Below are 288,358 nucleotides of genomic sequence, written 5' to 3' on the forward strand. Positions count from 1 at the left end.
AAGGTGGGCTGAGCAAGCCAGGAGTAGCAAGCCAGTAAGCAGCACCTCTCTATGGCCTCTACATCAGCTCCTGCCTCCAGGGTCCTTCCCTGCTTGAGTTCCTGTCCTGACTTCCTTCAGTGATGAACAGCAATGTGGAAGTATAAGCCAAATAAACCCTTTCCTCACCTACTTGCTTTTTGGTCATGGTGTTTTGTTGCAGCAATAGAAACCCTAACTAAGACAGGAGACCTCTGGAGAGAATGGGAAAAAGAGGGAAAAAAGGGAATGTAGGGTGATTATGATCAAGATATAATAAACAAGTATAATGTTTATGTGCCATTACATACATGTATGAAATTGTCAAAGAATAATTTGAAAATTACTTTAAAATTTAATGTGCTTATATTATGCTCATTTTTTTCAAGAAAGAAGATGGATAGCTTTCACAATATTGTCAGAGTGGTTTGTGAGTCTAAAATATAAGAATTTTTTTATGGATAATTAGGAACAGATTAAAAAGCATAGTGTTTAGGATTTTTTTTCAAGAGGTTGTTTTGCTTTATTCTAGCACATGCTGCAGTGAGCACAGGGATTCTCCTGGACACAGGTGCCGGAGGCCAGCCTCGGCCACAGCCAAGGATACAGCAGTCCAAATTTAACTTTCTGTCTATGGCAGCAGTGCGCTCCTGGGTGTCCCCAGGTTGGGCTTCGCATGTAGCTGTCGGCTCTGATCATGCAGCTAAATAGTGACAAAATGCAAAAGTGATTCAATCACATTTAAATAGATCAGTTTGCCAGATGGTGCTGCAAGTCAACAGTACTGGCAGACATCTCTGCAGATTTTCTTAATGCTCATGTCTGTAACAGTGCCTGCCTGTGGATGATCAATAAATGTGCATTGGGTGACGGAATCAATGCAGCTTTCCAGCCCCTGTGAAGACAGTTAAGCCAATTAAGTTAGGCCTGATTTTTTATTTGTTCTTTCATTAGTAAGATATATATGTATTATATATAGTATATGTTGTATTTTAAAAATGGCGGGAAGAAGTCACACCATACAACAGGGCCCACGCAGGAGGTTTATTGGAGGGAGGGGAGAGAAGGAGGGAGAGACTGGTCCCTGGGGATGAGAGCAAAGAAAGAGAAAGAGATGGGAGGTGGGCAAGGTCTGCTTTTTATAATGTGAACAGGGGTGCTCTTAGTGGCTGCAGCTGAGGATATATCCTGTCAGGACCCTAAGGGCAGGCCAGTACAGATGCCTAAATGCTAACAGTATATATACTATATATGATATTTAAAAGCTGCATACTGACATTGAAAACAAAATTATACGCTTTATTCATAATAGTTTTAATGCTGAAAGTCTAAAAGATATTCACTGAAACATTTTGACTGTCTCAATGTACAGTTCCCTAGAATTTGTATTACAAATTCACATGTGGAAGAAAAGGAGGAAGACAGGTCAGTATCTGGTTTTCATTCATAACCTAACAATATAGGACCCAGTGGGAGCAAAATGTCTACGTTTTGAGTTGTCAATGTTGGGATGAAAAGTCTGTTGCTAGTGGTTGAGAACATCCCATGTCCCTGCCTTGAAGCACACTGTTCACAGGTGTCTGATCACTCCAATGCTGAAGTCGGAAAGCTGTTCAGATTCAGCCTTTAGGGTAGTTGGTGTAAGCTGATGTGGGTTGCTTCTACAGGTGCATCTTCCGGTAGCCCCGTCCAAGAAGCAGCGTCCCAATCTTTAGCCTTTTCCTTTTTAAATCCAAGCCATTACTTACATCACGGAGTGGCAGTAACCCTTCAAACCCCAAAGAAGACTTCCTATTTCAAGGCTGAAGCTACAGCCATTCTTTAACTGGTTCAGGAGAGAAATCTCCTCAGATATCTGAAGGGAAGTTCTGGTTGGTGTTTTATTCATACCACTTATCTTGCAGTGAGACATCTTCCTAAGAGTCACTCTCTGGAAAACATCAGATAAGAGGAACCATTACCTTTTGGTATGCACTGTGGAGAGTGGCTTTACAAAGGCCACAGATCATGGAGCAGGGCATGGCTTTGGCAGGCAACAGCACTGTGACAGTATTCAGCAAAGCACTGAGGGTGGTGCCGGGTACTCTAGAGAATAGCTTATCAAGAGTCCATCCAGTTCCTGAAGATGGACGCATGAAGGTCTGAAGATAAGTCACTCTTAGTCAGAGAGAACATGGCAGGTGCCGTTAGTGTGAGCATTAGTTACCAGGTCATGAGCAAAACCATTGACTTCTCAGGCTTTACTACAAACTACAAATTGTGTCTCTACCTTGAGGTGACTCCAGCATTTGGGACATTCTAATTCAGATGGTATCCGCTGCAAGACCACTGGACTTCAGCCATGCAGGCCAGTGGGATGGAAAAGAGCAGAAGCCCATGTGCACCAAGGGGAGGTTGTCCCCTTTGCCCTCAACGTGGCTACTGCAGTGGGACTCTGTCAGGGAAGACAACCAGTCTAGATCCAAAGGGTACAGAGTCAGGGATTATTTCACAAGACATCAACAGCGTGGAAGGTTCAGCCTAAGAGACAAGTTTAACTGAGTTGCAGGCAATAAATACCATGTTCTGCTAGTCAGCATTGTCTGTCAACTTGACACAGCCCAGCATTGTCTGAAGGAGTCACAGTTAAGAATTACTCAGATCAGACTGCCCTATGGTCATATCTGTGGGACATTTTTTAAAAATTGCTAATTGGTATAGGAGTATCCAGCCCACTGAGGGCAATACCACCCCTATGCAGGAATTTCTGGGTTGTATAAGAAAGCTAGAGAGCAAGCTAGTGAGCAGAATTCCTCTGCAGTTTCTGCTTTAAGCACATACCGTGAGTTCTGACCTTGGCTTCCCTCCATGAAGGACTGGAACCTATAAGCTAAATCCTTCCCTCCTCCAAGTTCTTTTGGGAGAGTGGTATGTGATGTTTGTCACATTAACAGAAAGCCACACATTCAAAGGCAGGTTTGCAGGAAGGTGTATTTTTAGAGGTCAGGCCCCTCCAGTAAGACTTCAGCAACACAAGGTTGCTGAAGGGTAGTCATCCTAGCTTCACAGGAAAGGAGAAGAGTTTGATGGTGGCAGAGACCTATTACCAAGAGGATTGGACCTGTTTGCAGGAGTTGACGCAGTCATACCCTGGTGCTGAGTCAGCAGGCAGGAAGTCCTTGCAAAGAGATTGATCATTTCAGTCCACTCTAGCATGAACAGGTGACAGGCTTTCCTGCTCTGGGGTAAAGGAGATGAGGGCCTAGGGCTGCCTTTTCTACCTCTGACTAATTGATGAGGCTGACCAAAACCTTGACCTTTGCCTAGTGGCAAAATCCCAGAATAATGCCTACATATATAGACGTAAAAGAAAGGAAACAATTTGGTAATTGTTTTAGCAAGACATCTCACAAGAGTGATTTTCCAAATTGTGAAATTAAAGCAGCCATGTAGATAGGAAAAGCTTATTTCGTTCTCATTACAATTTGGTATGTGATTTCTATTCAACCAATAATTTTATCTTTTACATCCTCTTGCAAAATATTTATTCAAATGAAATGTGAATGACTAATATAATGGTCTTTTGGAAGGAGTGGGAAGTGAGAGCACTTGAAGGAACATGAAAGGACACAGCAGAGAGATGCTAGCTTCAGAAACAGGAACAGGGCTTCTATCCTGTCCTTTGGCCCCAGACAATCATCTCAAACTCTCTCCCATCTGCTTCTGTAGTAGTCTGTTCATGTTTCAAGCTACCAACTTGATTCTGGAGTCATGACCTCCCTGAGCTCTGGAGAAAATGGAGTCAAGGCAAATTCTTTCTTTGTCAGCTTGGGGTGGGGCATCAGCCCCTTTGTTCATTCGTGGGTGACTGTCAGTTTCCAATCCAGCTACAACACATTCAACAGCTGTGGTGGTTTGAATGAAAATGGCCCCCATAGGCTCATAGGGAGTGGCGCTATTAGGGAGCGTAGCCTTGTTAGAGGAAGTATATCATTGGGGGTGGGCTTTGAGATTTCAGTTGCTCAAGCTAAACCCAGAATCTCTCTCTCTTCCTGCTGCCTACAGATCCAGATGTAGAACTCTCAGCTACCTCTCCAGCACCATGTCTGCCTGCATAGTGCCATGCTTCCCACCATGATGATAATGGACTGAACCTCTAAACTATAAGCCAGCCCCAATTAACTGTTTTCCTTTATAAGAGTTGCCATGGTCATGGTGTCTCATCACAGCAATGGAAACCCCAACTAAGACAACAGCCCTGGTCAGGTGACTGTGTGAGCTTCCTCTTTCCCTTCCTGGTCCCATTGCAATAACAATAAGCAGTTAGCAGTACTATCAGGAGACCTGGTTGACAATGTTTGTCTTTAGAGATCTTATACATATAGTTCTTTCCTGAGTCTGAACTCATCTCTTTAGGACACACAAGGTCATCTCTGATCACCAGACATGGTCTGTGTTTTAGAACTTGGTTTAATTTAAATGAATAATGTTAATGCTTCCCTTCCTTAGCACAGCTTTAAAGAAACAGGCCCGACAGAGTAAAACCCTTAATAATCTGGATGTGACACAGACTGGGAAACCATACCCAATCCCAAGGTCACACACCATTCTCATTGTCTGTTGTTACACACAAAAGTTTCCCCACACAAGGTCATAAAACAAACCCTAGTTTTACATTGGGTTGTGTTATCTGAGCTCAACTCTGTGATTTTTGGATCCTGTTAGAAATAACTAGGGACCTGAATGGTATGACCTGGAAACTGGGCCAGTCTAGAGAGCCAGAAATGGATTCCCTCTGGTCTGGGAGGCCAGAGGTGAGATTCAGTCACACACCTCGTTCCCCCACAGGCATAGCTGAGAGGTCAGGCCAGCAGGGTCCTCTCCTCTGAATGGTCTCTGAAACAGACAGACTTCACACACAAAAGTCTGGACACCAAGGCAGAATCTTCTACTTCTCTTAAAGATGAGGCCTCACACAAACCCAGGGATGTGTCCACAGGCCTGTCCAGAACCTGGGAAAGGGCAAATCCTTAACAGAAATATACACCATGACTGATTTCGTCCTTTACCAAAGCTCGACAGGTTCCTCTGAGATCTCACCTCACACCTCCATCTTGACCTAAAGGCTTAAGCCAATGGTAGCATCGATTCTGACAGATCAAGGCTTCGTCCCCAGGGTGACCTTAACTAACTACTCCTGACTCCCTTAAGTAAGTGTCTGTCCTGGAAGAATCAAGGCAGCCTGGAGAATTGATTTTGTTTCAGCCATACCCGAAGCCGTGTCTCCTGCCTCCCGGTGTCTGCAGGAGCTGGGAGACTTTGGAAAGTGCCAGCTATTGTAGCAGATGGCTCCACTTGGTCTGGACTCCTGTCCCTTTGGTAATTTTTCACTTCCCTGGCTCTGTCAGCCCTCATCTTCATCCTGAGTTCCTTTATTCTCTTTTTAAAATGCATGAGTACAAGGCTAGAAATGTAGTCAGTGGCAGAGCACCTGCCAAGCAAGCAAAAAATAATAATAAAAATTAAATGTCTCAAGACAAATACAAATCATATATATATATATATGATTTGTATTTTATATATATATATATATATATATATATATATATATATATATATATATATATATCATAGTTGGAGTCAGTTCATACCAAACCCTTTTCACTACTGAAACAGTATTCTATTGATGAAATGTTAATCCTACCAGTTGAGAATAATACCACTACTACAATTTAAAGGCAAATTTGAAGCAAGCTTTAATTAAATACTGGGCAAGTGGATGGGCTCTGGTCAGATCCATCTCTGGGTTTCCAGAAAATGGCCCGGAATCAGGGTTTAAAGTGGCTTAGTACTTCCCATGAGGTCCAATCAGGGGCAAGCATACATCCTGATGTACCTCTAGCCTACATCCAATTAGGAGCAAGCATACATTTCCTGCCTGTGAACCTCCTGCCCACATGTGATCAAGCACATCAGTGCAGATGGGTCAAACAACCTTGTTTAGGGGAGTGAAAACATGTGGCTTGATACCTCCCATAAACAGTAGCCTCCAGCATTTCAGGAACTCTCTGTCCTTGAGCAAGAGGCTTGCAGGTCAAAGACATTTTTGTTTCACGGAAAATTTCTTAGGCATAGTCATTGGAACTTAAAGTGTAACTTGGCTTTCACACAACACCTGTCCTTTGAATGCAGCAAGCATGTTGGAAAACTACAGCAGGTGACAGTCACTTTTTAAAGTTCTCTTCTGGGGGTGGGTGGAAGACAGGTCCCCTCAGGCCGACTTGCACCCCTTTCAGCTGGGTGCAGGTCCACAGCCTCTTCTGGCCAGCTCAGTAACCCAGGTCTACGTTAGCTGTTCTCTTTACCACATGTGACTCTCACGTCATGGCAAGAAGCAACTGAATGCAGCGAGTGTAATAAAGACAAGTCCGTGCTGAAGGGGACCCGCTGCTGGAGGGGCACACACCGAGACTACCCTTTCCTCCTTCTCCTGACTAGCGATCACTCTGTGTGCTACCTTCCTGCTCCACAAGCAGCTCATTTAGAGGTTCTGAGCTCAGCCAAGTGTCACCGGGCTGTCCTTCACCCACCCTGGGCTCAGCAGGCACAAGTCTTTGAGGAAATAAACGTTGCCATCAAAGTGTGACAGACCTGGAGGAAATTATGTAACTCTGGACTTTACACCCTAGAGGCGCTGCCCTCTGGCTTCCTCTTTTCTCTCTGCACAGTCCTGGGACTGCCTCTGGAGGCCCTCTTCATACTTTAGCCCTTACTGCCTCCAATGCCGACTTTTTTCCTCAACATTGACACTAAGCTTTAGTACTGAGGCCCAAGTTTACTGCCTCAAATGCTTTTCTGTTATGTAACACTACTAATAACACCTAAAAAAAATCTTTCCCTTCTTTGCACACTGTAATACCTAATATATACTTTTTTATTTTGCTCTGTTTCACTCACTTTTCCCACTAATATTTCCTGGGTATCTGCCTGGAGTACATACAGTACATGCTCTGCCGTCATGGCGCCAAATACCTGTGCAGGAACCCACAGCCACTGGGAGACACAGATGTACAGTGATGCCAACGTGTCTGGGGAGCGCCCACACTGGAGCACAGTATGCTCGACAGAGGACAGGGAGCCCTTCTAAGAAGGGTGACCTTGAAGAGAAAGGGGCAGGCTGCAAGACGAGGAGCAGTCTATTACAGGTGAGCGGTGGCACATGCAAAGGAAGCAGAGCATGGCTATTTGGTCATATCTTGGGGCATCAAACACAATTCAGTATGATCAGAATGCAATGCACAAGAGAACTGTGATTAGAAACATAAGGGGAGACAGAAACGGGCTCCAGATGACACAGATCTGTGAGACCGTCTTACTCTGTTACTCTTGATGTGATGGGCACCAGGGAGCTTTGAGGTCTTAAATAACAGAGTGGTGTGACATGTCCTTTAGGCTGAGATACTCATTTTTTCTTTTACTCTTTTTCATTTGTGTTGTGTTCCTGTGGCTTTCTTTCTCTCTAAGCCTGTATTTATCTCAGCAGGAGGTCATATGCGAAGACCTTTGTACTAGATATTGACTTCCCCAAATCTGTGAATGTATCATCCCTACCCTTGCTTCCTCCAGCTTTTCCTCCCAGTGCAAACACTGGGAAGATGCTCAGAGGAGGGCTTGATTTCTGCATTTTGACCATCTGCTCTCTGCTACCCACCATGCAAAGCAGTTTTGTGACTCTCTTACTGTGTCTCTTCTCTAACTCCAATCACAAGGACTTGTAATGCCTTTTGAGGATCACAGACTGTGACCCTCTGGTCCATGCTCATGTGAGTATTGGGCAGATGGAGTGAAATAGACACTGTCCACTGGAGTACAGACATGTCTCCGTTATCTAGATGCTAGATGGCACAGCCCTTTTGACCATCACTGCTTTGACCAAGTAACTTAAGGATCCCATACAATTGCAGGGTTCTGTGTCATCTATCTGAAACACAAAGCATTTTCCAGCACTCTGGTTGTCCTTAGCTTCCAGCTTCCTGTGTGATCATATCGTAAGGAAGTATGTAGCTAATCTGTAGGTTTATTTTGTTGAAATGTAGTTGCAAACCCCCAGTAAGACAGGAGCCTACTTACACACATGCCCCACCCTGGTGAGCCTCAACAGCGGAGCCTCAACTGAGGTTTTCGCCTGGGCTTTTGACAGCTTCATTTCTGTGAATAACCTAGGATGTGGGTTAAAATGCTTCGAGAGAGCATCTCTATCTGCCCATCAAAAAAAAAAATAAGTAAAACTATGTTTCTATCCACCTTCCTAAAACTTGTAATAAAAGATAATAAAAATTATAATTCAGAAAAAATTCCACATACACTTACATATGGTTTATATAATGCAGTTAAGTGCCAATACCACATTTTTCAAAGCCTGATGTTTTGCTGTCCACATTGCCCACAGCCTAAAGACTACTCATGCCCACTTCCCTGGCAGTTGTGAGTGAACATGTGATTCCATTTCCCAGCACCGTTTGCACCTAGGTGTAGCCAATGAAATGCAAGCAGAAATGTTGGAGGAGATTTTTCTCCTAAGAGGACATGTGTGTTTGCTCTTTACGCTGCTTCCTTTTTCTGGTGGCCTGCAGCAGACACATGGTGGCTTGGGTGCTAGCAGTCATTTAAAGCTGTGAGCTACTCCTGAGGAGGAAAGCCAGTCCTAGGGTAGTAGGACGGCCTCTGGATTTCTTTATCTAAGGTGAATTGAGTGAACTCCATTCTTAGTGAAGCTGTGTTTGTTTTATTTAGTTATGAGCATTCAAACTTCCCTTTATAGCTCTGAGAGCCAGGTAAAGATGGTTTAAACCCACCTAGCCTTGGTCTGTCACATAGGAGAGTCTGACGTTGTCCTACGGTAACCTGTGACTCCCTGAGTCCTGCGTTTGCATGGCTTGCCCACCTCTGTACTTGCTTCTGCCAGACTCTCTTAGCTCTCTCTCGCTCTTTTCCAAACAGGAAACTCAGCCACTCGTTGATATCCACACACTTCACACAAAGCCTGGGCACCTCCTTGTCTCTCTAACACATGCGCAGGATGCAGTTTTCAGGATCACAAATCCCCAGCCTCCTGCTGCAGAGAGAAAGGCTGAGGTTTGCATCTGAGCTCTCAGAGCAGGGAAACAAAGGGCTGCAGGGAAGGAATCTCATTCTCAAGAACAGATTTTGAGAAAATCAAAACTGGAGCGTCTGACAGCAGGGGTTCTCTGGGGACGTCACACCACAGGTGGCTTCTTACCAGGCTGATCAGAAATACAGGGCATTTGATTTCAATACTTGATGAACAAGGGAGCCCTGATGGGAAAGGGTACTCTCAGCCTGAGAGCCCCCACTTCTGCGGTGGGGACCACTGAGGTTTGGCTAGCGGTGGTGTGTGCATGTACATGTTGTTTCCAGTGTCAGCTGGCTGCATCGCTCACCCATTTCCGAGTTCCTTTGGCATTGCCCACCAAGAAATCAGCTGCCCAATGTGAAGAGCACTGCTGTTTATTGAATGCCCTGCTTTATTATAGTAGGTTCTACCCTTCCAGACCCCTATGAAGGAAACCATCTTAACTCCTTTTCTAGCAGGGGCATGTCACCACTGAGAGGGTAGAACTAAGTCAGGGTCACTCAGTGGGCCAACCCAAAGCCTGAGTGCACCAGATGTTTTCAAAGCTCCTAACTCCTGGGATGGTTGTGGGTGGAGCTGACTGGGTCACACGTAGGTGATGAAGCACATACAGCTTGCACAGCCCCTGACCCCGAGGTTTTCGTGCATGCTTGCAGCTGTACATCGAGACCACCTTGAGGATCCCAAATGCTTTTCTGAAACATTTCTTCAGTCTCTGGGCCAGACAGACTTGATCATGGACTCTTGAGGTTTCACTGGCCCAGGAAAAAAAAAAAAAAAAAAAAAAAAAACATGTTCAGTGAAGTCTGCTCTTTTATGCTTGTGATAACTTTCCAAGCATTACATATTGCCCTGCAAATATCATGCAGCCTTAGAATTCTCTCTAAGCTGGGCCTGGGCCACAGACTTGGTTGCACCTTCACCAGGGTAATAGCCAGCGCTTTAATTTACTATGCATTTACTTCTGGCCTGGCATGGTATTTGGGTTCCACATCACCTGAATACTACCGTTACCCACAGTAACCGAGGAAACTGGAGGAAGAAAGTCAACTCACTTGCCTAATACATTCCTCACATAAAGGTAGATACGACAGTCAAACATGAGCCCTTGTTCTTCAGTCACTCCATCAATGTCTAAAGCTTCCCTTGACCACGAGGTCAGGGACCAAAAGCAGCAGCACCTTGGCCAAACAAAAGATCTGCACAAGGTCAAGTTAGCATTCAGCAGGCAGCACTAATTGTCCTCTGGAGAGGACACGAAAGTGACAAGGGGACATGTGAGGGTGTGTCCAGGGAGAGTGTGTGTGGAGTGGGGGATTGAGGGAGGGTATGATCAAGATACATTGAGTACGTATATGAAATTTTTAAAAATGCTACTAGATTAAAAATGCTAACCAATTTAACTAACTTTCATAGTTCTAAATCTGTAATAAGTTCTTCTTGGAGCCAAAGCAGGAAGGGACAGTCACATGACCTTTTATTCTTATCTGGACTTGGGTAATTTAGCCTCAGAGCTTGTCTGAATGTTACAAACAACTTTGGTGTAATCTATTTAAGAAACAATTACCAAGGCATTCAGATTATGCATCTTTTATTTCCAAGTCCCCGTTTCCAGATTGCTTTCCCCAGAAAAAATGGTGCCAAATTCTCACCACCAAAGCAGAAAAATCAGTCTCTCAAAAGTGAACAAATCCCCTACAGGTGGGAAACAAACACATCTTGAAATGCTGAGGGAAAATGATGCTGCCTGCCCAGGCAAGTAAATGATAGGTAGCTAACTCACATCTTTTTTCTTATTAGATTTAAGATCTAGGCCTGCTGACAGCCCATTGTTTTCTGCATACCAAATGGGAGGCTTTAAGAAAGCTGGGCCCTGCAAGGAATAGTCTCTCTTTGCCGGAGAAAAGTCACTACTCAACCAGAAAGTTCTCTGACAGAACAAGGAGTCTGTCCTCGCATATACAGCCATTTAAAAGAAAGTGAAATAAGTTTAGATATAATTCTGCATTACATACTATAACCACAATTATTCTACATTACAACTATAACTTCTTCCCTGTGTGGGTGCTGCCTCTCAGACTGCTGAAGGACTGTGTACAGGTGGTGTGATGTTTTCCTCTTTGGTTTTAGTTTTCGTTTAATTTTGTTTTGCAAGAACAAAAGAGGAAGGACCTCTCTCCTCCAGCCTTCGGGCAAACCTCAAGGTTCATGCGGTTTATGGTCACTGACTTCAGCCAGAGGCCGGAAGTGCTGTTGCTGTCACTGTGTAACTTGGGCATTTCTTTTCCCTGAAGTCTTTGCTCAGAGGGACTGCCCACCAAGGACTTCTCCAGCTCTTCCCAGACCTGGATATCTCTAGGCCTCTCTCAGAGGTTTCAAAATAGCCAGTTCTGTGTGTGTGTGTGTGTGTGTGTGTGTGTGTGTGTGTGTGTGTGTGTGTACATGTACACTCGATTGCATCACACTTGCTGCAAAGTGTGTTTATGGCAGTCTGCTTTTGGGGTGTGGTAACTATAGAGAGGCCAAGGAGGGTTGAGAAGTAGAGTGATCTTTTGGACCAAGACGGTGGCTCCTGGTACACACCTCAGGATGAAGTCCCCTTGGAAAGTCCTCAAGGCTACCCCTTTGTTTCTTCTTCTGCTCTCTCACTCATTGGCCTCTGCACCCTATGAGGACCAGCCAGGTGCCAGCTACTCCAATGGCCACAACTGTGCAGGTAAGTACATATTAATTTTTTTTCTGTGTGTTCATAACAATAAAATCTGATACTTTGGTTGCACAATAATCCCTCAGCCTCAATGTTAGATGGGATGGCACAATCTTATCTGTATTCCAGGTACTCAAGAGAAAGAGGTAGGAGGATCATCAGATGGAGACTAGCCTGGGCTATATACTGAGTCCCTGTCTCAAAAAATGAGCAAACAAAAGTCCTCTTCTGTTATTGGACAGGTTTGGGAGGGTATCAACTTCTCTAATAGTATGAAATTCTCAGTTCTCTCCATGGCTCTGACCTCAGACATCTGGATTAGGTTGCCATCCTCTTCCTCCTCCTCTTGCTGATCTGCTGCTGGCTCTTACCTAGCCCTTTCCCTACCCCCGTGTCCTTCTTAGCAGACAAGGCTAATGATACATACTTCATAGAACTGCGAGAACTAAGATCATGCATGCAGGTCTGTGACATCCTTATACAGTGAGGACTCAGCCCCCTAAGCTTCTTTCATTCTTTAGGGAATCTCACTGTGGTGGTCCAGCAGAAACTCTGAACACTGACTGAGATATGGCCTAGTGACTTCTTCATAGGAACATTTTATTTCCAGTTTCTCTTTGTATTTGCTTTGTGTCTTCTGGGGATAATAAGGAATAAGGTGAAAGCTTCTGTACTGGCTAGATTTATGTCAACTTGATGCAAACTGAAGTCACCTGAGAGAAGGGAACCTCAATTAAGAAAATGCCTCCATAAGATTGGAAAGTCTGTAGAGCATTTTCTTAATTAGGGATTGGTGGGGGAGAGCCCAACCCGTTGTGGGTGGTTCCTTCCCTGGGCTGGTGACCCTGAGTTCTATGAGAAAGCAGGTTGAGCAAGCCAGTAAATAGCACTCTTCCATGGCCTCTGCATCAGTTCCTGACTCCCAGGTTCCTGTTGGGTTCTTACCAAGACTCCCCTCAGAGATGGGCTATTACCTGGAAGTATAAACCGAAATAAACCCTTTCCTCTCCAAGTTGTTTTTGGTCATGGTGTTTCATCACAGAAATAGAAACCCTAACTATAACACCTTCCATATTCATATTATATATGGAGCATGTAGCAGTAGAGGGAACTGAGATAGCATGGGCAATGGAGCCACATAAAGTCAGAACTAAGAAACGATTATTCAGTAAGCAGACTTCAACATGGAATCCTAAACAAAAAGAACCCTAGGGATAAGTGTGATGGCCAAGTGCTACACACAGACAACTCAGGCACAAATTCTGACACTTAGGAATTATGTGCAGAGGCAGTATCAAAAAGTCTGAATTGGTCATGTTTGGCCATATTATGCACATATTATGCACATCAGGGAACTCATCTCTACATCCAAATATTCCTTTAAAAATAAAACCCAAAGAACCAGATTCAGGAGGTGCCAGGTCATCTTCACTCAGTCTTTAGTTTCTGAATCACAACTTACTGCCATTTCATGTTCTGACAACAAATCTGCAAATGGAGTACACGGAGGAAAGGCTCCTGAGAGTCAGCTCCATTTCCACGGTGGCTACAAATAGACTTTCTGGGTTTGGGCCAGCAATCTACCCTGAGATCCCCAGATCTTCACATCAGTAGAATGGACACAAGGCTCCCATTTCCTTCCCTACTGGGTCCCCAGCAAGGGAGTTGGACGCTGTGTTAAGAGAATTCCAGGAATTTGCTCTACGTACCTATTGTTGCAGAGCAAATGAAAATAATAATCATTTGTTGCCACAAGATTTTGTGGGTAAGGAATTTAGGCAGAGCCTGGATGGTGATTTTCTGTGCATGTGGGGGTGATGGAGTTGATGGGTAGATGAAAATGGTGGATTGATGGGTCGGAAACTAAGATAGCTTTACTCACATGTTTAGTGCTTCGGGGGTGAAGGATGGTTAGAAGTGTGCTTCATCTAGGAACGTCCCTTGGAGCTCCTACCCTCAGAGGTCCCAGGAGGGGGTGACTTGTTACATGACAGCACATGAGTCCGGAGAGAGAATTCCAAACACTGAGAACTCGAAGCTGTCCATCTTTCAGGGTTCTGTTCTAGAAACTCCTGCCGTTCAATTTCCCCATGTAACTCAGAACTTCCAGCAAGTCTCTCTGGGTGACTTTGTCATCTGCTGTCATGATAACAAGGAAGGTAGGTGTCAGGTATCGGTTTAAATGGTTAACCTTTACCAAGCCCTATATACTCACTCAGTCAGGAGTTGGAAATGGTCCATGTTGGCTGCTGTCTTGCTGTTTGAAGCTGCTTCCTTGAAGGAAATAGACTCAGACAATTTTGTGCAGAAGTTTATTGTGGAGTATTCTTTGGAAAATTCCAGTGAGGGAGCACAAGTTTCCACACAAACAGCCCCTAGATACAAACTGCTCCCTGGGGGGAGGGGTGATTATTCCCATTGAGGTGTCTTCCTGTGATGTAGGCAAGAGACTTGGGACCACTATGATGCCTCAGATCAACACTCAAGGAAGCAAGGAAGAGCCTGCGCATTCCCAAAAGTTGGTCCTGGGCTCCTTGCGCTTCTGGGACGTCATCTGAGAAATGTCTTTAGAAGTAGTGAGGTAAACTTACTCTCAGCCCCTAGCTGGAGGGAGAGCTTCATGGCTTCATGGAGGAAATGGTGTAGTTGGGAATACTCTGCTGGGTCTGCACTTGTGCTAACACCCTTGTAGCATGAATCTTAAAAGTTTTTATTAATAAAATCAAACCTGAGCCAGGTATTGGGGTGAACACTGGAAGATCAGAGAGACAGAACAGGCCACAGCTAACCTCACCTGGCCAGCTTCTCAGCTGATCTTGTTTCCTCAGACTGGAAGCCTCTGTGTTCTCATATCCGAATGGCTCTCAGCTGAACTGTACTGCTCAAAAGCTAAACGCTTAACCAGCCAAATGCTGCTAGTTTCTGGTCCTCACGCCTTATATACCTTTCTGCTTTCTACCACCACTCCCTGGGATTAAAGGCTCGTTTTCTGGGATTAAAGGCATGAGTCACCATGGTTGGCTGTATCCTTAAACTCATGGATTTCTGCCTCTGGAATGCTAGGATTAAAAGTATGTGCTACCACTGCCTAACCTCTGTTTAATATTGTGGCTGTTCTGTCTCTGACCCCAGATAAGTTTATTAGAGTGCACAATATTTTGGGGAACATAATACCACCACACACCCTAACAACTTTCTGATAATAATAGATGCATCTCTTTAAACTCGTGTGCAGAAAGTGTCCCTTCAAATAGTTCAACACACTAATTCCTCACATGGTCACTGAATGGCTAACAAATCGTGGGTTCTGGGTTCTGAACCAAGAATGCAAAGATAAATACCAAGAATGTTTAAAGTGTCTGTCTTCAGTGAAGTTGCTACCCATTTTAGAGAAAAGTCTAGAGATTGGTAAAGATTAGAATCCCTCTCACTGAAGAATAAACTAGGCACTGAGTGTGACGAAAACACACCCTGCCTGTACACTGCAGTGTTGGAGGTGGACCCACAGGGTCACACAGCATGAGTCAAGGCTAACCAAATCAGCAGCAGGCAACTACAGGCTGTCTACCCTCAAAGTCCCCAGAAGGTGGCAGGCATGATGATATTTTGGTGCTGGAGAGATGACTCAGCCATTAAGGGCATTGACTGCTCTTCCAGAGGACCCAGGTTCTATTCCCAGCACCTACATGGTGGCTTACAAAGGACCCAGGTTCTATTCCCAGCACCTACATGGTGGCTCACAACTGTGAGCAATTTCAGTTCTAGGGGAACTGACACCCTCACACAGACACGCATGCAGGCAAAACACCAATGCTCATAAAATAAAAATAAATAAATTACAAAAAAAATTTTCAGAATTTTAGAAATTTTTGTATTGGAAGATGACTAGTGAAAAGTGGGAAATTCCATTATCTCAAACACTCTGCAGCAGCCCCCCCCCTTAAAAACTCAGAGCAATGAAACCTGTGGAACAAGAGACGAGAAGCTGGATGTCCACAGTCCAGCGCAGCAAGAATTCATCTTTCTCAATCATTACCTACAGTCACAACACAAACCCCTTCCTTGATCAGGGAAGTATGTTCTTGCCTTAACTAAAATCAAATAAGTAAAAAAAAACTTCCCAGGAACTCAAGCGTCTTAGACACCTCCCCTGCAGTGGAGGGATTTCCTGCTTCCTAGCCATAAGAGCTTTCCATGGCCTGAGTCCCTCCATTTCCATGAACACAAGCATTTAAATATCACAATTGTTCTTAGAGCTTCGGAAGTGCCTGCTCTGCGGTCATTTTTCTGCAGCTCCCCAACGCTTACAAAAATACACGTCGTATACACATACATTTGGAACATATGTCATTTTAGGTAAATATAAAAGAACGACCCTAAGTCTTTTTCAAGGATCCTTAGTGTTTTCATCTGTTCTTCCTCCCATCTCCTTCTGATATTATCCTCTCTCTCCTCTCCTCAGTTGGAGCCCCCCATTTTTCTCATTTCTCCCTTCATGGAACCTCTGTCCTGCTGTTCCCCGTTCTGCAGCTCCTCCCTCCTCGGTGCCTCTTTACTTCCCTGGTCCCAGTGGTATTCTAGGGTTCATATTCACATTTATGGGTTTGGAGCTAAAAATCACAAATAAGAGCATGCAATGTTTTTCTTTCTGGGTCTGAGTTACTCCAGTCAGTATAATATGTTCTATCCATTCACCTCCAAATTTCATGATTTTCAATAGAGTTTTCTTTTCAGATTCTAATGTGTGTGTGTGTGTGTGTGTGTGTGTGTGTGTGTGTGTGTGTGTGTGTGCGTGTGTGTGTGTGTTTATATACAGGTCCCAAGTCAAATCTATGACTCGCTAATATTTTTTCCTATTCTGTGAGTTTTTCTTCAGTTTTATAACTGTGTCCTCTCTAGAATAAATTCTTTTTGATTTGGTAAGTCCCTATTTTGTTTTTTTATCTCTTGTGCTGCTGGAGTAATAGAAGTAATAGCCATATTTCTAAGTGGCTCTTGTCAGTGTGCCACTCTATTTTCTGTATCTCCTTTCTCAGATACTGAATCCCTATGGCATATGGCAACCAGGCATGGAATGCCTACTTAGATTGCGAGTTCGAGGAATTGAATTGGGCCTGAAGGGCAGCATGCATGGCTGGCAAGTGTGGAGTCCTAGTTTCAATTCCCACTGCCCCCAAATGAATAAAGGAATCCAAATGAGTTAAGACGAGCATGTAAAGGAGGAAACTTTCTTAGGATCATCCAAGGAATGAAGTTTAGAACTGAAAGTCAGAGAAATGGTGGATCCTAAAAATCAAGCCAGGTGTCACGAAATGGGGACCGTCAGCTATCTGGGGCATCCTCTTGATGCTGGCTCTGATTGTGTCCTGCAGATGAGCTGGTTCCGTTGCTCTCTGTCCTGTGGTCAGGTCTGCGTGGTGGTCCAGCTCACAGATTCCTGGGCCCTCCCTCTTGTTGCCAATCCCAGCTTCATGCTCTCATGAGAACCTCGGCTGCCATCACACCACTGAATAGGAGGCAAGTGGGAGTAAGTCCTAGGTACAGGCACAGCTCCCAGAACGTGGCATTGTTGCAACTGAACAGACTCTCCAAAAGGAGCCACCACAGAAGGTACAAGGCTATAGAACAACATCTCCCAAACAACAAATAGCCTAGCTTCCAACCAGGAGCCTAAGACTGGGGAACTGAATACTAGACTTGAGAACATGGGTCTTGAGCTCACACTGAGTGAGTACTAGCTGTGGGGATTCCCTGTTATCAACACTTCACTAGCCATCCTGTCTGGCCTCTGAACAAGGGCTCACTGGACTGTGCCTCGACTTTCCAGAGGCTATGGAATCAGCAATAAGCCAGGTTCTGTTCCCTAAAACATCAGTTTCAGTACAGGATGATTTACAGGCCAACATAATCTGTATGCTTTTCATTGACACTTAAACTAATTCATTGAATTTTGAGGGTTTTAAGGTACTATTTAATACCAAAGAAGTCATTTAAGTGTTTTAAAGACCCATTCATTCTCTCATTCATGTTTTATTAAGCATGCCTTCAGAGTCAGGCATCTCCCCTTCCGCACAGCCCAGAGTGCTCAGAAACTCTGGTTGGAACAAGAGACAAAGGTGTGAATAGGAAAGAGTGTCATTAACAGGAAAGGTTTGGACAGAGCTGGCAGGGAAGCTTGCAAATTCACAGTCATAATTAAGATATCACAGATTTCAGACTCTCTTTCTCTGTAACTGGGCAATAATTCCTAGACACCATTTCTGTGGGTAGCAGAGAGCTTTGCCTCTTGCCATCCATGCTACCTTTGGGTATCACGAGTTCTCTTCTTCCTTCCCCTCTCAGAGTAGCTTCAGTTGCCAAATCATCCCGACATCCAGAGATCTCCGACTTGGGAGTGGGCTCAGTCCTTAGCCCTCAAGAGCTTGAGCTACAGCCAAGGCCCAGGGAGGCTGTAGAGTTCATGGGGGGGGGCAGGGGGCGGTGGCGGGGGGGGGGGGGTGCATCTCACAGCAGTCCTGTGGCCCCACCCTGCTGTTCTGCCTCTCACCTGCAGTCCAAGGACTTACAGACCCCCAGAGTTTAGCTAGATCACACCCTGGTTCCTGGGGTGCCACTCTGCCCTCATCCCTTACTTTGGTAATCTTGCTCCTCTCCTTCTGTCTTTACTTTTAAATTATCATTGAATTTAGTCCAGTCTTTATATAAATGGCAGCTTCCTGATCATTTGAGTTGTCCATATCCTGTCTACTTTCTTTTTTCTGTGGTACCTTGAAAAGAAAAACCAGAGAGACATAACAGAGAAAGAAAAGGGTCTGTGACTTTGGGGCAAGGTCACAGAGTGAGCAGAGCTTTAAAAAAAATGGTGGCAGCATGCTATTCTTTAGGGGAAAAGTTAATAATACTTTTTCTCCTTTTTATGAGTGTTCTGTGGGAAAGAGGGAGGAATGAAAAAGTTGCACATTATCAAATGAAATCCCCAAGAAGTTATAATGTGCCGATCACTCTCTATAGATCTTCAGACAGACTGAATATAGGAATGTCAGTTTACAATGTTGTACAGTTCTCTCTGAATCATGAGGTCACTCGTGGTCTGTATTTTCTGTCTAGTACTTTGCTGAATTTTCTACCTGTTCACATGGATACAATAGGAAGAACAAAGGTTAGAAAGTCCAGGCTCGTAGATGGATCAACCCTGACTCTGCCGCTCTATGCATTAGGCATCGGGGACATTGCTTAATGTCCTTAATGTCCCTCTGCACCTTCCTTCCCAGCAAGATGAGAATGACACAGGGTAAGGTAACGGGTTAAACATGTAGATACCATGGTGGACTTAGAACTGTCTTGGCACATCACAAGTTCTCAAAAGGGTTGTTATCCAAACTTGTGAATTAAGAAAGAAATGTACTGAAGCTGTGTTCTAAAAGTCCTGAGATTAAGCCTGTTGCAATGCAGAGTCCAAGGAAACAGAACAATAACCTGTGAAAGAACAGCTTACGTCATTCTGAGAGGATTTGAAGGGAAGATCTCTACAAAGAAAGATTTCACAACAGTTTCCTGAAAATGTGAATGATGTGCAGATACAGTATCCTGAGTGAGTCTCTAGAGAATAAACTGGACAGTCGGAGTAACAGCTGCCTGCAGAGGTGGGTTATGGTTAAAAATGTAGTTTTGTAGCTCAGCAAGAGAGGAAACTTCACAAGTCTAGAGTCTACCATGGAGCGATTGTCACAGCCTAGGGAGCTTCCCCATCCCAGCGAGAGGAAGTAATGAGAGCCACACTTAAGACAGAGCCTCAGAAGGTCCTTACTGGACCCTCAGTGGCAGCGTTTCAGAGAAAGAAAAGAAGGTGAAGAAGAGATGGAAACCGTGCTTGGCAGCTACAAAGAGAACACAATCTCCCCGTGGCACTCTGCAGAAATGGTGGGAAGAAGGTGTTTTAAAAAGACTCCCTGACCTGGGGGAGGCAGCCTGCATGATCCTCAGGACCCACATGCTGCCAAGAGAGAACTGATTCACCCAAGGTTCCCCCTGACCTCTGCACACAGGCTGGGGTATGAAAATGTACTGATACAGTGCAATACTGTGTCCAGTGGATATACACCAAGAAAATGTAAAAATAAGTAAGATGATTGCATGGAGCATGACTTTCTATAGATGTATAATAAATTGTTCTCCACTAATAAGCTCAGTTACACATGCTTGTTGTTTCATAGTTTCTGTACATCAGAAGTCCAGACATGATGTAATTGGGTTCTTTGCTAAGGACTGAAAAGGTTGAAACTGAGATATCAGATGGGTCTCGTCTTAGATACTGTTCTATGGCTGTGAAGAGACATCATGGCCACAGCAACTTATAAAAGAGAGCATTTAATTGGAGACTTGCTTATAGTTTCATAGGGTGAATCGTGACCATCATGGCAGGGACCATGACAGCAGGCAGGGAGGCAGGGGGCTGGAGCAGTTGCTGACAGCTTGTGTCCTGATCTGCAAGCTGGAGGCAGAGAGAAAGGGAGTTGCTGGGTCTGGTAAGGGCTTTTGAAACATCAAAGCCCACCGGAGACACACCTCCCCTAACAAAGCCGCACTCCCTAATCCTTGCTACCAAACATTCAAATATATGAGCCTCCAGGAGGAAACGGAGCATTCTTGTTCAAACCACCACAGGGCTGAGCTCTCATTTAGGACCTCACTTTGACTGTTGACAGTATTCAGCCCCTCCCATTAGCAGAATCAGGGTCCCTTTGCTTACTAACTGCCATCTGTCAATGACTAGAGGCTGCTGCTTAGTGGAAGAAGTCAGCAACATGCTGATTTATTATCTGTCCAGCTGCACCTAGAGAAAACTTGACATTTAAAAGGATTTGTTGATTATTTAAGGCCCACTCCAGAAAATACAGTAACCCAAAGTAAATTGGTTAGTATCCCAATTACATACACAAATCCTTTTGTTATTGTGTTAAAAAAGAGCGAAGTGACATCAGACATACCAACCCTCCCTCAGAGGACTACACCAGGAACAAAAGCCTTATAATTCTGCCTCACAAACACTGAAATACTCAAAGGGGGAAAGACCACCAAACTGAATAGTGTGATAATATCATAGGAGGATCTCTGGCTTATGTCCAAAGTCATTCTCCAGATAGACATGAATAGCCATGCACATGTAACAGAGATCAGAAAATAGAGAATGGTTTCTGTTTGTATGAGAGTTTTACTGATGAGATTTTTGTATGTTTTATGGGATTTTTTTCAGTCTTGGAAACTTTTAGATTTAAGCTTTTACTCAAAAACTTCACACTGCAAATTTGGAAAGAAAAACAAATTGCTCCAATGCCATAGCCTTTTGCTGATAAGCTAATTGGCTTACAGTTATCAAAGTATGAACAAAATCTCCTGGAAGGAGGCTGTGTCTGAGGAGACTGATTGATCAGAAGTTCATTACTGTGGAGAGCTAGGAAGGTTACAGGTCTGGAGGCTAATTACCTTGTCTTCGACTAGTGTTAGCAGCGACTTCATACAATCACATTGAAAGTATTTTGCCAATGTTCAGCAAATAGACTTTGAACAGACACATAAGATGATAATAAGGGGCCAAATGAGAAGTCTAGACTTGAAAAACAATAATAATTCACTAGATAGGCTGGGCAGATTTCAGTTCACAGAAGAAAGGATCCATGTGCCTGAACATAGAGCAATGGAAATTATCCAAAACAAAGCTAGAGGAAAGCCAGACATAAAGGAAATGATCCAAGCCTCAGGAACACGTGCTACAGCGCCCAGTATCTCAGCATCTGTGGGATGGGTGTTCTGAGAGGAGAGGAAGAGAGAGGAAGTTTGTAAAACTACCTGAAAAAAAGATAAAAGCCAACACTGCTTCAAAACTGAGGGAAGATATTAATCTACTGATCCAAGCCTCCTAAACTTCAAACAGAATAAATACAGAGCAAATCTCGACACCTCATAGCCAGTCTCCTGAAAACAAATGCAAGTTGAAGCCCTTGAACACAACAGAAATATTACATGTCCCCTGCAGGAAAACAGTCTAGCTAATTTATACTGTTTCATTTATAGAGCTGTGGGGGCAGAAGGCAGTGGAATGACATAAGGTGCTGAGAGGGGACAAAAAGCTATTAACCCAGAAGTCTATGCCATATTAAACTATGACTTAAAAGTGAGCATAAAATATAAACACATTTCCTGATGAATACAACTGAGAAGCATTGCTAGTAGTTTTGCCATAAAAGAAGTACTAACAGGGAGCTGGGAAGACGACTTAGTGGTTAAGAGCACTTATTGCTCTTGCACAGGGCCCAAGTTCAATTTCCAGCACCCACTTGGTGGCTCACAACCATGTGGACATCAGGCACACAGACAGTGCACATACATACATGCAAACAAAACATTCCTACACATAAAATAAAAATAAATAACTCTTTAAAATAAGTGCTATAAGGGCTGGAAAGCTGGCACGGTGAGTAAAGCTCTTGCTGCATAAATGTCAGGACCATAATTCAGTCTCTACTATCCATGCAACTAGAGGGCAAGTGTGGTGATCTGCCTCTAATCTCGACTTAGAAGGCAGAGACAAGGGAGCCCCAGAACAAATCAGTTACCTATACTAGCCAAATCCCTGAACTCTAGGTTCATGTGAGAGACCCTACCTCCATATATAAGGTGGATCATCATCAAAGTAGACACCAGAAGTCAACCTCTGCATGTGTGAATGCCCACATGCATACATACATGTGCATGTTCACCTTTATATACACTTGTTTTCATATGTGAAAACACTCATACACACATACATTGCCATATATGCATGTACATGTGCATGCATACACACATTAAAATTAAAAAGGACTAAAAAAGTAGTCCTTTAAACAGAAAACATAATACAAGGTAATTTAGAGTCATAAGCAGAGGTAGAAAGCTCAGGTTATGGTATATATGAAAGGAGATATATTTATACACACAAATATTTTTCTGAATATGTCAAGTGAAAATGCTTAAAAACGGTAATTAAAACACTGCATTGTTTGGTCTACAGCATAAGAGAATTAGCCCAAAGGATATGGGAAGAAATGGAACAGTACAGAAGCAAAGCTGTAAACTTTTGTGCTAATTAAATTGCTATTAGCATGATATAAATTTTGACAGATTGAAGCTACACATTATAATTCAGGAACCACTGGGAATAGAAACATTCGCATAAAACACGATGAAAAAAATCACCAGGGAGAAAATAGGACTCAAAGATCCTTGTTCTCACACACACACACACACACACACACACACACACACACACACACACACACACACACACACCAGCAGCATAGGTAGAAGACCAATGAAGAGCACACGTGAGTAACACAGGCAGCTAGAAACCTCAGAGAGACATTCTCTATGTGGACCACACATGCCATTCAAAAGTCAAGATAATCAGAACTAGGCTGTTCTTTCTAAAGTAACATCCAACTAGATTCTGAATACTAGAGACATGCCTAGATTTAAGAGCATACATAGGTTGAAAATAAAAGGACAAAATATGACGGGACACAAGAAGAGAAACCACAAGGCTTCTTACTTTATGATACAGAATATGCTTTAAGCTATAGAAAAGTATAAAACCAGAGGCATCTTTTGTAATGATAAGGGCACTATTATACCAACAAAAGATAAGTTGTTATATGTTACTACTGCATATTGTATTGTTCCTACATATATGAAATTAATAAGATCCCTAAAATATAAGAAACAGTGACAGAACTGTAAAGAAAACTTATGATATTAAGAAATATAACTTAAGATTTGAACATTTCTTAAATCTTAATATATGGAAATAGACAAAAATGAGGATATAAGGATCTGGACAACACAAAAGACCTAGCAAAAATCCCAGAGTACTCTACCTAATGACAACAGAATAGATGTTTTAGGACACTTTTGCATAGCTTTATTTATTTTTCTTTATTAAGAAATGTTATATTCATTTTACATACGAACAACAGATCCCCCTCTCCCCTCTCCTCCTGCTCTCCCTCAGCCTTCTCCCCCTCAGCCCATCCCCCATTTCCTCCTCTGAAAAGGAAAGGCCTCCCATGGAGAGTCAGCAGAGCCTAGTACATTCAGTTGAGGCAGGTCCAAGCCCCTTCCTCTGCATCAAGGCTGTGAAAGATGTCCCATCATAGGTAACGGCCCCCAAAAAGGCAGCTCATGCACCAGGGACAGATCCTGATCCTACTGCCGGGGGCCCCTTAAGCAGACCAAGCTGCACAACTGTCTCTCTTATGCAGAGGGCCTACTCCAGTCCCATGGAAGCTTCGCAGCTGTTGGTCTAAAGTTCATGAGTTCCCACTAGCTTGGTTTGGTTGTCTGCAGATTTTCCCATCATGATCTTGATGGCCCTTGCTCTTAGAATCCCTCTTCTCTCTCTTTGAGATGTAAAGCAAAGGATAACCAGCTATTATTTATTTTTAATGTGGATTCTAGGAATCAAACTCAGGTTACCATGCTTATACAGCAAACGCTTTTCCACCAACTAAGTCATTTCCCCAGTCCCATTTTGAATTTTTAAAATTTTTTATTAATTCTTTGAAAATTTCATAAAATATATTTTGGCTATATTCACCCTTCCCGCCTTAACTCTTCTTAGACCCATGCCTTTCCCAGGCCACCTTTGTGTCCTTTTCTTCTCTTTTTTTCAACCCATCAAAACCAAGAATATTTGCGTTGCCTAAATATTCTTGGATGTGTGGTCTTCCACTGGTCAATGTACCAGGGGCTCCACTATGGAGAAAACTTAATTTCCTTTCTCTCTGCAGCTAACAATTGTCAATTGCTCCACAACTAGAAGTGGTATGTCATGTCCAACTCCCCTCTCCACGCTGGGGTTGGACATACAGAGGACTTGGGAATGCTGTTCACACCTGCTGTGAGTTCATGTGTGCATTTGCCCTCCTGTGTCCAGAACACACCATTTACTTACAGCCATCAGCCACATCTGTCTGTTATTCCCTTTCTGTCCCCTCGTCTTCAACGATCCCTATGCTTTGAACAGAGGGGTCCAGCATCTATGTTACATTCAGGGTCAAGCATTCTGCATCTCTTTTACATTCTTTATCCTGGCCAGTTATGGTCCTCTGTGCCATCTACTGCAAATAAAAAGATTCTCTGATGAGGACTGAGAGGTACATTGATCTACTGGTATGATGATAAGTCATTAGAAGTTAATTTAATACTCTATTATTTAGTAGTATAATAGTAGTAGGTTCTTCCCTGTGACCTATGACCTGTCTAGCCATAGGGTCTTGGCCTGATAATGGTACAAGGTATAGGTTTTATTTTGTGGAACAAGGATTAAGTTCAATCAGAAAGTTCTTGTGTACTGCCATGGCATTAATGCCACAGTTGTACCAGTGGGCATGTCAGGCCTGCCAATGCTGTAGGTCACAGGTTTCATAGCTGGGTAAAATTGGTGATTACTTTCCTCTTCTTGCTTGCTCAGCACCTTCTATCACAAGAAAGCTAGCCAGTAGGGATGAAGCATCCAGGTCTGTAACAGCTTGATTTCTCCATGTTCTATGACTCAAGCATGCAGTGTCTTCAATAACAGGGTCTTACCATTAAGCTCTGGAGGATAACCAAGAATATTGGCAATAGCCTGTAAGTTATTTTTGGAATCTATGGAACCTCACTAACAAATAACTCTATCAAAAGAAAACAGCCCATTCTCAGAACTGGGCTTTCTAGTTGTTAGTCTCAGGTGTCTTGTAGCAGCATTGTTGCCTGGTACCTTAATATAAACAAACAAACAAACAAATAAATAAATATATTATAATATGTGCGTATATGCACATATATGGAAGCTTCTACAGTAGCATATTTTCATGACTTTTTGAAAGGTCTTTCATGTTATTTATCCCTCCCTATATTCCCCCTTCTACTTGCTCTCTTCCCCACCCAAATTTAAACCTTCTTATCCCACTATTCCCCTTTACCAATGTGTTCTACATCCTCTTCCTTGAAAGCCCTTCTCTGTAACCTGTTAGTGATTTTCTTACTGATCTAGGTATTTCAAATGAACCACACATATCTGAAGAGTCGAGGCTAACATCCACAATGATAGAATACATGTAATGTCAGTCTTTCTGAACCTAGGTTACCTCACACAAAATGGTATTCCCAGCTCCATCCATTTACCTGAGAATTCTACAATTTCATTTTTATTAAAAGATGAATGATATTGCATTGTATAAATATTCCACATTTTCATTGTTCATTCATCAGCTGATGAACAACTAGGCTGTTTCAATTTCCTGGCTATTGTGAATGAAGCAGCAATGTACATGGATGAGCAGGTATCTCTAGAGTAGAATATGGAGTCTTTTGAGTAAGGTTCAAGAGTGGTATAGATGGATCTTGGGGTGGATATATTTCTAGCTTATTGAGAAACCAACCTCCTCCTGATTGCCATAGAGGATGCACGAGTTTGCACTCCCACCCATAGTGTATAAGTGGTCCCCTTCACCACATCCACAGCATTTGTCATTTGGTGTTTGATCTTAGCATTCTGACTGGAGAAAGATGAAATCTCAAAGTAGTTTTAAATTCCATTCCCCTGATAGGTAGGGATGTAGAACATTTTCAAAAGTGTTTTTCAGCAATTTGTATTTCATTTTTTGAGAACTCTGTTTAGTTCTATGGCCATGTTTTTAATTGTCTTATTTGTTGTCTTTCTTTTTCTTTTTTTTTTTTTTGGTTTGTTTAGTTTTGTTTTTTGAGACAGGGTTTCTCTGTGTAGTTTTGGTGTCTGTCCCGGAACTCACTCTGTAGACCAGGCTAGCCTTGAACTCACAGAGATCCACCTGGCTCTGCCTCCCGAGTGCTGGGATTAAAGGCATGTGCTACAACTGCCTGGCTTGTTTGTTTTCTTGATGTTTAGTTTTTTGGTTTGTTTGCTTGTTTTTTGTTTTTGTGTAGTCTAGATACAAATCCTCTATGTATATATACTGAAAATTATCATTCTATAGGCTGCCTAGCTACTGAAGCGATAGTTTCATATGCTGCACAGAAGCTTTGTAGTTCCATTTTTTAGTTGTTGATCTTAAAGCTTGTGCTATCAGATGCTATTCAGAAACTTTATTCTGTGCCAGTGAGTAGAAAATTATTACCCACTTTCTTCCCCTCAGATTCAGAGCATCAGGTCATATGTTCAGGTCCTTGATCCATTTGGTGCTGAGGTTTATGAGGGATGAGAGATGAGGATCTAGTTTCATTCTCTACATGTAGCCATCCAGTTTGACCAGCACAATATATTGAGGATGTTCTCTTTTCTCCAGTGTGTATTGTTGGCCTTTGTCAAACTGAGGTGACTATAGTACTGTGGGCTTATACACACATCCTCAGACGATTCAGGTGATAAATGTGTCTCTTTTTATTCTAGGACCATGCAGGTTTCGTCACTATAATTCTAGTATAGCTTGAAATCTGGATTGGTGACACTTCCTGTAATTTTTTTTTTTTTGGTGTGTAGCTGTTCAGTATTGTTTTGATTATCCTAGGTCTTTTCTATTTCTACATTAAGTTTAAGATAATGTTTTCAATTTCTGTGAAGACCTATACTGGAATTTTGAAGAGGATTCCATTGAATCTGTAGATTGGTTTTGGTAGGATGGCTGTTTTCATATCTGTCCTGCCAATCCATGAGTATGGGAGGTTTTTCCATCTTTTCAATTTCTTCTTTCAGTAGCTTAAAAGTTTTTGTTGTACTTCCTTGATTAGATTTATTCTGAAATTTGGCTTTGAAGCTATTTAAAATGGTATTATTTGGGACCTTCCCATGATTAAAGCACAGATCATTCAGTAAAACAAGCATCAATTTATTTTAAAAGATTGAAATCATACAGTTATCTATCAAATTAAAATTCAAGAATGAGAAAATGTGAAAGCAAAGTAACACATTTTCTTTCCAAAACATGATGGAAGAAGTCTAGTTTATATATATATACATATATATAGCTTTTATTTGCATATATTATTATATTATGATGCCAGCTAAATCATATTTAAAGAAAAATGTATAACTTTCTTTAGAAGAATGATCTAAAGTCAATAACCTGCATTCTACCTCAAGAATCCAGAGAACAACATTTCAAACCCAAACTAAGTAGAAGAAAGAAAATAAACATCAGAATAGAATAAAAATTAATAAAATAGAAACAAGTGTAGTAATGAAAACCAGATACTGTTGTGAGAGAAAATAAACAAAACCAATGAACTCATATGAGAACTTACCATTTAAAATGGGTAAACATAATTTTAAACACCACTATATACCCAAAATAAATTAAATGATTATAATAGAATATTATGGACAATTTTGTGTCATGAAAGTCAAGAATTAAGATATGGTGGAAAATTTTTAAAGACCAGAACACTGAAAAATGACTTAAGAAGAAATAAAAGGCCTGGATGAAACTATATCAAGTCAAGAAATTAAATTAATAATTAGAAGTATATTAGTGTTCTTGGGCTGCAAATGAAACAAAACAAAACTGCCACAGTTAGGTGTGCTACAACTACAGGAATGGGTTCTCTCCCAGTTCTGGAGGTTGCAGGGTCTGAGGTCATCTATTCTTGTCTCCTGGCTTCTGGGTTTGCAATGTGTCATCCTGTTCTCTTTGTCTTACAGCTGTGTAACCTCCGCTTTCTCCTCTGGATGTGTGGCTCCCTCTTCTTGTAAGAATGTTTACTATATTGATTATAGGCTTGTTCTATTCTAGCATGACCTCATCTCCACTAATTACAACAGTAATACCTCTTTTTCACATAAGGCATATATAAGATCAAATTCCAAGAAGGACATGCATTTAGGGCATGTCAGCCAAGTTTATGAAATCTCAAGGCAAGCTGTTTTTACTAGTGACTTCCATAAAATATTAAAAACAAAATAATTTCAATGAAATGTAATTCCTATCATAAAATAAGAGGAAGAACTATAACCCAGTTTGTGTTATATTTTGCTCTAGTGTTAAATCCAGACAGATACCACAAGAAAGAAGTTAGCAGAACATTACTACATAAACATAGATTTAAAATCTCTTAAAATACCCACATTATAAATTCAGCAACATATAAAATTAAATAAATGGTATCTTATGATCAAATGGCATCTTTGCTTGAAATGCATGACTGACTTATGATCTGAATGTTGATGGAATGCACTAAATTAGCAAAATAAAGGGTATAGTTACATTATCAACCCAGCAGAAATGTGAACTTTTGACAAGATCTGTTAAGATATCTCAACAAATTATAAAAGAAAGGAAATGGACTTCCCCAACCTGATAAAGGACACCTATGAGAACCCTACTGTTCACTGCAGATTAAGCTATAGTTTCCTTCCGAGATCAAGAGTAAGGCACGATTTCCATTCTCTCCATCCCCCATGCCACACACACACAAAGGCAGTTGTTAAAGGCATATAGATAAAAATGAATGGAAAATAGAAACATTCACTTTCCTACTTTTTTAGTTTTAACAGGTATAAGTAAAATGATGTCAAATATAATTAAAAGGTAAACATTAGTTAATTTGAAGGTATATTCATCAAAAACCAAAAAAGTGAAAGACTCCATTGTTTAGCAACACAGTTTTTAAAGTCAGTTGATGTTTAGTTCTTTCAGAAAAACTAGAAGAGACAACAAAGTTGTCAGGTTGTAGATCATTTCAAATAATTTTTGATGGTAGCTTATTCTAGAATTTTGGTATTTAACTCGGAGGAAGTTCAAAGAACCGAATGATGTTTCTGTATGGAAAATATCACTATTTCCAACTATTTATGAAAATGCCTTTCTCAGCACTTGCATGTGTAAAAATGAAAGCACAGAAACAAAAGTTATGCTCAGTTTTGTCTCTGCATAGATATATGATATTCATGAATAGATATTGGTATTAATTTAGGAGATCTAACCATTTCATTAAGATATACAATTCTAAAAAATTTTTGCCTTATTATTCAATGTTTTCTCTTATATTGGGAATATATTTTGTTTATATGTTAGCTTTATTAATGTAGAAACCCTATCTAAAATTTTAATAGACCATCCTTAATAAAAATTTAATTTTTATTTAAATTTTTACAAAATTTTAATGTAAAAATTACAATCATGTGATCAATAAAGTTTTTACCATTAAAGTATATTACATTGGTATAAATAGTGGAAGAAGAATTGAAATAGAGCTGTCATTGAAAAGAATTCAAGGTAGAGAATTATCAACACAGAGTTAAAAGCTTGCTTGTGTGTTTTTTAAGTGAATGTGCATAAGAACAAATCACTGGTGTTCATGTTTATTTATATCCACATGAGAGATTAGTTTCACAGTTCTACTGTCGTATTTACAATCTGTCCTAAATCACATACTTTGCAACTAATTAAATTGACATCTACACTAGCAATGTTTAATACCCAATAAAAAGTACTCTACCCTAGGACTGAAACTCCCATCTGCCTGCCTAGCTCTCTCGCTTCGCTTCTCCCTTCTCCCAGCCCCTGAATTCTCACCTGGGGCCACTTGCCTCTTTCTCAGGCCCAGGCTTTAAAACATCCTACGGGCCTCTTGGCAGAGCATGCACTGAGGGGACAGTAGTCAAACACGAACAGGAAATCTCAAAGGCCGGATGGAGTTCCACTAGTGAGTTCCATAAAATATTAAGATGGAAATAATTCCAATAAAGGTAATTTCATAGAAGAGGAAAGAATACATCAGTTGTGCTATATTTTTCCCCAATGTCAAATCCATCAGGTATCACAAAGAAAGAAGTTAATAGAATGTTATTTTATAAACATAGATGCATAAACTTCTCCCCTTTGCCTATTCTCAAGCCTCTCAGCACATCCTGCAGGGTGCTAATAAGTATGTGTTACATAAGTAAGGGGATTGATGGTGCAGAGTATCTTAACTTCATTTCTTTACAACTCACCTTCTTTTTAAAAAAATCTTTGATTTATTTATTTTTATTTCATGTGCACTGGTGTTTAGCCTGCATATATGTCTATGTGAGGGAGGCAGATCTCTTGGAACTGGAATTACAGACAGCTGTGAGCTACCATGTGGGTGCTGGGAATTGAACCTGGGTCCTTTGGAAGAGAAGCCAGTGCTCTTAACCACTGAGCTATCCCTCCGCCCCCATGGCTCACTTTTAATGTATTGGTGACTTAGGTACAGCATGACCCTAAGTCTCTTACACAGCCTAATTCCTTCTCTGGCCTCGCCTGACCTTTGCTTGCCCCCAGCTCTTGATTTTGCCACCAACTACCGAATATGGCACTCTCTTCTTTCCAGTGTTCTTGGCATAGTTGGCACTTTGGAACTTTCTGAGTATTTTTTTCATCAAACGCAATATTCCAAGTAGCAGGTAGGTTAGGACACAGAGCCTTAGAATCTACCCAAATGTAGAAAAATAGTAGATACCTGCAATAAAAGTAAATTCAGCTCCAGAAAAGTCAAAATGTGGGTAATGACATGCATTTTTCATAGGCAAACTTCTGAGCTTTGGTCTCAAAAAGTGTTCATGAAAAGTCTGTCTATCTGTCTGTCCCCTGTGGCTGCCTCAGCAGAGGGGAAATAATGTTTGTTAAATGTGTTCCTGCTGCAGGCACCATGTTCGTGCTATTAGCTCCATCACTGTAGCCCTGCAATTCACAAACACCCCCACTCACACAGGGATCCTGTGCTTGCTCAGGATTCTGTGGGCCAGGTCCTATTGAATACCTGCACCCGAAAGACCCTGGGCCGGCCTGAGCAGCTATACACACCTGGTAGATGGGGAAATGGCAGGAATGAATGATCCAGAATGACTTCATCCATAAAACTGGTAGTTGGCAGGTCTATGGCTGGGGTGCCTTAATTTTCCTCAAGCAGGTTAGCTCACATTCTTGCTGCAACCTACAAGAGGTCAAATGTCACTGGCAGCCACAAAGCCTCTTGAGGCACGGGTTCTATCCCAAGCCACTGTCATTTCCTGAACATTCTATTTGCCAAAGCAAGTTATGAGGACAGACTTAAAGGGCTGTGAAATAAGTTCCACCCATCATGAGACACAGAAATGTTGAGCTGGTCAGCATTTTTAATGTACCACACAGGCAGGATTCCAGGCCACAGTGCGCAGTCTCCCTAAGGTGCTTGGCCAGAAACGGATCCCTGTGGCAGGAAGTTATACTCAGGCCCATTTGCTTCTCTCCTTGCTATATCAGGGGTGTCTGCTTCATTACACTCACTATTTTCAGACTCCAGATAGAAAGAGATTTGCTATATATGAGGTCTTAGTGACCACTGAGTGAAACGCATAGCTCTCCCGGTCCTCATTTCTGAAGTCAATGCCAGGTTGGACAAACACACTTGAACAAAGCCAGGCCTTTTATTAGAGGCCATCAAGTAATCTGTAATGGGAGGAATTACTCCGCACACATGTCTCTCCTGGGAAAACAATTGTTAGCTTGTCAAGGCAGGGAAAGCTCTTATTAGACTTAGAGGAGCCCTCCATTCTTGCTGCTGAAGAATGCAACACACATTTCGCTGCAGACCACAAATTAACAATTCAGCTGGAAGGGAGTGCAGCCTAGTGGAGGGAGGTGAAGACGGAGCCCTGCATCAAAGCCATTCCCAGCCAGGGTGTTCAGTGTTTCAAACCCCATTACCTGCATATCTGTGGGGTCCTTTTGATCCTAACTCTTCACTAGGCAGTCAGGCGAGTGGGAGGGTCCGTCTGGCCTTCAGAGACAACTGGCGTTTCTCATTCTTTACTTTTTCTCTCTCCACCCCTGGGGCCTGGCTCCTTATTATCTACCTAATGATTTTCCAATTTTAGCCAGCAGTGCTAAGGAACTGCAACCATCACGAGTCTTTGATGGGATTTCTTTGAGTCAAAGTCAAAAGGAAAGTCCGTACCCATACTACAAAGAAGCAGACCAGTCTCCACGGAGGTACTTTGTGTGCATCCTTTTAAGCCATGGTTTAAAACAAATGCAAATAAGTGTTGGAGTAGATTTCTCAAGAAAGAGAAATCCCAATTCATGGGTCTACTGGAATGAACATTCTTAAAATCAAATTCCAAGAAGCACCCCTTTATGTCTCATGTTCCCCCAACAGCCCTGCTAATTTGAATGAATGTTTGGCTTCACCACCTTGTATTCTAGCATGTCTATTGGGCTATTAATTTATAACATGCTATGATTTTTAAGTAGGCAAGAGAAAAAAAATGTGTCACTAATTAAATTATGAGAAATGTGGAGTAGTCTGCCATGCTCTTTCAGGCTGTAGGTCTTGTTTCTCTGCTGAGAATGCCTTCCCACTTCTGCTCTGCATGGTCTCAGCAAAGTCTCCTCTCACTAGTCCTTGGGCTGCTAATTAGCATAAAGTTGTTAGGAATTGGGGAACTGGATTGGGAAAGCCCCTTAGATGAGGATCACACTACTAGGGATCATTCTGTTTTCCTGGGGCCCATCAAGTTCTAGCATTTTCTTGCCTAGAACAAGTTTCTTGTCAATGTCACAAGACTCCCCTGATTTGGGAGAAACTATTTGCAGGTTTTGTCATGTCCCCTCCCTGTCTGCCCAACCTGAAGAAAAAAGAGGAGCAGTGAACTAGTTTCTCTAGCCACCAATACCCTGACTTAGGTTTCTGATGTATGTCTTATTGGAGAGGTAGTCCCTCTCCCTACAGGGACAGTGTGTTTCCTAAACTTGTTTTCTTCACTCTTTTGGTAAACATGCGTGGTGCTCACGCATGGTGCTGTCCCTGGAGTGGAAGAAAAACATGACTGACTGCGCTCTAGGAAGTCGATATCAGAGCAGTATCTGGTGCCAGTTCAAGGCCATCAGTACAATGGATCTTTTATATCCACGGCTCCCAGACCTATGTATTCAAACAACCTGTGACCAAAATATGTTGTAATTGTCTGTCTTGAACACATACAGATTTTTTTCTCTTTTATTTATTCCCTGAGCAATACAGTATAATAACTATTTGCAAACTATGCACATCATATTAGGTGTTACAAGTAACCATGAGGTGACTTATAGGATCTAGGAGGGTGTATATAGGCAGAAGGTCTTGAGCATCTGCAGGTTTTGGTACCTAAGTGGGTTCTAGAATGTGTCTGTCACAGATAAGGGAGATGTCTGTATGCAGTTATGAGATAAGGGAGAAGAGCGTGATATGGATGCTGATTGGGTAGAGAAGATAAAGTTTCAAAAGGATTTTGCAGGTTTCAAATGGCTTGGAAGTAACCACTGGCATCGAAGGAGAGAAAAAACAGCTTCTAAAACCTGAGCCTTTGAGGAAGAGCTGGGACTAAATGAGTTTACTTCATGATACAGATTTCCTGGAAGGGAGTAACATGCTAATTTCTGATCCCTCTTAAGGTTCAATATCTCAAAGAATGGCATCTTAAGGGAAATAGAGGCAGCATGGCAACTCACAAATGTTTTTATGCTGCTTTATCTTTTTATTTTTAACAAGAAAATCCTGTCAAGTCAAAATGAATTTTAGCCTTATTCCTTTGATAAACATTACCCTGCTCTCACAATGGGTCTAGAACTAACTTTTAAAATACTCCTGGTTCACTTCAGTCATGAAAATCACTCATGCTCCTTTGCATCTGCTTAAGAGTTCAGACTGAAAACATTTTTCATGCAAACTATAGCAAATTATATGTGGGGTAATAACAGAATTCCTTTGTATTTAAGATGTCAGGAATCATAATAGCAATAGGCTGAGAATTGAACGCAATTCCCAATGGAATCTGTGTTTGGTGACTGTACTAAGTCTTCTAATGTCACTTCCGGATCCCCATATTCACCCTACATTGAATCAACCCTGGGCATCAATGTGAAAGTGATTCAAAGCAGTCTATTAGGCTGTTCTTCACTACATGCTGGTTTGATTAGGAGCTGCACATTATGCATGTTTCCAACAGAATCTGATACTTGGCTCAAAGGAAGCTACCTGTTGTCCAGAAGTGGGAACTGAAATAGACCAGTAAGATAATGGAGCTAGGAAGCAGCTGTAGAAGTAGCCATTCATCCTTTCCCAGGAAAACCCTTACTGGTGATCAGATTGTTCCTGACAAGCTCTTAAAGAGGCTCACTTCAAACCAGTAAACAGTCCTTGCCCCTATTTTATGAACCAGGCACAGGGCCAGTCATTCAAAGAGAGAAGGAGACCCCACTCCACTGTTAAGGAAGGTAGAGTCCCCCCTAAACTGAAGAATAAAGTTTTAAAAGGTAGACAGCCCATTCAAAGTCCGAGCATTTGCCCATGGCTGATCGAGTATTTGAACCTTGTGTTTTGTTTTATTCAAAGCCTTTTCCTTTTCAACTGCACTGCAGCCTCTTACTGCACTGAAGTAAAACTATTTGTCATTTTCCATTTGCAGTTTAATTTTTTAAAAATATACTTGATAAACACAAAACGAAGTGCAATTGGTCATATCAGATAAGTTGAGTGGGTTATTATCTTGCTATCCTGGTTCATGTCTTCCCTGTTTTCTAAAATGAGATCGCATTATGTTTATACTTTTAAAACAGAACAGATAAACATGAAAATTTTGATTTTGAGGCCATAGAATGTTAATCGGCGTCAGCTACTAAATTCATGGCAATATAAGAAAACCCTCAAGGGTTGTGAATTCATTAAAAAATACAGCCACTCGATGGTTGATGTTATTGAACACACCAAGTAGGTGCTCTCAGCCCAGCCAGATGGCAGCTGCACAGGTCTCAGTGTCTCATGTCTAGTGAGCACCACCTCCCCAGTCAGAGGAAACAGAGCAACTGTAAGCAAAGTTCTCTCAGGCACTTCCCTATCTAGAGAGGTGGATCGCTCTCACTTCTTCATGGTATCCTCTCCTTTTATAGGTTTTATTTCTTTCTGTCTAGAAATGCCCGATGGCGTTGCTTACTTTCTCCTAGGGACCATGGTGGGAATTTGGCTTTAATTAGTATGTAAATTGAGGGCCCCTGCTTGCTGATTTTCTCGGTCTCACTTCTAGTTAGCATCTGCATATGGAACTGTGGACTACAAATCGTCAAACAAGTGCCTACTTTTCCTAAGAGGATAAAGTCTAGCAACTTCTCACACACTTGCAGATCTTGGGCCAAGACAATACTTTTCTATGAAGAAGGAGTATCTTTCTTATAGCACAAGAATGTTTGTACCCGTCCAGCAGCTCAGTAGATTGAGGCAAGTAAGAGAACCTTGGAGAAATGAGAGCTTAGCAACTTTGGGGAGTCATACTTCTCCTATACCAAAGTAAGGGAAAGAATATATTCCTAATGTGCTCAAGTTTTCTTCTGGACACTCATAACATTTGGTTCACACTTTTCACTGTGAGCTTTGTAGCCTGAGATGTTTCACAGGGTGCTGTGTTCTAAAGGTGCACTCAGCTGCATCATCATCGCAATTAACCATCATACTTGCACTGTAGAAAGCATTTTATTTCCTGCTTTATAAGGTTACCAAAGCTTAAAAGGGAAGATGTTGAGTATGGAACTCATTCCCAGGTCTTCTGGGAAATGTTCACTACTGCTCAAAATTAGAAAAATGACTTGAGGTCACAGGCCACAGTTTTGTGGGATAGGAGTGATCTGCCAATAACAAGGACACCTAATGCAGAGGAGCAAGTGGCTATTTGAGAAGCTAGTACCTATGTAGTATATACAACTCTCCTCACCCTGTCTCATTTAAACATCATCTCTCTCTTTTAGTTTCTCTGGGGTTTCAGCCAGATGAATTACTTCCCCAGAGTCACATAGTTCAAAGGGGTGAAGCTACTCTGACAGCCCCAGATTTTCTGAGCTATCATCCCACAGTCTCCTCATTGCACTGTAAATCCCAGTGCATTTAGGTATGCTGCAGATGTTTAAGGGTGAAAGCAAGGGGGAAGTTTTGTGTTTCAGTTGGTGTCCTTAAGGACCCAGTCTTTCTATTTCCCTTCCCTACCCCCTCCAGCCCAGTGCGACCTGCTGACATGTTCTTCTGCTCCCTGCAGGGTGCGTGGTGGTGGTATCTGTGATTGAACAGCTGGCTGAAGTTCACAACTCTTCGGTCCAGGTGGCGATGGAGAGACTGTGCAGCTACCTGCCTGGTAAATCTGCAAGGGCCCTGATGCTCTGTGTCTGCTTGTCTTCTTCTCCGTGAGTCACCATGAGGGAGCTTGCACCCAGAGGAGGCTGACTGGGCAGAATTTGCCTGTGCTTTTCTTTGATTCCTATTCTTGTGGTGTTTATAGAGACTGAAGGAAAATGTCCACTCTAGGTATTTTCTGTATGACATTCTCTATCACAGCAGACATCACTGAGGCCATATAGGGAGAAAGTGTTAAATGGCCAAATACCATTAGTGTGACACAATAATGATGACTTTTCCACCTGATGATAATCACCTCAGATACTAAGAAGTCAATAAATAATTCTGTTTACTTATACACACATTTACAGACACACATAGTCCTACTAATACAGATGTTAGGCTGGGAGGATGCCTGATCTCAAAATCCCAAATAGGAAGGTATCAAAGACACCCCTTTTGTTTCACCTGGATCTCATTTAACTTTCTCACCCATCCTGCAAACCAAGGAACTGATGGGTGCTTTTAGACAGCTGTGGGTTTATTTTTCAGACTTAGCAGAAAGAAAATATTTATTCAATTTTCTGTGTACATAATAGTCAAATTTTCTTTCTCTTCATAGAAACTAATTCACCAAGAAGGCTGACATTATTTTTTCTGTTAAATATGGTATCCAACCTAACAGTGATTGTATCTTCTATTTATATGCTACCCCACGTCAGTAGCAAAAGATCATTTTCTGAGAATTGCATTGTTCATTATATGAGTTTACAAGATTAAATATTTAGAACTCAAAAAGAAAGATTTGGAGAGAATAGTATGCACACACCTGCATATAATGTCCCAGATGGATCATTGTTAAGATCTTGATGTATTTACATCAGGTCTTTTGTGAAATTAAATCACGGCAGATAAACTGGAAACACCTTCTGGCTTTGTCTGCTCTGGTTCTATTTTCCACCAACTCCCTAGAAAGAGAAATGAACTTAATGAATATTGTTTTTGTTTTTGCAGGATTTCATATTTACATATTCACTCATATGGGTCTATAAGTAAATTGTAGTTATTTTGTTAGCAATTAAAAAAAAACATTTCTGGGTAAAACAAAACAGGTGTAGAAACCACATAAATTGAATGTATAGTTTTCCATTTTTGAAAGATAAGCTCCTCAGGTCTGGAGAGATGGTTCAGCGGTTAAGAGCACTGACTGCTCTTCCAGAGGACCTGGGTTCAATTCCCAGCACCCACATGGCAACTCACAATTGTCTGTAACTCCAGTTCTGGGGACCTGACACCCACACAGACACATGTTCAGGCAAAACACCAATGCACATAAAATAAAAATAAATATTATTTTAAAAAAAGACAAGTTCCTCTGCAAAGACTTCAGTTCAGAAAGAACAGATAATTAGCCTCCTCAGAGGTTCTATCAGTGTGCTCCATATAATCTTTTACCCATTTTTATCCACCTGCAAAAGAAAACATCTAAACTTTGTAACACTTCCCACAACCTGGGATTTCCTAACTTCATGTACACCTGTGATGTAATTGAATGTGTTTCTTCTGAGCTCTGTAATTTCTCATAATGGAACCTAGATCCAGAGCTTGGACACTCCAATTTGATTCCCTTGGCAAAATGATACATGATATTCTCTCTCTCTCTCTCTCTCTCTCTCTCTCTCTCTCTCTCTCTCTCTCTCTCTCTCTCTCTCTCTCTCTCTTTCTTCCCCCTCTTTCCCTCCTTCTTTATTTCCCTTCCTGTCCTCTGTCCTCTTTGTAATTTTAGCAGCTATTGATGCTTCATGGTGAGATGTCTCAACTTTTTGTTGAGGTATACTGCTGTGGGATGTTCTCTATGCTGCAATGTATTGCAATGATTCATTGATAATAAAACACTGATTGGCCAGTAGCCAGGCAGGAAGTATAGGCAGGACAAAGAGAGAGGAGAATTCTGGGAACAGGAGGCCTGAGGCAGAGAGATGCTGCCAGCTACCACAATGAGAAACAAGATGAAAGTTACCAGTAAGCCATAAGCCATGTGGCAAGGTATAGATTTATAGAAATGGGTTAATTTAAGATATAAGAACAGATAGCAAGAAGCCTGCCACAGCCATACAGTTTATAAGTAATATAAGTCTCTGTGTGTTTACTTGGGGGAAGCTAGTAGGAGAGATTTGTCCTCACCATGGGCCAGGCAGGACCAGGAAAACTTCAGCTACAGTATACCATTGTAATATTCCAAGTTTTCATTCATTAATTGAAATATATGTGACCTATTCCCTCATTATCTTATTTTAATAATTTCCTATAGTACCTAGTTCAGTCTGAAAAACCAAAACACATGCTTTATTCTTTACTTAGCAGATTTCAAGAGAGTTCATTGGTTTTCAGTTATCATCCCAAAGTAATCCTTTTCTTTAAAATGCTACAAAGTCATGATTTAAACATACCTGAGAGATTTCAGTCAATTGCAATCATTATCCTATTGAAGCTCAAATAACCCCTTCTTTGACCAGAAGGTCAGAACCTCCTTTTCAATTTGATGATGAGCTCAGGTAACCCCGGACAGCTTTCTCAGTAACTGGAAGAGCCAGGCTGACAATGAGCTCAGATAACCCGGGACAGCTTTCTCAGTAACTGGAAGAGCCAGGTATTCCAACGGCTGTATCCTGTACACTGCTGGAGCTTGAAATCAGTCATTTTTTTTTTGAAATCTAGGAAGTTGTTTGTGTGTGTGTGTGTGTGTGTGTGTGTGTGTGACAATTCGTACATTAAGACTAAAGCCTGGGTACTTGGGAATCCTAATTATACTAATGGTCAATCTTTCTCAGCCTCTTCCATGGACAGGGATAAAAAACACAAGCATAAACACTTACATGTACAATGTTTAACATAAATCTAATGAGTTCATTGTAGCTAGAGTTTTCCTGCCTTGCCCACAGTCAGAACAAATCTTTGTCACCCGCCAGTCCCACAGCCACTCAGACCCAACCAAGTAAACAAAGAGACTTATATTGCTTACAAACTGTATGGCCATGGCAGGCTTCTTACTAACTGTTCTTATAGCTTAAATTAATCCATTTCCATAAATCTATACCTTGCCACATGGCTCATGGCTTACCAGCATCTTCACACGCTGCTTGTCCTGGCGGCAGCTGGCAGTGACTCCTTCTGCCTCCTGTTCTTTCTTTTCTCCTCTATTAGTCCCGCCTATACTTACTGCCTAGCCACTGGCCAATCAGTGTTTTATTTATTGACCAATCAGAGCAACACATTTGCCATACAGAACATCCCACAGCAGTTCATGGTTCTCCTTCCAACTCAAATCCCAAACTACAGGTATTTTTCTTGCTCATTTTTGTTTCTCTTTCTTTCTTGTAAAGTCCTAATCATCAAAGCGATGGATAGAACTAAATAGCCCAGAAATTCCCATTCACCTGCCCCTTACTACACTCTAACAGTCCATAATATCTGTTCCAGTATACTTCCTAGTTCTTATTTCATGTAGTTCACATTTATTGAGAGCAGTTAATATTGGTTTTGCATATAGTTTCCCAATTTCCCCACCTTTTGAAAGCATTGACCTGTATGATCTGAGCATATTGCCATTGTTTCAAATACCCATCCAGTCGCCAACTGGTGACTGATGGCCACCCCACCTCTCCTGTGGATGTCCCTATAGTAGAACTGATGTCTAAAGCTTATTCCTCAGTAAGCAATCTTGGAGAAAGGAGCCCCTGAATTCTTGAATGTTGATAACAAGCTGTCTGCAACCTTTAGACTTGAAAGCCACGATATTTGTGGATATGAATCATTGACTGTAGGTCTCCCGGGATAACTCAGTGGGTAGGAGCACTTGCTACAAGTCTCAGCTCAAATCCCTAGCAGACACATAAAATGTTGCACTTGCCTGTGACTCCAGGACTGTGAGAATGGAGATGTAGAGACAGGAGGATCACAAGAGCCTGGCATCCAGATTGGTGGAAAACCCTGCCTCAAAGGAATAAAGTAGAGAGAGACAGAGCAGGACACCAAATGTCCTCCTCTGGCTTCCAGGCATGCTCATAGATGTGTGTACCAGTGTGAGCACACGCACATACACATATACATACATACACCCCAAAAACCCTTGGTATGTAATTTATTTCCACAAAACTCTCACTAAAAAAGTCTAATGTGGAGCTGGAAAGATGGCTCAGCAGTTAAGAGCACTTGCTACTCTTGCAGTGGACCCAGGTTTGGTTCTCAGAGCCTGTATTGGGTAGCTCACAACAGTCTGTAAACTCCAATTCCAAGGGCTCCAAGGCCCTCTTCTGACCTCCTTAGGAACCAGGCACATATATGGTGCACATACATACATAAAGGCAAAATGCTCATACACATAAAATAAAAATAAATAAATATTTTTAAAAATGAAAAATAAACCAGAAGGTAAATGTTGATCTAGTTTTCTTTTTCCTTGCAAGTCACTTGTTAGGTTTGACAAGCATTTCAAAAGACACTTTTCTTTTTGTTTTCTGTGAAAGTTAGTGCTCTGAGCATAACATGTTTCAGTGTTCATTGCTGAGTGTCCCTGTTCTCAGGCATGCAGTGCTTTCAAGCATATGCATTTCCTAACTGAAGGACAGGCCTTGGATTTCTTCAGCTCCCTTGGTTTGACTTTCTTCGGGGGTTTCCTCTTGTCCATATATCAAATCTTCATTGTCTGTCTGATACTTTACCTCCCTTTTGAATCCTTTCTATCTCTCTTTGTGTGGATGTGCTGAGTGCTAAGGTGGAACCCAGGACTCCATCCATGTACACTAACCAGTGCTCTCACTGGACTGTAACCCACACGGTCTTCATGTCTTATCATTCAATGTCTTCCTCCCTTCCTCTTTGATTTCTCTGAAGGCCCTGTCTGTTGTTTACAATTGTTCTGTGTTTATTCAACTTTAAACTTCTTTGCTTTATAATTTATATTCTTTCCTGATTTCTTTTATCCCATATCTGAGTTTTTCTAACTTGGATTTCTTCTCTTCTTTTGTGTCTTATATCATTTTATTAACAACAATCATTTTGAAACTCTTTTAATCTTTTCTTTTGGCATGGTTTCTGCCATGGTTTGACTATCTGTAGGAATGTTATTCTTTTTTCCCCCTTATTATAGCTTTGTATGGGAGTTGACCTAGATACATTTCTATTGCTTATTTTTGTGTGTGGGAAATTAATCTTCCAAAACTCTTAAAAAGAGGTGGTATAAGATAGTGTTTCTGAACACTCAGAACATCGTCTTTGCTGCTTCTGTGCAGTGTTTAAAGTACAGGTTGCTTGTGCTCAGCTTTTCTGCATCTTTCCCCTGCCCACTTTCACCTGAGCTTCCTTCAGCTCTGTGTTTAAGCAGCTCACAAGGGATCTGGGGTCCACTTTCCAGAGAGGATGGGTATCAGACTATTCTCTCAATCCTTCTGACTTTAAGTGCTGTGGGCAAAATTCCTGGGCTCAGTTGCCGTCTTCTGTTGGGCTCATTCAGCTTTCCAGCCAACATCTGACACCTTTAGGCTCTCCTTTGGCACAGAGGCAGATGAGTCATCTTTACATAACACTGTGCTGTGTTCATGGGAGTTCCTAAATTTGTTTTAACTGTTTTCTGTGGACTTTGCTAGCCAAGTACTTTGGTGGGAGGTATCAAAGAGATTCCAAGGCTCCACTACTTCCCGGTTACCTTTCCAGTATTCTCCCCTCTGAAGGCTTTAATTTTATATCAATAGTTATGCATTGCTTTGCAACATCCTGTTTTAATTTAGCATTATGTTTTTAAAACTACACCCATTAAGACAATTCCTCAATTGTTCTCTGTCATGTAAACATTTTGTCTTTGATTTATGTTCTTGTTATTGGACATTCAGAATCTGTCAAAAGCCTTCCTTCTGTCATTTGGGTTGGGTTTGAATGTGTCCCCTAAAGATTCATGTACTGGAGGCTTAGTCTCTAGAGTGGTGGTACATTGTGTGTCTGCCACAGGTGATACAGCCATGGGCATCACCCTGGGAAGAAGGGACTAGAGCTGACGTTACGGAGAGAATTTGCACCTAAGAACAGGTTGTTAGAAAAAAGAACAGATATGCCGTGCATTTTAGCACATACCTGGGGTATCAGCTATTTGGGAGGTAAAGGTCCTGTGCAGCATACTGAGGTATTGTCTCTACAAAATAAAAAGCACTCGTGGAAGTCAGTGAGATGGTACACTGGATCAAAGTGCTTGTAAACAAGCCTGACAACCCAGGTGAACCCACCAGAACCCACACAAATGTGGAAGGAGAGAACGGTCTCCATGAAGTTATGGAGTGTCCTGACCTGGGCACCTGTGTCCCCCTTATATCATACACCCACATCACCCACATTCTCATTCTCTCTCTCTCTCTCTCTCTCTCTCTCTCTCTCTCTCTCTCTCTCTCTCTCTCTCTCTCTCTCACACACACACACACACACACACACACACACACACACACACACACAGAGAGAGAGAGAGAGAGAGAGAGAGAGAGAGAGAGAGAGAGAGAGAGCATTCCAAAAAATATTTAACGAGGCAAGTTTTGGAAAAAGCCCATCATCCTCTTGCTTTCTCCCTCCTACTGTGTTTTGTGCAGAAAGGAGACAGAAATAAACCAATGGGGCTACCTCATCTTAGCCTTTTTGCCTCCAAAACTGAGAGCTGAGTGAAAAAAATCTCTCTCTATGACGTGCATGCCGCATCCACTGGTTACGGTGACACATGTCACATCTCTGTTTTCCCAAAAAGGGACTGGCAGGGAGTCACAGCTGTCACTCCAGCTGCCCTTCCACTCGCTGTGCCCAGGCCATCGTCTCAGGGTCACCTCGGACCACTGCACCTCGAGTCTGATTGTTCTCTTCCCAGGAAAAGTTACCTTGTCCGAAGGTCGGAGAGGGGAAGCCTGGAGAACGGGAAGCTGGCCTGTCCTGGGGAAGGCAAAGCAGACAATATGGCTTTCAGGACTGTGTTTCCTACCCAGATGGAGAAACTCCAGCAAAGAAAAAAGTTGCTGGGGGTCATCTTGATCTTATCAAACTGTTGGATTTTCGGATGAAACCCAGTACTGCTGTTCAGCTTAAAGTCAGGCTTGGCATTCTATTCTGATTTAGTGGCTGTGAAAACCTGCACAGAACTGCTGTGCAGATTATACAGAATAATGAAAAGACTGTCTCCTAGTTAAGGATTTCTCCCAGAAAACATAATAGGCCCAGCCCATAGTGTCTCCTTGGATCTAATACTGGCTTCTGTATGATAATCCAGAATCAGGAGGAATAGATGAAGATGTAATTATGCACATAAACACACATTCATTTAATAATGATTTCTAAGTATTCTCTTTGCCCCTAAAGTCAACAAACACAAAATTCCTAGCCTTAGTGTCTACAACATATGAGCCTCACTCTAGAGAATGACCTCTGGGTAGATTTTCAACACCTGAAAAGACTAATGTTTCACACTGTGCAATGTCTTTCTGGCCTTCACTTTCACCTATGGTTCTCATTAGTAAACATTTTAGAATAATCTCAGAATCATCAAGTGGGGAATGGTATGGAATGCTTGTGGCCAGCAATGAACAAAATCACACATTCTGAGTGTCATACCAGAACGTCACTTCCCTGGTCACCCATTAAGAAATCCTTCCCCAGCCACCCATTCAGAAATCCTATCTCCATTAAACATAATAGTTAAGATTTCATGTAGTCTTAAAAGGAACCAAGCAACACATGTATCCTGGGATATGACGCCACAGAGCTAGCAACCTGGTTAACTGCTCTCTGTGCTTTCAGGTACTCCCTATCGGTTAGCGTTTAACAACACTTCCTCTGCCCGAGGTGGATAAGGCATCAAATAAAACGTCCTTAGCGCATTGAAATGTACGTTATGAATAACGTTGACCTTTAGAGTAAAAAGATCTTTAGTTTCAGCTTAATTGTTGACTACTCCTATGGCCGTGGGCTCTCTCATGCTTGGTCTTGCTTACAGGGTGAGGGTAAAGACACTCAACAGCTCAGAAGAGTCTGATAAACAAGGGAGTGACAGCCAACTTATATGACTGACCCATGGGAATGTCTGAGGTTTCATCTGCAAACACACATGTGCAAGCCTAATGCATGAGGGATGCCCAGTGATCCTTTACAAACGCTTCTTTGCCCTCTGGAATGGCCATGTTTTCTTCCACTGATGGGCCTTCCCAGTCTTCATTCCCTAGATCTGTAGAAATGTTCTTGTGCCTGCTAGGTCATAAGCATGATCTAACAGTAAATAAGATCTGCTTTGGGTCTTGTCTTCAGAGCTGGGAATGGAGCTCAGAGATAGAACAATTTGCCTACCATGCACAAGGCCGTGGGTTTGGGTCCCAATAAAACACATCATACATGCATGCACACACATACACACACACCCCTCTACCTCATAGCATTTGCCTAAAGCATCCTCCATTATTTGGTGGTACTAAAAACAAAACAATATAGACTATAATGAACAGAAACGTATTTGTCTTGGAGTTCTGGAGACCCAAAGTGCAAGCACATGAGCCAAGTGTCATGCTTCCTGCTGTGCCATCCCATAACATGACATCAATCTATCCACAGGGGCAATAACCTCTTATTAGGCCCCAGATGCCAACATTGTGGTATGAGGACTAACTTCCTGTCACAGGAACTTTAGGGACACATTAGAACCACGGTTGGTTCCTATCAAAGCTCCTATGCTGGTCACCACTTGGGCTGCAGTGACACTTGGGGTGCCATCTAATTGTAGCTTGCTGAGTAAATCTATCTCTTTACCAGAGGCTTTGCATGTTTCTGCTCCCAAGTATTCTCCCATGCTGAGCTTGTAATTTATCTCTGGGAAGATCCTTCCTTTTCTCACATCCACCACTGCTCCAGGGGCCTCCCAAGTTAGTATCACAGAATCCAGTTGAAGAAAGATTCCTCACAGGGGCCTGCTCTGAATGAGAACCCTGCAGCCATTCACTTTGAGTGGAGCAAAACAATCACAGAAACATGCTCACAGTGCTTCTCATCAAACCAAAGGAAGATGGATTTTTCTCTGCCTCTCAGCCAGTAATGCAAGTTAATCAAAGAACACACTAATGTTGCTTTTTAAATTGCCCTGCTCCAGGCTAAGCTACTTCAACATTAGCGTGACTTTAAACATTTCCAAACTGCCTTGCTCCTCATTTAATTATGAACCTCTCTTAAAAAATTCTTTAAACTATACGATACTACAGTGAAAACAACCAAACACTTTTTGTTTTGTTTTGTTTGTTTTTCGAGACAGGGTTTCTCTGTGTAGCTTTGCGCCTTTCCTGGAACTCACTCTGTAGACCAAACCGGCCTCAAATTCACAGAGATCGGCCTGCCTCTGCTTCCTGAGCACTGGGATTAAAGGTGTGTGCCACAATGACTGGTGTGGCTACCTTTCCAGATAAAGAAGGCAAAGCAGATCCTAGAGCCCAAATCCCTGCAAATAATACCTCTCATGGCATTAGAGACAAACAAGGATGAGAGAATGCCATCCATCTCTTCCAGACAAGCATTTCCATCAATCAACCTTGGGATCCGTTCATCTTCCCAGAAACACATTCATTCTGAGTATTTTTAAAGCCTTCCGGCCATTTCACTCACTTCACCAAGAGAATGGAGTCAAAGGATCCTTGTCCTTTCTTGACCAGCCTTTCTGATTACTGCCCTAAAGTGCTGTTAGCTAGATAGCTGTTCAGTTTCAGCACTGAACACCATTCCCTGCGAAGACATTGAAGATCCTGGGCAGGAAGGCTTCCCTATTTTGAGAGTCAAAGGAGAGGCTTGTCCCACACACCCAGGGTCATTGGAGCAGCTTTCAAGGACAGAATCTTCTCTTCTTCCAGGTACGGAGAAGAAATAGCTTTGCAAATGGACTTCTGTTAACTCTTGCAACCAGGAGGTCAGGGTGTGGGATGGGCAGGTGCAGGGCAAAGCCTCGGAAGGCTAGGGAGAGCTATTTAGTCGGCAGAACATAGATGAGAATTGAAAGACATTGTGCTGACAAAGAATTTCCGCTGTGAGAAGAAATTCATCAAAGCACTGGGGCTAATTCAATTACCTGGTCGCTGTCCAGGGAATGAATTCTCTGAGGACTCCTTTATGGGGGTCATTCTCACAGCATCCTGGGGAGTTTCTGATTCTCTTATGATGTACCTAGAGAGTAAACAATTTTATCTGATTTAAAATTTCCCTATAGCAGCCACCATGACTCCAAGATAAGGCTCCTATCCGCAGTCTCAGAGTGGGGAGAATTAGTTGTACATTCCTTACATCTAGATGAACCTCTGTGTCCTGTTTACTTAAGACAGAGAATTGTAGACTTCTTCAATCTAAAAGAGCCCTTCATTATCCACCTCTAGTTTCTGCCTGATTATCAAATACTAGCCCTGTTCTTACAAACCCAAGTCAGTTTCTGTCTGAACTGGTCAGATACCACATACCTCAGGGTCCTGTGTTCTTTTACAGCATTGATGAGCCTTCAACATGGGCTCAATACACAAAGAAAGATTTTTAAAATTTATAATTGGAGAATCACCTTCCAAACACTCTTTGAAAAAAAAAATTGGTCAAGCCTGTCAGCTCAAAGCATAAATTCATGCAGTCAGAATCCTAGAGAGAACTCACTCATGATCCCCTAAGGCAACAAACCAACAGCACTAAATAGCCTCAGGTACCTGTGCCTCATTACCAGGTATTCCCTGGGTCATAAAGTTCTGCTGTGGATTCCACTGGCTGCAGAAAATCTAGAGGAGACATCTGTGAAAAGGAAAATTATTTACACCTTTTAAATTAATAGTTTACTTGAGCAATTATCTACAAAACAGAACATAGTAAAACCAAACAAGTTACAATTCATGAATCAGCTCTCAGAATAAAGCAAGTTCACAGGCATCCATCCAGTAGCAAGATCTGCCAGCATTTCTTTCTTTTTTTTTTTTTTTTTTTTTTTTTGGTTTTTCGAGACAGGGTTTCTCTGTGTAGCTTTGCACCTTTTCCTGGAACTCACTTGGTAGCCCAGGCTGGCCTCGAACTCACAGAGATCCGCCTGCCTCTGCCTCCCAAGTGCTGGGATTAAAGGCGTGCACCACCACCGCCCGGCCTCTGCCAGCATTTCTAAGAGCTGAAGGAATTGAGGAGAAGAAACAATTCATTGGTTAATTGGTTATGGTTCTTCCCATGGTTAACAGGCTCTGCTACTGTACTCGGCCCCATGTTGATTTGGTCTTATGGTGCAGGAGCCTGGTTTATATCAATTCACTTCCATGAGTTTTATTCGCTAATTGTCTATTTTTTCCTTCTTGTTCTCTTGTTATTATTTTAAAGGAAACATTGTCTAACACAAAGACACAAATATTTATACCTATATTTTCTGTGATGAGTTTTATCATTTTAGCTCTTATATGTAGGTCTTTGGTCCATTGAGGTAAAATTTTGCATACTAGTATGAGGAGGGTGTATTAGTTACTTTTCTATTGCTATAAAAATAAATAAATAATATTTAAAAGAAAGCCATAACCAAGGCAACTTATAGATAGATAGACTGATTTATTTGAGCTTAAGTTTCTGAGGGATAAGAGTCCAACACCATAATGGCAGACATGGTGCTGGAGCTAGAAGCTGAGAGCTGAGAGCTCATATCTTAAATCACAAGTAGGAAGCAGAGAGAGTGAACTGGGAATGGTGTGCAGCTCTTAAAACTTCAAATACACCTCCCAGTGATGTACTTCCTTCAGTAAGGCCATACTTCCTAACCCTACCTAAGCAGTGCCACCAACTGGGGACCAAGTATTCAGTCACTCGACTCTGGGGGACATCTGATTCAAACCACCAGAGTGAATGACCTCATTCATTCTTCTGCTTGTAGCTGTCAGTTTTGAAAGTATCATTTGTCAAATTTCCTCATTGAAATTGCCTTGGCACACACATGCCTTAACTATAAGTTCAGGGTTTCTAGCCCTTGCTTCTGTTTCATTGGCCCACTAGTCTCCCATTCAAACACCACACTGTATTGACTACTGTGGTTTTGTAGGTTTCAAATTGTGAAGTATGAGTCTTCTTTGTTTTTCTTTTTCAAGATTAAAAAAAAAACTATTCTGGGTCATATGATGGATAGGGTCAGTTGGTAAGTTTCTTCAGATAAGTTAGGATCATTTTGGAGATGGCATTGAACCAGTAGGTCAGATTAGGGAATATTGCATTCTTAATACCATTAACTAATTGATTCATCAACAAGGTGTGTGTTTTTGTTCATTTGGGTCTTCCTTAACTTCTTTTAGTAATATCATTTTAAAGAATATATTAGCATGCTTTTAAGAAAGTGTCTCATACAGTATCCCAGGTATCCTGGAACTCACTGTGTAGCACAGATTAACCTCAAAATTGTGACAATTCTCTGGCCTCAGGCTTGCAAGTACTGTAATTATAGGTGTGAGCCCCACACCAAACTGTTCTGTATTTTTTTGTCAATTTTATTTTGTCAAATTTATTTCTAAGTATTTAATTCTTTTTAATACTACCAGAAACAAAATAGTTTTCTTAATTTCATTCTTATTTTTTCAATTCTTCTTTATAGAGAAACAATTAATTTTGCATTATTGATTTTGTATCATGCAGTGTCATTACATTCATTTATCAGTTCTCATGGTTCATTGATGGATTCCTTAGGATTTGCTACATACATGTTGATATCATCTGTATAATAGTTTCTTTTGTTCTTTTTAATCTGGATGCCTTGCATTTCTTTTGGTTTACTAAGTATCCTGGCTAGGATTTCCACTGTAATGTTGAGTAGAAATAGTGATGCAGACATTCTTGCTTTTCCATTATCTTATAGAGAAAGTGTTCTAGCTTTTGTCATTAAACATCATGTTAGTAGGGGAGCTTGTAAATAGCCTTTACCAAATTGAAGACTTCCCCTCTTATTACTAGATGGATTTGGGTAGAGTTCTTTTACAGGGGATGGAGGGAGTGGTATCACACAGAGGTATTGTGTTCTGTCAAATATCTTCTCCATCTATTAGATGATCATGTGAACTCTGTCCTTTATTGATATATGTCCTTTAGTGATATGATGGCTGATTTCAAATGTTACACCTTGCATTCTTGGGACAAATCTTACTTGGTCAATGTACAACTTGTTTTCTACATTGCTGGGTTTGATTTTATCATTTTGTTGAAGATCTTTGAAGTTATATTCATAAAAAATTTTGGATATATTTGGCTCTGCCTCCCGAGTGCTGGTATGAAAGGCATGAACCACCATTGTAGCATGAATCTTAGAAGGTATTATTAATAAAATCAAACCTGAAGCCAGTTATTGGGATGAATGCTGGAAGATCAGAGAAGCAGAACAAGCCACAGCTTCCTCACCTTACCAGTTCCTCAGCTGATCCTGTTTCCTCAGACTGGAAGCCTCTGAGTCCTCATATCCAAATGGATCTCAGCTGAACTGTTGCTAGAAGCCTAAAAGCTTAACCAGCCAAATGCTGCTAGTTCTGGCTTCATACCTTATATTCCTTTCTGCTCTCTGCCATCACTCCCTAAAATTAAAAGTTCACTTCTTGGGATTAAAGCTGTGTGTCACCATGCCTGGCTGTTTCCAATGTGGCCTTGAACTCACAGAGATCCAGAGGGATTTCTGCCTCTGGAATGCTAGGATTAAAGGCAAGTGCTATCCTCTATATTTAATATTGTGGCTGTCCTGTTCTCTGACCCCAGATAAGTTTATTAGCGTGCACAATATTTTGGGGAACACAATACCACCACACACCACTGCCCAACTGGATATATTTTTTGAAGGTATGCATTTGATACTAGCCTCACAGAATAAGTTAAGAAATATTCCCAACCCTTTCATTTTTTTTTTTTTTGTAAGAGATCTGATGAATTAGTAGAATTTACTAGAAGAGCTTTTTCAACCTTTTCGAGTTTTCTTTGGAGGAATCTTAGATGACTGTTTCAGTCTCTCTGTGTGCTATATGTCTATTTATTTTCAAGTCCTAGTTAGCCTTCTGTGTCTTTCTGGAGATCTGCCTGCTCCGTTTAAGTGTTTGCTTTACTGCCATTCAGCTATTTGCAGTGCCTCTTGCAATTCTCTGCTTTATTAGGCTCAGTGTCCACGTGGAATTTGATTCTAACTGCCCACTTCCAAAGCACAGCATGTTTGAAGTCTTATGCCTTGTTATAAAATACAAAGTAGCATTAATATATATATATTTAATAGAAAAAAATAGCCTTATTTACCAAGAACACTAAAGTGCTGGGGCATTGTCTTAGTTAGGGTTTTATTGCTGTAAAGAGACACCATGACCATGGCAACTCTTATAACGGAAAACATTTGGTAGTGGTTGGCTTACAATGCAGAGGTTTAGTCCATTATCATCATGGTGGGAAGCATGGTATTACACAGGCAGAGGAGCTGAGATCTCTACATCTAGATTAGCAGGAAGCAGAAAGAGTGAGTGAGACACTGAGCCTAAGCTGAGCATCTGAAACCTCAAAACCCACCCCCAATGACGCATTTCCTGCAACAAGGCCACACCCACTAATGGGCCTATGGGAGCCAACTTACTCAAACCACCCCAGGCATTTTCCCCACTTTTATTCTGTTGTGACCTTGCCCTCCCAGCTAGCCCTAGGTTCCCTAGTTTGAGATCCAATTAGACAAGATAAGCTTTTCTGTTGGGGTTCAGTTTCTTCCAAGGACAGCGCCCTGTCCATAGGTCCTAAGTTTAACTACTAGGGATCCACTGTAGACCCACAAGGTGGAGAAATGGAGTTAACATGCTACATGGTGCAGATGGACCTATCTACCAGACTTCACTGTGTTCCCAGAAGGCAGGAGAAGGTTGCATTAGAATTTTTAGTGCTGTAGTAAACCAATATGTGCAAAACAAGGCAGGAAGAAAATGCTGATTTGATTTATAGTTCCTCATCACAGTCCATCATCAGAAGTAGTCAAGGCAGCAATTCCCAGTAGAAATCTGGAGTCAGGAACTGAAGCAGAGGCCATGGAGTAACATTGCTTATTGGCTTGCTTCTCATGATTTTCTCAGTCTGCTTTCTTTTACACCACAGGAACATCTGCTCGGGTACCTGAGCACCCATGGTACCACCCACGGTAGTCTGGCCCTTGTACATTGCGGTGGTTTGAATAAAAATGGCCCCCACAGGCTCATAAGGAGTGGCATGATTAGGAGGTATACCGTTATTGAAGTAGGTGTGGCTTTATTGGAGGAAGTACATCACTAGGGGGCAGGCTTTGCTCAAACCAGGTCTACTGTGACATTCACTTCCTTCTGCCTACTGATCCAGATGTTGAATTCTCAGCTCCTTCTCCAATACCACGACTGACTACACGCTGCTATGCTTTTTGTTATGATGATAATGGACTAATCCTCTGAAACTATAAGACATCCTTGATTAAATGTTTTTCTTTATAAGAGTTTCCATGATTATCGTGTCTCTTCATAGCAATAGAAACCCAAACTGTGACATATATCAAACATTAATTGAAAAAATGTTCTGCAGGGTTCCAGAATGTAAATATGATGGAGGCATCTTTTCAGCTGAGAGTCCTCCCTGTAAATGATTCTAATGTGTCAAGTTGACAAAAACAAAAAACAAAAAACAAACAAACAAACAAAAAAAACCCTAGCTAGCACAGAGGCTATTTTCTTAATGGGCACGTATACATTTTCTTTGTGTTCTTAGACATTGATTCAATTCAGCAGCACCTCTGAGACTGGGCCTTCTCTTGCTGTGTATTAAAAACTAATCAGCTGAATGGAACTCTTCCCTCAAATGAACAACAAAAGGAATACAAGTTGTGTTTCTTTCTAACTCCAAAAGGTATCTTTTTAAAAATTTCTTCATTTAATTTTTTTACACAATACATTTTGATCTTTTTATTTCTTCTTTCCTAACTCCTTCCAGATCCTCCCTGCCTTTTGACCATGCAATTTCATATTCATTCTCAAAAAACAAAACAGAACAGGGAAAACAACTACAAAAAACTTTTAAAAAATTAAGACAAACTTAAAAAAAGAAAATCAATGTGATTTTTAAGAATGACAAAACAAAAAGTACACACACACACACACACACAAACACACACACACACACACACACACACACACACACACACACAATGAGCAGTTTGTTTTGGATTGACAAAATTCCTGGATTAAACTTCCCAAGAGTTAAACTTCCCAGTGAAACCATTGAATAAAATTGATATTCCCTACCCCAGCTGGTATCAATTGCAAATGGCTTTTTGGTTAAGTCCAGACTTTGTTTCTCCTTCCCCCTCTCCTTGCTGTGATGTTGTCTGTTTTGAACCCGTGTGTGCAATCACAGTCTCTGCCCATTCATATGTATATCAGTCCTGTTGTCTCCAGAAGACATTGTTTCCTTGAAGTCACCCACCACCTCTGGTTCTTATGATCTTTCAGCCACCTCTTAGATGTCTGAGCCTTGAGGGAAAGGGTTTGATAAAGACATCCCATTCAGGTTTGAGTGTTCCAAGGTCTCTCATTCTCTACACATTGTCAAGTTATGGATCTCTGTCTTAATTCCCATCTATTGCAAGAAGCATCTCTGATGAGCATTGAGTGATGCTCTACACTCTGTGTATAGCAATACGTCATTAGGAGTCACTTTATTTCTACATTCATTTAGCATAATAATACTGGTTTACCCCTAGGATCATGTTCTATGCAATGTTGGGTTCTTCTCTCATGGATGGATTTCATCTTATGGAATGTGCCTTAAATCCAATATTTTAAAAGGTGGCTGATTACTCCCATAACATTTGTGTTGCTGTTGCACCAGCATGTCTTAGAGACAGGTCACTGTTGTAGGTCACAGGTTCTTTTAGCTGAGATAAATTGATTACTTTTCTCCTCTTTTCCTGTACCCAAGTAAGGGTTAAGCTTTTAATTGGAGGCCAGCTCAATTTCTCCATGTTTGATGATGTAACTAAGTTGCTTCTTCACCAATACAGTCTTACCATCAGGTTATGGAAAGGAACCAATAACCTTGGAAATAACCTGTGATGTTTGGAGGAGGATCTATGGGACCCCTCTGGCCAACAACTCAACAAAATGTAACCTATTCCTAGCACTAGAAATTTTACTTGGTGGCATAAGATGTCTAGTTGGGTCGTCTCCCCTGTTATACAGTGTCTCCCTTTACTTTATTTTCAATATGTATCTATTTTAGGAAGCTTCTGCAGTAGTAGGTTTCCATGTGGCTTTTTCGAAAAGGCTTTAATGTTAGTCTCTCCTAGTGTTTCCTTTTTTATCCTGCCCTCCCATCCCCCTGGCCATTTAATCCTCCTAGTCTAGTTTTTCCTTTACCCATTTAACACTATACTCTATTACTCCTTTCTTGAAAGATTCTCTCCTCCCCCCTGGTCCCTCACTTAACCTCTGTGGTTATTCAAATTGAAATACACATATCTAAAGTTTAAAAGCTGACATCCACATATAAAATAAAACATCCAATATTTGTCTTTTGGAGGTTTAGGTTACATCACTCAAGATAATTGTTTCTACTTCCATCCATTTATCTCAAAATTTCATATTTTTTAATAGCTGAATAATATGCTATTGTGTAAATGTACCACATTTTCATTACCCATTCATCAGGAGATGGCTATCTAGGCTATTTCAATTTTCTGGCTACTATGAATAGAGCAACACTGAACATGGGTGAGCAAGTATTTATGTATCAAGGTACAGAATCTTTTGGGTATGTTGCCCAAGAGTGGTATAGCTGGATTTTGTGGCATATCCATTTCCAGCTTTTTTTAATAACCTCCACACTGATTTCCATAGTGGCTTTGCCAGCTTGCGCTCCCACCAGCAGTGGATAAGTGTTCCCTGTTCCCCCCATCGTCAACATCATGTGCTATCACTTGTTTTATCGATCCTAGCCATTCTGACTGGAAAAGGGTGAAATCTCAAAGTGGTTTTCATCTGCATTTTCCTGATGACTAAAGATGTTGAACGTTATTTGTTTCTCAGACATTTGTGTTTGAATTCTTGATGGCTGTTTAGTTCTATACTTCATCTTTAAATTGGGCTATTTGTCTTCTTGATGTGAAGGCTTTTAGTTCTTTGTGTTTTCTAGCCATTACTCCTCTATCAGATGAGTAATTAGTAAAGATTTTCTGTGGTGATATATTGTGTACCCTAAATATGATGATATATTGTAAACTTTTCTGGGAATCAAAGGACAGAGCCAGCCACTAGATTAGACAGAGAGGCCAGACGGTGGTGGCACACACCTTTAATCTTATCACTTGAGATCTCATGCCTTTACTTGGAAAGCACACATGCCTTTAATCTCAGGAAGTGACATGGCTGGGTGGAGACCATTATATAAGGCGTGAGGAGACAGGAACTAAGCAGCAGTTTAACTGAGACCCTCAGGGGTGAGGACTCAGAGACTTTCAGTCTGAGGATTTGTGGAAATAGCATCAGCTGAGGAGTTGTCGAGGTGAGGTTGGCTCTGGCTTGTTCTGCTTCTCTGATCTTTCAGTTTTTACTCCAATATCTAGTTCCAGGTTTTGTTTTATTAATAAGACTATTTAGCAATTCATGTTACAATTTTACCTATTCTATTGGCTACTACTTTGCTCTAATGATGTTTTCCTTTGCTGTACACAAACTTTTAGCTTTGCAAGTTTCCATATATTAATTGTTGAACTTTATATCTGTGATATCCATGTGCTGTTAAGAAAGTCCTTTCCTTGTGCCAATGAGCCCAAGCCTAGTCCTTATTTTCTCTTCTATTGGGTTCAGAGTACCTGATCTTATGTTGAGGTCCTTGATCCATTTGGGTTGATTTTTGTGTAAGGTGATAGATATGTTATCTATTTCCATTTTTCTATATGTAGCTACAGTTTTATCAGCATCATTTATTGACGATGCCATCTTTTCTCCAATGTGGTTTTTGTTTCACTTGTCAAAAATCAGGTATGCATGTGTGTGTGTTTAATTCAATTCCATTGGTCAATGTATCTGTTTTTATGCTGACACCCTCCTGTTTTTATTAGTATAGCTCTGTAGTATAATTTGGAATTGAGGTTAATCTCCAGCAGTTCTTTTGTTATTCAGGATTGGTTTAGCTATCCTTTGGTGTTTTGTATTTTCATATGAAGGTGAAGATTATTTTTTTCAACTTCTATGAAGAATTGTATTGGAATTTTTATGAGAATTTAATTGAATTGTAGATTGTATTTTCACAGTATTAATCCTACCAATCCTCCAAGGAAAGGAGATATTTCCATCTTCTGGTGTATTCTTCAAATTTTTTTTTAGGGTCTTAAAGTTCTTGTTGTACAAATCATCAACTTGCTTGGCTACAATTATCTCAATATATTTCAATTTTTGAGGCTATTGTGAAAGGCAGTTTCCCTAATTTCTTTGTCAATATGCTTGTCAGTCAACAGAAGAGATCCTAGCCAACATTCTTATATTCCTTGATGTAAAAAAGAAAATGAAATCTTTAATTTTATAACAAACTAATGATCTTCAAACATCTGCAGAATCTTTTATGGGAAAGGTTATTTTTTATGGGTATGAGTATTTTGCCTACATGCATGTCTGTGGATCACTTGTATACCTGATGCTTGAGGAGTCCAGAAGTGGGCATCGGATCCCATGGATTTGGAGCTAACGATGGTTGTGAGTCACAATGTGGATTCTGGGAATTGAACCCAAGTCCTCTGGAAGAGCAATTCTTAACCTCTGAACCATTGCTTTAACCCCTGGAAATGATATTTTAATATTCACAGTAACTTTAAAATTACCAAACCCTTAGAACTAGTACTCAAATGAATCATTAGTTACTCACTGAGTCTTAATCTTAGTCATAAACACTGACTCGTGTTCTAAACAATGATAATAAAATATATTCTATTCACCTTTTTTCCCTTAGAAAAACTCTTCTTGAAAACCACCTGCTATTTCTTGGTTCAGATGTTTGGATCGGACATCATAAAACTGTGAGTATGGCACAGGAATCTGACTCAGTTGCTGGCACAGGTCAGAAAGCAGCTTTCTGCTCACTGCACTTAATGGAGAAAGGCTGGCCCTGCTCTCCCTCTCACAATAATAGAGGGAAACTGACACCAGATTCTGATGCTGTCACTCCAGCAAAGGCTCTCTAGAAGTACAGTGTGAAAATCTGGCTCCTTTTCTCTCCAAGCATCTTCCATGCAAGATTTACAGACAGTACCACCAACAAATAACCCTACACTATCCACTGACATGGTGACTGACCCTGTCTCTGAGCTCCTGGCATTGGCTCTGCTCTCTTCCAGTGGATTCCAGACCTCTGTCCTCAGGTTACCTAGCCTATTACCTCCTAGCCCTTCTGTGGCATCATGATCTGTTTATTTTCTTTATAATGCTCTTCCTTCTGTTTAGACCACTCTTTGCAGCACTGGATAGGATGAATCATGTTCATGTTCATGGCAGTCTCTCAAAAATGACCCATGTTACCCAACCTGAGCTCACAATCTATACCCTAGGAAGCCAGGTACAGTCACAGGTCCAGGCCATCTATTCTTAAGAATCCAATTCAAGTGGATTAATAGTAAATTAATCCAAATTAATAGTAAAGAGTAGAAACGGGAGGTGTGTTCAATGTGGCCACACTAGGAAGAGGGAAAAGAGATGCAGTGATGCACTCTAGTTCATCATCTGTTCTAAAATAAAACTGACATTTAAGTAGAGGACCAGCAATGTGAACCTCTAAGCTGGTCAAAGTGTGGCCCGGCCATTGACTCATCATTACCTGGCTTCAGTTTCGTTCTGCAAAGCATTCTAACAAGTGACGAGAACTGTGGAATCCCTGTTACAGGAAACAAGGTTCTCCTCTGACTGGAGCCAGGCTTCCAGTCTTCTTCATCTCCCAGCGTGAGAATCCTGGGGAAATTCCATTGTTGGGATCCATATTTTAATAGTCTGATAGTCATATTGAGGGACACAAGTGTCTCTTTAGAATAACTTAATAGCAGAAGCCAGGCTTACATCCATACATGGTTGTCTTATGTATGTGACTTAGTTATTTACTCAGTTCGTTTGAATTATACAACAAATACCTAGACCCATGTCCTCAGACAAACTTTAGGACCATGATAATCAACTGAGTCTAGCCTTCTAGTCTTTTTCTTTTATCTTGCACATTCCCATGAACATCTTAGGTTCTGTGTTAATCTTTTTCTCCGTGTACTTTTACTATTGGCTGTATATATGTGTTTGGAGGCCAGCAAGATGGCCTAGCAGGTAAAGGAGCTTACCACATAAGCCAGACCACCTGAGTCCCTGGGACCCATGGAAAGGTTGAAGGAGAGAACTCATTCCACAAAGTTGTCCTCTCACCTCCACATCTGTGCCGTGGCACACACTCCTACACGTCACGCACACTCACATGATAAAAATAACTGTATATATAATATAGTATATAATATTACAGCCTTTTAAAATATGTTTTTAGTTCTTAACATAGTGTCACATTTTATAAATCATTTCATATGTGCCACTTAAGTATGAATGTCTGAGATCACCCATATAACTCTCTCAGCACTGTAGCGACATTCTCTCTGACTGTGTGATACTGAATTGTATCTCTAGGGTATTGTTCATGCACTCTGCCACTGATGGCCACACAGGTTGTTCTCCAGATCTCTCCTTGTATATAGTGCTCCTCTGAATATTCCTATAATGAGTGTGTGGTTAGCCCGAGAGTTGGGTGTATAATGGTGAAGCTTAAAAGAAATTGTCACCCTCTAAAATATTGTAGCCTAGAGCCAGAGACATTTAAAGGCAGAAGTTTAAAATCATGCAGACCGTGGAGATCTGTGTTCTGCATGTGCACCTGTCTCTATCACTGCTGAACTTATCTATTACAGAAACTGATCATTCTGGAGTATGGCTGTGGCAGGGACCCTATCCTTTATCCCAAACCCCAATTATTGTCATGGCCTAGGAACTGAAGTCAGGCCTGTGGCCTTGCAAGTTTTCCTTAAATTTCAAAATCTACCAATACAGAAAAAAATAGTATCTTTGAATGCAAACCTAACTATGGAATTCCCTTACATCACATTCTTCAAGATCTTCTCAGGACTCCTGGCTCCACACATAAGACTCTTCATGAACTGGTCCTGACGGCCCTTCCAAATTCATCCCTTGCTACCTCTCAGCACACCACATTCTCACACTATAGACAGGTCTTGTCTAAAGACTTTTACAGTTGTTTCCTGTGTTTGGTACATCTAAAACCTATACCCAGACACATCGTCCTACTTCTTTGGAGCTCACATCCAGGTCATCTCTTCTGGAAGCTTCCCTGATCCTCTCCAAGCTAATAAGGATATTCCACTTCTACCACATACAAGCAAATCGGCACATGCACACATTCACACATGCACACAACAGTATGCTGTGCGAACCTCTAGAACAGCACTTAGGACATGTGTTTACAATTTAATTATCACTCTACTTTTCTGAGTCCCTGCTAAGTTGACAGCTTTCAAAAGCCTAGGACTACATTTTATTCATTTTGTGTGTATTTCCAGGTATTCAGCAAAATCCTGACTATATGTCAAAGGAAGAAGGATGGAAAGGGGGTGGAAGAAGAGAAGAAGCAGAGCTGGATGGAGGATAGACAGTTTTGGAGTAAGACAGATACAATACATGATTCTGTCCACCACTTGTCTATAGAGGTCTAGCACCGTCAGCTCCAGTGCCCTATAAGTGCCAGCACCCTATCAGACCAGCACCCCATCAGTGCCAGCACCCCATCAGGACCAGCAGCTTATCAGCACTAGCACCGCATCATCAGCTCTATGCTGATAAGGATCTCTCCTTGCATGTGTCCTCCTCTTCCTGCTTGTTTTAAACAGTCAGAGGCAACTTGGAGTTGACTCAGGCCCTGAAAATGACAACCCCATGATTTAATTTTACCTGAATGGCTGCCTTCCAATATGAAATGGATTTCCTGACCTGGAGGCCAGTTCTCCTATTATCTTATACTACTCACTTCTCAATAATTCATCAACTAATTATGTAGCAATTGCATTTCCTATTCACAGCCATAGCCATAGGATTCTGTAAAGAAAGGGGAACCTGAGAAATAAGACATTCAAAATTCACCATGCAGTGTCTGGATCTATTTGAACTATTGTAACAAAATACCTGACACTGGAAATTCTAGAAACAACAGAAATTTACCACTCATAGATCTGGAGACTTGGAGTACAAGATCAAGGTGTCAGCAGATTAGATGCCTTCTGAAAGGTTCACTCTTGGCTTCATATATACTGCCTTCTTTGTGCAAACTCATGAAGCAGAATTGGCAAACAAGTTACTTGGGCCTCCTTTCTAAAGGGGTATAGATCTCATTCAAGAGCAGAGACCCCACAAATGCATATATGTTTGGGGAGAACAAATATCAAGGCCATCTAGATACCTAGAAGAGGCTGTCTAGGTAGAAATCCATCCTAGCCAGTCTCCAGGTGGAAAGTCCCCCATCTGGTCCTGACCCACATTGTTGTCAATGCTGCTTTAGGAAATCTAGCTCTGGGCCCTCTAAGCATCGTCTTGCTTCCTGGTGCTCGACTGTTGCTTCCCTGTGTCCCAAGTCCAGTAGCTCTCAGAGGTCAGGAAAGGGCAACATTTTCATAAGAAAACTAAAGAGCAGAAATTACAACAGTTATCATATGACTTAAATATAATGACTTTTATTGACATAAAAAATACAAAGCATTGTAACTATTTTCTTCAGAAAAGAGTAACAGAATTTATTAGACACAAACCAAGTATAGTGGCTCACACCTATATTCCCAACTCCTACAAGGCAAGGCAAGCTCTCCCTCTGTGAGTTTAAGGCCAGTCTGGTCTACATGTTAAGTTCCAGGTCAGCCAGGATTGCACAGTGAGAAACAGTTTTGTTAAAAAAAAAAAAAAGAAAGAAAAGAAAGGAAAAGGAAAGAAAAGAAAAGAAAAGAAAAGAAAAAAGAAAATACCTACAAGATTCCCCAGATAGGAAGAGACCATGATTATGAATGTGATTTTCCCAGGGCAAGGCACACCAACTGCAATGTAGATGTGCTGACCCCTGCAATTTGCTCAAATGTGGGAAATCCAACTGCATGATTTGTGAGAGTGGAAGACCATGTTTACCTCTTTCCTGTTAACAAAAAAATATAAACATATTTTTAAAACCTAAAAAATCACGTGTTCACAATGATAGAGACTCATAAAAGAGGACACTAAATCTTTGGAATGAGGTAGGCTTCCTCCCAACTCCACCTGCCCTTCACCAGCTCAGTTAGAGCCCTCTTTGAAGGAGCTTCTGTACCCAGACATCACACCTCACCCCTGGTTCTTATACAGTTTTGGCCTCCTCTTCTGCATAGGTTCCCTGAGCCTTGAGGGGAGGGGTGTGATCCCATTTAGGACTGAGTTTTCTGGTTGTGTGAGTGTCTGTGTTAACTCTCATCTACTTCCAGGAGCTTCTCTCATTAGGATTAAGTGATGCATTGACTCAATAATAGCAAATGTTTGAGAATAACAACCTTTAATGTAAATGGTCTTAATACATGAATTACAGACTGAGTGGATTCAACTCACATTTTTTCTCCATGAAATTCACAAAACTAGGAAGTACGTCCAAAAACTGAGAATTAAAGATTGTAAAACAACCTACCAAGCAAACAGAAGTTGAAATTAAGCTGACCTGATTCTCATGTCTGATAACATAATGGCAAACCAAAACTAGTCAAAAGAGGTGAAAATGGCCACTGCAGATTAATAAAAGGAACAGCTCATCAAGATGATATAATTATTGTAAGTATGTGTGCACCAACTCAAGAGGACCCCATTTAAAAAAAAAAAAAAGAACACTGAAAAGCATAAAAGGCCACATGTGTCCTAATACAAAAATAAATGAAGGCTTCACACACCTCACTTTCATGTCTAGATATGAATCTTCAAAATTAAAAATCAGAAAAGGTTCAGAACTAATGTATATTACAGATCAACAACGTTTAATAGATATCTCTAGAACGTTCCATGCAATAAGTAGGGAATAAACATGCTTCTCAGAGACACATAGAAGACTCTCTAAAATTGCTCACAATAGAATCCACAAAACAAGCCTTATGCTACACAAAATAATTGGACTAACTCCCTGCGTCTTACAAAACCACAGTGGAATAGGCTGGAAAGCAATCGCAATACTAACCTCAGACAACACATAAATACCTGAAGACTGAACAATGCAGTTTTAAGTGGACAATATGACAGGGAAGAAAATCAGGGAGGAATTGTTTTAATTCCTGTATCAAATGGAAGTGAGAGTACAGTCCACCACGACCTCTGGGATACAGACAAGTTACCCTAAAAGGAGAGTCTGTGCCTCTAAATGTTTATATTTCTTAAAAATCAGAGATATCTCCAAAAGTAATCTAATGATATACCTCAAGGCTTTAGACAAAAGTAGAAACCAAACCCAAAAGCAATATGCAGGAACACACACACACACACATACCTATCATGGGAGAAATTATTGAAAGAGAAACCAAAAGAACAAACAGCATTATTCAGAATTGGTTCTTGGAAAATATTAATAAGATTGCCAAATCTGTAGCCAAACTAACCAAAAGAAAGTGAAGGAACAACCAAATTAAAACAAGAGACAGACAGATTCCAAAGAAGTCTGGAAGACTGTAAGAGAATAATTTGATAACTTACATTCCAAGATGTTGAAAAATCTAAAATCAATGGTTAATTTTCTAAATGCATATTACCTGTCAAAGTTAAAGCCTCAGACACAGTTTAAACAGACCCATAACAAGACTGGGGTAACGATTAAAAGTCTCCTCCAAAATAAAATCCCAGGACTAGACAGATTGAAGTTGAATTCTCCAAAACCTTTAAGGAAGTCCTAAAGCAAACACTTCTCAAATATCATCTGTGTTCCAACAGAGTTGAATAGACTCAGCCTTCAAGTCCCATTACCTGTGGCAATCGTGACCTCTCCCTTAGATCAGCCTCTGCTCAGTGCCTGCAGATTTCCTCAACAAACCCCGTATTCTGGAGACTCCACTGCATCTTATACCTTACCTCCACTACTTCATGCACAACCTACTCACGAGTCTATGTCCATAATCTGGCCCTGCTATTCATTGTCTGACCTTGGTGACTTTCTAAGGTGTTGCTGCAAACTCTTACAATTCCTTAGCTCATATGTTGTGCATGTGAGCAATACCAAGTTCTGTTGCCAATTTAGAATGTAGCCCAGTCCCCTTGGACCACAGATGCAGCAGCCTCTAAGTAGATGGCTAACCCTAGAGAATTACTTCTTCAGCATGCCCCTTTTTCCAGGATAGCAACTTGAAGTCTCTGTGTTTTCAGACATCTTCTTTGTAAATGAATTTGCAATGTTACAATGCTTGTAATAGTTGGGATTCTGATACCGTTCCTGATGTCACTATGAAACTCATAGTTTGTTTTCAATAGTGTTAATATAACAATTAAAGATGCTTTGTTCACAGTACCTTGTCTTCAACCATAAACTTTCTCACACTCCTCTGTTCACCGACCTGGATATTTTTCATAACATTCTGCTTTGAACTCTAAACCTCCCTAAATGCAGAGAGCAATAACCATGCCACAGCCTGAATGAAATTTCCTCCACCAAACAATATATTTCATTACTTTTGAATTCAGCCTTGCTCAGAGTTTTAGGGGATAGACAAAATGCAGCCAGATTATTTGCCAGCCTATACTATAAATGACCTTCAACCTCGTTTCAGATGTCCTTATACAGTCCTTTCTGACTCACTGCACTTTTATACACGTTATTGTCATCTGAACTCTTATAAGAATTACCCATTATTATCTCTTTACTCTAGCCCACAGCTTCTGTATTTCTCCTGTAAACAAGTTCAGAAGGCCTATGACCCACACAGCCAGGAAGTCACCGTAATGAACTCATTTCTCAGTAACAATTTTCAGTGTTCACCACTTCTCTCATTGCTTTGACCAAATGCCTGGCAAGAAGAAACTTAAGGAGAAGAAATTGTTTGGACTTGTGATTTGAGGGGACATTGTTCATCACTGTGGTGAAAACATAAGTCAAGGTCAGCTGCATCACCACTTAAATGGGGTCGGGGGAGAGGGGATGTTAGTGCTCAGAAAGCTTCCCCCTTTTCCCTCGCTCATTAAGTCTGGACCACTAGCCCATCAGATAGTACCACTCACATTCAGCCTCTCTGTGAATGCCCTCGCAAGAGGATGCTTTTCCTAGATCATTTAAAATTATCATATTAAAATAGTAAACTTGACAATGAAGATGAGCCATCACACCTTGTTTTAACTCCTTTGAATCTAGACACAACCGCAGTATTTGAAGACCACTGTCCTTATAGTTTTCTCCATAAAAGAAACAAATTAACAATAATATTTTTCTTTCACAAGAATAAGAAATACATTTAGTTTAAAAGGGAAGAGGTGATTTAGATTATATATAAGAAAATAATTTTAAGTGTGTAAAACTGTATATAAGTAGTTTTTTTTCTATTGTGTTCAATAATCCTCAAAATATTATTCTCATCTCATCATATCCCTCTTTTTTCCTTTCCCAATTGTTTTTGTGGCTTCTCATGAAAATAATCTAGTGTTCTTCTAAGAGGCTCAGGGACTGTGTGTCCCATCCTGTCCTCAGGACCTTATGTAAGAAACAGGAGACATGAGTATCGCAGGAAATCACAGTGTGGTGGTGTGCTGGGTGAAGCTCTAAGCCGGGTTGTGAGGGCATCAGAATCCATTCCAGGAATTTAACGGCCTTCGATGTGCTTCTGCTTCCCAATGCCTGAGAGATCTTAATAGCTTTTGCTTTGCTCCATTTCCCGCCAGACTCGGTGAAGCTATGAATGCTGATGTGGTGTGCCATGCTCTGGAATTTTGCAAGCAGGATGCTGTCCAATCACAGTGTCATCTCTACCCCCTTCCCCAGGTGAGTGGGTTCTGCTCTGAATGTCACTTTCCAATAGCCTTTAGGCCCTTTGGAGATGTTATAAAGGGAAACTTGGCTTCATTTGCACAGTGGTTTGTGGGCTGGAAACTGAAGAGTCAAGGCTAGAATCTGCATATGAAGGAAAACATGCTGTATTTGTCTTTCTGAGCCTGGGTTACCCCACTCAGTATAATTTTTCCTGTAAATTTTATAATAGAATTTTTCTTTTTAGCTGAATAAGATTTTATTTATCTATGTATCACATTTTCAATATCCATTCATCAATTGATTGATATCTAGAATTATTCTGTTTCCTAGCTTGTGAATAGAGGTACAATGAACGTGGATGTGCAGTGTCTCTGTGGTGGGGTAGACAGTCCTGTGAGCACATGTCCGAGAGAGTCATGACTGAGTCACATGGTAGGTCCAGTTCTAGTGTTTTGAGGAACCTCTAGAGTGGCATCCAAAGTGGATGCACTAGTTTACAGTCCTACCAGCAGTGTATAAGGATTACCTTTTCTTCACATCCATGCCAGCATTTGCTGCCATTTGTATCCTCAATAATCCTTGATGATGGCCCTTCATTCTGATTGGGGTGAGACGGAATCTTAAAGTAGTTTTAATCTGCAGTTCCCTGGTGGCAAAGGATATTGAACACTTTTTAGAATGTTTTCCAGGATTTGTAATTTCTTTAGAGGACAATTTAGTTTCATATCATTTTTAAATTTACCTTTCTTTCTTAGACTTTTCTCCCTCTAGTATATTCTAGGTACCAGTCCTCTATTCTATGTAGAAGTGATGAATAGTTTCTTCTATGAGCTGCATCTTCCCGAACAGTTTCCTTTGCCATGCAGAAGCATTTTAGTTTCATTAGATCCCATTTGTCAGTTGTTTGCTTTTCCCCTATGATACCAGAGTCCTATTTAGAAAATTGTTACCTATACATACATATTGAAGTTCATCTCCTATTCTTTCCTCTAGCAATTCCAGGGCATCGCATCTTACACTGAAGAATTTGATTCATTTGTAGTTAAGGTTTTCGGAGGGTGAGATATAGGCACCAAACTTTATTCTTCTAAATGTCTATGGCCAGATTTCCCAGAAGCATTTGGTGAGGATGCTGTCTCTTCCAGTGTATATTTTTAGATTATTTGCCAAAAATCAGGCAGCTGTTGTGGTGTAGACTTATTTCTGGGTACACTAGTCTACACCATTGATCTATATGACTATTTTTTTTTGCCAGTATAATGATGTTTTCATTGCTATGGCCCTGTAGGATAATTTGAAATTAGATATAGTGATATCCAACAAAGTTATCTTTTGTTCAGGATTACTTTAGAGCTCCTTGGTCTTCTGTGTTTCTGTATAAAGCTTATGGTTGTCTGTGAAGAATGTCCCTGAGATCTTGATTGAGATGACATGGAATTTCTATATTGCCTTTGATAGGAGAGTCATTTTCATAATATTGATTCTTCCAATCCATGACCATGGTGGGGAGGGGGATTTCCTACCATCTTCCAGTATCTTCTATTTCTTTCCCCAGTGTTTTAAAGCTTTCATTGTAAAGGTTTACAATTTCCTTGGCTAGGTTCATTCCCAGATATTTTTTTACCATGTGGTTGCTAAGAATGGGATTATTTTACTGGTTTCTTTTTTCAGTATGCTTGTCCTTGCTATGTATGAAGGCTACTTATATTTATATATTAATTTTGTATCCCACCTCTTTGCTGAAAGTGATTATCAGACGATATCTTCAATTATTCCATGTAAAATGTTTCATCTGGCTTCATCCTTGATCTTTCCTCCCATGCAAAGAATGTCTAGGTTCTTCTACTGTTAGCAATAATCTTGAACTGGACTGGTAGTAGATAGGAGAATCAAATAAGAGAGAAATCAGGTATTTAAATGCACCTTATCCCTCAAAAACCAAATGAGTTACTCTTGCAGGACAGCCAACTCATCTTAGAATGTCCAGAACATTTCAGGGATCAGCACTAAAAATTCCATATCCCAAGAAAACCTGTTTAGCTGGTTGCTCTCATCTGAGCTTGACTGTTCTTATCCATAAGATGAGTATGATAAAATATCACCCTCCCAAAACTTCCTAAGTAAAGCAAGCAAATATATGTGTGTGTGTGTGTATGTGTGTGTATACACAAAATGATTAGCACAATAACTACAATACACACACACCTATAATACATTAAAATAAGCCGGGCGGTGGTGGCGCACGCCTTTAATCCCAGCACTCGGGAGGCAGAGGCAGGCGGATCTCTGTGAGTTCGAGGCCAGCCTGGACTACCAAGTGAGTCCCAGGAAAGGCGCAAAGCTACACAGAGAAACCCTGTCTTGAAAAACCAAAAAAAAAAAAAAATACATTAAAATATTGTTTAAAAGATATTTAATAAGATTATTGTCAATATTATGATTATTTAAGATGGTTTTTTAAGAATCATCTGTATCATATCATTTTGGGCAACTTTTAGTTGAATTGTGGTCAGACAAGGCTGTAAATGTTGACATAATTCTATATTAAACTAAATAAGGCTCACAGTATTGATTTTCATGAGCATCCTATTCAAATAATTCTATACCCCTTTCCCTAAAATTATGATTTTTCTGCATTAACAGGTTTGGGTTTCAAACTATTTTATTTATGTTTAAATGAAGTCAACTATAGTACTTTGTGACTTAAACAATGCACATGATTTTTATGGATAAAATATTAAATATCAGAGGTTGGGGAGATGGCTCAGTTGGTAAAGCACTTGCCACACAAAATGAGGACCTAAGTTTCAACCCCCAGAACTCAGTGGGGGCGGGGTGTGGAGAAATGCACACATACAAGATATTAAATATCACAAACCTGAGTAGGAAAAATGGAAACAAGTTCCTCAGAGCACATATTTCATGCTTCTTCAGTAATTAACTGTCAATGTATTTTCCCTAATTCCTCCCAAGAAGCTGTAGAATCCATTGATTTCTAGAAAAGTTAATTTTAAGTGAAAAAAAATTCCAGTGGTCAAATAGCATGTGAATATTGTCTCATCATAATCACTATTTGATATTGGAAGAAGGAAATGTATCTCTGTGTAAGGAAGCAAACATATTAGTCAGTTTATCATCATTGTGACAAAGTGCCTGAGAGAGACAATTTACAATTAGAAAAGGCTTGCTTGGGCATATAGTTCAAAGGTTCCACTTCATGATTACTTGACTCTGTTCATGGACCTGTGGTGGGGCAAGACATCAAGATGCAGGGATGGGGATAAGCAACTCACTTGATGGTGACTCAGAAGCGGAGAGAGAAGGGGCCAGGAGGAAAGTGGGCCACAAAAGGCCCACTGCGTTCAACCACAGCCTGCCTTGTGGGTTTTCCTCACCCTGCAGTAGCACAAGTTCTGAGCTCATCCATAAGTAGACCCATTGATGAGGTCACAGCCCTCATGGTTCAGTCACTTCCCCAAAGCTCCATCCCTGAACATTTTGTGAGGGACAAGCTTTCAACGGACAAGGCTTTGGGGACATTCTTGATTTAAATCATAGCAGCAAATGATTTGAGTATTAGCACCATAATAGGGATGCATCATATCCTCAGCGGTCCAGACAATGCTCAGCTTTAGCTGATGGTAAATAACACTTCTGGTTTGAGCATACTGTCTGCAGGTAGTTTATCCACCAGGTTTCATTTCTTTATCTCCCCCAGCTTAGCCCTCCCCCCCCCCCCCCGCCCTTTCATGTGGTGCTGGAATTTGAACCTCGGGCCGTTCACATGCCAGCACTCACCCCTCTTTCAGCTGCCAACTTGAGAACATTTCAACAACCCTCTTTGGCTGGGAGGGAGCAGAAAGGATTTCATCCGGGTGTGTTCAGCTTCCCCTCAGGGGCATTCTGGGCCACTGGTCAGCTTGCACCCCTCCCTCTGCAGCTACCTCAGCGCCTTTCTTCACTTCCCCTAGAGGGCTCCAGACCCTCTCCCTCTGGCCTGAAGGCCCATCACCGGTCCCTATCTCTGCAGATGATCCAGAAAGCAGGGGAGGGCGGTCCCTCTAGATTCACAGTTCTCTGCCTTGAGCTTCCCTTCAACAGCAGTAACTGGCATGTCCAGAGCGCTTCCCCAGACTCTGGGGGAAGAGGTTGTGTTTCGTCTTGTCTAGTGGTCCCTGCAGCCCTAAGACGCGGGCTGCATTAGGACCTCTTGCTCACAGGAAGTGGAATCCTGAAGGGCTTAGTAAATTGCAGCAAGTCACTAGGCGAGGGACTCCAACCCCCCCCCCCCCCCAGAGATGCTAGGCCAGGGACACCACTCCCCCCCAAGAGATGCTAGGCCAGGGACGCCACTCCCCCCAGAGATGCTAAGCCAGTGACCCCCCCCCCCAGAGATGCTAGGCCAGGGACGCCATCTCCCCCCCCCCCAGAGATGCTAGGCCAGGGACGCCACACCCCCTCCAGAGATGCTAGGCCCCGGGACGCCATTCTCCCACCCCCAGAGATGCTAGGCCAGGGACGCCACTCCCCCTAGAGATCCGACTGCTGTCTCTACTACCCACCACTGAGTGGGTTTTTTGAAGCTGCCCTAAGTGTTTCCAAAACAACCAACTGGAATCCTACCATCAGTAGGGACAGCGTTAAAATGTTCACCTAATTTTAAAGATTACACCGCAGAATTCTGATAATGTTGTGTGTCCGTTTTTATTGCTGTTGTTGGGGTTTGTTTGTTTTTGCTTTTCCCCTTAACATTACATTTTGAACATATATTTTTAAATATACAGGACTATTTTTTTTTATTTCCATAGAGTTCAAGCCACTCATACAGATATGCAAACAATCTTCAGCCCCCTAGATTCCCCTATGATAAGCCGGCCAATGCCCCAAAATAGGCACGACTCTGAAATGCCACCACAAATCAGCTCTTTTATACAAAATTTCATTCTTGAATTTCATGTTGGTGGAATTATTCAGAACAGATAATATCCCTCAGCTTACAATGGTTAGAACTCTAAATTTTTCTATTTCATCATGGTACAAAACCAATATGCAGTCAGCAGAAATTAAATTCTAGACCTTGAATTTTCATCTTTTCCACGACTGTCCCTCCCAATCAGCCATGCAATCATGAGAGGAAACCGCCTACACACCAGCATACTTTGTTGCTAGCATTTGGGGATATGGTGTTTTCATATCTTGTTATGTCTACCAACACCCATATTTGTGTGTATATAGAAGATACTCAGCCCTGAATTATAAAACGGCTCTGTCTTAGACAACTTTGTCCACTGTCGGCTCATGTAAGTGCCCTGAGAGTCTTAAGATGGTGAAACTCAGGATGCTGAGCAAGGCGGGTGCAGCACATGCATTGCAAGTTCATCTCAACCACCCCCTTGTAAAACAATTCCCAACTCTCCCCCATAAAATGCTAATTATCCCCTCAACCACCATCATAAACCAACTTCCAGCACTTACAATGTGCTAATGACTGATCCAACTGCTTCATATGTGATAATTCAGTTAATATTATGGAGGTGACATTGTTATCTATATTTTATACGCCAAGATAGTAAAGTTACATGGATTTCCTTATGAGGATGTAAGCATATGGAGAGTGGTATGGGTGTAAACGAGGAGCGAGGGAATGGGAGAAGGGAGAAGTAAACTGTGCAGGTCTTTAGGGGAGGGGTGCATTTCGTCACCCACCCTCTTTGCATACAAAACAGAATAATAACTGGTGCTGGTGTATGGGTTTATGTGTGCAAAGCCTGATTGTACACATTGTCTTACACCAGAGCTTACAAACTAAAATCCAATTGTAGTTCTCCTTTTCCCAACTGCACCCTCTGGTTCCCTGTCCTGAAATTCCCAGCAGACTCCATAGCTTTAGCAGAGCAGTCTCAATTGTAACTGTGCTAGAGACACCTTCCATATTTCCAGCACCCCAAAGGCACATGCAAGACTGCCACACACCCCCAATCCACATGAAAAGAAAATTATATTCAAATAGTACACCTCCGTGGAGCTAGGTCCTTCTCATTCCCTCAGGCCTCCAGGACACCTAATCTGCCTGGAGGAAGACCGCCGTCTTAGGAAGCAGGCAGACTTAAAGAAGCTTCCATGGTGAATCCAGCTCCACAGGAACCAGACACTTTGGTACTGAGAGAATGGATGTGTGGTACACAGGGAGTTCTGGGATCTGGTTCACAGGAAGCTGACAAACATGGTTGTTGGAAGTAGTTAGTCTGCACTTAAATGAAAGTGACATGTGACAATTTCTTGTGTGGCTAGAAAATAAACAAGTTGTCTTAGGACTTTATTTTATGTAAAATATCTCCTACCTTTTCAAATTCAAGTTCTTAGGCTGCACAGACTTAGGGCTAAGATCTCAAGGACAAAAGTAGAAATCCTACTGAGATTCATTCCTCAGGTATGTCTGTCCTGTGCAAGTGACAGTGCCCTTCTGCTCACAATGCTGCTCTTAGCCTGTGAGCTCATGCCACACGTTCAGATGTTAATACCTACTCTTCCCCAAGCTCTTCTTCTCTTGATAACCTTTTTGCTTTTCAGCAGTTCTGTTACCATAGCTGTGATCAGAGCTCCCTGGAGGCCCACTAAGGAAAAGCTGTGTCTCTGGTCTGGACAGAGCTCTAACAGGCCAAGCTACCCAAACCATTAGTATTAACCCAAAAAAGCTGGTCAAGCACCTGGTGAAGAGAATATTCCTCAGGAAGGTTGATTCACGTTAAGCCATGCTGAGGTGAGATGGGAGGAATAATTATCCCTTCAAGGAGATAATAAAAATTTTCTTCCCAGGCACTCCATACCTCATACAGTCACTTATGGAACTGGAGCCAGGGCTGGGTTAAGTCTGCCAGTTTTCTGGATTACTCAGAAAATTAATACATTTGTTTCTTTTTCCTTCGTTTTGATACTTGCCAAAGCATGGGCATGCTTTCCCAAACACTCTGGGCTTCCTCCCTCTTTTTCTGAAGCTCTCCACCCCTTCACCTCAGGCTGCCTGCTTCCTTACTCACCTGCATGGCTACCTCAAATGGCTTAGCTTTATCACTTCCTCTACTCCATCTCCCCCTCCAGACAGCTACTGAGATTCACAGTTTGCCTGCTGTAGGGTTTTCTTTTAAATTCTAACAAAATTGTTCCCAAGCATCTTTCTAAATCAGTTCTCAAATTCTTTGATTAGCAAGATGAAAAATCCTCAGTTTTCATGGTAATGTACGGTACCCCAGGTGAGTCTTCCCAAAATTTCCAGTAACAATCTCTAATTTACAAAAAGTTACTAGAATAACACACAAGATAAACCCCTCACCTGAGTTTGGTCTCCCCAGTATAAGCATAGCATCATTTAGTCAAAACTGAAGAAAGTGGCATTCATTATACTATTTTATTGGCATGACTATTAACTAAACACCAGGCTTAATTAAAGATATCATTAGTTTTATCACCAGCATCCTATCCTAGCATCTGCTCTTGGTGCACATTCCATTTAGCGCTTATGGTGGTTTGCCTAAGAATGACCTCCACAGGCTCATATATTTGAATGCCTAGTCACCAGGTAGTGGCTATTTCAAAGAATTAGAAGGGCTAAGAAGTGTGACCTGGTTGAAGTAGGTGTGGCCTTGTTGGAGGGAGTGTTTCATGGGGGTGGGCTTTGAAGTTTCAAAAGCTCAAGCCAGTCCAGAGTCCCTCTTTCTCTTGCCTGTGAACCAAAGTGTAGGTTTCAGCTGCTCTCCCAAAACCATTCGTGCCCGCGTGCTCCCATCATGACTAAGTCTCTGAAACTGTGAGCAATTGCAATGTTTTTTTCCATAAGGCTTGCCTTGATTCTGGTGTCTCTGCACTGCAATAGAACGGTGACTAAGACAGTTCTCATGTCTCCATAGTGTCCTTTGGTCAGTGACAACTTTAAAAAAAAAAAAAACCTCTCTCTCTCTTTCTTTCTTTCTTTTCTTATTTATTTATACTCATTTTACACACCAACCACAGATTTCCCCTCTCATCCTTCCCGCTTCCCCACCACCACCCCTTATCCCCTCCTCCAACAGGGCAAGTTCTCCCATGGGGGAACAGCTAAGCCTGGTACATTCAGTTGAGGCAGGACCGAGCCCCTCCTCGCTTTATCAGGGGTGAGCAAGGTGTCCGACCATAGGTAATGGGATCCAGAAAGCCAGCTGATGCACCAGGGACAGATCCTGATCACACTGCCAGGGGTCCCCCAAACAGACCCAGCTACACAACAGTCTCCTGTATGCAAAGGGTCTAGTCTGGTCCCATGCAGGTTCCACAGGTGTCCGTCTAAAGTTCGTGAGTTCCTTTGAGACTGGTTCAGTTGCAGTAACAACTTTTTAGTCTTTTCTTGTTTTTCATAACCTTGCCAGTTTTGAGACATCTGTGATAATGCACCTTACTAAAAAAATTGAATGTTTGATATTTTTCTCTTGGTAGACAGGGTTATAATATTTTTTTTTTTTTTTTTTTTTAGGAAAATGGGAAATGGCCTTCACATATCCTGTTAGGGGTGCATTATGCCCCATGACCATCTGTAAGGTCAGCCTGAATCACTTGGATAGGTGCTGTTGGCCAAGAGTCCCCACTATATGGTCATTATTTCCCAGTTCCTCTTAGTTTGTTATTTAGAAGTCAGTGTGGCTTATATTCAAGGCAAACAGGGAAGACCAAGCCCAGCCTTGCACTATTTGGAATTCTTCTGGAAAGAAGTATATCCTCCTCCAAGATATTCAGCAAATCATTTCTTTTAATTGTAGACTAATGCATTTGTACTTTACACTCTGTGTTAGAGTCTAAATCTGGATTGCTTGTTTTATGGCTCAACTTTTCTAGCTTCATCACCATTTAAACTCTTGGGCTCTGTATCTGCATCCCTTTGCATGCCTTCTCCTTATAAGCACTTCCTTTCCCTCTGGGTCTCTCAGCCAGGCATAGCTTGTCATGTATTGTTTTCCAACCCCAACCATAAAATTAGCCATTTATATCAAGAAACTCTGGTTTCTTTTGTTGAACAATGATATTTAGAAGCCAAGGTCTGGATACTTAAAGCGTCCTTTGCTCCTGGGATCTCATTGCTTTTAGCCCTTCTCAGTGGAGTGCCAAGGAACAATGCACAAATCACAAAATGACAGTGGTATGGTTCTGTTGATCTTTCATGTGTGTTCATGTGTGTATACTTGAATTCCTACTAATCTCTCCAATTTTAATCAGGTTTCCCAGGGCCAAACTTATAGGTATTTATTTCCAAACATTTGAGAGTTGAGACTGAAGGTCTTAATTTAAGAGGCATGACTTGTGAGTATGAAGTGAATCCAACCTACCTGTGTTGCTGCACAGACTGGAGCACATTCAGAGTGGTGGCTGCTCAGAGCCAGAGGCAGCTCTGGCTTTAGTGATAAGGACATACACGGAAGGACTTAACTTTCAGTAGTCTTGCACAAGTGTACCAATGTCCTCCATACTAACAAGTCTACACAGCCATTCACCCACTCAGTCATGCTTGAAGGAGCATTTCTTGAGAACTTGCTACATACCTGGATGTTGATCCAGGTACCCTGTTATCTCTTTTTAACTGTCATCAGTATGCAGGACAGACATTCCTATTTCATAAGTAAAGACTTCTCTAAAATCTCTTAGCTTCTAAAGAATAATATTTTCCTTTATTGCAGCCAGAAATTATTGATGTAGAAGGAATTATGTAGAACAGTATTCCAACAAGTATGGAAGGGAATACAGATGCAAATGGTGGGCAGGGTGGGGGCACAGCTAGTAAATAAACAGTGGGGACAGGCAGGTCCTTCAACAGAGATTCAGGGAGGAACAGGAGCCTGCAGAGGAAGGCTGAGTTCTCCTTGAGAAAGTAGGAGAGCAGCTTGCTAATCTCTCTCACAGGAAGCCAGGCATCTTCAAAGGAGAGGAGAAGCACCCCCTGCCCTCCCCCCACCCACACCACACCTTGCCAGCTGTAGCACTTGAGCAGGGATCCTCTGCACTGAAAGGTGAGAGCTCTTCTGTGGTGGTATTGTGTTCCCCAAAATATTGTGCACTCTAATAAACTTATCTGGGGTCAGAGACAGGACAGCCACAATATTAAACATAGAAGATAGGCAGTGGTAGCACACGCCTTTAATCCCAGGGAGTGATGGTAGAAAGAAGAAAGGTATATAAGATGTGAGGACCAGAAAGTAGAAGCTTTTAGCTGGTTAAGGTTTTAGGCTTTGGAGCAACAGTTCAGCTGAGATTCATTCTGGATGAGGACTCAGAGGCTTCCAGTCTGAGGAAACAAGATCAGCTGAGAAGTTGGCCAGGTGATGTTAGCTGTGGCTTGTTCTGCTTCTCTGATCTTCCAGTGTTCACCCCAATAACTGGCCTCAGGTTTGAGTTTATTAATAAGACTCTTTAAGATTCATGCTACACTCTTCTACTGGAGCCCTGGCTTGAAAGTCATTGTTGACGACCTGAAAACATTGTCCCTTCTGCAATGGCCTTTTCTTTGTTATCTAAGATTCCAGATATCCAAAATCAAATCTGCATGCTCATCACCCTTTCCCTACAACCATTCCTTGATTTCCACCCACTCTCCATGGATTTGTCAAACTCTTTCCAGTCTTTCTTTGAACAGTATCAAGGGCTTCTTAAGTGTTCAATGCTGGGTTATGAGATTGTAAGGCTGTCTAGTGGAGGCAGCCACCTCCACAGCCCGGCATAAGAGATGGTACACTAAAGATGCCCTATAGGTATATATTAAATAAATGGGCTGCAACTGGAACACAGACTTACCTGCAAAATATGAATAGTCAAGCCTTCATGATGCTCCATATCTCTTCACTCTTTGCCCAAACTTGTTGGTGTCTGCATTCCCAGCACACATCCTTCATTTTCATAGTCAATATGGCCCAGGAAAAATCTCATTGCATTTTTTAGATTTGGGCCTTCCTGCTGCTAAGTTCTAGAAGATTCACTGTGAGTATCTATTCTTCCCTTTCTAGTAAGCCTTTCTGACCCAGGCCACAGTTACATCTTGGGAATGTATATCCTATTTATTTCCCTATTGTGACAGCCACTGCAGTAGAGCCCTAAACTTGAATGAGAACCGTCTGAGGGCATATTCTTAGAGCTATGATAGCTCCTAGAATCAAATAGGTATTCAATAAATGATGAACGAAGAAATGAATATGCAAATCAAAAATACAATGAAATTGGCAAGAGGATTGGCACATATTCACCTGCCTGTTCACAACCAAACACTCCTCTAGTAACCAGCAATTGTCTTAGTCAAAAAACCAATCTCCAATCCTAAGATCAATTTTGTTGTGTGTGTGCAGCTGTGTTTCTTTAACTCTTGTGTGTTTTCTAAGACCTAAGTCTCTCAAGTTTGCATGTGTTCCTTCATCATTGTAATCAGGACTTAACCATTTTGTGACAGACACTGAGGGAAAAAATGAATGAAATGTTCTCAGTTAACAGAATCCCTATGTCAAGGAAACAACCACTTCTCTCATCAGCTTCTCACAGGAACCTGCATGGCTTCTCTCACACACAATTCTAGACGGTAACAGCTCCAACCCCAAACTAGACAGGATCATTTTCTCTGTCTTGTTTGGTATTTAGTAACAAACTTGTGTTTGCTCTGCCTTAATTGGGTGTAGTGTCTGAGCAGGATATTCTTCTGTATCTAAATGCTGAAAACATACACTGTTAAGTCAGGAAGAAGCTAAGCATGTGAGCATCCAAGCTGGAGTTAGGAGAGTTTCCTTTGTGAGTAGTAGCTGGTCCCTACTGTTGGCAAAATATCAAAAATTCTAATGCTCTTTCTGAAGGAAAAGAAAGAGCAACTGACAACATTTCACCTTGATTTGGTACCTTAATATTCTAGAAGAGTTAAAGTTTGTCAAATTAATTAAACCCATGGCTATGCCTGAACGATTGCTAGACCTTTGGGTACTGAGATCAGAAATAAACTAATCAAAAGCATATTGGAAGAAGCTGACAGGTTTCAAGATATAGATAGTCATATTTTATTCATATAACACAGCTTTCCAAAGCTGTTACTGCATGATAGGTACACATCATGGGTCAATAATAGATAATACAACCTTGGCTCACCCATATCCTCAAAAATCTTCCATACACTTTCCAGTATCCTTATTTTACATATGAGGAAAAGGTCGAGAAAGTTGTTTGCTTTATGTTTTAATTGACAATATTTTTAAACTTCCTGTTTAAATATCTAAGGATTTTTAAATAATGAAACAGAAAAGAAATGCCAATTAGAAACAGAAATTAGTGGTAAAACATTCTTCATCTTAGAACTTTAGTTCTAAGATGCTGGACATCGTGTGTATCTGTGGGTTGGGGGTGGATGCTGGACATTATGTGTGTCTGTGGGGGTGATGCTGGACATGATATGCATCTGTGTGTGGGAGGATGCTGGACATGATGTTTGTCTGGGGATGCTGGACATAATGTGTGTCTGGGGGGTGCTGGACATGATGTGTGGGAGGGGTGACGGACAAGATGTGTGTCTGTGTGTGTAGGGGGAGATGCTGGACATGATGTGTGTCTGGGTGTGGGGTGGGTGCTGGACATGATGTGTGTCTGTGTGGGAGGGGTGACAGACAAGATGTGTGTCTGGGTGTGGGGTGGGTGTTGGACATGATGTGTGTCTGTGTGTGGGGTGGGTGCTGGACATGATGTGTGTCTGTGTGGGAGGGGTGACGGACAAGAAGTGTGTCTGTGTGTGGGGTGGGTGTTGGACATGATGTGTGTCTGTGTGTGGGGTAAGTGTTGGACATGATGTGTGTCTTGTGTGCAGGGGTGGGTGTTAAGCTAAATGTTTACTTATTCATGATACCAAAGCAAATTCCACACAGGCTAAAGTTTAAATAAGAAAGATTGAGGCAATACAACAGACAAAGAAAAAACTGAGAAGTTTTATACACATTTTGTAACCTAGAAGTCTGAAAAAATATTAATATATCTGCCATATACACAATGCCAAAGAACAACTGGAAAACTTGAGAAATGAGTTTATAATATGCCACACAAAGAGTTATTTTTCTATAATCCAAAGCACTCTTAAAAATCAGTAAGAAAAAAATGACTAAGGACCATAAATAGGTTCCTATATAGAAAGGGAAAAGAAGTCAAAGAATCAAAATTTAGGGATAAAGATTCAACTTTTTAATCATTAAAAAGGCAATTTTTAAACTAGTTTCCCTTTATTTCTCATATATTTTCTGCCATATAAGACTTTTATGGTTACTAAGCAATAAGTTATATAGAAATACCAAAGGTCAACTAAATCAAACTGCTCCATAAATATTTGAGGTATAAAAATGCTGGTGAAACTGAGCCTAAAACACGGTTGGACTTGACTCATTCTGTAGTCTTGTCTCCAAGCAACGCCATGATCTGCCCAGAGACACCAAGGTGGACTTCTTTTCAAAAATCTAGATTTGGAATCTTGAACAATGTATCTACTTAGATTTCCTTAAAGACTTATTTGGGAGTCATTAAACTCAAGGAAATGTCAAGAATATTGGAAGGAAAACAAAGACATAAATAAGTTACCCTTGTGTGGAAGGGTACATGGAAGAAATCAGAAGAACCCAGGAAGAAAGTCTTTATGTGATGCTCAAGATTTTTTTTTTTAAATGTTTCTTATTTTGGCTCATGGTTTTGGAGATTTCAGTTCATGAGTGACTGGCCTTGTTGCTCTAGATGTGTGGTGGAACGTCATGGTGAGAGTATAAAAGCCAGTAAAGCTACGTGATGGTGGGGCTGTCGAAAGCTGTCCTACAATCCTCCCCTTCGAGGGTATAGCCACAGTCACCTAAAACCATTCATTATATCCAAGTCTCTAACATGGTGCCCTCTAGGGGGTATTCTATATCCAAATGTAGCACCAGTGTTTGCAATTCTGAAAAAAGTTTCTAAGTACTGATTATGCCACAACGATGTGCAAAAACAAGGAACACTTGAGAACCAGAGGACATAAGAAAAGGTCAACAAATCTATAAAACTGAATGGTGAAGGTAAATCCCCACCTAAATCTGAGAAATCAAAATATAGTTTCCATAATCGTTGTGTACATGGTGTGTGTGTGTGTGGGGGGGGTATTATCGTTACTTGTATGTGAATAATAAAATGACAGCTCACAATGGAAAATGTTTCTTTTTTGTTCCTGAGGATTTCCACTACCACTAAGAATGTGATTTTCCATCTTAGTTTGAGAAAGCTCGTGACCTTGATGAACTTTAATAGTTCTAAAAGATCTTTTGAACTTTGAAGTTTCAATGACTTCTCTTGACCCTTCTCTTCCCATGATGAGTCATCTCTATGAGAGTTCAAATAGGAAGCCATCTCCTCCTAGGAGGTTCATTTCTAAAGCTCCAAGGAAAGCCAGGTCCTGTGGGATATGTCCCCATTCTGTTCCTTCCACTATTCTATCACTTACTTTGAGTTTATTAAGTCATCATAATATCATTATTTAATGTCTGTCTCCCATTAGGGTGTAAGTTCCACGACAGCAGAGAGTCTAGCTGTGCCATTTCCAGCAGTTTCCCCAGAGCCCAGCATAGTTCACTGCATGAATTAATCACTCAATAACTATTTGTTGAATGAAGGAGGAGGTGTCGAAAGGATAATACCCCTCCTGCACCCCACAAAGAATCTACACGCTAGTACCAAGAAGCTGTAAGTATAGTGTCTTTTATGGCAAAATAAAATTTGTGGATGTGATTTAGTTAAGGATCTCTGGATGGGGGGATTATCTTGGATTATCTGTGTGAGTCCAATGTAATCACAGGATTTTTACAACAGGCAAACTTTAGGAACAGAGTTGGAGCAGACAATGTAACCATGGGGCTGGGGAGATGGCACAGTAGGAAAAATGTTTGCAAATAAAAATAAGAACCCTAGCATGTATGTAAAGCCTGGCACAGTAGCTTGTGCCTGCACTCCAACACTGCAGAGGCAGGGACAGGGGTCCCCTGGGCTCACTAATCAGGAAGCTAAGCCTAATCAAGGAGTCCCATCCAATAAGAGACCTTGTTTCAAAAACCAAGGTAGACAGCTCCTGAGGAACAAGGTTGTCCTCTGCCTCCACATGCACAGTACACAAAAAGCATACATACACTCACAGGTACAAAAAAAAAAAAGGGAAGGGGAGAACGGAGAGGGGAGGAAAATGTGACAATAGAGGGAAGGCATGAAGTGATAGGCCATCAGACAAAGGGATGTCAACAACTGGACGCAAAGAAAAGGTCCCCCTTGGGTCCATATAGAAGGAACAAGCCTTACTGACATCCTACCTTAGCATAGATTTCTGACTTCAAGAACTGCAAGAGAATAAGTTCCCATTCTTAAACCACAGCACTTAAGGTAACTTGTTTTAATACCCAAAAATGAATCCAGGGCCAGTGAGATAGCTCAGCTGGCAAAGGTGCTTGCTGCCAAGCCTGATGACCTACAGGATCCACATGGTAGAAGAGCTGAACTGACTCCAGCAAGTTCTCCCCTGAACTACACATGCATACCACGGTACCTGTACACACAAACACACACACCACACACACACACACACACACACACACACACACACACACACACACACTCGTGAAAATAGAAGACTATGATTACAAACTGCTTAATTGTATAACACTGGGTGATATTTATTTAATGACTTGAGGGCAAATAGAAAAGTGGTATAATTATAATGATAATAACACTCTGTTATAAAACTGAGCGGGAACATACAATCTAACTGACGTGTTTATTTACAAGAAATCATTTGTTTAAGGAATGTGCCAGCATCTTATAAATATGACTAGACCTTGGAGTTGCACTGGAGAGCTGTCTGCATGCCCAGACATAAAGCAGAGGGAGTGAAAGGGAACACGTGGCAGTTGGCAAAGTCTTTGACAACCCGCTGTGCCGCACTGGGTCTTTATGCTCTCACCTACAAAGCAGGGTCGAGAATTGTTCCTTCTGACTTTGTAAAGTTAATAAAAAGTTTAGTGATAAAACATATATCATGTCTGCTCCATAACTGGAAGCAGGGCCTGCAAGATGGCTCTGTGGGTCAGAATGCTTGCTGTGTGGGCCTGATGACCTGAGTTTGATCCATAGAACTCATGGTGGAAAGAGAAAAATGACTCCCAAAAGTTGTCTTCAACTTCCACACATGAACATGGTGCATCCATGCCCACACTCATACATAAATCACACACACACACACACACACACACACACACACACACACACACACTAACCTACACACATACACATGGAATAATGATGACTAAAATCAACCTTTTTTAAATTAATGAAAGCAGCGGAGAACATCTATGGCAATGTAGGAAGCAATGGTGCCTGATGTGTATTTACTCATGTTTCTCATTGCTATGATCCTCCTTAAAGAAGGAAGCATTCATTTTGGTTCCTGGTTTGAGAGGCTACAGCCCATCATGGCAGGGAAAGTATGGCAGTGTGGGCATGAGGCAACAGTCAGGAAGCATAGAGAGACAGGTGCTGTTGCTCACCAGGCTTTTCCTTTTCCCTATTTTATTTAGTCTGGGACATTAGCTGTAGGGGTGGTGCACCGCCACCCCTTGGTTAAACTTCTGCAGAAGGGCCCTCACACACCCAGAGATGTGTCTCCTAGGTGGTTCTAAATGCAGTCAGGTTGAAAATACAGATTAACCAGCACAGTGGTTATACTGATAAAGTCAACGAATCATTAAAAAGGAGTAGGGCAGATAAAGTGCTAGGTGAAGTAGTTTTTAAGGCATTGCTAAAGGAAAGAAAGTGATAGCCATGGTTAAATACGCCAGTGGTACTCACCGCTATATCTAATGGTACAACATGAACAGAAGGAAGTGAATGTAGCTGTTGATGAAATCTGTATGAAGATGAGGCAGTGTGCAATGAAGAGGATGCATTTAAAAGGAGTTCTCTTTTCTCTCACTTCTATATTTCTTTATCCTGGAAGAAAACAATATGAATTTGACTTTATTTTTCTATTTATCTTAAAGTTATAAATGCCTATCCGAGCTGGAAAATGTCAGAACATGAAAGAAACTGGACTTTGCTGAAGCTAAATCTTAGGTATTGGCAAATAGTCACTGTGCAATACTATGACACACAGATAAAAATACACCTGCAAATTCCATCCAAAGGCCAGGTTGCCCGTATGAGATGGAAACTCACAAGCACGTAATATCTTGCCCTTGTATTTATACTTACTGGAAATAACCTCAAAGCCCTTTTCTGTACTTTTTTGGTTGGCTGTTTCTAGTCTGCCTATCTTAGTCATTTTGAGATGCTATTTTTAAAAGTATGACTATATATAAGTGTAAAGTTTTCAAAGAATACATTAAGACTATCATTTAAAAGTATCATACATTATAAATAACTGAAATATATTTCTCAGTTATGGGCTCTAGAAGTCCAATATCAGGATGTCTGCTCAGAACAGCTACATTCATCCCCCCAATGAATGCAGATTCTTAGAATACCATGTGCAGAAGGGAGAGGTACCTTAATGAAATCCTCTTCAATTTTGTTTATTTGATATTGTTCTTTTGAGACAGGGTCTCCCTGTGTCACCCAGGCTTGCCTCAAACTCATGATCCTCCTACATAGACCATATAAGTGCTGGGACTACATGTGTGAGTCACCATACCTGAATACCTTCTTCTTAGGTCACAAATCCCCCATGTAAGCTGCACCCACATGACAACATCACATCCACAGAGTTTCATCTCCAAATTGGAATAGAAATTTCAACCTGTGGGCTAGAGGAGAGTGCACACAAGCATTCAGTATGCGGAGCTGCCTTATGCTATAGTCATGTATGTGCTTAACTCCTTAAGGGAACAGTGATGACCTTAGATATACCATCTTCTAAATGCTGCACCATTTTAGAGGTAAACTTGTACATTTAATTTGGGTGTAAGGTAGAACCTGTTCTTATAAACGTTTAGAAAAAAATTAGAGTAAATGAGTGATCATTCCCTACCCCCAAATCTCTTCTTTCCAGCATGCTCTTGACAATTAGAATAAACCATCCATCTCAATCATCATCACTTCCCTTCCCAGGGGCTTTCTCCTTTGTGAAAATCTGTCACTGCTGTCAAAAGCATGGAGTGAACAAAGGCACTTTTGGTACTTTTCAAATCTGCTGCTGCTATAATTGATAGCATAGAACTCGATCACTAAAAATGGTTACCGTAGAAACTCATGCCTAACAACACCATTTGTCTTTACTTCCTTCACTCGCATGCCCCAGAATCTAGTTTTTTAACAACACGGAACACAAGAAAGATGAGTGAGAATCCACGTCTTATCCAATTCACCAATGCTTTTACAGTGTCAAGGAGCATAATATAGCTGCCTAAGAAGCCCTGGTCACTGTCTTCTCTCCATACTTCCCCATTGTAGTTGATGATGCCTAGTGCTCCTTACTGAAGCCTTTCACTTGGGGAATGCTACCCAATGTCATGGTGAAGTCCAGGCCAGAGCTGCAGCTGAGGGCTATGTTAGGGTCTGTGACCCTACTGAAGCCAGAGTCTGTGCTTGTGTCCGATGCTCCTATTACCATCTAAAGCTATGCAGGCATCCAAGATTGAGGGCTATGTTGGCAGTGGTGACATCCAGACCCAGCTGCTGCAGAGGACATTGAGTAGCAGTGCAGGCCACTCAGATCTGGATGCATCCTGGCCCTCAGACACCAACCTGGACTCAGGTAGCTAATCTGACCCTGGCATCCTCTTGGTGCTCGGTGGCAACAGGGATAACTATAATACTGTTATCAAGCTTCAAGATCATTGAAAATGTAGCACGAGTTTACATAGGCTAACATAATCATTGTCATTCTTTCAGTAGTCTAGTGATAGAATAACCCAAAGTAAAAGCCAGAGTTGTCATTAACACTGATGCCAGACTAATGTCAGGTTTACTGTCTTGTTCTTACTGTCTCCATTTTACAGAGGAAAAAAAGTGCAGGACAAGATGCTAAAGTTATTTGCCCAAGGTTCTAACTGGCCAATGATGAGACTCAAAGTCACAAGCACTGTTGGTTCCCAGTTCATGTAAAATGGCAAATAATAATGGAATCATGGCCTCTGATCAGTATGCTGTTTTTAGAGTTTCCACTGAAGATGGAAGTTTTGTCACACTGGAGCTTCCAGACTATGTCATTTGCTTTCCTTTCTGCTCCCTTTCCCTGTGGCTTGTCGGAACCCCAACAAGGCACACTTTTGTCCAAGAAACTTACAGTAATGAGCCTAAGCTCCTGCTCTTCTATCATCCAAACTCCTCTTAGGTCAAGATCAAGTACTCTTGGTTATCATCATGCTGGAGAGTAAGAGAAGTTGTAAGCATATTCTGGGACTGCCAAGGCCCACTGCTTAAACACCAGGAGTTTTGGGTCTCACAGTTCTGAAGACTGGAGGTCCACGATCAAAGTGTCAGCAGTATTATCCTTCTGTGTAGAGTGTGACTTCTGTTCCTTGACCCTCTGTTCTGGAAATTTGCTGTCAGTCTTCAGCATTCCTTATAGATGGTATTCTCCCATGTCTTTATGCCATCTTTCCTCTTTTTCATGTGTATTTTTTCTTCATGTGTCCAAGTCATAAAAACACCACCAACATAGAAGTAAGGGCATATTCTACTCCAGTATGACCTTATCTCATCTTAACCTATTTCATCTATAATGACCCTGTTTCCATAGAAAGTCATGTTTGGGGATACCAAGAGATTAGGCCTTAAACAAAGGAATTTAGGTCAAACACAATCCAACTGGTAGCATGACTCAATAATCTCAGCACCCTTTTGTCTGAAGACTTAGAGGCAGCTCTAGATTGACAACTAAATCATACTGAACAGATGTGTTTCAGCAAACACTAATATGTGCCTTAACAGTGGAGCAAAGGCCCCTCCTCACCTCTTTTATAGGTGTTGGTGTCCCATGCCATGTTGCCCTTGGGTACTTGCCAACATTTGAGTGTAGAAGTCAGGTATATATATCCATGGTTCTTTGAACCATATGCTCAGGCGAAAGGCTTATAGCTTTGTGAATCCTTAGCAACCCACTCATAAGGATGTTAAATGGATAAAGAAGGTTTGAAGCTGGAATAAGGAAAGATGATAACCAACTCAAGAAAGTAATGTGGGTCTGAAAAGATCTGACCATACCTAACACCAGAATCAAGTGGATGCTCAGATAGAAGACTGAGTCTCTTGTTGCTGCCAGTAGGGAATCTGCTTATGTTGTGTGAAAGATTCTGTAGCTAAGTGGGAAGCGGCATCCTGGCTCCCTTCCACAATTTTCCTCTCTGGCCACTTTCCACGCCCTGGCTTTCTCTCAAGTGCTCATTAGAATATGTAGTCCACTCTAAAGTCTAATTTTTCAGAATATGGAAGAGCAGGCTTTCTACTTTGTATATGAAGACAAGGATCAAGTAGACAACATTCAAGGGTTACTAAGGAAAAATTATTTTTACTTTTATATAAAGTGTTCTTGTCATTAGGACAAGGAAACCAAGCTATTTCCCTAAGTGTCTCTAACTTTTCACATCTTTTTTTTTTCTGACTGGAAAATGGCAATGTTTTATTTAGATTTTCTGCTGTGTTTTGGCAAAAGTTCAGTCTGAATTTGTAAGTATGAGACTATGACATTTTTTATTTTTAATTGGTTGTGGACTATAGTGGTCTTTGTTGTAAAGAGAAGTTTCCTTGATGAGGAGTGGAGACTACACTTATCTGTGGACATAATGATAGATGTTTATAACTGTTGATAGGATTATGCCAGTTCAATAAATTAGTGGTTGTAGATTCTCCTCCAGCGACCATGATTTCACTAGGCACTCGGGTTTCCAGTACCAGACATGGTCTCCCTCCTGTTGAGTGGGTCTTTAGTCCAGCTAGAGAGCTGCTGACTCCTGCTAAGGTGTGTGTGCCATTACTGCACCCCTGCGGTTATTGTGCCACACTGCTCATTGATGTGGTTCCTAGGCATCACAGCTGGGTAGAACTGTGGGTTGTCTCCCTCATTTGGGAACTTGCATGGGACCTTCTGGTACCGTGAAAGTGAGTCCTCATGGAGGGGGCATTCAGGTCATTTTCAATAAGGGGTCTCTGGGCTCTATTTCTGAGGTACATGTTGTCTTCATCAATAGAAACCTGCTTTCCCTCTCTAGGGAGTTAACCATGGGCAATATCAATAGGCTGTATGTTAACCCTGGCCAACAACTCAAAGGAGAAGTCTTATGTCTGGCATTGAGTTTTTGTCAAGTGGCCTTTGGCTCTTGGAGGGAGCACTATCAGCCCAGATGAGAAAAGTTTATTAAGACTATACATGTATATTTACACATGGGATTGCATGTATTACAGGGTTTTTTATTGGTAAATAGTTAATAATATGATTCCTTGTAGCTTTTTCTAGACATCCTTATTGCTGTTGTACTCACCTCCTTCCTTCTGTATTTAACTCCCCTCTCCCTCCTTAAAGAGTCCCGGCACTCCCATTTCTCCTATCAGATAACTTGTGTCCTGCTATTCCCCTTTACCCACCTTCTTTTGTAGTTACCTCCCTCCCTCTTTCCTAAAGAGCATCCCCTTTCCCCCTTTTTCCTATCAGACCACTTGTATCAAGGTAGGGGATGGGTAAAGGGGAATAGGAGAATACCCTTCCTTAAAAGCTCTCAATAGCCAACTCTAACTCAAGGGCTCACTATATAGCCCTGGTGTAGACCATACTGGTCTTGAACTCATGGAGATCTGCCTGCCTCTGCCTCCAGAATGCTAGGATTAAAGGCATGAGCCACTATGCCTCAATGTCTCCCACTCTCTACCCATCATCCAAGCTTCTTTTGTAGCCAAAATGTCTAGATTATTCAACATATTGATTCATATATTATACCTCTGGACCCTTGTGGTATTCCTGACAACTAAAATACTCATTATCTTTTCACCCACTTCTACCTTTGAAAACATAGTGTAAGACTGCTTCTTCCTGAAGCCAGCTCATCATTCCTCTTTTCCCAGTAAAGGCATCCTTTCTGGTTTCCTTTACTTTTCCCATTGTCACACATTCCAGAGGGTGCCTGCCTTATGCCCCAACTAAACATCAAAATGCACATAGACTAGGAGGCAACAGCTGTTTGTACAGAACTCTCCAACCCCACACTCCCTAGCTCCGCACCTGCTGTGCTGCCTTCGAACCAGTAACATCAGCTGAGTAATAGGAGGAGGAGAAGCCTGAGATGCACAGTGCTCCCCAAGTCTTCATGTGGTAATCTCAATTCCCTGTGATTCATTTCAACATGTCTTCATTGCTGCCCTACTGTTAGTGACATCAAGGGAGACCCAAAGTGATGGCTCTGAGCCATCCAAGGTAGGGGACATTAGTCTAATAGGGGTACCTTCCAGAATGACAGTTCTAGATGTATCCTGAGTCTATGATTTTTCAATCAAAATCCAGAAACTTGGTTTTTGTCATTATTAATGGCACTGCAGAACAAGGAAAGGGGTAATGGGCTTTGAAGTCTGAAAGCTTTGGGCTCTTCCCATAGCCAAACTCCCCATAAGCTTTTTAATCCTAGAAGAGTTGCCTGCCTTTTTGAGTGTACCACATTGTAAAGCAGGAATGATTATACTTCTTGGGAATGATAAAAGATTTGAGCAAGAGCCCATCTTAAGCTGCAAGACCACTGAGAAGCCTTATCAAGTCCACAGTGTAATAATGTAAATGATCTCTGCATGCCCCAAAGCTCTCAAGCATTCCACATAGCTGTCCTGTCCCTCGAGTCAAATGGCAGATTTACTCACCCATGTACTCCATGCCTGAGCCTTCAAGGCCATGAACTTATTTAGGGCCCTTATCTGTGCCTTAAATAGTTAAGAGGGGGCCTTCTCTGTCCTGGGGCAATGCCTAGGGATGGGGTCCAGAGCATCTTCTGAAGTGTCCCTATACTCTTCACTTCATTGCTGAATAAAGTACTTCACCATTGTTTAGACCTCATGCAGAAACAGCATCTGAGACATTAGTCACAATAGTTACCCAGAAACTCCAAGGACAGACTCTGTTAAAAGGCTGCATGGATGCAACAGTGCCCCTGGCCCAGGAGACTGAATCAGAGGGACTGTCTCCACATCACTGTAGCACTGAAGCTAGCACCCAATACGCTCTAGGCACACCCCAACCTAGGAGTGCCTATGGGGTTTCAAGCCTAGATCCCTTCACTTATTCCCCATAAACATGTTAAAAAAAAATCAGGCTATGCTTTGATATGGTATCACCCAAACCATGTCTCAAAGAAATGCTTCAAATGTCTAATTTCTAGATCCTACCCTTTTCCAGTAAAGGTGTGGACTTTCCTTCTGGTCCATGTAGCTAGAATTTTGAGGTGGGTACTGAGCAAGAGGGCAAGTTAGAGTCCACATCTGTCCATGTTCTCACTCCCTCCTTAGAAAAAGCTGGTGCCTATCCCTAAAACCCAACCCCCACTCCCTCCTGCCCCTCATCCCACCTCCCCTGGCACCCCCATGTGGCAGCACCCTGATGAACCTGCCCTTGGGATCCTGGGGGGACCACAGAATCAGCACAGAACTCTCTGGAGCTGGAGGCCTTTGGTGCAGTGCTTTGACAAACTTAAGGACAACAACAACAATAATACGCATGTATTGACGAAGTGGTCCTCATTCTTAAAACTAGAATGCACTGAGACCAAAAGGGAAAATGTTACCTCCACAGTTACTATGGTGTATTTCTTTACTTTTCTGTATATGTAAAATCAGAAACCCTACTTTGCTTGCTTAACATAATAGTGATTTTTTTTTAGTTAAAAATCTTTTAATTGTATATATTAATTGTACACAGTAGTATGTGACTTAAGGGCATTTTAACACAAGTATGCATTGTATGTTGGACACATTTGTCCTATTATGCTCCTGTACCTTTCCCTTACTCTCCTCCCCCTTCCCATAGTCCCCTTTGTTCCCCTACATAGTCTAACTGCTATTGTCATGTCATCGATATGTGACTTATGAACCTACTTAAAACCTAGGAACCACTTACTATCTCCAGTTGCATCCATTTTCCTGCAAACAATATACCTATATTATATATATATATGTGTGTGTGTATATATATATACGTGTGTGTGTGTGTGTGTGTGTGTGTGTGTGTGTGTGTGTGTGTGTGTGTGTGTATTTCTTTATCCATCCCTCTGATGGTCAGCTCGGCTTTTTCTATAGCTTAGCCATTACAGATAGTGCTGCAGTAGACACTCAATCATCTCTGTGATGTGTTGGCTTGGAGTCCTTTGGGCAGGTACCCAGGCTGGACCTGCCCATACAGAAGGTCTGTTTTCAGTTTTCTTCTAAAGTTCTACACAGAGCTCCAAGGCAGCAGGGCTAGCTTCTTGTCACCCCACCAGCAGTGTGGAAGGAATTCCTTTTGCCCAGATCTTTGCCAGTGCTTGTCATTTATTTCTAATTGTCATTTTGACGCCAGTGAGATAGGACATCAATGTAGTTTTCATTTGCATTTCCCCCGTGGTTAAGGATATTGAGCACTGTTGAAAGTATTGATTGGCCATTTGTATTTTTTTCTTTTGAACTCCCAATTTATACATTTAGCATAGCAACTAAATGTATATATTTCATTGGCAACTAGGTGGCTTGTTTTCTTATTGCTTGGGTTTTTGAGTTCTCTATAGTCTATGTGTTCTCTATTAGATGTAAAGCTAGAAAATATTTTCCCGCATCCTTCAGGCTATCTCTCCACTCAGTCAACTATTTCCTTTCCTGAACAGAAGCTTTGCAGTTTTCTGAAGAACTGTTTATCAACTATTGGCCTTATTTTCTAAGCAACCAGACTCCATTCAGAAAGTCCTTGTCCGTGTCTGTATCTTGAAGAGTTTTACCTGCTTTTTCCTTCAGCTGTTTAAAGTTTCCACTCTTGCATTAAGGTCCATATGTAGTTGATATTTGTACAGGGTGAGAGATGTGGATTTAGTTTAATTCTTCTGCATATATCTACATATAGACAATTGTCCAAGAATCATTTACTGGTGAAGCAGCCTTTTCTTCAATGCATATTTTTGGCATCTTTGTCAAAATCAGGCTTAAATCTATATAGGTTTATGTTTGAGACTTCTATTCTATTCTATTTTGTGCCAGCACCATGCTATTTTTCTTGCAGAATAACTTGAGATCAGGTATGCTGACACCTCTAGTGGTATTATTTTTGCTCATGTTCACTTTACTATTTGGAATTTTTGTGTTTCCTGTTTCCATATTAATTTAAAAATTTTCTTACTGTTTTTGTGGATAATGACATTGGGATTTTGATGGGGATTACATTGAACATATAGACTGTTTCTTGGCAATGCAACAACTTTCATAATATTAATTATTCCAATCCATGATCATGGAAGCCTTTCCATCTTCTGGCGTTTTCTGTTTTTCCTTTGGTAATTTACAGTTTCATTGTAAAGGTCTTTCACTTCCTTGGTTAGGGAGGAGTAGAAACAATATAAGAACAGAAGACAGTGGGGAGGGCCAGGACATGCTGATGACTACTGGGGATGAGCTGATGACTACTGGGGATGAGCTGATGACTACTGGGGATGAGGTGATAACTACTGGGGATGAGCTGATGACTACTGGGGATGAGCTGATGACTACTGGGGATGAGCTGATGACTACTGGGGATGAGCTGATGACTACTGGGGATGAGCTGATGACTACTGGGGATGAGCTGATGACTACTGGGGATGAGCTGATGACTACTGGGGATGAGCTGATGACTACTGGGGATGAGCTGATGACTACTGGGGATGAGGGCTTCATTTTCTCCAGTGGTGTAGCTGCTGCTAAGCTATCCCTGCCTCAGTCAAAACCTCCCACATCTGCAGTCAAGAAACTAATTCAACTAAGTGGGTCACACACAAGAAGACAATGTGAAGGCAGGAAGGAACAAGAGACTCCACAGGGAAGGGAGGGTGAAGAGGGAAATGGGGATGGAAAGGACTGAAAGTTACTATAGAAAAGTAGGAAACTATCAAACAATAAAGAACTTTAAATTAAGCAGCGTGGTGTCTCAAGGCTGCCCTGGTCACATGCTGAGGGTTTTTCCAGAGGCCTCTGTCCTTCCTCCGTAGCTAAGTAGCAATTTCCCTGCCTTCTCCTTCCCCCTCTCTTTCCTTTCCCCTTCCCTTCCCTCTCCCTCTCCTTCCCCCTCCCTCTCCTTCCCCTCCCTCTCCTTCCCCCTCCCTCTCCTTCCCCTCCCTCTCCTTCCCCCTCCCTCTCCTTCCCACTTACCTTGCCCCTCCTTCTCTTTCCCCCTTCTCCTTCCCCCTCTTTCTTTACTCCCTCTTCCTCCCCTCCCCCTCTCTTTCCCTCTACCTCTCTCTCTCTCTCCTCCTTACCTTTCCCTCTCTTTCCCTCTCCACCTTCCTTCCCCCTTTTCCCACATCTCTCTGTCACTGAGAGTACAGTAAACATAAATATTTTCTTTTGATTTTTATTTCAGTATCTCTTTAGCACCTGCCATGTGAATGAGATACTATGTTAGGCCCTAAAGAGGTTTAAATGGGCCTCAGCATGCAAGGGAATCAATCCCAGATGGACGCTGGGCACATGGAGATAGTAAGACATGGCCTGGAAGATTCACATGTAGAGAATGAGCTTGAGGCTAACAAGAGTGGCCAAAATTAAATCAGCATGCATGTCTGGTGTCTGTTATACTGGACACACCTGAGATTCCTTTATACAAGTGTACAGTTTCCAAGGTTTTCCTGAATTCCTAGAAAAAGCCCAAGGTAATTCAGGAAGGTTAATTTTAGTGGGCCATCCTCTAATCATTCTTTATGTCAGAGAGATCCATGTTTTAAAAGTGAGTACTGTCATCAATCCTATTGCCCCTGATGCCAACAGACAGAAGTGGACACTGGGTATGGCATTGGCATGCAGCATAGAGAGGCCTACTGCCTACCTAGTACCATCACAAAGAGGTTAGATGTCCTATAATACGGCTAGATGGCCAGGGGAGTAGCAGAGAACATATTCAGTGCCTTGGTATTTTCAATTCTTTTCTTTTCTTTTTTCTTTTCTTTTCTTTTCTGCACAGTGGTGTTTTTGTTTTCTAAGAAGCATACCCTGTACCAGGTAGCCTGGCCACCAAGACCAGTTGGAGAACGTCATCTTCCTTTGGGTTATTGCTGTGCACTCTTAGCTACCCACCAGCCTGTGACCTAAGACACATGCTTGCTGTCCTCTGAACTTGAGCCAAAAGAGCAGGATTTCAGGCAGACACTAGAGGGCGGGTTCAGTGTCTACCCATGGAGGATGAGTAGAGTTGGCTTGGAGCCCTTCTTTGTGGGAGCGCTGACTCCAGCTCAAAGAAGGAGGTCATTCTAATCCTCCTCTCCTGCCACCCCACTGACAGGCCCACAAGGAGGAAAAGGAGCTCTCCAAACAATAGACAAAAGTTAAACAGTGACCCGGTTCCTGAATATCCGCCTAAAAAGCTGAGGTTCCTATTTCCCATGAGGCTTGCTGTTGCTGTTGCTTCCATCTGAGAAGCCTCCTTCCTCCACATATATATGTTCACTGCTTCAATACAAAGATGGCCTTATCAGTAACCTAGGGTGGGCATTTATTCCAGATTCAGATGAGATGAAAGAGTAGGAAATGGAGTTTTCCAGTGAATGTGCCAGTGACTGAGCAGGAGATTTTAGAACTGTCCAGGGGCAGGTCAAGGAGGGGAACAGAGGGACCTGCACAGGTCCACTGAGTCTGGGAGGCCAGTGCTGGGAAGCAATATGTGGTATGCTCCCTCGCCAAACCTCAAGTTGTGCCTATCTGCCTTCCACAGCTACAGTGGTCCTCGGAAGTTTCATAGCTATCTTCACTGACAATGAGTTAACTTTCCATTTGCAGTGTATGTGTACTTCAAAGGTGTAGTTAAATGCTCCTGAGTGGATGCAGGAGAACAGCAGGGGAGAAGCAGGAGAGGAGCAGGGAAGTGATAGATGGAGTGAGTTCGCCCAGCAGTGGTTACATCAGCAGTGCTGTTCAATTCCACAGGGCTAGAATTGATGCTCTGCTGAGGACAGAATTTACAGAGGGGCCACCTGGAGGCAGTGTCTTTGCTTTAGGACATTCGCCTTCTTGTTTTTTTTTTTTTGTTTGTTTTGTTTTTCGAGACAGGGTTTCTCTGTGTAGCTTTGCACCTTTTCTGGAACTTGGTAGCCCAGGCTGGCCTTGAAATCACAGAGATCTGCCTGGCTCTGCCTCCAGAGTGCTGGGATTAAAGGCATGCGCCACCACCGCCTGGCCGACATTCGCCTTCTTCATCGAGTGCCGTGGTGATGTCTTTTGGGGCTGTGGTAAAGACCGCATAAAATAACATTTGAGAAGTAATTAGCATAGCCCATGGTGCAAAAAAGTCTTATGGAGGACATCTAGTAACAATAAATTGCCTTTCTATAAATTAATTCATCAAGCATTAGTGGAATAGTTCATTTATTGCATATCTGTAGACTTCGATTCTAATTTTAGAAAAGACAGGTAAACCACAGGTGAAATGGGAGTTATAGTGTTATCTCATTTTGCTTCCATAGGAGGCCTGGAAATCTGCACTGGAGAAGGCGAGACACATCCTCAAGAGGTCCTCTACCACGGTGAGCCATCAGCTGGTAGCAGGCCAGCCTGCCCCTTGGCGAGCTCTCCCTTCACAGGCCCTGCGTTCGCACTCCAAACACCAGAGGCATCTCTGGACAAAGCCCAGCAATACTACAGTAGCTTTGGACTGAAATAGGACCAGGAGCTCATTTCCATTTTCTGTCTCGTCGCTCTGCCTCCGCTCGATGGCAGGCAGTGCCAGCCCCAGCACTCTGACATTTAGGGCTGGCTCCTCTGTAGGAGCTGCCGTGCGCTTTGTGGTATCAAACCCCATCTCTGTCATCTTGCTGCTGCATGACAGCAGCACTATCCATCACCCCCTCCTGTAACACTCTGACGATGACGTCGCCAAGTTGAGAGCCCCCTGCTCTCTGCCAGACCATTCTAGAGAAAGTTGTGGCCTCCTCTCTTCCTCTTTCTAAAGCCACGGCAGTGTCAGGCAGTGTTTTACTTCACTGAGCCTGGGGGCTCCTGGCTGTGGGATTAGGACAATGATAGCGTCTTCTGTAAAAGGACTGATAATAGAGCTTAGATATTCAAAGCACCTGCTACCCTGCTTGCAGAGGACTTAGCACCCAGGAATGGGAAAGTCACCACCACTGCTGCTCAGCTCCATTTGCCCTCTTTGTAATGACTCTTTCTCAATAGATAGAACGCTTAGCTCGAATCAGCCAGTTAAGTGTTCGACTTAGGCTCCTTTCTATGGAATTGTTGGAATCCTGCCTCAGCAATTACACTGTCAATTCTTGTAAGTGGGGCAAGTCGGTCCCAGTTGAAAGGGAAGTAGGAAAGTGGTGGGCTGGATGCTGGGCATGGCGACAGTGAGGCAGCACGGGCCTTGTCATCGTCTCCTCCCTGCCAGCGTCCCTCAGCACTCACGGTCAGGCAAAGCATCGAATAGTATTGATTTAGCAACTGAGAAACAAAGGAGAGAGGGGAATCCTTACATCAAGGCTGGCCAGACTCAGCAACTGAAAATACAGAATGTCCAATTACATTTAAATAATAAACAATCGGTTTTCTTCTGTGTGCCCTGTACAATATTTTCAGATGGCAACCCAAAGGGATCCTATGAGTTTTGATGAACAAGTTAAGTGGTACCACAGAGACATTTCTACATAATTGGTTAATCAGTCATGATGCCAGCCTCACCACTCACTGCTCCGTTCATAGAATAATTAAAGGCCAATAGTGGCCAGTTCAGCTAGTCTGCTTAAGATGTTGACTAAGAAGCAGAAAGGCCGCAAAATCCCCATGACCAGCACCTGCAGAAACCTGGGCAGAATGGAGGAAAACTCGGTTTGTCTTTTGTTCCTCTCAGTACAGGTTTAAGGCTTATTTTAGGACATTGTTTACTTTACTGGCACAAACTGCCTTGGCACAAACTCAAAGGCTAATTAGGATTTTACAATTTTTTTTTTTATTTCTGTCACCAGACTTGAAAGCATAATTAGTGAGGCAGGATTCCAATTTCAAAAAAAGGGGTGGGGGGAGATCCATGGACTGTCTCAACAATTAAGAAAAGAAAACTTCCCCCAGAAGTTTCTCTTGATGTGTTTACACTCCAGATTAAAATAATTAGGAAAAAAATGTGAGTGTCTTTGACAATCTGCTCAGGGAATATTGGCTGTAATTAATTCTACCTGATGGCTAGTGTGACTGCAGACCTACCAGCCAAGACCCAGAGAACTCTTCCTCACGGCCTTCTCCTATAAAAGCTGGACTGGGAAGAGCTGGGGAGATGGCTCAGAGGTTAAGAGCATGTACTGCTCTTGCAGAGGACTGGAACTTGATTCCCAGCATCCATGTCCGACAGTCTACAACCTCCTGTAACTCCAGCTCTGGGGAATCTAGCAACCTCTTCTGGCTTCTGAAGGCATTGCACTCTCAAGTACAAACCCACACATAGACAGACACACATACACAGACATAACTAAAAATTAAGAATCAATCTTTGATAAAAGAATTACCTTTTTAAAAATCTGGACTGGAGAAAAGTTAACTAGAAGAAATCAAAATCTGCAGAAACAGTGTGGATCTCAGGAAGGCCCGAAGAGAATTTTTGAGTATTTAGAAGAGAACATACATACCAATTGTTTAGAATACCTGAGATGTGGATATTTTACTTAATTTTCACCTATACAAACTGGATAGTTTTTCTCAACTCAATCAGTTCTCTATGTAACTAGTACATGGGCAATGCATCACATAAATCCACGAATAGCTCTTTCCAAATCCAGTGTGTCTACTATGCTGATAACTCTCCGACCAGGCCTCCTCAGTGCTGAACCTGAGGAGGAGCACCTTTGTTTATATTAGTCTCTGTGGATATGGAATTCTGCTGGGAATAGCCTGTGCTTCTGTACACAGAACACTAAGCACAGGTCTACCTGGCCAATAGAGTCACCTGGGAAGCTAACACATGCCTGTGTTCAAATGAGTTCAAAACCCAGCCCAGAACAGTGAAATCCAGGTAATAAAATACACACAGAGTCACAAAGCAATTGAATTAGAAATTTCATTTCAGGTTAGATGTGTGTGGGAAGATGGTTTAATCCCAGGCACGCACACTTTGGTCTTACTTATGTCATTCACCCCATGTTCTGTAGTCAAGCCCTGTTTGCTGCTCTGCATCGCTTGCCATCTGGTGAGGGAAGCTGGCTAGATTGCACTGTCCCCAGAGATTGTCTACACTCCACACCTTCCTTCCAGACGGGTTTGGAGCCAACCAAATTCAGAACTTTAAACCCTTTTCTGCATTATTAATGGACCACCCGTCTCTGTCTAGTGAAGTTCCCGTTGAAAGGCGGGGTCTGGCAAGCATGTATAAGCAAGGACTTCTGTGGTGTCGCTTGCATGTCTGTCTCAGTTTGTCTTTGCAAGTACGCTGGAGTTGGAAAGGTAGCTTGGGAACAATTGTCTTTGTCCCTTTGTGTAACACAAAGAGCAGATGAGAATAGCCCTGTCTGGACAGAAGAAGCAGAAGGACTCTGGACATGCTGCGTTGGCTACGGCATACTTCCCGACCTCAGTATCTGTGTGATGAATAGCATAGGCAGCTGCAGCCTTTCAGCTGGATTTTTGACAATGAACAATTGTGCAATTATAAAATTTTATTCTATTGTACCTCTTGTGTAGTAATTATAAGACTGTTCATGTAATTTTACGTGTTGGTTATCATCAATGTTGAACTCTACGTTGTCATTAGAATAATTAGACAGGCTTTCAGACTAAGGTAAATACTAAGAGAAGTAGCTCCAACATCTGAATACAGCTGACTTAAATCTCAGAATGTGTTCTGCTTGCAAACTGATACCAGTGTTTTGTCTGAGGTCAGGCTAATGTTTGCTCTATTATGTGTTGGCAGTTCTGATCTCAATCGGACTCTAAGTCTTTGACTTTACCATCACTAAAGCACCCCTTCTTCCGCTGTCACAGGCCTGCACCCTATATGATACCAGTGTGGTTCCTAACAGGTCCAGTTTGGGCCTCACCTCCAGCCCAGGATAGAGGATGCTTGGCACTTGACACTTGATTTGTGCTGCTGACATCTGGCAAGCAGAGGCTGTCACACAGTACACAAGGCAGCCTAAGGCTAGGAAGCCCAGACTTGCATCTCCAATGAGTTCTTCTCCTTCTTCCTCCCCTAGGAAACCCATCCCTAGATATCCTTTTAAGATACAAATATAATCCCCTATCTGACCCCTTCAAGGATCCTCTACTGTCCTTGGCGTAATAGGAAGATGAAGCCTAAGCTATCATAATGTCTTGTTTCTTGCATGGTTCATGGGGTTCTGTAGATCCCAATGCTCCAGCAAGACTGAAATGTTTTACCATTCGCTAATATACCAAGCCTTTACATATGTCCACAGCATGCGGCAGCATGTTCTCTGAGTCAGGATTGGGACTTCTTCACTTTGGTATGCACATTGAGGATCTCATTGAAATACAGACTGTCTTGTGATATGTTGTGGGAGGGCTGTGCATTTCTTGAGGCTCCTAGGTGGCATTGACACTATAACCATATCTTGAGTGGCTAGGATCTGGAATAGTGTTTCTCAAGCCTTAGTGGCAGCAGAATAACCCAAGAAAGTGGGCATGAGAACAATATGAAAACATAATGAAGAAAGACAGATTGTCAGAATCCACCCTGCCCAGTTCAGTATGTCTAGTATGAAAATTTGCATCTCAGAAAAGCTGTGGACTGTATCTCAAATTATAAAGCCTCCCGCATTTCTGCCTTACTTCCCACCATCTCCTTTCTGTCTAATTTCTGAGTCATCAGCATATCCTGCAGGGTTCCTAAAGAGCCCTATTAGTGCCTAACTTTGGACCCCACAAATAATGCCAAAAGCTGGTACCTCACCGACATGATGAGCTGAGGATATCCTGTGCTTTGCATAGATGTGGAGGTTGCTCCTCTAGGCCTAGGATGCAGGAAAGTATCTCAAAGACCCATACAATACCTCAGTGATGTTCTGAAATAATGTTAATGCTCACAAGTATACCTCATAGGCACCCGAGGGACTCAGGGATGGTGGAAATCAACTGTGTCTCCCTACAAGCATCTCCTTAACATCCCAATAGGATAGAATTGTTTTATTTGAAAGCATTTTAAGTCTATTTTCAAAGCATTTCAGAAGAGAAATGCTGTTTGAGTGGCTGACCAAAGCCGGCAAGACCTATCTGGGAAGAAGCCAAGTGTGGGGTTGGCTATGAAGGTGGGAGCAGATGGCTGTATGAAGGGGAAGACTGGGTTCCAATCCTAGGAACCAGCACAGGCCTCTCTGTATAGGAGACAGAATGAACACGGGATGTGGGGACGTGAGCAAAAACTACATCTGGATAAACACAATGGAACCAGGTTTGGGTCCAGCCATTGAGACAACAGAGGGGTCTTTTGGTGGGAATCATTCCTTGAGTTAATCAAATCTCTTTTTGTTGTCTTTTTTTATCTCCCCAGAAATATCCTAGAAGTGGTTCCAATATCTGTTCACTACCATTTTTGACCAAGATCTGCCAGAAAATTGAATTGTATGTATACTATTTCTACTATCGAAGCAGTTATGACATCTCTTAGCTTGTCTTTGTTTTCTGGGGACTAAACTGATGTGCATATTTAAAAGGCATCCTCCTGAAATTGATCATGTTTCTTGCTCAAAACTTGGCTTGTACAGAAACTAAAAGAGAAACCCACTTTGAACAAAATAATTTTGGAAATGTATCCCAGGCAGTCTCAGCCCCAGTGAGCAGTGTCCCAGTGAGGGTTTCAGGCAATCATTACTTAAGACTCGGGGGAAGCCTCTTTTTGCCACATATCATACGGAAGAGGTTGGCTGCCACATTCCTGCACTGCTTTAGGGACTTCGCCTGATTTAGGTGGTGAGCGAATGAAGAAAAAAAAACAATAATCACACAGAGACAGAAAGAAAGGCTGGGGTTGGGTGGACCCGGCTTTCTGATGGAGAAGGCTCAGGCCCCTTAAGCTCAGTGCGTTTACTATATAGAGTAGAACAGAGAGGCGGACTTACTGCATACAGCTGAACTAGGAGACAAGTTAAACAAGTTAACTCATGGTTAAACAAGGAGGCAGGGTTTATGGCATACAGCTGGACCAAGGAGGCAGGTTTAGTTAATCTCTGCAGGAGCAGAGTCTGTAGGGCAGTAGTCTTCAGGCAGTAAATATCCAGATGGAGGAAACGATGGTAGACATCTTCTGCACACACTATCAACATCTCTGCAAGGCCAGATAAAGGCTTTACTGCCTCTCTGAGCCTCACCCCAGGGAGAAGGTTTTGCCACTTTCCCATGGGTCTGAGTCCATATGGTCCTTTCCATGACTGTGCCCATGTCAGCAGCACACATTTACTCAGAAATTCCCTCACTCAGGGCTTCCTCCACTTCTCACAGTCAGCATTGGTTATGGCTGTAACCACAGAAAGACACTACCCCAAATTCTACAACTCCCCACCCTTCCCACCCCCCACCCCCCCACTCCCACCCCCCACCCCCCGTTGCCGCCACCACCACCAATAAACACTCAACGTCAATGTCATTTCCCAGGCTGATGGATGAGGCTCAATAGTGGACCATCATCCCAGCTAGCACAGAGGTCTTGGTTCAGTCTCCAGTGCTGTAGAGGACAACGGCAAAACTACCCCATATCTTAGCTTCACCCTATGTCTGAGCTTAAACTAGACATCATAGAATTAATATTCCAAACAGTAAGACACATGATGACTTGAGAATCAAAATAGTCCAGCTTCCTCCTTGCTCTCTGTTAGTAAGAAGAATGGACAGCTCAAGGGAAACTCACACAGGCGTGCATGCTTCCTTCCAAGGCTAACTCTCGAGGAGCTTCCTCTGATGAAGCCCCATCCCCTTCCACAGTGCCACCACCTGGCAACCAAGTTTTCTGCACAGAAGCATCTAGGGACATTTTAGCTCTAAAGCTTAACTCTGAGCCATAAAAAAGTAACAACCCCCAGGCCATTGAAGACTCAACACCTCCACCCCTGGGTGTATGTAGTTCATATTCCTTTTCAAAGTTTTGTTTTTTGCTTGTTTTTAATCTTGAGTTGATTTAAAGAACATGAGCCACTTAATATCTTTGGACTTGTTTTCCCATATCTAAAATCAAACTGTAAATGGAATCCTTGCTACCTCAGCACCATCTGAGAGCCTTAAAAAACAACCTAGTGAGAGAGCGTTACATTTTCCCAAACATCCTCTAGGTAGGTCTTGGATAATTTGTCCTCAAATGTGACTCCTGGCTATCTGTGTCCAACAATTGCTTGTGCATCAGGAGACAGAGCTAAAATAATACATATACAAGTAATTGTTTAATGGATGTGAGCTATGTATGTAGACCACAGCAGCATCTTCTCGGCCACCTGTTTTCTCTTGCTTTCCTGTGGGAGCGCCTGTTACTTTATCCCATTCTGGCCCAGCCTGGCTGTCACAGGAAGAGAAGGGGAGACAGGTGCCAGAGACAGGCTGCAGGTATACTCTGAGGAGCTGGGTAAGTTTCTGCTGCTGCTGTAACAAAAGGTCATAATGTATGTTCTCTTAGTCCTGGAAACCAGAAATTCAAAACCCAGGGCATCAGGGCTATGCTCCTCTGACAGATGCTCTTGGTAGATCATTCCTTGCCTCTTCCTGGGTGCTGTGGTAGCCATCAATCCTTATAGCTGCACCCCTCCAATCCCCACCTTCACTTTCCATTACATCATGCCCCACCCCCGATGTTTATTTTACCTCTTAGAGCCTGCCTGTCATATTTGATGAGGGTCCATTCTAAGGACATCAAATTAACTTAATTACGTCTGCAAAGACCTACCTGTATTAAGGCCCAGTTCACAGCCACTGGAAGATGAACATAATTCAAGCCATGATAAAAGTTTTCCTGTGTTCCACCTTCATTATCTCTTGAGCTTCACGAGGACTACATTTGCTGGAGATCTCTAGGCTGCCATTAAGATAGCTGGAGAAAAGAGGTGGCAGCTGTGATTCTGAGCCACATTCAGAGTCTCTTAAGAATTGAAGAGTGACAAACTTTTCCTAGCTCATCCGCCAACAAGAGCCCCGTAGCCAGCTGGCCTGAATCCCAGAACCGGTAGCTTCACCCCTTTCTGGGGATGGGGTTAGGCACAGAGAGCCTCAGGTTATGAGGAGAAGGGACTGTCAGACATGAAAGAAGATGCTTCAAGGCTGAGGTGCAGCCAGCTCCCCAGGTGCCAATCATTTCATCGTGCCTGGTTTGAGCTGACTTGGGACCCTCTCTCTTCTTTAATGGCACCATTGAAGTTTCCAGTGATATCCAAGTGATAACTCTTTAATTGAACTACCTTTGAAATTTTGAATTCAGGAGCTTCTGGGGCCATGGATTTTCTTGGCCCAACTTAAAAAGAAAATTATTCCTTTATGATAAAAGCCAAAACAGCATGTTTTATTCTTTTTTTAAAAGTCACTGTGATTCAATTTTAATTTGTACCACACCGTAATGTATTTGGTAATTTATGACTTACAAAGCACACATAAGGGCAGCCTCATTTGCCCTTTAAACCAACCTGTGGTTCAGTAATCATCATCAGAACAAATTAGCTGGTGCTTTCTATACACCAAGGACCATTGTGTAAGTTGAGGTAGACACTGTTATTGTCCCCTTTCAAACAGGTAAAGTTACTCTTCAGTGGCCACAGATCAGCCTCCGCTCCCACTGACCCTCTAGACTCCCAGTCCTCTTCTTTAGGTGAACAAATAGATTGTAAATGTCCACCCTACTTGTTTTGAGCTCCATTTGGATGCCTTTGATTCCAAAAACCTTTACAAAATCCCACAAAGTCCCATGTTACTAACGCTAAATTTTAGGTTCGAGGCACAGCCTCATCCTGTCCCATGACTGCAATCCTCTGCTGTCCTGCATCTGATTTCCCCCAAAAGCAGGGGAAAGTAGTGCCTCCATTTTGCAGCAGGAAGAGTCTGGTAGCAAGGTACAAGGTGTCCTTCCTTTTAGAGTATCCATAACTTTGGTCTGATTTATGCTAGCTATCATGCCTGTGTCCTTGTCTACCCAGTCTCATAAGGGAGAGTGTAAGTTACTAGCCAATGACCATTGAATGCCCAAGATTCTTACAGTGAGTGGTTAAAATAAAAGTTTTTCTCAACAAAGGGTATAAAGACAATTGTCTTAGTCACTGTTCTATCATTGTAAAAAGACACCATGACCATGGCAACTTTTATAAAGGACATCATTTAGTTGGCGCTGTCTTACAATTCAGAGGATTAGTTCATTGTCACAAGGAGGGGAGAGTGGTGGCGTGTAGGCAGACATGGTGCTGGAAAAGTTGAGAGTTCTACATCTGGGCACAGGCAGCAGGAAGAGAGAGACAGTGGGCCTGTCTTGAGCATTTGAAACCCCAAAGCCCACCCTACCCCACCCCCCAGTGACACATTTCCTCCAACAAGGCCACACCTCCTAACCTCTATCAAGTACTGCCACTCCCTAATGACCAAGCATTCAAATATGTGGGCTTCTGGGGGCCATTCCTGCTCAAACCCCCACAGGAGTGCTGGGGTTCATTGGCTAGATCCAACATGTAGTCTCCTATTCCCTGAGTACCATAACATCGATATCCCATGTCTCCTACAACTCCAATTCATTTATTTTACCTCCTCAAATGGCCCACAAAAAACAGAGAGAAACTGTTTGAATGGAGAGCAGCGATTGGCCAAGTGTGGCTGACATTCCCACGAGCTACGCGCACTCTGGGTTTTATTTTTAGATCAGTGTCTGAAACATAAACAGCCAGTATCTGCACATGTTTATTTTCACAAACATCTTTTTTCTTATCTCACCAGGCATTTTGTTTTCCTTCCTAGATCTATAAAGAAGGCTGTGCCATTCAAAGATGTGGATTCTGACAAATACAGTGTTTTCCCAGTGAGTATTGCCATGAATGAGTACGTGTGCACTCCTTATTATATTTCATCTACAAAATTCTTTCCTTTAATAAGACAAGACTGAATTTCATTTGATGAACATACATCAGTTCACAATTTCAAGGGCTTTTTGACTTGATAAAATCACCAGCCATCAAAGCAAACCATAGACCCAGTTCTGTTTTCTCCTCTCCCCGTTCCCACCTGCAGTTCCCCAGTGGGCTATTGTTACCACAAGGGTGGTGTCAATTATTTGGAAATTCATAAATCTGCTTGGGCTTACTTTTTCAAGTGTGTGCGTGTGTCAGTTTGTTTTAGAGTTGTTAAGATGCCAAAGAAGTTTCTGGGGAAACGAACAAGGGTCTTGTCCTCAACTCCCCACAGGACGAGAGACTGCAAGAAGGAACACGGTTGAATAGAATTTTGATTCCTGATTGTTTTAAGCTCTTCAGCAACGTACAAATCCAAATGATTTGCAGTTGACATACATTATTTTTTAATTATCCAATGAAAAGATTCATCACTGGCCAAATAGATGAATTCTTTTATACCCTGAGAAGACTGGTGGCTAACCAAACAACTGAGGAAGCTGGGCAGTCCTGCTGTTTCTAGGAGTATACATGGATGCATACACACACACATATGTACACATATGCATATATGTAAGGACACACGCATATGTACACACATGCACATACATACATATACACATACCCTAACACCTTCACACATAGGCACACACCCAATGTCACCCATCAACACACATTCATTTATGCATACACACCCACTGTTGTCTGGGTTTGGTGTCCTATTACATTTTACCTCACACAGCTTATCTTATATTAGTCTTAATTTCCCTACTGATCTTCAATATTTGAGCTGAAAAACTGTGGATGTCAATATTCCTTAGATAGCCCTGATTAGCCTTCACTGTGGGCCATGTCAAAGCTGGACTAAGCCCTTCTGTGTGTGCTCTTTGATTTCAGACATTGCGGGGCTACCACTGGCGAGGCAGAGACTGTAATGACAATGACAAGACAGTGTACCCAGGCAGAAGGTAACTTTTATTGGAGAAGTGAGACATGATGGCTTTTCCCAAACTGGGGATCCCTAGTTGCTGGGAGAACAGTTGTTTATCCAAAAATGCTTACCAAGAACCTTATACTTGCAAAGCACTTGGGGTGGAGTTAGGCATTTGAAAGTTGCCCCTTCAATGGCATAGCATTCTATTGAGAGAAACTAGTTACACAAAAATGACTGCAGACATTGATACAGCCCCCAAGTAAGTGGGTTCTTTTAGTAAGGTAGACCTGGGAGCTGTGTCCTGTTCTCTTAGAGCAAGGTATGGACTCCAAACAATATGACCCATGCCCCGCTCGAGTCATGACCTGATGGACAACAACCATAGCTCTGCCTTCAAGACATGGCTGGGCCGCCCTTTGCTGTCACAGGACTGCAATGCTGGACCAGCAAGCTGACCAGGGGCTGCACAGCTCACAGGCAGTGTTTGCAGCTTCACCTTGCTAAAGAAGATGGGCTGCAGACTTACTCCTTATGCACACCATTCCACAGCTCCATAGGCCACAGGAACCCTCAGTCATTGGAAAGACTGCCTTCAAGCTGAGGTTCCCAGAAACACTCCAAATCAAGAATGCACAGGCTACGTTGTATGATATTTTGTTTGCATTCTGACAAATACAGCTTGCCTGGAGATCAGAGAGTGGAGCTAGCCACTAGTTAACTACAAAGGCCAGGCAGTGGTGGCATATGCCTTTAATCCTAGCAACTGGGAGAAGCAAGAAGATCAGGAGTTCAAGGCCACCCTGGACTACACGAGATTGAACCAGTCTAAAAGAGAAACAGATCCAGGCAGTGGTGGTACATACCTTTAATCCCAGCACTAGGCAGGTGGAGACAGGAATATAAAGTGGGTGGAGACAGGACCATGGGCCCATTCAGTCTGAGGATTCCTAGAGACAGGATGATTCCCCATTCAGCCTGAGGATTTGCAGAGACAGGCCGAACCATTCGGTCTGAGATTTCATAGAGGAAAGAAGTCTCTGGTGGCTGGCTGCTCTGCTTCTCTGATCTTTCAGCTTTAAATCTAATACCTGACTCAAAGTTTTTATTGTTAAGACTAATTAGGATTGCGCTTCACTAGGTGGCTGCTTTTGTATGTCACAACACTTATAGGGTGCTCTTCCTCGAAGAGCACTGTTATCTTACAGTGGCATTTCCCGTGACACCCATTCATGGAACTAACATTTGCTGAGCATTCCATATATGCCAAAGACTAATGCTGATGTTTTCTTTGTAGGCCAGACAACTGGGATGTCCATCAGGACTCCAACTGTAATGGCATTTGGGTAAGCAATGGTTAAAGTTGAACATCGTCTCTTACTTTCTGCCTTCCCCAGTGTGGATTTTCTTGGGCCACATTGGGAAGGTGAGAGCCCAGGGAACTCTTCCCCTGCTACTTGCATGAGGGATAAAGATTTTCCATCACATAGGAAGACCAGCAATGGTGTCAGAACTGAGGCTTCCTCAGAAACAGCCCATTTAAGCCAGGCTGAGGTCGCCCCTGTCTAATTCCTTTATTCTGTTTGATATGTGATGAACTGGAGTTGATGCTAGCACCCTTACAGCACCCACACAGCTGTTGGAAAAGGCTACGTGATGTTGCCATTTTGTTACGGCCATTTTTGTTTTGTTTCATGAGCCTTGTCAGGTAGCATGGAAATTACCCTGCGTGCACCACTCACCCTGAAACTTCTGACTGTGCTGCCCCAGTTCTCTAGACACAATGGGTTTATAGCTTTCAGGGAGAGAGAAGGGAAGAAAGCAGAAATCCAATCCAGTACTTAACCAGTGGGAAGCAATGGCTGCAGCTTCGTGTGTGACAGTCACCTGACATTTACATGATTTGATGTAAACCAACTTACAAACACAAACTCACGTATAAAAGTAGACAGTCACTTAGAAACATGAAGGAAATCCTAACAAGTCATCAGAGTCTTGGAAAGTCAGGTCAGTTTCTTTTGTTGTTGCTGTTGTTGTTGTTGTTTTTCTTCTAACCCTGAAGTGCTTGCATAGAAATACTTACATCCTATCAATGACAGCATGGCCTCTCTGCTCTACCAAGAACAGTGGTTCTCAACCTTCCTAATGCTGCAACCCTTTAATATGGTTCTTCATATTGTGGTGACCCCCATCTATAAAATTATTTCATTGCTACTTCACAACCATAATTTTACTATTGTTATGAATCATGCTGTAAATATATTATATGCAGAATATCTGATATGTGACACCCAAGAGGGTCTTGACACAAAACTTGAGAGATGACCTAGAAGGTTCTGGAGCTCCCAGCCACTCCCAGCACCTTCACAGGCAGGAGCTGTGCAAACAAGGAGCCTTGAAGATAAAGCTTCCTGGCTTTGAAGGAAATCATTGCTTCATTTTTCTGCTTAGTCCCTGTTCTCTCTCCAGGACACTAGTGGCTCAGGCTTGCATTAGCAATCCCTGTGGTGTGCATTGAGACCTGAGGCTTCCAGTATATAAACAGCGTGACAGATAACTACTGTGCCAACCTCACACACTCTACCCTCAGTCACGCTACCTCTTGATGGGACAGAAAATCTGCACTAGAGCTTGAAGGTGTAGAGGACCCCAAGGTAGCTCTTTTTGTGGTAAATTCAAGCTTGGTTATCTTATCTCAGGACAAAGGATTAGTATGTGGGGATGCTGTCTTTGTCTCATGGTCCTCACTGTTTGTGACATGGTATGCCACCTCTGTAAGGAAGTGGCCAAGCCAAGTCTAAAAGAAATCCACCACGCGCTCAGGTGGTAAAACCTGAAGCTCATCATCACTAACTAGAAAGACACAGTATCTTCGCATCTTCACACCTGTCCCTTTCTTTCTTTTTTCTTTTTTTCTTTTTTTTTTTTTTTTTTTGGTTTTTCGAGACAGGGTTTCTCTGTGTAGCTTTGCGCCTTTCCTGGAACTCACTTGGTAGCCCAGGCTGGCCTTAAACTCACAGAGATCCACCTGGCTCTGCCTCCCGAGTGCTGGGATTAAAGGCGTGCTCCACCACCGCCCGGCTAACACACACCTGTCCCTTTCTACATAGGAAAAATGACTCAGAATTACAAAGTCAAAAACAAGGAGCCTGCAGCCATCAAGGCTGCTACTTACTGCACAGTGTCACCTGGCTCCATTGTTGACTATGATGCGAATAGATGTATGTGTGTTGAGGGTTGGCTCTTGTCATCGGTTAATTACAGGAGGCTCAAGGGACAGTAAAGCTGGATGCTTCTGCTTCCTTCAAGACTTCCCAGCATGTTTGCATGCACATTGGAGCCTTCAAGACCAGGAGCAAGGACTTACTGTTCCCATCATATCTATGTCCACCAAGCACTGTTGTCTTAAAACACGACTAATGTCTCTTCCAAGGGACAGGTGCTGCACTAAGTGTCTTCCTTCAGTTTGGAGGTTTGACTGTAGTGACTGTCACACTCAAGACCAACTGCCCTTCTTGGGTTTCTTAACCCTGGAGTTGTTGACGTTTGAGTTAGACATATCATCATAGAAGCCTTAGGGTATACTGCAGCCTCCTATGCTTCTGTCCACAATGTATCAAGAGTACCCTATTCCACTGGGACAACCACAGGTGTCTCCACGCTTCATCAATGTCCCCTGGATTGAGTGTGGGTTGAAAGGGTGAAATGGATGAAAAGTGGTGTTCCTGAGATGTCTGGACACTTTGATCTCCAGCTCAGAGACTATAGAACACACCCTTGACCTACATCCCCAAAACTCAGTCAGCCCTCAGTGCTCCAAGGAGAGTCATTCCTGTCCCTGCTCCTCTTCTAAATGGTTGCCCCAGATTGCTCTGAAATGAATGGGCCTCATTTCTTGTTATTTTCCTGTTCTATCCTCAATTCCTCTTAAACCCAGCTCATTACATGGAGTATATGTTGGATTAGGGGCCCAAGAGGCTTCAAAGGGTTTTATCTATTGATTTGCCTTTGCATGTTAAATTCAGTTGGGAAGGATTTAGTGTATGTGTCTCATAAATTTAAAATCACACTGCTAATCTCTTCATTTCTCTTTTAAAGGGTATTGATCCAAAAGATGGCATTCCATATGAGAAGAAATTCTGTGAAGGTATGAACTAAAAGTCAGCGTCTTACTACAGTAGATACTTCTTTTCTAGTAGAGTCAAAGTAAAGAGGAAAAAAAATCATCTTTGTGAGGCAGAGCCTGAGGTTAGCAGTTACATTACAGGGTCCATTTAGATGGGTTTTCAAAACTGATCAGAAAAAGACAGGAATAGAAGAAGAGGCAGATCTAGAAGATGCAGAATGTAATTTGTTTAATTGGCTCTTTCACTTGGGGACTAGAAACCTTAATGATAGCATCAGGGAAGACTGCAGAGCACATAACAGAGTAATCAGAAGCTGGGACTTTTCCAAATAACGACAGAGGAAGTAATATCTAATCATTTGCATGTCCTTTTCAACATACATTAAGCTTGGCCACACTGTACTGAGGAGACAGTCTCTAATGGTGAATATCTGAATGACTTAAGAGAAAAGCCAAGCTTCAGCCTGCAGATGCTTCCAGAAATAACTAAGCAAAAGCTTCCTACTCTAAAAGCACAAAATGCCTGGGCATCTGAGCCACTAGTGCTGAAAACCGACTCCAGGGGTAAACCAAAACTAAGACACTGTCCCTGTTTTGTTACTCAATGTTTCTCTGCTCCCCAGAAGATGGTTTTAGTCATGCACTCATTCAACAGCTGTTTCCTGAATAACCGCTCTAATTATCCCAAAGGCGACCTTTTATACTTGAAAAGGTCAACCTAAAGCCTAGTTTGCAAGTTCTCAGAGGGGAAAAAGGGAGGATAGGGAATTGAAAAGTCCGTTGAAAAGTTATGCAAATTAGAAATATTTGTTGAGTGACAGAAAGAACAAATAAGTTTATAACCAAGCCTGGTGGCACAGGCCTGTAATCTCATATAATCATATGTTGAGGCAAGAGATTGAATGTTCAGGTCCTGTTTTGGCTTCAGGGTGATTTCAGGCTGGCCTGAGCAAGTTAATAAGATCCTATCTCAAAATCAGATGTAAAAAGATGGTTAGAGATATAGCATAGTGGTAGAGTATTTGCTTAGCATGTACTGGGTCCTAAGTTCGATCCTCAGTACTACAATAAGAAAAAGAAGAGAGAAGACTGTGAATAACTCTGGAGTTTGGGGAGCAGCTCCATGCTAAAACACTAGTTTAGTATGCATGAGGCCTAATGCTCAGTTCCAGAACTGTAGTAAAATAACAACAATAGCTGCAGATTTAGACGAAACTCTAAACCTTCCAGACTAGTGAGCTGAGGAAGGAAGACCCCTGAATCTCCACATCCCACCACATTGCCCTCTTAGATGTCCTAGACCCTCTTATTCTCCATTCTTGTGGCCCAGCAGCAGCTTCCAGAGAAGTCAAGGCTAAGGAACCACTACAATAAGGCTGGGCCATGCTCTGGCTCACTCCAGGGACTTGGGGATGGAGGAAGGAGACTTCTCTGACTCTAGAGGGATCATTTGATTTTTCTAGGCCCTTAAGTAGATAGAGGGTGTACCCACCAGTAAGTGATTTGTGTAGATGTGTCTCTGAATCTGATTAAGTGACTCTTACATCCAGACATGCAGGCTGCACAGAGACCTTTCTATCTCCTTCTCTCTGTTAATCAGCCAGAATTGTCCATCTAGTGCCTTTGTGTATGTGGATTTAAGGACTTTAAAGAGACCATCATATCTTTAAACTATCAAAATTGCTCCATGAGGTCATTAACTCTTGAAGAGAATCAGTGCATTCTCTAAGAATGCCATTTCCAGAACCAAAATTTAGGACATATTTCTGAACTCAGATCAAGTCTAATTTTTGTGTTCATCCATCATTCACTCTGGATGTTGTACAGCAGTTGCTTTTACGCTGAGCCAGGAAGCACACCTGCATTTGTGCAGCTCAGCTAGCAGTTCCAGCGGCTGAGACATTTCATTCGGCTCCTAAACGCTCCCCTCACACTCTCCAGCACACGAAAAGTGGCAATGTATCACTGTTAGGCTGTACTGTGCATTGGATGCACACCAGGCTATCTGCTGGAATAGCTACTCACTCTGGAGGCTGCCCACTGCTTGAGTACATAAATAATGTAAATAAATTGTGCTTCCTAGGTTCACAGCCCAGGGGAATCATTTTGCTGGGCGACTCAGCTGGGGCTCATTTTCACATCCCTCCTGAGTGGCTGACAGCTTCGCAGATGTCTTCGGTAAGTAATTGGGGCAGCACTCATTCCGGATGTGCTGGCCTTTGCTTTTGTTCTCTGTGCTCTTAATGGGAAGCCAACTCCAAACAGGTGCAAATTTCCCTTTGCAAGGGACATGCACTGTCATTTCCCTCGTAGGCAAACACAGGCAAAGGTTTCTCCTCCTCACCCTCCCAGCCTCATCTCACCTCCTGTCAAAAAGGCAAAGATGGCAGTTGAGAGTCAAGACAGAGGCTGGTATGCAGAAGGAACAGTCATGTGCTGGCTTCTCTTGGAAGTCAGGAGCGTGGAGAGTGTTTCCAGCCTGGATGCTGTCTATAAGCATGCCGAGGCTGGGCAGAGCAGACTGCTGTGCCCTTGAGAGCTACTCCTGTGCTTCATGGGGGAACAGCAGGGGACAGAGAAACTGCCCCCCCCGACACACACACATACACTTCTGAAGAACAGAATGATCCTGTAAAGGGTTTTTCAGTGAAGGAAATAACAAAGCCAGCCATCATAAATAATGAAAGACTCACAGACAACAGCAAAGGAGGAAGACACCAATAGTCACTGACCCGATCAAACACAGGCATTGTGAGAGGAGTTTCCATGTGTTAGATGATCAAATCATGAATACAGGCAGTCACCCATATCTGCAGGTTCCATACCCACAGAATCAACTCACTGCAGATGGAAGCTGCAGGCCAGCTGTGCTGACAGCATTAGTAACAGACTTGTGTCAGCTTTTGTGGACCTCTGCAGATCTGTGTCTGTGAGACCTGCCATAGGTCGAGGACCTTAGAACGGGACCCATGACAGTCTAATGCTGCAGACAATTTTTCTTAGTTTCAGTGTATTTTTTTAACATATATGAAGCAAAGAAAGCAATGATCCAAGGAAGGTTGTTTGAGTTAGGAAAAACATGATCAGTAAAACATGTAAATAAACACCAGTAAGCACCTACTAAATATTAACAGAGCAGCCCCTTCCCAGAACTTTCTCAGGACACACCAATTTAAACATAATTGTCTGACACACAGTATAGCTTATATCTGGGAAAGCAAAAAAACAAGGCAGAAGGCCATATCCAGATTCAGGGTACAATAAGGATAGCGTTCAGCATATCCTTTCAACAGATTGGGTTCTATAGCTATCTTCTAACATCCAACAAGAATAAACATGTCTTATAAATTGAATGTAAATGTTTAACACAGGAGGCATGAAATCACATCCAAGAACAATCCAGGTAACAAAATGAACATGAGGTAAAAGGCCCTCTGCCTTTTTTCCTGGAACCTCTCTCTCAGGTCCCCAAGACATCATTCACCATGTGTCATTCCTTTGACTGTGTTTTAACAGACATATAAAGACTTTTTCTCGTCATTGTTCCTTAAACAATACAGCACACTGCCTGATGACGTGGCACTCCTATTGTATTTGGCATTATAAGTAGTCCAGGGGTATTTAAAAGTATCTGGAAGATGTGTATCGGTCATATGTAAATGCCATTCCATTTTATATAAGAGACTCGAGCATCTATAAAATTTGGTATTCAGAGGGGCTCTACAACCATCCCCCCCAAATCCTAAGGGACTACGGTATGTGGCAAAAGGGGGTGACAACTGTGTGTTCTCCAGTTCTTACCTGCTGGGTTATCACAAGAGCCATTTTCTTCCCCAGCTGAACTGTGCAAACACCTAGGATTTATGTGACAAAGGGTGAGAGTGAGAGAACAGGGTAGGGCATCTGAATGGCACACACCCAAACAAAGGGTGCTGTGCCATCTGCAGCTTCAGCTTCCTAAGGTGAGAGCTGCCACACGAGGATGTGCCAACACCTGTACCAGAATCATCTACATGACCGTCAAGGCCAGTACTAAGTAAAGTAATTAAAATGCAAAATAGAGATGTGTGTGGTAGTACATGCCTATAGTCTAATCCGTTAGAGAGAGCATCAGTAATTAAAGACTAGCCTTATCTACATATTGAGTTTGAAGTCGAACTGGGCTACATGAAACATGTTTTTAAGAGTTTCATTCAAGATGCTGTGCTGGCTAGTTTTATGTCAACATGAGCTAGAATCATTTGGGAAGAAGGAACCTCATTCTAGAAAATGCTCACATCAGATTTGCTGTAGGAAAGTCTGTAGAGCATTTCCTTGACAGATGATTGATGTGGAAGGGCCCAGCTCATTGTGGGCAGTGCCATTCCTGAGCAAATGGTTCTGGGTGGCATAAGAAAGCAGGGTGAGCAAGCTATGGGAAGCAAGTCAGTAAGCAGCACTCCTCCATGGCCTCTGCATCAGCTCCTGCCTCCAGGATCCTGCCTTGAATTCCTGCCTTTGACTTCCCTAAATGATGGACTATAATCTGTAAGGTGAAATAAACCCTTTTCTTCCCAGCTTGATTTTTGGTTATGGTGTTTTATCATAACAATAGAAACCCTACTAAGACAAAAATTGGTAGCAGCTCATGGAGTATTGCTTTGACAGACCTGACTATGGGCTTTTGAGAAGATTATGGAAGAACTTTAGGCTAGAAAAGCCATTGAGCAGTCAGAGCTTAATGAGCTATAGTGGAAACTTACAAGACAAATGCTGGGAGCTTGGAAAATAAAGGTGTTGAGAAAAATGTAGACGGTGGAGACATGGCTTGTGGCAATTCAGAGGAAAGTCTGAAAGTCCCTTAAAAGACTTGTGGTGGTTTAAATGAGCCCTTCTTGGCTCATATATTAGCTGGCTAGATGAACTGTTTGGAAGGATTAGGAGGTGTGATCTTGTTGGAGTAGGTGTTTCCTTAGTGGATGAGGTATGTTGATGGGGTAGGCGTTGAAGATTTAAAAGCCCATATCCCCCCTTCCCATGGCTGCTGCCTGTGGATCAGGATGTAGCTCTCCACTACTTCTCCAGCACCATACCTGCCTACCTGCTGCATGCTACCATGCTCCTCACTATGATAATAATAGACTAACCCTCTGAACTGTAAGCCACTCCCCAATTAAATGCCTTCTTTTATAAGAGTTGTCTAGCCAGGCAGTGGTGGCACATGCCTTTAATCCCAGCACTCAGGAGGCAGAGCCAGGTGGATCTCTGTGAGTTCGAGGCCAGTCTGGTCTACAGAGCAAGATCCAGGACAGGCACCAAAACTACACAGAGAAACCCTGTCTCAAAAAAAAAAAAAAAAAAAAAAAAAAAAAAGAGTTGCCTAGGTCTTGGTCATGGTTTCTCCTCACAGCAATAGAACAATGACAAAGACAAGACTCTATCAGGCCTTTCAATATTTTTAATTAAGTATCTGTGATGTTTGATCATCTAAAGAGTTGGCTGTAATAAGCAAGAGACCAGCACCACTGAAGTAAAACATTTGCTTCACTGGAACAATTGATGCTGGTGAGCTGAAGCTGAGAAATATCTGTGATTAAGAAGAGTACGGCATCATTGAGGATCATAAATCTGCAAGTATTTCCTCAAGATCAGCACATCGAAATTACAGTCCAGAGGGGACCAAGGCTGCATCCCATGCTGGCTGCTGCACTTGATTGTATAAGAGTTACCCAAGTGGTGCTTGTTTTGAAGACAGGAAGGAGTGATAGAGATCAGTTGAGGCTTAGCACTGTGTGGCAGGGCTGGAGTCCATGAAAAGAGACTGGAAGAGGATATTGTTAGAGATACAGCCACAATTGCAGTAGGAGGCCCAAAACTGAAGAGATTATATGGAAAAGTTAAGACATGGCACCATGTTACGGAGTCTGAGTCCCTAAAGAAAACCCAGAAAGGCTACTGATCAAAAACCAAGGCTTTTTCCTTGGTTGATGATTGATACCGGAGGGTCCAGCTCACTGTGGTTAGTGTCACCCCTGAGCTAATGTTCCTTAGCAGTGGTTTTCAACATTCCTAATTCTACAACCCTTTAATACAGTTCCTCATGTTGTGGTAATCCCAACCATAAAATTATTCATTCCTACTTCATAATTGTAATTTTGCTACTAATTTAAGTTGTAATGTAAATATCTGATATACAGGATGTAGCAGTTTGAATGTAATTGCTCCCATAAGCTCTTAGGGAGTGGTACTATTAGGAGGTATGGTTTTATTGGAGTAGGTATGACCTTGTTAGAGGAAGTGTGTCACTGTAAAGGCAGGCTTTGAGGTCTCATATATGCTCAAACCAGTGTCTCAGAACAGTTCCTGTTGCATGTGAGTCAAGATGTAGGGCTCTCAGGTTCTTCTCCAGCATCATGTCTGCCTGCACACCACGTCACACCATTATAATAATGGACTAAACCTCTGAAAATATAAGCTGTCCCAATTAAATGTTTTTCCTGTTTAAAAGGAAACAGTTTAAAAGTGATCACAGTGTCTCTTCACAGCAATAGAAACCCTAAATAAGACACAAGATATCTGATATGCAAAGGGATTATGACCCACAGGTTAAGATACACTGCCTTAAAGCTCCAAGAAAGCAAGTTAAGGAGGCCATGGGAAGCAAGCCAGTAAGCAGTACTTCTCCATGGCACGTGCATCAGCTTGTGCCTTCGGGTTCCTGCTCTGTTAGAGTTTCTACCCAGACTTCCCTCAATGATGGACTGTGATATGGAATTGTAAGCTGGAGTAAACACTTTTCCTATTTGAGGTGCTTTTTACCACAAGAAGAGAAACTCTAAGACAGATGCTAAAATGTACAGCTCTTTCCTTTTCATTTTCTTTGGCAGTCTTCTCTTTGACATAGTGATTTTAATTCGTCATCTAACATTTTAACCAATTTTAAATCTTAAATTGCCAGCATAGATATTCTGTTCATCTCTATGTTATACAATGCCATTTTTACATACAATAAAAAGGGCATTGAACTCATGGGTGAAACTACCAAAATTCCAGTTATTTAACAACTCATCAGTGGAAGTTGCTTTGAGCTGCTCAGAGCAGAGAATTTAAAGTCAGACTCAGGAAGGCTGGAAAGATGTTCAGATGACTCCCCAAATCAGAGCTACCAGACCAAACGCTTCCTCGGACAGAAGGTACCCAGGGCAAGTGCAGGCGCATCACCTCTGTGGGTCATAACCTGAGACAGTCAGGCCAAAAGTTTCCTGTAGAGTCCCTACTACTCTCAAAATTTCAATTCAGCCAGGTACTTCCCTTGCTCAGGATTTGCTATCCCAGCAGCCTACAGTAAACAGCTGACTCCCAAGGGTCTTCACACTCTTGCACTGATAAGTGCTGGGTTAGATGGAATTGGCTGTCCCTGCCTGCCAGATGCTAGCACCACCAGCCGGAACTGCCACCGTGCCAGACCCAAACTCTTACCTCTCTTGTACCTGGTTTCTCACAAGGGCCAGGGGGCAGCATCAGAAACTTCTCATAGTTATACCACCTGGTCACCACTCAGTTGGAGGACACAGCACCTGCAGAGGAAAGAGTCGGACTGGGAGAATGAGTGGCCACAATCCTTGGGAGGTGGCAGAAGACAGAATCCAGTATAGGCTTAGTTTCCAGGTACCTTCTTGATACACATTTCCTTAACCCTTTCATGCAAATAGACGACTCATAAGCTAGGTAAGGCAGCCGAGCATCAAACCAGGTCAGGGTCTTTCTGAGCACGGGGCTCAGAGGTGCTTTTGTAGCCATGAAGCACTGTATGTACCTGGCCCAGAGCACCACAGGTAGCACGTCGTAGTTGTCTCTTTGGGGTGGACCTTGGCTCAAGCAATGCAACAAGAAACGTGAGGTACACTGACCTAACAGGGCATGACAAGAGCCAGCCTGTCCATTATAGCAGAAGGTGACATGTTTGCTCATGGATAGGGGACCTGGGCAGCCCTTGTCATGTAACTGTCTCTGGGTGAGGTTCTTCTGTCTCCTGGAAAACTAGAACTAATTCTAAGAAATCAAACTTTAGAAATTATACATTTTCCCTCATCGCTTCTCCCCCAAATTAAGTAGATTAAACATTAACCCAAATTAACCCAAGCACTTTCAAATTGAATACCTCCCAAGTCCCTTTGAAAAGTTGAGTAACAAGGAGGTGCATCTGAATACACAAAATGCTTGGGTGAATAAAAAGTGCTCCAGGAGTGCTGGAGCGATGGCTAAGTGGTTCAAAGCACTGCTTCTCTTGCAGAGGCTCTGGATTCAGTTCTCAGCAGTCACATGTGCTTCACAACCATCTGTAACTCCAGTTCCAGAAAATGTGACACTTCCTTCTGACCTCCTCCAGCACTGGGCGCACATGTGGTGTACACGTACACACACACACACACACACACACACACACACACACACACACACACACGTAAAACATTCCTACACATAAAATAATCTAAATGAAAAATTTAAGTCCTCTTTTGAAAATGGCTAGAGGAAAGAAAGTGAGTGGATAAAACAGTAAATTCCAAGTCTTGACAATAATTGGTCGGAGATGGTAACAACGGCGATGGAGGATGGAGGAAGGCCACTCTTACCACAGGGACAATTGGAGTACCAATGCAGACCAGCAAGCTGGAATGCACCCAAAGCAGGATGTCCAAACAAGCCAGCTGACTTGGGAAACTGCTCCTCTCAGGACAAATTAAGCACTGGAGATGAAAGGCAAGCCAGATGGTCCTGGGTGTTGAATATGAAACCCAGAAAGAGAAAAGACAGCAGCAGAGAGGAAGCTGTGACTCAACAATAACAATAAAAGCCCTGGTCTTCAATCAAGATTTCTACTGAGGTCAAAGTAGAAGACAAACTTCTTCCTCAATGTCCTGCTTTTCTTTTATTTCACAAGGATCATGTAAAATATCTCGCAGATGTTCTCTTCAAAAGATGAGGGAGAAAAGAAAAAAAAAGCAGGTATACTGTAGGAACAATCCATTTGACTTCAGATTTCAGTCTCAATACTAAATTTCAAAGCACAGCAAAGTCACCTCCACAGTGCTTTGGGAGGAGAGAATATGTATCCAAAACACTCTGTAAGCTATTGTTCTCATACAAAGCTGTGGAACTCTATTCACAGTCACCCAGATTTAGAAAACATATCAAACACACACCATTGGTGGTGGGGGTGTTTTAAGAAGTACACCAATCTTTTTATCATGGTTCTAAAAGAACCAAAGAAAATTCTAAACATAATTCCATACATTTTTAATGTTTGTAATAACAAACATGTAAAATTAAAAGACATGGGCTGAGGAGAGGGCTTAGTATATAAAATGGATATACAAATAAGAGGGACTGAGTTAGCATAACCCCAAATAAAAGGCCAGGTGTGATCACAAAGCTGTAACCCCAGCACTGGGGACAGAGACAGGTAGATGCTGGGAGCTACCTGACCAGCAATCAATGAGATTGAAGCAATCATAAGAGGTCTCCCAACAATGAAAGTCCAGCAGATGGATTCATTATGGAATTCTACCATTGAGAAAGCAACTCCAGTGCTTCTCAAACTGTCCTCAAAACAGAAAGGGAAAACACTGCCAACCCCATCCTATAAAGACAGATGATCCCAATATCAAATAAACCAATCTTCCTCATAACTACAAATACAAAAAATCCCAATAAAAATTTTGCAAATCAAATTTAAAAACACAAGAACAAGATCATATACTTTTTCATCCCAAACACGAAAGATGGTTCAAAACAAGCAATCAAGAAATTTAATTCAGCCAGCTAACAGACTGAAGGGCAGAAACTGCATGATAATCTCAATTTGGGGAATAAACAAACAGCCATTAGTAACCAACCCTTCCTGATAAAATCCGTGAAGAATACAGAAATAGAACACATCTCAGCATAACAAAACCTACACCTGACAAACATACAGCCAACATTATTCTAAATGGGGAAAACATCAAAGCATTTCCTCTTATCTAGATTGAAACAATGGTGCCTCTTCTCTCTTCTCTTATTCAATAAAGTGCTTAAAATCTGATCTAGAGGAAGAAGACAATTTAAAGAAATAAAACCCTACAAATTGGAAAGGGGAAAGTCAAATTATCCCTATTTCTTGATGACATGGTCCTATACTTTTAAAGACCCTGAACACTTCACCAGGAAACTCAAATGTGATAAACATTTTCAGCAAAGTAACAGGGGTCAAAATCAACATACAGAAAATCTGTAGCTTTTCTATATGCCAATATAGATAATCTTTCACCAAGAAAGATATCAAGGGAAATATCTGTTCACAATTGCTTGAGACATACTAAAGTATTTAGGAATAAATGTAGCCGAAGTGAAAGATCTCAACAATGAAAACTTCGACACACCAAAGAAAGGAGTTGAAAACATCCGTAGAAAGACTGAGAAACCTCCCATTTCTATGTATAGGCAGAATTAATATCGTGAAAAGCAACCTACAGATTGGATGCATTTCCCATCAAAATCCCAACGACATTCTTCAAAGGATCAGGGAAAAAACTGTAAAATTTATATGGAAGCACAAACAGCATCAATTTTTATCATAAAGAGCCATGCTTTTCATAATAATCTCAAATTATATTTCAAAGCCACAGGAATATAAACAGCAATAAACAGCATGCTACTAGCGCAAAGACACACATGCGAACCAGAAGAAGAGATTAGAAAACCTGTGTGGGACCAGCCCTCACCTTTACCTGGGTACTCTTGAGGAGTGAGGGATAAGAGATTTAGATAGGAATACAGAGGGGAGAGAAATAGGTAGAAACCCAGAATAGCCTCAGGATGGTCTGGATCCTTATCCACTAGCCCAACACTTTATTCAAAAGGGCTATTTATAACAATGCCAAGGGGCAAGGCAAAAGACCTCCCCCTTGCTAGATACAACCAAGTGCAGACCCTTCCAAACACCTGGCACCCAGGCCCGTGGTCCAATCATTCTCTTATGTGGTTCTGCTAGTAAAACAAGCTCAGATCTCACTAGGAAACCTCTGTGGGCTCCCACAAAAACCCAGAAATAAATGCACACAGTTATAATGACCTAATTTTTGACCAAGCTATCAAAAGCATACACTGGAGAAAAGGCAGCCTCTCTTTAATAAATAGTGCTGGGAAAACTGAATTTCCATGTACAGTAGAATGAAACTAGATCTATTATCTATCATACAATATATTTTTATGATGCCCCTCAACTCCTCCTAAAAAATTGATTTCAGGCAAGTAGTGGCTGCTGAGAATGGGAAAGATTGTCTTCCCTGTGGAAGAACTTCCCAGTCAGTTATCCAATATCAAGTGGTTAGTCATGAAATCATATCTACAAACAAGCACCATTATATGGACTATATTTTTATGAATATAATGTGTATACACACAGACAAACAGAAAGAAAGAGAGGAAGGGAGGAAGGAAGGAAGGAAGGAAGGAAGGAAGGAAGGAAGGAAGGAAGGAAGGAAGGAAGGAAGGAAGGAAGGAAAGAGGAGAAAGATAGGGATTCATAGAGGGAGGGAGGGAAAAGAAAGAAAATCATGTAATTACACTTCAATTTTTTAATTAGCAACATCAAACATGTTTTATTATAAAATAATTACACAGATACTTCTTTTAACATTTTTTATTTATTTAAAAAATTATTCATTTTACATACCAACCACAGATTCTCCTCTCATTCCTCCTCCTACTCCCCGCCTCCCCAGTTTCCCCCTGACCCTCCCCTCCCTTCCTCCCAAAGGGTAAGGCCTCCCATGGGGAGTCAGCCAAGCCTGGTACATTCAGTTGAGGCAGGACCAAGTCCCGCCCCCTGCATCAAGAGTGAGCAAGGCTTCCAGCCATAGATAATGGGCTTCAGAAAGCCAGCTCATGCACCATGGATAGATCCTGGTCCCACTACCAGGGGCGCCTAAATCAGACCAAACTATGTAACTGTCTCCCACATGCAGAGGGCCTAGTCTGGTCCCATGCAGGCTCCACAGCTGTCAGTCTAAAGTTCATGAGTTTCTACTACGAGCTTTGTTTAGTTGTCTCTGTAGATTTCCCCACCATGATCTTGACCCCCCACCTTGCTCATATAATTCCTCTTCCCTCTCTTTGACTGGACTCCCAGAGCTGGGCCTGCTGCTTGGCCGTGGATCTCTGCATCTGCTTCCAACAGTTACTGGATGAAGGCTCTATGATGACAGTTAGGTTATTCACCAATCTGATTACCAGGGTGGGCCAGTTTACGTACTCTCTCCACTATTGCTAGTAGTCTAATCTGGGGTCATCCTTGTGGGTTCCTGGGACTATCTCTAGAACTTGGTTTTTCCCTTACCCCATAATGTCTTTCTCTATCAAGAGATCTCTTTCATTGCTCTCCCACTCTGTCCCCTGCCTCCAGCTCGACCACACTGTTCCCTCATGCTCTTATCCCCTCTCCCTCTATTGCCCCCCCACCCCCCCAGCCACCCCCCACCCCCGCCGCCAACTCATTCCCAGTTTACTCACGGAGATCTCATCTGTTTCCCCTTCCCTCGTTGATCCATGCATCCCTCTTAGGATCTTCCTTGTTTCCTAGCTTCTCTGGAGCTGTGGGTTGTAGTCTGATTATCCTTTGCTTTACATCTAGTATCCATTATGAGTGAGTATTTACCATGTTTCTCTCTCTGAGTCTGGGTTACCTCATTCAGGATGATATTTTCTAGTTCCATCCATTTGCCTGTAAATTTCATGATGTCATTGTTTTGTTTTGTTTTTGTTTTTGTTTTTTTACAGCTGAGTAGTACTCCATTGTGTATATGTACCACATTTTCTTTATCTATTCTTTGGCTGAGGGACATCTAGGTTGTTTCCAGGTTCTGGCTTTTATAAATAATGCTGTTATGAACATAGTTGAGCAAGTGTCCTCATGGTATGATTGAGCATTCCTTGGGTATATGCCCAAGAATGGTACCACTGGGTCTTGAGGTAGATTCCCAATTTTCTGAGAAACCTCCATACTGATTTCCAAAGTGGCTGTACAAGTTTGCACTCCCACCAGCAACGAAGGAGTTTCCCCCTTATTCCACATCCTCTCCAACATAGGCTGTCGTCAGGATTTAAACAGGGAGTGGGGTGGGTGGTAAAGGGGAGAGGATGGGGGATGAGAACATGAGGGAATGGGATGGTCAAGATGAAGGAGGGATAGAGTGGGAGAGCAATGACAGAGACATCTAGATAGAGGGAGCCATTATGGGGTAAGGGGAAAAGCTAGTGTGACTTGGGCTGTTTGGGGAACCTCTGGCAGTCGGATCAGAATCTACCCCTGGTGCATGAGCTGGCTTTCTGGAGCCCATTACCTATGGTCAGACGCCTTGTTCACCCTTGATGCAGGAGATTTGGTCCTGTCTCAGCTGAATGTACCAGACTTTGCTGACTCCCCATGGGAGGCCTTACCCTTTGGAAGGAGGAGATAGGGGTGGGTTGGGAGGAGGAAGGCTGGGGGGGGGTGGGAGGAGGGATGAGAGGGGGATCTGTGGTTGGTATGTAAAACAAATAAATTTTTTTAAATAAAAAAGATAAAAAACATAACAATCAATGTAAAGGGTAAAAATGTTAATATAAGATGTGAAATTTTAAAACTGCTAGGAGAAATCACTTTAAGATATTGACATAGGCAATAACTTTTTTAATGGGGCTCCAAAAGCACAGGAAATATCAATCAAGAACTATAAAATGGAATTACATGAAATTAAGAAACTTCTTTATATCAAAGGAAACCATAGAGTGAAGAGACATCCACAGAATGGGGGAAAAAGTCTTTGTAAACTATACATCAGATGGGAGATTAATATCAAAGATAATAAAGAACTAGAAAAATGAGACATCTGAAAAATTTATGCTATCAAATATGGGTTAATGAACCGAATAGACGGAATAGGAGAAATCAAAATGACAGTAAATACTTTTTAAAAGCTCAATATCCTTAGCCATTGAGGGAATGTGAATTTCAAAACTGACTTAAGATTTCATCTCACTGAAAATTTCAAAGAATTGCTTTTTTAAAAGATTCCATCTCTCCCTAGTCAGTGACTATTGTCAAGAGAACAGATTCTGGCAAGGCTGTGGAGAAAGAGGAATCCTTGTTCACAGCTGGTGGGAATATAAACTGATGTAGCTACCATAAAAAATGAATATGGAAGCTCCTCAAGAATCTGAAAAGAGAACTACCATATGAATGAGCTATCTTACTCTTGGGTACATACCTGAAGGATTCCAAGTCAACATACCAAGGAGGTGCCTTCATCTCTGTGTCTATTACTGAGCTATTCACAATATCCAGGAAATATCTTTGAGAAATGACTGGATTAGATGAGCCCTGCCATAATGGTATACACTTTTAATATTAGCACTCAGAAAGCAGAGGCAGATATATCTCTTAAGCATTAAAGGCCAGACTGGTCTACACAGAGAGTCTCAGGCCAGGCAGGATTTCACAGAGAGTGCTCACCCATCCAGCTCTCGGGTCTCCAGGCGCCTCCCCTGGCCCCGCCTTGTAGGCATGAAAGTTGCCAGAGTCTCAATGGGGGTTGGAACTTCCAGATCCAAGCTGGAATGGCTACCCACTACACATGTCTTTAAAAGGAAGGGGTGGGCAGTTGAGGTGGAACTAACAATGAATGAAAGTAATCAGTATTTATAAATCTTATCAATGTGGTCACAATACTATGGGTAGAAAGACAATGGTGTATTTTTGTGTCTTTTTTGTCTTCTGTTTTAAGCTGTTGGTATTTTGGGATTCTTAAAAAGGTCTTCAGGTTAACATTCCTCTGCAAGCTAAAAGTCAGCCCAGCCACTTACATCATGGACCACTTGTTTGTATAGTATACCACTTCATAAGAGTGAAGTAGGACAAGAACAAAAGAGGTATCTTAATTAGTAAGTTGATATTGAAAATAAATTTTCATCACCCAGTTATCACAATAGCCACCAAACATTCTAAATTGCCAGTGACTTCAAACAGCCGTGATTTCTTATCACACAACTATGAGTCACCTGTCTAGGTCAAGTTCTGTTGGTTTTAGACCCAAGTTCTGTATGAGACCCTGGTCAGCTCCATATGTGGTTTGTCTTTCATAGGTAGACAGTCTGTCCAGAGCACAGTCTTCTCAAAAGTATGGCAGAATGCAGGAGGCCAGTACACTCTGCACAAGCATACTTGCTACATCATGTCCTCCACTGAACCGGAAGTGACCATTGGTCACACTCACATGACAATAGTCCAGCTCAAAGCAGAAGGAAGTCTATCTGCCTAAAGTGGGAGATGGAAAGGAGGAAGGATTTGCTTTGTTGCTTTTATGAATTACACATGTTGAGTTGAGCTGCCATGGAGAGCACAGAACACTCTTCCTGGTGTTATTCTCAGCAGCCATCTGTAACTCCAGTTCCAAGGGATTTGATGCCTTCTTCTGGTCTCTGAGGGCATGGAACACAGGTGATGCACAGACATACAAGCAAGAAAAACACATACATACATAAAAAATTAAAATGAGTAAAGACTAGTTTTTTTTGAAAAATTATGAATGTCAAATATGTATTGAATGAAAAGATAAAAATACAGAAATTATTAAGAACTTGCTTTAAAAAAAAACCTCCTTTATTCTGCCAGCTAGAGAAAATTATCCTAACATTTAAATATCAAAACTGTTTTTCAAATATTTCTAAATGTTGTAACAGGAAAGAAGACACAGTGATAATAGACTAATTTTGTGAAACCATCTATCACCCCACATGTTGGACTGTTCTCGGTACTTCTCCCTCTCTTCCCCTGCACCATCACGATACATATATCTGCATCTATGCATATGTATGTGTTTAGTCACTGGAAATTTCCAGTTTGTCAGTTAGCACTCAGTGTTGCCATTATCTATGTTTCTATTTAGTCTGTAGCTGATTGGCTTTATTGATGCTCCACAATGCCCTTTTCAGTGAACATGCTGTAATGTACCAAACCATTGACCCGTAACTGGATGTTGAGCTGCTTCGTGCTTTTGGACTATAATGAATTATGTTCCCCATAAAAGCACTTCCTATCTGAAAGAATTGTTATGTACAGAATTTCATCATTTATAAAAGGAGTCAGCCTAGGTATGAAAATTATGTCCAGTTGATATACATGAGGTATGTTGAGCTCAGTGGTCTTAGGTTTCTGTTGTTTGGCTTTTAGTGATTGTGGCATGTGTTAACAGTATAAACTACACCTCAAGCAGTATTTCTAGAGTCAAGCTAGGCAGACCAAGCCTCAGAGCACTGTCTGTGCATTCATTAAATCAACAAGAGCTATCTTTGAGCCCTCTGTGCCCTAGGCCCTGTGATGGAAGGAAGTCAGGTCCTCTCTGAGCTTGCTTACTCATAAGAAAAAGCACACTAGCAATGGCAACTCCAGGCAGTCCATGCTGAGAAGTGCACCTGCCCCCACCATGAAGGGAAGGCTTACTGGAGGAAGAAACCCACCTTTTAAATGGAAGGAGGCTCACAGAACTAGGAAGAAGTGTCTCAATGGTGGAAAGACCACGCAGATAAAGGCTTTGAAGTAGGAAGTGTGATGAAGTTTAATTGAAGCTCACAAAACACAGGGAGGAAAACCAAGAGTAGCTAGGAAGGTGTGTGGGAGGTGGGTCTTCAGGGGCCTAGAAGCTACATTGAGGAATGCATAGTTCATCCAGAGCTCTTAAAGCTGAGAAATGCACTCATCAGATTTGAATTGCAGAAAATTCTTTGTGATTTCAGTTGTTAGGGCAGATTAGTTTGGATGTAAACTCAAGCAAGGTAAACTTGGCCTAGGAGGCTGTTAGACTTGTAACAAAGTATCTTAAACTGCAAAGTAAGAAATAAAAAAGCAGACCACTCTGATGCCATCTAGAACCAGAAGAGGCATGCATCCTGATGACCACTGCTAAAGAGATCACTATGTTAATCAGTTTCCATCACTGTAACAAAATACCTGAAATAATTAGCTTTTAAAGAGAAAAGGGGTTCGTTAGTTTTGGACCTTTCTGTTCAAGATTGATTAGCCTATTGTATCAAGACTTCTGAGACAGCATAATGAGAGCATGTCACAGAGCAACAATCTTCTCCATGACCAGAAAGCAAGTAGTCAAAGGCTCTCATTGTCCCCTTCAGGGGCATACTATTAGTGACCTGGGGACTGCCTGTTAGTCCCTCTTATCCAAGAGTCTACTACCTCCCAAGAGCAATCAGTTGAGCACCCAGCATTTAACATATAGGCCTTTAGGGAACTTACACATACATGTGTGGTGTCTTCAGCAATAGGAGCCATCCCTTGACCCCCTAAGAGGCAACCAAAGGCCACATTAATAGTCATCAATAGTTTATATTGCTTAGGGAATCATGTGGACTTCCCTGACCAATCGTTTGAATGGAGTTTTCTCATGCCCAGTACTGGGGGTTTCATTAGTTTATGGCTCTTGTGGAGAGCATTGTCAACCCAAGTGGTGTAATTCCTTTTATATAGATATAGATGATACAGATATAGATAGGTACTCATTCTTCTAGATATTATGCATAATTTTAGGTCAATATAAAATATGATTCCTTGAGGCTTTATCAAACAACCTCGTGTTACCTGACTCTTGTCCCTCCTTCTCTTGAAACCATATACACACAAACAACAACAAAAAAGACTCAGCCAGTTGTATTTGTTTGTGTATACATATACAAACATATATATGTCTATGTAACATTAATAATCAAAGATGAGAGGCTATCAACTTGAAAGTGGGGAAGGGAAGTGGGTGGGCCCTCGAGGGGCAAAAAGGAGGGGGGAAATTGATGTAATTATATTTCAATTAAATATATTTAAAATTAATAATGTATTTGAAAAATGCTGACAATTATATAAAAGTCTAGGTAAAAAATTATTTAATATTTTGTGATAGTACAATTTCTATCACAACTGCTCAGTTTTGCTGTTATATGAAAGCAGCCACAGACAATATGTAAGTTAATTAATGTGGCTGTGATCCAGTAAAATGTATTTCCAAACCAGGAAGTTGGCAGGATCTAGCCCATGGACCAAAATGTCCTGTCCAATAATAACTTCCTATAAGAGGAATTGGTGAGCACATGTTTAGGGCTATAAGAAAGCAAGCCATTCTGTCCCTTGTGGGAGCACCCAGCATGCCTTGCCTTTGTTTTCCAGTACAACAGAAAATATCCTGTCCCCGTCTCTACACTGAAAAGAAAGTATCCACTATGGGCTTTCCTGCAGAATCTTCTCTACCCTGACCTGCCACCCTCTAGTTAGGCAGCTCACACCCCAGAGGGCCTGATCATGGTAAATTAGGTTAGGAGTGTGTTCATCTGGAAAGATATTTGTAGCTCAGTAACAGGAGAGTGGCAAGAGCCACCTTTATGGTTCTCAGCTTCATTCTTCTGAGGCCCTAGGATGGTTCTGCCCCTTCCCCCCCTGATAAACAGCCTTGGCTTCTCTCCAGCATGTCTAAACCTTGGTGATCAGGTACAAATCAAACTACCTGTCTCAGAAGGAAGACCTCAATTTATAAAGGTTTCAAAGAAAAATAGAGACAATCAAAGAATGTGGATGCTGTTGTTGTAGACTTTGTTTTGTTTTGTTTTTCCTTCAAAGTAAAAACAATCACAGCTTGGTTGCTGTATCAGAAAAGAAGACAAGGTTGAAAGATTACATAGAGACCAACAGTAGGTACCCCCCTCCTGCTTGCTCGCCCATCTGCTCAAATGTTATTTTCAAAAGAGGAAATGCTGCCTCTCATTGAACCGGAATTGCATGATGGGTTGGGGAAGACAGGGGAGGAAGAGAAGAGATTCTGAAAAAATCAATTTCTCAAATGTTTGTTTTGCTTGTGAAACTGTTGCTTGTCCTATTATAACATCTTAGCACGACTCCTGATGGCTGTGGTCTGTAGGGTGAGGAACACAGACTGAATTTCATGCTGGGTCAAGGACAAAATGAATCCTTAATCTGGCTGCAGAAAATGCATATTCACCCGAGAGCAGGCAGCTCGGTGTTTAAGCCCCGTGTGCTTCATTCCTCTTTGAGATGATTCTGTCTGTCAGCTCAGTGACTCTTTATTAGCCCACAAGCAGCACAGACAGCATCAGGCCTCCTACCTCGCTCCCTCACTCCTCCTGCTTCCCATATTCTGGATTTATCAGGCACTTAAAAAGCTTCCACCATGCATAAAAGCAGATTTTCATGGTACCCATAAAATATGGAAATTCAATCTGAGTTAACTGCATGTCCACTCCTTAAATATCTGAGCATTTTGAGTACTTTTTAAATTATTTTTTAGAATGAGAAAAGGCTGTTGTGTGATAAAAAACTGGACAAAATTACATTTCCTGCCTGTCTGACATCTTGCAGGGCAGTAGAAAAAAAAAAAGATGCTAAATGGTGAGAAGTCATTCTTCAATTCTGGTTACCACTCATTTATTCTGGCAGAGAAAGACAATTGTGTTAGCCACGGTGAGTTCCTTTCCCTAGCAGCCATCAGATCACAAGATAAACAGCATTCTTCTGCTCCCTTGCCCTATTCTTGAGTATGGGTGACATGGCCTATTCTTGGCTTCTATGCCCTTCTCACTGTGCTCAGAATGAGCACGTTGGTGGATCTTTTCCTTCCAGTATGGGTGCAAATCTAGACTCACCATTTCAGCCCCTACTGCCTTCTGTGAGAATTAAAATGCCAGGTATCCATGGTTATGAAAATCTTCAAGATGGAATTATTTTAAGTCCTGTCTTAGTTAGGGTTTCTACTCCTATGAAGAGACACCATGACCATGGCAACTCTTATAAAGGAAAATATTTAATTGGGATGGCTTACAGTTCAGAGGATCAGTCCATTATCATCATGGTGGGACATAGCAGCATGCAGGCAGACATGGTGCTGGAGAAGTAGCTGAGAGTCCTACATGTTGCAGGCAACAGGAAGTGGTCTTAGTGTCACACTGAGGAAAGCTTGAGCAAAAGAGACGTCAAAGCCCACCCCCACAATGACACACTTCCTCCAACAAGGCCATGCCTACTTCAACAAGGCCACACCTCCTAATGGTGCCACTCCCTTTAGGAGCCATTTTCTTTCAAACCACCATAAGCCCCATACCTCTGAAAAGCATTTGTAAGTACTTTGCCCACATGCCTGCTCTCCCAACCAGTAGGTGGTGATTTTCACAGTGTAACAGTCTATTCCTGTGCTACCGAGTGAGCTACTAGGACTAGAGAACAATTACTTGTCCTCGGGTTACTCATATCTACACTTGGCTCCACTCACTTCCAAATTAACCACTAAATGGATCTCATTTAATTTCTCCTGGAAAACTCTAAGGATCTCAAATCCATTGGGACATAGAAAGAGATTGGAGAGATGGCTCTGTAGTTAAGAGCACTGGCTGGCTGCTCTTCCAGGGTTCAATTCCCATCACCCACATGACAGCTCACAGCTGTCTGTAACTCCAGCTGCAGGAGATCTGACACCCTCACACACCTCACACAGACATACATGCAGACAAAACACCATTGCACATTAAATAAATAAATAAGTAAGTAAATAAATAAATAAATAAAATTAAAGTAATCAAAATGATTTGGTATTTGAAGAAATGTTTGGCCTCCTTAGCCTTCAGGTAAATGAAAGTTAAAACTGCTTTTGGATTTCATCTCACAAAAATCAGAATGGCTATCATCAAGAGAACCTATGCCAAGTGCTGCCAAGGATGAGGGTAAAAAGTAAGCTGATGCACTTTGGCAGGACAGTAAACTGGTACAGGCACTGTGAAAGTTGATGTGGAGGTTCCCCCAACAATGACTAGAACTACAATATAGTGGCTGTGTGACTATACCATTATTGTCTCTGCCTCCTGAGTACTGGAATTATAAACTCATGCCACCATACCTGGTGTGAGTCTTGATGATTAAATAATTCCCCCAAAGCCTTCATCTAAAATTGTGGGCATTAGGTATCAGGTTTTACATATGAATTTGGAAGGGATATCAAAATTCATATAATAACAAATGTAAAAATGAGATAATATATAACTCAATGATATGTGTTCATATTATTACTATAGTTGCAAATTTATCTTCCCAGCTAGATTTTTAAGCTCCCCGAGGTGTCTTTTTCACTCCTAGAGTCCCAGTCATTTCTCCTTATCTATTTTTCTCTAATCTTTAATAATGAAGTAATGGGCACATGTCTTCCCAGCCACAGACTGTACTCAGTTTCTACTGTAGCCTAGTGAGATCTTCTTACTAAGTTATGAACAATGTAGGGAATGGAGTCAGAGAGAGCATTTTTGTACCAAGATCTCTCCATGGACATGTGGTGCCACATGGTCTTGGTATGTAGTGTAGATCAGTCTCAAAAAGCAAAAATGATAGCAATATATCAATGACCAAAATATCAAGGTTCCACCATGACAAAGGGGAGTAATTACCTCATAAAAGTGTAAGATGTTCTCTTACCCTTGTTTTGCCAAGTCAGAACCCAGCAATGAGGAGTCATCTGTGAAACATAGTGAACTCTCACCAAACACAATATGGACTACCATAATCTTGGATATCCTCCAGAATAAATTTCTGTTGTTTATAAGGCACCCAGTCTAAGGTATTTTGTTATAGCAGCTTAGTGGACTAAAATAGGATCTTAAAAGCCACCTGAGAGTTAAGAAGGCTGTTGCCACTCACCAGTTGTTTTAAATTAGGCTTCATTTGGACGAAGTCATGTTTGTTCATTTTCATACTGTGTAGGGTTGCATTGCAACCAAACTGAGTAACCACAATGGAGACAAGATGGTCATATGAAGCTTACAATACCTATGATCTGATCTTTCTCAGAAAGGTTTGGCCAACTTTGCCATATTGCTAGCATATTGGGGACAATTAGTTGAGAATACACAAAGCGGATGGTAGTGTGGAAGAGGACATGCAAGGGAAGAGAGTGGGAAGTCCAGGTAGGACTCAGGATTTAGTTAACTTCTGCTCCATGAGCAGCAACTGGCCAACAGAAATGGTATAGTAGGAGGAAGATTATATGACAAGGCTTAGCATTATGAAGGGGAAGTGGAGGCTCAGGGGACAGCAGGTGTTTGGGTAGGGTAGGATAAGGGACAGAGAGGGTGCTGGGGAAATGAACAAGGCTATGAGGAATAACAGCAGCACCTACCCATTGATGAGCATTTATCAAACTTGGCCGGTCACCATAGTCATTGGGACCCTTAAAATGTAAGATTCTAGGGCCCCATCATAAGCCTGCCCAGTCAAGAGCTGTACCCTAAAGAAGCTCGCACAAGATTCAGGGCTATGAGCAAGAAGGGGAGGAGGGAAGTGGTGAAAGGCTAATCAAAACTAAGGATGTGTGAGAAGCCCTTATGGAAACCCAGTATTTGATACGCTAATTTAAAAAGATCATTTACAGTAAGCAGTTTGAATGGAGGGACCCTGCCTGGGCAGACAGTGATTCTTCAGAGGATATGGATCATTAAGTAAAAATATCAATGGCAAGTATTGGCTATCTCCCTACATGGATGCTCCAAAGGCCCCCAAAACAACACATGCTATTGCTATTGCTCATGCTTGCCTATCATAACTAGATGGTAAGACCTAACTGTGGAAGACACAGTACACTTTGGATACAGGACATAGAAAAATCAACCTGAAGTTGACTTGAAAGTTGTCTCCATGCTAGTTAGTTTTCATATTGCCAAAAGGTTCTACAAGGGATGCTAGAGGAAAAAAGCATCCATGAACTTACCTAACAGTGGCCACTGCATGCTACATCCTGGAAAAATATATCACTGGTATTATAGTAGTATGATTGTTGGGGGATAACTAATCCCTTTATGATAGCATTTGAGGCCTGGTGCACAGGAGAGAATTCATGCTTGATACTATAAACAGGTTCAAAAGTCATTGACTTGGGAAGTCATAGGTTCTGGGGATATGGAGAGGAACCCACTACCTGTTGTTTTACTGAACAGACATGCCAAGCTGCTTCCTAAATATTTATGTTTGTACTGATGCATTAGTGATGTTCTCAACCTTGGTCAGAAAAGCTTCTTTTTGCAGTGGGGAACAGTCAATGCAGAGAGTCAGGACTGTTCAAAGTTCTAAAAATAAATCACAGGTGAATGCTCAGCCCTAAATAGGATTACCATACCAACTTCTGTAAGGTTTAGGAAACATCGTGTGAAAGGAAAACAGCACGAACACAAGAGCTGGAGGGTGAGAAAGAGGGCTGTGAAATGCTGTCTTCTGGACACAGTACAGCTGATGAATGAACTCACTGCAGCTATGGTTATCTGCACAAGACCTGGACATGATCAAGCCAATCAAAAATCCCAGCATGGGTAGAGAAAGGGTTCATGAGGCTCCACCCCTATCCCAGGAGCTATTGGCAATGGATTGTTGCTGGAGGAGAAGCAGTCATTTTTCTTTAGGGGTGTGTCCACTCGTGGGTTGAAAATGTGCCAGCAAGCAGCACTAATTGGACTCAGTGAGTTTTCAGAAGAAAAGAAAAAGACATTTAAGTGGAGAGGAACATTTTGGGGGCATCCAGAAGGAGTGGAGGAGGGCTAGTGATCAAGATAAATTGTATATATGTATAAAATTGTCAAGTAATAAGTAAATATTTTTTAAAATAAGCTCCTACAAGATTCTGGCCCATAATGGCTTAAAAGAGTAGGAGGAGAAGGGAGGAGCAGGGTCACTGGACAGAGGCTAAGGCAATAACCAAGGTTCATGAAGAGTGTGTGACTTAGTGCATTTTCTACTATAGGTGATAAAGACCATGGCCAAAAACAACCCAGCCAGGAAAAAGTTTGATTCGCATATCCCAGATCACAGCGCCCTGAGGGAAGCTAATGCAGGAACTCAAGGCAAGAACCTAGAGGCAAGAACTAAAGCAGAACCCTGGAGGAATGCTGCTTGCTAACTTCCTCCACATAGCTTGCTCAGCCTGCTTTCTTATACCACCCAGGACCACCTGCCCAGCGGTGGCACTACCTCCGTGTGCTGGGCCCTCCCAAATCAATCATTAATCAAGGAAGTGCTCTACAGATTTGCCTACCGGCAATCTGGTGGAAGCATTTTCTCAAATGAGGTTCCTCTTCCCAGGTATGTCTTGGTTTACATTGAACTGTCAAAAACACCAACTTCCACAGTGTGCAGCAGTGTATTGTGACAACACAATAATGTGTTGTGATAAGGTAATAGAAGGAAAGAAGGAAATGAGAGCATTGTTTGTGATCAGTATAGTGAGCAGAGAGAGCCCAGCTCAAATGGACATGGTTATTAGGTGGACCTAGTAAGATCTCTCAATTCTTACATCTCTAACATGAATGAAAACTTGGACTTCATCTAGCATCAAATTCCATATATTATCTGGGGGATTTGGGAAGGATTTTGATACCCCAGACGATTTAAGTGGAACTGCTTTAGAAATAACCAAACCTGGGACTAGAGAGATGGGTCAGAGGTTAAGAGCACTTGTTCTTCCAGAGGACACCCCTTGGTGGCCCACAACCATCTTTAACTTCAGTTCCAGCATATCTGATGTCCTCTTTTGACCTCTGCTGGCACCAGGCACACAATCATATACATAAAATGAACAAACCTGAGACAAAATACATATCCAAACTTTTGCAAAGATCAAAAGATGAAAATTTTATGAAAAACAATTTTGGTTGTTTTTTTTCTGGTCCTTGAAGAATTTATTTTTCTGTTTATGAGAAAAAAATCACTGTCCCCCATAAAAGAACTGATTTCTGGGGTTTTTGCATAAAAGTAGGACATTTTAAACTCCTGTTTTCTTGTTTTTATGAATCTGGATAGAATTCTTCAATCACCCATAAAAATAAAATGAAAAATGAAATAAAATAAAAAAAAACTGGTGGAAGAAATGGAGTTGGGCAAAGTCCAGTTGTACAATGTTCTTACTTAGTATGAAACAGTTATAGAAATTCATTCTTCACCTCATTAATTGGAGAAATAAAACATAGGGTTAGCATTTAAATGATAAATTGTAGAAAAGGGAAAAAAGGGACGATTCAAAGATCTGACAAGGTAAAAAAAAGCAATTATGCAAAAAATTGCAAGATTCAATGCTCCCTGCTATTCTATGTTCTTCATATTTTTCATCTGACTATGTTTTTCCTGCCCTCTTAAGCCATAGGGTCAAAAAGAAGACTCCATCCTTGAAGCCTTAATGGGCACCATGATAGATGACCCACAGTTGAAGTTTTAGTGGGCATCATGATAGATGACCCATAGTTGAAGTTTTAGTGGGCACTGTGATAGACAATCCACAGTTGAAGTTTTAGTGGGCATCATTATAGATGACTCATGATTGAAGTTTTAGTGGGCATCATGATAAATGACCCATAGTTGAAGTTTTAGTGAGCACCATGACAGACAACTCACAGTTGAAGTTTTAGTGGGCACCATGATAGATGACACAGTTGAAGTCTTAGTGGGCACCATGACAGATGACACAGTTGAAGTTTTAGTGGGCACCATGATAGATGACACAGTTGAAGTCTTAGTGGGCACCATGACAGATGACACAGTTGAAGTTTTAGTGGACACCATGGTAGATGATCCATAGTCAAAGTTTTAGTGGGCACCATGATAGATGACCTATAGTTGAAGTTTTGGTGGGCACTGTGAAAAATGACCCACAATTGAAGTTTTAGTGGACATCATGGTAGATTACTACAGTTGAAGTTTTAGTGGGCACTGTGATAGACAACCCACAGTTGAAGTTTTAGTGGGCATCATTATAGATGACTCACGGTGGAAGTTTTAGTGGGCATCATGATAGATTACCACAATTGAAGTTTTAGTGGGCATCATGATAGATGACTACAGTTGAAGTTTTAGTGGGCACTGTGATAGACAACCCACAGTTGAAGTTTTAGTGGGCACCATGATAGATGACTCATGGTTGAAGTTTTAGTGGACACTGTGATAGATGACCCACATATGAAGTTTTGGTGGGCACTGTAATAGACAACCCACAGTTGAAGTTTTAGTGGGCATCATTATAGATGACTCACAGTTGAAGTTTTAGTCGACATCATGATAGATGGCCCACAGTTGAAGTTTAGGTGGGCACCATGATAAATAACACAGCTGAAGTTTTAGTGGGCATCATTATAGATGACTCACAGTTGAAGTTTTAGTGGACACTGTGATAGATGACCCACATTTGAAGTTTTGGTGGGCACCATGATAGATGCAGAGGGGCTGTTGTTATTGGTCTGCTTACCTGTAACATGGTTTAAGCTAATAAATGTGAAGACAGTTTGTTACACTAGGTTTGCTGGTCTCTTTTGCACATAGTACAGTGAGTTTAATCTTGTGGTTTACATCTGGTACTCCCAGTGTTTGAACTTCTTCCCTCCTCTCTTCTTTGTCCTCTTCTAGCCTTATAGGACTCACTGTTTTCATCTGTTCTAGCCAGTATAACAAAATATCTTACACTGGATCATTCATGCATGAAAGCAACTTATTATCCACAATTATGAACACTGAGAAGCCCCAGATGTTTAGTCTCTGCTGAGAGTTTACTGTCTGTTTCAAAGATGGTGCTCTTAGCTGTCTTCTCAGTTGGTGAAAGGGGACAAAGAAGAATGTGTCAGGTTTTCTTATAAGGGCACTAATTCCATTCACAACTGTAGAGATCTGGTGACTTACTTTCCAAATGCTCCAATTCTTAGCACTCTTGGCATCAGATGTGAGTTTAACATATGAATTTTTAGGAGGCCACTTAGACCTTAGCATTCACATTAGACATATGCTTACAAGATTCCTTCCCACTGAACCACCTGTAACACAAACATACTTTCTGCGTGCTGCCACAGTGTCCTGGACTTCCTAATTTTCACTGAATATTTGCAAATCAAACTTCATGCACATTTATCTTTTCTAAATGCTTCTATCAACCAGTAGGTGCCTTAGTAAATATAGTTTTATTAGTAATGAAGTTGTGGCACAGAGAGGTGAAGGAATACCTTAAAGAATGGGAATCTCATCGGCATCCCTATACAATGGATTCCATAAGGCAGCAACTCCGATGTGATACTTGAGGTCTCCCTCCCTCCCTCCCTGCCCCCCCCCCCCCGTGTGTGTGTGTGTGTGTGTGTGTGTGTGTGTGTGTGTGTGTGTAGTGAATCCTAACTCTACAGGGATCTTCCTTCAATCTCATGCATCCTGGAGTATAAAGCGTACAAAGAAAACTCACAAAGTCAAACTTCTTTGTTGAAATTTAAACATCAAAATGTTATTTTATGACAACTGTGGTTCATAATCTAGCCTGAGATCCCAGGAGAAGGAATTGGGTGATATATTTATTTGCTTTTCTATTCACAGAACTCCATGTGCCCATCATAGACCTCCACCATGACATGTTCATCGTCACAGTGCCTCCTGTCCCCATTGGAAGCCAGAGCAGATTCTGAGCATCTGAACGTGGGGTCTCTTTGCGTCTGTTTGGAGCCAAATAATTTTTAGTTTTTATCCCCAAAACACTCATTCTGCACTCTTCATATGATAGATGTAGCCTCCATAAAAAGGAAACAGAGTTGAAAAAATCAAACTGAGAATCTGTGAACTTTTCCCCCAAAGTTCAGAGACTAACAGACCAACCAAGGTAACTTAAAACTCTTTTCTACAATTAGCACTCCAATTCAGCCACTTTGATTTCATAAAATTTTGAAACTTGTGAGGACTGTATATACACATATAAGTACTAAGACTGGGCATGGTGAAGATCATCTCTGCTCCAAGCCTTTCTCTCCCTAATTCCATCAAGCTAGGTTCAAATCCAGCCTTATTACTTATCAGCTCTGTTGCCTGGGTATAGTATTCAAACTTCCTTAGTCTTGTTCAGCTGAGCCTTTGTTGGACCTAGATCTTATACCACATGGTACAATGGATTTTTTTTCTGTGAAAAAAGGTATAGAAATCCCGTGAGGATCACATCAGCAGCCATAGGATCCAGGGTGGAAAGGGACCTTTCCCACCCATCTCACTGGGTTAGTGACTGAACACCAATTGACTGCCTGCCATTTGGTTGAAGGTGATGTCTCGGCTCCTTTTCAGAAAGGAATACTGAGAAGGGAATATTGGTGGTGTGTGTTCACAAAGTCCTCTTATCTTTTCCTTTTCATTCAGGGAGCAGTAGTGTAACCCAGGCTGGCCTCAAACTTTCAGTTCTCATGCCTGGGTTACAGCTATTTACCAACAGATCCTGCTGAACTCAAGGAGATGGCAGAAAAGGAAGGAGGGAAAGGGAGAGGGAAATTCTTCCTCCACAGTGTTCTGTTAGTAAGTTAAACATTTTGCCCCCGTTTCCTGTCTCTGTACCTGGCATGTAAGAGGACTTCAATGCTAGTTACTTACCCTGTCTGAAAAATGCAAACATCACCCAGAAAAAAGCACGTTCTAGCGCGCTTGCTGATGGGTACCAACCATTTGGTTACAGAATGCATTCGTGCAGCAAAGCCTGAAGGAATGGGGCCAGAGCAGAGAAGTGTGCAAGAAAGTCAAGGGAGCTCTTTAAGTTGGATAATTTGATATTTGTATATGAAAAGACATTTGGGTAGTGACAAGGATGGAGGACTTGAACAGTCAGTTGGCAATATGGTGATGCTCGGGAACTGAAAAGCCGTTAGCAAGAGAAGCTCACATGCACCACCTGCAGCAGGATGAAGGAACTGCATGCCAGTGAAGTTGGGAAATCTATGATCCCAAGGTCTTTTTGTTTCTGATTCTTCAGATTTGAGGAACCAACTCAACAGCTACTTCTTTCTTTCTAAACCAACAATTCCTTTTTGTATTCATTAACTGTTCAGTTCCTGGTAATTGAATATAAAATTCCTATTTAACTGATATTTTTCATATCGTTTCTTTTCCTGATAATGGCTACCCATATATACCTTCAAATGACACCATACTGTTTGAAAATAATCAGTTCAGGTCTAAGCCAGTTATGTATGTTAGGAAAGAGAATACTTTATGAAAATTGCCTACAGTCTTGAGGGATGGAGAGGACAGACTGCATGCCTTCAACGAGCTTCCTTTGTCGTTGGAGGACTGACGAAACCAGATAAAACGTGGTTGATGTCATTGTCCTTTCTCTCACTAACAAAGCTTCAGAGTAACCCAACACCAGCTTGCTAACTTGATGACTTCAGTCATGCATCAGGGGTGATTTGGGTTAGAGACTATGAAGATACATTGTATACATTTATGAAATTGTCAAAGAGCAAGTAAAAATTACTCTTTAAAAACTAGTCCTGAATCCAAATTATTGTATTTTTCTTAATGGTTATTAAAATTTAAAAAAACTGGTTTTTCTCAATATATGAAAACAAACACAAACAATGTTAAATGAAACTGCTACAAAAACTAGTATAAATATGTTAATTACAACATATAAATTTAGTCATGTCATTGGAAAATACAGAGGAAATCATGAAGCAATGTACTAGTCAGCCTGACCCTGTCTGAGCAGTACAAGTTCTTTTAACTGGAAAATTTTCTGGGTAAATATAGTCTTTCCACATTTGTGCACTTAAGATACATTTAGGAGACTTTCAAGAATATGAATGCTCAAGAGGAATAAAAAGGAGTTGATGAGGGAAATCTTCATTTGCCTTTCTCCTGCTGGAAATGCCTTTGGTATAATGTTGCATGAATGTGGCTTTTACTGTTTAATATGATTTAAATGTTCTCCTTTTGCTCAGGATTTTCACACATTTGTTATTAATGGCTGTTGTTTTTCATTTTTATCTACCAAGCTAACTAAGGAAGTGGGAGGTGGGGATCTGTGGATGCTGCTGTGGTACTACTCAAATCATTTCTGTTATCTGACAATAAACTATATTCCTTGAAGCCTGGGACAATCCTCTTAGAAAGAGGCGGCTCATCCTAAGCACATGCTGTGTACTGTGTTGGTCTTTCAACTGGCTACCCAATTCCTCACTGTGTCTTCAGATCTTTCCCAAAGCCCTACTGAGTCAGACAATACTGAAGCCAAGGAACTGCTAGAACTGTGTCTTCCTTGACAAGCTTCTGCCAGAAACAGTCAGGCTTTGCCAAAATACCACGAGTGAAATCTAAAACATTCAATGAGGGAGACACAGCTCTAAATTATTTTGAAGTTATTCAAACCACCGGAGTTAAATCTGTGCATCTGGTCTGCCCAAGACTTCCAGGGCTACAGCCATGGAATGCAAACTCCCTGGGGTTCCAGCTGCAATTCAGCACCCGCTGCTGTCCAGCACAGCTTAAATGCTAATTAATACAGCTAGCGCCAGAGCAGTTTGGGCTTCCTGTATACTAGCAAGGATTTCAGGAACTACCCCCAGTAAATGAGACCCAGTTCTCTGGAGAAATGAGCTGAAGGAATGCTGGGGGCTTGAAGATCACAACTCCAAAGACATTATCAACTGCCCTTTCCCCACATGTCTTACACATCCCCTCAACATGTCCTCTTCCCCAGTCATGTGACTAGTTGGGGAAAACAGTGAACAGTGGCTGCATAGAGTATGGAGCCATGTGTCAAGGTGCTGTATTCAAATCATAGAGTGTGCTGCCCTTGTAGAGCTAGACATAGATCTGATTCCCGGGGTGAAGTCCTTCCCTTGCTGGTATTTTTCAGAATGACCTTCTCCTTCACTATTATTTTAAGACAGAGTACTAGCCAGTTCTCCCCATGCTGGCAGAGTTCTTGTCTCACTCCTTATTGTAGAAGAAAGAACAGCCCCACCAGACCCAAAAATCTAGTTCCGTCTGGGTTTCCAAGTCAGTGACCTCTTTATGGACAGAGAAAAGGGTAAGGGCAGAAGGGAGGGGAGGAGTGCATTCCTTCTCTTAACTTTTAACACATCTTATGGAGAACCAGCTCATAAATTCTGCCTACATCTCACAAGCCATTTGCTTACTCATATATCTGCTTAATACAGCTTATGAGTTTTATCCACTCTGTTTGCTTTCCTTGCCTTCTCGAGCAGAATTGAATATTCCCAAATCCTACAGCAAACATGCACTGTAAGCAAAAAGATATAGGGGGGAAGCAAAACAGACAGAGGAAGGCTTTGCCCCACAGTGGTAGAAGAAATAGAAGCCATAACATAGAGTAGCTGAGTCCTAGCAGTAGAGGAGTTCAGAGCAGAATGTGTGAGTGGGAAGCACCAAGGTGACAAAGTTTCAGTCATGGATCTCTTGCTCCTCTAAGATAATTCTAGCAGCCTCTTTTCAAAGAATCCATTTCTGTTCTCTGAAGGAGGTAACTCCCAATCAGCATAGCTGTACCTCAGGTAGCCATCCTTCTTCACCATGCCCTTCCTCTTCCAGATCCCTGTGCTGGAAACCACCGTAAGGTAAAGGTCAGGATGGGGGAAAGATGCAAAGCAATACGGGAGGGTCATGGCTGCACTTGAACACCTCTTAGTTATGTGGCTAATTTTGACAAGTCAATTGGCATAGTAGAGGCTTCTAACCACATCTGTTTAGATATGCTCCTTCTAGAAACCAGACTCCTAGAAGGATTTGTGCCAGGAGCCACTTTTAAAGGAAATAATAAGCAGTCATAGCAGAACAGTTTTCTTCCACAAGTTCATTCCAGGCGTAGAACTGTGACTGAAATGACCATTCCTGGAACAACATTCCAGGCCATAGGCTCTCAACACTTTGCAATAGTCACAGGGGACATAAGTCCATTTTCTATTGCTAATGATGATAAAGGATAAACTATAAAGAAGTTTACTTTAGCTTCTGCCTCTGAAGGTTCAAGGGCTAGGGGTTACATGTGGTAACCTCCCCTTGCTGGCAGTGAGGAGGTAGTAGGAAACATATGATGACTGTGAACACATGTGTGTGTGCCTCCCCTTATAAAGATGACAGCATCCAATCATGGATTTCCACCCTAGTGACCTTATCTAACCCTAATTATCTCCTCAAAACCCTACCTCTAAACAGTCTGGTTCTGTTTGTTCTATGGATGCCTCCCACTGGGGATTGAATTCTAACAGGAGTTTCAGAGGTTACACACCATATTCACACCACAGCAGGTGTACAAATCTTCTGAGATGATAGTGTTAGAACAGATCCTGGGTCCCAAGAAAATGGCTACAAAATTCAAAGTATTTTGACAAGAGAAAAGTTTGATTTTTCCCCGAAGGGTGTGTGACTATGCCAAATCAAGCAGGCAAGCACACCCAGCATCGGGCCCACTCCTAATGCAGAGAGGTCCTGTGCCTCACTGTGAGTGGTCAGAGCCTCACACTGTTATGTGATTGGCCAACTCACAGAGGTACAGCTGATAAGTCAAGAACAGCTTTGGAAAATGGCATGCAACCTTGATCGCGTGTTTTGATTTCAAAATGTGCAGATCCTGGAGGAAAATGCTGAGTGGTTTCTTTATCATTTTTAAAGTGGAGTTTTGTGTTATTTAGCCCTTTGATGGAAAAGACAGAACCTTTTGTTTCCAGTTCCCACAGTAGGACATATTGAATATAGCTGCATATTTATGGGAAGAGAAGCCACAGCCTGATTCTCAGAAGCGCTTCAGAGTCCAAGGGTCCAGAGGCATCACCTTAGTGACTAGGGGCATTCTGCTTGACTGTCAATACTGTTTTCAGGGCAACTGCCTTTTAAGCAATCAACTTTCTGATGTTCTCAACTGAAAGATGTAGGAGACCTCAGAATATTTCAGGATTGGAGATTTCCTGTCCCAACTCATCCCTCTCACATGCGTGAGACTCCATCTGTTCCTCTTACTTCACAGGACTAATGGAAGCCAGTGATTCCTACTATTGTGGATTCTCAGGTGACAGCCAGACATGGGTCATCTTCTTTAAATGCCAAAGGCTCAGAAAGACAGACAGATGGAGAACCAGCTTATGCTGTAGGTATTCTCATCACCAGCACAAAACAAGTGACCATCTGATAATAACTACTTTATTATTTCTTTCCTTTAGAAATCCTTCTTCAACTTGCCATCAGCTCTGACCGACGAGCTCAACTGGCCCCAACTCTCTGGTGTTACTGGATTTCTGGACTCCACTAGCGGGTATGTTTTCACACTCACATACTGTTTGCACACTCACACACTGTACACTCACAAACAGTAGCTTATCTGCATAAGGAGAGAATAGGAGATAGAGCTTGCTCCTACACTGTGAAAATGAGAATCATTTTGAGTTGATTCTAGAGATATCCAAATCATGCCACTGACATGGTCCAGCCACTGTAACAGGCTACGGTCTACACTGAAGAGGGAATGTTCCTGCTGGGGGCTGCAATTTACATCTGATGGAAAATACTCAAACACAACAGTAGATTTTTCTGACTGCACATTTGATTCAAGAAACTGACAGTAACAAAAATAATAGATAAAATTAATTTTCGAATCATGGGGTCTGTTAATTATCCTGGCTTCAGTGCTCTAGATTTGAGCACAGGTCATGACTCAATAAATCAGTTTGCCATGAGTGGTGGATGTTGACTGAGAACCCAAATTGTGTATCGCAGGGCTACACCCAGCATAGACACCTAAGGTGCTATGGAGGTTTGCAAGCATTTCTGTATGATAGAAAGTCCCAGGTATGAAAGGTAACATCTCTCCCAACGTGCTAATATTTACAATTGGCAATAAGCGTAAGGACTATGGCAGGCGAGTGAGTTTTTTGTGTAAACAGAAGAGGGAAGAGCAATGGCAGAAACATGACCAGCACTCTCCAGCTCAGGCAATAGCAAGAGAGCCAGAGGGCAGCAGAAGTCAGGCCGTGGCAATGAGGGGAGGATAAATGTGAGCAGGCCTGGTTTCCAAAGCTGCAAACAGCAGAATGCCCGAGAGTCTGCCATTTATAGTTTTAACAGGTGTTTCTTTATTGTTTGACAAAGAACATCACATCCCATAAATAATGTGTTTATTACCTGTACTCATTCACTTGGAAAATACTCATTAAATACTTACCATAAATTAGATATGGATACCATAGGACTTTTCATGGTGAGTAAGATGTGTCCTTTCCTGCAGTCAGTTACAATCAACAATATAGACGAGACAAAGGGTAATGACAACATAAGGTAGATATGCCAATGGCAGGTTTGGCACAGAACCACTGGGCTCAGTGGGCAGGTGCTTGTGAAAACTATCCATAGTTGTTTGAGGTGCAAAGCAAGGAGCTCAGTCTCCAAAAGAGACTGGGGTCATAAAATGGGTAGAGAAGAAACCAGGAAATAGAACCAACTTTAAAAAAACACAGTCATAACTCTATAGGACCTGCCTGTGAATATAAGGAAAGCAGAGCTGTGTTTTCAAATTATGTTTCATTGTCAAACTTAACTATTTTTTTAAGTTAGTTCTTGTTATGTATGTAAAATTTTCTAGTAAATCAGTAAGTGGGGTTAGTAAGAAGTAACTGCTGGGAGTACCTTGGTGGGTTTTAGGGTCAAGGAATGCGCAGTGATCACAACATGGAGTGGGGACAAGAGAGAGACAGAGACAGAGAGACAGAGCAAGAGAACAAGAGCATGGTCTGTGGTGGAAGGGACCTTTAATGGCCTTTGGCAACTGATGATGACCAAGCTGCTAACACTGAGTTACTGAAGGCAGGCTGAGGGGGTGCCTGATTTCTAAGAGAAAATATATAAACAAAATAAAAAATAAGATAAAATTTATTTAAAAAAGAAGGAAGAAGAAGAAAAAGAAGAAAAGAAAGAAAGAAAGATCGAGCCCTGACACAACACCTCTAAATATGCTTCTGAGTCCACTTTCTGTTGACCAGCTACTTCTGGGCACACAGCCTATCCTTAATAATATACTTTGTTTCCTAGTGAGACTTCCTAGAAGAATACTACATTTTCATTTGCAAGTGGTTTTCAGTTGGAGATAGTTTTTGAGTTGGGGATGGGGGACATGTATCTGCTTCTCCTTTCAGCTCTAGGGCTCCATCTTGTTCACATTCATGCAGGCCCTGTGCATGCTGCTTTAGTTTCTGTGAGTTCATGTGAGCTTCGATCATGTTGCTTTAGAGGGACTGTTTTCTTGGTGTCCTCCATCCTCTTTGGCTCTTACACTCTTTCTGTCTCTCCTTCCACAGGGTTCCCTGAGCCCCAAAGGGAGGGATTTGATGGACTTCCCATTTAGGGTTGAATGTTCCAAGGTTTCTCACTCTCTGCATAATGTCTGGCTGTGGGTCTCCATATTTGTTCCCATCTGCTGCAGGAGGAAGCTTCTCTGATGATGGCTGAGCAAGGCCATCATCTATGAGGATAGCAGAATGCAGTTAGGAGTCATTTTATTGGTACTTTTTTGTTTGTTGTTGTTTGCTTTTCAGTAGTAGTTGGTTTTACCCTAGATCCATGGGCTGTCTAGTCTCATGTTCTTGGTCACCAAAGCAGTGTCAGGTATGGGTTTCATCTCATGGAGTGGGCCTTAAATCAGATCAGACATTGGTTGGTTACCCCCACAAGCTTTGTGCCACCATTGCTTTAGTATATCTTACAGGCAGGACACCACTGTAGATCAAAGGGTTTGTGGCTAGTTTGGTGTTTGTGTTTTTCCATTGGTAGTGTGTAAAGTACCTTCCTGTACCAAAGATGCTAGGATGTAGGAGTGAAAGGCACTAGCTCAATTCTCCATGTTCAATGAGTCTCCAGCAATGAGGTCTTGCTGTCAGTTTCTGAAAATCAACCTACATCTTGGCAACAGCCTGTGTTGTTTGCGAGTTCCCATGGGACCCCTTTGGCCAACAACCCAACTGGATATAATCCAGTCCTGGTACTGGAAGCTTCATTTGGTGACAAGAGATGGCCAGTTGGGGCTGTCTCCAAGTTATTTGGCTATTTCAGTTAGATTGCCTTCATAAATGTATATATTTTTATGAAGGTTCTACTGCATTAGGTTTCTACACTACCCCTCAAATGGCCCTTAATTTTGGCTGCTTTTCTTTATATTCCCTCCCTCATTCTCCTCTTCCCTCTCCCTCCTCACTCAATCCTCCCATTCCAATCCCCCATTCATCCATTCACTTTATAATACACTTATTTCTCTTCATTTAGGAGGCCAGCAAGTCCAAGGTGAAGGTGCCAGCTTCTTGTGTCTTCATGTGAAAAGGACATCACATGACTAGTCCCAAGCAGCCTCTTAGCTCAAGTTTCTATTCCTCTTCTTATAAAACCATTGATCCAACCACAGCGTCTCCATTCTCATGACCCTATCCAACCCTGGTTATCTCCCTAAAGCACCTTCTTCAAGTACCATCGACAAATGAATTTGGGGATTAAGTTTTCAGGTCATGAACTTTCTGAGAACACATTCAAACCATAGCAACATTTCATACTGGAAGTGGCCATCCAGCTGTGGAAGTCATCTCTGTTCTGGGCTAGTCTGTTAACACAGCACCCTGAGCTCTGTATTGTTATCCATAAAAAAAAAGCTGTCTGCTTGTTTGGCTTGCTCGGTGCGACTCTACATGCTCTCTGTAATATTTCTACGGAGGCTGAAGGTACACTGCACAGCTGGCGGTTCTCGTGCTTTAAACATGCGCCTTTGCCCGCTGTGGGGCCTCTGGCTGTCTTTTCACCAGCTGTTTCGATGCACTACACTTGTGTTCCCTGTCACTCAGGTGGAATGATGAACAGGCTATCTAACTCCTATTTACTGAAAAGGAAAACCTCTAGAATACCAGTTGCAATTAGGTCATCCATTAAGGAGAAACATTGAGAGCTGACATTCTTTGTGTATCATCATTCGATAGACTCTTCATGAATGGCGTTACTATTAAACCATCTTATTATGCCATCATGCAGATAATCTGTGCTAGGCTGTTCTTTTTATTAAAGGAAGGAAAGGTTTAAAAGGCATATAAAATATCCCAAATTAACATATAGTTGAGGCTCTCTCCTAGTAGAAAGAGGAAAATAAAAGAAATATTGAGGCAACTCACTTACCTAGAATGTATGAGTTCCCGAGTGTCCTGGCTGGAATTTTGTCATCTGACACAAGCTAGAGTTATCTGGGAAGAGGGAATCTCCTTTGATGAAAATCTCATTGATAAAATGCCTCCATAAGATTGCCTGTAAGCAAGTCTGTAGGACATTTTCTTGATTGATGTGGGAAGATCCTAGCCCACTGTGGGGCACACGAGTGCAGTGCCCGCCATTCCTGAGCAGGTGGTTCTGAGTTGCATAAGAAATAAGGCTGAGCAAGTCATGGGGGAAAAGCCAGTAAATAGCATTCTTCATGGCTTCTGTTTTAGTTCCTGCCTCCAGGTTCCTGCCTTGACTTCCTACCTCGGCTTCCCTCAAGGACTATGACCCTTTCCTTTCCTCCCCAAGCTGCATTAGGTCAGAGTTTAATCACAACAATGGAAAGTAGACCGAGGCACTGAATCTGGTACCTAGCACCACAGAAACATTTAAAGAACAAGAGCAGTGTAGACCAGTGGGGGAGTTGGTGGAGTTCTCCATTCAGCTGGGCCTTGGGAATGTGCTCCCTGGCATCTACAGTGAGCCTTGCAGCACGAGTATGAACCATAATCTTTAGAAATGTACCTCATACAAGTATGAGCTTGTAGTTGATAAGAGAAGCTGGCTCCGATCCTTCTTTTCTCTGTCAATTGCTCTATCCTCTCAGAATGTAGTCTCTCTGTCATAAGCTGAAGGCAAATGAAATTCCAGACATAGCTCAAAACCCAAACATGACCCCTCACTTAAATGAATTTTGAGTTCCTTTAATTGTGTTGTCATTAATAATATCTGTCCCCTTGACTCAGGCTTCAGAAATTCAGTAAGTGGCCAACCTTAGAATAATGTGATTTTCTTTTTTTCTCCACTGTGACTCAAGAATGAGTTAAGCAAAAAGAACATAACAACTGTGGAAGCTGGCAGCTTGACTCTGGAAAGCAGAATTAAAAGTGTAAATGAAAAGTATCTTTACAAGATAAAAAAGAGTATCTGTGTCCAGATAACTTTCAAAAGCAGTTTTGTGTAACAAAAAATACCCTAGGATGAAGAACAGCACCCAAATATCTACTACTAGGGTGAGGCTCTCATTTGAGAGCAACATCTACAATCCCAAAGTCCCCACAGTACAGTGCAAAGCCTCCTTCTCTGTTACAGGGTGCTGCTGTGGTTCACAGCCAGGATGGAATGGCTGGCCTCTCGGCCTCTTTCACATGATAAAGCCCAGTTGGGCTGAAGTTTCCCCCAGGGTTTAAGTTTAGTGGTTCTAGGGAGATGGGATTCTGCTATATGATGGGATTTTAGCCACTTTGCAGGCAATACTTGAGGAAAGAGACTACTGATTTTCCTCTACACACGTCTTCTTCACATCTTAACCAGACTGTCCTTTAAGATAGGATGTAGAAAATCTGAAACATTCTCAGACCCATGAGGCAGAGTTTGTGAGTGGGAAAGGGCAGGCTCACACACAGTAAGTTCTGCATTGTGTGATACCGGATGGCTGTAAAGTGACTGCAGAAATGACCTCTTGTCATTATTGTTATGACTATTATCATTATGTATATACCCTTCCTCCACAGCAAATTACAAGCAGGAAAATAAGTGAACCCAAACATAACAAAAGTAACCACCTCTTGTTGTTTCAATGGTTACTGAAGGACAGTCAGCAAATGCTTTCTACTTTAATAAGGTTTATTTGTGAGTCATAAGTATTTATTCTTTTTTTGTTTTTGTTTTTGTTTTTGTTTTTTCGAGACAGGGTTTCTCTGTGTAGCTTTGCACCTTTCCTGGAGTTCACTTGGTAGCCCAGGCTGGCCTGGAACTCACAGAGATCCGCCTGCCTCTGCCTCCCAAGTGCTGGGATTAAAGGTGTGTGCAACCACGCCCGGCTAGTATTTATTCTTTTTTATAATCCACTGAATACAATTAGTGCTGCCCATATATATTGCATGGGTGTGGTGTCAACCAATGGGGCATGAGCAACCTGCCACTGAACACAATTAGTGCTGCCCATATATATTGCATGGGTGTGGTGTCAACCAATGGGGCATGAGCAACCTGCCAATAGCCATAGCCCCCCCCCCAAAAAAAGTGGCTCTCCCTCCCCCAACAGCCATCACTGCTTGCCAGAAGCTCCTTAGCTAAGAGTGGGTCCTAGTGGGACCCTCCCCAGTCACTACTGGACTTTTAACTACCTTGATCCTATGCAGGTTCTGTGCAGATAACCAGAGCTACTGTGGGTTTTTGTCTACAACAGCCAGGTCATGTCCATAGGACAGCATTTCACAGCTCTCTTCCCCATCTCCTGATTCTTAAGTTCTCTCTGCCTACTCTTCCAAGATGTTCCCTAAGCCTTGGGTTGAGGGGTTTGAGAAAAAATAATTAAATATTTTTGAAAATATTAAAATGTTTTTCTATTTATTTGTTAATGAAAAGTGAAAATAAACCTAAAATTACAAATTACTTAAAAATATAAAAGTCATTTCATTAAACTTAGTGTCTGTTGCTGTTTAATGTAAAAAGTCATCTATTGGCTCATATGTTTAAACGCTTGGGCCCCCCTCTTGCTGGAGGCAGTGAGTCACAGAGAGCAGACTTGGAGGTTTATAGTCAGACTTCGCTCCTGGTCCATTCTCTGCTTCCTGACTGTAGACTCTATGTGACCATATAACTGTGGCCACGTCATCCTACCATAATGGATCTCAGGCTAAAATAAACCTTTCTTTCTTTGAAATAAATAAACAACCAGCTGAATCCATTAGTGACTATCTGAGTTGCCTTTATTCAAAGGTGGCACTCTGTAAGCCAGGGCTACATGACAGTCTTTAAAGCGGGGGGGGGGGGGGTCTGAGAGCAGGGGTGGGGTAGAGCAGCCTCCGGAACTAGGAAGGAAAAGAGAAGCTAGGGGTAGGAGTTCAGGAAGATAGACAGCTCAGAGTAAAGGGCTTGGTGGTCGGTTCTGAGGACCTGAATCCAAATCCCAGCACACATGTAGAGAGCAAGGTGTAGGCAGTGACAGGCAGATTCCTGAAGCTCACTGGCCTGCCAACTCAGCCTAATTGATGAGCCCCATGTTCCAATGAAAGATCTTATCTCAAAACTCTCTCTCTCTCTCTCTCTCTCTCTCTCTCACACACACACACACACACACACACACACACACACACACACACGAGCTAAGTTAGCCATAAAAAGTCACAAAAGCCAAAAAAAAAAAAAAAAGCAGTTAGCAAAGTTACCATTTAAAACTCAAGCGAGAGTGATAGAAATAAAGTCCACAGACTAACTATGATGGTGGACACCCTCTATCCCAGCATTGGGGAGGTGGAGGCAGAAGGATGGCACTTTTTAGGCCACAGCAAGACTCTAGCACAAGGAATGCCATCAGCAGATCAGTCCGAATGAATCAAACCAGATTGAATTCTCTAGTTTAAATACTGTCCTCTGGTTCAAATCTACTATGTGAACTAGAGACAATGCTTAGGAAGAAGGAGACAAAGCCGTTGTTATAAGTGGCACAGTCATGCCATTCAAGAACATTTTTTTATGAGCGCTGTCCCAGAATTTTGGAGTTAAAGGTTATCTATTTTCTCCATCCCACAGACATTAAAGGAAAGAACAATTGTGAAAAATGATACATCACTCTGAACCCAGTCACTTAGGGAAGCAAATTGGAGAGCAGGGATTTGCAACCAAGATGTGTTAACCTAATTTCATGGTTTAAAAAAAAAGACAGGTAGGCGCTAAACACTAGCAGGCTTAATAACCTTATTTAATCTATTATTCACAAATTACATGTGATATCGTTGCAAGTGATTAGCCCTGTCATTATTAGGTTCATATGTTTAAACAAATAATCAACCCCAGAGCTGGCCATTTGCGTTGTGGGTGACTGATGGGAATGTGATGGAAGCCACTGTTCTCTCACTGGGTCCCATGGTTTCTAGGGCCTTTCAGGGGGCTCACAAGGCAAAATCCATTTTCACAAATCTGAGGCAGAATTTACCTCTGCCAAGTAGTCAGCACAGTTCAGCTGAGACCCATGTGGATGAGGACACAGATGCCTCCAGTCTGAGGAAACAGGATTAGCTTAGGAACTGGCATGGTGAGGTAGCTGTGGCTTGTTCTGCTTCTCTGATCTTCCAGCATTCACTCCAATAACTGGCACCAGGCTTGTTTTTATTAATAAGAACTTTTAAGATTCGTGCTACGTGTAAGTAAGCTGAGAGATGAATCTGTTTTTCCTTGAACCCCATTTCTTTTGAAAATGAATATATGTTGCTGGGTGTGGGGCACATGCCTTTAATCCCAGCACCAAGAATCAGAGATAAGTGAATCTCTGTGTGTTTAAGACCACTCTAATCTATGTAGTGTGTCCAGAACAACCAGAGCTACATAAAGAAACCCTGTCTCAAAAAAAAAGAAAGAAAGAGAGAGAGAGAGAAAGAAAGAAAGAAAAAGAAAAACAACTATATAATAAACTATGTTTTTCAGACTTTGATGTATGGCAAATATTTTATCTAAAATTAATTAAATGAGCAGGTCACTTCAAGGAAATATCTAACATTATTAGCTGCTAATCATGAAATTTTAACTTCAAAGAAAAACTTAATTACAGAAAATTTGTATTTCCTTCTATGAGCTTGACCGAGGCCCACTATTTATGGTTTCTCTAATGAGATATACAACAATATTAAGAAATAAAATTACTCAAACTTATGTCATGAAATGTACTGGTATTTATAATATGTTTATAGTTCAGTGAGTCAATACTTTTTCAAAATGACTGGGGTATAGTGTGCAAAATCTTAATGGGGTAAAAGATCAATTGAAAGTACAAGATACACCAATACATTTTAACGTGATAAGGTATAAAAGATTCACTGATATAATTTCAGATTACATATTTTTACTTGACCAATCAGTAAGAAGCTACCAGTTGTTAAGTGTTGATGCAAAATCCAAAACATTTATCCACAGTTATCTAAAATGCATATTAAAATGCAACTCCATTTTCCAGCTACAAGCACATGAGGCCAGAGCTTCGCCATACACTTCTCGCAAACAGCAGCACACAATGACTGGATGTGGAAGCAATGAATCCAGGCTATTTTCTACTAAGCTAGCCATGAAAGATATTTGCAAACATAAAACAAATAGAAATCACACCAACATGTAGTGGATTCATTATTGTTATTTAAACAGAATTAAAAAGTAAATATTCATTCAAATGTCTTCATAAAGAGTGACTAGTCTAATGCATACATACCAACAACTCTAGGCAGGGTCCTCAATAATTTTAAGAGTGTGATTCTGATGTCAAAACAGTGAGGACAGAGGTTGAGACAAGCCCCATCTAGGAGAGAGAACTGAGAGGGTACAGCGCCCCCCACCCCTGTGCCCCCAGACTAGAAAGGGACTTAGAAGGGCTTAGGTAAAGAAAGAGTTTCTGAGGAAGTGGCCATCAGCCTGATGCTGTTACAGGAAGAAGGAGAGGATGGAGGAAGAGCAGGGTGTGATGGTGGATGCTGAGGGCCACAGAGCTCTTCCATTGTAGCAGGCTGAGGTGGGAGGCCAGGCTACTTGGAGAGTGGGGTCAGGAGGTGATCAACTGAACACGGGTGAATTGAGTTTTGCTACAAAAGAAAGTGAGTGAGAGCTGGAAGGGAATCATAAATCAGGAAGACTTTTTTTGACGAGAAATTCTGAAGCATTCTTGTAGTGATAATATGATCTGAAAAGCGGAAAGAAGAACAAAGCTAGAAATGAAACCCTAACAAAGGCAAGAAGAGTCAGAATCTAGGGACACACAAGCACCAGCTTTGGGCTGGAATAATCACCTACAGAATCCATGGCTCCAGCTGAAGGGACTGTCCCTACCACATCCTGCAAACCCTTGCACCTACAATAACTTTCCCTAACTTCCACTTATTTGTAACTTTTCACCTCTCAATTATTCAGAATATGAATACATTTTGATTTACAAAAAGTTACCAATAGTAAAAAATGGAAGTCCCCTTTCATGGGTTCTGATCACACTTCCTCCCAGAAGAAAGTGCTGAGATCAATTGGTAGAGTGCAACTCCATCCATATGCTTTCTTGCTATTCCCATGCTGACATTTGTACTTTTAATTAAGTAAGTGTACTGTTGCAATTTCCCCATAATGATATGTTGTGTATAATAGACTAAAAGTTATGTTTTACCTTAACAATACTTTGGACCTCTTTTATCCTTTTTAACAGTACATAGTGTTTTAGGGCATGGTTCCTTTTTTCTGTGGGCATTCAACTTATTCTCAGAGTCTCATTATTCCCAAGAATACTTCAGTGAACATTCTGTACTACCACTTTATAAATGCATACAAAGATTTCTGTAGGGAAATTGTCAAATCAAAGTGTGTGTATTGTTAATTTCATGAGCCTTCTAAATTGGACTTTACCAATTAGTATTCTTACAGCTAATGTATGAAAACATGTTCCCCCACACTCTGACCATACAGTACATTGTCTACTTTTTTAGTTTTCTTCCAATCTAACAATATTTCATTATTCTAATTTTCAGTCTCCTGGTTACTGGGGAGCTTACACACATCTCCATAAATATCTGCCCCCACCTTGGGTGGCACATTCACAACTGAGTAACCCCCCCCATTTGTGACTCCCTGCTGTGTGTCAACTCTTACTGCTCAGCGATCAGTATCTCCAGTAGCCTTCTTCCTCTTTGACTGAATGATTCCCACTGAGTTTCTACTGTGTACTTAATGTCAGCATCACCTGACTTACCATGGCTGTTTATTATCTTCCAGCCCACCTGCCCTGGACCCAGACAAAGCATATCAAAGGCTGAAATCACACAACTTCATTTTGTAGCCTTAATGCCTGGCACAATATTCAGGATAAAGTGGGTACACAGTAAAAGAAATCTCAACCTAGGGATAAAGAGATGGGTTAGTGGTTAGTAGTGAGGACTGATTTTGCAGAGGACTTAAGTTTAGTTCCCAGCCCCAACATTAGGCAATTCATGGCTGCCTTAACTCCAGCTCCAGGAGACCCAGTGACCTCTTCCAGACTCTGAGAGCATCTGCACTCACATGCACATACTTACACATAGATGTATACATGTACACATAACTGAAAGTGATTATAAAAATAAATCTTAAAACGAATGCCAACCCAGTTCATCATACCACTTTACAGCTGCAGACTGCTTTACAGTCACAGAGCTCCTTCATATACATTTTCTCAGATTGTCCAAATCAAACCAGATTTGCAGGAATTAACATTTCAGGCAAAATGATAGGGCAAGGGTAGAGGAGCATAAACAGGCTGAATTGAATCACCAGCTGCATAATGAGAGTTATGCCAAAGTCAATCAGGATCTCTTTAACCCCTGGACTTCCAAGTGTATCCTATAAGCAATGTTGTGCAAGAATTAGCAACATTCAGTTAACTGCTAGATCACACAATCAGCATGAAAACAGCTACCAATTAATCGGAGGAAATTAGTTTAAAAGACAATTACTAATTCAACAGCCAAGTATAAAAAATAAAGGAAAGGGCATATTGGTTAACGGGTAAATCTGGTTGATATGAAACAAATTAAACCTCTCTTTGAAATTCTGTAGAAAAATGGTGTGTTTTTCATCCTACAGTGATCAAAATAAATTAACATCTTCCAAGTTCTCTAATAGGATTCTCACAGCCAAGAGGATATGAGATTTTTTTTTTAGGGCATCTCAGTGTTCAAATACAAAGTCCATCAATTTTCTTAAAAAACTATTTTATGAGATACTAATTCTACAAAATGACAAAGGTTATTACATGTGTCTAGGGTTTCAATTGCTGTGGATAGAAACCATGACCACAGCAACTTTTGTAAGGGAAAACGTTTAATTTGGATAACTTATAGTTTCAGAGGTTTAGTCTGTTATCATCATGGTGGGAAACATGGTGGTATGCAGGAAGGCAGGCATGGAGCTGGAGAGTTTTACATCTTGATCCACAGGCAACAGGAAGTGAACTGAGACACTGGGCATAGCTTGAGCAGAGGAGACATCAAAGCCCACCCCACAGTGACACACTTCCTCCAACAAGGCCACACCTCCTAATAGTGCCACTCCCTTTGGGGCCATTTTCTTTCAAATCACAACATGCTTTTTTTTTTTTTTTTTGACACAAGGTCTCACTATCTAGCCATGACTGTCCCAGAGCTTGCTATGTAGATCAGACTGGCCTTGAACTCGTGGAGATCCAGTTGTCCTTATCTCCTGAATACTGGGGTTAAAGGCATGCATTTTCTTTTTTAAGTGATATGTGTAGTTTCCTTTTTATTGTGCAGAGTCGCATAAGGTAATTGCCATGCAAATATGTAAGGTACTTTAAGCACAACACCCCACACCCCACCTACTCTTCCCTTTCTCCTCCCCTCTCCCATTGGCCATCTTTGCTCCCCCAAATGGTTTCACTCATATTTCCATGTCACCAGTATTCACATGATTTTATGGATTTATGGTGTCTGGGACCCATAATAAGAGAGAAGGCACAGTATCTGTCCTTTTAAGATTGACTTAATTCACTTAATATGATTAGCTCCAGGTGTATCCATTTTCCTGCAAACGGCATAATTTCATTCTTCTTTATGGCTGAAAAATCCATATGTATGCATATATGTGTAAACACATATGGATAGAACTATATATATTATGTATATGTAGAGAGGGGCAGGGGAAAGAGAGAGATCACTTTATCCATTTCTCTGTTTCAACACCTAGCTTGGTTTTCACAACTCACCTATTGTGAACTCCACTGCAATAAGGCCCAGGTGTTGCTGTGATGTTGACTTGGAGTCCCTTGGGTAAACATGCAGCAGTGGTAGAGCTGGCTCATATTTTAGGGATGTCTTTAGTTTTTTGAGGAATATCAATACGGATTTCCATAGTGGCTGGACTAGTTTACCTTCTCACCAGCAGTGTTCCCTTTTATCCACACCCTCTCCAGCATTTTATTATTTTATTTATTTGAGAATTTTATATGATGTGTTTTAATCATTCATCCCCTCCCCCAACTACTCCCAGATCCAGCCCCTTCCCTACTCATCCAACTTTGTATCCTTTTCTGTTAAAACCCATAAAGTTCAATCTGTGCTGCCCATATTAGTTGTGAATATATGATCTTCCACCATGGTGTGGTCAAAAGAGCTGTGCTCTTTTATTTAAAAAAAAAAAAAAAGCTGTCTTTCCCTCTCCCAGTGGCTATCCTCTGCTCTGGATGGAACTTCTTGCTCACCTTCCCTCTCCATGAGCTTGCACAAGTCACGTGCACGCTGTCACAATGTTGTGAGTGCATATGCACAGCTGCCCTGTTGTGTCCAGAGGACACTGCTTCCTGATAGTCATCCACCACTCCGGCTTCTGCAACCTTTCTACCCCATTTTCCACAGTTATCACTTAGCCTTGAGAGGAGGTGGTATGGTACAGATGTCCCATTTAGGGATGAAAATTCAGCAGTCTCTTATGTGACAAGGATGACATAGAATCTCAGAATATATTTTTCTTCCTTCCTTCCTTCTGTCCTTCTTTCCTTTCTCTTTTGCACTCCTCTGATGGCTAGTGAGGTTGAACATTTTTTCATGTGTTTATTGGCCATTGTACTTCATATTTTGAGAACTGCCTGCTTATCTCGTTAGCCCCTTTATTGATTAGAATGTTTAACTTCTTGACATTTAATTTTTTTAGTTCTTTGTATATTCTGTATGTTAATCCTCTGTGGTGTATATATAGCATTTTTTTCTTCTGTGCTGTAGGATATCTCTTCACCTGGATATTTGTTTCCTTTGCTGAGTATTATATGTATTTTCTAAAAGAATCATAATTCAAGCAAGCTTTAAGAATGCTAGTTTAAATAAATGGAAACATATTCATTGTCTGTGGGGCATTTAATATGCCCGAACTCTCTGTGTTTATTTAAAACGAATATTATTATCTTGGTCTGTTTTGCTGCTGTTATGACACATTTCCTAAATGTATTTAAGTGAACTTGGGACTGTGCATGTGTTTAAGAGAAAGATGCTTCTTAAGAAGCTGATGTTCCATGGAGCATCCTCTAAGAAACACTGTCAGATTAAAACAGTCTCTTCTGTCACACTGAGGTTCATAAGCACCCACACTGTCAATGCAGTTTTATCACGTTTTAGTGATCTCACTAACATGATGGCCTAAATCATTTAACTGTAGGGCTGAGGAAAGGCAGGATGAAGAGAATTGTAACTTCTCTAACCTAGAGAACATCAGCAGAGGAAATGTTACTGAGTGGTTAATCTAACAGGCATGTTGTCTTTCTGAGTCCAGCAGCTCGTGAATACTGAATACAAGGCCTATGGAGTCTACTCCCATGTACAAACTCAAATGTATCCTATAGTCACCTCTCTCCCTATAATATAAATTACCCCATTGCCAGTCTCCCTGATTACTCAACAAGTCATAATCTTTATGTTTACTACCCTCCAAGGTTGAATCTTGGTGGCTCTGTAATTGAGTGAATGAAGAGTGAGGAGTCTGAAATGTAGCCAGGATCAAAGGAAAAGAAAAACTTTAAAGGTCTCTCATTCATCTTTCTTAGCCTATTGGCCTGATTTCTGTCCCCATAAGAAAGAAAACTATGTACCCTTTCCTCCAAAATTTCCTAGTAGAAAAGCCCTTCCCCGAGATACAGCCAGCACGGTCTCCAAGTTATCCAGCTTTGTTGGAGTTCACTCCTCTGCCATAGCCTTCACATCAATCATCGCCCTTTATCTCTTCCTGAGCCTGTTCCTAGCCTTCTCAGGCATTTCTGGGACTTATTCATTTCCCATGATTTAATTTAATATGATCTCAAAATTTACATCTAAACTATTTGTGTTTCTGAAGAGAATAAAAAATGGCCCAAGACTACCTGTCTCTTGGCAGCTGCAAAGCTCCTTCAGTCCCTGTGAGAGCTAGTCCTCAGGCAGAAGACTTCCAGGGCAGTTCCAGCTCAATTCATCCAAGTCCTGTGTCCAAAGTGTGTGGTGTCTTCAGCAATGGGGTCTACCTTCAAGTTCTGGAAAGTGACCACGGGCGATGGCAATAGCCTATATTGTTGGGAAGACGCCTGTATCCTCTGAGCAACAGTTACTCAATGGCAGGTTTCATGTGCCTGTGACTGGGGGGTTGTTAGATAGTGCATAGCTTTTGATTCTGCCCAGTTGCAAAGCCTCCAAAATTATAAAATTTCCATAAATGTGAAATTTCAAATGGCTCCACCCACCCCTGGATTAAAAAGCTACAGGTGATGAATGGCTGCCAAGGGAGGAAGAATCAGTTTCCTCCAGGGATGAGCCATCATAGAGGCCATCCAATCTCAAGGGCTCAGTGATGGGCACGTGTACATACAAGCGATGTCAAATGGACTCAGTGTGTTATATATGTGTGTGTATACATATATTTATACATACTTTTTACTTTGTGTATTTTTACAATACAATAATAATTAAAGAAGAGATCATGAATTTGGAAAGAGGTAAGGGCCACAGGAGGAGTTGAAGTGGGGAGGGCAGGAGTGATACAGATGCAGTGCTCATATATGAATTTCTCAGAAAAAAAAATGTAATGCATAAAAAAGTTGACCAGGACATAACAAATGACTATTGTTTGAAGCTCAGCACATTTGCCTCAGTTAACACTTTTGGAAAGTTGTTCTTGTCCTGCTCTAAGTAGTGCTACTTAAGTCAATACAAGATCATTTTTCATACATAAATCTGTCCTAGCTACATTATTCTTGAAGCTCATTCTTGAGTTTACTTTGTTTTGCTTGATTTTCTTAATAAAATATTTCATACAATGTATTTTGATCACGTTTTCCTCTCCCCCAACTCCTCCCAGATTCTTCCCACCTCCCTACTCACCCAACTTTATATGTATTCTGTCTGTCTCTCTCTCAAAAATAAAAAAATCAAGAAACAAAGAAACAAAATAAAGCAAAACAAAATAAAAAACTACACAAAACTGATAATCAAAATTAGCTGGCAAAAGATCAGTAAGAAAAAAAATACCAAAACAAATCAAAATGAAACAAAAAGTCCACAAAAATACTATTGAGTTTGTTTTGTGTTGGCCAACCACTCCTGGGCACTGGGACTGGCCTGGAGTGTGGTTGGTGTACCCAGTAACACTCATTGGAGAAAATTGAGAACAGTCCTTGTAGTCCAGCATCATCAAGATTAGCACCCTAGAATTCTCAAAATGTCTCACTAATGCAAGTTCAATTCTCCCTGCATAAAGAAAACTCCTCTATCAGCAATTTTAACTTGCAGGCATCTCAGAATATTGCTTTTACCCGAACCCCTCCATACTGTCAAGATTCTTGGGAAATTCAATTCCTAAAATTTATGAGGGAAATCATTAGAATGGCTATGAAACAAGACAGTACCACTGATTATTTAAAATACTCCCAGCACTTAGTGTAAAATTTTAATCCTAAAATTATAGATGCTGCTTTTAGTCAAAAAATGTTAATGAATCTATCAGTGATTGGCAAAGATATCTATATTCTTATAATGAACCGTACAGATAACTGTGTCTCTAAGACTAACAGCCACATTATTTACTCTCCATGAGCTGAGCATGGCCTGAGCAAAACAATATTTCAGTACATAAATTTCATTTTTAGAATTATTAAAAATATATTTATGACTAAATGTTGGTAACAATTACTTTCCTGAAGAAAATAAGCACTCTTTATTGACCGTGAAATTATTTTAGCATTGAACTCACATCTAATGTCCACTTCCCATATGTTTTCACAAAATATAATAAAGTAGTCAAAGCAGAAGGCATAAACCACACAGAACTCATTTCAGGCTTCTGGCTGAGTGAGCAGCCCGAAAACAAGCACTTTCCTCTCTCCCTGAGAAGCTTTCCACGAAGGACAGTAAATGAATTCATCCACAAGGACAAAGAGAGTAGGAAGAATCAACAGCCAGAGACTGTGGGCAGCCAGAAAGAAACATAACAAATAGGGAACTGATCCGGAAGTGCTGCATCCCAAGCTGGTGAGAGGGGATGTCAGCCAGCAACCTCGGTTTACACTGTAAGACCCCTCAGGACTGGAGGATTATCTGTACAGGGTGTCTGTGAAAAGGAAGGTGAAAGCTAAAAGCAGGAATACTGGTGTTCAGATGACTGAAAATGCAGCTTTTCTAATCCCTTAACTACACAGGTGGGCAACTGTGCTACCTGGGAGAAGACCAGAGCTTTGTCCTTCAGAGAGGCCAAGGTCAACGGCCTCTGGACTGGGAGAATCCATCTCCACTCAACCCTGGTGTCAGCAATCTAGCGTGTAATCCCATGACTACAGACCAGAGAAACCTTTCCAAGCAATGCGAACAGACCTAGAGCAGAGTCCAAAGCCACTAAGAGCCAGAGTTCTCATTTCGTCTCTAGTACTGTGATAAAATACCCGGCAACAAGCAATTTAGCGGAGAAAGGGTTCATGTTTGCCGATAGTTCAAGTCCCCGCCTGTGGGAAAGATAGGGTGACAGGAACTCGGAGTGGCTTGTCACACCACAGCCACCGTCAAGAGTAGAGAGAAACAAATGCCTGCAGAGGACTGCTTGTTTGATTTCTCTACTCTTAGACAGCTCACGACCTTCTGTCTAGAGAATAGTGCCGCCCACAGTGGCTGAGTCTTCCCACATCAGTTAACTTAATTAAGAGAACACCTCATAGACATATGCATAGGCCAACCTAATGCTGACAGTCCCTCAGACTCAGCCAACTCATCCTACAGCCAAAACCATACACAGCAATGACATTTGGCAGCCCAGTTCCCAGTTGACTAGTACGCAGGAGGCTCCAATGTTCCAATATAATCAAATAACCCAAGATAATCAGACATCTGACAAAATCGCAAACACGGAAGTCAGGAGGAGAGGAGAGAGGGTACTAAAAGAGAAAATCTTTTTTTTATTTTTTATTATTTATTTATTTTATTTAATTAATTAATTAATTAATTTATTAATTTATTTATTTGGTTTTTTGAGACTGGGTTTCTCTGTGTAGCTTTGCGCCTTTCCTGGAACTCACTTGGCAGCTTAAGCTGGCCTCGAACTCACAGAGATCTGCCTGGCTCTGCCTCCCGAGTGCTGGGATTAAAGGCGGAGATTTTTTTAATTTCTTGCCTACATATATGTCTGTGCACTGTGTAACTACAGTGCCTAGGGAGGCCAGAAAACGGCATCAAATCCTCTGGAACTGGAATTACAGAAGGTTGTATACTGCCATGCACATGCTAGAAACTGAACCCAGGTCCTCTAAAAGCAATCAGTGCTTTTATCTAGCAAGCTGTACCTCTAGCACCAGAAAGCCTTTTTAAAAAAATTGATAATAGATGCTTCTCTCATACAGTCCATCCTGACCACAGTTTCCCCTCCTTCCACCCCTATCAGCTACCCCCTACCTCCCCTCTCCCCCAGATCCACCCCTCCTTTGCTTGTTACAAAAAAAACCCTCTACTATCATACTTAGAAAAATAACTACAATAATAACTATAATTAACATCTTCAGAAAGATAAGATACTACAGCCCTAAAATGAGAACATATAAAATTAAATGACTATTTAGTGACCAAACTACTTTTAAATTATGCCAGTAACATTATTTTATAGAAGGATTGGAAGATAAAGTTAAGAATACAGTCCTTAAAAAATGCAAAAAAATGCAAAGAGATAAAAAAAGGGCAGAAAAAAACTAGGACAGTTGGAAGACCGGTTCAGATGAACCATTATCTAAATGATAGTTCTAGGAGGGACAAAATGACATGGGAATATCATCTTTGAAATAATTCAAGAATATATCTCAGAACTGCAGAACATGAATCTCTAAGTTGAAAGGTCTTTTTGAATGTCTGACACTGTAAATGGAAAGAAATCCGCACCAAGTCTGCCTTCCAAACACTTCAGAACAGTTGGAACAAAGGGATACTCCAGATTTCTAAAACACCAAGGCACAATGGCTTCAACGCCGCACTAGTGGGCCAGAAACTCATGAGCAAATACCTTCAATCATCTAAGAGAAGTTATCATAATCTACAACTTTATTATCATCTGTTCTAAGCATCTATCGTATGACTAAGTACTCTACACTTAGTGGCTTAAAACAAGTATTTTTTTTAATATCTCACAATTTGGAGGATTGGGAATCCAGGTGGAGCTTAGCTGGCCAGTTTTTTGTCTCTATACAATGATGACCTTGGGTACTTAGTAGGATATACCAAATGGTTGTGCTGGGAAGAAAGATCCAAGACAGCTTCATTTATAGGACCCAAGTTCAACTGGGTCCCCTTTTCTTCCACACAGAGCTCTTTTTATAGACTTCACTTTTTATAATAATCTTTTAAAATTATAGTTCCATAATTTCCTCCCTTCCATTTCCTCCTGCCAACCCCCTCTCATGTACCCCACTCTTTCAAGTTCATTGCCTCTTTTTCTTCAATTATTATTACATATATACCTAAGTGCATAAATACAACGTGTTCCATCTATATCAGACTACCTGCCTGCATGTGATCTCATGACTGACCTCTTGGTATTGGATAACCAATTTGAGTGATCTTCCTTGGGGCAGAATATTTGTTTTCATCTCAGCATTCCCCAGGTGCCTATAGTTCTTTGTCTAGGGTTGAGGTCCCACGAGATTTCCTCCAGCTACGTTAGCACAACCATGCATGTTATTGTTGGTCGGGTCTTGTTTAGGCTGCCATGTTGGTGAGAGTTCATGAGTTTAGCCTCTCCAACATTTCTAGGAGACACAATCTGACAGCAACTTTCCTATTTTTCTGCCTCTTACAATCTTTCTACTCCTCTTCTACAGTGTTCAAGCCTTAGGTGCAAGAATCATGTGACAGATGTATTAGTAGGAGCTGGGTACCACATGAACTCTTCTTTTCTTAATTTTGATCAGTTGTGCCTTTCTATGAAGTCTCCATCTGTTGAAAAGAGAAGTTTTTTTGATGAAGGGTAAAAACCTATATGTGTGGATAAGAATAAATATTTTGAACATAATTAGGAATTACGCTGTTTTAGTGAAGTAGTGATTATAGGTTCTCTTCCAAGATCTATGACTTCATTACCCTGTGTTCCAGTACCGAGCATGCATGGCCTCTCTCATGTTAAGCAGACATTAAAAGACCTTAGAGAGTTGTGGCTACCACCAAGTTATGCATGTCATAGGATTATCATGCCATGCTGGTCATTGTTGTGGCCCTTAGGATTATCATGCCATGCTGGTCATTGTTGTGGTTCACATACATCATAGTTAAATAAGAGTATTGGTTGACTCCCTCACTTGGAAGATTATATGACAACATCTGGTACCACAAAAGCTGGTATTCACAAAGGAGTCTTTAAAGTCAGATCCAGCTCAGGTCATCTGGGTCCCATATCTGAAAAGTAGGTGTCTTCAGCAATAAGGACTTACGTTTTACCTCTGGGAGGTAACCAAAGGCAACAGTAATAACCTATAATATTTGGGGAGTCTCTTGGACAACTTTGACAAATAACTCAAAAGACATCTTCTTCTGCGTAGTGTTTGGGTTAAGGGGAGAATTGTAAGCCTAGATGGAATATTTCATTTAAACTGTATATGTACATGTAGAAACAGATTTATATTTATTGTATCTAATTTTAGGTAGATCATAATATGATTGTCTGTGACTTTCTTTTAGATATCCGTACTATTACTTTACCTTCCTTCTGTATTCATCTCTCTCCCCTTCCCCAACTAAAGTACCACCCTCATTTTCCTTAATTCCTCGAAGTCAGTTACACCTTGCTACTCCCCTCTCTATCACTCTCCCCCAATCCATGGTCCCCATATACTTTCCAGGCTTCTGCAGTTAATCCAGGATGTATACTACCTCAGATGAGAGAGAACATGCACTGTTTGTCTTTCTGGGTCTTGGTTACCTCACTCGGTGTGATTTTTTTCTAGTTTCATCCATTTACCTGAAAATTTCAGTTTTCTTTACAAATGAATAATATTCCACAGTGTTGATGTACCACACTTTGATTATCCATTCATCAGCTGAAGGACATTTCAGTTGTTTCTATTTCTAAGTTATTGTGAATAGAGCAGCAATGAACATAGCTGGCAAGTATGTGTGGAGTAGAATATCAAGTCCCCTAGGCATATGCTGAGGAGATTTTGATTGGCATTACATTAAATTTATAAATGATCTTTGGTATAATGGTAATTTCCACAATATTAATTCTACCAATCCATGGGTGCAGGATGTCTTTCCATTTTCTAGTGTCTTTCTCATCTCTTTCTTCGGGTAATTGAAGTTGTCATTGTAGAGATCTTTTGCCTCCTTCATTGAGTTCGTTCCTAGATATATTATTTTCTTTGAGGCTATTGTGATTAAAGCATGTCTAGGATCTCCTTCTCTGTGTGTTTGTTGGTGGTATAGAAAAGCTGTTGATTTGTGCAAGTTGATTCCGTGCCTTGCCAGGCTGAAGAAATTGTGTATCATTTCATGGATGATGAAAAAGAGCTTTTTGGTAGAACTTTTGTGATCTCTTGGGAATAATATAATGTCATCTGAAAATAGGGATAGATTGGCTTCTCCTATTTGTATTTCTTCGATTTTCTTCACTCGTCCCTCTGCTCCAGCTTGTGCTTTGAGTACAGTGTTGAAAAGGACTGGAGAGTGGACAGCCCTGTCTCTTTTCTGATTTCAGTGGAACTGTTTGAGTTTTTCACTATTAAGGATGGTGTGGGCTATCCATTTGTCACATGTATCTTTTGTTATGTTGAGGAATGTTCCTACCAGTCCTGTTTTCTCTAGGATTTTTGTTATGAAGGCATATTGACTTTTGTCAAAGGCTTTTCTACAGTTTTTGAGATGATCATATGATTTTTGTGTTTCAGTCTACTTTGCGGTTTATTACATTTAATGATTTTAGTATGTTGAACCATCCCTGCATATCCAGGGTAAAGTCTGCTTGGTCGTGATAGATAGTACTTCTGATGTATGTTTGCATTCAATTTGCAAGGTTCTGTTGAGCATTTTTGAATAAATGTTCATCAGAGATGTTGACCTGTAATTTGGAGAGGTTTTCTGTTGTTGTTGTTTTGTTTGTTTGTTTTTTTTGTGGTAGTGGTAATGATGGGTTTTTGTTGTTGTTCTTTGGTTGGTTTTTGTTGTTGTCATTTTGGTGGGAGGTGAGGAGGTAGTGTCTTTACCTGATTTTTTTTTTTTGTATTGCCATAAAACCGGCTTCATAAGAGTTTGAGATTGCTCCTTGTGTTTATTTTCTCTTTCTTTCTTTCTTTCTTTTTTGGAAAGTTCAAGAAGAATTGTTTGTAGGTCTTCCTGAATACTACTTCCAATGCATCCTGAAAGCCCAAACATGATTCATATTTACATTTCTGAAGGATTTCAGACAGATGCCAAGTACTGTAATACAATGAGTGTGATTTCCATAATGTTTGAAAATAAAAGATGATTCTATGTAAGGCTATTAAATATGAATTTATGAAAATGGAGATGCATTTTAAGAGTAATGGAATATTTATGAGTTAAATTATCATTCATTAGTTTATATACAGTCTTGTTTCAAAAGAAATTTTGGGAAGTCTGTAAAAGTACAGGCAACATAACATTAACTTATATTCAAATTAAATTAAGATCTTGGCAAAATAAAACAGAAAATCAAAGATAGTACAAAAAGGAGCCAAAAAATTAGTTAAAATGTCTGTAATTATAACCCAATACTGGTGTCAAATTTGTCTCCAAGCTATGTGTCCACAATATTAGATTGAACTCCAAGTCAGAGAGACTTAACATACATGAGTTTACTTTCCTCACACAGAAAAGCTCAGAAGCATGCAGTCTAGGACTGGTGTTGAAACTCAACTACACCCAGTCTTCCCAGGGACACAGGCTTCTCCAGCTCACCCCTTTGCCTTTCCAAGGTGGACCTTTGACTCCACAGTCCAAGACAGTAACATTCCTATTCTAGGCAGCAGAATGGAGGCAGGAAATGAAGAAAGAAAGAGCAAGAATCACCTCCAAGTGTTCCCTAATGAAGACGACCAGAAATTGCCACTGTACACTTCTATTGCATCAGCCAGGGCCTAGTGACACAGACAATCTGAGCACAAGGGGAGCAGGGAGCTAGAGTCATCATCCTATGTGGACTTGAGTGCTTCTATAAGGTCTGCAACACACACATGTAAACAGACGAGAGCAGACCCCACAGCAAAAGCATCTTCCACAGCCTCACAGCAGCCAAGAAAGGGAATGTGTTCCACCTTCAAATAACAGAATGGTGAAGACAAATGGCTGCTGAAAAAACTGCAGCAACTCCTGGTGGAAAAATTAGAAAGGTGTGGCTTTGCTGGGCTCCATACAAAAGCAAAACTTTGATGTCATCAGCAACACCCTTCCCATAAGGGTGTACCTTGTATCACAGGACCCCAGATAATACGTTAACAGTGTAAAGAAACTATGTTGGTGAAGCTTGGATTTGCTGAGTTCATTTTTATTGCACTTCTAAAATCACTACAGAAACATCATTAATGTCATCATTGAGTATCTTAATATTAAATATATACATATATATTTGTTTCAGAATTGAAGAAAAATCCATTTACCATCGTTTGAGGAAAAGAAACCATTGCAATCACAGGGATTACCAGAGTATCTCAAAAAATGGTGCGTAGCCTGTCACTTATGCCTTCAACAAAGTACCTATAAGAATTGACTTTATTTGGGAAGTAGCACTAAAGTTAGCATTAGACAACCAGAACACAGTGAGTGTCCCTTCCAACAACACTGCCCTTTCTGAGCACAGTGCTCTGACCTTCCAGCCATTTACACACAGAAAAGGAGAACAGGATGCAGACAAGGGAATATGGAAGCCTGGTCGATCACCCAACAGTGAAAACTGTTCTAGTAATTCTCAGCCAAATGCAGTGATACATGGCTCAAAAGCATGACCTACATGAACCTCAGTTAAACAAGGGCAAACCAAGGTCACTGCAAAATCTCTATTCTGTCCAGTACTGCATTCTCCCACATTTCTGAAGAGGTTGGAGTTTTAAGCTTCACTCGTGGGAGTTTCTACCTCCACATTGGACTAGGAGGTGGTGTACTGCTTCAACATGTCTAAAAGACCCTGGTTTAATAAGCCACAGCCTAGCTAATGCCATGAGTTACCACCACTCACTGACTAAAGATGTGGAGTTGTCCAAGAAGCATGGGTTTTAAGTAACTGTGTTACCTACAAATAATGTATTTCTTAAAATAAGTATGCTACATGAAATGAATGTCCTACTTTTCTAAGGATGACAAAGATACTTTAACCAGTTAATAATAGCTGGCATTTACTGAGCTCCCACCAAATGATGAAAAACATATTTCAGTAGATGTACACTTATATGTGTTTCAGTTAATCCTTTCCACAATAAACACTGTCAGTAAGTATTATTATATTTCCTCAGGACTAGGATAGCATTGATTGCAATCACTCTGGGAGTGTTATGGTAGATATGGGAAAGAAAACTTACAATGTACACATTGACTACAGCACTCAACTCAATTACCCAATATGTTAAACATTTTTCTCAGAATGGGGAAAGTATGAGGCTATCCACATTGCTGCAGCTCAGAAAAAAAAGGAGACATGGACTGGTCAAGAGCTTTGTTCCAGGTCACAAAGATAGCAAGTTACATGACTGAAACCTGCCCCCCTTGTCTAACGCCACTCAGACACCGATGAAGGTCATGCCTCCACTGCCCTGCTATCTGCAATGATCTGTAGAGAAAGGTTAGCCTTGCTCTACACGTGAACACAGCTGGTAGGAGTGGACAATGCACATGGAAGCTGCTTGTGAATCCCTGCAGATACAACCCCTTGCCTGTACTTCTCTGCTTTACTGAGAGACTCAAAGGGCCCCCAGTGCTCCCGAGACTCATTTCCAATACAGACTGGGAAAAGGCAGAAGCTCATATCTATAGAATATTATTCAACTTTCAGGAATTATATCTAATAGTCTATTTTTTAAACTGGAAAGATAAAATATAGACAAAAGAAAATTAGACCATGAAATTGGTTATTATAGCTAATTTTTTTCCACATTTTAAAATAAATGGGAAAAGGCTGTATCTAAGAAAAAAAGATGAGTAGGGCATGCCCTAAGACTGCTGTTTGAGAAATTTTGAGTGGTAATTTTTTTTCCATCCCTCCAACTCTATTTTTCTGAATGGTATTATTTTTTATACAAAACAAAATAAAAACAAAACCCTAGAAAGAAATTGAATCTAGAAAGAGAAATGGGATAAAAGTATACAGTTAAGGCAGGGTGATTGTTAATCCTGAAATCCACAAGAGAGAAACCAGTTCTACAGTTCTGAGCCAAATTTAAAGCAAGCTTTAATTAAATACTGGCCAAGAAGATAGACTCTGGCCAGGTCCACCCCTGGGTTCCCAGGGAATGGCCATGAGTCATAATTTTCAGCAAAACCCATAATTCACTGCATTTTTCATCAGGTCCCATCAGGGGCAAGCATACACCCTGACGTATTTCCTGTCTAAGTACCTCCTGCCTACATGTGATCAAGAACATCCAGTATAAGTGGTTCAAACCAACTTGTTTAGGAGTGAAACCATGTGCCTTGTTTCCCAAGAACTACATCTCCCAGCATTCCAGGAAGCTGCCTTGTCCTTGGGCAAATGGGGCTCACAGGTAAACCTGGGCTCTTACCATGATAAGCAGTCTGACTCTTGCGATGTGCACAGTTTAACAGTCCTCTACGTGTGTGACTTCAGAGCCAACATTTCTATCTTTCTCAAGACCCGGATATGTCAACATCACTTTCCAACCCAAGATCTCATGATCTTTTGTAAACGCCATGAAGACTGTCATGAGATACTCCAAAGAGTACCCCTGACAACAAAGAATAGCCAGCTCTCCTTGTACACTCTGTTGTCCTAACAGCATGCATTCCTTTAAAATCCGGGTTGTCCACAGCAAAAGGCAAGGGGAGGTAGGAGGAAGGATTCATCACAAAGAAAGGCATGGAGAATTCAGTGAAAAGCCTCAGCTTCTGTCAGTCCAGCGAACAGGAGCTGGAGAGGAGGGGAGGTTTCTTTTTCTTCAATTTACATTCCTCAGAATTATACAAATGTTCACCTTGTCTAGCATTATTGCTTCTTTGAATACGCTTCTCATCAGATCTTTTAAGAACGTAATTCTAAAAGGATATTTTTAGTTTCTCATAGTTACCCGTTATCTAATGTCCTGGCTTTATTCTCCAGCTCCTCTTCCTATTTTCTGTTGCTTTTCCTTGCTGTGCATTTTCTTTTGATATTATGCAGCGTGTAACCTGACTGCCCACACCAAGTTATTTCAATTACTCCCCAAGGTTTTTATTAGATATAGGAAAAGTCAGCTTTCCACATTCTGCATATTTATGGCTGCATTTACTTTTCAGAAGCAGCAAGAAAGATAAAAGAGGGAAGAAATAGTTGAATGGAATATTAAAGAGTTTCTTTTAAATTGTATAGTAAGAATTAAAGAAACAGTTCCCATTTTCATCTTGACTGTCATACGAAAGATCTTTTCAGTGGATGCCAATATGTACAGAGCCTTATAGAATGTGAAGTGTGGGAGTCACTGTGACTCTGGGAATGATGCTTTGATGTGAGACTTAGGAAGGAGCCCCACCCCATCTTCTCCATAATCAGAAAGGGAGATAGTCTGCAGAGGCCTTTCCAGCTCCAACCTGCTGAAAAGGACAGGACAAGAGGTGGCCAATGCACTACAAGGAACAAGGTCAGAGTGCTGTGTGTTGGCTGGTCCCTCACCTTACCTCTCAGAGATGGGAAGTGAGGTCCAGGGAACAGAGAACAGAGGCCTCCCTCTCTGGTTAGCTCACAAAACCCTTCCTTGAAGGATAAAATAGAACTGCCTTTGGAACTGGACCTGGGAAATGATACCAGAATCTCACCTGGGGTGGCCTGGATGACAAGCCAGCTTGAATGGGTCATCTTAACTCCATTCTCTCTTGGAGAGACATCACACCCAAAGTCACTGTGGTAGGAGTAAGGACTTGGTTTGGCTTCTGCAACCCTAGCCTCTTGCCACATTATTATTAAGCAAACATCATAAAACCTGGGGCCTGTTTGATCCATATAGGCCACCATACATAAAGGAAATATCATCAGCATATTTGAGTGCCACAGTGTTTGGTGTGGAGAGGTGGGCAGCAGGAGGAACAAGAGACACAGCTTCCCAAATATTCCTAAACATGCATCATCAATGTACCATTGGAACAATGGATACCAGCCCCGTCTGTACTATTCTTTATGCAGTAGTTTTAAATCAGTCACATTTTCAATGCCAAAGATTCTCAAACAAACATAGCAAATAAATATAAAAGACACATGTCAATGATAAAAGCTGGGGCTCTCAAAGATGGGACAGTAGTGCATGGATCGGCATTCAGGTCCCTGCAGACAGTGGCGGGCAGGAAGGGAATAGTGATGCATGGGGACAGCAGATGGACCTGGAAACAGAAGAGGCTGGGAGAGGAGAGGAATGAGAAATGACAGAAACTATCGAGGCAAAACTAAGACCAAGAATAGGGTCTAAGGTGCAGAATAGAGATGAGCCACACAAGGAAAGGAGTCCTTGGATCGGGAAGTCCTTGGGCTACATCCTGCCAGGGCTGGGAAGGAACACCTCAGCATTCCACTGGCACTGGAGGCAGACTGAAGAGGTAAGCACTGAATCCCAGAAGATGGCGGGACCGAAGGAGAAGGCACAGTGCTGAAGAATAGCCTTGGCTGCTTGAGCTCAGGACCATGCTGAGGGCTAAAATTTAATAAACTGGAGGAGAATTGAGCTTGAGATGTCACTCTGTCTCCAGCAAAGAGCTGGATCCCTCCAAGACTAGACCATCAGGGAGAAAATTAGCACCTAGCTGTGGAGGCTGTCATAGAAGCTGGGGTACCCTAAACCAGTTGCCACAACCATGCTACAATACTCCTCTTTTCAGATCTAGATGTTCATTAGTCGTCAGGACTCATGCTTAGGGAGGACGCAGAAAGTAGGAGCTTCAGCCCTCTATGTCCTTGTCTGATTTCATGCCCTCACCCACACCCAAGAGAGCCAACTGCTCCTTCACACAGGTTCTTTGCTGAAGCTGAGCTTTCATGAGCTTAGGATTGGGTCCTATGTTTTAAGTCTAGCTCCCAGCTGGACAGGAATCAGAAGGCATGTGAGGCCAGTAACGTAAGTTAACACTGACCTTAGTTAATATTGCTAAGCAGGGACTTTCCCATCCAACACGTTTTCTTTAACCTAAAAGCTCTCAAGTTAATTTTAACCTTGAAGAGGATTAAAGCAAGGACAGTGTTCCTTTACAACTAGAATACAGTCATTTCTTCCCCTTTAACACAGTGGTTCTCCACCTTCCAAACACTGCAACCCTTGAATACATTTCCTCATGTTGTGGTGACCCCAAACATAAAATTGTTTTCATTGCTACTCTATAACTGTAATTTTGCTACTGTTATGAATTATAATGTAAATAGCTGTGTTTTCCAAGGGTCGTAGACACCACCCCCCAAAGTGGTCATGATCCACATGTTGAGAACTACTGCTTTAATATCAAGGACAGGAACCATTCTGAGATATCACCTCACACTTGCTAAGATAACCATTATCCAAAAAACCTAATGACAAGTATTGGCTAGGACATAAAGAAATTAGAATCATGTATTATTGGAGAGAATATAAAGTATCCATTATAGAAGGCAGCATGATAATTTCTCTAAATATGAAAACTTGAATTATTGTATGATTGACCAATCCCACTTATGAATATTTATCCAAGGTAATTAAGAGCAGGATCTCAAAGAGATGCTGACATTACCTTCTTTGTTATATCATCATTCATAGCAGCCAAGATGTGGAACAAGGATAAATGTCCACCAACATGTAACTGGATAGAGAAAATATGATGTGCAAATGCAATACAATACGGTTCAGCCTTTTAGGAGGAAGAAAAGCCTGTCTTACTCAACAACACAGATGAACCTTGAAGCAGAGGCTTCTGTGAAGCATCTAAAGTAGTCAGACTTGGAGAAGCAGAGCAATTTGGCAATTACCAGGAACTAATTGGGGGTGATATAAAGCATATTTTTTAAGTAAATAAAAATCCATAAGCCATCTTCTGAAATAAATAAGACTCCTCTGCTTTAAAAACAACAACAACAACAAAAAACTAGTCCTGAGCCTCAATTGCCTACTACTATAGCTCACAGCCCACAGAGAAGAACACTCTGTGAGTTTATGGGATGCTCATGGACACTCCTTATAGATGCCAAGTGAGATTTTACAAGCTTGGCATACTCTTTTCACTGACAATCTTTCTCATTTTGTTTTTGCAAGTCTAGCAAAACTTTTGTGTAAACACCTGGATTAGAAGGTTTTGCTTGCAGAAATGCTAAAATATTTGAGACTTGTTTTTTCCACAGGATAAAGCTTCCCACCACAGAGGGGAAGGGCTTCCCTCCCTGAGCACCCACTACAGAGAAAGTGGAGAGCAGAATCTCTATGAAGAGCCTAGATTAGTTACTGGAGACTGTAAACTGCTCAAGTTTGCTTTTGCAGCTTCACCTGCCTACTATACCCACGGGGCTCCTTGCTGCAAAGCTAATTTGGTCATGAACCTCTCATGTTCTCTGCCAGCACCACAAACTCCACACTCTGAACAAAATTCACTTGGCCTGTTCCTTCCTCTGGGTTTGGTTAAACCCTCTGGAGAATAGGAGTGAATGAAAGAAACCTAGAGAAATTAGGGAAAGAGGCAAAAGTCAGGCCCACCTTGGGAAATTCAGATTATGGTCATCAACATAAGCATACTTGGCATGTGAGCCTGACAACCTCAGTTCAGTCCCAGGAAACCAACAATGGAAGTAGAGACATTCACATACACACAATGGAACACCCCTACTTACACACACACACACACACATACACACACACACACACACACACACACACACATACACATACACACAATAACAGAAAAAGTTTAAAAATAAGATGTACTTAAGAAAAAGAAAGTGTTGGGAAGACTAGGTAAACAGAGTCTGGAGGGGCAAGAGACGGGAGCAGGGATGATGAAGGGTGCTATAGAATATTCCTTTACACTGTGTGATGAATGGGGTGGGATGGGGGGCAACAGAGGTGATTTCCCAAAGAATGGGAAACTGTCTGTGGCAGCTGTGTGATGGGGCAACTCAAAAGCATTTGAGAACTGTGTTCTCCTGGCACACCACTGCCCCTGAGGTAGGGTAGAAAGACAGGAAAAATTAGAGGAACAGGACAAAGAAGAGAGACCAGGTGGCTCTGGTGTGACTGGCTGAGAGCTAAGACTTATTACACAGCTCACCAAATTGTCTAAAAGGGGCCAGGCTCCTGTTTTTGAGGAAACTCTGTCACACACACACACACACACACACACACACACACACACACTGATGAGCCATATTGACAGTCAAAACATGTATGATCCTTGCGTGACCTATGGACCCTAAGAATATTTTAGACCTTTCTGACTTACATTTTTATATCATTAGCATTCCTTTCTGAACAGGGGCACCTGATTAACTACTCTATAATTTACTTGATGAAAGAAAAAATAATTAAGGAAGCCTGCCTGTATCTGAAGAGAAACAGGGGGGGGGGGCTGAGAAAAGGGGAAGGAGGGGAAACTGACTGAGATGTAAAAACAAAAATTAAATAAACAACAATTTAAATTTTAAAATTAAAAAAAGAAAAATCATCAGCTAAGAATAAGTATATCAAGACGTTTTTACTTAATCTTTTGAATTCAAATAGCTAGTCTATACTTTGAACAATGTAACCTCAAAAGCCACACACACTGTTTACATAATTTTTTAGGGTGTTTAGAACCACTCTCTCCACAGACACCTGTATCTACTCTTGGGTGTCATTTCTGTCCTTTTCTTAAACAAACAAAAAACCATTTTTTAAAAATACTGACCTGTCCTGAAATTGTTTTCTGCGGGGTTAGTCTACACCCTGACTTCACCTGGGTAGCTGTCTCTGAAAAGAACCCCAAGACTGAAGAGCTGTGACTCCCGATGCCAGTGACACATTCCCAGCAGACAAGGTGTCCATCAACATAGGCTGCAGGACCATATCTGTAAACACAGACAAGATGACTCACTCTTCTCTCCTCCAGAGAAAAACCAGGGCAGAGGCACACCCTAAATTCATGGCAGTGGTTGATTCCCCGAGCTTCACTACTCTAATGTCTGAATGTCTTTCTCTGCAGCAAACGCAGAGGACTTAAGACGGCCTTTGTGCAATGCTAATCAGCAAATTATCTGACCTCCATCCGAGTCCTAACCCACCTTTACCTAGCTTTGCAACCTGAGTCACTTCTTCAATGTAAGCCCCGGTTTTTCTTTCTGTAAAGTTAGGGGATTAAATGGGATGGATCTCAACTTCTCCCGCATTCTATGATTCTGAAATTCTAAATCAGAGTGTTTTCATTTTTCAAAACACTTTCTTGAGTTTTTGACTTGGGGGTTGTTTGTTTTTGTTTGTTTTATTTTGTTTTTCAGAGATTGGATCTCACTAAGCAACTCCGGCTCACCTCTAACTCAGAATCCCCCTACCTTGGGCATGAATCATTTTTTCATCTTGTCACTGATCATTAAAATTCAAGGGGATTTACATTTTTAAAAAATTCATCTTCCTGTTCCTCTTGGAAGATGAGCAGTTGTGGCACTGTGGCTGCTGCCATCAGGTGGCGCTGAGAAGTTGGTCCCTAGGACAGCACACTGTGTAGCTTCCTATGCTCCATCCCACATAGAATAGCTGTCTGCCTCTGCAGCCATTCTAGTTTCAATCTTCTCCCATCACAGGCCCCGAGACTGGTTCAAGAGAAAGCAGAGCAAGGCCTCCTTTTTACTGTGTCTCTCCTGGTTGCCTTCCTATAACTTGTTTTCCCAAAACAAAAGTCCAAATCTCTCTATCTATAGCCTAGGAAGACATAAGTCCAAGCTCTAGTCAACCCTTCATGGTACTCATCCCTGAGTGCTCAGCCTGTGCATGTGCAGTGTACATGTTAATACACATCTATTTATCTCCTCTTGTGAATCCGTCTTTGGCCAGTTTATTACTCCGAGACCCTATATCAGCTGAGTATGTACCACAGAGTGATTAGTAGAAGTGGGAAGCTGCTTCTGAGGGGACATTCTAGTAAGAATGGGCATGAGAACAGTCACCTTGTGGTAAGACTTATCTCTGGTGGAAAGATCTGGCTTCCCCAGTGAGCAAGAGCACTATCAAGGCTCATTCTAGGCCCAGAAACACCACACAGGTCTTGCTGCACACAAGGGAGAACAGGATCATTTCTTCCTGTTGCCTGGATAATCATGTTTCACCCAGAACCTGAGACTATTAGCAAGGGCCATCCTTAGAGGGTGGTGTTTGGGTGTGATTTTATTGCATATATGCATTCTAGCAAATATTAAGACCAGCTCAAGCTATGTGCTCCATCCTCAGTGAATCCACAAAGCAACTCTAATTTTGCAGATAGGCAAAATGAGGCTCAGAAAAGTTATATAACACCATGATCCATTACCTCATCAGTGACAGACTTTACCATGCCTATCTGCTACTGAAGGTCACATTCTCAGCTATGCCGAACTGGCCCAGTTCTAGATTCTAACCTGAAAATCATCATCTTTCCATCTTGGATTGTCTTGGCAACCCAAGGTGAATTGTCAGCATTGGATACCTTAACCTGACACTTCTGAGTCAGTTCTCTTTGTCTCCTTGGGAAGAAATAAAATCAAAAAGAAGAAAAGGATGACGAGAAAAACTATAACTGAACTATAAAAAAATATTATTGCAGGCTAAGCTGAATTCAGTTACACACGTAAGGCTCCTTATTTTTAGACCTCCCATGATCTCTATTCTGGAACAAAATAGGTTTTGTACCTTAAGCTAACTGAGCTTCTGGTATTATATTTTTGCCAAAATAATTGCATAACCAAGTTTAGTCATGAGGAAACATTAAGACAAACCCAAACTAAGAGCCACTTAAAAAGAAATGGCCAGTAGCATTCAAATTTGCCAAAGACATAAAGACAGAGACAAAGCAATCTGTCCAGACTAAAGAGGCCTGAGAGCCAAGTACAGTGAATTAGACCATGGCCAGAAAGTGGTCATCAGTGACATTTAAGTTAGGTATTTAGATTAGACAGAAGTATTGTACTTGTGGTGGTTTTGACCATTATAATTATTGCAGGTGTGTATATCTAGAAAAATCTAGGTAAAGAATGTTTGAAGCTCTTTGTCCTATTTTTACATTATTTTAGTAATTGTTTCAAAATGAAAATGTCTATAATACCTTCAAAAGCCACAAGAACAGCACTAGAGGGAAGCTCTGAGGTCACCAGTGTCACACTGAAATAGGACGCCAGGAAATATGTGGTTGAGCATTTGATCACAACTCAAAACCTTGAAAGGAGATGGCAGAGATTATTTATAGTAGAGCATCTAGGACATTTCTGTTTGGAAACCCTGACAGAGTTTTGCCACAGCAGTAGAGTCTTTAGTATTCAATTCTCAAATACTCCATCCAAAACCAAAATGATACAGAAGCACTCAATGCCTATAGGTCAAATGTTTTTTTTCTCATAAGAATCTAATGTATCTCCAAGATACAGTATTTAGTAATATTAGGAACTTTTAAGAGAAAAAATTCAAATATGACACATATCATACAGAGGAACAAATCCCTCTTTTACTGTGTATTAACTTTTCACAAGGCTTAATACTTGCAAGAGTTTGGAATTCAAAGAAATCTTTAAGCAATGAAGATCCTCTTATCAAATTGAAACTATTTCTTTGGATTTATTTATACAACCTTGTGATGGTTAGTATTAACTGCCAACTTGACAAAAATCTAGGATCACTTGGAAGATGGCCTCTGGTCATGTCCAGGCTTGGGGTGTGTCTTCATTCCATTAACTGAGACGGGAAGACCCATTCATTATGGGTGGCACCATTCCCTAGGCAGGGGATCCTGGATTGTACAAGAGTGGAGAAAGAGAGCTGAGCATTAGCATGAATGAGTTCATTCTCTCTCTGCTCTTGATTATGGATGTAGTGTGACCAGATACTTCAAGTTCTTGCTGCCTTAATTTACCTAGCAGGATGAGCTATAGCTGAATTTCTAAGCTTATTTCTAAGTCTTATTAAATAAAAAACAAGAAGCCAAATATAGGGGTGAAAGCCTTAGAGATTAGGTAAATAGTGAAAGCCACCAACCACCTTACCTCACCAGCTCTGTAGCCTCCAAAATGCCATGACTTCCTGTCTACCCATGTTTTTATTTCCTTGCTGTTCTGCCCTCTCATTGGCTCTTAGCCCAGATACCTCACTTTCTTGTTTCTGCCTGTCTGTACAGACCTCCAGGTCTCTGTGGTACTGAGATTGAAGGCATGTGTCACCATGCTTGGCTGTTCCCTAGTGTGTCCTTGAACACACAGAGACCTTGCCTGCCGAGTGATCGGATTAAGTGTGTGTGCTACCTCTGCCTGACTTGTGTTAATGGCTTGCTATTTCCTCTGATCTACAGGCAAACTTTATTTATTTATTAACATACAAATAAAATATCACAACAAGCTACACTTTGAATTATAAACTAAAACAAATCCTTCTTCCCAAAGTTGCTTTTGTCAAAGTATTTTATCATCTCAACAAAAAAGAAACTCAGACAAACCTGTACAGGTAGGAGCCAGGCTCATGACAATAACCATGTGAAGAATTCTGGTCCTGTAGTTTTGTCAACATTTTCACTAATCTAGGATCAGCATACCTGCATTGCAAACACTTTGCTCTAAGTAAATGTACTTGTTGGTGTGCTGAAGTTGTAGGGCATCTCTTTCAATAATCTGTTTTGTTTACGGCTTTAGATAAAAGACATCAAGTAGAAAGCTATCTGCTATGTCTATAGACAGCTTAAATGCTCTTGGGGTTTATGTAAGCATGGATGTGCCTTCTCGTCTTCATTTTCTTCCTGTTCAATATTACAGTGGGTTCTAGAAATAGAAAGATGAGCAAGGTAGAGGCCTCACCTTCCTGGAGATCTTAACCAGATGGAAAAAAGACAAACAAGAAAGGAATCACAATTCTGTCAGAATGTCACTGGGGCAAAAGTAAGTTGCAGCCTCTGGGGGTGAGAGACACTAACTCTGAAGAAGTAGAAGATTTCACAGCAAAGTTAAGATTTGAACAGTATCCAAAAGGTGCAAGGAGATGGTGAGTAGGTGGGTGGTACTGAAGGCAAATGGCTTTGGGGAGGAGCAGAGCTCTCCTTCTATCAACACAGATTGAGGGTGCTCCTGAAGATGGGTCCCTGGGATGTAGATTACAGTCCCAATTCAAAGCATATTCTACCCTATCCAAATATTTTGAGGGAATTTTTCTTGTTTGTGACTGAAACATTTGTAATGTGAAGCGTTCCCAGTAGTAGAAACACTGTCTGGAACTGTCACAACAAATGGTTGTTAAATGCCTGGGATGTGGGGCTCAAGATCAATGTCTTAGTCTCCAGACTTCCGTTTATTGAAAAAAAAAAGTTTTTAGAAGAGAAGAAATGTAAAATTCTCGATTTTTTCCCAACAAGTCTTTCTTCTGAAAATGCTTGATGGATTATAAAACTATAAGAAAAATCTACATCATTTGAAATCTAGTCTATGTGAAGAGAGGAAATTGTCAGATGATATGCAAGCACGGTCTACTAGAATACCTGTGAAATGAACTGGAGGAAACTGGATAACACTATCATAAGAGGTGAATGGTCCCCGAATATCTCTAGCTTTAAAGGCAAATAGAAATGTGGGACCTCACAAAACAAGAGGGAAAGACCAGAGTCCATCCCAGACAACTGGATGATTTGGGGAGCTCCCACTTGAAGTGAGAACGAGCAAAGTCAGCAGGTGGCCGCAGCCATGGCTTAAGGCAGGCTCCGAAAATCTGAACTATGCTTTTAGTAATGGACATTTCAAAGAGCAGGGAGGGGCTGAGGAGATGTTTCAGTAAGTTAGAGGTTTATGCTGCAAGCATAAATGCCTGTGCTCAATATCTGTGTAAAGAGCTAGACATGATTTCTTGTGCCTGTAACCCTAGCATTTAGGGAAGAGACAGGTGGATCCTACGAGCTTGTTGGCCAGGCAGATGAGTCAAAATGGCCAACTTCCAGTTCAGTGAGACACCCTGTCTTAAAGCAATTAGGCAGAGAATAGGTAGGGGGAAACCTCTAGTATCCTCCTCTGGCCTCCACATTTGCACACACAGGGACAAATATCTGCACACTCATACATGTACCCCATACACAAAAGAGCAGGAAATGAGGGCATATCTAGGCAAAAGGTGGTGGATGTCTCACTGGCAGGGAACATCTAGAAAACCCTATATTTCTAGAATTCTACATCATACTGGAACAGCCACAGGATGCCATTTTTTTAAAGGCACTTGCTTTATGGGTGGCTTGGTAACCCAAGACCCCCCACACACACACACACACTCACACATGAACCACATGCTTGGGAAACTCATAGCAAGTGAGTGCCACAGGAATATATGGTGAAACATGTTCATCAGAAAACTTCTAGGCTCTACAGGGTGTAACAAGCATGAGAGGCTTCACTGTGAGGGACTGACTGACACCAATGGGACTGCTATCTGTAACTCCAGAGAAAGACTCAGCAGTGAAAACAGTGTCCTCAACCCCTGAAGAACCAGCAAGACCTTCGAACAGAATACTAGCAAAAGTTTAGTCAGACATAGGGACCCACACCTGTCATCCCAGGAGTCAGAAGGAAAAGGATTTAGAGTTTCAGGCTATCTTGGACTACATAATAAGACCTTATATCAAATAATAAAACAAATTTGGGGAGGAGGCTGGAGGAGCAGGAGGAGGGAAGAGGTGGATCTATGATTGATATGTAAAATTAATAAAAAAAAATTTCTTAATTAAAAAAAGAAATCACTGGGCAGAAGAAAAGAATTACAAAAAAAACAAAAACAAATGTACAAACTAAAAGAATACAGAGGAATAAGAGGATAAAGCAGAAAAAATAAAATAAATAATGAAATGGTAGACTTAAGTTTAAATATATCAATGATTACATTGAATGCACATAATCTATTAAAAATAATGCTAGAGAGGTCCACAGAAATCCACAAAGATACCCTCACAATAGACTACTAGCAACGGTCGAGAGACAGCCCGAACTGACCTACTCTGGTGATAGGATGGTCAAACACCCTAATTGTCATGCTAGAAACCCCATCCAATGACTGAGGGAACTGGATGCAGAGATCCATGGCCAGGCCCCAGGTGGAGCTCCAGGAGTCCAATTGGCAAGAAAGAGGAGGGTATGCATGAATGAGAATTGTTGAGACCAAGGTTGGAAAAAGCACAGGGACAAATAGCCAAACGAACACATGAACTATGAACCAATAGCTGAGGAGCCCCCAACTGGATCAGGCCCTCTGGATAAGTGAGACAGTTGATTAGCTTGATCTGTTTGGGAGGCATCCAGACAGTGGGACCAGGACCTGTCCTCAGTGCATGAGCTGGCTGTTTGGAACCTGGGGCTTGTACAGGGACACTTGGCTCAGCCTGGGAGGGGGGGACTGGATCTGCCTGGACTGAATCTACCAGGTTGAACTCAGTCCTCAGGGGAGTCTTTGCCCTGGAGGAGATGGGAATGGGGAGTGGGCTGAGGGGAAGGGGGCGGGAGGAGGGAGAGCAAGGAAATCTGTGGCTGATATGTTAAATTAAATTATAAAATAATAATAATAATATTAGCATAGACTGAAATATAAACACATCACAATGAGGATCTCTGTGAGTTCGAGGCCAGCCTGGTCTACAGAGCAAGATCCAGGACAGGAACCAAAACTACACAGAGAAACCCTGTCTCGAAAATCAAAAAAAAAAAAAAAAAATCACAATTGAAACATATTACTTTGATGCTGTATAAAAAATAAAAAAAGAGTAAATTAAAAACACAAACTCTAGGCTAGACATGCACTCAGTGGCAGAGTGCATGCTTAATGGGTGTAAGGTTCTGGGTTCAATCCTGTCACAAAAGACAAAAAACAAATAAAAATAACCGACTAAACTGAACACTGTCTGTAAGAAACTCACTTCAAATACAGGGAAGTGAATGAACTAAGTGGTGGGGAAAGCCACACCAAGGCAATAATAATCAAAATAAGCTGCAGTGACTCTAGGATTGTCCGAAAGCTAGACTTCAAAGAAATTACAGTAGCCAAGATGAATATTTTAACAATAAAATGATTAATTCACTGAGAGGCTACAACGGCATTATATATATATGTCTTAGGGATTTTATTGGTGTGAAGAGACACCATGACCAAGGCAACTCTTATAAAGGAAAATATTTCATTGAGGGGGCAGCTTGTAGTTTCAGAGGCTTAGTCTATTATTGTCATGGTGGGACATGGTGGCATGCAGGAAGATATGGTGTTGGAGCTGAGATTCCTACATCTTGATCCAAAGGCTACAGAAAATGAACTACCTCACTGGGAGTGGCTTGAACATATATGACACCTCAAAGCCTGTCTCCACAGTGACACTTCCTCCAGTAAGACCATGCCTACTCCAACAAGGCCACACCTTCTTATAGTGCCACTTACTTTGGGGGCCATATTCTTTCAAACCACCACATATGTATATATGCATACTGTGCATACATATTTACACATATATATGTATATATAATATATATAAGCATAAACAAAAATGGACAAAAATTATAAAAACTCTCTAGAAATGGTAAACCATGTCTTTCTACACACATGAAAAAGGTATACCATCACATGAAATCGGAGAATACTATGTTCACGTGGCACTTTGTTGGTTTTTTTAAGGATTTGTTTATTTTTATTTTGTGTGTGTGCGTGTATTTGTCTGCATATGTGTTGGTGCACCAGCTGTGCCTGGTGCTTGTAGAGGCCAGAAGAGGCATCAGATCCCCTAAAACTGGAGTTACAGATGGTTGTGAACTGCTGTGTGGGAGCTGGGAACCAAACCCAGGTCCTCTGGAAGAGCAACCAGTGCTCTTAACCACTGAGCCACCTCTCCAGATGCAACACTTAGCCCTTGACATACAGTGTTTCCCTGTGGGTCTCTCAATAATCAAATCATTTTAAAACCTGACCTGTGTGGGGTTTGTATGATGAAATGAAGCAATCTTTTACAATTATTGGATTCATTGCCAATGTCTAAAAATCAGGAGATTTTTGGCAAAAATTCTCATGTTTCCAATTTCCATTTTTTGAAGACAAGTCTGACGACATGGACACCTCTCCTGGACCACAGGAAGTCATCAGGGCTGAGCAATGGCTGCTTTTCATGGCTTGGCTTCAGTAACACTGCACCTGTAGGCTCTGTAGACGTCTGAGCTTGAAGTCCAGCACATGGCTCTGAGACACTGTGTGTTTTGTTTGAATGAATTTGTGGTTGCTAAACTAAAATGTACTTCCTAACCCTCCCCACAAATTCTTATACAAGAACTAAAATAATGTACTTTAAATCAGTGCTGTTTATAACTAACAAACATTACGATGATGCCAGTGCTCACTAGAGATCAGGAGCATTTCTCTTCCTATTTCTGGGCCTCATCTATGAATTTGGCTGCCTGACCAAGAGCTAGTGACATGACCTGAAGAGTGTCAAAAGGAGGATTTTGAAGCTAATGCTGCTGAACCTGAGGGTCTCCTCACTTGATTGCTAACCATACTTATATGTAAAAGTTGCAAGATTTCAGTGTTTTACCCAAGTTGGTCCTGACTCCTGTCTCTGTGCTCTATTTTTCTGCCTAACATTTGGATCTGTTTTATGTTTGTTATTTCCCTAAAGGAGAGTCTCCAAAGGTATATAAACTCTAGAACTCAAGAAACTCCAGAGCTGCTCTGTCCACTGAAGATAGCCACAACTATCATAGCACTTCACTGAACTGTTTGAGCTGAGCACTGCATACAAAGCGTTGTGGACCAATTAATACTTTCCTATTTTAAGTCCTCAGTAAAGGAAATAGCTAAGTTTCCTGGGATTCATGTTGATTATTAGCCCTCAGGATTTTCTAAATCCCCAACACTTTGTGACAATGACTTGTTTAGTAACATTAGGCTTCCAAAGAGCAGGGCTGTGTATTTTCTGTTCACTGATCTACACCCAGAACCAATTACAACACCTAACATAGTAAACACTCAATATGTTTTGCTGAAGTAATGATCTAATTTGTGAAGACTTATTCTAGTTATATTTAAATATTCTCCTTCTCTTTCTACGAAGAATATGGGACCTACTGATGGGCACTAAAAGCAACAGGTTCACCTAGAAGACCATCAGAATTAGTTTCCAAGTTGAAAGAATACATAGAATGTGAGGTACTTGGTGGTATGGTCAACGCCAACCCAGTAGTGGGACCATGTGTTAAAATTCAGTCAGGGAGAGCTAACAGATGCTGAGGTCATGAGACCTTCTCTTCTTGTGATAGATACACCCTATTTAAAGGACACCACAGTTCGGCCTTTAAAGGTCTGCATGGACTCTTCTACTTCTAACTGGGGACATGTAGGTTCTCCATTGGACCACCTTAATGAATAATGAAAGTCTTCTATTCTAGAATCAAATTTTTTCATTTCTGTGAAACTAAAATTGCTAAGTGCAAAATACATGAATTCTTCCAATATCTGCCTTGCTCTACCATGTCCCACCGGCGAGGCTCTGTCTTTGTTGCTTGTTCCCTGCCAGCTGTCATTGCTGCAGTAGCTTCTCCAGCAGCGGATACATCAGCATGCAGAAACTGAGGAGACACCTACAGAAGCAGACAATAGAGCCTGGAAAGGAGGAAGATGTGGTGCTGAGTCTGGCAAAAGAATAGCAGAAATTAAAGAAATATGAAAGAATAGAGTGTGAGAGACATAAACTAGTTAGCAAACTTTATAAAACTGAGATTTCCACACGGGAATGAAAAGAGTGAAAAATACAAGGACTTTGGAGCAGAGAGAATTCGGTACAAGAAAAACATTAGGTAAAGAATAAGCAGTTCCTTGCTCCCTGTTTGTGGTGACTTTTTTGTGTCATGTTTTGCTTGTTTGTTGTTTGAGACAGGATCTTACCATATAGGCCAGGTTGACCTTGACCTCTCGTCTTCTGCCTCCAGGATGCTGGTGTACTTACAAGTGACCACCCCCCCCCCCAGCTGTGGCTGCCCTTTTAAATCTACTACAGTTACTTACAACAGGTCTTTGATCCTTGTCTAGAATAGTCAAGAGAGACATAGGAGGTATTGCCTATGAGGAGAGACAATCCATCTAATAAGCTATGACAACTTTTCACTCTTGTTTTCTGAAACTCTGTGTGTGCCCTGCACATCAAAATCCCAGATGGACTTGAGGTTGGCTGGACCCAGTCCTATAATTTTAGGATAACAAAAGTTTAAGCTGTTGTTGGTTTTTATTTATCATTAAGAAAAATATCAAAGAATGATAGTAGTAACACTTCTTGATTTGTTGTTATTCTAAAAATGAGAGATTATGAACCCTAGGTTAGAACTGAATGAAAGGACCAGCAGCTATGTGGGCCACTGTAGGACATCAGCAGCACTGGGTAGGCTAAAGGCTGTACATTTCTTCCCTCTAGAAGAAAGCAGAGAGCAACTGGCTATTCAGAGAGAGTTGCTACCTTCAGGACTCAGTCTTATGAATACTAGGACCTTAAATGGGGTCTCCAGGAAGATGTCTCTCCTAGAGAATCATTTTCTCTGTCTCTCTGATCCTTAGTTTGGGGGATACTTTGTCTCTTTGGAGACAGGTACATACTTTTTCCTTATATCTACTAAATCATTTACTCATCTATGGCAACCCACCAATCCAAAGGGCTTTGTGTTATGTTAGCACCCTGAAGGTGAGATCCAAGATAAAACACCACAAAAAAAAATCACCAAAAATGAGCAATCACCATCATCAATGTGTCTGGACAGCCTCTGATGGCTGAACAATGAGATCACCAATGCGAACTCAGCCAACCAGACAATCACAGTGTTGTCACTTAAACAATTATTTTCTTACTTGTAATTATTCAGGTGCATCTTCCAGAAATCTGAAGAATTTCATAGAAAGGTAAGTGGAAGACAGATCTAAGAAACTGTTTTAAATATGATTAACTTACCTTGAAAGGAATGACAATTCTTGTTTATTACCCCATTATCATTTCTACTGAGTAGCAATAGTTTGTTAGTTACTGGCCATCCTCTTCCTGGGCCAGTAACCTTGGAAAATGATTCATTCATGTATGTTCTCCAAGGATTATAAAATGAATCTGAAATGAATAAAATTTAGCTCTGACAAAAGTAGCTGCAAAAACATGATGATAATATCATAGTCTGACTTTATAAATAAGAAACCTATTTTTTGAGGTTTTTTGTTTATGTTTTTGATACAGAGCCTCATACTATGTCACACCCATACTCATCTCAAACTATATAATCCTCCTACCCTAGCCTCCCTTGCTGAGATGCCATGCACAGCAAGTTAATATTTTTGTGTCTATTTGGGGATTAAAATTCAGAAGTGAGGCTGTAATTAGTATCTTGAACAGAAGCCCGTACCTATGTGAATTAAGTAGCCCCACAGCTCTGAGGATGTCCAATGACTGGGCATAAGTAACTCAACTAACTCACCTATACTTATTTATAATAGTGTTTTGAAGGATGTTAAGAAGATGACAGTGAGTCTGTTTAGTTGAAATTCCAACCTATTCTTCAGTATTATGCATTGATATGTCATTTCCTAATGGGAAATGGAATTGAGATTATAGAGGAGAATGGGAGTGCTGACCAGAATGAAATAAGACCAGAAAAGCTAGTTGGGTTTTTGTGGGTAGTTACACAAAGATATTCCTCCAGGCTCAGCCTGTGTTGCTGATGACAATGATGCTCAGACTCCATGTTTTTTCAGCTTGTCTAGGAACCAGGCATTGGACCAACCAGCCATCGTAATTTATGCCATGATTGGAAATGATGTCTGCAATGAGTAAGTCATTGAGAAAGATGCACACAATGCTAATAAGATGATAATGGGCCTATTCGGTTGGGATTTGGCTCTGGTTTTCCTCCTCTTCCACTCCCTACCCCAGTCTACTCTGCTATAGTGTGCAGATGTCAAATAAATTTATCTCTGAAGGAAAGCCTGAGTATGTGAAATCAACAGGAACAACCTGAGAAACTGAAAGCTCCCTTTGAAAAGAACCGAATCCAATCCAATAGCTCTCAATTCTGACATCACAACAACAAGGTATGCCAGGATCTACTGTGGATTATATCACAGGAAATGGACTTCAGCAAGATCCAAGACTTAGAATCCACAACATTAGAAATAGCATACAGCAGCAGCACAGTCATCCCATAAGAACACATGCTACCCTTATATTCTGACATTCTTAAGCAGAAGAACAGCATAGACTTGCATTTGCCAAGAAACTATGTGTAACTCACACTCAATCCTATTTATTCTGATGGCCCACAGTAAAAAAGGTTTTTGCTAAACTATAGCATTAGCATTAATCCCTCTCAACATTTGAAGAGTTGTATCAAAATCTATGTAGACCCCTAAAAATATGCTGCATGTGGACATCTGGCCTGTGGTTGTGGCTAAAAAGTAAACAAAAGGTGAGACAGAATCTGAAGCAGCTCTGGTGGCCATCTGCCCAGCATTTTAGGAAAACAGGAAAAACAAGCCAAGAAGTTGTATAAGATTTGCTCAATGTAGCATAACTGACTAATGGCCAGCTGGTGGTCTCCCTACTCACAGACCTTCCCCTTGTCCTACCCATTCACTGGGCCTCCCAAGCCCATGTTGAGAACAATGTCCAACAGGATTGAAATTCATTTAGTTCTGTAGAATTCTAAATGAAGTGTAGATATATCAGTTCAAGGTGGGGGAGCATGCCACTCTATGATCCATTGTTGCTCATGGGCCAGTCCATACCTAGGTCCCTGCAGGATCACAAAGCTACCTTGTGAGGACCCAGGTCTCTGTCTCCATGATGAGCCACCCAGGACTTTCCAGTAGAGTGTATACCCCTTTAGACCTGCTATTATTGGTCTAGTATCTGTGCTCCTCTCTGTATTATTTCGTCCCTATAGCAACCCAAGGAGGCATGTATGACTCTTTGCTTGTTACAGGTGAGGAAACTGAGGCTCACAAAGTAAAGAAATTTGTTCTACTGTCATTGAGTAGCAAAGCTAGGAGCTGCAGGATCTCTAATTCAATTCCATCTTTCCCTGGCTCACTCTGGTCTTCCTCGTGTTCTATTTTTCATTCACTTTCTTAAGCTACGTGTTGGGCATCACCAATGAGCCAACTACTAAGTCAGACTCTGGGATCCAATGAAAAAAAAGACCTGAATCCCTGACCACAGGGAGCTCACAACAGAGAAACAGAGATGTGGCTTCCAGCCTCCATTGCAAAAGAGAACAAGCTCTGGTCCAGCCAGATAATGTCCCTTCAGTTCCTGGGTCAGGTTCCCCTGGGTACAGAGAGCAAACAGGTTACAGTTGGATAGAGTGCCTGAAAAAAAGCTTTCCCTCCAAAAGTCAGAATCACTGAGAATGCCCCCCTCCAGAGATCCTTCCAACCCAGTCCTGCTTTCCTTTTTCCAAAGAGCCAAAAAATCAGACACATCAGCTAGAGGCCCATGCCAGTCTCTTTCCTGCCAGGGATCTATCTGGGCAGAGAAGCAGCAAGCATTTGGATGAAGGAACAGAGTTGGCAGCATAGGATGTTCCTGCAGTGCCCACTCTGTGATGGCCTGTGGAAAGGTTAGAAAAATAAAGACAGATGGCAAAACATCAAGGTGGAGTAGATATCCCATAATGGGCAAAGGGTTCCATACAAAGCCAAAGCCAGAGGGTTGCAAAACAGGTCTGTCCAGGAACAAGTTTTAGGAATTTGATTTGTCTCTTTCTTTACACCTTCAACTTTTTAAAAATGATGTTGCTAGCTCTTATCAAAATAATGCAGCTACTTGTCTTTCTCAGTTCTCTAACTATATGTGGCTATTTAGTAAGTACTTGTAAATGAATGAAGGTCATGACTAGAAGACAACTTTTAGCATCAGGAATTTGGAAAGAAAGACAATGTGGAGGCACCAAACATTTCCACTAATTACCTAAAGTGACTCAGTGGTCTTAGACTTACCCATCACTGTCCTTGAAACTCTTTAATGTAACACAAAAGTTCAGCACTCCTGAAACAGAGCAAATGTGTGTGAGTTACAGCAGCGGAAACTTTGGATGGTCAGTAAAATCTCATTGTGTACGTGCAGCACATTTTTCATTTCTCAGCTAATGGGTATTTAGGCTGATTCTATTCCCTTGCTATTATGAAAAGAGCATCAATAGACATAAATGTATAAATATCCCTGTGGTAGGATACAGAGTCCTTTGGGTGCATACCCAGAAATGGTGTAGTTGGGCCTTATGGTAGTTCTATGTACATACTCTTTCTCTGTCCCATCAGCTGGCTCCCAAACATGGAGACATTATTAATTATGAAACTCAGCCAATAGCTTAGGCTTGTTTCTAACTACCTCTTATACATTAAATTAACCCATTTCTATTAATTTACTTTCTGTCTCGTAGTTGTATCACCTCATCTCCATAGTGCCCATAACTGATCACTCTCCACCTCATGGCATTGCCCTTCTTTTTTTCCCAGCATCCTATGTGCCTGAAAATCCTGCCTAGCTATTGGCCATTCAGCTTTGTATCAAACCAATCAGAATGACACATTTTCACAGTGGACAAAAAAGATTATTTCACTGGGCGGTGGTGGCGCACACCTTTAATCCCAGCACTCGGGAGGCAGAGGCAGGCAGATCTTTGTGAGTTCAAGTCCAGCCTGGGCTACAGAGTGAGTTCCAGGAAATGCACAAAGCTACACAGAGAAACCCTGTCTTGAAAAACCAAAAAAAAAAAAAGGTTGTAGCTAGAGTTTTCCTACCTTGCCCACAGTCAGGACAAGTCTTTGTCACCCGCCAGTCCCACAGCCGCTCAGACCCAACCAAGTAAACACAGAGACTTATATTGCTTACAAACTGTATGGCCATGGCAGGCTTCTTGCTAACTGTTCTTATAGCTTAAATTAATCCATTTCCATAAATCTATGCCTTGCCATGTGGCTGGTGGCTTACCGGCATCTTCACATGCTGCTGGTCATGGCGGCAGCTGCAGTGTCTCTCCGCCTCAGCCTTCCGCTTCCCAGAATTCTCCTCTCTCCTTGTCCCACCTACTTCCTGCCTGGCCACTGGCCAATCAGTGTTTTATTTATTGACCAATCAGAGCAATTTGACATACAGACCGTCCCACAGCACTTCCCCTTTCTTTTTTTTAAAAGGAAGGTTTTAACTTTTACACATCTCCAAAGTCAGCTTGGTATATTTGAGAATTTGGGCGTAGCTTCTCTTACTACTTCCTGCTGGAGGGGGGCGCTGTATCTTATGGGGACACAAAGAAAATTTTAGGATCATGGAGTAGTCCGTGAGACCGTATCGTCTGAGCCAGTTGCCTTGATGGATCATCTGGGCCATGGTGTCATCGGAGACCTTTCAGGGGGTCTTGGCTGGTCAAACCTGATGTATCTTAATCTGGAACAAATTCATAGCCTCTGGCTTTCTGTGGAAACAAAAGCAGAGCCTCCTTTCCAAAGCAACATATCCTTACATCCAAATCTTGAAGTTAAGGTACCTTTAAAACACACATTTTGGCATAACTCAACAGCTTTTGCAATCAAATGTTTCTCTTCAGTTACGAATATCAAAGAGAACATAATCCAGATTCTCTGTGTGGTAGCCATCTTTATGTGTCTTATTTTTTATATTACCTTGAGCCTATTGCTTTAAACTGTAGCCTTCTGAGCCTGAAACGGCGCTGTGGCTGCTGGCTCCACCCACTTCAGCTTCCCAAAATGGCAGTGGTACGTTTTCCGCCAGCTCTGGGAGCCATCAACTCTCAGAAATAGTGGGTCTATGCTTCTTATCAAAGCAGCGTGTAGCCCAGAAACCTCTTTTTGTTTTGTACTAGCAAAGGCTAAATCCACCACGCAGCTTAATGTGCCACTTGCAGAGGCCTCATTCCCGCCATACTGCAGACCGAGCTCTCACGCTAGGAACCCGCCAGTAGCTCAAACGGGCAGGCTGCTGCTCATTTGAAAGAGACAATTAGGAAGCTGTTTTTAGCTCCGTTTTAGAATCTTTTCTCAGGTTTTAGGTGGAAACTCTTGCCCCACGTTGGGCGCCATTTGTAGCTAGAGTTTTCCTACCTTGCCCACAGTCAGGACACTGGCCAATCAGTGTTTTATTTATTGACCAATCATAGCAATTTGACATACAGACCGTCCCACAGCAAAAGGTTATTTCACAGCAGTCTTATGTTTGATTCTTTTTTTGAAAAGTCTCCATATCAATTTCCACAGTAGCCAGAGCTGTTTACATTGCCACAGAAAGTGAATAACAGCTCCTTCCCACATCTTTACCAGTGGCCATGTCATGTGTATCCTTGATTAGTCCATTCTAACTGGGGTGAAAAAGAACCTCAAAGCTTGGGCCAACTTAAGTTGTGTAATTATTACAATGATTGATTTCATATGTCAAGCCATCCCTGCATCTCTGGAATGAAGCTAACTTGAGCATTGGGATCACATTTTTAATGTGTTCTTGAATTTGGTTTTCAAGTGCTTTGTTGAGAATATTTCCATCTATGTAAATCATGGAGATTGGGCTGTAATTTTTCTTTCTTTAGGGGGCGGCCTTATCTATGATGTAATGGATAAATAAAAATGGCTTCCTTTACTGTTTTATGGAATAATTTGAGAAGCAATGATGTGTGATCTTCCTTAGGGGTCTTGGACTTTTCTTTGTTGAGTGGCTTCCTGCTACTGGTACAATATTATTGGTTGTAGATCTGTTTAAATCATTTGCCTCATCTTGGTTTAACTTTGATAGGTCATATGTATCTAGATATCTATCCACTTCTTTTAGATTTTTCAATTTAGTAGAATATAATCTTCAGGTTTATATCCTCATGATTTTCTGGATTTCGTTGATATCTATTGTAATAGCTTCCTTTCATCTCTACTTTATTAATTTAAATCTTCTTTTTCTTTGTTTCAGTTAGTTTGGCTACAGGTTTCTTGATCTTGTTTATTTTTTCAAAGAACCAAATCTCTGCTTCAATAATTCTTTGTAGTTTTGTTTGTTTGTTTATATTTCATCTATTTCTATTATGATCTAGTATTTCTGTCCATCTACTGCACTTGGGTTTGGCTTATTTTCTTTTTCCAAAGCCTTAAGGTACATCACTGTGATGGTTTGAATAGAAGTGGCCCCTGTAGACTCATGTGTTTGAATGCTTAGCTCATAGGGAGTGACATTATTAGGAAGTGTGACCTTGTTGTCGTAGATGTGGCTTTGTTGGTGGAAGTGTGTCACTAGAGGCTGGATTTTGAAGTCTTGGATGGTCAAGCCATGCCCAGTGTGGCAGTCTCTTCCTGCTGCCTACAGATCCAGATGTAGAACTCTCAGCCACCTCTCCAATACCATATATGCTTGTGTGCCATCATGCTTTCCACCATGATGATAATGGACTGTAAGCCAGCCCCAGTTAAATGTTTTCCTTTGTAAGAATTGCTGTGGTCATGGTGTCTCATCACAACATAAAACCCTTAGACAATCATTAAGTTATTTATTTGAGATTTGTCTGATGTTTTTATATGCTCTACAGAGCACAACTACTAAACAAAGAAAGACAGTGGTATAAATAAAGCAGACCATAGCAGTCTATCAGAATAATTATGAAAGCCAAATTTAGTATAGAAACTGAAAATAAAGGGTAAGAGAGTGTGTACACATAAAATAACATCATGCCTCAGAGATGCTCTGTCTTCCTACTGTGGTCTGTTTTAAAATTTTTAAAAACAAATGTTAAGACCCAAAGCTCCAAATAAATCTTAAGCAATATCAGACCCTCTTCAGTAGCCATGAGTCAGGATAGATGAGCTTATTTCTAAAACAGAAAAACAAACAAAAGAAAAAACCCTAAACTCTTAGTAGTTTAAAGCCACAAAATTTCCCTCCTTCTTGCTCACACTGCATGTTCTTCGGGAACATGGCTCTCTCTCTCTCTCTCTCTCTCTCTCTCTCTCTCTCTCTCTCTCTCTCTCTCTCTCCAGACTCAAACATGTGACATAACTATCTGGATTGCTGCTTATACCAGCAATACAGTCAAAGAACATTCCAAAGGCTCTTATTCCACCAGTTACATGGCTTATTCAGCTACAAGGAGTCAGTAAATGCAGTCTGACTATGTGCCAGAAAGGTAGGAAGTCATAAGCAATTTGCAAAATAGTACCAATAACCAGCACATACAGTGTATTTGTATGTAACTGTCCTGCTAATCAAGATACTTTCTTTCTTCCACCACAGGAGAGCTGACACAGTACTGGAAATGACCACCCCTGAACAAATGTACTCCAATGTCATGCAAACTCTGAAGTATCTGAATTCCCATCTGCCCAATGGCAGCCATGTTATTTTATATGGCTTACCAGATGGAACTTTTCTCTGGGACAGTTTGCATGATCAATACCACCCTCTAGGTATATTATTCTTGCAGATTCTTTTTACTGTGTTTGTGGATGTATGTGTGATATGTGTACAATGCATACATATGGTATGTGTGTTTGCAATGTGTGTGTGAAATGTGTATGAGACATGTGTATGATGTGTGTGATGTATATTTATGATATATGTGATGTGTATGTGTGATGCATGTGATATGTATATGTGATGTGTGTGATGTGTATGCATGATGTGTTTGATGTGTATATGATATTAATGCAGAAGAAATTCAAAGAAGTAAAATTTATGCTATAAATGATTCACTAATAAGCTTGATTGGGAAATATTGTTACACAAAGTAGAATTTAACTAAAGGATCACTGCCTCCAACACAACTGAAAGATAAGAAAGTATAGTAACTAGGTTTGTTAGTAAGAAAATTCTGTACCATGACTGATGTTCAGGGATGCTGAGAAAGTTTCTGCTGCTGTTTGTTCACCAAGATTGACCTTCAGTTGAGCTCCATTCCTATATCAAAAGAAGACAGCTTTGACTTATGGCCACCCATTAGACCCATCCCCATAACAAAGAACACACTCAAGAAGTCACAACCACCTTTAGGTCCTGGCCTGCCATTAAGTCCCTATGTTCTTATCAGGAAAGCATAATTCTGCCAGGTGGGCAAGACAAACCTGGGTGACAGCTATTCAAAAGGAACAACACTGATGTACTTAAAAAATACTTCTGCCAATATGTTTGCTGGCAAATCTCCCATCTGCCCAAGTGACCAGACTTACAGTCTCCCATCTCTGCTTAAATTGTTCAGAGTGTAACCTGAGGTTGGGACCTGAAAGAAATTTAAGGATGACAGCCTTTGTGGAATGTATAAGGCCAAGGTATATGAGTTAGTAAAATCTTCTGTTCATGGCTGGCTCGCTCTACTTTGGGCATGAGCCAGAGCTCTCTCTCCCTTGAGTACATAACTTCTATGTGCTTTTTGATCTCACCTCTTCCCCTCCTCCTCCTCCTCCTCTTTTTCCTCCTGTACTTCCTGATTAAGCCAACTTCACTACCTCACTGAAGAAATCCCACTCCCATTCACATGAGAAACCACCCCCACTGACATGAGAAAAGAATTCATGACCAGCTCTCTAGTCTCTTCCCTGAAGGGGAAAAAGCAGATATCTGCATTCAGCCACTTCAAATGAAGTCATTTGCTCCATGAAAGTGTACCACAAATAGTATCCAAGCAAAGCGGTGTTGCTAGAGTTTTCCGCCTTGCCCACAGGGACAAATCTTTGTCAACCGCCAGTCCCACAGCCGCTCAGACCCAACCAAGTAAACACAGAGACTTATATTGCTTGCAAACTGTATGGCCATGGCAGGCTTCTTGCTAACTGTGCTTATAGCTTAAATTAGTCCATTTCCATAAATCTATACCTTGCCACGTGGCTGGTGGCTTACCGGCATCTTCACATGCTGCTGGTTATGGTGGCGGCTGGCAGTCAGTCCTTCTGCCTTCCTGTCCTTTTATTTCTCCTCTCTGTTAGTCCCGCCTATCCTTCCTGCCTAGCCACAGCCGATCAGGTTTTATTTATTGATCAATCAGAACAACTTGACATACAGACCATCCCCCAGTACAGCCAAGTGCAGACCATCTCAGACACCTGCACTCAGGCCCATGGTCCTAATCATCCTCTATGCGGACCTGCTGGGTAATGCCACAAAGAACCCAAGAAGGGCTCCCACTGGACATACCGAACATCCCACAGCAAAGCGGTGTCCTGCCTTGCCTAAGGAGAGCACAGCTTCCCTCTTCATACAACTTCTTATCCTTATAGACAAAAATATGATAACATACAGAACTGCACTCCTTTCTGAACTGCTTTGTGTGTTTAGTGGACAGCCACTTGGGCTGGGGAGGTCTCTTTGAGCCATGGGGTGTGAAGACGAACAAATTCCATTAGATCACTGAATTTCTCATGCTAAGGGAAGCTTAGGGAAGCTTAGGGAAGCGGGAGTGTCCTTCCAGTCTGCTCCATCACACCAGTGTAACATGATTTGAAGCTTTCTGGTTTTAAATTACATTTTCTTTCCATAAACTCTGACTAGACTAGCTACATAAATGGTTTCAAATTGACCGTGCACACTTGATTTGACAACAGTAGATAATAATGACACCACGCAACTTGAGAATGAAGGAAGGGGGAATGCTGATTAGAGAGATTCATCTAGCCCTAGCACTGGGGAATGGAGTGGAGACAGGAAGAGCTCTGGAGCTCACTGACAGCTAGTCTTGTGGAATCAGTGAGCTCCAGGTTCAGTGAGAGACCCTTTGTCAAATAAATAAGGTAAAAAGTAACTAAGGAAGATTCTTGGCATTGACCTATGTCCTACTCTATCTATCTATCTATCTATCTATCTATCTATCTATCTATCTATCTATCTATCTATCTCATATGCACACACAGAGAGAGGAGAGAGAGAGAGGATATGTAGGTGGAGATATATATGATAGATATAATAAAGTTAGATAGATATAGATAAGTGATTATAAATAAATACAAAGACTATCCTAAAGAATATTTGCAAATTTCTGATACACAAACTATGTCTTTTAGGTCTTTTAGCCATCTGGAGTAGAACCTTACCCTTTTATCTTTAGAGAGAGCCAGTGACATCCATGGGAGCAACCCAGTGGCTCCTGAACACAAGCACACACACACACACACACACACACACACACACACACACACACACACACACACAGATTAAATTTCAGATTCTGATCATTACTGGTCACTGTGAACAGTACCACTGGATTTTTTTCTTTTTGGTGCTGCCATCAAAGCCAGGGTCTCACATGCTCTAACTAAACTACTAAGCTACATCCTCAGACCCCTACTGATTAACTAGGATGTCTTTCTGACCAGGGATTACAGATACACACAACCTCTTTATATTCTTCGATGTGGGGAGGGGGGGTTGGTTAAGAAAAATCACAATAACATCTAGAAAGCAAATGATCAAGAGTCAGTGCCAGCAAAGGGAAAGTCTGTATCTCCTCTACCTTTCCTTTAGGCTATTAGTCCACCATAAGCACTCCCAAGCACCCTTCTGCTTGAGTACCCCAGAGGCATCCTTCCTTCAAATTAGCAAATGCAAGATAGAAGAAAAACACTTATTGGCATTTCCCAACTATCTTTGACTGTATTCTAGAAACTTCATCCTGTTCATCAGACCTATCCCTCTGTCCACCAGGTTCAGAGGGAGTCAGTGTCGGAACAGTAAGCAATGGAAGGCAAAGGGAGAGAGGACTGAGCTCGGTGAACCAGGACACACCCAGGGCCCTCATCCAGAGATATGCTGTTACTGGGCAGCATAGGAAAAGGGGAGAGCAAGGCAGAATGGAGCAAGGCTGTGACTGGGCTTAACCCCGAAGGAGTGCCCAGTGGTGATGTTCCCAGTACTCACGGAGCAGGGCAAAATTCAGTTCTTCTGGATATCAAAGCAATCAAGGCTTGAAAGAGGGAGAGGGAGATGGATTGGGACTCACAGGAAGTAGCCTCCACTTAGTTTGAAGAGACTTCAGCCACTAAGCAGAATAAGGGGATAGAGGAGAATACACATTAGTACTGGTCAAGCTATCTCAATTCTTCTATGAAGCCTAATCCCAACAAGGACCAAGACAGAGGTTTAAAAAGCAGAGAACATAAGGTAGAAGTAGGAAGGCTACAAAGCCTTCAGTCATGGGGCACATGGAAGACCCAGGATGGGGTTAAAGGAATCTGTCACTGCAACTGAGCTGAGCGGGGCTGAGATGTACAAAGACATACAGCAAAAGAGCAAATGAGGGGGGAAAATAGAAGAGAAAACTGAGCGAGAATCCCCAATGAGAATCCTCAGTGAGTAGAAGCAGGAACGAGGGGAAGATGGGGTTCAGGGTCAAAGCCAAGCCCATGCAATGAAAGCCAGGACAGAAGGCAGTGGCTTGGAATCCATCTGAAATGTGAAGACACCTTGACTTTATTGGCAGCAGTTGCCTGTGGCCTTCTAGACATTCCCTCACCACACTGGGGCATGGCCGTGTGTTCCCTCCGAGACGAGCAAGTTAAACCCACGTTTCAGTGTCGCTTATCTAAGGTACAGGTGAAAAGCAGTGCTCTGTTCCATCACCTGCAGTCTTTCTTCTGATTCTGAGATGCTCTAATATCCTCTATTATCCTCTTTAATCTCTGAGAGCATGAGACATGTTTAATGGATACAGCATCAGCTGCTCATCCTGGAGATTGGTGGGGGAGCTGGATTTTGTATGTCAGTCACAGCATGAAAACTGACTGCTTCTGGGGTGGATAGACTGTAAAGAGGGAGAGGGGCGGCACTGGGGGAGAGAAGATATCACAGTGTCTGTAGTTAGTGCTTCAAAGGTTTCTGGATAGACTCTAGGGCATTAGACTTTTCACCGCTGTGGCATAATACCCGAGACAAATGGTGTGGAGGAAAACTTGTCTATTTGGGCTCATCGTGCAGAAAATTCAGTGCCCTGTGCTTGATCCCACATGCCCCTGTAGATGCCATGGCAGTGGAAGTATGTGGAGGAGGAGGTTCTTTACCTGATGGTTAACAGGAAGCAAACAGTAAGGGGGAAACTGGGAACCAGGTATAACCTTTGAAGACACATTCCCAGTGATCTACTTCCTCCAGCTAGGGCCACCTCTTAGTTTCCAGAACCTCTTCAGACAGTGTCACAGCTAGGGAAAGAGTGTTTCAGACACAGAATAGGATAGATGTGCAAACCATAACAACCCATGCAGCACTTTCCACTTCATTCTTATGGACCTCTTCAACCTGAGTGAAAAAACAACCATGAGGTGCATTTCCTAACTAGGACTCAGTAAGACAACTACAGAGAAACTCTTAATCCATTGTCATCAAGAGAGACAAAAGTCCGCTGGCATGCCCATCCTGCCCAAGTGTGATGGGGCCACCCCTGCCATATTTGAAGGACTTTGGTTCAGAATTTCAGACATTCGGCATGCCAGTTCCTCAGCACGGAACAGCTGGCTCAGACCTAAGTGTTTCATAAGCCCAGAAAGAAGGATTTAGTCAATTCCCATCTTGAATGGGACTTTCTGAGCCTCACAGAAACTTGGAATTTCATGGCATTACCAAGGAAAAGGTGCTGCCTGGTGATGTGCTTTTTCAAGTCACTCTGGTCCAGTGTGTAGGAGACTCTATCTTCCTCTGGAGATTAGATCAGGCTAGCGCTCCAGTTCTGTCCTCCCCAAGACTAAAAGCACTTGGGCATAGACTCCTTAAGGCCCTTTCCTAATCTGGGCTCAGACAGAAATAAAATAGAGGCATTCCTCAAGGCTATGCTGACTGACAAATCAACTCAGGATAAATGCTGTCATCCGAAAGGGAGGTAGGATCATCTACAAACGTCTCTGAGCATTGCCATCTGATTTCATATGACACATCAGACCTCTGTGTTTTCTAGGCCAACTAAATAAAGATGTGACCTATGCACACTTCTTCTCCTTCCTGAGCTGCCTCCAGGTAAGAGACCTGCTCCATGACCTCATCATACACACACACACACACACACACACACTTGAATGCACACATATGCAAGCACATGTGTACACCCACCTCTTACTGTGTCTATTCCTCTTTAATCGGGGTGCTCTTTATCTTCTCAGATCAGTCCCTGTAATGGCTGGATGTCTTCCAACAAGACCCTCCGGACTCTCACTTCACAGGTAGAGCTGTTGAGCTCTCTGTCCCTTGTTTGCTACAGACTTTCCCTCCGGGTGGGATTCTACAGCATAATGGTCACCAACCTGCAAATAACAAAATCACATGATCAGGGAGCCAGAGAAGGAAAAAGGACTTGCGTGTCCTGTCTGCCTCTGCCCTTCTCCAGGGGTTCACATGTTTCTCACGCATGAACACATATACACACACAGTTTGTAAAATGATCTGAGGCAGTGAACTGGGGAGCTGAGGAAGGTAAACCTTATTTGTGAATGTGTGCTCAGAGAGGATCACCTCACATGTCTAAAAGAATCCACTTCCCAAGCAAAATATCTTATACTTTGTTCAGAGGTTGTAAATTATCTCTATAAAAATTAATGAAACTTAGTTTTTGTTGTTTATTTTTAAGACAAGCCTGACTATGTGGCCTAGGCTTGCTTTGAAAACACATATATTTTCTTTCTTGCCTCAATTTTTCAAGTACTGCAATTGCAGGCATGACCCACCACCTACATATTTTGTTAATAAAACATTATTGTAGAGAACTTGCAAATTAAAAAATACACAGTAAGATAAAAAATTTAAAAATATATATTTCAATTTTGAAAACATGAAATGTGTGAAAATCTACTAAGAACTACAGCAATGAAAATTGGGCTATAGTCAGTTGTGATGGTGTACACTGGGAGGTTATGCTGAAGAGGCAGAGAGGCAGGGAGATAACACATTTGAGGGCTGAGCTACAACTTTTGGGGCCAGGAAGATGAATTGACAGCTAAGAGCCTTTGCTGCACAAGTTTGAGAGCCTGAGTTCAAACCACCAGCACATAGGTAAGAAGCTGGGTACGGCCACACACACGGCTGTAACTACAGTACTGAAGGGAACAGAGACGAGATCACCTCTGTGGCTGGCTGGCAGCCCGCCTAGCGCCAGGTTCAATAAGATAGCCTGTGTCCTGGGTAACAAGGCAGAAAGTGACAGAGTAAGCCACTCAGCATTCTTCTCTGACCTCAATGCCTGTGTATGGTGCACACACACACACACACACACACACACACACACACACACACACTCAGGCTGGGGAGATAGCTCAAACAGTCAGTGAAGTGCTTGTGACGTAATCATGAGGACCTGAGTTCAGTCCCCAGCACCCAAGTGAGGAAGCAGAAGCAGTGGCACAATTGTAACCTCAATGCTGGGGAGGTGGAGTCAGGAGCATCCCTGGGTTTCACTAGCCAAACAACCTAACCAAAATAAGCAAGTCCAGGCCAATGAGAGTCCTTGTCTCCAATACCAAGGTAGATGGGTCCTAAGCAATAATGTCTAAGTTTGCCTCTGGCATCTATACACATGTACACACATCTGAACATATATCTACACATGTGTGCACATGTGCATGCACAGAAAAAAATCATCCATGTATCAGTATGTGAGTGTCTATTTTCAACTCCATAGGTATTGGGTTTTGCCTACTAGATTGAGAATACTCATAGAAATTCCAGTGTCCATAAATTGTTTCTCCAACATATGAATGTGGAAGGATTTATTCTATCCTTTTGTGCAGTTGGACACATGGTTGTTTCCAGTGTTTCAGCATGATGAATAACAAGTTGTGTGTTTTGTGGCATCTCTATTTTCTATATACAAGCCCCTGTAAGATATATTGGTCATGTTAAAGATTTAATCTGTATTGCCAAGCTGCTGTCTAGAACCATGAAACTAACCTACATTTTTGTTCATTCACCCTGACATTCAATATTATCAAGGTTGTTCAGCTCATCTTTGTCTAATTCATGCAGGAAAAGTAGAATCTTATTGCTTTAATTTACACTGCTTTGACTCCTAATGAATAGTAACATTTTCCGTATGTTCATTGGTCATTTGCACATGAATACACTTTAATGTGCAGAGCTGTTTTCTGCTGATGGCTTGGAGATAGGAAAGTGGAATGGTGTGTGGAAGATCAATTTCTTTTTCTAGCTGAACTGTCTCATGAAAGTCAAAGTTGAGATTTCACGGAATTCTCTGTTTCCCTTGTATTCAGAGAGCAGAGCAACTCTCCAATACACTGAAAAAAATTGCAACCACCGAGACGTTCACAAACTTCCATCTTTTCTACATGGATTTTGCCTTTCACGAAAGTAAGTCGCTTGGTTTTTGTCTTGACAATAGTCCCGCACAGCAGTAGTGTGGGACTGTGTTACACAGGACGTGGAACAGACTAAGCAGGATCACCCCTACCTATCTGACAAGATGACTCTGAGCATGGAGAAATGATAAAGCACGAGATGCTGTCTGACAGGCTGAGGACCAATGCCACCTTCTCACTTCACCATCATTCTGGAGTCTCCGAATCAGCAGGACCAGCAGCCAGTTGGGGAGAGTTGGGGCTGGAAGCCTCTAATCGAATGGGATCACTGATAGTTCTTGCCAGGTTAGCAATGCCTTGTTTTTGTGTAGACAGAAGGGAAAGTGAGACCATGGCTCCTGCCATAGTGTCCTGGACTACCTAGAGTAAGCCTGGACCGGAAACTAAGCAGAATCTCTTAGGGAGAGGCAGCAAAATGTCCTTTGAAAAGTAAACCATGTCCCAACTCTCTGGAAAGAATTTTTTTCTTTTATGGCATTCTGTCTAAACATGGGAGTCACTGGCAAGTGGCCACACAAACTCAGGCTTGCAGACTGAAGCCACTGAGTTATTCTTTACATCTTGACTCTCAAAAAAAATAGTTATTGTTTGTAATCCACTCAAGATTCATTTTCATTGTTGAGCGATTTTTCTGCATGAGAAAAGACCCTGTTGACTGACTGCCAGCTGAGATGATGCTAATGAAATGCTTCGGTATGTGCAACAGAGGGAAGATTTCTCATCTCTGTCCTCAACCCTAGTCCCCCAGCCCAGGCATCTGGAATGGAGCAGATGGCCATCATGAATTACTGAATATTACATTAGCTGACACGGTTTACATTGCAGGCTGTAGTACTTCAGCTCTGAACATCCTTTCAACAAGATTGATCAGTCTTTACTAGATTTCCTGCCTACATGACACACATCTCTCTCATGGGGAGAGACATTTTGATAAATAACCTCTCATTAAAATGCAGAGTTAAACACATATTAATGAATTCTTGATGTAAACAAATGGACCACTGAGTGATCTTTGATCATTTCCAACCTTGAATGCAAGTAAAGTTATTAAAAATCTAATAATGTCTAACATCCATGTGGGACATTTTTTATTGTCCAGAATGATTTCTACAACTGTCATTCATTATCTCTGGTGCTGCAGGCAATTTGCTGGGTATCTCGCTGGGTATCTAACCTCTCCAGTTCCAAACCTCCAAGTGGAGATTCCTTTTTAAGTGTTTTTATTGGCATATATTAATTATACATAATAATGGTTTCATTATGACATTCTGAACATGCATATAATATGTTTCAATCATATTCACCTTCTGCTACAATTTCTTGTCGTCTTCTCACACCCATTAATACTCTCCCACTTCCCAGCTGGCCCCCCTTGACTTTCATGTCTGTATCTATGCAGGGCACAGTGAGTTTCATCAGGGTTATTTACAGGGTGCTTATGTGGGAATTAGTTTACAGGAACATATTCACCTTACCAACAGCTACACCACTGAAGAAAATTGTCTCCTCCACCAACCATCTTCCACATCTAAGTATTAAGTCCTTTGCTTGGAAATTCCTATCAACAATGAGAGAAATTTCCTGTTTCATAATTCCTCTACCTTTTTTTTTAAAAGCAAGTGTGAATATAGCAGTTTTGCCAGCTTCCTCTTGTCCATCTGAAGTTATTGAGCACCCAAGCAGGGAAGACGCATGGACATAATAAAAGGAGAGTGGAGGCAGAGGATGGTATTCTGGGACCTTTCTGGATGAATGCCTCATACAACACTTAATGGCTATATAGTGCCATGTCTACTTGTGAAAGGGCCAGAATTTGTATCTCCCTTTCAGGGACTATTATAATATCTTGACTTGTGGCCAAGTTAGGAAATTTTAAACTTGAAATCCTAGCATTTATCATAGTAGGTAGAATGATCATTCACTTCAGATTCATCTCTGGGGGGTAACCTCCCATCTTAGAAATCATGGCAGCATATTACCCTGGAAATCTGTCCCTAGTGCTTATAACTTGCTATTGGAGAAAGAGCCCAGAATTTATAAGCTCATTCTTATCTCAGTTCAGACACAGATCACAGGATTGTAAAATAGCAAGGACTGGATAAACCATTAGCTGGCATCATCCACCGGCTCATCATCATCATGTGTAAAGCGCCCCCTATATTCTTCCACATAAGTATTCTCTTTCCTAGTACAAGCACTTCTCATCATCATTCATACCTGAAGAACTACTTCCCCAAGTTCCCCAAGGAAGATACGGTATAAATGCAGCCCATTATCACCCAGGTCTCCTTTCATCGGAAATAAAAAGCCAGTAGAGGCATTTATTAAATTTGCAGTCTGGAGTCCTGTGAAAACCGCCCTAGTTTCCACACTGTATTAGAGCTGACTGCCACACCACAAGTGTCCTCCTTTTTCATCACACTGAAATTCACAATTTCACATCCTTGTGACAGAGAAAATCATAGCTCAGCATCCCTGTCACTTGAAGGTAGGCACAAGACCTATTTGCTCTCCACTCTGACAGCCTGGGTCCAGCCCTGAAAGGTGATGATTCTGTCGTTTGCCTTTTGCTGACTCATCCTCCAACTGCTTATGAATCAAGCAAAAGTAGAAAATTTGCCTCCAAGACATGTCAACTTGAGCATGTGACATCCTTTTCCTTTCTACCCCACCTCCCCAGTGTGTCTTGACTGATAAGGCCATTTTCAGATTGACAGTTTAACATACCTCCTGCTGCCCTTGGCTTCCAAGACAGCCCAGCTGTAGTAAGCTCAGGCTCTCGTTCCCTCCTCTGTACATCTGCAAAAGCAGCCAGTGACCTCATGGTGCTGATCAGAATGCAAATTTCTATTTTAAATATCTGCTAGTTTTGCTATTCATCACAGCAAGAGCTACCACATGCCCAATAAATCTTTCTCCACTGCTACTGTGGCTCTTTGAAAAGATGGCCGTGAGTGGAATTTTTCTGACTTACAGATAAAGAAAATATAGTATGCACCAAATCCCAACAGATGTTCCATGATCATTCAAGAAGCTTAATTCAGTTCTTCCAAAACAGAAATAGAAGGTCCTGGGGAGATGGCTGTGTTGGTAAAGTGCCTGCCACACAAGCTTGAGGAGCTGAGTTCAGATCCCCAGCACCCACATAGAAATGGAGTGCCGTGGCACGTGTCTGAAATCCCATCACTGAGCAGATCCCTGAAGCTTTTCTGCCAGACAAATTGAGGAACTCCAGGTTCAGTGAGAAATCTTGTCTCAAAAACTAATGTATCAAGCAACTGAGGAAAAAGCTCACCATCTACCTCTAGCACACACACACACACACACACACACACACACACACACACACACACGTCTGCACACCTATGCATTCACACACATACGAACATGTGGATGCCCATCCACACACAAGAACAAATGGTAAAAACGAATCTGCCACGTTGTCTTTGATTGTGCCTCCTTCTTGAGGAAAAAATAAATGCCATGTCTGCTGTTGCCTTTCTTCTGAAAACAGAATCTTCTCCTAAAACGACCACAAAGAATCATTCCATCTAGTAATAGTCAAGGTACAAATAAAACCTGGAGTCTTGGCTGTGAGTTACCCCCCCTTAAATTTTTAGTCCTGATGGCTACTTCTGTATGGTAACCAGTACCTTTGAAAGCACAATAAGTGTGTGAGAAAAAAAAAAGTTCTCCCTGTGGATTGTATACTTGGTAACTCTTTGTCATGTTTTTTTTTAAATATTAACTATTATTTCATATGGCAAACCAGCTATTCTGAAGGCTGGACTCTGACAGGGTAGTCTACTATGATGTAGAGTTGGGATAGTTTGGAAGCATAGATAAGCTTCCCAACAGGGAGGAAATAGATCATTACTATTGATAGCATTTAGAATTGTTGGAGTATGGTGGTAATGGGAAGAAGTCCCTGGCTGGGTAGCAGCTCAGTGCTAAAGCCCCTGTCCTCTGTAGAGGGGCGCTGGGCTTCAGTACCCTCACTGCCACACCTCAAGAAGAAAGAGCCCCTTCCTCCCTACATCACATCCATGCTTCATGGCAAAACTTAGCAAGTAAATACCCCCTCCCCTTGCTGTATACTCCACTGCTGTGTTTCCCTTTCATGATTCCCACAAGGGTAGGATTACATAGCCTCCAAAGGGAATGAGAGGAAATGACCCTTTCTTTTCATTTTGAAAATGCTCACCAATTCTGCTGATTGAATTTCATGTCTGTTCTGTGAAGAGATACATCATAATCTCCCCATTCCTCTGAGGGCCACAGATTTCAGCTTGGCAGTTACTGATGCACATAAAATTCAAATCAGAGTGGAAATATTTTAGAACAACTTTAATCCATGGAGTCAAAGGTGGATCACGCTGGAAGAAACTCCTGCATAAGTGACTCTGACCTCTTTAATGTAGGAATCCTAGCAATGACTCCCTCAAGGAGCTCTAGCTTGACTAAACCATTTTTAACAAACTTACATTTACCTTCCACTGTGAAATGTCCTCACCTCCCAGTCACTGCAATACTTTAACGGATTTTCTTCTGACCACTGAAGGCACAAATTTTGTTGTTTTTTTCCCCCACTGGAAACACTTATGATTTATTATACATGAATTACTCATCAATAACACTTGTTAAAAAGGACAGATGAAGGACTCGTATGTCAGCTGTTGACATTATTTTCAGAGCCGGTTTACAAACTGCACTAAAATTAGTCTCATTAGTTTTAGTTACATGGTATCATTCTGTGTCAAATGTTTTCATTAGTATACACCAATTGTACGTAGTAGTGGGCGGAGGAGTGCATCTTGGCTGAACTTGTCACTCAATCTTCTCTGCAAATATGGAGAGTCAAAAGGCCCTTCGTGAGGCTTCCTTCCCCAGAACACAAGAGAAGCCATGGAGATCTGGGTCACGTCCGCAACTAACTATGTATCTGCTTAATACCAAAGGTCCCTGACTTGTAACTCTCCTTATCCATCTCTTGCAATGCTGTATTTGAGGTCTTGATTGAGATCAGTTATCAGCCTGGTCTTATGAACACTACCTAGGGATTTCTGACCATCTATTAGTCATCTTGGGCTACTATATTAAAGTACCATAGTATGAGTGGCCCAGAAACAACAGAGTTTTATTTATCCAGTCCCAGATAAATCCAACATCATAGTGCTTATATAGTTGGGTTTTGGTGACAGCCCTCTACTAGGGTTTTAGACTGTCACATGGCAAAGCTTTCTGGGACCCCTTTTATTAAGGCACTAATTCCATCCATGAGGACTCTACTTCATGATCTAGCTAGGTACCAAAGGCTCCATTTGTTATCACCATCAGTTACAGAAGTGTTAGTCTCCCAGAACTTGAACTTGAGAATGACCCCAACATCAGTCCATCCACTATCCTGTTGGGAATCATCTTTATTCTTTCTTCTGTAAACATCTGCACAGCAGAACGTGAACTGGGTCTAAAGGAAGTCACAGCAACATGAGTAAAGTGAAAGGTACATAGCGAATGGGAGCAGGGTCACCTCAAGGACTGGGCTGATGTCTGTCCTAAGTGGAATCCCTTTCCTACCCCATCCTTGTCAATTTCTATGTTAGAGACCTCCATGGGAGTGAAAGAGAGAGGAGATGGGTACCATAGAAATATAAAGAGCACCCAAGGGTACATTGGGGTGACCTCAGCTCTGCATTTACAGAAACTCCTCAAATTCCTGGCTCTTCATTACAAGTAACTTGTTGGATATTCAGACTGGAGGTGGGTTTGATAGGCAATTAACATAAAGTTAGAAAACTGAAAAGCAAGTCCAAGGAAAGGAGAGAAAACAGGCTCATCTTCCACTGGACAAGAGGAAAGTGAAGAGCCTGAAGCGAGCCTGAATGGATTGCACAGCAGATGAGCAGGCAGAGGGAGGCATGGGCTTGAGCATCCCTGAGCAGGCAGAGCCGGTCCTGTGATTGGGAAGGGGCCCTGGAGCCCGCCGGAGCCCCAGCATGGCATGCAAAGGAATTTAGAGCAGTTGGAATTGAACCTAAAACAGAAAGCCTGATTCCAAGGTTGTGCCCCCAAAAAATGGCAGAACAGGCAACTAGAAATGTTGAGAGGGCAGCTTCCTGGAGCCACTCCTTTCGCAGGACACTGCAGCCAAATGTAGGGAGCAAACTGTTGAGGGGGGCAATCTTGTTTAGAAGAACCACCTGGGCTTTCTTCATCATAGTGAGTGTGGCTTCCTTATCAGCGAAGCTCTTAGCTTTCCATTGAAAGGACAAATCCACACCAGTCCTGGGGGGTGGCGGGGAGAAGAACCCTCCTCTATCTGCATAAAGCACTTTGAGGTTCTGGATGGGGAACACTCCATGACACAATGGCCCAGCAGAATGACTCACTTAGAGTCTTACAAGAAGTGCAAACACTGCTTTCCACTGGCAGCTTCTCACAACTACCAATACAACCCAGGAGCGCACTACAAAAGAGCCAGGGGAGCAGGGCGTGCTGGCACACACCTATAACGCTAGTGTTCTGGATGTAGGGGCAGGAGGACCAGGAGTTCGAGGCCGTCCTCGGAGACCTAGCAAGAATGAGACCAACCCAAGCTATATAAGACCCTGCCTCTAAAACAAAGAAAAAAGAAAAAGAGCCACCTAGTATCACACTGCTCAGGAATAAGCTAGGGGGAACATTAGCATGACACTTCCCCCCTGAACTCTGACAGAGGGAACATTATTTGCCACCTCAGAGACAAGGGTTGGACAGTAGGAGAGGCTGGCATCTCTGCAGTAATTACAAAAGCAACAGCGGATTGATTCAGTCTCATGCCAGTGACTTCACCAGTGTCTCCATCCTTCCCCGGGGAAGGAGAAGGAAAGAACACAGTCCTCTGGCCTTGAGGTTGGGAGACCTGGAGAAAGGGCTGAAAAGAACAATTGGAATCGTAGCTACACTGCAGGTTTCGATGAATTCCAGGAAAGTGAGGTGTTCTGCCAGGAGCAGAAGTCTCAGATGGCTCTCTCTGAAAGCTCTCTAGGGACTACAATTTCTGTGAGAAATTCTTATTGGCTTTGTGATATTACAACATAGAATTAATTGCACTGCTGCCTTAGAGGAACTGACATGCGGAGTCTCTTATCCCTGTTGAAGGACAGTTTTATTACTTTTCATCACTTTGGGGCTCATAATATTTTCTCTGTAGCCATGCTCTCTCTAAATGCAGTGTTGAGATAATTTTATGCAATTATATTTCTGACACGCAGTATGATTGTTCGAGGTGATTGCTTGACACACGTAGGCAGTGTCTGCAAATGGCAGCACGTGAAAAGAGATATTAGCAAAATGTCATCTTCACTTCTGCAGAAAGGCCTGTCCCACCACGTGAGGAAAAGATCAGATGGCCCTAAACTGCTGCTGCACATTTCAGCGCTCACTTCATTTCCCCTGCCCTCCCTGCCACACAAGCCACCTTCACCCAGCACTTTCACACATGCTCTTTCTAACTTAGAAAAAAAAAAAATCACACAATGGGTAGATCATTGTTATTCAGAAAACTCCCAGCCCAAGGCAACAGCTCATGGAAGCCATGATGAGGTAAAATAAGAGCTAGGGGGCTGAAACGATGGCTCAGTGGTTAAGAGCACTGGTTGCTCTTCCAGAAGACCAGGGTTCAATTCCCAGCACCCACATGGCAACTCAGCACCATTTGCAACCCAGGGATCTGATGCCCTCTTCTAGTCTCCATGGGCACCAAGTACACAGACAGCACATCGATAGGCACGCAGGCAAATTATCCACACAGAAGAATTAAAGAAAAGAGCAGGGAAGACTGGATGATGTCACATGAGCTCCTTGTCCTTGGCGTCCCGAGACTTATCTGTAACCCTCCAACTGTGTATTCTTTAGTCATAGAGGAGTGGCGGAGAAGAGGTGGCCAGCCATGGCAGCTTATTGAACCCGTGGACGGATTCCACCCCAATGAGGTAAGTGTTGCCCCATGGTGGTCGCCGAGGCTATCTGCTTGGTTTTCTAGAATATATGCATTTGTGTGTTGGTTTTTATCCTTATTCATTCCCAGAAGGATTTTTAGATAGTGTGCACACATAGGTAACACAGAAAATTCAGTAAAATAATGTGAAAAATCAGAGAGAAAGCGAAATAAGGTACCAAATTTACCAGGATCTCTGATGTGGTTTCTACAGTTCATAAACTATGTGGAGGGCAGTCCTGAGGAACTGTCCCAGGAGACCTACAAAACCTGCTCAGGGTTCTCTAGTGGCCAATGAGAAAAGAGGCATCAGCCATGCTTTCCATAAAAAGAAAAGTAATGCCTAGAGGAAAAAAAATGCAGGATACGATCAAAATACATTCTACACATGTATGAAATTCTCAAGAAAATGAAATGTATTATCCTTAAAATAGTAATAACTGCAAGGATCCCTTTAAGTGAGATGTCTGGAAAAAATGGCTCTCTAGAAAGAACAATGCTTTAGCAATGTCCTGCAGTAAGAACCATTCCTCCTGACAGAGTCCAAGCAGCTCTGTGAAGGGAGGGGCTGTGCTCTGGCTCCTTCAGGACTCACTGGAGCTGAGGGCTGGGACTTAGGAAAGCTTGTCCCCACTCCCCTCCCATTAGCCTGCCTTCAGCCACAGAAGCTCTACTTTTATCCGTCCCATGCACTTGACTTGCTTGTGACATTTCTATTTTAAAAAGAGAAGAAAGCGTGGGGGAGTTCTTGTGACATCTGAAAGTCCTGAAAGCTGGTTCCCCACAGGGTGGGATGGCCATTTGCCTCAAGCAGTCCTCGGTCACCATAAGCACTCTGACCCAGCTTCGGTCAGCATGATATGGCAATGGTAAGGCCCCCACCCCCTGGCTGAGTGCAGGAAGAGCCAGATAGCTCCTTAAGAATGTGAATGAAATTCATCTTCCCCAGCCCTGGGCTCAGCAATTGTCCATGGGCATGGTGAAAACTTACCTCAAAAGGAAAGAAAAAAAAAAAAGCATGCCTAATGCACGAAGAGCAATGAAGACCTCAGTGCACGGTAGACTTGAAAGAGAAGATAAATATCCACCTCCCTGTTTAAAACAACCAATTTTTAAAAATCTTAGTAATACACTCAGAATACTGAATTTCTGTGTATTCAATAAATGAGTTGTTCAGAGAATTGTTGGCCAGAAACTCGTAATTTGGATCTGGTTCCACAAGAATGGTGCCTTTGTTTATTTATTTGTTTGTTTGTTTGTTTGTTTGGAATAATGTGAAGCTCCACCCTCTTTTTTAGAAGAGGGTGCTCCTTGTGTTCCCTAGGCTTCCGGGTCAAACGATCCTTCCAGCCACAGCTGCCTATCTACTTAGAACTAAAGACAAGTGGGACACTTCCTCCCACTGAGGTAGGAGTTCTTGAGCTCCTCTTGGCACAACAGCATTCTGGTTCTATAGAGGATGGGGATATGAAAAGGTGGTCAGCCATGGTGTCAACTAAAACCAAACACAAAGAAGGTGCTTAACGCTCAAAGAGAGCTTTGTTTTGTCCCTCGGAACATACTTGTTTGCTCCATCAAATATCAGTCTGCCCCTGTCTGACTCTTAAAATAATTTTAGAGTGCAAAGTCTACCAAATTGGGAGACTATCCCAGTCTGCATATGCTTTACATGTAATTGGTTATTGAACTCAGGGTCCTAACGATGCTATGTCCCATAGTCTTAATATGATTCCTATAGGGTTTGTTCCATACGCATGAGTGAGTGATAAGTGAGTGAACACGGCATAGCCATGTCTAAAGTGGACAGCAGTGGGATGCCATGCTCAAACCCTCCTACCTATCATACATATTGAGCTGAAAAGTCCAGATTGGCGACTTGCCATCCAACAGTATGTGTTGAGTGCCTACCCAACTGTCAGAACTCAAAAATGAACAGGAAACCACTTTTGTTGCTTAAGATTATAGCATACAGCAGGGGAGAGATGAGGAAATAATTAAATACCATGTGGTACCTGTCTCTAAGTGTGCAAGCAAGAATGATGTCATGGGGGATGAGATGGGAAGGTGGCAGATGGTTGGAAAGGATGGCTGCAGGATGCAACAGCATGACTAAGACCACGGATCACAAAGGGAATGAAGAGGTGGGAAGAGCTGCAGAAGTGTTCTGAGCCCAGGGAGCAGCAAAGACCTGAAGATAAGAGAAAGCTAAGAGTGCTGGAGGGGTCCACATGCTTCAGCGTGGCTTGGACAGAGAGATGTGAGTGAGGTGGAGAGGGAAGAAGATTCGAAGCAGATCCCAGGAAGCCTGCATGGGTTTCTTCTTTTTGCATGAGGAAGGAGGCCAATGGATGTTTCCAAGCCAGAAATCAGACTTACGTTCCTAAAAGATAACCATAGTAGGACTGGGCTGTAGCTCGGCAGTGCAGAGCCTTTCGGGAATGGTTGAAGTCCTGGATTTGATGCCCTCACCATATGTACATCTATACCTATGTCAATATCTACAACTGTATCTGCAGTGTCAATATGGACAATTCTTAGTGAAGGTAACTGGGAAAAAATAGAAAGAAATGAAGTCAACCCAAGGCCCTGATTCATGGCCTACAGACATAACATAGCTCAGCCTTGTAAAACATCTGCTTGAGTCTCTGAAGTTTCAATATCCGAAGAGTCGTTTAAAACATCACTGGGCCCAAAGTCAGACAAGAGGAAATGGAGGCCTTGAAAGAGCCACTGGCATTCACCAGATCCAGTTACCCTCAGGTCCTCCTCAGCCATGTGTCAACATCTTTGGTGCCTCTAGCCTTGGCAGCCTCATCCACGGCACAGTCTCTGCAAAACAGTGTCCTCCCCCATCACCATCGGGCAATTCCTCAAAGCCTCCTCTTCAAACTCCCAGACAACATCTGACTCTACAGAGCACCAAGTTAAGGAAGTAGGAGGCCTGTGAACACATGAGCAGGATGCAGGAACGCAATTGTTTCGTTCTGAAGACAAATTGTCTCTATCCAACTGAGAAAAAAAAAAAAAAAATCATGTTACAAGCAAGGGAGTTTCCATGAATCAAGCCCTTCACCCCTGAACCTGTCCACTGCCAGAGACACACAACACGGAGCCAATGGGTATATTTAAGAGCGTAGCAGTCTCCAGATCTCTGTTGGCTTCAACTTTGTAAGCTCATAAGACACAAAAGCCCTGGGAAGGCTTATGGTCCCACATGACAACTAGGCAGAGACTGAGAGATGCAGAAGGACACAGTCTGGGCCGGTGAACCAACTTGCCCAGCAGTCACTTCCTCAGGCTGGTCTCGGGGGCAAACCAGCAAATGCCGTGTATCTAATTCGCTGTTTGCACTGACTAACAAACACTCATTCGCTACAGAGAGCCTGGAGCTGAACCTAAACTCCTTCTTAAATGTAAGTGCTTAAGTATATCTTACACAGCTGCCATGTTTTCAGTTTTAAAGTCAGTTTTGTCCACACATGACCAGCTCCAAGAGACTGTTTGGGGCAGGTGAGGAGGGCTGAGGAAGAGAGCAATGCCCTCCTGCAGCAGAGGGCACCCGGCCACAGTCTTCTCTGCAGGGCTCTGAGGAGCACTCTGACTGCGGAGAAAACACTAGCGGGAGGATTTTCAGCTTTGGTCTGGTAAAGTCTGCATTAAATTTAGCAGCTGTTCAACTTCAAAGGCATCAAGCCATTTTAAGTTTTCAATGAAATCTATCTAGTCTGGGTCTGAATTGTATTTGCTCTTTTTAAAATATTACAGAAAAGAATAATTTTTTGCTTAGCATTTTCTTCTATGGTTATTTCACTAAAAGGTTCTTGATTTTATAGCAAAAAAAAAAAAAAAAAAAAAAAAAAAAAAAGAAGACAGAAAACAAAAATAGACTACGGAGAGGAAAGGTGGGAGGCATCCAGATACTCTCCAGCCAGGGCCGCTGCTGGTATTCTGTCCTCCTGGTGTTTCTTAGTCAACTTTGGGAGGAGGGCTACACACAGATGTATTTGCTTGAGAGGTGGGCATCTCCTGAGGAAGTACTCCTGTCGATAGCAATACGGTTGGCCCAGGAAGCATGGCTTAATTTGATGCTTGTCGTCTGAGGGAGGAGACATTTGCAAGCTCTAGGTAGCATTGGCCAGCAATTCACCTCCTCCAGAGCACTGCCCTCCCCACCCCAGTGTGAGATCAGGGCTTGCGAGTAAAAACTGAAAGAGACACTCTGCCAGAAACTTACATAAGACAATGGAGAGTTACGTCCTTGCTTTGTGGACTCTCCTACGACAATTTTAAGGTAGAACAAAGAATTTTCAGTAGATCTGGAGATATTATGGTTTTAGCAACATTTGGGCTTCTGGATGACAGAAGCATTGGTCACACCTGACAGAGCAGTACAGCTCCTTCAGACATGCTTTCCTTTGGAGAATGAGCCAGATACATGGGCAGCTGTACACATGCAGCAGTGCCCGCTGAGCGGATAACGAGCCTCCGTACAGCCAAGACCTCTCAATAACACAGAGGCAATGAGTCACAGAAACGGTGTCCTTACTGCTCATACCTTCACTCTAACCATATAGTTGCCCCAAAAGCATGAGATTTTTGTGGAATCTTTCATTCTCACTACTTTACTTGAACCCTTATGGCTGAAATGGGTCATTTACTGAGCTGATAATGAAATCCAATCAAAGCTACCACTACTGGCCTCCAAAAACTACACATTCAGTATATATGCACAACAAGCCTCGGAAGCAGTGGTTCTCAACTATAGCATATATTGGGATTTTTCTGGGGCAGAATGGGAAGCTGTATCTCCTGCTCTTTCCATGGTTCATCCTGTGGGTTGTTTGTGTATAAGCCCAGGAAAGGCATTCTTTCAGAAAACACACTCGGTGATGGAGGCTTACCCTGAAAGATACACTCTTAGGACTTCTGTCCTAAAGCCTTTTCCTTCATAACTAATGCATGAGGAGTTGCTAGCTGTAAAAGGGGATGACAGCATCCTATGCATGCTGCTCTGTGATGTCTAATGTTCATCGTTTAAAAGTTTGTTCTGGGGGGAGGGGAGGAAAGCAAGATTCCCTTGCAAACCTTTAAACTAATTATATTTTCTGTTTTTAACATCAAACTAAGAAAGCATAGAAGAAGGCAAAGTGAGTTCTTAATCAGAGCAATTTCATTCGAGATCCCCAGTATCTCCTGGGGTCAATATAGATTTTTCCCAATCCTCTTAATTCCCAGCAGTGATCGCCAAGTACTTGGCACAACTCCAGATCATCAAGCAATTAAATCAACTTTGTTTTTACAGCAGGAAGCTGACTTGAATTCAGAAACCGCTTCTGGCTTCACTGTGCTATGAAGTGCAGGTGTTTATATGCATGTTATGACTTACACATGAAATGCTCTCCACAGGCCCATGTTTGTAGAGAGTTTGTCCTTGGGCGGCAGTGCTGTTTGTGGAGGCTGTGCAACCTTCTGGACTGTCCCTAGCTAGCAGGAAAAAGTCACGTAGGAATAGGTCACATTGACGGTTACATCTGCCTCTGTTTTCTGATCCACCAAGATTTGACCCACTAAGATGTACACAGGTCCCCGCCACGAGCCCCCACCGACACAGATGAAGTGGCACCAGCAGCTGTACTCCTTCCTCGCCATGATGGACTGAAATCCACTAACACATGGGCAACTCGAAGCCTTGGGGCCTTAACTCACTTCTCTCAGGTGTTTGGTCACAACAGCGAGAAAAGTTAACTACAACATTTGAGCAAGGAAGTGGCTCTGAGAAGTTTATTTAAAAAAAACAAACAAAACAAAACAAAACATGGGAGACCTACTGTTAACCCAGAGATCCCAGGTACCCGCCCCACTCTGCCACTTTCTATGGACTATTTCATTCCACGAATGTGTTCAATGTGGCAGTGAGTGAGTAAACAGCCTAGGTACTCTCCTGCACTGGGGGGGAGGGGTGGGCATGAGGAGACTCTCTCAAACACTAGGAAAATATGTAATCAAGTTTCCATCTAGTCGGACGATGGTGGCTGACACCTTTAACCCTAGCTCTCGGGAGGCAGAGGCAGGCGGATCTCTGTGAGTTTGAGGCCAGAGCAAGTTCCAGGACAGCCATGGTTACACAGAAAAACCATGTTTCAAAAAAAAAGTTTCTGTCTGTAAGATAAATGCAATCTGATGGAGTACATTGCATTGGGTAAAGACAGCAATGTAAAACTATATTTACAATGAAATAAACCAACATGGAAATGTGAAAATGGAGAGCCAAGTAAGTATATGGGAATAACGCAGCTCTGTGCCTCTGACATACTCTTGGGACTGTTTACCAGAAAGAGTTCACTTTATAGGTTGCGCATTACACTTTAGGATAAAACATATTTTAAAATACTATAAGTATAGATGAATACACCATTGTGTGTGTGTGTGTGTGTGTGTGTGTGTGTGTGTGTGTGTGTGTGTGTGTGTGTTCTAAAAAGACCTATACCCAGTGTTAGGAAAGGATGCCTCCATTCTAATTACAGATCATTTTTTATTCTGTTTTTCTGTTTGTTAAATTTTCTGTCCTGGAATGTCTAGATACTGGCTTAATTTTTTTGAACTATGAATGGAAGCAAACAAAGAACTCACACTGTGCTTGAGAAACAACTGACTTTTCGGAATAAAGGGAGTGAAAGACAACTATGTGTCTCCCGGTGTATCATAGGAGTGGCAACAGACAATGGGTAGAGGAGAAGCCTGCAGAGAGCACTCAATGAAGAGAATCGAATGAATGATGAATGAATGAGTATAGTAGATCATTCCCTCACAAGTCTCTAACACATTGGCATGCCAGTCTCACTGTAGACACAGCATTTCAGCACTATACACTCATGAATACATTCGTCTCTGTTAAAGTGACAACCAATTCATTGCTTTCAAACCAGTCACCACAAGCTCAAATCTGAGCTCTTTCATTTCCAGTTTCCTTTTCCAGTTTCGTGCCTTCACCCCTATCTCTTCCCTTATTAACATTAAGGAAATAAATGCCCACAAAGGCCTTGTTAACCTCATAGTCATTAAAAAGACTACTTAGGTGTGTCAAGTTGAAACTCTAAAAAGCATGCCAGGAATTTTCCACAGACTTAGAAGCAGCATCCTTTATAGAAGAATGCCAGGAAAAGTAGCCAGAAGGCCAGGCCTCTGTCTTCAAAGACAGGTTGTGCCTTGTGTGAGAGATAATTTCCCCCAACCTGATAGTCATCTTGAGCCTTGCTCCTGCTTTTAAGTACAAAGAAGAATGTGTGTGGTATATGGGTGGATGTGTGGTGTGTGGACAGATGATGTGTGGACTGTGCGCATACAGTGTATGTACATGTTTTATGTAGTATGGTGTATGGATACTATCAAAATCACACACTTATGGGAACATAAACTAGTGTAGGCACTGAGGAAATCAATATGGAGGCTCTTCACAGAGCTGAAACTACCCTGTGATGCAGCTGTAGCCATCTCAGAGAACACCTGAAGGCTTCTAAGTCAGCACACCACAGAGACGCTTGCACATTCATGTTTCCTGCCATGTTGTTCATAATGGCCAGTGTATGGAGGCTGCCTAGATGCCACGCAAGAACAGATGGAGAAAATGCACTGTGGTACTCAATGGAGTTTTCTTCAACCGTAAAGAAGAATAAAATCACATCATCTGCAGAAAAGTGGTGTGACTGGAGACCATCGTGTTAAGGGAGATATGTGTGAAAGACACGAGGAAAAAAATATTCCTTTTTCTCTCATTTGCATAATTTAGATTTAAATATATATGTATATGATGAAAACAGAATAGGGGCTACATGGGAGAGGATAAAGCCTAATGATGGGGGGACAAAAGAAGATCTAGAAAGGAAAAAAAAAGACAAACATCATGTATTCTCATTCATATGCAGACCCCAGATTTAAGGGTTGTGTGCATGAGTGTGTGTGTGTGTGTGTGTGTGTGTGTGTGTGTGTGTGTGTGTGTGTGTGTGAGATCAAACAGAAGGGAGTCTGTTCATGGAGAAGGGAGTGTGAGTGATATGATGAATATGTGAAGTACAATGATATGAAAATGTCATAAGGAACCCCAGTACACATGCTTACTAAAAAGTCAATAAGAAACAAAATGATCATGTGCTTAATTGGATGCATGGCTGGGGGTGGGCACATGATAAGGTGTTTGTTTGGCATGCACAAGTTGGTATTGAGTTTGAGCCCCAATACCTGAAAGTAAAAGTCTAATTGGATGGATTTTTTTAGGTCCACTTCAGAAGGGTTTAAAATACATACAAATTCTGGGGCTGGTTAATGCAATGGCCCAGTCTGTTCTGGTTTTTTCTAAGAATTACTAAAGTGTTACACACAGCCTAGACCCAGAAAGAGCTTTTGATCATTGGCTCTGCCCTACATATTGTGCAATTTTGGCCCGCAGAGCTCCGGAAAGCTACCCAGTATCACACAGCACTGTCAACTGGCATGGTGAACTGTCCTTGAGGACAGTGCCCCTCCTGTTCCATAGTGTGTCCCCTCTCAGACCCTCCGCAATCACATTTCTCCTGATTTCAGCCTTAAAAATTACTGTTGAGATAGAGCCATTTGGCACTGAGGATCAGCCAGGCCCATTTGCTAAATGTATCATCTGCTGAGGAAAAGCCTCCGCATCCAGGGCACATGGAGATGGGCAGAGGACAGGACAACCAAGATGACCCTGCTACCACTAGGGACAAAGCGAATCTAGCATAAAGCTGCAGAAGCCAAGAAAGCGGCATGTGGCAGAAGAGCCAGTGCTCGGCCTGCTGTGGCGGACACGAGCCAGGTCTTGTTCCAGCCAAGCAATCCACGTTCCATGTCTTTTCCAGGATCCAAACCCCAGCGATCTACCTGCCCACTCTCATCTTCTGGATGCCAGGAGCTCCCTGACCACACCATTTTCTTCCCATGTGCTAAATGCCATCTGTACACATCATGGCCTCTGCCATATGCACAGCTTCCCTGAGAAACATCCAGAACCAACCCTTGAAAGCTAAGCTTCCCCCAAGAGGGCCTGTCCTTTCCTATCCAGGCAGAGTTGGTATTTCCTCCCCTTCTGGTTTGCAGTTTTCCCTCACAGCCCTCCAGGTGTGGAGCCATTCCACATATCTGGCTCCTGGACTGCTAGGTCAGGAGTTCCTCCAGGAGAGGCTTCCTCTATTTATCAGCATCCAGGCCTTAGGCCACCAGAAGGAATAGCTGCTAGCTGTCTATTGGAGTGCAGGAGTGGTTTTTGAGAATATATACTTGTTCTATATTTCCAAGTCACAAACTCGGGAACTTAAAACTCTGTGTGTGTGTGTGTGTGTGTGTGTGTGTGTGTGTGTGTGTGTGTGTGTGTTACTTTGCCGTTTTTGATGATCATAGCTTAATTCAGTCCTGTTTTTAAGGTGTCACAAAACTAAAATCAAGTGTGTTACCCAGGTTCTGGGGTTATTTAGTGGCAAAACTGGGGAAAACAGCATCACACTCACCTGGGTTGATAGATTCAGCATTGGACTGAGGACCCAGCTTCTGCTGGACCTTAGCTGGAGGCTAATGTCAGTTCACAGCTTCTTGCATCATCAGCCAGGCAAGGTCAAGTTCTTTATAAGGAGACACAGTCACTGAAGTGACTGCCGCTCATTATCACCATATGGCTAAGGACAAAGTGATAGGCCCCACCCACCTCAAGGGAAGAGATCAGATACGCAGAGATGGAAGCCAGGAGTGCAGGAATGGTTCTCAGATCTTCCCACCATAGACAATGCTGAGTTTTGAACATGAAATATCCCCCAGACTCTAGTGTTAAACTCTAGGTACCCCAACTCATGGTGTGATTACGAGAGGTGAAGTAAACTTCAGGAGACAGAACCTAGCTGAAGCAAGGGAGTCCCTGACAGTGGGCTTTTAAGGAAGAGCTTGTCACTGGCCCCTGCCAGTCTCCTCTTGGCTTCCTGGCTGCCGTAAGGTGAACAGCTTCCCTCTACCATACTCTTGTTTCATGATCTGTCTACAGGCCACAGGCAAAAGAAATCCTTCCTTTTTTAAAGTGTTTCTCTCAGATAATATTAACAGTGATAAAAGATTTAAGACAGACAGAAAAACAGAGAGAGAGAGAGAGAGAGAGAGAGAGAGAGAGAGAGAGAGAGACTGAGAGAGAGCTAAATCTTGACAAGGTTGTTTGACAAGGTTTCATGCATACTGGGTTGGCCTCAAACACACAAGCCCAAGGATGAACTTGAGCTTCTGATCCTCCTGCTTCTTCCTCTTAAGTGGTGGGATTGGGCATGTGTCCCAGTGCTCTGTTATACGGCACTTGGAGTAAACCTTGGGCTTCTGTGTGCAAGGCAAGCACTCAGCCAACTGAGCCGCATCCCAAGCCTGCTGGTGGGTTCCTCACTGTTGAGTCTCTCTTCTCCCTCTGGCTCTCTTGCAGGTGGCCTCACTGCTGCTGGCAGATCGTGTCTGGAAGAAGATACAGCTCCAGTGGCCTCATGTCCTGGGAAAGGAGAATCCATTCAATTCTCAGATTGAAGAAGTGTTTGGAGACCAAGGAGGACACTGAGTGTCTCCAGAAGGAACATCACTGCAGACCAGAAAAGTGGATAAACCCTCCCACCCACCCACTCTAGGGGTCGCTGTGCCACAGCCCCAGAGGACCCTCTTCAGTACCCTTTCTGTGGACCACTTTTCTTCCAATTGGAGACAGACCTGAATGACTCCCTCTGCTCAACCCTGAAACACTCTTTAAGAAAGTGCTTTGGGTTGTTTCCAGGTTCTGGCTATTACAAATAAAGCTGCTATGAACATAGTTGAGCAAGTGTCCTGGTGGTATGATTGAGCATCCTTTGGGTACATTCCCTAGGGTGTTATAACTGGGTCTTGAGGTAGATTGATTCCCAATTTTCTGAGGAACCACCATATTGATTTCCAAAGTGACTTTACAAATTTGCATTCCATACAGCAAGGGAGGAGTGTTCCCCTTGCTCCACATCCTTACCTGCATAATCTGTCATTTGTGTTGTTGATCTTAGCCATTCTGACAGGTGTAAGATGCAGTCTCGGAGTCATTTTGATTTGGATTTCCCTGATGGCTAAGGATGCTGAACATTTTTTAAGTGTTTCTATTGGTGAAATTATTTTGGCCACTCCACATAGTTAAAAGGATATTTATTTAATGGAGTAACTCACAAATTAAGTGATAGGTAGGTCGCAGGGTCTGGGGAAGGTGTACCACAGTCCAGCGGTGTTCTCTGGAGCTCTGCTCGGTCCACCTCCAATGTTCAGCGTCCCAGCACAGAGAGAGCGCACAGAGAGAGCGCTGGCCCATCCAGCTCTCAGGTCTTGAGGAGCCTCCCCTGGCCCCACCTCATAGGCATAACACTTGCCAGAGTCTCAATGGGGGTTGGAACTTCCAGATCCAAGCTGGAATGGCTACCCACTACATCTCCCCCTTTTTGTCTAAATAAGAAGGTTCTAAACTAATACAAGACTATATACAAAGGAATGGTTATCAAATATTGTCCAGGAATAATGAGAGATAATGACCTAGATAAGATGGAACTACAACCAATGCAAACAATATCAAGCAAGAAACACATACTAAAATCCAGAGAAGTATAGAGCATAGGTAAATGGCATGTTATAAAGATCATTCAAAGGTGTCCTATCCTAAAGGACCTGAATCTAATACTTAATATGTTCTATCTAAGATATTATATATACTAAGTTCTAATTATAACTGCTAGTCTTCAATCCCATCAAAGACCTGAGAAGGAACATAATGGTACCTGAGAAATGGTAGATGGATGCAAGCAACTTTCGGGAATCTTGCAAGAGTAGACCAAGACAACTGGCAGCCTGGACAGTCACCTAATGTTTCTCAGCATTGTTGGTGCATTCAAATTGGCTACAGGCCTAGAGTATCTGACAGACCATTTTCAGAAGCAGGAATTCTGAAAAACCATCTTACCCTGTCTTGGCAGAGTACAGTGGTCGCTTTCCTTGTATCCTGCTTGTCCAGAAAGGACAGCATTGCATTTGTACTGTCAGCCATCAAGGCAAGGGCAGTTCTTTGCCCAGTAGGCCATTTTGTGCCAAAAAGACAAATTTCCAAATGGAAATGTCTTAGAAGCCCAACATTCTCTCGGGATCAATTGGTGGAGCCAGGAGCAATTGTGTCTCACATCAACAGAATTCTAAGTTATTTAAATGCCATATTCTCTAGGTCTATGAAGTGTTTGAAGATTACCTGTCCATCTGACCTATGTGTCTGTAAATCTGGATGACCTAACTAATGTAACTATAGAGATGACAGGCATAGGTGACTATAAATCTATAAGTCTTATCTACCGAAATAACCTAAGGACTAAGGCTTCACATAAATCAGGTAAACAGTCTATAAGCAAACATATGGTGAAGAACAATGACTTCAAAATTGTGACAATACACAAGATATTTATAACAGGGGTAGGAATATATAGTGTGATATGCAATATGACAATAATCTTAAATATATATCAATATACCAAATGTCCTAAACAGAAGTAGAACATATATAAAGTATGACAGATATAAATTTACATTTGTATCAATATAAAAATGTTTCAAATAAGAGTAGAACTCAGGAGGCAGAGCCAGGCGGATCTCTGTGAGTTTGAGGCCAGCCTGGGCTACCAAGTGAGTCCCAGGAAAGGCGCAAAGCTACACAGAGAAACCCTGTCTCAAAAAACCCAAAAAAAAAAAAAAAAAGAGTAGAAATATATGTACATTATAACAAATATAGTTCTGTATTTGTATCAATATACAAATTATCTTAAACAGGAGTATAAAAATAGTTTACATTTGTATCAACATATAAGAATCCATAACAGAGCCGGGCGGTGGTGGCACACGCCTTTAATCCCAGCACTTGGGAGGCAGAGCCAGGTGGATCTCTGTGAGTTCGAGGCCAGCCTGGGCTACCAAGTGAGTTCCAGGAAAGGCACAAAGCTACACAGAGAAACCCTGTCTCGAAAAACCAAAAAAAAAAGAAAAAAAAAAAAAAGAATCCATAACAGTACAAATTACAGTGCAAATTATCTAAGGTTGCTATTTTACTAAATTTGTTTACTAGTATATACAATGATTTACCATCATATCTTATACCTATCCATTCCATTTCTTCTCCTCCCCCCTTTTTTTTACAATACTGAGTCTAATATTTTCTTCCACCCCCAACCCTATAACCATCATCCATAACCCTGAGAATTATGAAACCTAAGGGAGAAGGGGTGTCATTTTCTTAGAATTGAGAGAGCGCACAGAGAGAGCGCTGGCCCATCCAGCTCTCGGGTCTCCAGGCACCTCCCCTGGCCCCGCCTCGTAGGCATGACAGTTGCCAGAGTCTCAATGGGGGTTGGAACTTCCAGATCCAAGCTGGAATGGCTACCCACTACATGTTTCTCTGCCATTTGAGATTCTTCTGCTGAGAATTCTCTGTTTAGGTCTGTATCCCATTTTTTAATTGGATCATTTGTTTGTTTGTTTTTTGATATCTAGTTTCTTGAGTTCTTTATATATTTTGGAGATAGCCCTCTGCCAGACGTGGGGTTGGTAAGATCTTTTCTCATTCTGTAGGCTGCTGTGTTGTCCTATTGGCAGTGTTCTTTGCCTTACAGAAGCTTTCTAGTTTCATGAGGTCCCATTTGGTAATTGCTGATCTTAGTGTCTGTGATACTGGTATTATGTTCGGGAAGTTGTCTCCTGTGCCAGTACATTCCGCCACTTTCTCTTCTATTGGGTTCAGGGTATCTGGTTTTATGTTGAAGTCTTTGATACACTTGGACTTGAGTTTTATGCAGGGAGATAGATATGTGTCTATTTACATTCTTCTACATGCTGACATCCAGTTATGCCAGCATCATTTGTTGAAGATGCTTTCTTTTCTCCACCATGTAATTGTGGCTTCTTTGTCAAAAATCAAGTGTCCATAGGTGTGTAGATTTATATATGGGTCTTTGATTTGATTCCATTGAGCCATGTGTCTGTTTTTATGCCAATACCATGCTGCTTTTATTACTATACTCTGCAGTAAAGCCTAGATGCCCCTCAACTGAAGAATGAATAAAGAAAATGTAGCACATTTATACAATGGAGTATTACTCAACTGTTAAAAACAATGGCATCAGGAAATTTGAAAGCAAATTGATGTAACTAGAAAAAAAAATCATCCTGAGTGAGGTAACTCAGACCCAGAAAGACAAACATGGTTTGTACACTCTAAGTGAATATTAACTGTGAAGTAAAGGATAACCATGCTACAATCCAAAGATCCAGAGAGGCTGGGTAACAAGGAGGGGCCCAATGGGAGGACACATTAATCTCCCTGGGAAGAGAAATAGATGTAATCTCCTGGGTAGACTGGGACAAGTAGTGATGGGAACTTGAGAGGTCAGGTTGGAGTGGGTGGAGGGGGAGAGCGCTGAAAGAAATTACTGGAAATGGGGGGGGGGGGCTTTTTTGGGTCAGGTAGAAACCTGATGCAAGGGAAACTCCCACGAATCTACAATGATTACCCCAGCTCAGACTCCTAACAATAGTGGATACATAGCCTGAACTGGCCTTCTCCTGTGATCAGATTGGTGACTGTCCCAATTGTCATCAGAGAGCCTTCATCTAGTAACTGCTGGAAACAGATACAGAGACCCACAGCCTAACGTTAGGCTGAGCTCAGGGAATCCTACTTAAAAGAGGGAGGAAGGATTGTAGGAGGCAGAGGGGTCAAGGACATCACAAGAAAACCCACAGAAACAACTAACCTGGCTCATAGGAACTCACCAAGTCTGAACCAACAACCAGGGAGCCTGCATGGGACCAACCTAAGCCATCCATATATGTGTAATAGTTGTGTAGCTTGGTCTATTTGTGGGACTCCTAACAATGGGAGCACAGGCTGTCCCTCATGCTTTGGGTGGCTCTTGGGAAACTATGCCTCATACTGGATTGCCTTACCCAGCCTAAATACAGAGGGCAGTGCTTAGTCATACCACAGCTTGATATTCCAAGCTTTATTGATAGTCATTGCAGGCCTGTCTCTTTTTGAACAGAAACAGAGGAGGAGTGGATTGAAGAGGGGCAGAGGGGAGGTAGGAAGAGGGAATGAAAGGAGAGGAGGGAGGGAAAATAAATTAAAAAAAACCAATCAAACAAAAAGAAAGAAAGGGAGAGAGGGAAGAAGAGAAAGAGAGAGAGAAGAAAGAAAGAAAGAAAGAAAGAGAGAGAGAGAGAGAGAGAGAGAAAGAAAGAAAGAAAGAAAGAAAGAAAGAAAGAAAGAAAGAAAGAAAGAAAGAAAGAAAGAAAGAGAGAGAGAAAGAAAGAGAGAGAGAGAGAAAGGAAGGAAGGAAGGAAGGAAGGAAGGAAGAAAGAAAGAAAGAAAGAAAGAAAGAAAGAAAGAAAGAAAGAAAGAAAGAAAGAAAGAAAGAAAGAAAATTAAAGAAAGAAAACAGTACACGTTGGGGATCACTCCAAACAAGGCAATATCTGTGCCTTTCAGTAATCTATTGTTCCACAAGAGGCTTCTAAAATGGCAAACCACCCCAGGATGCTCATCAGCTTACCAGTATGCACTTGAAGGTAGTCTAGAAAGCTGAGATTCCTTCTAGAAGAGTGTAGGTATTTGGCATACCTGTACCAAATTTTCTTAGGAAGTAAGCTACTAAAGACTCATCCTTTGTAGTAGTCAACACAAAGTCAAAATTTATAGCTTCTGTACATTTGGATGCTGGAACCTCCATTAAATGAAGATGCTTTTCTTTAAAAAGCTTTTCTTGAATTCTTTAACTGCATAATCTGTGTCTTTCTTATAATAATGACTTTGTGTCATATTCTATAGAAATAATGTTTAAAAATAAAATGTCTTTCTTATTGGTATTATTAATAGTCTCTTATTAAATTGTTCTCTGATGAGTTCACACATATCTACAATGCATGTGGTTGCTCTCACCCCCACTCCCGTCCTCTCCTGTTTCTCTTCTACCCCTGTTAACTCATTGCCTCCCTGCAAATCCTATGCCCACTTTCATGTCTGTCTTATTTGTTTTGAGACCCACTGAGTTTAACCAGGGCTGTCTTCACAACCATGAATTTGGAACTATCGCCTGGAGTCTGGTGGGCTCCCCAGGGGCAACACAGCCGAAGACAACACCTCCCTTTCCTCCAGCATACATCAATGGCCAATAGTTCCCCAGGGAGGGGTAGGTTTATTGATAATTTTAGGGAGTCTTTTCCAGCTGCATAAATCAGTATGGGTAAAGTTATGTACCATACAAGATTGTTATCACATTGGCATACCTGGACCAAATTTCTTTAGGAAGTGAGCTACTAAAGACCCCCTGTTTGTAGTAGTCAATCCTCAAAGTTTACAGCTTCTGCACCTCTGGATTCATTCAACCACAGATCAAAGGGATTGAAAAAAAAACACAACTGCTTATTCCCTAACAATACAGTGTTAGAACTGTTTGCACAGTACTCATATTAGATTAGGTGTTATAAGTGATGTGGCTTTGATCTTAAATGCCTCACAAAGGCCCATGTATTACAGGCTTGTTTCTCAGCTTAGTAATCCCGGGAGGTACTGAAACTGTTAAGGGGGTGAGGCTAGTGAAAGTATGAGATCATTAGGGGCCCATCCTCAAAAGAGCTTGTAGGACCCCAGCTCCTTCCTCTTCCTTCATTTGTTCCCAGCCATGAGATGAACTCCCTACCTGTTTCCACCATGATGTACATCCATGTGTCCAAAGTAATAGGGTTATTCAGTCATAAGCTAAACCCTATAAAATAGTGAGCTACAACTAACCTTTCTTTTTTTTTTTCAAGACAGGGTTTCTCTGTGTAGTGCCTTTCCTGGAACTCACTCTGTAGGCTGGTCTTGAACTCACAGAGATCCCCCTGCCTCTGCCTCCCTCATGCTGGGATTAAAGGCATGTACCACCACTGCCCAGCCAAACCTTTCTTTTTATGTGCATTATCTTGGGCGTTTGTTATAGTAGTGGATAACTCACTTCGCAATAAATCGTCTTGAGATGATTTCAAGTGCACAGGAAGATCATGTCGATTCTATATAAATGCTATACCATTCTCTACAAGGAACTTGAACCTGGTTAGAAGTCCTGGAGTCAATCCCCCCAGAGATGGAAAGAAGACTTGAGCACAGGTTGAGGCCTATATATGCACAGGAATTCTGATCAATTCTAGCAAACACCTTCTTACCTGTGAGTAACTTTACTCGGCCATTTCAAACATGCCACAGATTTGGGATTCAGAGTTTGCACACCCAAGCCCAACTGTGCTGCCAGCATCCTCCTTTCTAGCAATCACATTTGTCTACATTCTATTCTGAAAAGTTTGCTTGGTATATAGCCCAGAGGCATGAGATAGTTAACCCCACAGTGGGAAATAGGGACTAGGGAAATAACATGTTTCCTCTGTTAGTGGGAAGTCTGTGAACTTCCCAGCATCAGCCCTCTTTACTCACAACAGGGACCCTCTGAGCATATTCTCACAGCAGTGCTGCCCCCACTCACATATCACACAGCCCTGATTCCCTTGTCCTGCTTCCCATAAGCCATCTGCACCCAAATCCTTGTCTCAATAAACACAAAGTTCAAAGGATGGTGTGGGCATGACTGTGCCATTATCTCTCAGCATCTTCACAGTGCTGGTTCCAGGATCCCTTGTAGATACCTAAATCCTCAGATGCTCAAGTCCCTCATATAAAAGATCATGGTCTCTGCATAGAACTTACGTGCATCCTCCTACGTGCTCTAAATTGTCTCTAGGTTAATCGTGACACCTAATAAAACATAAACGCTGTAAATCACTATTGTAGTATTTAAGGAATAATAACAAGGAAAAAGTCTGTTTCTGCTCACTATGAACATAATTTTCACAGACCTAACTCCACAATACATGATCTGCCCTTGCTTGAATCCACAGTTGACTGAATCTGCAGGCACAGAATCCTCAAATATCAAGGGTTTGTGCTTCATGCTTTATCATTGAATGTATTTCTGGCAGCGAGATACTGGGTACTATTAGAAGCCAACTCGCCTGCTCGCTGTGCATACCCGATGACTCAAAGACAGTGTCACCAGCTATCTTCCAGTTCCATACATCTCGTATCTTGTTCCTCCTCCGAACACCTAGGAAGAGAGAACCTCAGTTGAGGAATTGTCTCCATGAGATTTGCCTGTGGGGATTTCTGTGGAGCATTTTCTTCATTACTGATTGATGTGCTTGATCACTAATTACCCGTGGGCAAGCCCAGCCCACTATAGGTGGTACCACCCCTGGGCAGGTGGTCCTAGGATGTATAAGAATGCAGACTGAAGCCGGGCGGTGGTGGTGCACGCCTTTAATCCCAGCACTTGGGAGGCAGAGCCAGGAGGATCTCTGTGAGTTTGAGGCCAGCCTGGGCTACCAAGTGAGTTCCAGGAAAGGCACAAAGCTACACAGAGAAACAGAGAAACCTTGTCTCGAAAAACCAAAAAAAAAAAAAAGAATGCAGAATGAGCAAGGCAAGAAAAGCAAGTCCATAAGCAGTGTTCCTGCACAATCTCTGCCTCAGTCCCTGCTTTGGCTTCCCTGGACAATGCACTGGAACTTGTGAGTTGTAATAAACCTTTCCTCTCCACAGTGTTTTGGGTCAGTGTTTAATCATAGCATCTGAAAGCAAACCAGGACAGCTCTATACCTTCGTCATGATGCCAATAGACAAGAGCTGGCAATAAGAGAACTGTGGACACAATTGACCACAACTTCAGCTGCCACAGTTTGGACCTTGACTGTCTGCTAAAGGCCTGTGTATTAAAGGTGTAGTCCCAGCCTGTGGGCTATTAGGAGGCGGTAGAATTTTTCAGAAGTAAGATCTAGTGGAGGGAAGTTGGGTAACTGGGGGAATGTCAAAAGGGGTTGTGGCACCCAAATTCTAATTTTGCTTCTCTTTTTCCTATGTCTCTATCTCTTCTGTAGATAGATAGATAAATAGATAGATAGATAGATAGATAGATAGATAGATAGATAGATAGATAGATAGATAGATAGATAGATAGATGTAGATATAAATATACCCATCCCTGATGCCGTGAGGTGAGCAGTCCATCTGCTCCATCTTCCTGCTGCCATAAGGTACTTTGTCTCCTCAGGTCCAAAGCCACAGTGTTAAGTAACCATGCGCAACCTCTGAAACTATGAGCCAATGTGAAATTTTCCCCCTTTTAAATTTATTCTCTCAGGCATTTTGCCAGTGACAAGTGCTGATACCACATAAACACAGACTGTGTGCCTCCCATTTCAGCTTTCCCGGAGCTGAGTTTGATGAGGTGTTATGGTTTGAGTATGGAATACACCTGTCCACTGGATTTACAGAAATCTATGAAACTATAAGTCAAATGAAGTGAATGATTCTCCAAGGTGTTTGTTACAGTAACAAAAACCACCAACCCCTGTAGTCTTGAGATTTTCAACATTTGTATCCCAGTTGGTGGCACTCATTTGGGAGTCTATGAACCCTTTGGATGATGGGGCCCAGCTTTCAGAAGTAGGTTGCCAGGGTTGAAGGCTATAGCCCAGCCCCTGGTCCCAGTGCCCTCTTGGCTTCCTGGACACTGTCATGAGAACAAGCTCCTGCTGACACAGATTGGTCCACGTCTCTGTGCCTTCCCTACTGAGGGTCTAAAGTCCTCTGAAACCATGGCCTACACACATCTTCCCCTCAGCTGCTGTTGTCACAGCAACACAAAGGGAACAAATATCAGGGGAACAAATGCTCCAGGGTCACCTGATTGAGAGAAAATATAAGACGGGAAGATACTATGTTGAAAACACCTTGCTTTCACAGACTTTGCAAATACACATGTGGACATATTTTGAAGTTCTCTTCTTGGAAGGGACACAGACTTTTCAGTTGTCCAGCCACGACAGTTCTGTTCATGGGTGATTTGCCGGGTTATATGTGAGCATTGATTTGGAGGGATAACAAACTTTTAAAATGTCACATCATTCATTTCTGCCCCACAGTATCATTCTTAATTCAGCATAACCTGAGCATGCGCCCTGAAGGCAGATCCACCAGGAGCACCGGCATACTGCCAGGAGCTACTCTTTAAAGGAGACAATAAAAACGAGGAACATTAATTTGAGAGTGAAAAGCATGGTGGTGTGAGTCTGGAAGCCTAATGTACTCACTTCCCAACATGTCCTCTTACAAGATCTTGCTTTTCACATAACTCATTTCAGTGTTTTGGCATCTCATATTACTTTTAAGCACCAATACTTGTTACGATGTTGTTTTATTCCTGGTTTTATTTGAAATTTTAATCATTCAGTCTCAATAAAACTCAGAGAATGCTGCACTAAAACTGTTTATTCCTTTAGCAAGAATTCTATCCACTCCTCCTCATTCAAAAGCATCTACATTGAGGCTAGAGATGGTTTCGTAGTTAAGAGCACTGGCTGCTCTTAGTGAAGAGCCACAATTCCCAGCATCCCCATCATGACTCACAACTACTTGTAAATCCAGTTCCATGGGAATCTGACACTCTCTTCTGGCACTAGGCACACACGTGGTGCATACTCATACATGGGAGAGAAACACCCACACATAAAATAATTATTAAAAATTTTTTTAAAGCTTCTTATTGTTGCTCTAACTTCTGTTTACCAGAATACACATGAAGTTTAAAGTTGATCTTCTTCTGCTTTGCTGCTGGATGAGGAAGGGAAAGCTAACAGAGGGTTCATTTTAAGGTCTTATCCTCCAGGTGGCCAAAGGGAGCAAGCTTCTGTTAAAATTTGTGAGGACTGGGGCTTGGTGGGTAAGAGCATCTGCTGTTCTTAGAGGACCTGAGTTTGATTCCCAGCACCAACAGGGTGGTTTACAACCATCTGTAACTCCAGTTCTAGGAGATCTGATACCCTCTTCTGACCTCTGAAGGCACCAAATACTCATACGATGCACATACATACATGCAGTCAGAACAGTCCTCATATAAAATAAATTAATCTTTATTAAAGAAACAAAACCAAACCTTCATTAGCAGAAAGTTGTGAGGAAGACAGTGGATCTGACTCGGGAGACTACAAGAGTGAAAGGAAGAGCTCCCAGGCTCAACCAGTTTCCTCCCACCACTGTGGAGAAAAACTGCCTAAATTCTCCTACAGCTGTCACCTTGCTGTATAATTGAACCATATATACTCAGCTTTCTGTCACTGTCATAAAAGAGCTTTATTAATTAACTTTTAATTAACTATAAAAAGAAAAGATTTATTTGGGCTCATGGTTGTGCAGTTCTGCACATGTTCAACTGGCCTCATTGTCTAGAGCCCCAAACAAGGCAGCATAGCTTGTCGGAAGTGTGTGGTGGAGGAAAACCTCCAACCTCAGAGCCAGGAGACACAGGGGTGCAGGAGGCCAGGGTGTCGGAATGCTCTACAGCAGCATGCACCCGGCCACCTGAAGTCTTCTCACCACTCCCCACAGCTACCCCAGGCACGAAGCCTTTAATACCTAAGCCTTTGAGGGACACTGAGCATCCTAGAACCGCACAGCAGCTTCAGCTCTGGACAGGCACGCAAGGAGGGCACAAATGCTGGAGTTCTGATCCCTGATTGGATTCCTGGGGCATCGCACTGAGAAATCAAGGGGCACAAGAGAATCATTGACTCTTGTCTTCGGATTTTATTGTGAAGAGAAACAATGACCACAGCAACTCTTACAAAGGAAAACATTTCATTGGGGCTTGCTTACAGTTCAGAGGTTTATTCCATTGTGGTCATGATGGGAAGTATGGTGGTGAGCAGGCAGACATGGTGCTGGAGAAGGAGCTCAGAGTTCTACCTCTGGATCCAAAGGCAGCAGAAAGAGAGTGACACTGGGCCTGGCTTGAGCATCTGAAACCTCAAAGCCCGCCCCCAGTGACACACTTCCTCTAAGAGGGCCACACCTACTTCAACAAACCCACACTTCCTAAAGGTGCCACTCCCTATGAGCTTATAGCGGCCATTTTCATTCAGATCCACCACAACCCTATTTTAGTTTTTGAGAAAAATACCAATGCTACATGAAATAAGTACTAGGTGCAAATAAACAATGAATCCCAATACTGTCACAAGCACCCATGTGTGAGGCCAGGCTACAATGTGACAAAACACTGACAAAAGGAACTTGAGGAAGGAAAGTTTGTTTGGGGGTCACAGTTGCTAAGTGTTACATCTCTGGAGGGAAAAGTACCCTGACTGTCAGAAGTCAGGCAATACCTACAGCTGTGAAGGGAGGTATCCTGAATACCTACAGCTGTGAGGAGAAAGGTATCCTGATCTTTGGAAGTCAGGCTATACCTGAAGCTGGGTTCCGATGGGGGATGGTCTCCCCACAGCATGTGGCAATCCTGCTCCTCTCTGAGAAAGAGAGCCATTGCAGCTGAGCTCTGCTGCGCTCCCCTAAGGGAGTTTCCCAGCAGAGGTGTCCATCGCATGTCTGCTCTATTCTGCAAAGAGAGTTTCCCAGCAGAGATTCTGCTCCACTCAGGTGAAAGGTCTTCATCCAAAACTCTTCCAAGAGATTTATTTGGGAGGGAGAGATCCAGAAGAGTGGCTGTCTCTGCCCGAGTGGAGAAGGGCAGGCAGCTGCCAGCTGAACAGGCACGGGGCTTATATAGGGCTTCTTAGGCGAGGAGTTTTTCCAAGGAGAAGAGTTTAGGGTGCGAATTGGCCAGATTTCAATCCCCTGAGCTTGACAAGCTCAGAGATTGCCTAGATTTTGTGCTCAGGAATTGGTTGGTTTGCCTGCTTGTCCATTGGTTAGTTTTGTGCTCAATTAGTCAGGGGCAGAGTTGGCTCTGGTTTCAGGGCCAAACTGTGCTTCTTTCACTGGCACTCGTTCCAGGGCCAAAGTGTGTTTCTTTGGCTCTGGTTTCAGGGTCAGGGTGGGTTTCTTTGGCTGGCCCTTTTACCCTACAGAGGGTACCGTCAAATGTACTGGCAGGAACTTGAAGCACCCAGTCACTGTAAACTCACAGTTAATGTTCTAGTTTGGTTTCTTTCTGCTGTGATAAAACACTGACCAAAAACAGCTTAGGGTGGAAAGGGTTTATTTGGCTTACCTTTTAGTGTCATAGTCCATCACTGAGGAAAATCTGGGCTGGAACTCATCAGGACAGGAATATGGAGTCAGGAACTGATACAGAGACCACGGAGGAGTAATGCTCACTCGCTTTGTAATAGATGCCGGTAGCTGTCTAAGGGATTGCCAAGTCTCTTCCCTGGCATGAACCAAGAATTGAATGACCAAGAAAGACAGAAGACCACACCTTAGAGAAAGGAAAAATAACAGCTTTATATGTTCTTGAAGATGGATTTTTTCCTTTGGGCTGCTAGCTCACAAACACACACACACACACACACACACACACACACACACACACACACAAAAAAAAGAAAAAGAAAAAGAAAAAAAAACCAACATGGAAACTTACTATGAATTATGAAAGCTCAGCCTATAGCTTAGGCTTGTCGCACTAGTTCTTATAACTTAAATTAACCCATTTATATTGATCTTCATTTCATCTCATAGCTTTTTACCTCTCTTCCATCTTGTACCTCCTGTTTCCTCTGTATTCTGCATGTCCTCTGGTATCTCTCCTGCATGTCTAGATTCCTCTTTCTACTTCCTCTGTCTTTGCCCAGAAGTCCTGCCTAGCTATTGGCCATTCAGCCCTTTATTAAACCAATCACAGAAATACATCTTCACAAAGTGTGCAAATATCCCACAACACTTTCAGGATGCGAAAGCCTACAGTGAAAGTCCATTAAACAGACACTGGTGTGTTTCAGAGGGCTCCTGTCTTCTCCTTTCCCTATTGGTCCTGTCCAGATACCCATGCTCATGTCTTCCTGCTAGTTCTCCTCTTAGTGCTTTCTGGGCACAAGTAGCAGCCATTTCAGGGAGCCTGACTTCCCTTATTGTTCCCTACCATCCTATGTTCGTCTATCCTCCGACTTCCTTTCAACAGCTCACTGAACTTACCATATAACCCAGGACCACGTTTCCAGAGGCAGTCCAACCAACAGTGGCATGGGCCCTCCCGAATTAGTCATTAATCAAGAAAATACCCGTATGGGCTTGCCTGCATTCAATCTGGTGGCAGCACTTTCCCAATTCAGGTTCCCCTTTTCCATGACCCCCCACTGACAAAAGTGAATTAGCCCAGTCAGGAAGCAGAGAACGACAGATGTTGCTTTGCAACTTGCTTTTTCCGTTCTAGTCAGTCCGTCTAGGACCTCAGCCCATGGAGCAGTGCTGCCAATGTTTAGAGTGGATCTTCCCACATCAACTAACTCAGTCTGGAAACTTCCTCACAGGCATGCCCAGGTTTGTCTTCTGAGTGATTCTAGAGCCTGTCAAGTTGACAATCTCGACCATCAACCATCACAGGAGCCAATGGAGAAGCTCTTCTTCATCCTCTCTGCGAATGACCAATCCATCTGAATTTCTTCTTGGAGATTTGGCCAGGAGTTCCTCCAGGCCTTGGAAACATTCAGACTCTACTGGTGCTTGGGGGCACATCTAGCTTCTAGGCTCCTATCATTTACAGCTAACTGTGAAGTTACAGCTCCTATCCAGTATTTCTATGTTGGTTGACCCTGAGGTCCTGTTTCCAGCCCTAGATGTGTACAGATCATGCTGGGTGAGTGTTGTCCCCTCAGAGGCACCTGGTGCCCTGCATCTCTCTCCATGTTGTTCCTTAGCTCCTTCTCTGAAGGCTCTAAGTGCCCGAACTTGAACTGAGTGTCCAGAGATAGTATCTGGCTACCACATTTATTCTTGTGTTCATAGCCCCTAGGGCAATGACTGACTCACCATAAGTGCCCCCAAATATAAATTACTTAATTGATTGTGAATTAATGATTACTGTTGCTTTGTAGGTCATACTTTCTTATTTTTGCTATTTAAAAAAAAGCCTTCTATTGATACATTTCAATTAAGCCCATTGAATTTTGGTGCTTGTAGTGAAGGGGAAGAAAGAAAAGCTGTCTACTGAGAGCTTGCCTTCCTGCCCTGGTCCCCAAGGCAGACGAGACCTGAGCCTGCTGTGTGCATGTCCTCTGTACACCCTCAAGTTTTCTCATAATTACTTTCTCCTATTACCAGATGAAATGTCTGTTCTGTGCTCCCTCACTGTAATGGAGTTGATCATGCTCCACATAAAACAATATTGAAAACCTCTGTGTCCACTCCTCCCCAGTTTCCATCCACAAAAGAGTCTAATAGGACCAGGGCCTGGTAAAGGGGGAGAAAATTTCAGGCCCCACAAGAAAAACAGGTTTGCTAGCAGTCCTGTGTGAGACTCAAATGAATACAGCAGGATGAGCGTGCTCTGCCCATCCCCACTCTGTGTCATCTCCCTGGAGAAGGTGTGCTTACCTGGGAACCATAGGAACCACCTCGACTAAAAGTACCCAGAAGCCTGATGGGAAAATAGTCTGTCTTTTCTGTCTTTGAACCAAAATTTATTTCCTTTCAACACAAGTGTAAGAAACAAAATTCAGCTGAATCCGTGATTGCATTTGCTTCAGATATGTCCAAGTCTCATTGCAGTTCTTAAACAGGCAGTTGGTTCTCGGGAGTCCTGGGAGTCACGTGTCCTTCCAGACACTGCCTTGACTGCTTCCAGCAGAGGAAACACACATTGCCCTCATTTCAGGCAGCCATGGCATTTCAGCAGCCAACCATTTCCTTCCATGAGCTTTTGCCTAAAAGACTCCTTATTTAAGATTTCATTAATTCATTAACATTAAGCTCACACCAGCAGCACCATACAACATGTCTCAATGAAGTTTCTCAGCACATATTTTCTTTATCAGACATGCAGCATCCTTGACAGAGGAACACCAGACAGCACAGTCACACTCTTGGGGACATTCACACAGTGAAATTCACACACACACACACACACACACACACACACGCACACACACACACACACATATGCGTTCACATGACACAAAAATGTGTCACTAAATACAGCGTGAAAAAGACACCTGTTTGTGCTAGGACAGCTGAAAGCAGACAGCAGAATGTTTTTTCCAGACCTCAGCTATATGCTTTCCATGCTCAGCATGGCCATGAATAGCTGCAAAGGTACCACAAGTATTAACTTGTCTCTCTAAACAAATTTTAACAAGTACACAATCCCCAAATGCGTAATCCATAAGTAATAAGGATCTATCTTTATAATGAAATATCATTCATGGCCATCAATGCTTTGAACTTGCAGAAATTATCACAGTACCATGGAATTTTGTTTTTTACCACCTTCCAAAAGAAGCGTGTATACTAGCTAGGCATGGTGGCCCTTGGGTAGCCAGAGGATTATGAGTTCAAGGCTGGACAGGGCTATATAGCAAGACTGCGTCTCAAATAACTGAGTAAATGCTGTTCTGAGAAAGGAACCCGAGGCTGCTCCAGCAGGCATGGGGGTGGGGGTGGGGGTAGGCAGTATGGCAACAAGATTTCTTGCTATGGAGAATGATGTAATAAGAAGGAGGGAACCACTGTCTGAAACGTTTGGAGCATCTCATAAAATCTGAGTCTCCTGCAGCCAAGAAATTGGTTCAGCTCATTTTTTTATCCACCATTTTGAGCCAAGCTTCTTCCTCTCCTGAAACCTCGGCACCCTGCACCCTCATGTTCTCTGCAAACACCTGGAAGACACCACTGGAAGGAATCGACTCCTGCCTGGTGTATGTAGTCCCTGGTAGCATCAGGAGAGCTTTTCCAAGTACATGGAGACCAGGGTGTCCAAGTCCTATCTCTTGTGAAGCAGAATGTTTTCGGAGTCCTCTTCCCATGGCACCGCTTCCCCAGCAGAACTGCCAAAGGCAGCCCTTCTCCTGCGCCTCGAGTTACACAGTCCACATTCTCCGGGCCGCATGGATAAATGGATGCTTCAATACACTATTAAGGTGTCACTTTCTCATTAAGTCTGAAGACAGAATCCATGTTTGCCCAGCAGGATGAACTTCCTTAATCTGATTTGGCAGAGGTTCCAGAATAAATATTCATGCAGGCAGGGACTCTTTTAATCTGGTCTTTAGTTTAGGGTGGGGAGAGGTTTCTTTTTAAGCCCATTTTCTGGGTCAAGTCTTAAAACCACAATCTCAAAAAACAATGGTCTCATCATCATGAATCGATGGTTAAGGAGGATTACACTTCTGAAGCTCTGGGGTGGATAGAAATAAGAAAAACACACCGTACATGGGGCTTGCAGGGGTTTCTTCGGGACTGTGCTCCTGGCTGGCTGCTTTGTCTTAAGTGAATCATGTGGAGGCATTTACAGGATTCCCTCCAGCCTCTGAACCCTGCAAGTGTATCTCCTGATCTCAACAAGCCCAGGTCGATAACAGCAGGCTGGGTGGAAACTGGCACCAAGGGCTTCCGGCCAGCTCCAGGCACTGCAGGCCCAGGAGACTTTCCATTTCATTGTGCTTTGCACAGGCTCAGGAAGCCCCTGAGGTGTTCATATTTTTATAGTGATTTCCACATTGTAGCTCTGCAAATATCAGCGGAAGCCAGGACTTAGAGCAAGCATGCCAGGGGGCAGGGGACTGCCGAGGCCTGGGTGGAGATAGCAAGCTGTCTGACCATTGTGGCAAGAGCAATCTCTGTTGTCCAGGCTCCTGGAAGAGGGTCACAAAAAGATGGATACACAAAGCCAAGGGAGTGGCAGGCCCAAGTGCTGGTGCCTCAGTACACACACACACACACACACACACACACACACACACACACACACACGTATATGGATGTAATATATAGATGTAACCCACTTATTTTTATTTTTTCAATGTGTCCAGGCTTTTTGCATGCACATATGTTTATGTACCACATCTGTACCCAGTGCCCTAGTACCCAAGGAGACCAGGAGAGCGCACTGGATTCCCTGGGACTAGAATTACAGACAGTTGTAAGCCATGGTGTGGGTGCTGGGAATCAAACCTGGGTCATCTGAAACAAAAGAAAATTCTCTTAATCTCAGAGCCATCTCTCCACCACCCTCTTTTAAGGTTTATTTGTATTGTGTTTGGAGAACTGATGTAATTGGCGGGGATTGCTCACAGAGGCCAGGCAAGGATGTTGAAGCCCCTAGAGCTAGAGTTATGGATGGTTGTGAACAGAAAACAAGTCCTCTAGGAGAGCAGCAAGCACTCTTAACTGCTGAGCATCTCTCAGGCCCTGGTACCACAGTCTTACCCTTGTTAAAGTAACGCTGTGCTACTGCCAGCATTGACAAGAGCCATGCTTGCAGGGGGGCAAGTGGCAAGCACAGAGCATGTGCTGTTTATTTAACACTTTACTCTTGGCAGGCAGTGGTTTCCACTTTTACATGTAGGGAAATGGAGCTGGAGAACAATTATATTACTTGCTCAAGATGCCACATCTCACGAAATATAAAACAAAAAGTTGAGCCCATGTCCCTAGCTGCTAATCTACCCCAGGGCCCATGCTCCTAGGGCTGCTAATCTACCCCACCTTCATTGAAAAGTTAATGGGCTATTGTGAATGGAGACAGGCTCACAAGCCCCACACCCACACCAGAAGCTGTAGTCAGTTAATGGTTGCTGATGGAGAATCATATTCTTCTTTTTTTTTTTTTTTTTTTTTTTTTGGTTTTTTGAGACAGGGTTTCTCTGTGTAGCTTTGCGCCTTTCCTGGAACTCACTTGGTAGCCCAGGCTGGCCTCGAACTCACAAAGATCCGCCTGCCTCTGCCTCCCGAGTGCTGGGATTAAAGGCGTGCGCCACCACCGCCCGGCAGAGAGTCATATTCTTAAGTGATGTAGTCACTAATACTTTGCCCTCACTCAAAAAAATAACCTCCCACCCATGCTCACTTAAACCACCTTAATTAAATGCTGTAGACACCCCCCAAAAGGACACAAAGGAGGAATGGGACTGTTGCAAAGAAGAAGATTTCAGTGGAGGAAGGGACTATGCAAATAACGGGGAAGAGGAGGAACAAAATACATTATTTGTGTATGAAATTATGAAGGGATGAATTTGAAAGACTTGTGAACTGGAACATTTATGATTAGTGTTATTTTGTTATATGCCAATTATTTTATGGGAATGTGAGAGGCTGGGTGCATGAGGGCATGAATGCATGAATACATGCAGATGCTATTCACTGTGATCAAAATAAGTCCATAGGGGATTTTAAAGACTTCAAGACTGACGTTAATACATGTAGTCCTAAGTCAGGTCATTTTTCTAAGAAACCTTGAAAGTCTATAAAGGGTCACTGGGAAAGTCCATTAAAATGCTACACGGTTTATTGTGGCCTGCGGTATTTTTACAGGCATATAAAAAGAGTTGTGTGTCTATGCTTTTACTGTTATTGATTTCACTACAAGAAAGATACAGGAGAGAAAATAATATTTTACCTTCCTAAACTTCAGACTACACACCGTGTTATAATTTAGAAAATAGGGAAGCTAGAGGGAAGGTAGAAACAATAATTGGGCTGTAGAAAGGGGAGCATGGCTCCTGAGTCACCTTGAAAGCACAACTTGACAATCCCCGTACTTTAATTCATCCCCATCCTGACAAAATGCACAAAACAAAGCCAGAATTTCTTCCCTGGACTGCCAACAAATTGATTAAACCAATGACTTCTGCTGTGCCATTCAAAGGAACAGAGTCCACTCGCATTTTGCAAAAGGAGGCAAGAGACATTAATTAGATGCTAGATTCCATTGCCCACAACACCAAGGCTGATGAGCTGTTCAGACCAAGTGCCCAGCGGGAATTGTAGAGCCCTGGAAATGCTGCCACCCGACGTGGTGAGTGTGCTTGCTCTCTGCTTCCTCCCCTGCTGTTCCTGCCCGCTCAGAGGTAGTGCTGTCGCAACTTGATTCTGTCCTTCAGGTGGAATACATCACTGTGGCGTCGTATATTTTTTCCTCAGAGACACAAAAGAAAATAAAGAACCATGTGAGATATGGGCCAATACAAATGCTGGCAAGTCTGTGAGAGTTCTTGGCACCTTATCATACTTTACATTCTAGTAAATTTTAAGAGGCGATGTAACATAATGTATGCCATCAAGAGTCAAGCCTTTGTTTGAATGTTGGCTCAGTTGTGTGACTTTGGGTAAGCTACTTGCCTACTCCAACTCTCAGATTGCCCATATTCTTCTATCTTATATTTAACAAGTGAGTTCTGTGAGTGTTGGATGAAATAACACATCTAGTGCACCCAGTACAAGTCCCCAATGCCTTATCTATACATTCCAATCCAGAAAGTTCTAACGACCACAAGTTATTTGAATCCAAATCCTCACCTGCTCGCTCTCTCTCTCTCTCTCTCTCTCTCTCTCTCTCTCTCTCTCTCTCTCTCTCTCTCTCTCTCTCGGTTTTTCGAGACAGGTTTTCTCTATGTAGCTTTGTGCCTCTCCTGGAACTCACTTGGTAGCCCAGGCTGGCCTCGAACTCACAGAGATCCGCCTGGCTCTGCCTCCCAAATGCTGGGATTAAAGGCATGCACCACCACCGCCCGGCTCATTTGGTCTCTTTTTATCCCTTTCAACAGAAGCATTTATGTTTTCCTGCAGAAAAATGAGGTTGTTGGAGATTTCTCTCAATCCTTTGGCATGATATAATATATATGGTCTGTGCACAAGATTAGCTTTATAAATTTTTAAAAAATATTTTTATGGTTTTGCGTGTGTGTGTGTGTGTGTGTGTGTGTGTGTGTGTGTGTGTGTGTGTCTGTTGCCTTTGGAGGCCAGAAGAAGTTGTTGGATTGGATCGCCTGACCTACAGTTGGAGTGACGATCTATTATAAACCACCAAAACTAGGTCCTGGGAACCAAACAGGTCCTCTGAAAGAACAGTGCATAATCCTAACCTGAGCCATGCCTCCAGCTCCTCTATAAACTCAAAACATTCTCTTCTGAAGATGATCTGCCCCCCAAAATTGCAGGAAAGAAACAATGTACCACATGACCTCTTTCATTAGTAATTCACAGATTCCCTGTTTCCAGTTCACTGAATTCCAAGGCTTCAGTGCATGGTTTCTGCACTTTCTGAGTTCCTAGGAATTGACTAGGGCACCTATGGAGTGCATTCCAACATACTAGTGATGCTTCCCTTTTATTTTTAATTTTTAATTAAATTTTATTTATTTACTTAGTGTTCATGGGTTGGGGTGACACACAAACATGTCAGAGAACAAGTGGTGGGAATATTGTTGTAGAATATTAATTAAAGATGTATGTTTGTTTATGCTGTGGGCTATTTGTTTAATGATGCAAAGATTTTTTTGTTTATGTTGCATTTGTTTAACTCTGTGAAACTGTGTTTCTTTGCCTGTCTAAAACACCTGATTGGTCTAATTAAGAGATGAACATCCAATAGCTAGGCAAGAGAAAGGATAGGCAGAGCTGGCAGGCAGAAAGAAAAAATAGGAGGAGAAATCAGGGAAGAGAAAATCTGAGAAGTGAGAGAAGGAGAAAAACTCCAGGGGCCAACTACCCAGCTACACAGCAAGTCACAGAGCAAGAAGGAAAAAAAGGTATATAGAACAAAGATAAAAGCCCACAGGCAAAAGGTAGATGGAATAATTTAAGTTAAGAAAACCTGGCTAGAAATAAGCAAAGCTAAGGCCAAACATTCATAAGTCTCCGTGTGTGTGTTTATTTGGGAGGTGGGTGGCAGGGCCCCCAAAGGCCAAAGAGTAAAAATCAACCAACAGGAGTCAGTTCTCTTCTTCTACCATGGGGGTCCCAGGGATCAAAGGACTCAAGCCATCCAGGTTGGTGTCAGCTGCTTTTGCCCTCTGGCCCATTCCTCTGGCCCAAGAAGTAGTTTCTAAGCAAAGCATATGGCTCTCTCCAGCCAGTCCTGGAGACTCAAGAACACAGACTTAAAGCTACCAGTGCTTTATTCACAAGACACCATGGGACAGATGAGTAGAGTCAAGACATTCAATCTGGAAATGTCAACCTACTCTGAGAAGAACATACTTCACAACAAACTTAAGCATTAAAGGCTGGCCCACACTGCAGCAGATGGCAGACAGGTGGAAATCTGGATAGAGCTAACCTATGGAGTCTGGGATTTGAGAAGCAGAGGCCAGTGAAAAGTGATAGTTCTCCGTTTCAGGCTGCTTAATTTTCTTGCACATGTTGTTCTGGAGGATGTGTTGCTCTTGTGAATATACTTAGCTGCAACTAAAGCTGAGCTCATAATTAACTGTGACTTGCTTGGAGTGTGTGTAACCCTTCTCCCACACCTCTGGAGAACAGTATACCAAAGCAACTTGGCAAAACCACTAGAGGCGTGTTGGCACCATCTGGTGGTCAATATGAAAAACTGCAACTGTGCATGTACCACTTTCACCTAAATTACAAATTCAGTTCCCTGCTCAGAGAGGCTCCTGATTGACAGGCCAGTATTATTTCCTCAAGTGCTTGACCTCCTCCCAGAATTTCTATAACTGAAAATTTACACTAGTAATCCTCAAAGTGTCTTTAAAAAATATATGTTGTAGCACACGAATTAAAAATATTTATCCTTTAGACTACCATTAAAAACCCCAAGTTGGCTTTTTAAAAACCCTACCTAATGAGAATTAACACACACATATACACATACAATCCCTAGGTCCCCAGAATCCAATGTTCTTTTAATCTGCCTCAGACATGTTAAATATATCGAGTGAATAATAAGTACAAGAGTGTTTTAGAAATCATTCTTAGCTTGTGGGTTAAAGGTAAAAAATGAGAATACCTAAAAATCTCAGGCCATTGCAAATACTCAAAATGAGATAGGCAATGAGTATTTACTCAGAACTTGGACACACTGCTGCTCATACCGTGTGTGTGTGTGTGTGTGTGTGTGTGTGTGTGTGTGTGTGTGTGTGTGTGTGTTTTGATTAAATGTATATAGGTGTACCACATGCATGTAGCACTGGAGCTACAGAAGGTTGTGAACCACCATGTGGGTGCTGGGAGTCAAACCTAGATCCTCTGGAAGAATAGCTGGTGCTCTTAATAGCCAAACTATCCCTCAAGGCCTAGCAGTTTGTGTCCCTCTTTCTTTCTCTCATTTTCTGGAGGTTCTACTGTACCACTACACACCCAAACAGCAAGCAACCATGTACTGAGCCTTCTGTAAATGTAGGACAAAAGACCTTTCCCCTTTTAAGTTGCTTTATCTTGAGCCACGGTGACAGAAAACTGACACACCATAGCAAGAGACTCAGCCACCTCCATCACTCACATTTGGCAGGGACTCACAGACAGACAGAGGAGTGAGGAGGGTTTAGAGTGGGGGAAATTGAGTGTTTCACGTGTCTCTAACTGGAGATGGTGGGAGCAGATAACCAGCAATGGAACAGTCTTTGTGATTGGCTATGGAGACACATCCAGCTTCCTCCTCTTGATTCAAAGACAGACACTGGAACAAAAGTTAGGGAAAGTGTCTGATAGGAATCTTAGCTCTTACGAGTCACTATTACAGGGGTTAATGTGTCTTTCTGGAGTGTTTGCTCCAAGTGGCATGGTTTCCCAGCTGGCTTTCTGCACTGGTTGCTATAGATGACTGGATGGTTTCCTGGGCTGGTCCCCACAGGCAGTGTGCCAGTTGTGGCAGCTTATCTTGTATCTATGATGATTGCCTCAAAAGATTTCATTGATTGATGATTGCAAGGTAGGAAAAAAAACACAAACTTGCATTTCAGAATTACTGTCTTACTTTATCATTTAATAGATAACACATTCATGTAATTAAAATTAAAACATCGTACAAAAATAATCTCACTCCAACCACAAATTAGACACAAATAATAACTTTTATTCATTGTCTCCAATCTTTCTTTCCACCTAAGTCTTACTTTCTTCTTCTTTTTCTGTAGATTACTGTTGACCTTGGGAATGAATGGCAACCATAGTTCACAGTGAATTTCCATATATCCTCTTCTATTTGCATCACGTCCCCAATCGCCTGACCCCAGGTTAGAATCTAACTCATGTAACTAACCCCTTACTAGTGGACATGGGCTGCTTTCAATTGTTTCAGATATATATATATATTCATACATATATGAAGCAACTCAAGGGAATGTTTATTTTGGCTCTCAGCTGGACAAGTGATACTGTCATTACGAAGGGGCATTCTGGTGGCAGGAGTGTGAGATGGCTGGTGACATTGCATCTGCAGTCAGGAAGCAATGAGGGATGAGCACTGGTGCTCAGCTCAATTTCTCCTTCTTTTCAAGAGCTTTGTATTATTACTGTACGTGTGCAAGTATTTTGCCTGTGTGTGTGTGTGTGTGTGTGTGTGTGTGTGTGTGTGTGTGTGTGTGTGTGTGTCACATGCATGGCTGGTGCGGTTGGAGGCCAGAAGAGGGTATCAGATCTCCTGGAACTGGACCTACAGATGGTCATGAGCTGTTAGGTGGATGCTGAGAATTGTTCTTCCTCTGGAAAGGCAGCCAGTGCTTTTTAACTGTTGGGCCATCTGTCCAGTTCCACTTGCTCCTACTTGTTCAGCTTGGTACCCCAGCCCGTGGAATGGTGTTGCCCACACTCAGGATTAGACTTCCCTCCTCAGAAGATCCTGTGGAAAAACTCTTCTAGTCACACCCAGGAGTGTTTCCATGGTGAATCTAAATCTAGGCAACTTGAAAATGAAGATGTGAAGATGACCCGTCACAACAAATCTATATGAAGAATAAATACCCGAAGAGGAGTTCTTGAGCCAAAGTGTGTGTGTGTGTGTGTGTGTGTGTGTGTGTGTGTGTGTGTGTGTGTGTCTTATTTCCACAGACCCATATTTTCCTAGAGAAGTTGTACTAATTTATATTTCAACAGCAATGAAACTATATGCAGGGCCCAGAAGGATATTCAGTGAAGATGAGTATATAGAATTAATATAAAAAATTAAAAGCCGGGTGGTGGTGGCACACGCCTTTAGTCCCAGCACTCGGGAGGCAGAGGCAGGCAGATCTCTGTGAGTTTGAGGCCAGCCTGGTCTCCAAAGCGAGTTCCAGGAAAGGCACAAAGCTACACAGAGAAACCCTGTCTCGAAAAACCAAAAAAAAAAAATTAAATCTATATGAAACATGTTAAGCAAACAAGATGCTGTGTAAAATACGTATGTTCTATTTTGATTCGACAATAAACATACCTTCATACTGACCAGGAAGTGTAGTTTGGAGTTCTACATTGGAACATGGACACATTGCCAAGCTCTTCTCACCACCCTGTGAATAACTAGTGTTATGATTTGAATGTGGAATGTCACCCCCACAGGTTCCCCACAGATTTATATCCCTGTTAGTGGTGCTATTTGGGAGAGGTTGTGGAACCTTTGGAACATGGTGCCTAGCTAGAGGAAATGAGCCATTAGGAACAGGTCTTGAAGTTCATACCTGTCCCTGGTTCTGGTCTGGGTTCTCTGCTTCTGTCTGCTGTCATATAAGCTCCTGACCCCATGAAATGAGCCACTATGGCCACCACATCCTCCCTGCCAAGATGGACTGAAACTGGGAGATAAAGGAACTCATTGCTCCGTTACCTTGTGTTTGTTGAACATTTGATGAAAAGAACAAGAAAAGCAACTAACCCAGCCCCCTTTGAGTCAAGGAGGCATGGGTATTGAGAAGACAACCGAAGCAAGAGGCCTTCAGTCCAGAAGCAGATTCTCACCACTTTGCAGGGAGTCTGAGTCCTGATGTCCAAAGTATGATGTAGAAAGGGAGATGTAGGTACTAGGTATGTCTGTCCCCTTGGGCTTGCAGAAGGGGTGCATTGGTGGTGGTGGATCATAGGAGTAGAGGAGGGGGTCTATAGCTTGGAAGATAAGGAAAGAGTTCTGTTGTCGGGGGAACCACAGCCTTGAGTCTTCACAAAGAGGCACACTTCTTTGATAATTTCCTCCCATTTCCTAACAGCTTCTTTTTTTTTTATCACATAATTCTTTATTGATTCTTTGGGAATTTCACATCATGCATTCCAATCCCACTCACCTCCCAGTCCCTCCATATCCACCCTTCACCCCTGCAGTGTCTACCCCCAAAAGAAACTCCTACACACACAATTAATGGAAAACAAAACAAAAGACCCGCCTTGCTCCTCCTTCTTCCCCGCCTCTCCTCACCTCTTCATTCATCCTAGTGGCACTGGGAGCTCTGGTGTGTCACGCAACGTACCACTTTGTCCAGTCAGCCCCACCCACAAATGTCTGCTGCAATGAGTCATTGGTCTGGTTCAAGGCCTCTGACCTCTCTCTCACCTTCGGCACGTCATCGTCACCAGACCTTCACCAAAACTCCCCTCAGATATCCTGCCGTTGCCCCAGTCATGGAGATCCTGTGGCTATCATTCCACGGGACCAGTCTCTTCATGCTCTCCAGCATAGATGGAGTAGATATTGGGGGGGGGGGGGGTCAACCCAAGGCCTAGGGTGTGGGCCTAGGTGGGAGCTGAGCTGGTCAGTCCAGGACACAGGGACTGCCCAGCCCACCTCAGGTGAGGGACAGAGCCAACTCTCCCACACCTCTGGGGAGGGATGAGGCCATCTCTCCCTAGTGCAGAGGCCCAGCTCTCCTGCTGTAGTGTCCAACCAGGGGCAGGACCAGTTCTCCTAGGGCCAGTGGCAGGGTTGGGGAGGGGACTGTCTCAGCATAGCCCTTGGATTTCAACATGCACAGTTCATATGGTCTCCTGGGTAACATGGCCATGGATATCAGCACAGACCTCAGCTGCAGTAGGACCACGGATCTAGACATGGCCCTTGGCAGCAGATTGGGTCTGGACATCACCTGGCTCTGGTGGCAATGCAAGCCACCCAGATGAGTGTGGCTCCTGCTGCAACATGGCCCTTCGACACCAGCATGGACTCAGATGGCCCTTGGTGGTAACAGCAACTACAGATATCAATTCAGACCCTGGTTACTACAGAGCCACTGACCCAGATATGACCCTAGGCAGCACCTCAGGCCTGAATATCACCATGGCCCAGGGTGGCAGCACAGGCCACCTAGACCAGTATGGCCCCATCAGCAGCATGGCCCTCAGACACCAACCTACATGGTCTAGGGTGGCTGTACAGACCCTAGGCATTCAAGTGGCCCTCAGTGGTAATAGGAGCCATGGAAATCAACTCAGATTCTGACTGCTGTAGGGCCATGGACCCAGATGTGGTCCTCAGCCCTAGCCTAGGCCCAGACATCACCATGGCCCTAGGTGGCAGCACAGGCCCCTCAGATCAGTGTGGCCCTAGTGTCAGCAGTGTGGCCCTCAGACACTAACACGGTCACAGGTGGCAGCCCAGACCCCCAGAATCCTTATGGCCTTTGGTGGCAACATGGGTCATGGATGTCAACACAGACACCAGCTGCAACAAGATCACAGACCCAAACGTGGCCCGGACGTCACCCTGGCCCTGTGCGGCGAGCAGGTCGCCCACCTCAGCCTGTTCCTCGCCATGTTTGCTTCTTCAGCTTCGCCTCTTTCCACAGCACATGGACAGTTCTGCTTCTCTTTCTCTCCCATTTCTCCACCACATATTTGCTCATCATAACGGCACCTACCTGCCGGGTGCCTTGAAGGACCAAGAGGGCCTGTGTATGTCTTCAGGCTGTGAGGACTCAGGCTGGCTTGTAGATGTCTTTCACCCACCTGGGCAGAGTGGCACCAGGAGGGTCTGTGAATGCCTTCAGCCAGCCCAGACTGTGAGGACCCAGGCTGGCCTCTAACAGCTTCTCATCTGTAGATCTTGGAGCAGGACTTTTGAAGACCCATGGAACAAGGGTGTATTAATCTGGGTTCTTCAAAGGAAGAGAACTGACAGGATCTCATATATATTATTTGTTATAGTGGCTTACCAGATGGCACTCTGGTAGTTTATCAAATGGCTGCCTTATGATGAAAGGCTGAGAATCTGACAGTTCTTTAGGCCATGGGACTGGATGTCTCAGAAGTCCCAATCTGGAGTCCTACAGGATTCCTAGAAAGCTGCTGGTCTTCAGTCTGCTTTAGAATCTAAAAAATGTTGGCAACACCTCGACAGATGAACTTCTCAATGAAAGCGAGGGGGGAAAAAAGAAGAACAAAGCATCCTTCTTTCATATCCTTTTATCTGGGCTTCCACCAGAAGGTGTGACCTAGATTTAAAATGAGTCTTCCTGTTTCAAATAATCTGATTAAGAAACGCTCTCACTGTAATGCCCTACATCTTGGGTTCTAGCCGATTTCACATACAGTCAAACTGACAGCCGAGAACAGCCATCACAGGGGTATCTCTCATTCCCGAAGGCCTGCTCGGGAACAGAATGGAACTATTAGAAGCACTCCCTTTAGACAGTGTATAAATTCAGATTCTTAAGGTGGTGCCAAGTCATAACCTCTTCTCTCTATAAATTCATACCAAAAGTGAAGTTAGTGCCTCCATTTCAAATAGTCTCACAGGTAAACCAGTTGTCTGGACTTTGAGTTAAGGAATATGATTACTGTCTGCATTTATACTGGCCACCTGGGATAGGTCTGGATCTCATTCTGCCTAAGATAATGCAGGTTAAAAATAAGAGGAGGAAGGTCTGGGAGAAGGGCCTCTCTGAAGTCCTTTATTCAGCCAGTATGCACTATCCTGGTCTCTCAAGAGAACCAGAATTTAAAGAGACTTGAGAAGGAATTTTGGAGTGCTTTTCTCCAAGGTTTCTATTATTTTCTCCTTTTATATACACATAATACAAGCAGTGGTTTGTAGAGTCCCCTGGAGTTCTAAGACATAGGAAAGGGATCTCTTTTTGAGCTGTTTGTATGTTTGACTATGTCATTTACAGTGTGTCATTTACAATAACATTTACAGCTGATATGATCAGGTTTGGGAACAAACACTATTGACTCTTCTGACATTTGCTTATGGAAACAGAAATGCACACACCTTAGAGCAGTCTACCAGCTTCTGGCGGTGATTCGCAGCAATCTCACTAAGGGAATGAGCTATTTAGTATAGTAATACCTGTGAAACTTTAAGTCTATGTAACACACACACACACACACACACACACACACACTGACTTCTCAGAAGTTGTAGGTTCTAATGGTGATGCTTCAGTGTCACTAGGAAGGACATATGGAGAATTCATAGGGATGCAAATGAAAGAAGCAAAAAAGGCTAGCGGGGCTTGCTGTGAGATGGATTAACCCACATGGAGCACTGCGAAGCCACACTCACATGTCACACTGCTTCAGAACACGGGCACACAGCTGAGTCCTCCATTCAAGATCTCACAGCGGTCATCAATACGCCATCAGGTCTTGTGCTTCTCTGAAGCAGGGTACTCAGATGAGTTCATGGGATGGGGGCAGAATTCAGTTCTGAACCTAAGATTGAAACCTTGGCTTCCAGATGATTCGCTCAGTTCCCTGCCCTATGACTCACCCCACGTACAGTTCAGGTAGTAAGAATCCTTGCTGCTTTGAATAAGAATCCTTGCTGCTTTGAAGCTAGTATGAAGGCCTCCTCTGAAATATGCTCAGACTGCATCTTCAACATCACAGCCAGGCGCAGATGGTCATTGGAATGACCTCCATACTCCCAGTCATGGAACCTATGTAGGAGAGAAATCCTATCACCTTCACCTTGTTCTGTTCTTAGAAGTACGTCACGTGTTTCTCTCACATTTACTGTACAAGGATATACTTCGCTGGTGGAGGTCTTAGGGTGTGTCATGGGCAGAACAGAGTCAGACTTGTGGGAATGTGGAAACAGTGAGCTAGGGAAAGGTGGGCTGAGAGCAGGCAGATGGATTTTTAAAAAGCTGGGAATTAGGAGAAAAAGAAACTTAGCAGGCCAAGTTGGACAGTTTAGTATGACAACCCCATCCACTTAGAACATTCAATAAAAATTTATATTGCTCTTCAGAGATTTAGAGGTCAAGTTTAGGTTCTAGTTGTCTTTTGTTTCTGTTTGGTTTGTTAAAAGTGTAATTCTCAAATTGACACAAACCTACTTCTACAAAATGAAAGCGAGAGGAAAGGTTTTATTTAATAATTTAATGAAATAATAAGCAGAAAGACAAAAAGTTGGGAGAAAAGCATTTGACGACTTTGCATATAAAAGCGGGAGGATCATGCAGATGTGAGAGTATCGAGTTAGGTATAAAACTGAGTAACTCTGGGAAGTCATACAACCATAACATGTGGGGTTATGTACTGCCAAATCAAAACATACACAACACACACACACACACACACACACACACACACACACACACACACACACACACACACGCAGGGAGGGTGTGTGATATATCAGCTTTCAGTAAATTAGCCTCTAACTTTATATGGCAGTTTAAAATGCTTTCAGGGAGCAGCAAGGTGGCTCCGTGGGTTAAAGCGCTTGCAGAGAAGCCTGGCTACCTACGTTCTGTCCTCAGAACTCAATAAATGTGGAAAGATACAGGCAACTCCACAAAGTTGTTCCCTGACCTCCACATGGGCACATGACATGCCTCTGTCCATTCATGTAGAGAAACATACACATACACAATTAAATAAGTTTTTTAAATGCTTTTAAGCTGGGAAGAGACGACAAATGTCTGGACTCCAAGCCCTTGTGAGGTGGAAACAGGAAACAACTGCTGATGAGGTTATGGAAAGAGGGCCCTTCATTCAAATCAGCGCAGCCACTCCAGAAATCAGTATGGAAAAATCCTCAAAAAACTAAAAAGAAATCTACCGTAAGACCTAGCTCTACCACTCCTTGGCATTTGCCCAAGGACTCAACATCCTACTCCACAGATGCTTGCTCAGCAATGTTCATTGCCCACCCTATTCACAATAGCCGGGAAATGGAAACATAAATGTCCTCCAACCTACAATAATGCAAAGATGGTATATATACACAATTGAATACTATTCAGCCCTAAAAAAGAAACATGAAATCATTACATTTGCAGGTAAATGGATGGACCTAGGGAAGATTATATTGAGTGAGGTGACCCAGACTCAGAAAGACCAATATTACATGTTCTTTCTCATCTATGGTTCCTAGCTCGAAATCCTCAGAGTATATAGCGTGAAGTAACCGCAGAAACCAGGAAAGTATAAAGGGACCGTGAGGTAGGGGGTGCTACTTGGGAGAGGAATAGCAGGCTTTGGGTGACATGAAGTAGGAAATGGGGTAATGGGGAGGGGCACCCAACTGGGGAGGAGTACAGAGGGGGAAGGGGAATGAAGCACAAAGACCAAGGTGATTTGATGAAGCCTCAAGGAATCCTAGTGCTTTATATTTACCTAAAGTTATACCAATCCATAAGTGGATGTAAACAAACTCTCTCTCTCTCTCTCTCTCTCTCTCTCTCTCTCTCTCTCTCTCTCTCTCTCTCTGTGTGTGTGTGTGTGTGTGTGTGTGTGTGTGTGTGTGTGTGTGTGTGTCTGTCTGTCTGTCTCTGTCTCTCTCTCTCTCTCTGTCTCTCTCTCTCTCAGGAAGTTAAGCCACTTGGGCTGACAATACACCCCAAAAGAACCATAGACTAACAAAAACCTCAGTACCAGGCACAAAGTGCCTCCTTTTGCAGGATTAGTTAGGGTAGTCCAAGCGACTCTCAAAACAATATAGATTATAGATGTATGTAGCCTTTGGCTGCCTCTTAAGGGTTGGGGCTAAAACTCTGTTGCTGAAGAGACCACATAGTTAGGACACATGACTCTGATAATTTAAGCTGGATCTGAACTGAAAGCCTCTCCTGTGATATAGCTTCCATGATTCCAGAAAATACTAAGCAAGCTATGATGGCTATTCTTGGTTGTCAATTTGACTACATCTGGAATTAACTAGGTGGCTGGGCACACACCTGTGAGGAATTTTGTCTCAATCATATTATTTGAAGTGGGAAGACCCACATGTAATTTGGATCTTTGAGGTGGAAGATCCACCTTTAGTCCAGATCTTTTGGGATGGGGAGAGTCATCTTTAATTAGGGCCACACATTTTGCTGGCAGCCTATATAAAGGGCATGCCTGCTTGCCCTCGCTCTGGCTGGCAAGTCCATTTCTTCACTGGCATTACAACACACTTCTTTAGGATTTCAGCATATATTGAAGATCAACTGAGACATCCAGACTTGTGAGCTGAACAACTACTGGATTTTGGTAAACGGCCATTGTTGAACTAGCAGGACCACATATGTTAGTTTTGTTCCTCTAGAGAACCCTGACTAATACACAAGCTACCAAGGGAGGGAAACAATCAAATAATCATACCAAGCTGTAGCACCTGTGAACCATGACTAGCATGGCAAGATATATGCAAAGACACAATACGTGGCGCTCTCAGGTTGGTGGCAACCACCACCTATTTAATTGGACTTAAAGCCCGTTCAACAGGAGGAAAATCACGCCTGATATTGAAAACCTACTCAGCTTCTTGGGGGCTAAGAAGTCACGGACCTTGGAAAAGAACATACTACCACCACTGTACTAGGCTAGCATAATCATTTACTACATTCTAAATTTTATCCCTATACCCACAGATTATGGTAACTATCACCCCTGATCAGAGAAACCTCTCTTTACAGCAAACAGAGACCATTGCAGAAAACTACAACTGAATGCAATGCAATGATCATCCGATCATGCGGAACCCAGCCCCAGTGGATACATCTGCATCACAGATCCTGCATCTGTGGCTGCAGAGGGGCCAGAAAGATTGTAAGAGCTAGAATACCAGGAAGTCTGCTGTGAAACAGTCACTCCTAGAAATGCCTATATTCATATATTTTAGCCCAACATTTGAGCAGTCTTTTTACTTAAAAGCTTGACAAACCTGGGGAGAGGAAACGTCAATTGAGAATTTCTCCATTATGGATGACTCAGTGGTTAAAGATGCTGATAAACATCTATTTACCTAGACAAAAAAAAAAGTATTTTGTTGTTACATATATAAGATATGGGCTAAGTAAACAGCTCAGTCAGTGCTTACCATGAAAGTGTGAGGACCTGAGCTCAGATCTCTAGTGCCCACACAAAAATCCAGGCATTGTAGCATACACCTGCAACCCAGAACTGGTGGGACAGAGACAGCAGATCCCTGGAAATCACTGACCAGCCAAGATAGCCAGCTGGTGAATATCAGCCTAAGTGAGAGAGCCTGTCTCAAGAAATACAAAGGATCAAAACTGAGGAAGATACTCACTGCTGATCTCTAGTCTCCACACATACATACACAAGCACACATACAAGAAAGTTCAAGACCAGCCTTGGCTACATAGTGAATTTGAGACCAGTCTGGGGTGTATAATACCCTGCCTCAAAGTGCCAGTGGCGGGGAGGGGCCCACACCTTTAATCCCAGCACTCAAGAGGCAAAAGCAGATGGATCTCTATGAATTTGAGGCTAGCCTGGTCCACAAAGAAAATTTCAGGCCATCTAGGACTTATAAAGTCTCTCTCTCTCTCTCTCTCTCTCTCTCTCTCTCTCTCTCTCTCTCTCTCTCTCTCTCTCACACACACACACACACACACACACACACACACACACACACACACACACACACACACACATTCTGTACAGCTCCTCTTCGTACTCATGGTAATTGTTGCCAACTCTTTTATATGTGTTTAAACCTCTTTATAAGACTTGTAATATGCAATATTTTCCCAAAAAGTCATGTTGTGAAGCTGGTGTCCCACAAACCAGAACTGTTAATTACTAACCTTTTCCAGGCTTATATTCATGTTTTCTAACTGCATTATAAGTATTCTTTCTAACAAGGATAGTTAGACATTCCTCCAGCTGTGTGCATTCTATGAAGTGTCTTTAATAATTATAGGCATTGGACATTGCTCACCTAAAAAGTGCATGCATGGATAAATATTTCATTTTTTTAAAATTAGTTTTCCTTAAATGTTTGCTCTTATTAGTTGTTTTGTGTGTTCTGTTTGTGGAATTATATGGCTGTTTCCACTGGAATTCTGCAGAGACTCAACTTTAAAAGAATGTTCTAAGCAATAGTTTGCTGTCTGTCTGCTGTTGTACATTTGTAGCTGATGGTACATCACCCACATGTCAGACAAGATTCAAAACTAGACTCCAGATAGACCCGGCCACACGGCCTTTCCTTCTGTGTCTCTTAGCTGCTTGAAATTGTCCATAAAGGAGTGGGTCTGACTTTTTTAGGGAAATACTAACTCCTTGACAACTAACTGTCCCTTGTCCTTTCCTCTTCAACATGGTCATCTTAACATGGATTCTGGGGATCAAACTCAATTCATCTGGCTTGTACAGCAAATGCTTTACCCATTGAGCCATCTCAAGGGTCCACATTTCAGAAATATTCACAAGGCATACTGCATGTGGTTACATACAATGTGCTCCAAAGTGCACAACAACATCCTGGAGAATTCTTTTACTGATAAGAAGCCATGCTGACCACCACCAGATACATGGTGACATGATACCATCCTTAATTTGATACCATTCTTAATACAACACCAATCTCATGGATATAGATGACTACTCACAGCAGGAAATGCATTTTCATGTTCTGCATTATAAACACACTCTTGTGCTCCAACATGCTGCTGCTAGCATACCACATACCTCTGCAAATTTCCTGGCTTTATTTCCACCTTTTCTGTAAATTGTGATATTAATGTGGGGAAAGTCAGGTGTAATGACTAAAGCTGTAAATAACTTTTTCCCACTTCTCTATATTGTATAGCTTTCTGCTAATGTAGGCATATATTAGTACCCAATGCCTACCTTGTAACTAAGTTTGTGATGAAATCCTTAGACCACTTGCTGGATAAGGAAATTTGAACTTTTTGTTTTAATTGATATTTTGGTTTCGTTTTAAGGTAGAGTCTTGCTATATAGTCCAGGCTTGCCTCAAGTTCACAGCCATCCTCCTGCCTTAGGCTCTTGAGGACTGGAATTACAGGTGTATGCTACCACAGCTGTGTGCCCTGTTGTTTGTAACATGTGTGGGTAGTTTACAAAACAAAGTGTTCTCAGAACCATTTGTCTGACAAGCAAATGAGTGTTCATTGTTTGCACTTTGCTTCTGGAACGAGTTTGTAAATTAGAGACATTTAAAAAACAGATATATTTGGAAATCTTTGTCATGACTTTCATGAAGATGCAAAGTAACATATCTTGGAATTTGCTAGACTTATCTGCAGCTACTTTTTGCTCCCTCCCCATTTTTATTAATGTATAGCTATTGTAAAAAGTACTGGGTTTCACAAAAACAATTTCTTTCAAGTATATCATATATTTTGACCATATTTGTCTCACACACACACACACACACACACACACACACACACACACACACACACCTTCCTTCCCACTTCCTCTTTGGCCCCTGCCAATAGTCTTCTTCCTTCCATGGTTTACCTCTGCTTTCATGTCACACGTGATTTTACCTTTTCTATGAATTATGCCATTTATAGACAATATTGCACATACACACATAAAATCCAGGATCAACAAATAAGGAACAAACAGGTAGCAGTTTTCTTCCTGAGTCTGGCTTATTTCATTTAACATGATTATCTCCAGTTTTAGCAAAAAGAAACTCTATTGTGTATGTACAGCACATTTTCTTTATCTGTTGTCTGTTGATAGAGATTTAGGTTGATTTGATGCCTTGGCATTTGTGAACACCACTACAATAAACATGGATATGCAAGTATCTATAATACATTCATTTAGTCTTTTCAGTTATGTAACTGGGCTTAGAATGACTAGGTCATATGGTAGTTCTATTTTTGCTTTTTCAGAAACCTTCCTATTGGTTCCCATAGTACCTGGACTAATTTAAATGCTACCCATAATGTAGAAGGGTTCCCCTTTATCCACACCCTTGCCTGCATTTGTTAGTGTTTATTTGGTTAACAATAGACATTCTGACTGGGGTGAGTTGGAAGTCAATGTGGTTTTAATTTATATTTCCATGATGGTTAATAAGGATGCTGAAAATTATATATTTATTGGCCATTTGTATTTTTTTCTTTTGAGGGATGTCCATTGATTTCACTAACCTTCTTATTGACTGGATTATTCAGGGTTTTTTTATATTTCAGTTTTTAAGTTATTCTAGATATTAATTCCCTGCCTGATACATAGCTAGTTAATATTTTCTTCAGTTCTATAGTCTGTCTTTTCTTATATAAGCCAGGACTACCTGTCCAAATGTGTCACTGTTCACATTGAACTGGACCCTCCCACATCCATCGGACATCACTGACCTGAAAGCCTGCTTCCCAGGGAGTAGTTTCCATGGAATCAGAAGTCACCATGCAAGCTTTCAAAAGAGAGAAGCAGCTAACAGTCCTACCCAGTTATTAAGCTTATGAATCACAGCAACAACCAGCACTGAATGATAACCCTAAGAGTGCAATGGGGGTATGCACACCTTGGCAGTAACCAACAGATCTGTACTTAGAACTTAAGACCTGCTCAACAGGAGGAAAAACGTGCCAGGTACTGGAGAACTAGACAACTACCTAGGGCTAGTGAAGTCATGGATCTTGGAGAAAAACCAACAACCACCACCTTACTAAGCACACATGATCCATAACACAATCTGACTATTTTATACCCACAGATAACCCTCACCTCCTTGTTGTGGGATATTTGTAGTCTGTGTGAAGGTGTATTGCTGTGATTAGTATAATAAAAAGCCAAATGGCCAATAGCTAGACAGGAGATATAGGCTGGATTTCCAGGGAGAAAGGAAGAGGAGGAAGAACCTAGGCATGCAGGAGATGCCAGGAGACATGGAGAAGAAACAGGAGGAACAAGATGGAAGAGAGGTAATGCCATGTGATAGAACATAGATTAATATAAATGGATTGATTAATTTAAATAGTAAGAGCTATTTAGGAATAAGCCTAAGCTACAGGCCAAGCTTTCAAAATTAATAAGAAATCTCTGTGTCATTATTTGAGAGCTGACTGTGGGACAGAAAAAAAAATGTGGGACATGTAAATCTACATAGGGCCTGAGAAAGCTGGAAAAAAAGGTTCTGAGTAGACTCAGTGCTTGAGCTACAGAGGCATGGCTCTTCTAAGAGACCCTGCTACTGAGCACTTGAATGGGTTTATGAGCAGCAGGTAGCACACTACTCAGTGATGGTAGACTAGGTGGAAGCACCTTACCAGCACTGAGACAGTAAGACTCCAGCTCCAGGCCAGGGCCATAGGCATGAAACTCAGCTCTCAGGAACCTAAGAGAGGGGCCAGAGCCAGCTGCCAGGCCATATGCTAAGTGGAGACACATGGTGGAGGGCCTGGCTGCTGCTGAACAGTTTAAGGTTTGGGCCACATGGTCAGAGAATGCTATAAGTGTGTGGCTGCAGGCACTTAATAAAGTCAAGTCCAGGCTGAGAAAACCTCTGAACAGGTTACAGTGAGCTTACAAAATGTGCTTAGATGCTGGAGAAAGAAAAGGAAATGGCTATAGACAGTCATAGAAAAAAATAGTTTAAAAATAATAAAGTCTTTAAAGAAAGAGTAAAGTGTCGGGTGGTGGTGGTGTACACCTTTAATCCCAGCACTCGGGAGGCAGAGCCAGGCAGATCTCTGTGAGTTCGAGGCCAGCCTGGGCTACAGAGTGTTCCAGGAAAGGAGCAAAGCTACACAGAGAAACCCTGTCTCAAAAAGAAACCAAAAAAAAAAAAAGAAGAAAGTAAGAAAAGAAAAGAAAGAGTAAAATAATATAAAAAGAACATGCCACATAAGGATGGGAAATACACAGGGCATCTGGATCCTGTATGGTGTTTTGTTGTACAAAAAAATAGCTACTGAGAGACATTAGATTATGGAAATTGCTAAAGTAAACCAACCTGTATATTTTATGAGTGTCTTCACTTCAGAATGGAAGTCAAAAAATATGTTACATTGAGGAAGAGGTTTTGTTTCCACAGGAAACAAAAAGTTATGGTGCTCTTCAAAATTAATGAAGATCACATTTGACTGGGAGAGACATCCTGAAAATCTTGACAACAGACATGAAAAAAGAAACCAAGAAAGACTATAGGACAGGTGACATATATGTTGATCCCTCTTCATTGAGATCAGCTCTGAGACTGGATGAAACATGATAAATCTTGTTGGCTCAGAATCCTTATTACATGCCATTCTTTAATATGGCATTGATTGGGGTTTGGTGATGCAGTCCAAACAAACTTATAAAGTTGACAGATGCTTTTTACCTGCTAAAACATAAAATAAAAAATCATCTTTAGTTGACTTGTACACACCGCACATTCCATACTTGTGCTAATACTGATATATATGTTGTTGCCTTTAAAAGTTTATGTGTTTTCAGCCGGGCGGTGGTGGCGCACGCCTTTAATCCCAGCACTCGGGAGGCAGAGGCAGGTGGATCTCTGTGAGTTCAAGGCCAGCCTGGGCTACCAAGTGAGTTCCAGGAAAGGCACAAAGCTACACAGAGAAACCCTGTCTCGAAAAACCAAAAAAAAAAAAAAAAAAAAAAAAAAGTTTATGTGTTTTCAGAAAAAAAGCACCAGACACCAATAAAGACAATAGCCCAGGTGATCCAGGCTCTTAGAATTCCTGTTGCAGATTCCTCGAAATTCTACATTTAGAACAGCTTCAAAGCTCCTAGTTGATTGTTCCAGCCTCAAAGACTGTTAAGTCAAGACTTCAGATAAGCGCTACTTCACTTGTACATAAGTTCCAGGTGCTTGAGGGTTTTACAGTCTATCAGCAGCAGACCATCCATTGTTATCCAAATTTTAAAAATTTAAAATAAAAAGAGCATGATGCAGTGAATTTTGTGATGATTAAGGATATAATTTCCCCCTTTTTATTGTATGTAACTGAGTCTTAAGACTCCCATGTGCGCTTTCAACAATTCCCTGCCCTTGAGGATTATAGGGAATGCCAGTCTTATGTACAATCTGAAACTGGCAACAGAAACACTGAAAGGCTAGACTAGTATATCTGGACCCATTGTTGGTCTTAATGCAGGAAGGCATCCCCATGATAGCAAAACATTTGAGACAATGAGCTGTTACATGCTTTATGGTTTCTCCAGTTTGTACAGTAGCCATTATGAAACCAGAAAAAGTATTTATTGTCACATGGACGTATTTTATTCACTCAAATTTGGAGATATAAGTTACGTCCATTTGTCAAATTTGATTAGGCTTGATCCCTCGGGGGTTAATCCCATATTGCAAGACTGTTTGGAACTCAAGGCACGGGACATTGTTTAACAATTTGTCTCTTGTAATACGGAGTTGGTATCTTAAACTCTGGCTGCTTTGGTGATACAGGGCATGTGAATGCTGTGTTTCCTCAGTTTGTGATATTCCAATGAGTCTAGTAGCCCGGTCAACAGGATCATTGCCCTTGGTTAAATGCCCTGCGAGTCCTGAATGAGCCCTTATATGGCCAACGAAGCAAGGATGCCTTTGACAATGCAGGCATCTCTGAATCTGGTTGAATAACTCCTGCACTGCAGAATTGGCAGTATTAAAATAGGCCACTGTTTCTAAGATTGGCAAAGCTTTAGGAATATAATGAGTATCTGTGTATAAATTAAAAGGTGTTTGGTTCAGCTTATGAAAAATGGCAGCTACTGCATGAAGTTCTACGATCTGAGCAGAAGCTGGGGTAGTCTGAAAAGGATAAATCTGACCTTCCATCACAAAAGCAGCTCCATTTGAAGAGCCATCTGTAAACACCGTCTGGCTTTCTCAACAGGTTCGTTTCTAAAGACCCTTGGAAACAGTAAATTCACAAATTGTAAAATTTTGTTTGAAGGATAATGATTCTCAATGGTTCCAGTATAATTAGCAAAAGCAATAGCCCAGGCATCACTATTTTGGAATAACCAGTCTACTTGTAGTTTAGTAAAAGATACTCCAATCAACTGAAGTTCCTTGCCAAAATACTCTTTAGAATCTATCCTAGCCATCTGCACAAGATGGGCAACCGCATCACAATAAGGAGTTAAGACTCTTGCTGGCGACACTGGCAAATGCAGTGACATCAGGGGACCATCCTGCCACAACACAGCAGCAGGTGTATGCTTAGTAGCAGAGATCTATGCCTCCCGTCCTCTAGAGTAATCTACATACTGAATTGGTCACTCTACAATAGCCAATTCTACCTTTTCCAAGGCACCTCTAGCCTCCTCTGTAAGGGTTCTCTCCAACCTGGGGCATGGATCTCCCTTAAGGATGTCAAATAAAGGTTTAAGATCCCCTGTAGGGAAGTCTCAAGCAATGTATGTCCCCCAATAATCTTTGAAAATCATTTCAAGTATGTAGCTGATCTTTTCTAATTCCAATCTTCTGTGGCAGAATAGCTTCTGGATATAAATTATAACCTAAATAAGAATAAGGTAGTTCGCCTTGAACCTTATTCGAGGCTATAACAAGCCCTTGCTCTTTTGTTTTTCGAGGCAGGGTTTCTCTGTGTAGTTTTGGTGCCTGTCCTGGATCTCACTCTGTAGACCAGGCTGGCCTCGAACTCACAGAGATCCGCCTGGCTCTGCCTCCCGAGTGCTGGGATTAAAGGCGTGTGCCACTGCAGCCTGGCTAAGCCCTTGCTCTTTTAAGGCCTCTTGTAAATTTGCTTAGGCTGCTAAGAGGTGTCCTTCATTCCTATGGGCTAAAAGAATATCATCCATGTAACGGATAATATACACTTGGGAAAAGGCCTCTCTGGTCTTGCTAACTGCCTGTGCCAAGAAGATAGTCTCCCCCTTGACAGACAGGCTCTAGCTGTTTCCAGTCTCCTGAGAGGGAGGCCTCTGTAGCCATGGACTTCAGCATAGCTTATGTAAATAGAGCTGTGGGCCCATATTGAGCGCATGCAGTTTTTTCTTCCTTCCGTTGTTTAAATGGATTTAGAGCATGGCTTCTGACCAGATTCCCTTGAGCATTCCTTTGCTCTATTACAGGGAACATCTGAAAACCCTGAACATCTTCGCCTCGGTTCGCAGCCTCCCTTACTACGGTCTGTCAAGGAGAAACTTGTGCTATGGACAGTGTACGCCATTGTCCTGGTGGCCTACGTATCACCACAATCACTGGAGGTTTTTCTACTCTGACTGGCGGGTGTAATCCTGCTATTACAGTAGGCGAAGTAGGCGAAGGACTCTGAAATGAAGGAAAAAGTCTCTCTGGTTCTGTCACTCGCAACTTCTTCATTTCTTGTGACGAAGACTCTACCATCTCTTTAATCTTTTGTATTTCCTCAGTTCCTTTGGATTTTCCTTAACCTTCTCCACAGCCATAGACATTAAAGGTGCAAAATCTTCATTATGAGACTTAGCAGCCTCTTCCTCTAACTCCTCCTCTGCTCCAGGATCTAAAGGCTGCAATTCTAACACCAGATCTGTAACGGGTTCTGTATACATAGGCTCTTGAAGCTGGGTGAAAGGTCTAGTTTCACTTTCTCCGATTTCTTTCTCTGCCACTACAGGCTTTTCCTGCATCGTATCTCATTCATAACCTGTCTCTAATGAGTGCTCATAAACTGAATGTACCTACCGGAACCTTCCCCGGTCCATACATATCATAAAAATCCTAGCCAGGCGGTGGTGGCGCACGCCTTTAATCCCAGCACTCGGGAGGCAGAGCCAGGCGGATCCCTGTGAGTTTGAGGCCAGCCTGGGCTACCAAGTGAGTTCCAGGAAAGGCGCAAAGTTACACAGAGAAACCCTGTCTCGAAAAACAAAGCAAAACAAACAAACAAAAAAAGCCTGCAGCTTATTCCCTATCCTTTTATAAATCAGCTCACAGTCCCTTCTGCCGGGAACCAGGGCCATGCATCCTCTATGAATTTCAGAAACTGGAGCAATTTCGGTTGCCCTACCATAGCATCTCCAGCGGGGAACGTATCTTGACGCATATGAGCAAAAAGCAGACGGCTATCACCTTAGCCCATTCCTCTCCCAAACGTTATTCACCGCCCACTTACCTTTTAATTTTGCAAGCTAAAATTCCTGGTGGTGTCCTTCTTTACAGCCCCCAAGTCTCATGTCTCTGTTCGGACACCACCTGCCGGTACCTGCTGGCACAGCCGAAACAGCACCTGAGCCCCAGAGACATGAAAGGAAAGACAGAGACATTAAGATAGATTCGGGCCCCAGAGACATGAAAGGAAAGACAGAGACATTCAGATAGATTCCGGAGGACTGTCAGTGAATACTGCAGCCCTGAGTTTATTTCTCAGCCTGCTTATATACAGCTTTAAGGCAGAGCAAATAATACAAAAGTTGCACTCAGAACAATGCTGACAATCACACAGTATAGGCAGATGCTGTCTTAAGAAGACCACATCCCTGTCCTGTCCTTGAGTCAAGAAACAGACAGTCTCGTTTTTGCCTACAATGTACCTCCTGATGGCGTCAGCAGCCTAGAATCGCATACTTGGCAGAATCATATGTTCTCTCCCGGGCTTAATGTTACAATCTCATGTTTCCCGACAGTCGAGAAATATAAAAACTTAAGTCGTTTATCTAAAAAGATGTTTTTAGGTCTAAAAAGATATTTTTAGGATGGTAGTACATGTTATGATAGAAGATGGTTTGGGCATAAAACTTTGGACTCACTAAGATAGGATAGATAATACAGTACTTTCTCTGAATTTGCCAAATACATGTGGACTAAACATTGTGAATGTAATTCTTACTTGATAGTTGTTCTTATTGTAAATAGTTTTACTATGTGTGGTGGTATTCTAATTGTACTGAAATGTGATTTTGATTGTATGTTAATAAATAAAGTTGCCCGGGGGTCAGAGCTATTAGAGCCATAGCAAGAGTGTGGCAGTGGTGGCACACGCCTTTAATCCCATAGATCTCTGTGTGTTCAGGGATACAGCCAACATTGGAGACATATGCCTTTAAGACCTAGGGGGCTGTACATTCAGACAGTGACGAGGCAGTCACGTGTTTGGGTTTACAACCAAGGCAGAACAAAATACTATAAATAGACGAACAGACAGGAAATAGGTCTCTTTCGGGAAGCTGGGACACCGCAGGCGGAAGGGTGAGATTTTAGCTCTGAGCTCTGACCTCTCAGCTTTCTCTTTTACATTGTTTCTGTGTTTCTTATTTAATAAGACGGTTGGTTACATCTACAACTATGTTGGAGTTAAAATCTTTCTTTTTTATTTAGACAAAAAGAGGGAAATGTTGTGGGATATTTGTACACCGTGTGAAGATGTATTGCTGTGATTGGTGTAATAAAAAGCTAAACGGCCAATAGCTAGGCAGGAGATATGGGTGGGATTTCCAGGAAGAAAAAGGAAGAGGAGGAGGAAGATGTGGGAGATGCCAGGAGATATGGACAGGAAGCAGGAGGTGCAAAATGGAAGAGAGGTAAGAGCTAGTTAGGAACAAGCCTAAGCTATAGGCCAAGCTTTTGCATAATTAATAAGAAGTCTCTGTGTCATTATTTGGGAGATGACTGGTAGGACAGAAAAAGACTTGTTACACTTCCTTATCAAGGAAACTTTTCTTTAGAACAGATAAAGGCCACTACATAAATCACAACCAATGGATACATCTATAAAATACCACCACATCTAAGGCTCAAGCAACATTGTGAGAAAAATTGTAAAGACAGAAAATTGGAGTGTTTGCTGTGAAATTGTCTCCTAGTAATTCCAGAAGCCACGTTCATAAAATCTCACTTTCATGACTGCCTAAACACGAGCTGAACAAGGATGCTACAGTGGATGTGGGAAAGCCTACGAGGCCACAACCCTACACAAAGAACTATAGGCAAAGGAATGTCGAGAGTGGGAGAAAAAGTCTTCTCTAGGAAAGAGCACATCCACTGATTATTCATTACCAAATAGTCAGCCCTGAAAGCATACATATGAGTAAAATTATACAGACTGAGCAGATTATATTTAGGAATATATATGTATGTGATAACAATGAAAAAAGACGTCAGAAATTTTTTTTGGGGGGGGCAGGGGTTTGAGACAGGGTTTCTCTGTGTAGTTTTGTGCCTTTCCTGGATCTTGCTCTGTAGACCAGGCTGGCCTTGAACTCACAAAATCCATCTGCCTCTGCCTCCTGAGTGCTGGGATTTTAAAGAGAGAAAGTATGGGTGTGTGGAAGAGTTTGGGGGGAAAAAAGGAAGGGAGAATTGGTGTAATTATGTTGTAATCTCAATTTTTTTTCTAGGACTGGAAAGGAGGTTATCATAGGAAAACCAGCGGGTAGTATTAGGACAACAACAACAAAAAAGATAAAACTCAACATGAGAGAAAAGTACACTGAAGGCGAAACAATAGAGATTAAGAGAAGAGAGATTGGCTCCCGCTAACCATAGAGTTCAAAGATAAAATTGGAAAGAAAGAATCAGCATTTGGGTCGAGACGGGGAGGCCTGCAGCTCTAGGCCAGCAAATGTTCTTTGGTATAGTCTAGAAGGATGTGGGACACCAAACAGGACAAGGCTAGTTCTCTACGTTGACATTATTAAGAGAGGCACAGAGGTAAGAGAAAGAGAAATGAGCAGCAATCTAGTCCGTACGTGGTGTCTTCTTGCCCTATGAGACCTGAAGTGTCTTCACGCAAACACTCACTGGGTGCAGGTGTGGTTGTCAGGCATCCGGCAGCACGAGCCTGCGTCTGTGACATGCGTGCACCGCTGTCTCTGCAGACAGATGTCTATCTCCTAGAATTCGGTGTGTCTCTGACTCGGTGTTTTAACCTGCACTTGAGGGCTTAGCAGGGCCTGTCTCAGCATCATCCTGGGAGTCTTGCTCTGGAGCTGAGCGAGGTGTGAAGTCAGGTTTCTTTGCCTCTAGAGCCACCTAGAGGCTGCCTCAACAGAGCTTCCCTCCTTTCTCTGCCTTCCTCCCTTTTTCTGTTTCTTTAAAGGTCTGGTAGAATTCTGCTGTGAAATCTGAGGGCCCTGGGTTGCTGTTGTTGTTGTTGTTGTATTCTGTTTCAATTTCTGAATTTGATATGGGTCTGTTTAGGTCATTGATCTCTTCTGAGTATAACTTTGGTGGTTTGGATCAATGTAGAAATCCAGTCGTTTCTTTCAGATCTATAATGGAGTAAATTTTTAAAGTATTCCATTATAATCTGATATTTTTATGCCTTTTGTAATGTTTCTATGTTCAGTTTCTAAAAAATATTTCTCTTAGTATTTGAGATTATAAAGTAGTTACATCATTTCCCCTTTGCCTTTCATCCTTCCAACTCCTTCCATATATGCTTCCTTTCTTTCTTTCAAATCCATAGACTCTTTTAAAATTAATTTTTGTTGCATAAAAATATGTAGATGTACATATAATCCTAAATACATAAATACAACCTGCTCAGTCTGTATAATGTATGTGTATGTATATTTTCAGGGCTGAAGTGTAGCCGAATTTCTAAATGGTCTTATTAAATAAAAAACACAGAGCAAGCAATTTGGGTTAAAGCCTTAGAGAGATCAGGGAAATAAGGAAAGTCACAAGCTAACCTCATCTCACCAACTCCACAGCTTCCAAAGAGCACGACTTCCTGTCTACCCAGGCATTATATGCTTTGCTTTTCTGCCCTCTCATTGGCTCTCTTAGCCTAGCTACCTCACTTCCTCTTTCTACACAGCTCTGTTACTATCTGTCTGTCTGTACAGACCTCCAGGTCTCTATGATTGGTACTATGATTAAAGGTGTGTGTCACCATGCTTGGCTCTGTTCCCTAGTGTGGCCTTGAACACTCGGAGATCCTGCCTGCTAAGGGATTAAGGGCGGGTGCTGCCTGAATTCTTTGTTTACTTAAAATGGCTGGCCTTTCCCCCCTGATCTCCAGGCAAGCTTTATTTATTAACGCACAAATAAAATATCACCACACTGAAGCTCTGGTACAGGTGTACATTTCCCCGGGGAAGACTATTGTTCCTTCTCCCAGCATTCCTCAGTCTTTCATTCTGTTAATTGAGGTCATCTTCTTTCTTTTTTGGTTCATTGAGCCAAGTGTTTGTCAACCTTGTTTATCTTCTCAATCTGGACACTAAAAAATTTTATTCAAACAAGAATCTAAATTCTGTTTATGTTCTTAGTCATTCTTTGTCAGTAATTATAGTGTCAATTTTTATCTTTTTTGGGACTATAATTTTCCCTTGTTTGATTGTTTAATCCATTTTCCAATAGATACTTCAAAGTTTTTTTTTCCCTATGATGTCCTCACTAAGTGAATCATATAAAAATTAAGTGAGAACGCTTTTCAATAAAATTTTTGTTGACATTTTTTAGACATTGTTTCCCTATATAGTCCCAGCTTGCATGGAGCTTGCTGTCACTCAGTAGACCAGGTTGGTCAGGAATTAGTGATGATATTCCTACTTTTGCCTCCTGAGTGCTGGTATTGCCACCACATCAAGCTCAACATAGATTTTTATGGAGAATTTCTCAAGATACTGATATAAGACACATTTGCTTACATGTGAGAAAAGTGCATACTTCTAAAACCTGCATTTGAGAAATGTTCTTCAATATGTTTACTGAGAAGTAACATCCAAACTTGAAGTTTAATGTTTTGACACAATTCATCTCCAATTATACCCCTTTTATTGATTATAAGAGGTACACATTAAAGAGTTACTTACATATTTAGGACAAAGTATATTCAGTAGAGAAAGAGAAGAATATTTTGCTTAATGTTTAAAGTGCAATAAGTTATCATCTATTCATAAGTTATAACATTAATAAGATAAAGCAATTATCTAATGAATACTGGCTTTAAAATTGTAAACACAGTCTTTAAAAAATATTAAAAATCTTTACACAATCTTAAAAAACTATGCCTTAAAGTAGTCTATTTACAACTATGTTTATTACTACTGATTAGTATTTCAAATACTTTTGGAGATATAATAAACTATTACAGACAGCTTTCAGCCCTCAGACTATCATAACAGGCTACCTATAACTGAGCCCCAAAAGTGAGGCTTTACTTCTCTCCCTGCCTGCAGCTCATCTTCTTTTTGTCTCTTCAGAGTCTGGGATTTGGTGTCCCCTAATGAGTTATTTTCTAAAATATACTGTTTTTTCTCTGATTCTTAGCAGACGTGGCTATCTGTGGACCCAGTTAGCCTACTAAAGAATGAAGTTTCTCTGTCTCTAACAGAAACCAAAGTGCAACATTCTTCCCCTGAAGTCCACGGGGAGAGGTGTATTGTACCCATGTGTATGTATGCTGTACATGCACAGACAATAAAGAATGTGTACAATAAAGCACAAGTTGAAAAGTGAGAGAATTTATCATTAGTAATAACTGGTTGGAATCAGTATATATTGTGTCTCAGGTTTGTTTTCTATTAGTAGATTTTTGTTGTTGTTATTTGGAGGAAAATAACGGTTGGAGTATGAAGACCCTTTATACATTCTTGGTTGTTAGAGAAGCAAAGAAATATTTTCCTTAAAAAGAAGTTGAAAGATGACAGTATTGTTATGGTAGGGTGCACAAAAGTATGAGACAATTACTAATTTATTTTGTTGATATTATTAATAAAATAACATATATCACCACACATCATCATCAATCTTTAGGCTTTGTTTCCATGTAAAACTTCATGATTTGATAGCCACTTTACTTTACATTTTTCTCCACTTTTTTATCCATTTTTTTCTGCTTTCTATTTTGCTCATCTATTTTACATCTCATTTCCCAAAAAAAAAACTTTCAATACTAAGAATTATATAAATATTTCTAAGGATTTTAATCATCAGCCCTTCCTTTTGAAACCAAAAAAGACTGGCTTTAGCCAAATAATTCAAAAGAAAGGAATCCATCAAGATTTGTAGATAGCAAAAGTCAAATTTTTTAAGTATTTTCTTCTTAAAAGATTAGTGGATGTGCGGTTGACAGTTTACAAAATGTGCGATAACAACTCATTTGATCTTGCTGGTAATTCATGAAATAGTTAATTCTTTTTTTCCCCCAAGACAGGGTGCTTTTATGTATCTCTGGCTGTGTTGGCACTTACTATGTAGACCAGGCTGTCCTTGAACTCACAGAGATCCATCTGTGACCTGCCTTCCAAGTCCTGGGACTAAAGGCATGCACCATTACATCCAGTTATGAAATAGATAATTCTTGAATAGAAATTTAAGCCTTGGTAAACAGCAAGCTAAATTCTTTTTACTTATTTTCCAAAATGACATTAAAAATTTATATATTTTTGTTGTTTTGAGTCATCCTCATTGTTGTTGTTGTTACTATTGCTGTAGCTTGACAAAACTGATCAGTAAACATTTATTTATTGCCAGTTCCTTAGGTTTCTACAACAGATCTCTAGATAGATACAAAGCAACTTAGTTATGTGGCTGTCTGTCTTCATGCTCACACAAACTGCGGACAAATTAGGCTTAGAGTTTACTGTGAGTGAAGAAATCATAGCAGTATGATGGAAAGATATACATAGATAGAACAGAATGCTAAAAAGACAATGTTAGAACTGAAGCCACAAATGCAGAAGATGGGTCTAAAAGTTAGGTTTGCTCTGTTCCCCTGTGATACAATGAGACAAGAAGCCTCCTCATCGCTCCTTTCATGTCCTTGTTCCTCAAAGTATAGATAAAAGGGTTAAGCATAGGAGTCACCAAACTGTAGAACAGAGACAGAAGTTTGTTCTTGTCCTGGGAATTAGAAGATGAGGGTTGTACATACATGCTGATTACTGGTCCATAGAAAAGAGACACAACAACAACATGAGAACCACATGTATTAAAGGCTTTCTTCTTGCCCTCTGAGGAACGAATCCTAAGCACAGTAGCTACAATGAACCCATAGGAAACAAGGATAAGTGACAAGGGAACCAGGGAGTAGAAGGTCCCTACAATGGAGAGCATAGCTACGTTGAAGGCAGTGTTAGCACAGGACATCTTGATCATCACTGGGACCTCACAGAGAAAGTTGTCTACCTTGTTGTTTCCACAAAGTGGCAGCTTGACAGTGAGGGTTGATTGAAGCAATGAGTTAGCCAAACCACTCAGCCATGCCATGGACACCAGGAGGATACACAGTTGCTGGTGCATGATGGATGGGTACCGTAGGGGCTTGCATATGGCAATGTAACGATCCAAAGACATCACAGCCAGGAGGATGCACTCGGTAGCCCCCAGGAAGTGAAAAATATAAAACTGTGTCACACAGCCCCCATAGCTGATAGATTTATCTGGGCCCCAAAGATTCAGAAGCAGCTGAGGGATGGTGGTTGTAGTGAAACACAGGTCCAAGAAGGAGAGGTTAGAAAGGAAGAAGTACATTGGGCTGTCCAGATGGGGGTCTATCCTGGATAGGACAATAATTGAGATATTTCCCAGCATTGTGCAGACATAAGCAACAAGCACCATTATGAAGAGGGGCATTTCCAGCCATGGATGGTTGGAGAAACCCAAAAGAATGAAGATCTTTGGAGCACTTTCATTGCCTAGATTCATTACTTTTGTTGACTGGTGAATTCAAGTGAAGGTGAAGACTTGTATTTTAGTATCGAATTTCTATGACAGTTAAGATATGGAGTTAAATAAAATAACATGAGTTATTAAGAGACTTTTCTTGGAATGTCACTTCACTGAACTGATTTAATATTTGAAAGCATGAAACAAATATTGCCTTTTGTTACCACCAAGAGAAAGATTAATGATTCTATACATTTAAGCAAGAATTACAATACAGCATATTTTAATAGAATAATATACAAGTAAAGAAAAAGTTGGATTGGTCTTATGTGAGCTAGAAGAATAAAAATAATAAATGGATGATCTAAAGAATGCCTAGGAACCACCCATGTTGACTTACCTCATGCTAAATTTCTAACATCTGTGATCTACTGACTTTCACCATGTTCTAGCTAGATTAAAGGTTGGTTTATATGTGTTCAAAGTTACATAAAAACATCAAATATTGCTCTACTCTCCAAACTTTTAACTGACTTACCAAATTAAACTTAGGCTATAAAGTCAAGCATTTCACTAAGAGGAAATGATCTCTTGAAATAAATTCAGAACTTGAAAAATAAGATAAAATAATTCATTGCAAATCCTAGAGATAAAATGTTATTAAAGCAACATGACTTATCAGCATACTATGAGTACATTAGTGACTTTCACATTGTGAGTTGTAATCTGCAATACATTTAGACAGTTGTGCATCATTTTTGTCTATTTGCTTAGTCGTAAGTCCATTATACATAAGAACACCTTTTCTCCCTCCAGCCCTCTCCATCCTGCCATTCTTTCAGTCATATATTTTGAGACATAGTCTTACTCTGTAGGCTAGGCTTTTTTGAAACTCACCATATCACTTTGGCAGCCTCAAATATGTGATGAGATTCCTATCTCAGCTTCACCAATGTTGTGGTTGCAGGCATGGACCACAACATTCATCTGCTTTTTAATGTGCAATATTTAATGCAATACCTCTTCTAGTTGCATCCAAATACTAACAGTTCTCTTCCTCCCATAATGATTGCATTTTCTTGCCTTCTATTTTTTTTTTTAATTTCTTAGATCATCTCACTTGAATCTGATATTAAGGCATTCAACATTTTAATATTTGTGTACATTTATTTTAATTAGTGGAAATACTAAGGCAAGGAGCACCCCTGGACTACCTTAAAAATGCATTTCAATGTTGTAAATTATAAAGGTTCTTGTTAGTATCAAAATGTAATTTATGCATACATTCTTTAATATGCAGGTTTGCACAAAGAATTCATAGCATGCAGAGTTATGCAAAACTTACATCAAATCAGATGAATAATCTCCACCTGTATGAAACACCTACCTTGAATTAATGTTGACTTTTTGTGGTGTTACCCCACTTTCTTGTAAAAGTGAATATTGGTCTTTTTATCAGAATCAGTGTTAATAGTAGATAAGCATTGACTACTCACTCTGTCTAGAGTGGCTTTATATACCATAAATCCTTAATATTTGATATGAAAATTCAGAAGTATTTTAAAGTAAGGAAATATATTTTACTCTGAAAAAAAATAATAACTAAGGAAGGACCTGGTGATTTGGCTTCAGGATAGACACTTTGCCCTTCTGCACCAGGCCTTGGGTTTGAGTCCTGGCACCACAGAAAACAAACAAAGCAAAGGAGGGGCTCTTGTGCCTTATAAAGCCCTGAGACTTTGCTCTCCATGTAGATAATGAATCTCAGTGGAAATTTCTTGGCAAAAGACACCATAGAAATTCCCCTTGTGGGTACCTTTCCATGATTTTCTTGTGAAAATAAAATGAAATAATAAATTTTAGCATGTGTTGTGAAGAATGAATGGGACGAAAATGGCTTTAAAAAACAAGCAAACATTTCTTTAAAAATCTCAGAAAATTGTCATGGCTTATAAGAAAAACTTAAGAATTATTATGATGTCAAGATCCAGCTTTCTTTTATTTATATTTTTCTCAAGGTTTTATTCTTGAAATTCTTGCAGTGCTAATCATATAATAATCTTAGTTCTTTGTAGCAATGGACAAGGCCAATCCATTCCAATATGATTTTTTAATAAACTAAAAGCTGTTGTCTTTAAATATTTCTTTCATAATATCCTAGTATGTTATAGACTTTTTATTTTATCTTATTTTGATGATCTTAAAATTATTAATTAAAAAACACTCTGGTATGCAATGGATAGTACATTAAACTCCTAAAAGTTAAAAACATTGTCTCATTTATGTATATTAATGTTCCAATCATCTACTAAATTAGTCAATATTAACTATCAGTATGTATCAACTGTTCTTTTTAATACTTCAAATAAACACTGAATATCAATGTCCCCATATATTCTGTGATTAAATATATTCTAATACAGGAAATAGTTGTGTTTATTATCACTGTATTGAAAGATTGAGTTCTAGAGTGATATAGGTATAATTTAAATAATTTTAAATAATTTACAATGATTACAAATTTTTTTAATTGGGTCATCACTTTATATAACACTTTCTGGCCTTGAATTCTTGAACCTCCTGCTTCTACCTTCCAGTTTCTGGAATTACTTGGTGAGTCACTCTGGATGGACTATCATTTGGTTTGTAACATGGATCCCAGATGTTTAAAAGTGTAAATCCTATAGACTTTGAACAATAGATTTCTGTATGTGAGTTTGTGTGTGTAGGTTTGTGTGTGGGGGGGGGGGTTCCTGTGTAGTGTATACCTGTGCAAACATGCACATACCAATTGAATATTCAATAGCAGACCCTGAAGAGATACTTATAAGTAACATTATACAGATTAAGCAGGTTGCATTTTATATATTAAGGAATATACATGTATATACATATATGTACACATATATGTATAGGTAACAAAAATTAAATTCATGAAAAAGAGGTCATGAATTTAGAAGACAGCAAGGAGTATATGGGAGCTCTTGGAGGGAAAAAAGGGAAAGGGGAAATGATGTAGTTATATTATAATCTCAAAAAAAAAGAAAAAATAATAAACAACAATACATGTTTTTAAAGTTTGTTCTTTGGAAGATTAATAAGACACATGGGGTTAGAATGCATCATCTGCCACCTGGTGGCTAAGGGGTAGATCCACATGGCCTCCCCAAAGCTATTACTCCTTGCTATGCCCTTAATATTTTTGTGTGGTAACCAGCCAATACTCAATGAATAGTTTGCAGAATTAGTGTAGAACATGGAATCAAGCTTCCAGTTTCATTGGGACCAGAGAGTACCACAGGACTAGCTCTTCATCCCAAGTGGCCCCAGAGATCAGTGCAGGGCCACAGCTTCGGAAGGCCCTAGATCCACTGAGAAACTGAGGCTATGGCTTCAGTATCTCACAGGTCAGGACTGGCCTGGGATTTTGACTTTTAAGGTTTCAGGAGTCGTTTCAGGACCAGAAATCTGTATTCTTGTAGTCTCAGAGATTGTTTGGGGCCTACTGGAAACCACAGCTTCCAGTGAGTACACAGATGCCAATGGGTCTGATACTTGTTTTATCTCTAGTGTGCTCACAAAAGCGAAGGGATGATGAGGGTTTTTACCTCCAAAACTCCATTGACAACCAACACCAAGCATCACCAATCCCCATAGCTAAGCTTCATGGAGAGATCCCTGGTGAAGAGTCACAAAAAACAAAACATCCAATAGACTAGGAAGAAGAGAAGGTCAAAACTGAAAGATAAATACACTCCAACATATGTGTAAAATTTAACAAACTCAAGAACTATGACACAACTATATCCATTACACATCCCCATGACCAGCTCTCCTATAATGGAATGCAAAACTACAGAGATATCTGAAATGTCTATGAAAAACATCGGTCTTCCTTTTGAAAAGAATTGATGATCATATAGAAGATTCAAACAAACAAATGAATTAAGAAAATCTATTCAAGACCTCTACATGACGGTCAAAGTGAGTATAATAGTGAATAACTTAGAAACAAAAGTCCAAAATATGGCCCCATCCACACCCTCTCCCCAACCCACCAGATGGAGTCCCACATCCAGTGCCTTAGTCTAGTCTGGCCACCCCCTCCTGCGTCAAAGCTGACCTCTAGACTTCTGGCAGGAACCTCCTACCTGCCACCATGCACAGTCCCATTTGCACTGCTTTCAACCTCTCTACACAGGAAGATTTCCATCTCCCTTTCCAAGATCTAGTCTGATGAGTCTCCCTGACCTCCCCATCCTTGCCTTCTCCCCACCCATCTGCTCTAGCTTGGGTTCTATGTACAGCCTAGTCTGCCCTCTACTGCCTGTATCACAAATGATCTCTAGACTTCAGCAAGGACTCTCCCTACTCATCCCCAAGCCCACAGTCCCTTCCCAAGCAATATCCAACCTGTCTTCTAAGCTAGATCCACACCTATACTTCAGGCTTGGACCAGTAAACGTATCTCATAGACAAGCCCAGTCCCCACTGTCTGAGTTCATTCCACTGAAGCTATTTGGAGTCTCTAGGCCCAACCTGTTCACACATACTGTCGTCTGCCCATAAATGTGTCCATAACAGACTTAGAACTAACAAAAGAATGCATATGCCCAGATATCATTGCAAAAATACCAACACTATAAAAGATCAAGCCAGTATTTCCTCTCTGAATCCTGCCAGTCCTGTAGCTCTGTTTGCCAATGATAATTGCCTAAACTCCAGAACACAAAACTTAAAAAGAGCAATCAAACTTCATCAAAGAATTCAAGGTATTTAAAGAACATACAGAGAGAGGGAGAGAGAGAGAGAGAGAGAGAGAGAGAGAGAGAGAGAGAGAGAGAGAGAGAGAGCTCAATGAAATTAAGGAGAAAGAACTTAAGAAGGATAAACATTTGAGTGATAATGAAGAAAACACAGCATAAAGTTGATGGAAATGATGGAGACAATTGAGGACTTAAAAATGGAACCATTGAAGAGACAGAAGCATTGATGAGGACTCAAGCTGAAATGAAGATGGAATTAGAAAACCCAATATCTCAACTTAAAAACCAAAAGAAAGCCTTACCAGTGTAATCAATCAGGTGATGGTAGAAAATCAGGACTCAAAGACAAAGTAAAAGAGTTAGATCAAATAAGCAAGGACTATGAAAAAAGATTAAACATAGGAAAGGAACATAATGTGGGATATCATGAGGAAAAAAACCCTTCAAACTATAGGCACAGATGAGAAAAAAGAATCTTGAATGGCACACCTATACAGATACAAGAATCAAGCGAAACACCAATTAGGCAAAAACAGAAAAGAAACCCCCAATGGCAAATCATAGTTAAAACACTAAATACACACAAACAAAGAAAGTGTATTGAAAGCTGCAAGAGAAAGACTGCGAGTCACATTTAATGGAAAATCCATCAGAATAGCAACTGACTTCTCAATGGAAAGTTTGAAAGCCAGAAGAGCCTGGAGCAATTTACTCAAGTCCAAAAGACTATGATGTCCAGCCTAGACCAATATACCTAGCAAAACTATCTGCCATAATTGAAGAGAAAAAAAAAAACTTTTCCATGGCATCCATATTTGGTTAGAGCCTCTGGCTCGCCTCTGGGAGGTCCAGAAAAGTCCATTCCTGTCTCTTTCTTTCCAAATCCTGCCTGCTCAGAGAGTCTCTGAACAAAGGAAAGGCACCAAAAGCCCAGTTCTGCATTCTTGGCGGCTACTGCAGCTTTCTTCCCTTAAGTTGACAGCCACCCAAGGCCCTGCCTGAGTGCTCAGCTTTTGACCATGCTTGGGCACAAACCCAGCTTGTGGCATCATCTCTCACCTACATCTCTCACAGTCTATAAAGCTTTTCAGCCCTGGCTTGGTGCTCAACTTCTCTGAAACTGGAGAACCCACCTGAGCGTTGCTTTGATCTCAATAAACCTGATGTTATACTTTTCCAATGCAGCTTGATCTAACTTACTATATTGGTGGAGAAACTTATTGGGGGGGGCAGAAAATGTTTTAATATACAGCCTATATAATTTCTGTACAACAAACTAGGTGATGGTGGCACATGCCTGTAATCCCAGCACTTGGGAGGCAGAGGCAGGTGGATCTCTGTGAGTTCGAAGCCAGCCTGGTCTACAAAGTGAGTTCCAGAACAGTCAGGGATACACAGAAAAACCTGTATCAACCGCCACCCCCCAAAAGAAAAAAAAAAGAAAAAGGAAACAAAATGCATCTATCTGTTGTCTATAAGAAACACATCTTGGGTGGGATGTGGTGGCAATAACCTTTCATCCCAACACTAGGGAGACAGAGGCAGTGAGTGTGAGGCCAGCCTGGTCTGGTCTACATAGCAAGCTTTAGGATTCCAGGACTCAGAGAGAGAGAGGTGGAGGGAGGGAGGGAGGGAGGGAGGGAGAGAGAGAGAGAGAGAGAGAGAGAGAGAGAGAGACAGAGAGACAGAGAGAGACAGAGAGAGACAGAGAGAGAGAAAGAGAGAGAGACCCTGTCAAAAAGAAAGGAAGGAAGGAAGGTAAGAAAGAAAGAAGAAAGACACACGTCTTAGCTTTAAAGATGGCGGCCAGTCTTAGAGTAAAAAGTTGGACAAAGGCTCCAATCAAACGGAATCAGGAAGCATGAAGGTGTCAACTATCCTATCATCTGACAAAATAAACTTCAAAATGAAACTAATCAGAAGAGATAAAAAAGGACACTTTATTTTCATCAAGAGAACAGTTTACCAAGAAGACATTACTATCCTAAATGTATACGCACCAAACTCTTGGATAACCAGTTTCATTTTGGGAAAAAAAAAACTCTTATTGTATTTAAAGACACAGATTAACATCAATCCACATTAATACTAGGTGATTTTATACCCCACTTTCTCCAACAAGGATGTCATCTAGAAAAAAACAAACAGAGAAATATCAAAATTAATTGACAACGTACATCAGATAGATTTAACAATGTCTACAGAATATTCCACCCAAATACCAAGAAATATACGTTCTACTCAGCAGCACAGGGAAGCTTTTCTAAAATAGAGCACATCCTGGGACACAAAACAAATACCTATAAATTCAAAAACATTGAAATCATTCCATATATATTATCTGATGAGAATACAATAAAACTTAAAAATTTACAACAAATAAATCTCTAATAAGTTCTCAAACTCATGAAAATTAAACAACTCCCTACTAAAAAAAAAGAATGAGACAAAGAAAAGTCAAGAAAGAAATTTTTAAAATCCTGGAACTAAAAATATAAAAATATAAATGCAACACAACCAAACCTCTAGAAAATATTAAAGTCAGTCCTATGAGGGAAATTTATTGTTCTAAGTACCTACATTAAAATTAGAAAGAGCACAAATAAGCAATTAATGAGGCAACTCAAGAATTTGGAAAAAAGAACAAAACAAACCCAAATCCAGTAGATGGTAAGAAATAATAAAAATCAGAGCAGAAATTAATGAACTGACAGTTCTAAGAGGCAAATTCAGCAAACTAAGAGTCTACATTAAAAAGAAAAACTGAAGAGATCTTATATTATTAATTTAACAACACATCTGAAACCTCTAGAAAAACAAGAAGAAATAATACTTAAAATAAGTAGATGGGAAGAAATACTCAAACTTGAGTCTAAAAATCAATGAAACAGAAAAACCATCCAAAGAATCAATGAAACAAAAAAAATGGCTCGCTGATAAAATCAAAAAGATTGGCAAATCTTTAATTAAATTAACCCAACTATGGAGAAAGAATATCCAAATGAATAAAATTAGAGATGAAAAAAGGAAATATTATAGCAAACATCAAGGAAATTCAGAGAATCATAAGAATGCATGTATGTGTGTGTGAGTGTATATATATATATATATATATATATATATATATATATATATATATATATATCAGCAAGCACATGGTACAAATACATACATGCAGGCAGAACAGCCATACATGTAAAATAATAAAATAAATAAACCCTTAAAAGTTTCCTAACCAAAAAACCTCAGTGCCAGGTGAATTCAGCACATAATTCAACCAGACTTTCAAAGAATCAGTGCCTATAATCCTAAAATTATTCCAAAAAATATAATTTAAATGAATATTTTCTAATTCTTTTTACAAAACCACTATTATGTTGATAACAAAATGACACAATGACCCAACAAAACGTATGATGTGCAGGCTAGTGTTATGTCACCTTGCCACTCAAACTAGCATTATCTGAAAGGAGGGAAACTCAATTGAGAAAATACCACCATGAGATACAGATTTTAGCCATTTTTTAGATTAGTGATTGATTCTGGAGGGCCCAGCCCATTGTAGGTGGTACCATCCCAGGGCTGGTGGTCCTGGGTTCTATAAGAAAGCACGCTGAGAAAGCCATGGTGATCAGACCAGTTAGCAGCATCTCTCAATGGCTTCTGCATCAGCTCTTGCCTCCAGGTTCCTGCCCTGTTTGGATTTCTGTCCTGACTTCCTTCAGTGATGAACAGCAATATGGAAATGTAAGCCAAATAAACTCTTGCCTCTCCAACTTGCTTTTTGGTCATGGTGTTTTTGTTGCAGCAATAGAAACCCTAAGGCAAGTTGGTACCAGGAGTGGGGTATGCTGTGACAGACCTGACTGTGTTGTTTGGGGGAGGATTGGGGAAGGACTTTGGAACTTTGGGATAGAAAAGCTATAAAGTATTGAGAGCTCAATAGGTTGTTTTGAAACTCATAGATAAATGGATCATACTAAAAAATTCATCCTGACTGAGATATCCCAGATCCCAAAAGACAACTGCGGTATGTATTCTCTTGATGTGGATGTTAGCTTTTAAGGCTTCAATAGGCATGCTAATATCTGAATAACCACAGAGGTAAGGTATAGAGTAAGGAATTTGAAGGGAGGGAAGGATCTACCAATGAAGGGAAAATAGAATATATAGCTAGACAGAAACAAAGGAGGAGACTGGAACTGAAGGATTAAACTAGAAGGGGAAGAAGAGGAAGGTAAAGCAGGGAATATGGGGAGGGATAGATAACATTTGAAGGTTCATATGGAAACCTACTATGATAGAAGATTCATGAAATATATACATATATTAAAGAAATCTAAATGGAATCACCAAATACTAGGGATGGAAAGGCCCCCCAAAGACATCTCTAGCCACCAAGTGAAACCTCCAGAGTCAGGAATGGGTTATATCTGAATGAAACAAAAGAAATAAAAAGGAAAGGAAAGGACAGGAGTGTTCCTAGGTATGATGGAGGTTAAAATTTATTGTAGATAAAATGTAGAGCATAGCCAGACGCAGAGACATCTGGCAGAGTCCAGACTGGATATAACCAGACTGAGCTGGGCCATGTGGGGAGATGTGGGGGAAGGGGGTGAAGAGAGAACAGAGCGAACCAGTTGCAGCAGCCAGGAGGCCAAAGGTACAAAGGGGGCAGGTAGTCAAAATGTCTGGATTACATAGGGAAGAACTTTTGGGGGAAGGGCAGCACAGTCCCTGGTTGAAGAGTCCAGGGTAAAGAGTGGGGTGTGCCAGCCATACCTTGTACAGGTAGAGACTGAGGGATGCTGGGAGAACCTAGAAGCCAGATCTGCTTTGATACGTTAAACAGGCATCTTGGACTTTTGTCCGGAGTTTGAAACTTAACAGTATCTAATTGAGTTATTGTCCAAAGAGGCTCCATAGAAACCCCCAAATAACTCACGCTATTGCCAAGTTAATATCCACAAACTGATAGTAAGGCCCTCTTGCTGAAGCCAATGCCTACACATCTCATTGAACATGCAGAAGTCAAGCTGTTTCCTACCTAGAGCCTTCACCCCTACTGAATAGTGTTAATAGTACAGGAAAGTACTCTGCACACTACCAGATTGGAAAGGTAAGCACCAACTCAGCTACAAAATCTTCAATCTACAGTGGTGACATGCCTTCATAATACTTCAATAGTGGCTCAAAAGATGTAGGACTAACCCATGACTGACTGATTGGATTTAAGGCCCAGTCCATGAGATGGAACCTATAACTGACATTGCTCAGGTGGCCAAGTATCTGAAACTAGATAAGCCATGGTCCTAGGGGAAAACCAAATACTATTGTTCTGCTAAAGGTACATAGCAATAAAATGATTCTTAATGATATTCTGCTATATCCCAGAATAAGTGTCTCACTTAGCCTTCATCAGAGACACTTCCTCCTACAGGAGATGGGAACTAATACAGAGATCCACAACTGGACAATGTGCAGAGAGTGATACCTTGATAAACTCAGTCCTAAGTGGGATGCTCCATCAGATCTCTTCCTTCAGGACTCAGGGAACTGTATTAGCCAATGGGGAGAGAGACACCAAGGAAACAGTGTCTTTCAGACACACCATAATTGATTTACACTTGAACTCAGTATGCATGGGGTCTGTACGGATTCAAAACAGACAGCATCAAAGTGCTGAGATGGGGATATAACACGAGCTCCCATCTCCAACCAAGAAGCTGTCTCCAGTTAACAAAGGAAAAACATAGTTTCTCCAAGCGAGTCTCACTGGATATACAAACCACACTTAATGTCAGGCCCCATGCTCAGCAGTAGATGGCCAACATGAAACAAACTCAAAGGTATTTTTGGAGATTCTTTTGTCTCCTGTTGCTTTGCTTGGGCATTTTTTTTAAGCTCACTGATCTTTTGCTTGTATATTGTGGTTTCTGATTTTGAGTCTTTATGGGTTTTGTGTGTTGTATGTGTGTGTGTCTGCTGTGTACACATTTTTGTGCTCTTTCTTAGTTTCTTTTTGTTGATGTTGTTTGTTAACTTGTTCATTTTGTTTTAGCCTTGTATGTCTTTTTTATTTGCCTGTTTGTTTTAAGAGAGAGAGAAAGAAGGTATGGAATTGGAAGAATGAGAAAAAGTCTGGAAGGGGATGAAAAGAGGAAATCATGATTCAAGTGTATTGTATGAAAACAACTTATTTCTTATTTTAAAATTAAATTAAAAATATTTTATCTTACTCCAGTCAAGATCAATAAAACAAATGTCAGCACATGAGTTAGAAAATAAGCGAAAGGAACATTTATTCGTGGCTGGTAGGCATACTAATTGGTACAGATATTATATAAGTCAGTGTGGAGGTTCTTCAAAAAGCTAAAAATCTACCTACTTCAAGATTTAGCTATACCACTTTTGGGCATATACCCAAAGAACTATATATATCTTACTACAAAGATACTCATTCATGCTCATTGCTTGTCTAGTCATAATAGCCAAAAGTTAGAAAAAGCCTAGATGTTCATCACAAAATTGTGGTGAACATACAAAAATGTGATACACTTACAGAATGGAAGGTTATTCAGCTGTACAGAAAAACAAAATTTTGAAATTTCCATATAAATGGATGGCACTAGAGATAGCCATCTTTGGTTAGGTAACTCAGACCCAAAAAGACAATTATGTGTCTTTTATGTAGATGTTCACATCTAAGCTTTAGATATGCATCTTTCCATCCATAAAGCCACAGAGGTTAGGTAGATAGTAAGGTACCAGTGTAGAGGAAAGGATCTTCCAAAAAATGGGAACTAGAATATATTTATGTTCAAAGAAATAAAGAGGAAAGCAAAATAATCAGGTTAAAATGGGAAAAGATCAGAGGAGAGGGTAGAGGAGGGAATACACAGAGGGACAGCCAATACTAAAGGCCTTTTGAAACACCATATGGAAACCTGCTTCTGTGGAAGCTTCCTGCATATATTTGCAAAAGGAATTTAAATGGAGTTGCCATATAATGGAGGAGATAATGCCCCAGCTAGATATCTTATGTCACCAAGTAAAACCCCCAGGGAATGGGATACTTCTTGTTAAGTAGTTGGTCAAAGGGGTCCCATAGAGCAACCTGAATGTTACAGGCTATTGCCAAGGCTATTGGTTACTCTCTACAATCTGATGCTAAAGGTCTATTACTGAAGACAACAGTTATTTGTGTCGTTGAACACAGAAAAATCTAGCTGGTACCCAGTTAGAAATTTCATCCCTACTGACTAACATTCATGGTGCTGGGAAGAACTTTGCACAGTATGGGAGAAGTAATTATTAGTATCAGCGAGATACAAACCTTGTAGCCTAAAATAGTGACCTGCCTGAAAGATATACTGCTGTAATAGTTGCACAAATGTTATGGAAGTAATTCTATTTGATTGTATTTAAGGGCCACACCATGGGATGAAACCCATGACTAACGCTGCAAAGGTAGCAAAGAACCTGTGACTAAATAGCGCATGGGCCTTAGGAGAAAGCCTACTCCTATTCTTCTGTTAAGTGAACAGACCCAGAAACTGACTCCTCATGACATTATTACTACACCCATAGGTCAGTGCCTCACTCAAGCCTCGGCAGAGAGGGGCCTTCTTTCAATAGATGGAAATGAACACAAAGATCCACAGTGGGACAATGCAGAGAGTCGGACCCTTTAAAACACTCAGTCCTAAACAGAATGTGTTTACCAAATCCCTCTCCTCAAAGCTCAGAGATCTGTGTGGAAGAGGAGGCAGAAGGATTGTAAGAACAAAAGGCAGTGAATGACTCATGAAAACAGTGTCTTCCAGACACAACAGGACTGATACATATATGAACTCACAGAGACTACAACAGCATTCACAAGACCTATACAAGGTCAAACAAGAAAAAAAATCTTATCACTGAGAAGGGTGAGCCCACAAAGACCTACACTTAACCATGAAGCTTTTTGCAACTGACATCTGCTGAGAAAGTGACAGTCCATTTTCTCCAGTGTAGTGTCACTGCTTATATCAACCACACACAGTCCGGGCCCTATGCCCAGGAGTAGTACCAACACACAATAGACCCCAGGTTTTTTGTTTTGTTTTGATTTTTGGTGTTGTTTTGTTTGGTAATTTTTGTCTTTGTTTTCTGTCTTGTTTTCATTTTTTGAGAAAGACAACATGAAGTTGGGTGGGTAGAAACGTAGGGGAGATATGGCAGGAATTGGAAGAGGGAAAAATATGAACAAAATATATTACAGGAAAAAAAAATAAAGAAAAACAAAAGAATTCAGAGGCCTGGGGAGATGGTTCCACTGTTAAGAGTACATACTGCTCTTGCAGAGGACCAAAGTTGGGTTCCCAGCACCCATACTTGGTGGCTCACAACTACCTATAACTTTAGGTCCAGGGGATCCCTATTCTTGACTTTATGGACACCTGTACTCACATGTACACACACAGACACATATATCTACGCATAAATGAAAAATAAATCATTTTTAAAAGAACAAAGCATGATGTTGCAAGTAAAAATGTGAATTTTGAATTAAAACATTATTTTTTTTCTGGTATATATTCTGTTATTATGCTAATCTAATCAAATAACTGAGAGAAAAATTTTATCCTGTGAAGTTAATTCTAAATCAGATTCACTGTTTGAAGTGCCCAGCTTCATAAACTATGGTATATTTAGTTGGAAAAAATAATTTTAAGTAATCTTGAAATTTGACTGATTTCTGTTTACTGGCTAATTACTATAAAATGTCTTTAAATTTTGCACATACACAGAATAAGTAATTTCCTTTTTGCTAGAGATGGTATTCTAAGTCTACTTTAGTGTTGGGAAGTGATTAAGAATCTTTAGTTTTCAGAACACTATCCAGCAAGAATTATATCAGAAGCATGGTCACACACACACAACAGCACGGTCACACACACAGCACGGTCACACAAACAGCGCGGTCACACACACAGCGCAGTCACACACACAGCGCAGTCACACACACACACAGCGCGGTCACACACACAGCGCAGTCACACACACAGCGCAGTCACACACACAGCGCAGTCACACACACACAGCGCAGTCATACACACAGCGCAGTCACACACACAAACAGCGCGGTCACACACAGCGCGGTCACACAAACAGCGCGGTCACACACACAGCGTGGTCACACACACAGCGCGGTCACACACACAGCGCAGTCACACACACACACAGCGCGGTCACACACACAGCGCGGTCACACACACACACAGCACAGTCACACACACAGCGCGGTCACACACACAGCGCAGTCACACACACAGCGCGGTTCTGTTTTGTTCTGAGGCTGCTGTTGTTTTTGTTACTGTCTTCAATATTCTTCTACTCAGAACTGGCTGATGTTTTTACTTTTCAGGCCTACAAAGATTATTTTTACTTCAGTCAAAGAAAATATTTAATCTAAAGAAACTCCTAACACAGAATATCCAAGAAATATGGGACACTATTTTCAAGTGAAAATAACAAAATGGACAAATCTACAAATAATAGGACCAGTGGAAGTAGAAGAAATTCAGGTCAAAGATCCAGGAAATGATTTTAACAAAATCATAGAAGAAAACTTTTCTAACACCTATAGAAGGTGTTATATGCTTATAAAATTAGAAGACGCTCCAAGTAGACTGGACCAGAAAAGAAAGTCCCCTCAACATATAACAATCAAAACACTAAATGTACAGAACAGAAAAAGAATATTAAAAGTTGCAAGGGAAAAAGACAAAGTAGCATATAAAAGCAGACAGAATAGAATTATGCCTGACTTCTCAACGGAGACTCTTAAAGCCAGAAGGGCTTGAACTAAAGACTCTAAGAGACCACAGATGCCAGCCCAGACTACTGTACCCAGCAAAACTTTCAATCACCAGAGATGGAGAAAATAAGACATCCCATGATAAGAAGTATATATTCATTTATATATGGATATTAGCCATTAAGTAAATGTTGACAAACCTACAATCTGTAGACCCAGAGAAGTTAGGTATAGAGGAATAGGTAGGGGGCGTGTGGATTTTCCTGGGAGGATTAAAGAGAATAGATTTTATGGGTGTACTGGGGACAGAGGGGAACTTGAACAGGTGGGTCAGGTTAGAGGGGTAGGTCATGTGGAGAAAGACAGCTGAAATCAAGGGGCATTTGAGATGTGGTATGGAAATCTGGTGCAGCAGAAACTTCCTAAAATATAGGAAGGCCAAACAACCTAATGAAGGTTCCAAATAATGGGAAAGATGGAGTCTGAACTGGACATCTCTTGGCACCAAACAAGGCTTCCTTTACCTGGACTGAGTTACATCCAATCGAGTTATTGGTCAAAGGAGTTCCACGGAGATCCCCAAACAACCCATGTTGTTGCCAAGACAATAGGTTGCTTTCCACAAAATGACAGAAATGCTCCATTGCTGAGGACAACACCCACATAACTCCTTGAACATGGAGCAGTCAATCTGGTACCTACACAGAACCTTCACCGCTATGTTCTAGTGTCTTTAGTACAGGAAGGTACTCTGCAGGCTGCTAGAAGAGAAATGCGTACAGCAGCCTAGTCACAAAGCCATTGATTACAATGCTGTCCTGCCTGAAAGATATGTGAAAGCAGTGGTGGTACAGAACTTGTGGAGGCAAGCACCCAATGCCTGATTTGACTTGAGGTCCACTCCAGGAAATGGAACCAGAGACTAGATACTCCAGAGAACCTAGGACAAAACCAAATACTACTGGTCTTTAAAAAAAAAAAAAAAAAAAAAAAAAAAAAAAAAAAAAAAAAGTAGTAATAAACGACTCTTAATGACATTCTTCTATATTCTTATATCTTAGATCAATGCCTTTTTCACCCATCACCAGAGAAGCTTCCTCCTGAAACAGATAAGAAAACAATACAGACCCACAGCCAAACATGCAGATAGAGAGAGAGATAGACCTTGCAACCTTCCGCTCTAAATGGGATGTCTCCATCAAATCCCTCTTCTCAAAGCTCAGCAAACTCTATGGAAGAGGAAGCAGAAGGAATATAAAATCCATAGGGTATGGAGGACAGCAGAAAAACAAGGCCCTCTAAATCAAATGAGCAAAGCTCACATGAATTCACAAAGACTGAAACAGGAAGTACAGGGTCTGCCCAGGTCTGTGCCAAGTCCTTGGCACATATATGATTCCTTTCACTTTTATGTTTTTATGGGACCCCTGAATGTGTGAGGGAGTGGACCTCTGACTCTTGTGCCTTCTCTTGGGCCCTTTTCCTTCTGTTGGTTTGCCTTGTCCAGCTTCAGTGTGATGGTTTTCATTTATCTTTCATATTTTATTTTATTATGTATTATTGTTATCTTTTAGAAGCCTTTCTTTCTAATGAGAGACAGAAAGGGAATGATTCTGGATGGGAGGGGCAGTGGGGAGGAACTTGAAGGAATAGAGGGAGGGAAAACTGTAATTGGGATATACTGAATGAAAAATGAATCTATTTTCATTAAGGGGGGGAAGAATGACACAGATTGCACATGCACAAGGGATTTGTTTGTAAAAAAACAAACAAACAAAAAAAAACTTCCCCAATGGTGTTTTTAAGGTTGACAGATCTAGGACCCTAAATCAGAGTTGATGTACAGATAAATAAAGATGAACTGAGTACTTAAATGGCTGAGTTTCAAAAAAAAAAAAAAAAAAGACTGCTCATTTTACAAACATAAGACACATCCAGACATGATGAAAAATCAATACTTCCAAAGAATTGTGTGTAAAGTCTCAGGATAAAGACAGCCAGTTGGGGCTGGAGAGATGGCTCAGATGTCAAGAGTATCTGCTGCTCAATCATGAGGACTGGAGTTTGAATTCCAGTACTCACTGCAAGTGAATCATGAGCTCTGGTTACTCTTAACTCCAAGGGTTCTAAGGGCCTCTTCTGGGATCCAGGGATGTCTGCACACACATGTGAACATATACTCACACAACACACACTCATGGATGCACACAGATAAAATGAAATCTTCTAAAAATATTTGATTAATTCTTTGAGAATTTCACACGATGCATTTTGAACACGTTCTCCCCCAAGTCTTCCCGTTGCCGTCAATTCTTGCCTCCCATCCTTTCACCCAACTTTAAGATTTCTTCTCTTTTTTCTTCTTTCCACACCAAGTCCAGTTTATGATTCCCAGCTAGTCTTGGGAATGGGACCTGCCCTGTTCTGGTGTGTGGTCAGTCTACCAGTGGTCACATAATTAAAAACAAAAACAAAAACAAAAAAACCCTAAGTCTTTCTTTCCCAGCACCTATCAAATGCCAATAGCTCCTCAGCTAGCAGTGAGATTTCATGGCCATCTTCCCCGACTCCTCTCAGAAGTGATGAGGGCATTGAAGGAAGTGATAAAAGAGTAATTGCAAGCTGTATGCATTTATGGAAATATCCCCTAAATTCTACCAATATGTGTGATTAATGTGTGTTAATGAAAAATTTTGTATAAAACACCAACTTTTGGTTTCTTTTATCTTATTTTTAATTGAAAGAGATTCTTCTCTCATACAATCCACCTGGACCACAGTTTCCTCCCTCCACTCCTCCCAGTTCCCCTCCACCTCTACTCTCACCCAGATCTACTCCCCCTCTGTTTTCCTTCCAAAAGGAGCAGGCCTCCAAGAGACAACAACCAAATATGACAAAACAAGATACAGAAGGGCAAGGCAAAATCCCTCACACAGAGGCTAGACAAAGGCAACCCAATAAGAGGAAAAGGGTCACAACAGCAGGAAAAACAGTCAGAGACACCCTGCTCCCACTGTTAGGAGCCCCACAGAAACACCAAGCTAACAGCTGTAACCCATAAGCAGAGGACCTGGTGCAGACCCATGCAGACCCTGTGCTTGCTGCTTCAGGGTCTGTGAGCCCATATGACCTCTGCTAAGTTGACTCAGTGGGCCATGTTCTCCTGGTGTCCTCCATCCCCTCTGACTCCTACAATCTTTCCTCCCCCTCTTCTGCGAGGTTCCCATAGATCTTAGGGGAGGGACTGAATGAAGACGTCCAATTTAGACTCTGGTGTGGGTCTCTACACCTGCCGGAGGAAGGCTCTCTGCTGATAACTGGACAAGGCACCAATCTATGAGTATAGCAGAATATCATTAGGAATCATTTCATTGATTTTTTTTCCTAGTCTTGTTTGGTTCTACCATAGGTCTCTGAGCGCTCCAATCTCCAGTTTCTGGCCATCCAGGCAGTGTATGGCTGGGCTGCCTCTTGTGGCATGGGCCTCAGGTTAAACCAGATGTTGGTTGGCCACTCCCAAAAGTTCTGCACCACCATTGTCCCGGCACATCTTGCAGGCAGGACAGATTGTAGGTCAAAGGTTTTGTGGCTGTGTTGGTGTCCACATTTCTCTTTCTGTAGCCTGAAGAGTACCTTTCCAAGCCAAAGAGACTAGAAAGTAAGGGTGAAAGCTCCATGTAGGCACCAGCTCTACCCTCCCTAAATCCAATGAGTTATGTAGACGTTGTCCTCAGCAATGGGGCCTACTGTCAGTTTTCAGAGAGGGACTCTCTGTCCTAGCATCAGCCTGGATTGTTTAGGGAACATCGTGGGACTTCCTCAGCCAATAACTCAACAGAATGCAATCCAGTCCCGCCACTGGAAGCCTTGCCTGGCAACAAAAGATGGACAGATGAGACTCTGTATCCTCCATTACTAGGAGTCCTCATTAGGGTCACGCCCACAGATTCCAGGAAGTTTGCACTCCACTAGATTTCCACATATCTCCCAGAAGCCCCCCCAATTACAGCTGTCTCTCCCTGCACTCTCCCTATCCCTCCCCTCCTCCACCCCAACCTTTCTGCTCCCATCCCCACCTATCCACGGTCAAGGCAAAATCTACTACATTCCCTCTTCTCAGGGAGATCCACACATTCCCCCTAAAGCCTTCCTCTTTACCTAACCTCTCTGGGTCTGTGGATTGTAGCTTGATTATCATTTAATTTTACTTAACAATTAATATCCACTTATAAGTAAATACAAAACATATTTGTCTTTCTGGGTCTGGGTTACCTCACTCAGGATGATAAAAAATACCAACTTTTAAAAATATCAAGGCTGGAGAGATGACTCAGCTGTTAAGAGCACTGGCTGCTCTTCCTGAGGTCCTGAGTTCAATTCCCAGCAACCACATGGTGGCTCACAACCATCTATAGTGAGATCTGGTGTCCTCTTCTGGCCTGCAGTCATACATGCTGTATACTAAATAAATAAATCTTAAAAAAAATAAAAATATCATCCATGATCTTTAAAAGCAAGTGTCTTTTTACTTACACTATTTTCTTAAATAATATTCAATAAAGAAACATTAAGAAGGAACTCATTAGAACTCTTCAGACTGAGATGGGATGGGCATTCTGTTGTATACACATGAGCATTTGATTAGTTTTAAAAACTCTTTGGTTTTTTTCTTGATGCCAGTGACAAAAGTTAAAAAAAAAAAAAAAAAAAAAAAAAAAAAAAAAAAAAAAAAAAAAAAAAAAAACATGGCTTTGGAAGACAATAGTAGAATGCTTTCTGGGAGTTTTTGTATTCCTGGTTCCTCTTGGGCATTGTTTTCACACATGTAACTCTTCCAGAGTTAGCAGAGCAAATTCCCTGAGAAATATTTCCCTATGGAGATGCTTCTAAGATATAATTGTTATCTATTGCATAGTATCTTCTTTGTTTCAATTAATTCAGTATCTACAAGATTCATCAAAGTAGTTTCAAAGTGACAGAATTTTCTGTTTAATATGACTGAATTATGCTATACAATATCTATCTACAGACCACATTTTCTTTGTCCATTCATTGATACTTAGATTGATTCTGTTCTTTGACTCTTAATGCTGTAGCAAACATAGTAATGTAAAGATATCTAATGTACTTATTGTTTACCTTTAGTTGTATACCTAAAAGTTCTATTTTTAATTTTTTGTGTAACCTTCATGATATTTTCTATAGTGATTGAACTAGTATGTATTCAAAGTAATAGAGTATGAGGGTTCCCTTTTCTCCACAACCTGTTAGTAGTTGTTATCTTCTTTTGTATAACATTTATTTTAAGAGATATTAATTGATCATTATTTTCCCTTCTGTTTCCCTGACTTGTACTAATGTTGAGCATATACATACAATATATCTGTTGGCCTTGTTTATGTTTTGTTTTGCACAATGTCTCTCCAGACACTCAAATATATTCTCTTCCATTTCTCAATTGCCTTTTTAATCTGTGCATAAACTTTTTTCAGCTTAATGAAATCCCATTTATCTCTCTTTTGTTTTCTTTTCTAGATGTTTGGAGTATCCAAAAATCCCATTATCCACACTGATGTCATAAGCTTCTCTATGTGCATTCCCCAGTAGTTTCGTCATTTGTTCTTGTGTTTAAGTGTGTATTTCGTTTTTGGTTGCTTTTTTATATGGTGTGAGAGAAGCATTGATTTCACTCTATCTTATTCTATTTATTTATGCATCTGTTTTTATACTAGTATCTGTTGTTTTGGTTACTGTTGGCTTGAAGTAGATTCTGAAGGCAAGTAGTGTGGAGCCTCTAAAATTGTATTTGTTCAAAATTGCCTTCACTCTTCAAGATCCATCATGATATAATAAAAATATAATATAATAAAATGTTTAGGTTGTTTTCTATCACTTGAAAGAATGTCATCAGCATCACAGAATGGAATACATTGAATCTGTGGAATGCTTTAGATAGTATGGCCAATTTAACAGCATTGAGCCATCTATTTATGAGTACGGTTATCTTTCCTCTTCTTTTCCATGTCTCTTCTTTAAGTTCTTGCCTTGGTGTTTTCTAATTTTCATTACAGAGATTGTTTCACTTTGTTTAAAATTAGCATTTTGTGATTTTTATTGTTATACTCAGTAAAATCTTTTTGTTGTTTATTTCAAATAATTCACTTTAAAAATATAATATACTGATTTTAAAAATTATTTCTTTTAACTTTGAAATTATAGCATAATTTATGTAATTTCCCCCTATTCCCTTTCCTCCCTCCAAACCTCCTATACACCCCTCCTTGCTCTCTTTGAAATTCATGACCTCCCTGCCTCAACTGAATGTACCAGGCTTTGCTGATTCCCTATGGGGGGGCCTTACCCTTTTGGAGGAGGGGATGGAGGAGTCTGGGGCGGTGGGGGGAGGCTTGAGGAGAGCGGGAAGAGGGATGAAAGTGTGATCTGTGGTTGGTGTGTAACATGAACTTTTAAAAAAATCTTAAATAAAAAATAAATTCATGACCTCTTTTTTCTTAATTATTGTTCCATAAACATACATACAGGTTGTATGTATAAACACACAGACTGATCAGGTTGTATTTATGTATTTAGGAATGCATTGATTTTTGCAGATCTATTTTATACCCTGCAACTTTGTTCAATTTACTTTTAGTTATGTCAAATGTAAAACTCTAAACTACGAAACAAATGGACAAACAGAGCTATTATTTTAAAACATTGAAATGAGCAGGTTTTTTTTCAATAGCACCACAAGCAAAAATACAGCTAGATAAATGGGTCATATCACATGAAAAGTACAGATAGATAAATGGGTCACATCATATCAAAAGCATCTGAAAAACAAAGAAAAGAATCATATCAGTGAAGAAAAAACAGACAGGATGGGAGAAAAATGGTAAAACCATGGGTTCAACATGAAAAATAGCCATAAAATATAGACAAGTCCAAAAATCCAACATCATAATAGCAAATCATTAAATAATAGCCAATCAAGCTAGATAAACATTACTATAAAGAAAATATACAAATGTATATTAAAATGTTCAGTATCACTAGTTATCTAAAAATACGATATAATGTTATATCACTCAAGCTATGATGGCAATTATCAAAACCAAAAAATGACAACTACTATACGTTGACAATGGGGATATAATCATTTGACACAGGGTCTCACTATGTAGCCCTAGCTAGCCTGGAACTCATGTAGAGTAAGCTTG

The 288,358-nt window shown here is 41.7% G+C and overlaps 2 protein-coding genes and 1 long non-coding RNA gene across 3 annotated transcripts; 1 reads left to right on the forward strand and 2 right to left on the reverse strand.

The window, feature by feature from the left end:
• Window positions 1–11,417: 11,417 nt before the first annotated feature.
• Aoah (acyloxyacyl hydrolase) lies at window positions 11,418–217,927 on the forward strand. The gene is made up of 21 exons (XM_006988896.4): window positions 11,418–11,867; window positions 36,910–37,005; window positions 56,994–57,060; window positions 64,982–65,081; window positions 93,734–93,793; window positions 98,758–98,828; window positions 103,176–103,236; window positions 104,222–104,292; window positions 105,553–105,601; window positions 108,354–108,402; window positions 110,465–110,559; window positions 141,424–141,515; window positions 165,065–165,147; window positions 183,677–183,713; window positions 184,551–184,625; window positions 191,074–191,246; window positions 196,709–196,767; window positions 196,911–196,970; window positions 199,011–199,107; window positions 207,012–207,088; window positions 217,553–217,927. The coding sequence occupies exons 1-21, from the start codon at window positions 11,741–11,743 to the stop codon at window positions 217,679–217,681; spliced, it is 1,728 nt and encodes a 575-aa protein (XP_006988958.1). The 5' UTR covers window positions 11,418–11,740; the 3' UTR covers window positions 217,682–217,927.
• On the reverse strand, window positions 100,343–120,783 carry LOC143273409 (uncharacterized). Its single transcript, XR_013051504.1, has 3 exons — window positions 120,488–120,783; window positions 115,840–115,937; window positions 100,343–101,277 (listed from the first exon to the last, which is right to left on the reverse strand). It is a non-coding gene; the product is annotated as an uncharacterized LOC143273409 (long non-coding RNA).
• A 46,580-nt stretch (window positions 217,928–264,507) lies between the features above and the next one.
• Window positions 264,508–266,660, reverse strand: LOC102914669 (olfactory receptor 2B11-like). The gene has a single exon (XM_006988895.2). The coding sequence runs from the start codon at window positions 266,607–266,609 to the stop codon at window positions 265,659–265,661; it is 951 nt and encodes a 316-aa protein (XP_006988957.1). The 5' UTR covers window positions 266,610–266,660; the 3' UTR covers window positions 264,508–265,658.
• Window positions 266,661–288,358: the final 21,698 nt, after the last annotated feature.

Source organism: Peromyscus maniculatus, chromosome 5 (genome assembly GCF_049852395.1).
Source record: "Peromyscus maniculatus bairdii isolate BWxNUB_F1_BW_parent chromosome 5, HU_Pman_BW_mat_3.1, whole genome shotgun sequence".
Lineage (NCBI taxonomy): Eukaryota > Metazoa > Chordata > Mammalia > Rodentia > Cricetidae > Peromyscus > Peromyscus maniculatus.

Bases quoted from the DNA above. Each gene is read 5' to 3' on its own strand.
- LOC102914669 (XM_006988895.2), bottom strand. From the start codon at position 266,609: ATGAATCTAGGCAATGAAAGTGCTCCAAAGATCTTCATTCTTTTGGGT.
- Aoah (XM_006988896.4), top strand. From the start codon at position 11,741: ATGAAGTCCCCTTGGAAAGTCCTCAAGGCTACCCCTTTGTTTCTTCTT. The intron at 191,247-196,708 runs GTATATTATTCT...TGTGTTTTCTAG, and splicing joins TGATCAATACCACCCTCTAG to GCCAACTAAATAAAGATGTG. The intron at 207,089-217,552 runs GTAAGTGTTGCC...GCTCTCTTGCAG, and splicing joins ACGGATTCCACCCCAATGAG to GTGGCCTCACTGCTGCTGGC.